This window comes from Elgaria multicarinata, chromosome 4 (assembly GCF_023053635.1).
Source record: "Elgaria multicarinata webbii isolate HBS135686 ecotype San Diego chromosome 4, rElgMul1.1.pri, whole genome shotgun sequence".
Classification (NCBI taxonomy): Eukaryota; Metazoa; Chordata; class Lepidosauria; order Squamata; family Anguidae; genus Elgaria; species Elgaria multicarinata.
In genome coordinates, this window is record NC_086174.1 from 49,377,708 (window position 1) to 49,654,101 (window position 276,394).

General features: G+C 43.4%; 11 protein-coding genes across 19 annotated transcripts in view; 7 read left to right on the forward strand and 4 right to left on the reverse strand.

The window, feature by feature from the left end:
* The window catches only part of LOC134397518 (epoxide hydrolase 1-like), a 16,606-nt gene extending 570 nt beyond the window's left edge, over positions 1 to 16,036 (forward strand). Inside the window, exons 2-10 of one of the 2 annotated variants that reach the window (XM_063124251.1) lie at positions 4,140 to 4,350; positions 5,018 to 5,198; positions 5,333 to 5,563; positions 5,666 to 5,795; positions 6,675 to 6,901; positions 10,132 to 10,240; positions 13,014 to 13,139; positions 15,187 to 15,389; positions 15,643 to 16,036. In XM_063124251.1, the coding sequence (XP_062980321.1) occupies positions 4,140 to 4,350; positions 5,018 to 5,198; positions 5,333 to 5,563; positions 5,666 to 5,795; positions 6,675 to 6,901; positions 10,132 to 10,240; positions 13,014 to 13,139; positions 15,187 to 15,388 (1,417 nt within the window). In that variant the 3' untranslated portion in view covers position 15,389; positions 15,643 to 16,036. Of the gene's footprint in view, positions 1 to 4,139; positions 4,351 to 5,017; positions 5,199 to 5,332; positions 5,564 to 5,665; positions 5,796 to 6,674; positions 6,902 to 10,131; positions 10,241 to 13,013; positions 13,140 to 15,186; positions 15,610 to 15,642 lie in introns of those variants that run through there. The other variant, XM_063124250.1, reaches the window with a different exon arrangement.
* Positions 16,037 to 29,964: 13,928 nt separating this feature from the next.
* LOC134397519 (epoxide hydrolase 1-like) lies at positions 29,965 to 42,161 on the forward strand. The gene is made up of 9 exons (XM_063124252.1): positions 29,965 to 30,105; positions 31,269 to 31,479; positions 32,582 to 32,762; positions 32,897 to 33,127; positions 34,720 to 34,849; positions 35,733 to 35,947; positions 37,345 to 37,453; positions 38,027 to 38,152; positions 40,423 to 42,161. The coding sequence occupies exons 1-9, from the start codon at positions 30,077 to 30,079 to the stop codon at positions 40,622 to 40,624; spliced, it is 1,434 nt and encodes a 477-aa protein (XP_062980322.1). The 5' UTR covers positions 29,965 to 30,076; the 3' UTR covers positions 40,625 to 42,161.
* Positions 42,162 to 42,237: 76 nt separating this feature from the next.
* On the reverse strand, positions 42,238 to 48,201 carry MAD2L1BP (MAD2L1 binding protein). The gene is made up of 2 exons (XM_063125619.1): positions 47,834 to 48,201; positions 42,238 to 44,815 (listed from the first exon to the last, which is right to left on the reverse strand). The coding sequence occupies exons 1-2, from the start codon at positions 48,185 to 48,187 to the stop codon at positions 44,273 to 44,275; spliced, it is 897 nt and encodes a 298-aa protein (XP_062981689.1). The 5' UTR covers positions 48,188 to 48,201; the 3' UTR covers positions 42,238 to 44,272.
* A 134-nt stretch (positions 48,202 to 48,335) lies between these two features.
* Positions 48,336 to 63,544, forward strand: GTPBP2 (GTP binding protein 2). 2 transcript variants are annotated; one of them, XM_063124249.1, is made up of 12 exons: positions 48,336 to 48,380; positions 54,973 to 54,999; positions 55,511 to 55,695; positions 57,073 to 57,181; positions 57,615 to 57,812; positions 57,935 to 58,109; positions 58,284 to 58,503; positions 59,270 to 59,405; positions 59,811 to 59,869; positions 60,256 to 60,427; positions 60,949 to 61,113; positions 61,398 to 63,544. In XM_063124249.1, the coding sequence occupies exons 1-12, from the start codon at positions 48,366 to 48,368 to the stop codon at positions 61,593 to 61,595; spliced, it is 1,659 nt and encodes a 552-aa protein (XP_062980319.1). In that variant the 5' UTR covers positions 48,336 to 48,365; the 3' UTR covers positions 61,596 to 63,544. The 2 variants fall into 2 exon arrangements, with proteins under 2 accessions (XP_062980319.1, XP_062980318.1); XM_063124248.1 differs by lacking the exon at positions 48,336 to 48,380 and adding an exon at positions 50,812 to 51,011.
* A 4,179-nt stretch (positions 63,545 to 67,723) lies between these two features.
* POLH (DNA polymerase eta) lies at positions 67,724 to 80,846 on the reverse strand. 2 transcript variants are annotated; one of them, XM_063124226.1, is made up of 10 exons: positions 80,567 to 80,846; positions 78,626 to 78,760; positions 77,860 to 78,092; positions 76,904 to 77,073; positions 76,375 to 76,478; positions 75,624 to 75,743; positions 74,314 to 74,437; positions 73,483 to 73,548; positions 71,785 to 71,954; positions 67,724 to 68,663 (listed from the first exon to the last, which is right to left on the reverse strand). In XM_063124226.1, exons 1-10 carry the CDS (start codon positions 80,701 to 80,703, stop codon positions 67,820 to 67,822), a joined length of 2,103 nt encoding a protein of 700 aa, XP_062980296.1. In that variant the 5' UTR covers positions 80,704 to 80,846; the 3' UTR covers positions 67,724 to 67,819. The 2 variants fall into 2 exon arrangements, with proteins under 2 accessions (XP_062980296.1, XP_062980297.1); XM_063124227.1 differs by having other exon boundaries at positions 80,644 to 80,702.
* Positions 80,847 to 82,540: 1,694 nt separating this feature from the next.
* On the forward strand, positions 82,541 to 125,889 carry XPO5 (exportin 5). Its single transcript, XM_063124242.1, has 32 exons — positions 82,541 to 82,803; positions 85,107 to 85,228; positions 86,340 to 86,412; positions 87,014 to 87,151; positions 87,347 to 87,529; positions 88,504 to 88,530; positions 90,513 to 90,698; positions 91,190 to 91,266; positions 93,034 to 93,133; positions 94,451 to 94,534; positions 95,895 to 96,020; positions 96,796 to 96,886; positions 97,800 to 97,928; positions 99,712 to 99,827; positions 101,665 to 101,820; positions 102,436 to 102,477; positions 102,717 to 102,806; positions 103,667 to 103,866; positions 104,941 to 105,040; positions 106,657 to 106,838; positions 112,768 to 112,868; positions 113,378 to 113,474; positions 114,661 to 114,797; positions 115,635 to 115,732; positions 119,246 to 119,292; positions 120,195 to 120,289; positions 121,134 to 121,196; positions 121,737 to 121,819; positions 122,862 to 122,969; positions 123,142 to 123,282; positions 123,472 to 123,636; positions 124,347 to 125,889. Exons 1-32 carry the CDS (start codon positions 82,699 to 82,701, stop codon positions 124,485 to 124,487), a joined length of 3,603 nt encoding a protein of 1,200 aa, XP_062980312.1. The 5' UTR covers positions 82,541 to 82,698; the 3' UTR covers positions 124,488 to 125,889.
* A 2,076-nt stretch (positions 125,890 to 127,965) lies between these two features.
* POLR1C (RNA polymerase I and III subunit C) lies at positions 127,966 to 137,662 on the reverse strand. Its single transcript, XM_063124228.1, has 9 exons — positions 137,552 to 137,662; positions 134,247 to 134,318; positions 133,719 to 133,826; positions 131,908 to 132,040; positions 131,666 to 131,782; positions 131,240 to 131,389; positions 129,823 to 129,972; positions 129,122 to 129,238; positions 127,966 to 128,397 (listed from the first exon to the last, which is right to left on the reverse strand). Exons 1-9 carry the CDS (start codon positions 137,618 to 137,620, stop codon positions 128,282 to 128,284), a joined length of 1,032 nt encoding a protein of 343 aa, XP_062980298.1. The 5' UTR covers positions 137,621 to 137,662; the 3' UTR covers positions 127,966 to 128,281.
* A 353-nt stretch (positions 137,663 to 138,015) lies between these two features.
* Positions 138,016 to 150,445, forward strand: YIPF3 (Yip1 domain family member 3). The gene is made up of 9 exons (XM_063124229.1): positions 138,016 to 138,262; positions 142,577 to 142,774; positions 143,520 to 143,626; positions 144,722 to 144,767; positions 145,599 to 145,691; positions 146,407 to 146,538; positions 147,061 to 147,174; positions 148,036 to 148,159; positions 149,119 to 150,445. Exons 1-9 carry the CDS (start codon positions 138,167 to 138,169, stop codon positions 149,241 to 149,243), a joined length of 1,035 nt encoding a protein of 344 aa, XP_062980299.1. The 5' UTR covers positions 138,016 to 138,166; the 3' UTR covers positions 149,244 to 150,445.
* Positions 150,446 to 158,462: 8,017 nt separating this feature from the next.
* LRRC73 (leucine rich repeat containing 73) lies at positions 158,463 to 173,840 on the forward strand. The gene is made up of 6 exons (XM_063125621.1): positions 158,463 to 159,467; positions 161,221 to 161,381; positions 163,465 to 163,587; positions 164,877 to 164,977; positions 167,403 to 167,586; positions 173,323 to 173,840. The coding sequence occupies exons 1-6, from the start codon at positions 159,196 to 159,198 to the stop codon at positions 173,391 to 173,393; spliced, it is 912 nt and encodes a 303-aa protein (XP_062981691.1). The 5' UTR covers positions 158,463 to 159,195; the 3' UTR covers positions 173,394 to 173,840.
* Positions 173,841 to 175,870: 2,030 nt separating this feature from the next.
* Positions 175,871 to 230,330, reverse strand: TJAP1 (tight junction associated protein 1). Of its 4 annotated transcripts, none has more exons than XM_063124245.1 (10): positions 230,098 to 230,330; positions 205,540 to 205,641; positions 200,046 to 200,097; positions 196,495 to 196,653; positions 193,042 to 193,070; positions 190,597 to 190,758; positions 189,096 to 189,162; positions 185,590 to 185,697; positions 183,964 to 184,047; positions 175,871 to 180,336 (listed from the first exon to the last, which is right to left on the reverse strand). In XM_063124245.1, exons 4-10 carry the CDS (start codon positions 196,618 to 196,620, stop codon positions 179,017 to 179,019), a joined length of 1,896 nt encoding a protein of 631 aa, XP_062980315.1. In that variant the 5' UTR covers positions 196,621 to 196,653; positions 200,046 to 200,097; positions 205,540 to 205,641; positions 230,098 to 230,330; the 3' UTR covers positions 175,871 to 179,016. The 4 variants fall into 4 exon arrangements, with proteins under 4 accessions (XP_062980315.1, XP_062980316.1, XP_062980317.1 ...); XM_063124246.1 differs by lacking the exon at positions 230,098 to 230,330 and adding an exon at positions 211,609 to 211,619; XM_063124247.1 differs by lacking the exon at positions 230,098 to 230,330 and having other exon boundaries at positions 205,544 to 205,788.
* An 18,028-nt stretch (positions 230,331 to 248,358) lies between these two features.
* DLK2 (delta like non-canonical Notch ligand 2) lies at positions 248,359 to 268,164 on the forward strand. 3 transcript variants are annotated; one of them, XM_063125624.1, is made up of 6 exons: positions 248,359 to 248,373; positions 253,749 to 253,850; positions 260,590 to 260,653; positions 263,168 to 263,298; positions 265,970 to 266,114; positions 266,788 to 268,164. In XM_063125624.1, the coding sequence occupies exons 2-6, from the start codon at positions 253,778 to 253,780 to the stop codon at positions 267,551 to 267,553; spliced, it is 1,179 nt and encodes a 392-aa protein (XP_062981694.1). In that variant the 5' UTR covers positions 248,359 to 248,373; positions 253,749 to 253,777; the 3' UTR covers positions 267,554 to 268,164. The 3 variants fall into 3 exon arrangements, with proteins under 3 accessions (XP_062981694.1, XP_062981692.1, XP_062981693.1); XM_063125622.1 differs by lacking the exon at positions 248,359 to 248,373 and adding an exon at positions 248,464 to 248,852; XM_063125623.1 differs by lacking the exon at positions 248,359 to 248,373 and adding an exon at positions 248,464 to 248,724.
* The last annotated feature ends 8,230 nt before the right edge of the window (positions 268,165 to 276,394 follow it).

A 276,394-nucleotide genomic window follows, 5' to 3' on the forward strand; every position in this document is an offset into this window, starting at 1 on the left:
TCCTGAGATGTGGAAAAGTTAAAGCAATTGAAGTCTGATCCTGCTTGAGGCAGATTAGCATTGCTAAAGCTGCTTGGTGCTGAATCAAGGCCATATTTTACCAAGAGCTCCATCACACCTACTTTTTTTAACCAATTTTCATCTGTGGTTTCCTCCTCCATTTCCTTAGCAAGTGGAGGGCTGGGCACTTCCACATCTGTGCGTTGTTGGGCTCTTTCAGCTCATGTATCTTTTCACCTGGAGCGCTACTATGCTGGTGAAATCTCCCGCCCTGCCCTTTGGGAAAGGTTTACAGGGGAGGAGCAGCAAAGGTTTGTTTTTCTAGTTTCAAAGGGTGGGCAGATGAACAATAATTTTAACTGATTTTTTTGTAAAAGTGGTCAGGTCCTCTCCTTTGCTCCAAGATAACCAAAATGCAATGCATAAGTTTTAAAGATAATGAGATCCAACTTGGCATGGTGATAGCTCTTAAGGAGGCTTTAGCCTCCCCAAATTTGAATTAGATTGGTTTATCCCTTGATTTTTTAGGGTGTTTTTTTTTTTTAAAAAAAATCCCCCTTAAACCTTTTTCCTGAAAGTCCACCAGTGTGAAGGATCGATTTTCCTTTCCCTTGATCATGCGAAGCTGTGCATCTCCAAGTTTATAAAATAGAGATCTGCTAGTTCCCTTACTCAAGAGTAAATCCCATTGATTTCAACTGCATTTACATCCAAGTCATACTAAAATCCCATGAATGCTTACCTTTGAGTAAACCTCATTTTAGTAAGTCTCTCTCTCTGTTCAATGGTGCTTACTCAAAGGTAAGCATCCATCTGAGTTTAGTTTAGTACAAATGCTTAATGTCACTATTACTTCTTCACCATGCTTGCATAGGGAATTGAGATTATTTCTGCGTAGATAGTTCTCCTTTTGTTACTGTCATCCCTTCATCCCTAGGGCAAAGAGCAGCCCTTTAGCTAACTATTTGCAAAATCCAAATCACATGCCACGCCAATACCTACAAAACAGAATGAGGGCAAAGATTAAAAAATAAGATTGTACATTCCTTCTTTGGTTGTCCGAGACCAGCCCAAACATGCAGTTATGCTCTTTTCAGAGTAACTTTTTTTCCTTAATAAACACAGAATTGTTACTCATTGTAAAGAACTTTTCAATAAAGAACCTTTTTGTTCCCAGGATTTTACAATTTTTCCAAAACTACAATCTTTTGTCACTAAAAACTAATGCAGTTCTTCTCCAATCTAGTGCTCTCATCTTTTGCAATTTGAAGTTGTATGCATATGTTGGTGCCAACATTATCTTTCAGGCGCCAGGTCAAGACTTTTTTCTTCTCCCAGGCATTTAACAGCATTGAACATCACTAAGTTTGTTTCTTAATGGACCCCAGAACTGTTGTTTTAAATGGATGCTGCTGTTTTTATACAGTTGTTTTTATGACTCTGATGGTTTTTACATTTTGTATACTTCTAACGTTTACTGTTTTTAGCTTTTGTGAACCACCCAGAGAGCTTCGGCTGTGGGGCGGTATATAAATGTAATAAATAAATAAATATGGACACCTATTGATTAGGAGCCATCACTTCACAAATGACAAACAGCACACCCTCCAATATCTGAAGAATAACAGCAAAATGCTCTCAGTTCCTGTAGCAGGGCTCACTATGGACTTTGGGAGAAAACGAGGCCATCTTCTCCAGCTTTCTAAGAGCACATCTTCCCCAATCTATTCTGTATTTTCAGCTAGTGATTTGACATGCATAAACTCATGATTAAAAACAGGCCCAGGTTGATATTTAGGCTAAGTAAGTACTGAATGCAGCCCCAACATACTGGGTCCTTTGCTTTGGGATAATAAAAATAATAAAAATGCATTTTTGTCCCAGACTTCAACTGAAGAAGTCTCCCAGAGCAGCTTGCAAAGATTACTAATAAAATGGACCCTGCCCTGAGACTTACAGTGTAAAAGACACGGCACAAGAGGGGGGGGAAACAATGTGGAGAAGGAGGAAAGCACACAAACCATGGCGTTAGTTCTTAGTTACAAAGTGTTTATAGCTGTTCTTTCTGGCAGGGAGGAAGTCCCTACAGCTGCTTCCCCTCTGGCCTGTGTATGAAGCCAGGTTGGTCTCTTCCTTTCCCATGATCTTCTTCCTAGAAAGTGTGGGGCGCAGCCTTGCCGTTCCCCTTGGTTCTCTGGTCCAGATGTTACTAATGCATCTGCACCTATCCTGACCCTCTTGCTGGTCTTTCAAATTATCCACAGTTTATTTATTTATTTATTTATTTATTACATTTTTATACCGCCCAATAGCCGAAGCTCTCTGGGCGGTTCACAAAAATTAAAATCATCATAAAACAACCAACAAGTTCTGAACAGAATGGCCGTTGGCATGACACAAGATAGCGGCAGTGAGAATTGTGCAAGTGCCTGGAAATCCTGAGGGTAGGCAAGTGAAGAAAGATTGTATATTATTATTATTATTATTATTTATTTATATAGCACCATCAATGTACATGGTGCTGTACAGATTACACAGTAAATAGCAAGACCCTGCCGCATAGGCTTACAATCTAATAAAGTTGTAGTAAACAATAAGGAGGGAAAGAGAATGCAAACAGGCACAGGGAAGTGTAAACAGGCACCGAGTAGGGTGAGGCTAACAGTATAGAGTCAGAACAAACTCAACATTTAAAAGCTATAGGGAAAAGAAAAGTTTTTAGCTGAGTTTTAAAAGCTGTGAGTTTGTAGTTCTCAAGTGTTCTGGAAGAGCATTCCAGGCGTAAGGGGCAGCAGAAGAAAAAGGACGAAGCCGAGTAAGGGAAGTGGAGGTCCTTGGGCAGGCGAGAAGCATGGCATCAGAGGAGCGGAGAGCACGAGCGGGGCAATAGTGTGAGATGAGAGAGGAGAGATAGACAGGAGCTAGACCGTGAAAAGCTTTGAAGGTCAGCAGGAGAAGTTTATATTGGATTCTGGAGTGAATTGGAAGCCAATGAAGAGATTTCAGAAGTGGAGTGACATGGTCAGAGCGGCGGGCCAAGAAGATGATCTTAGCGGCAGAGTGGTGGACAGAGACCAGCGGACTGATGTGAGACGAGGGAAGGCCAGAAGACGAGGGAAGGCCAGAAGACGAGGGAAGGCCAGAGAAGAACTCCTATCCTTTGGCAATATAACCACAATCACAGGTGGTCCTGGAGAAGGGGAGGCAAGCGCGCTGCCCTAGACAAGTAGATCACCCTCCCATCTGCCCCCCTACTCCAAATTGCTGGGGCTTTGGGATTATTTAAAGTAAAGGTACATTTCCTAAACATACTATAATTGAATTAAATTAAAAATTAAAATAAGGCTGCGGAATTACTTCAGAGAAACTGTGTTTAGGATGAGAACATTAGTTGTGAAAAATACAATTCTTTCTCTTTAAGGAATCTGACATGGGCTCTGAGTGCCCCTGCAAAATTAGGGTAGGCATGTAACCACCACTAGAGCACAGGTGGGCAACTTGAGGCCCTGCAGGTGTTTTGTCCTACAATTTCCATCAGCTCTGGCCAGCATGGCTAATGGTGGGGGATGATGGGAGTTGTAGGCCAAAACATCTGAAGGGTCACAAACTGCCCACTCCTGCACTAGGGAGAGGGACATTTCAACAGGTGGCACCCAAGAGGTGTTTGCCTGTCACCATCATTATTGACTTTTCAGTGCCAAGCAAAGACCTTTTTATTCAACCTGTGTCTTATACTCTGAGCCTCTCAATTTCAAATTGATGTTTTGTGTTTCTTATTCCTAACAGTACCTCAGTCATGTCTCAATTGAGTCATGAGCTATTTTCCCTTCCTTCCCAGCCTTTACCCTTGGTCTGACAGCAGCTGTTATGTGACTGGCCACATCCTCCATAGGAGCCATTTTGTGTTGGTGCCCTCAGCAGTTTCTCAAATTCCCAAATGTGCACGTGAGTCCAAAAAGGCACCTTGGAGTACCTGTTTTGGGTTCTATTAATTTATATTGTTCTTGTTTTAAATCCTGAGGGTTGTTTTCAGAGAAAGCCCATAATTTATTCCTGAGGCGACTGCAAATGCTCACAGTTTTTCTGTACATACATTTCCTTGCACTCTCTGCCTCACAATATCTTGGATGCTTTTCTAGGTCTTATGACTCTCCCCAGAGAAATGTGATTGCAGCTTCTTGTGCTCTAGGAGGTGGAGTCCTCCTGGTTTACTGGCTTCTGTCCAGGCGCAGGATGAAGACTCTAGAATTGGGAGATGGATGGTGGGGCTCAGGTGAAAGATCACCAAGAGACAAAGAAGATGAAGGAATTAGATCCTTCCAAGTGAAAACATCAGAGAATGAAATCCAGGTACCAGTGGGGAATTGAGCAAGAGGAATATAACAGAGACACATGAACAGAATTATTAGTACTGCTGTTTATCATTTACCTCACATTTTTTTATTTATATTTGTCGTGTTTAAGCTGGTATGTCACTAATACAAGTTGGTGTTGGAAAACAAAGGCTGAGAAAATAGTGATGAAGGGCACACAGCAAGGCTATAGCAGAGGGTCAAACCTCCCAGACTTGTCCAACTCCACTGCACAACTTACAGTTTATTAAGGAGATGTGAAGCAAATCTCCTCAGGTCAACAGACAACCAAAGATAGGAAATTGAAAAGGAAGTACCTCAACGAAGACCTTCCCTAGCACTCAGGTTTCGTGCTACAGTATCTAACCCAGTGCTGACCTGCTGGCCCACTTGGCGAAGCAACGATCTATTTAGGGAACAGCACAGTTTGTATATTTCTTGTATTTGTTAGAATAAACTATTCAGTGTGCCTGAGCATGGTAGCTCAAATGTTAATCTCCTGAGGGGGAGGTAAATTAAAGCCACCCTCAACAATCTCCTCCAAGTTTGTTTTTTCCCCACTGCTGGGAAACGTGGGTGGGCTCTGGCAGGCCGCAGAGGGGGCTGGATGTGGCCCATGTTACGGTATTGCCCATGATGGGGATATTTCCTCTTCCTCTTTTTAGGATTTGTACCAGCGCCTCGATCAGACCCGCTACACCCCACCGCTGGAAGGGGCGGCCTTCAACTATGGCTTCAACTCCAACTATCTGCAGAGAGTGGTGTCTTATTGGAGGAACCAGTTTGATTGGCAGAAGCAAGTTAAAATCCTCAACCAGTACCCTCATTATAAAACTACAATTGAAGGTGAATTCTTGCCCCTCGAACCTCATGTTAGTCTCTCCTGGACCAGGGTGAATCCTTCGGTCAACCTTCCTCCCATTTTCCACGCTGAGCTTTCTCCTTGACAACCCCCACTTTGTCTGTTGGGTTTCTTACAGGGATTGAAATTCACTTTATCCATGTGAAACCATCTCACATCCCAAAAGAGGAGGCTGCCAGGCCTTTGCTCATGGTACACGGCTGGCCCGGCTCCTTCTATGAATTCTATAAGATCATCCCACTGTTGACTGATCCTGCGGGTCATGGATTGAGTGGTGAAGACGTGGTGTTTGAGATCATCTGCCCATCCATCCCCGGCTATGGCTTCTCTGAGGCTCCACACAAGCAAGGTAAGTGGCAAACGAGCCCACGAGAGGTTTTTCTAGACAGACATTTTTAATTAAATGTTGTGATAGATGTAGCCTTAATTACACTCTTCTCCCCACTGACAGGCTTCAACTCACTGGCTGCTGCTCGAATCTTCCACAAGCTGATGCAGAGATTGGGCTTCCAGGAATATTATCTACAGGGTGGAGACTGGGGCTCCCTGATCACCACAAACATGGCCCAGATGTTGCCAAAGTGAGTGGCAGAAGTCAGTCATCTCTCTCTCTCTGAGTAGCATCCAATGGTGTCCATCCACTAGTGATAATGATGTTGCGCTAGTGGAAAAAACAAACACTGGCACAACCATAACTAGTGCTTGCTAGTGCAACAGGAGATCTGGTGTGCTAGCAAGAACTAGTTACAGTTATGCAAGCGTTGGTTTCCGCTAGTGCATCGTCATTAACGTGTTGGATACTATCCTTTGTGTCTCTGACATTTTTATATGTTCCCTATTATTCAACAGGGACCAGTGCCCTGCATATTCATATTATTTAGATGAGATAATCTACATGCTGCAATCTTCCTTCATACAATTTAGTTGGACTATTGAATTGTGGGTTGTAATTTGTAAGCAAGCCTCTGCTATGCAAAGTTAGGGCGGCAGACATCTTCAAAAGATTGATCTAGTTTGGCTACTCAGATTGAGTTTTCTCCTGCCCTACCCCAAAGCTTATAATGAGCACTTACTGTTTAAAAAATGGATTCATAATTGCAAACAGAAATGTGGGCTGTGGATTCTATTCCTGTGAATCAAATTTTCCCTGAAGAAAATCCAGAATTAGCTCCTATTTCAGTGTAAGGGAAGGAACTAAGAACTGTCAGCTAGCAGAAGAATTACTATTACAGCGAGTATTAAACAGCAGCAATTTATCCTGGTCTTATTTATCTCACAGTGATTATGTATCGTCCCTAGATGTCAAATCTCTTCTCATTGTTCTTCCATATTTGATGTTTCTGACACCAAGGCTACCATCATGAGTATACTTACTAGTAAGTCTCACTGAATGCAGTGGGATTACTTCTGAGTAAATATGCTTTGGATGACTTTGCATGCCTTCTTTTCCTTGGTTTCAGATCTGTAAAAGGACTTCACCTGAACATGGTCTTCCAAACCAATACTGGTTTGAGTGGCTTGGTGGGCCTCACCCGAGATTTACTACTGGGAGGTTACGTACCGTGGCTGGTGGGCCTCACCAGGGAAGACTCACGCCGTTTATTCCCGTACTTCAAGAAGCACATGTATTCGCACTTGCGCGAAAGTGGTTACTTGCACATCCAGGCCACCAAACCAGACACAGCAGGTTTGTGAAATTAATCCCCACAGAATTGAGGAAGCGGGTGAATGATGAATTGAATGCATGAAACATTTTGCAGGTAGGCACATAGCTTTGAATCAAGTGAAACATTGGTTTCAGTGGGTTTTATGAATCAATTTTGTTTCAGAGTCAAGTTGCTCTACCTAGAAGTCATGCCAAAATTCATAGAATCATAGAATAGTAGAGTTGGAAGGGGCCTATAAGGCCATTGAGCCCAGCCCCCAGCTCAATGCAGGAATCTACCTTAAAGCATACTTGAACGATGGCTGTCCAGCTGCCTCTTGAATGCCTCTAGTGTGAGAGCCCACAACATCCCTAGGTAATTGATTCCATTTTCATACTGCTCTAACAGTCAGGAAGTTTTTCCTGATGTCCAGTTGGAATCTGGCTTCCTGTAACTTAAGCCCATTATTCCATGTCCTGCACTCTGCGATGATCGTGAAGAGATCCTGGCCCTCCTCTGTGTGACAGCCCAAAACAGCATTTACTTTTTTGCAGCCGCATCACACTGTTGGCTCATATTCACCTTGTGAACTACAACAATTCCAAGATCCTTCTCCCTTGTAGTGTTGCTGAGCCAAGTATTCCTCCATCTTGTAACTGCATTTGGTTTCTTTTTCCTAGGTGCAGAACTTGGCATTTATCTCTATTAAATTTCATTCTGTTGTTTTCAGACCAGCACTCCAGCCTATCAAGATCACTTTGAAGTTTGTTTCTGTCTTCCAGGGTATTAGCTATCCCACCCAATTTTGTGTCATCTGCAAATTTGATTAGCATTCCCTGCACCTCCTCTTCCAAATTATTAATAAAAATGTTGAAGAGCACTGGGCCCAGGACTGGGCCCTGTGGTACCCCGCTCATTATCTTCCCCCAGTTTGAGACGGTATCATTGATAAACACTCTTTGAGTCCGATTCTGTAGCCAACTGTGGATCCATCTAATAGCTGTTCCATCTAGCCCACTTTTAGCTAGTTTGCTGATCAGAATGTCATGGGGTACGTTGTCAAAATCTTTGTCGAGGTCAAGATATATTACGTCTGCAGCATTCCCACAGTCCACAAGGGAGGTTACCTAATCAAAAAATGAGTTCAAATTAGTCTGGCATGATTTGTTGTTGACAAATCCATGCTGGCTTCTAATAATCACTGCATTGTTTTCAAGGTGCTTACAGATTGACTGCTTTATAAACTGCTCCAAAATTTTCCCCATGATTGAATATCAAACTTACTGGTCTGTAGTTCCCAGGTTCCTCCCTTTTGCCTCTTTTTAAGATAGGGACAACATTAGTTCTCTTCCAGTCATCCAGAACTTCACCCGTCTTCCATTATTTCACAAAATAATGGTTCTGGGAGTTCTTCTGCTAGCTCCTTTATTACTCTAGGATGCAGTTCATCAGGCCCTGGAGATTTAAACTCATTCAAAGAAATCAGGCATTTCTTGACCATTTGTTTATCAATATCAAGCTTCAATCCTACTCCTTCAGCTTGTACTTCATTTTTGCTAGGGGGGTCATAGACCTGATCTTGGGGAAAGACTGAGCCAAAGCATAAATTGATCACTTCAGCCTTTTCTTTGTCATCTGTTATTAATTTGCCATTCTTATTGAGTAGTTGAACCACCATTCCTTTACTCTGTCTTTTACTATGCACGTACCTAACGAAAACTTTTTTGTTGTTGCTTTTAGCATTACTCGCTAGTCTCAGCTCATTCTCAGTTTTAGCCTTCCTAATGTCGTTCCTTGTCTGTACTTGTCTGTACTCTTCTTTTGTAGCCTGGCCTTCCTTCCACTTCCTATATGTGTCCTTTTTTGTTTTCAGGTCATCTTGAACTTTTTGTCAAGCCACCTTGGGTTCTTCTGTTGTCTTCTATCTTTGTAATTGTGTCTTTAAAATTTCCTTTTTTAAAACTCCCACCCACCTTAGACATTTTTCATTAGGGTCACTTGCCATGGGACCTTACTTATCATAATTCTGAGTTTATTAAAATCGGCTTTCCTAAAATCCAGAGTACACGTATGGCTACATTCAACTTTTGCTTCCTTTAAAATCAAGAATTCAAGTATGATGTGGTCACTTTCCCACAGAGTTCCCTAACTGCCACTTTATCCACTAAGTCATCCTATTGGTCAGAATCAAGTCAAGGATAGACGATCCTCTAGTTCCTTCCTCCACTTTCTGTAGCAGAAAGTTATCAGCCATATATGTCAGGAATTTCTTGGAGGGGCCACTTTTGGCAGAATTTGTCTCCCAAGACGTATTGGGGTAATTGAAGTCCCCCATTACTACTATATCACACTTTTTTGAAATACTGGCAATTCGCTTATCCAAAGTTTCATCCTCATTTTCTCCTTGATTGGGTGGTCGGTAGTAGATTCCAACTATCACGTTCCTCTTATTACTTGCTCCATTTATTTTAATCTAGATGCTCTCAATGGGGCTACTAGGCTCATCCTCCTGTATTTCTGTGCAAGGATAAGTATTTTTAACACATAGTGCAACTCCACCTCCCTTTCTATTTCTTCTGTTCTTTTTGAACAAGTTATACCCTTCAAAATGCCAACAACTCAAAATGTATGCATCATACTAGCGATTTCAAATTTGAAGAGCTGTAACCTTTGATTGATCTAATCTATTTTTATCCAGCAGGGCTCCTGTGGGTTTTTTTGCTTCACAACTATTGGTTTTACTCACATGCAAATTTAATCAATTAAATCTCATGTGATTAAACCAACTAAGATTTCTTTAATCAGTGAAATCCATACAAATCTGAAATGTTACCATTTCAACTCTAATTAATGTGTTATTATATTATATTATAACTCTCAAGATGTGTGTATACAAACTCATATACATGGAACAAGGGTGAATATTAGAGAACTCTCATCTGAGCTCACATGGACAAATTCAAATAACGAATTTTGGGTGAATTCACTCACTTCTAGCATGAACTGTCAGGCAACGTAGATAAGTCAGTAACAATTCTTGTCCCTACAATGGCAATTTTTCTAGACAAATATTTGAGTCAAATTAATTAGGTGCTTGCAAGAGGAAGAATCGGGCCCCTGTAGTTGAGACATGCAAGTTATTATAAATTTGATTGAAAATCAGAGCCGTAACTCTCTTTAATCCCCAAACATGTGTTCTCCAGGGTCATTTCTAGCCCAAAGTAGTGTAAGCGACCGATATGAAAGCTAATGCACTCTTTTCCTGACCTAGGATGTGGATTGAATAACTCCCCCGTGGGGCTTGCAGCATATATTCTAGAAAAATTCTCCACCTGGACAGATAAAGCATTCCTGAACATGGACAATGGAGGCCTGGAAAGGTAGGAATTCCTACAGGTGTGAGGGGATACAATGTAATAATTGGAGGGGGGGGGAGAATAAAAAAAAGAGGGGACCGCTCCAGTAAGATCTCACTTTAAATGACAAGGGAAGTTGGTGTGAAATTTAGTATTTTAATTTCAGTATTTCATAATGGTTTTATCAGAAATGTGACAAAGGACAAATAACCTGCCCACCTGCTGGTAAGAAAATATGTGAATAAAAAACTAAGTGAGATGGTTAGGGGACATTGGCAGGGGCCAAGAAAGGTGTCCAAGGGCACATTGGTGCCCCCAACTGCCACTTTGCGTAATCCTATCACCTCCCAAGGGGTAAGCTGATCATTTACGCATTCTCCATTCTGTATGAGTGGGCCAAATTATGGCCAATTACCAAAGCTCTCATAGTAATAGGGTGACCATAGGACCGGATTTGCCTGGACTTGTCTGGGTTTTGGGTGACAAATCCGGGAGGGGGAGGGGAAATCCGGATTTTTCCAATCTTCCCTAGCCAAAGAGCAGCTCTAATGGGAATTAACAAAAATGCTTATAACTCTGTCATTTTTAAAGATAAAGACATGAAACTTGGTACTATGGTAGCTCTTAGGTAGGACTTTAGCCATACCAAATTTGAAACATCTGTTTATCCATTGATTTTTTTAGGAAATTTTAAATATTTGAGGTGTTAAAATTATTATTTTTAAAACCGTCATTTATAAAGATAAAGAGCTGGAAGTTGGCACCATGATAGCTCTTAAGGAGAGATTTAGCCATGCCAAGTTTGAATGAGATGTGTTCATCCATTGTTTTTTTAGGATTTTTTTAAAAGTTCAAAGTTTTAAAATTATTGTTTTTTAAAACTGCTGGAGCCATATCCTTCAAACTCAGGTTGTCAAACCTCCTCTTTGGGGTGTTGCACACTGAGCAGTTTCAGCCCTTGGCATTAAGGGGATCTCCAGTCTTTAGGGAAGAAGTCCTGAGCAAGCAGGGCACCTTTCATGTTGCAGATTTGCTGTGCAGTTGGGTACCTGCTTAGCAGAGGCAAGGCATCCACAAATCAAAATGTGGGAAAGGAGAGGTCAGTCAAAGCCGCCCACAGGGCAAAACAGAATGGGCTAGAGGCCTTTTTCTCAAATTTCCGCATCATGGGCGATAAAGGGTCATCTTTAGAGAAAAACTCTCACGACGAACAGTAAGGTGTCAGTCGAGAGAGAAGCTCTCTTCTTTGCAGATGCCCTGTTGCAGCAAATGTTGGAACCTGGTATGTCATTGCTTTGCTTCGCTACCACTTCCCTTCCACTTCACTTTGTACACTTGTGAGCTAGGCTCTGACTGCACTGCTGGGATGCAATGCAGAACATTTGAAGTACATACCAGAGAAAAATAGATAGATTTGTGGCTTTGGCTGGCTGGCATATCTCTTAGAGACAGAGTTAGACTGAAGACACAACTCAGAGATGGCTGTAGATGAGCCCTGAGAGGCTGCTATACCACACAGAGCCTTTTTAAGAGTGTCTCAGAGTCCAGTTTTGGTGCAGGCAGAGGAGGCTAGTTTTTTTAAAAAAACAAGAGTCACCGGATGCAACCAAGCTATAAGCTGTTGCCCTACCCCCAGCCACAGGGTACAAGTGCACAGCCTGGCTGGACTGTTGGGAGACTTTGGCAGAGAGAGAGGGGGTTGGGGGATTATTTGAGGCTGGAAATGTTGGCAGGCTGGCATAAGGCAGAGAGAGGCTGAAGGCAACCCAGATGCACCTGTAGCTTGGCCCTGAGGCTGGCTTGCCACGCAGAGTGTTTTAAGAGTGCAGGAGGAGAGGAGGTGGAGGCGGCTGGTGGCAGAGGTTTTTAAAGTATTGGGCAAAAGGCGGATGATGATGATGATGATGTAAGAGTCACCAGACATGACCAAGCAATAACCTGCAATAAGCAATATCCCAAGCCACAAGTGTGCAGCCTAGCTGGACCATTGGGAGACTTTGGGGGAGAGAGAGAGAGAGAGAGAGATTGTTTGAGGCTGGAGGCTTTGGTTTGTCTGCAATGAGTGAGAGACAACAGAGGCTGCACAAACAACCCAGAGACATCTATTGTAACTTAGCCCCATGGTGCTGGCATGAAACGCAGGGCATTAGGTAGAGGGTCTCAGAGTCACATGTTTGTGCAGGAAGTAGACAGGAGTTCAAAGTCTGGATGTGCGTAGTGGTGCCAACACACAAGCCTTGAGAAGCTAACGTATATAAGTGAGAAATGTGAATGGGCAAAGTAGTGTTCACTGCCACAACACCCACCCTAATGGTAGAGTAGAGAAACTTGTGACAATTATACACAAGCTTTTTTAAAAAATTGAAATTAAAAAAAGCCAGCCATTTGGCCGCCAGTAGCAAACCCTGTTAACAACAGCAGCAGCTTGCAATGAGTGAAGATACAGTCAGAAAAGATATTTGAGGGAAGGGGAGAATGTAACACACAGAGTATAGCAAAAGCTTCAAAGTACAGTAAAACCTACAAAAGTAGGAGTGAGTGAAGTTAATCTCAGATACATTGAATGTCTCACTTGTTCTTTATTTCAGTGATTTTAACATTAAGATGTTATGTAGAACAGATTTGTCTTAAATGTGTGCTGTAAAATCAGACATGTGACCATGGCTATGTTTGGGTGGGCACGCCCCCTTGGTGCTGGACACGCCCCCTTGGGAGGCGACCACGTTGTCCTCCTTTTTGGTTTCCAAAATATGGTCACCCTACATAGTAATGCTTCTCTTATAATTCCCCTTCTCAGAAAATACTTTCTAGATGAACTTTTGACCAATGTCATGATTTATTGGGTGACTTCCTCCATTGTGTCATCAATGCGCTTTTACAAGGAGAATTTTTCCCGGAATCTAAACACTGCTCCTGATGCCAGGTAAGGAAGAGGTACCAGAAACTGTGCTAAGACAAATAATGATGTCAGTCAGAAAACTTTCTGTTCTGAAAGTTCATTAGCAACAACGAATGGATGGCAAGTCCAAATACTAGGCAAACTTGGAAATTTCAATGTTGTGATTAATGTTTCTCAGGTAATATGTATATGAGCATATGTCTATATGTATTATTGAAATACATCAACATCTCAGTGTGGAGTGAAACTAATAAGCAGTGACAGTAAAACTGAAGGTGCCCCGATCACCTCAGTGGAAGTGGGTGGAATTCTGTTGAAATAGATGAGTATCCTGCAAAGTTCTTTAGCTTGCTAAAATTAATTAATGCAGCCTACCCCAACCTGATGCCCTCCAGATGTATTGGACCAGAACTCCCAACATCCCCAGCCAGACATGCTGACTGTAGGATGCTGGGAATTGTAGTCCAACGTATCTGGAGGCCACTAAATTGGGGAAGGCTGAATTAGTGTGTCAACAGTGTTCAATACCTGTGCTTCTTTCTTAAATTTAAACAATGTAAGGGAAGTATGAGCTATTGTCTTTAATTTTTTATAGGGATTCCAATAAAAAAATGTCTACATAATATAACATTTAAGTCACGTTAAGTATGCTTTAATTTCTCCCCAAAAATATTTCAGGTCAAATACATCTGTTGTTCATTGTACTTTATTTAGTGAACAAGCTAAATTAGATCACTAGTGATTTTCTGATACAAACTGGAGATTTTCTGATGCAAATGACCCTTTGCCAATTAATCTAATTTGCTTAGGATATTTTTCCAATTGGAAATTTTCCAGAAACCACATTACTGAAGATAAATCATCCCACTGTGAAGGTATCCTATTTGCTACCTTAGGACATTTTTACAACTATTTGTAGCAAGCCCCTGGTGTATCTGACTTGGTTCTACTATTTGTACAATTGCCAGAATGCAAGCACAATCTATTTAGTCCCTACCTCAACAGAAAGTCTTTTGCTCTCTGAACCTTTTGGAATACTTTTCATCTCATAGCTAAAACAAAAAGAAGTTGGTTTCTGCAACCAAGTTAGATCTAAAGTTTTGAAATCTAACATTTAGATCCCAAGATCAATAATCAAAATCTCACTGGGTATCTGGAATGTTTTGTGTAGGCTTAAAAGGAGCTCACTGAAAGCTCCATCCAACGAGCATTTTACGGCATGCTTGTTACTGGGCACCAACGGATTGCTCACATGATGTCTTCCACCTCTCAGGTGTCTTCCGCCCCTTCTGGCCTTAGTTACGCTGCTAATAAACCCCAGAAAATGTCTGGTTGCTGCTCTCTCCTACCGGACTGAATGGGTCTATTACTTCCTGTTTTCACGGAGCAACATCAGAAAAGCAACAGGAGCCCCGCTTTTCAACCTAGATGTGATGGGGATGCATGTGCTGCAGAGGGATATCACCCCCTTTTCAGAGATGATATCCCTCCGCAGTACCCGCACCCCATTTGTTTCGAGGCTGAGGGTGTGTGGAGAACTGACGCACACAGCTCCTTCAGCCTTGAAACAAATGGGGCAGGACACCAGGTGGAGGGATACCATCCCTGGTCCAGGGAAGATATCCCTCTGCGTGGCATCCTGTCCCATTTGTCATGATGCTGAGGCCAGGGAGGGCTGACAGCTCTCTCTGGCCTCAGTGTCAAAACAAATGGGCAAGGAGCCGGCAACGGTAACTTCCCCTCCCAAAAAGAGTCTATCGCTGTTATACAGGGGTGAAGGCACTCAACTCTTATGACAGGAGGAACAATATTTATCCCTCATGGTTGCCAATATAACTTGAGCACGATACAGATTTCTGAGCCCTTTTACTGCTAAACAAGTTGGCCAGACTGATTTTTAAGTTTTTGAAGAAACAGAAAAACAAGAAGTCTTATTAATGGGGCTAGACTGTGGAACAACATCCTGAATCTACTTGCAACTGACTGAATTGTGGCCTACTAAGAAAAAGCATAGGCCAGTTTCTGTATTGCCTGCTAAGCTCTTGATTAGGTGTGGTATCTTCCATTACAGGCTTGGAGTTTATGTTCCCACTGGTGTTGCTGCCTTCCCTAACGAAATTACTCATGTTCCACGTTCCTGGGCAAAGAAGAAGTTTAAGAATATTGTCACCTACTCCTACATGCCACGGGGTGGGCACTTTGCTGCCTTTGAGGAACCAGCACTCTTGGCTCAAGACATCAGGCAGTTTGTGAGGAAGGTGGAACATCTGTGAGGTAATAGCAATGCACAACCATCGCAGAGAGCACTATAAACCAAGCCCAGGAAGCTTTTGAATAACTTGCAGTACTCAAAGCAAAAATATTATTATTGTGTTATTGCTTGAGCTTTGGGCAGTCAAGCATTTCTTCTAAGAGAGGCTGGCCCTTGCAGCCATACAACCATTTTATTTTCATTTTGAAAAAAAGATACTAACCACATTAAAACATCTTTTTTAGCAAGGTAGTTCTGATTTACTTCATTTTGCAGATTTCTTACAGGGCAGATTCCTTTAACATTTCAATGAAACAGCACATCACAAAAAAACCTGCAAGAAGCCAACAACAAAAAAGCACTTTTCAGCAAAAAGGATAGGCCCCTGAGCTCATGGAGGAAGCGCCCAGGCTGGTGGGAGCGTGGTGCCTCTGTTTACAGAGCGGATGTAGGAAGGCTGTGTAAGCAGCTGTAGTGACAATAGCAAGCTGATGAGTGGATGAATTACCAGCTGACTGCTCCATTGCCACACACAGCAAATGGCGGCAAGTGCTTCAGTATCCAGAACAAGCAGTGTCGGTACCTCTTCTACCCAAGGCCCATCGCTCCAGTAATTCAATGAGGTAAAGCAGATACACTGCTGTATGTACACTGATGGTGCTATATAAATAAATAAATAAATAAATAATAATAATAATAATAATAATAATAAATGGAAGAGATGCATCTGCGGTTGCCCTATCTCCTCCTTGTGTGCCCAGTTCTTTCTCTACCAAAGCAATGCACAGGAAAAGTAGAAATCTGGTTAAAAGTATCCTTGAAAAAGGTCTGTAGATTCAAAATGCATTGGGGGGGGGAATGTGTTGGGGGAATGCAGGAAATTAATTAAAGATATGAATTCGTCTACTTTCCCTCCCCCATCACACACATAGAGCCTTTCTACACAATGCTTTATTGCTCACTGGTGATATTTGCGGGTGCTTTACACAATGACATCATCCTCCAGGGCCTCTCCTGTACTTTGCAACCATGACTGTGGTTTTTTGCCTAATGAGGAAAGTCTGGTATTCTTTAGAAATGGCAGAATGAGAGTCACCTGTAATTGCACAATTCTGCTATACTACAGCACCATCTAGTGGTTGTATAATGAAACATCTAAAAAGGCAGAGAAAGAAAACCCTCGGAGAAAAGCACATATAACGGAGCCAAGCTTAATCCCGCAAAGAATTTGGAAGCTGAAGCCTTGGTAAAGGTGCAGGATAAAAGCTTCATATAGAAATATCCATACACAGAAGCAATATTGTTGCTCTTTATTGTCTCGACCCCATTTTTTGCACTAAAGAGATCACAATCACCAATAGGGACAGTTCTGAAATACCGTATTTCTTCAATTCTAAGACACACTTTTTTCCCCATATAAACATCTCTAAAAACGGCGTGCGTCTTAGAATCGCGGGTGTGTCTTAGGGTTTTTTTTTCTGTTGGTAGTACTGAAATTAGTGTGCGTCTTACAATCGAAGAAATACATTAAGTCAACAACGTAGAAATCTCTTCCTAGGTTCTCTGTGTGCTCATTTGAATGTACATAATGGAGATGATACATTTCTCACTTTGGGACAATATCAGTTTAGCTTGCTTGCATACAGACACACTGTTCTGTATGCAAAGTGACACACATGTTCACTTTGCACAAATTATCCTGAATACACATAGGACGCAGGGGTGGGGCCAGGGTGTGTAATCCTGTTCCTTCTCTGTGCCCGTTCAGCCTAATTTGTGAAGAATCCAAGAGACAGCGAAGGGTGATGGTGGGACAGAGAGCCTTATGCTATTACAGACCTCAAGGAAGGGGCTGGAAGCACCATTGTCCACTAGTCAACATTTTGCAGGCCCAATCAGAACTTTGACCTTTTGACTGATTGCCATAATTAAAAGATACAAAGTCAGCAACAATTCCAGCTGAACTGATGGTGCTATATAAATAAAAATAATAATAATAATAATAATAATAATAATAATAATAACTGTGTTTGCTCTTAGGGTACTTCCAGATGAGATTTTTTAATGTTCCTTGCCCTGGTTTTTACATAGAATTTTAAGGGGGCTCCTGTAATCCTGTGTCCCCCACTTTCTCCTGTCTTTTCTCGGGGGGGGGGGGAATCTGTTAATTATTTGAGCAAACATCCATGGGGTAGATATATGTTAGTGCTACTTTGAGTGATTTGCTGGGTTTGTCTTAGGACATGTCCTCTTGTGGTTGCAGGCAATGTATTCCACTTGCTCCACTCTGTGCCATTCAGTTGCGGGGTGTACTTCGGATGATGCATGAGCTGTCATAGTGCATGCATCGGTATAGTTGGGCATCGTTGGCTTTCCAGCCTATTTTCCAGTGGCTGAATGCATGTCAGTAGCAGAAAGTGCAGTGGCAAATCGTTGGTGGAAAGTGGGCAGCGTAAGGGAGATGATTGTGTAACTTACTGTGAACATTTCCTTCCCCTTGTCTTTGTATGTATGCATGGATTTAATCCGACTACTATTGAGAGAGAGAAATGACACAGGATCCGTGAAAGTAGCACAGAATAAAAGAGCACCGCTCTTCACTGTTGTTTATTGTTTTTTTCATGGTTTATTCCCCACTCCCTACCAGAATACACACATATCATATTTCAAGTGTAATTCTAGTAACTCTATAGCTCTCAAGGTACATCTTAGAAAAATAAACAGTTTGCTGAGCTGAGCACTCTTCTCCAAAAACAACACCCCGGGGAATTATCAGCCTAGCCCAAGGTCATGCTAATTGGATGTTGATTTGTTTCAGCTGTGGGGAAAATGGCCTGGTGCGAAGGGCCCCTGTCCGAAAGGGAGGGGGAGTCGAAGGCCCCAGGGGGCTTGGGATTGGCTGGGACAGGTCATGGTACCGACAGGTTCGAAAAGGAATAAAGGAGTGGGCAACCAGGGGCCAGCCATCTTCCCTGGAACTACACACATGTGGAGCGGGAGATCCCCAACGAGCTGGGTCACTGCTCGATTTTAGAAAGGTTTTTTGTGTTTTAGTGCCTGGGATGACCAGTCACCTTTGAGGTGTGATTTATGGTGGGCTAATATTTTAGTTGCTGCTAAAATTACCTCAAACCGCTTTCCTTAACACCCCCCCCTTTCTGTGCACTCCCTTGTCTGCATGCTAAGTGTGATTGATTGGAGCCTTACGTGTTAGGGTTAGTGTCTTGTAATAAAACTGCTTCAATCCCTAGCTTGTTGTGTGTGGTTATTCTCTGAGAGCCTGGCTAATACCATCTTGGTGCAGGGTTAGGGAGGTGGGAGCTTGAGTAATCAGACGATTGGTCCAGATCCTACCTTGCAGGGAGATTGGGTGGACCCCAACTTTCCTTCACCCATGCTTTCCTTCAGAAAAAGGTCTTGCTTTCCCAGGCATGTAAACAGGACAACAGGGTCCTACAACTCCCACCATGCATGCATTGCCCTCCCCTTCTTCAGAATTCCATAACATGATTTGGACCACTGATTTTTCTGGTGTTCCTGACTGGGTGGAGAGCCTCCAAGGATACAGGAGGCACTCCTCTACAGAACACTGCACCTTTTAGGCATGTTCATGAGTGGTGGTTGGTGTTTCACTCATTAATACTGTGCTAGAAATGGGGATGCGAGAAAAAGGTGGTACAGGAGAACAAAAGGATGTCTCTTGACCATCTGCATGGTCTTTGCATGCAGAAAACCCCAGTTTCAATATCTGGCATTTAGGGCTGGGGAAAACTCCTGTCTGTGGAGAGCTATTGCCAGTCGGTATTGACATATGAACATAAGACACCCCACGCTGGATCAGACCAAAAGCCTAGCTCAGCCTTCCCCAACCTGCCACCCTCCAGAAGTCATCTGCTGCTAGCTGGGGGGTTGTCGCAAGTTTTAGTCCAAAACCTCTGGAAGACATCAGATTGAGGGAGGCTGGACTAGTTAGTTCAGCATTATGTTCCCGTCCTGGAGAATCAGATGCCTCTGGGAAGGCCAGAAGCGGGACGTGAGTGCAATAGCTCCACCAGCCCACTTATGTTCCCAGCAACTGGTTTTCAGAAGCAAACTGTCTGATAATAGAGGTAATATATAGTCTTCACGACCAGTAGGTATTGTTGGCCAATACTAGCAAGGTGATGGTTTTGACTTATGAAGCCTGGCGTGCCTCTCCTGGCATGAACCTTACCCAGAGAGCTTCAGCTATTAGGCGGTATAAAAACACAATAAATATATAAATGATAAATGATGATATTTATAGTCTGGTCTCCTCCTCCTCCTCCTCATGGTTGGTGGTGATGGAAGTTGTATTCCAAGACATCTGGAAGGTACCACATTGGTGAAGGCTGGTGGGAATCTACACTGGTGTTATTATAACGTTTTGAATGGGTTACTGTGACACATAGCGTCACGTGACCCGGGTCTCCAACGTTGTAAATGAGTCGTACTTACAGGTTGTTTCTTAGTTCCAGCGTGGCTGCAGATTCATGTGCCTCCTTATACGGGTAATTGGGACGGTGTAAAAGCCGGAACGGAACGGAACAGGCCGGAACAGCCCCATGATATTAAAAAATCATACCAAAAACAGTGGCATGTGTTAGCAACACTTGAGAACAATATTTTAGGACTAAAACCATACCAATATTATATCACTATTAACCCCAAAACTCCCAAAACGACGTCCGGAACAGAATGGGATGGCCGGAACGGCCACTAGGGAACGAGCGATATCAACCAAACTCACCAGTCATGCATAACTAAATGGCAGGGATGCAATAAGCCCCAAAAGTTGCCCCGAAACCACGTTCAGATACCCGTTACGGGCAAAAACGCGTATTGCGCAAAATGGGCCGTAACAGCAGCTTCCCAATGAGGAAAGTAAACCAAACTCACCAGATGCACATAACTAGGTGGGACAAATATAGAAAGCTCCAAACGTTGCCCCGAAACCACGTTCAGATACCCATTCCGGGCAAAAACGTGTACTGCGCAAAACCGGCCGTAACGGCAGCTTCCCAATGATATAAGTCAACCAAACTCACCAGAGGCACTTGACAAGGTGGGACAAATATAGAACGCTCCAAAAGTTGCCCCGAAACCACGTTCAGATACCCGTTCCGGGCAAAAACGCGTATTGCGCAAAAACGGCCGTAACGGCAGCTTCCCAATGAGGTAAGTCAACCAAACTCACCAGATGCACTTGACAAGGTGGGGCAAATATAGAAAGCTCCAAAAGTTGCCCCAAAACCACGTTCAGATACCCGTTCCAGGCAAAAACGCGTATTGCGCAAAACGGCCGTAACGGCAGCTTCCCAATGAGATAAGTCAACCAAACTCACCAGATGCACTTGACTAGGTGGGGCAAATATAGAAAGCTCCAAAAGTTGCCCCAAAACCACGTTCAGATACCCGTTCCGGGCAAAAACGCGTATTGCGCAAAAACAGCCGTAACGGCAGCTTCCCAATGAGGTAAGTCAACCAAACTCACCAGAGGCACATGACAAGGTGGGACAAATATAGAACGCTCCAAAAGTTGCCCCGAAACCACGTTCAGATACCCGTTCCGGGCAAAAACGCGTATTGCGCAAAAACGGCCGTAACGGCAGCTTCCCAATGAGGTAAGTCAACCAAACTCACCAGATGCACATGACAAGGTGGGGCAAATATAGAAAGCTCCAAAAGTTGCCCCAAAACCACGTTCAGATACCCGTTCCGGGCAAAAACGCGTATTGCACAAAAACGGCCGTAACGGCAGCTTCCCAATGAGATAAGTCAACCAAACTCACCAGATGCACTTGACTAGGTGGGGCAAATATAGAAAGCTCCAAAAGGTGCCCCAAAACCACGTTCAGATACCCGTTCCGGGCAAAAACGCGTATTGCGCAAAACGGCCGTAACGGCAGCTTCCCAATGAGATAAGTCAACCAAACTCACCAGATGCACTTGACTAGGTGGGGCAAATATAGAAAGCTCCAAAAGGTGCCCCAAAACCACGTTCAGATACCCGTTCCGGGCAAAAACGCGTATTGCGCAAAACGGCCGTAACGGCAGCTTCCCAATGAGGTAAGTCAACCAAACTCACCAGATGCACTTGACAAGGTGGGGCAAATATAGAAAGCTCCAAAAGTTGCCCCAAAACTACGTTCAGATACCCGTTCCAGGCAAAAACGCGTATTGCGCAAAACGGCCGTAACGGCAGCTTCCCAATGAGATAAGTCAACCAAACTCACCAGATGCACTTGACTAGGTGGGGCAAATATAGAAAGCTCCAAAAGTTGCCCCAAAACCACGTTCAGATACCCGTTCCGGGCAAAAACGCGTATTGCGCAAAAACGGCCGTAACGGCAGCTTCCCAATGAGGTAAGTCAACCAAACTCACCAGATGCACATGACAAGGTGGGACAAATATAGAAAGCTCCAATAGTTGCCCCCAAACCACGTTCAGATACCCGTTCCGGGCAAAAACGCGTATTGCGCAAAATGGGCCGTAACGGCAGCTTCCCAATGAAGTAAGTGAACCAAACTCACCAGATTCACATAACTAGGTGGGGCAAATATAGAAAGCTCCAAAAGTTGCCCCCAAACCACGTTCAGATACCCGTTCCAGGCAAAAACCCATATTGCTCAAAACGGGCCGTAACGGCGGCTTTCCAATGAGGTAAGTCAACCAAACTCACCAGATGCGCATTACTAGGTGGGACAGATATAATAACCTCTGAAATTTCCATGAAAGTCAGGTTCTGTTACCCATTCCGGGCCATAGTTCATATTCCCAAAATTAGCTGGAAAAGAAAATTATGGGTGAGGAAAATGAGGCACTATCTATTGTCGGGAAATTGCCTCGAAAGGCAACTTCTATGTGTGTGAATGCAATCAAATAAACTACTTTCATTGTACTAACTGGAACATTTGATAAACTTTCTCAGAATCCGGAGTGAAGTTCTGCAAAGATGGTTTCCTACAGAAGCCCATAGTTGTCATGTGGTTTGATAGTGTGCTTAAAATATCAGTCTATGATGGCATTGTTGGAGTTGGCCTGTCTCATTCCATCATGAAGCTTACAATGACCTGTGGCTATTCACATCTTTCAACCTAACTTATCCCACAGGGTTATTACAAAATTGGGAAAGGCCATTGTAGTTCACCATGCGTTTCTGGGTGGCGGGTGGGATATAAATGTTCTGTCAAAAAAGCCCAGGTCTTTTGAGGATTGCCATGGGAGTACTGGAGGCTGCATTCCAGGAAGTCCAAAAACGTGGCCCCCAACCCCTTCCAGGGCTGATGGAGGCCTTCCCCCTCAGCCCTTTCCCCCAGGAAATTGGGTGCCAGTCCCGGTTGCCCTGGAGATCTCCATTTTTCCAGAGGTCCCCCGGGTTTTCCGAGTCATCTGGTCACCCTTATCACACCAGGAGACAAAGCGTTAATGCCCACATTCCACAATCTTGACAGGTACCCCTCCCCTCCCCAAACATGGAATTTATTTTTAAAAGCCAATCACACAATTTTTAATTGTATGTTAGGTGTTTTGAATAGGTTAGCCCCATGTGAATAAGAGGGAGCTAGGTTGACCATTTGTTTGATTCAGTATAACCCATTGTCATTGGCTGTGATGTTCTGAAGCTTTATTAACATATACGCTTCTTTAGTCATATTCTTTATGACAACATGAATACAAGAAAAATAACCACAAACAGTAAGAACAAAAACAATGTACATAATATCTATCTATATATACTCTTTCTCTCTCTCTCTCTCTCTCTCTCTGTTTGTGTGTGTGTGTATGTGTGTGTAAATGTAAATGCTAACATATAGCACCTGTTAACATAAATTTTTGCCTACAGTGTAGATTATTCATTTCTCACAACACTTTGGACATTTGAATATACCACGAGAAGCTTGATTTATCTCAAGGCAAGAGAGATGGTACCAGTCCTGACATGCTCCCTCGCACAGAACCATGGTGTCCCTCTTGGGTTTCTTGCACTGATCACCCATTAAGCACAAAGACCAAGATGAAGTGTAATACTGTTGTATTGCTGAAGACAAGAACTGGATTGTAGAGAATGCTCCTTTCGGTGATTTTCTAGAAACAGGACTATTGAATTGCTGTCCACCTATTAATGTGCGTATGGTGAGTTTGGTTGACTTACCTCATTGGGAATCTGCCGTTACGGCCGTTTTTGCGCAATACGCGTTTTTGCCCGGAACGGGTATCTGAACGTGGTTTTGAGGCAACTTTTGGAGCTTTCTATATTTGTCCCACCTTGTCATGTGCATCTGGTGAGTTTGGTTGACTTTCCTCATTGGGAAGCTGCCGTTACGGCCGTTTTTGCGCAATACGCGTTTTTGCCCGGAACGGGTATCTGAATGTGGTTTCGGGGCAACTTTTGGAGCTTTCTATATTTGTCCCACCTTGTCATGTGCATCTGGTGAGTTTGGTTGACTTTCCTCATTGGGAAGCTGCTGTTAGGGCCCATTTTGCGCAATACGCGTTTTTGCCCGGAACGGGTATCTGAACGTGGTTTTGGGGCACCTTTTGGAGCTTTCTATATTTGTCTCACCTTGTCATGTGCATCTGGTGAGTTTGGTTCACTTACCTCATTGGGAAGCTCTCGTTACGGCCCGTTTTGCGCAATACGCGTTTTTGCCCGGAACGGGTATCTGAACGTGGTTTCGGGGCAACTTTTGGAGCGTTCTATATTTGCCCCACCTAGTTATGTGAATCTGGTGAGTTTGGTTCACTTACTTCAGTGGGAAGCTGCCGTTACGGCCCATTTTGCGCAATACGCGTTTTTGCCCGGAACGGGTATCTGAACGTGGTTTCGGGGCAACTTTTGGAGCTTTCTATATTTGCCCCACCTTGTCAAGTGCGTCTGGTGAGTTTGGTTCACTTACCTCATTGGGAAGCTGCCGTTACGGCCGTTTTTGTGCAATACGCGTTTTTGCCCGGAACGGGTATCTGAAAGTGGTTTTGAGGCAACTTTTGGAGTTTTCTTTATTTGTCCCACCTTGTCATGTGCATCTGGTGAGTTTGGCTCACTTATCTCATTGGGAAGCTGCCGTTACGGCCGTTTTTGCGCAATACGCGTTTTTGCCCGGAACGGGTATCTGAACGTGGTTTTGAGGCAACTTTTGGAGCTTTCTATATTTGTCCCACCTTGTCATGTGCATCTGGTGAGTTTGGTTGACTTACCTCATTGGGAATCTGCCGTTACGGCCGTTTTTGCGCAATACGCGTTTTTGCCCGGAACGGGTATCTGAACGTGGTTTTGAGGCAACTTTTGGAGCTTTCTATATTTGTCCCACCTTGTCATGTGCATCTGGTAAGTTTGGTTGACTTACCTCATTGGGAAGCTGCCGTTACGGCCGTTTTTGCGCAATACGCGTTTTTGCCCGGAACGGGTATCTGAATGTGGTTTCGGGGCAACTTTTGGAGCTTTCTATATTTGTCCCACCTTGTCATGTGCATCTGGTGAGTTTGGTTGACTTTCCTCATTGGGAAGCTGCCGTTACGGCCCATTTTGCGCAATACGCGTTTTTGCCCGGAACGGGTATCTGAACGTGGTTTTGGGGCACCTTTTGGAGCTTTCTATATTTGTCTCACCTTGTCATGTGCATCTGGTGAGTTTGGTTCACTTACCTCATTGGGAAGCTGCCGTTACGGCCGTTTTTGCGCAATACGCGTTTTTGCCCGGAACGGGTATCTGAACGTGGTTTCGGGGCAACTTTTGTGGCCTATTGCATCCCTGCCATTTAGTTATGCATGTCTGGTGAGTTTGGTTGATATCGCTCGTTCCCTAGTGGCCGTTCCGGCCATCCCATTCTGTTCCGGACGTCGTTTTGGGAGTTCTGGGGTTAATAGTGATATAATATTGGTATGGTTTTAGTCTTAAAATATTGTTCCCAAGTGTTGCTAACACATGCCACTGTTTTTGGTATGGTTTTTTAATATAATGGGGCTGTTCCGGCCTGTTCCGTTCCGTTCCGGCTTTTACACCGTCCCCGGGTAATTCTCCTGTCCCTTTCTCAGAGCTGCTGGGTTTGCTCCGCCCACTTCCTGTTCTCCTTCCTTGCCCTATTTGCTATCTTATCTGCTACAGCAGATAAATCACACCAGCCTTATACTGTGCAATCAACTGACAATTGTATGCAAAGGACTCAGAAGTTTTCCACCTTAGAATCTGCTTTTATTGTGAAGTACTCCCATGCATCCTCCCTTAAAATTTGAATCAAATTGGGTCATCGGTTGATTTTTTATGATTTTTTAAAAAACATTTCCCCCCTCTTTGAAAAAGAGCTGTAGCTTCCTGCAGGAAAATTAACAAGGGTGCAAAGTCCAAAACTCATGACCAGCGGGGCTTAAATGGGCTGCTGCTAAAACTTTTCAATTTGGTCTCCCATCCAAACCCTGAACAGACCTGACCCTGCTTAGCAGCAATAAAGTGGCTGGCTCCTGTGAGTTCAGGCAGTTCCCTGGGCCTTATGTTAAAATGTTTTGGGAGTGAATGAGTTTGTGTGTGCTTATGACTATTGCTCTGCATCTTATCTGCTACAGCAGATAAATCACACCAGTCTTATACTGTGCAATCACTGACAATTGTATGCAAAGGACTCAGAAGTTTTCCACCTTAGAATCTGCTTTTATTGTGAAGTACTCCCATGCATCCTGCCTTAAAATTTGAATCAAATTGGGTCATCGGTTGATTTTTTATGATTTTTTAAAAAACATTTTCCCCTCTTTGCAAAGGAGCTGTAGCTCCCTGCAGGAAAATTAACAAGGGTCCAAAGTCCAAAACTCATGACCAGCCTGCTGCTAAAACTTTTCAATTTGGTCTCCCATCCAAATCATGACCAGACCCATGCCTGGCTCCTGTGCGTTCAGGCAATTCCCTGGGCCTTGGGTTAAGATGTTTTGGGAGGGAGGCAGTTTGTGTGTGCTTATGACTTGCCCTTCTCTGCTGGCTAGGAATGAGGCAGGCAGTGGGCGGAGCAAACCCAGCAAAGAAAGGATTGAACCATGTGCCCTGCAGTAACGTTACAGCTACAGAGAACCGATACAGAGAACCACGTTAGAAAGGGACACTAGCAACATTATAAGACTAGTGTAGAACCGGCCCTGATGTAGAATGTCTTCTCCCTAGTCCTTGTGTTAGTACTGCTGGTCCAATGGGTGCTCTTTTGCTGCGTGCAATTCTGGTGTTTCCCACCCAAATGGCGTGAAATTCGCAGCCCTTCTGTTTTCCACCAATGGTATCAGATCTGACAAATTTCAGACAGATTGGGCAAAGGACTCCCATTTTAGCAACAATTAAAGAGGCAGATACTATAGTCATGAGTTGGCCTCTGGGAAAATATACAGAACGTGGAGATATATATGATGGGTTTAATTGACAGGAATGTACTGAAAGCGCTAGGGTGGAAGGAGTGACGGATGCTACCTTTGTCCCCCTGTCCTCCAATCTTTGGTGGGCTTTTCAGCCCATTTAGCAAGGGGAGGGATGGACGCTGGGGGAGGCTCAGCATAAATTGCATCCTGACTTCTGTGGTTTCCTTCCCTCCCAGCCCACTGGAACACCCCCTCCCCCCCTTCTGAGATCAACTTCTCAAAGAGGCAAAAAGGGGGTAGATTTACCAGCCTGTATGGTGACTAAAGGCAAGTCACTCAATGGTTCCATTTGGATCTGCAGTCCATTTCCTATCTACGATTATTTTTTATTAATTATTATTATTTTTACTACTATCTTTATTTGTATCCTGCAAAACCCTTCAGTGCACTGGCTTCCTGTCTGTGGAACTCCCTGCCTGTGGATGTCATTTTGTTTTCAGCACCTGCTGAAGACATTTTTATTTAAGCAAGCCTTTCCTGACTGACCAACCCGTTTTATTAGCATAATTTGATTTTTACGTATTTTAATCCTGTATTTTGATTCTTCTTTCTTTTTTATTGTTCATTAAGAATCTAATTAGATATAGAGCAGTATATAAATTCTGTAAATAAATGAATACAATTTGTGTGTGTGTGTGTGTCTTTGCTTAGACTGCTGAGTCACCTCAGCTAGGCTGACCATATGAAAAGGAGGACAGGGCTCCTGTATCTTTAATGTAATGTAGAAAAGGGAATTGCAGCAGGTGTCAATTGAAGTGGGTGAAATGCCCTCTTCATCACAACAGTTAAAGCTACACTAGCTATAGTAGAGTGGCCAGATACGAAAGAGGGCAGGCCTTCTGCAGCTTTAACTGTGTTGATGAAGAGAGAATTTCACCCACTTCAATTGACACCTGCTGAAATTCCCTTTTCTACATTACAGTTAAAGATACAGGAGCCCTGTCCTTTGCATATGGTCACCCTACAGCTTGCGATAGTGGTTGGGGTTGTTGTTTTCATGCTGCTGCTGGTTTTGAACTTGGGGATGGAGCTTCGGCTACTGAGTCACTTGATTCCACCTGCTGTTACACAAGCTTGTGGGTGGAGCCACACTCCCCAGGTGGAGATAATCTGAGCAAGGTGACCTCAGTGACTGTAGCCAACTTCTCCATTTTGTGGAAGTGAGCAAACAGTGTGAGAAAACAAGGGGCCTTTTGCAAGAGACTGCTCTGAGAGCAAAGAGGGGGTAGGTTTGTGGGACTTGAGGCAAATGTGTTGCTTGCTTGAAGTCTCTCTCTCTCTCTCTCTCTCTCTCTCTCTCTCTCTCTCTCTCTCTCTCTCTCTCTGGCTTTTGGTCTCCCTCTATGCCTTGGGCTGCTGAGTCTCCACACTCAGCCTGCCATTATGGTGGAGATTGTTGTTTTCAAACTGCTTTTAAAAATGTAGGTGGAAGGTTGCTTCTGAGCCATTGCATTTAGCCCACAACCCTAAAAATGCCATGGGTGGAGCCACTGTTCACAGAGAGAAAAACAGGAGAAACTCTCTGTAGCAAAGTTCTCTGTTTCCTGGGGGGTGAGCGAACAGGGGAGTTTTATATGGAAGTTGGAGAAGTCTGGGGAAATGACAGTGACATCTGCAAAGCCGTGGACAGCATGGGACCTGTGGGATGTGTGCCATGCTTTTCCTCTTGCCTAGGGATTGCAAGTGGAGTGTCACAGGGCTCTAGCCATGGTTGTATGCTGTTCAACTTTTTTTAAAATAAATGACCTGTAAAAAGGATGGCTTACAAAATTTGCAAAGCTAGGTGGGATAGTCAACCACAGAGAAGACAGAATCAGGATTCAGAAAGACCTTAACAGGTTGGAATCATGCGCTGAAACTAACAAGCTGAAATTCAACAGCGATAAATATACAGTCTTGCATTTAAGTACAAATGAAAATATACAGTCTTGCATTTAAGTACAAATGAAAGCAAAAGCACAGGTGTAGAATAGGAGCGACCTGATTTGGCAGCAGTATGTGCGAAAAGGATCTAGGTGTTTTCCAATCACAAGCCAGCAGTGTGATGCGGCTGCTAAAAAAGCTAATACAATCTTGGGCTACGTTAACAGTAACATAGAGTCCAGGTCATGAGAAAGAATGGTTCCACTCTATTCTGTATTACTTATGCTGCTTTTGGTGTATATTTTCAATTATGGGCACCATATGTTAAGAAGGACTGGACAAATTGGAGAAGAGCAACTGGGATACCGAGGGAAACCATGTCATAGGAGGAACAGTTAATAAAGCTGGGTATATGAAGCCTTGGGAACAGAAGATTGAGAGGAGACATGACAGCGCTGTTCAAATATCTGAAACATGAAGCATCAGAAAATGGAGTAGAGTTGTTCTCTGTGGCTCCAGAGGACAGGACTAGAACCAATGGTTGGGAGTTGCAAGGAAGTGGATTTTGGCTAAATATTGGGAGAAACTTCCTAACAGTGAGGGGGTTCAGGCATGGAACAGATGGCCTTGAGAGGTGGGAGGTTCTCCTTCACTGGAAGTATTTCAGCAGAGGCTGGTCGCTATCTGTTAGGGATGCTGTGGTTGCAACCTGCATGGCAGAGCTTGCGTTGAACAGGGGATTAGAATAGATGATGTCTAAAGTCCCTTTCCGCTCTGATTCTAAGGTCCTTCCAAGCCCTGATGTATGTGTGTGTGTGTGTGTGTGTGTGTGTGTGTGTGTGTGTGTTAGTGTTAGTTCTTATACCAGGTAAACTGTCATGAAGTTGAGCATTTTAGGCCGATGTGGGTGTTTAGAATTCCTCTCTTACAGATCCTGAGCACCCCTTGAAGAACCACAGTTCCTATTGTTCCCTGGGGAGTCTAATTTCACTATTAAAACCAACTGAAATCTGTAGCATGGATCCATCTTGAGAAGCCACTGCAATACAGGTCTTGGAATGAAAAACTTCGGGCTATGAAGACCAACCTCTGTAATGTGGCAGGAATGTTTGGTTACTTTTGGAAAGGATCATGCTATAGCTCCATGTACAAAGAGCACTGATTGTGCAAGGTGGTGCTTCACCCCACCCCAATATTACACCACCACCCCTGTTCTTTGAGAAACAGATAATTGCAAGGTGTTATAGTCATAAAAATGAGCAAAATAAGCCTTTAGGCACTAGGGGGCACTAGGAAACTGTGTTCTGTATATTCTCTCTCCACAGCACCGGGTGGGGGGGGAGCAGCGGAAGTCAGAAAGAAGCAGCTGGAAGTGTTTTCACCCAGCATTAGTACTGTGCCAAGCAGAATTGCTATTCACAGGCCTCCTTTGCAGACATGTGGCAGGAGATCCTACAGAATGTCCGGTGAGTGTCAAGAGCTTGCAGGCACTGATGGGGTGGGATGGATTATAGTTGATATATGTTTATATACTCACTTCCTATGTAAAAGTGCATAGAAAAGAGGTAGGGAAACATTTCATTTTGTTCTTTTCAACGGTCCTTGATAAAGTCACCAAGCAGGTTTTTAAGTGTTGAGAGAAAGGATGGGAGGTTTTTTAGATTACACATGGGAGGACTGACTAGAATAATCTTAGTACTCTGTTTCCTGAGGAGGTGAGGGAAGGATAAAGCAATTGGAGTCTGATCCTGTTTGAGGCAGATTAGCATTGCTAAAGCTGCTTGGTGCTGAATCAAGGCCATATTTTACAAAGGTAAAGGCCTCTAAGGAGCTAAATCCTTTGGGGATTAAAATCCACTGCCCAGGGATTTTGTTACCTGTTGTATAAACCACTCAACCTCTCCAGAGAGCTGGGAAACTGGAGGTAGGTAGGTAGGTAGATCAGTAGGGTTAGGTTCCTGGTCCTCAAAAATCCCAGTGTGCCTTGGTAGACTGCAGGCATAGCTTGCAAGACCTGCTCCCTAAATCAAATATTCCCAAATCTGGGATTTCATGAAAAGCTACTTTCCTCTGCCATAAACTCCTTAAATGGTTTAGGTAAATCACAGTCTTTCTGTGGCAGCCCCCATTTGAAATTTGGGGATAATAAAACTGGCCTGCCTTACAGGATTATTGTAATGCTTAGAAGATAATTTATGCAATGCATTTTGAACCCTTCAAAAGCGCAGTACAAATGCTTAATGGCACTATTACTTCTCTACCATGCCTGCATAGGAATTGAGATTATTTCTCCTTTCATTACTGCCATTCCTGGAGCAAAGGGCAGCCCTTTAGTTAACTATTTGCAAAATCCAAATCAAATGCCAGGTCAATACCCACAAAACAGAATAGGGGCAAAGATTAAAGAAGATTGTACATTCCTTCTTTGGCTGTCTGAGACCAACCCAAGCACGCAGTTATCATCTTTTCAGAGTAACTTCTTTTTTTTTTTTGCTTAACAAACACAGAATTGTTACTCATTGTAAAGAACCTTTCAATAACACAGTGCTTTTGTTCCCAGGATGTTGCAATTTTTCTGTACATACATTTCCTTGCACTCTTCTTCACAATATCTTGGATGCTTTTCTAGGTCTTATGACTCTCCCCAGAGAAATGTGATTGCAGCTTCTTGTGCTCTAGGAGGTGGAGTCCTCCTGGTTTACTGGCTTCTGTCCAGGCGCAGGATGAAGACTCTAGAAATGGGAGATGGATGGTGGGGCTCAGGTGAAAGATCACCAAGAGACAAAGAAGATGAAGGAATTAGATCCTTCCAAGTGAAAACATCAGAGAATGAAATCCAGGTACCAGTGGGGAATTGAGCAAGAGGAATATAGCCGAGACACATGAACAGAATTATTAGTACTGCTGTTTATCATTTACCTCACATTTTTTTATTTACACTTGTCGTGTTTAAGCTTGTATATCACTCATACAAGTTGGTTGTTGGAGAACAAAGGCTGAGATAGTAGTGATGAAGGGCACACAGCAAGGCTATAGGAGAGGGCGAAACCTCTCAGACTCATCTAACTCCACTGGACAACTTACAATTTATTAAGGAGTGGTGCAGCAAATCTCAGGTCAACAAACAACCAAAGATAGGAAACTGAACAGGAAGTACCTCAGCAAAGACCTTCCCTAGCACTCAGGTTTGGCGCTACAGTGTCTAACCCAGTGCTGACCTGCTAGCCCACTTGGCCAAGTAATGATCTATTTAGGGAACATCACAGTCTGTATATTTCTTGTATTTATTAGAATAAATGATTTGGTGTGCCTGAGCATGGTAGCTCAAAGTTTAATCTCCTAAGGTGCGGCAGGCCATTGCAGCTGGAGTCATTTATCAATAAAAAGTACAAGACTATACTTGGTTTGTGTTCTGCATTTTCCTTGGCAGCTAGGCCCTGTGTACAATATTTGGCAACAAAGGTAAGAGACAGTGTCAGTTCCAGGTTTTTCAGGGCCCTTAGGCAAGACACCCTCAGTGGGCCTTCCTCAATCAGTGAGTCTAGCTTTTCACTATCATTGTCACCAGATGTTATTGCTACTTGTGTTCTTTCTCATCATTGCTAGCATTTAGTTTCTTGATAGGCAGAGAGCCTGTGAGCAAGTAGGCCATGGCATCTCCTCCTCCTCCATTTCACCATCATCCTTGTCTAGACCAGAGCAACAGGCAGGTGAACAAGCAGGTTGTGGTGAAGAGATGGGCTCTTGGCAGTGGGCCCTGGCCATGCCAACCTTTGATGTAAAAGTGCCACTTCTGACATCACAGCTCCACAAGGCCAGTGTCCCCTGTAGAGAGTTGAGCTGGGAAACATGGGTGGGCTCTGGCAGGCCGCAGAGGGGGCTGGATGTGGCCCATGTTACGGTATTGCCCATGATGGGGATATTTCCTCTTCCTCTTTTTAGGATTTGTACCAGCGCCTCGATCAGACCCGCTACACCCCACCGCTGGAAGGGGCGGCCTTCAACTATGGCTTCAACTCCAACTATCTGCAGAGAGTGGTGTCTTATTGGAGGAACCAGTTTGATTGGCAGAAACAAGTTAAAATCCTCAACCAGTATCCGCATTATAAAACTACAATTGAAGGTGAATTCTTGCCCCTCAAACCTCACGTTAGTCTCTCCTGGACCAGGGTGAATCCTTCGGTCAACCTTCCTCCCATTTTCCACACTGAGCTTTCTCCTTGACAACCCCCACTTTGTCTGTTGGGTTTCTTACAGGGATTGAAATTCACTTTATCCATGTGAAACCGTCTCACATCCCAAAAGGGGAGGCTGCCAGGCCTTTGCTCATGGTACACGGCTGGCCCGGCTCCTTCTATGAATTCTATAAGATCATCCCACTGTTGACTGATCCTGCGGGTCACGGATTGAGTGGTGAAGACGTGGTATTTGAGATCATCTGCCCATCCATCCCCGGCTATGGCTTCTCTGAGGCTCCACACAAGCAAGGTAAGTGGCAAACGAGCCCACGAGAGGTTTTTCTAGACAGCCATTTTTAATTAAATGATGTGATAGATGCAGGGCTGGTGCCAGACTATTTTGCGCCCTAGGCAAGGTAAGCTACTTCAAACACCCCCCCCCAATTTATTTATTTTTCCAACTTTGATTTTTAAGAACATCCCTGTTGGTTTGTGCAATGCGAGGCGATGGGCGGGTCCTGGGCAGCAGCCCAGCTGTTCAGCGTGGCGGCAGCAGCAGTGCTGCTGCTCTTCGCCTGTCAGGTTCGCCAGCTGCTCTTTAGTTAGCCTTTGAAGATTTACACTCCAACTAGGAAGTGTAGTACTGCCGCGAGGAGAGGCGGAGGGGGAGGTAGCTGTTGCAGCAGCAGCATTCCCTGGGCGACAGGAGCGTCGTCGCTCCCCACTGGCCCCTGAGCCGCTGGACGGCTCATCCAGTGGCCGGCGGCAAAGGATCAGCCCGCCGTGAGCCACCCCGCCTCTGCCCAGCCCTGCTTAGGCGTATCCACACATGCCTAAGGACTGCTTGGGCCTCCCTGTAGGAACCACCTCCAAAAATTTGCTCGGCCCTTGTTCACGCCAGCCCGTGACCAAATATTGGGTGCTTGACTTTTCTATGCCATCTAAACGTGAGCAGAAACGAACCCTAAAATATCAATGGAGAGAGAGAGAGGGGAAATGGATTTCTGGGCTCTGCGGGTAAAATCCAACCTAAGGCTTACCCAAAGTAGGCCCATTGAAATGAACGGGACTTAAGGGAGGGATGACTAATTTCTCACATGCAATCCAAGGGGTCTACTCTAAGTATGGCTTACATGGGATTTTCACACTGTTCCTGTTTTCTGTCTCTCTCCAGCTCCTGACCTTCCGCTCTCACTCTGCTCCCCCCTCCCGCCCCGCTCCAACTCTGAAAACTTTATCGGGTCTGTTTTGCTCCGCTAAAAGGAGGTGTCCGGAGGAGATCCGTCTCCAGCACCTCTTCTCCTCGCACTCTCAGTGTGGAGGCAGAAGTGGGAGGGGGGAGGAGGTGAGGCGGGCACCTCCTGCCTTCTTTTTGGCTCCCGCTGCCGCATTTTTGAGAAAGGAGCAAGAACAACAAAGAAGCAGCCCAGAGCCAAGCGAGCAGGAGGATGAAGGCGCTTCGTGGGGCGGCGGATGGCGAGATAGGGCGGGTGGGCGAGATCGGGGCGCTGGCTGTCCGGCCCTCTTGGACAAAACCAGACCCATTTTGGGGGGGGAGGAGGAGCAGCGTTGGGGCGGGGAGAGAAGAGGCCATGCATGCTTGCAGCTTCCAGGCGCATTTGGGAAGTCCGAACGTGGAGCCGCCCCCCACCCCACTGTCCCTGGCTTTACTTTGGCTGTGCCGGGCGTGCGCGGGGCGTGCACCATCTCGCCCACCCAGGCTCGGCCAGCTGAATCCTCGGCTTACAGCCAACGCGTGCATGAGTGCTGCGCGTGTTGCACCTGCCGGCCGGCCAGCACAACTCTTAGCTTGGCGCTCTAGGTGGCCGCCTGAGTCGCCGCTATGGTCGCACCGGCCCTGGATAGATGTAAACTTAATTACACCCTTCTCCCCACTGACAGGCTTCAACTCACTGGCTGCTGCTCGAATCTTCCACAAGCTGATGCAGAGATTGGGCTTCCAGGAATATTATCTACAGGGTGGAGACTGGGGCTCCCTGATCACCACAAACATGGCCCAGATGTTGCCAAAGTGAGTGGCAGAAGTCAGTCATCTCTCTCTCTCTCTGAGTAGCATCCAATGGTGTCCATCCACTAGTGATAATGACTTTGCACTAGGGGGGGAAACAAACACTGGCACAACCATAACTAGTGCTTGCTAGTGCAACAGGAGATCTGGTGTGCTAGCAAAACCTAGTTACAGTTATGCAAGCGTTGGTTTCCACTAGTGCATCGTCATTAACGTGTTGGATACTACCCTTTGTGTCTCTGACATTTTTATATGTTCCCTATTATTCAACAGGGACCAGTGCCCTGCATGTTCATATTATTTAGATGAGATAATCTACATGCTGCAACCTTTCTTCATACAATTTAGTTGGACTATTGAATTGTGGGTTGTAATTTGTAAGCAGGCCTCTGCTATGCAAAGTTAGGGTGGCAGCCATCTTCAAAAGATTGATCTAGTTTGGCTACTCAGGTTGAGTTTTCTCCTGCCCTACCCCAAAGCTTATAATGAGCACTTACTGTTTAAAAAATGGATTCATAATTGCAAACAGAAATGTGGGCTGTGGATTCTATTCCTGTGAATCAAATGTTCTCCCTGAAGAAAATCCAGAATTAGCTCCTATTTCAGTGTAAGGGAAGGAACTAAGAACTGTCAGCTAGCAGAAGAATTACTATTACAGCTAGTATTAAACAGCAGCAATTTATCCTGGTCTTATTTATCTCACAGTGATTATGTATCGTTCCTGGATGTCAAATCTCTTCTCATTGTTCTTCCATATTTGATGTTTTTGACACCAAGACTACCATCATGAGTATACTTACTAGTAAGTCTCACTGAATGCAGTGGGATTACTTCCGAGTAAATATGATTTGGGTGACTTTGTATGCCTTCTTTTCCTTGGTTTCAGATCTGTAAAAGGACTTCACCTGAACATGGTCTTCCAAACCAATTTTGGTTTGAGTGTATTGGTGGATTTACTACTGGGGGCTTATGTACCATGGCTGGTGGGCTTCACCAGGGAAGACTCACGCCGTTTATTCCCGTACTTCAAGAAGAATGTGTATGATCTCTTGCGCGAAAGTGGCTACTTGCACATCCAGGGCACCAAACCAGACACGGCAGGTTTGTGAACTTAATCCTCATGGCTCACTTTGTTCCTGATTTTGGAACTCAGGAATATTAATGATATTAATGCTGAAATAAAGACACCAACAACATCCCCACAGATTGGGGGAGTGGGTGAATGATGAATTGAACGCATGAAACATTTTGCAGGTAGGCACGTAACTTAGAATCAACTGAAACATTGGTTTCAGTGGGTTTAATGAATCAATTTAAAATTTCAGAGTCAAGTTACTCTACCCAGAAGTCATGCCAAAATTGAGCATTCAAAATGCTGAAAACACAAAATGCATGCATCATATTATTGATTTCAAATTTGAAGAGCTGCAACCTCTGATTGTTCTAGTCTATTATTTTATTTTGCCAAAGTGAATAAAGGACATGTTAATATATTTATTTTTTACTCCCACTTTTTTACTCCCACTTATAGAGTCATTGAGATTAAAATAGTTTTTTTACTCCCACTTATAGAGTCATTGAGGTTAAAAACCAACTTCAGTTGGACCAGGTTTATAAAATATGGTCCCCGGATTATGGGCTTACATGGATAAGAGAGAATGAGTGTGCTCGAACATCCACATGTACGTGCATGAACTAGTGATGCCACCGAATTTTGTAATTAGTCAGGTCATTGGTCAAACCTCCTCCATTTGAAAAGTTCTTTGTAGTGAGCCTGGATCGATGTATTATAAATTCTCTAATAAGTTCCAAATTGATTGTGAGCTTCAGAAGATGCACAATAAAGAAGTACACAGACTTCCCCCTCCCTCTTAGACCTCCGAAAACTTACCTGAAGTAGTCTTCTTAGCTGCTTCTCTAGTTGCCCCTGGTTCTGCAAGGAGGAGGACTCTGCAAGTCCATCTTCTTAGCAGTGACAGCAAGTAAACATCGCAAGACATCATCACGTAAGCAGCCCACGTGAAAACAAACGATCAGAAAGGGGGCATACCTTGTTGACACATGAAAGACGTGCCACACTACGTGATTCCAAACTATAACTCCCAAGATGCGGGCATAAAAACTCATATACACGGAACAAGGGTGAATATTAGAGAACTCTCATCTGAGCTCACATGGACAAATTCAAATAATGAATTTGGGGTGAATTCACTTACCTCTAGCATGAACTGTCAGGCAATGTAGATAAGTCAGTAACAATTCTTGTCCCTACAATGGCAATTTTTCTAGACAAATATTTGAGTCAAATTAATTAGGTGCTTGCAAGAGGAAGAATCGGGCCCCTGTAGTTGAGACATGCAAGTTATTATAAATTTGATTGAAAATCAGAGCCGTAACTCTCTCTTTAATCCCCAAACATGTGTTCTCCAGGGTCATTTCTAGCCCAAAGTAGTGTAAGCGACCGATATGAAAGCTAATGCACTCTTTTCCTGACCTAGGATGTGGATTGAACAACTCCCCCGTGGGGCTTGCAGCATATATTCTCGAAAAATTCTCCACCTGGACAGATAAAGCATTCCTGAACAAGGACAATGGAGGTCTGGAAAGGTAGGCATTGAGAGGGGATACACGGTAATAATTGGGAGTCTGGGGGGAGAATAAAAAAAGAGAAGACCACTCCAGTAAGATCTTACTTTAAATGACAAGGGAAGTTGGTGTGAAATTTAGTATTTTAATTTCAGTATTCTCTAGCACAGGGCTAGGCAACCTTTTGGGGGAATGGGCACCAGCCCAAAATGGCTATATGGGAAATGTGGCAAAGGACAAATAACCTGCCCAAAATACTGAGTAAAAGGCAGAAGTGGAGTCTGAGCCCCATCCCACTGAACACTTTGGACCCACAGTTTTAAGCAGCAACAGAACATTTCACAGCAATCCCAACTGCTGGTAAGAAAATATGTGAATAAAAAACGAAGTGAGACGGTTAGGGGACATTGGCAGGGGCCAAGAAAGGTGTCCAGCGGCACATTGGTGTTCCCAACTGCTACATTGTGTAATTCTATCACCTCCCAATGGGTAAGCTGATCATTTACGCACTCTCCGTTCTGTGTGAGTGGGCCAAATTATGGCCAAGTACCAAAGCTCTCATAGTAATGCTTCTGTTATAATTCCCCTTCTCAGGAAATACTCTCTAGATGATCTTTTGACCAATATCATGATTTACTGGGTGACTTCTTCCATCGTGTCATCAATGCGCTTTTACAAGGAGAATTTTTCCCAGAATCCATTCTCTGCTCCTCATGCCAGGTAAGGGAGAGGTACCAGAAACTGTTCTAAGACAATGATGTCAGTTGGAAAACTTTCCGTTCTGAAAGTTCATTAGTCAAAACAAATGGATGGCAATTCCAAATACCAGGCAAACTTGGAAATTTCAATGTTGTGATTAATGTTCATCAGGTAACATGTATGTGAACGTATGCCTTTATATATCATTGAAATACATCAGTATCTCAGTGTGGAATGAAACTAATAAGCAGTGACAGTGAACTGAAGGTGGAACTCAGTGGAAGTGAGTGGAACTCTGTTGAAATAGATGAGTATCCTACAAAGTTCTTTAGCTTGCTAAAATTAATTAGTGCAGCCTACCCCAACCTGATGCCCTCCAGATGTATTGGACCAGAACTCCCAACATCCCAGTCAGCCATACTGACTGTAGGATGCTGGGAAATGTAGTCCAACATATCTGGAGGCCAGTAACTGGGGAAGGCTGAATTAGTGTGTCAACAGAGTTCAATACCTGTGCTTCTTTCTTACATTTAAACAATGTAAGGGAAATATGTGCTATTGTCTTTGTTTATTTTACGGTATTTAGAGATAGTATGCTAAATTAGATCACTAGTGATTTTCTGATGCAAACTTGAGATTTTCTGATGCAAATGACCCTTTGCAAACTAATCTAATTTGCATAGAAGATTTTTCCAAATGGAAATTTTCCAGAAACCACATTACTGAAGATAAACCATCCCACTGCGAAGGTATCCTATTTGCTACCATAAGACATTTTTACATTTATGTGTAGATTTTATTTTGCCAAAGTGAATAAAGAAGGACACGTTAATAGATACAGAGTTCTTTCTCTCCCATTTATACATTCATTGAGATTAAAAACCAACTTCAGTTGGACCAAGTTTACACAATATGTCCCCTGGTTATGGGCTTTCATGGAGAAGAGACAATGAGTGTGTGCACACATCCACTTGTATGTGCATGAACTAGTGATGCCAACAAATTTTGTAATTAGTCAGGTCATTGGTCAAACCTCCTCCATTTATAATGTTCTTTGTAGTGAGCCTGGATCGATGTATTATAAATTCGCTATTAAGTTCCAAATTGATTGTGAGATACCTGGTGTATCTGACCTGGTTCTATTATTTTACTATTGCCAGAATGCAAGCACAATCTATTTAGTCCCTACCTCAACAGAAAGTCTTTTGCTCTCTGAACTTTTTGGAATACTTTACATCTCATAGCTGAAACAAAAAGAAGTTGGTATCTGAAAGAAAGTTAGATCTAAGGTTTTGAAATCTAACGCTTAGATCCTAAGGTCAATAATCAAAATCTCACTGGGTATATGAAATGTTTTGTGTAGGCCTAAAAGGAGCTCACTGAAAGCTCCATCCAATGAGCGTTTTACGGCATGCTCATTAGTGGGCACCAACGGATTGCTCACATGACGTCGTCTGCCTCTCAGGCGTCTTCCATCCCTTCTGGCCTTCGTTGTGCCGCTAAAACTCCCCAGAAAATGTCCGGATGCTGCTCTCTCCTACTGGACTGAATGGGCCTATTACTTCCTGTTTTCAGGAAGCAACATCGGAGTGACGGGAGCCGCTCATTTCGACCTAGATGTGATGGGGACCTTAATCATGAGAATGCATGCCCTGTGGAGGGATATCGCCCCCATTTAAGAGATGATATCCCTCTGCAGCACCTGCATCCCATTTGTTTCGAGGCTGAGGGTGTGTGGAGAACTGACGCACACAGCTCCTTCAGCCTTGAAACAAATGGGGCAGGACACCAGGTGGAGGGATACCATCCCTGGTCCAGGGACGATATCCCTCTGCGTGGCATCCTGTCCCATTTGTTGTGATGCTGAGGCCAGGGAGGGCTGACAGCTCTCTCCGGCCTGTGTCAAAACAAATGGGCAAGGAGCCGGCAACGGTAACTTCCCCCAAAAAAGTCTATTGCTGTTTTACAAGGGTGAAGGCTTCACACGCAACTCTTGTGACACATCTGCATGTTTTAAAGGAACAAAAATTTATCCCTCATGGTTGCCAATATAACTTGAACATGATACAGATTTCTGAGCCCTTTTACTGCTAAACAAGTTGGCCAGACTGATTTTTAAGTTTTTGAAGAAACAGAAAAAGAAGTCTTATATATTAATGGGGCTAGACTGTGGAACAAAATCCAGAAATCTACTTGCAACTGACAGAATTGTAGCCTACTAAGAAAAAGCATAGGCCAGTTTCTGTATTGCCTGCTAAGCTCTTGATTAGGTGTGGTATCTTCCATTACAGGCTTGGAGTTTATGTTCCCACTGGTGTTGCTGCCTTACCTAACGAAATTACTCATGTTCCACGTTCCTGGGCAAAGAAGAAGTTTAAGAATATTGTCACCTACTCCTACATGCCACGGGGTGGGCACTTTGCTGCCTTTGAGGAACCAGCACTCTTGGCTCAAGACATCAGGAAGTTTGTGAGGAAGGTGGAACATCTGTGAGGTAATAGCATGGCACAACCATCGCAGAGAGCACTATAAACCAAGCTCAGGAAGCTTCTGAACAACCTGCAGTATTTAAAGCAAAAAATATTTTTGTTTTGTTTTTTTAAATTTCTTTTTTATTGTGAATATCAACAAAATAGCTTTGGGCAGTCAAGCATTTCTTCTGCAACGGGGGCAGGGGGTTGCCATGGTCTATAGAAATATGATCTCTCTCCCTAGGCTTCCTGTTCATTCACGTGCTGGTCTTGAGTGTTTCTACTTTGTGTTGGGAACTCGAGACAGATTAGGGATTCTGCTGGTGTACCACCCACCCTGCTGCCCAACAGTTTCCCTGCTTAAGCTGATGGAGGTTGTCTCGGATCTGGTGTTGAGGACCCCCACAATGATGGTTTTGGGGGACCTCAACTTCCATTCTGAGGCTCCTACATCCAAGTCGGCTCAGGACTTCAAGGACACCCTGACGACCATTGGGCTGTCTCATCCTTTTCATCAAACCCAGGTGAGGCAGTGGCTGTTCTGAATCAGTGCCTGAGCATGCTAATAGACTGAAAGGGGGCCAACAAACTGAGACTCAATCCAGACAAGACAGAGGTACTGTTAGCGGGTGTTTCACCTGTCTGGCTAGGTGATTTTCACCCTGTTCTGGAGGGTGTTACATTCCCCCTGAAGGATCAGGTTCGTAGTTTGGGGGTGCTCTTGGATCCAGAACTGTGACTTGAGGTGCAGGTGTACTCAGTGGCACACAGCCCCTTTTATCAGCTTAGACTGATATACCAACTGCGCCCTTATTTGGAGAGACACAGCCTAGCTACAGTTATCCATACTCTGATAACCTCTTGTCTGGATTACTGCAATGCATTATACGTGGGGCTGCCCTTGAAAATGGTCCGGAAACTTCACCTGGTACAAAACAGGGCAGCACGTTTACTAACAGGGACTGGCCAACAAGACCACATCACGCCAGTCCTTTTCCATCTTCACTGGGTGCCAGTCCAAGTCCAGTCTCGATTCAAAGTGCTAGTATTAACATTCAAAGCCCTAAACAGCTTGGGGCCAGGCTCTCTGAAGGAACACCTTCTCCCATATGTACCTGCCCAGACCCTAAGGTCATCCTCAGGGAGTCCTTCTCCATGAGCCCCTGCCAAAGGAAATGAGGCAGGTGGCTACCAGGAGGAGGGCCTTCTCTGCTGTGGCACCCCAGCTGTGGAACGAGCTCCCTAGAGTGGTTCGCCTGGCACCTACACTATTTTAGATGCCAGGTGAAGACCTTATTTTCTCACCATTTTAACAGTTAAGCAATTTAATGTTAACTTTGTTTTAAATTTAAATTTATATTTTAAATCTGTATTAATTTCTGCATTGCTGCTTGATTTTATCCTGGTTGTGTCATTATATTGTATTTTTATTATGCTTTGATACTGTTTGTTTTGTATTTCAAACGGTTTTTATGGTTTTAATTTTTGTAAACTGCCCAGAAGGCTATCAGGCGGTATAAAAATGCAATAAAAAAAAAAATAAGAGGCTTGTTCTTGAAGCCACATAACCATTTTTTTCATTTAAAAAAGATACTAACCACACAAAAGCAACTTTTTTTTAGCAAGATGGTTCTGATTTACTTCATTTTGCAGATTTCTTACAAGGCAGATTCCTTTCATTGAAACGGCACATCACAAAAACACATGTTAAATAGCAATGTTTTACATAATACTCTTGATTGTAAAACGATAGTGAGAAATAGTTTTGTACACAGGAAGTTTAAGTTACCTGAAATGGGAGCATTGTCAAGGGTTGGAGGCACTCTTCTATAAATTATCAGCTTTCTCCATAGCCAAGTTTGTATATGAGCTATTTGAATACATTGATACCTTTAGTCTATAAACTGTGTTCAAGTAACTGATGCAGTATCTTCAGAGCTTTCATTAGCTTTGAACAGGCATGTTTGCTAGCCTCTCACAGCTACAAGAACCAGAAAATCCTTAATGCTGTACAATATTAGAGACTCTCTCCAAGGGAATGCTTGTTCTGTGATAAAACTGCAAATCGAACTGCGAACAGTAGTGGTTCAAGACTTGGATCCAATGTTGTGCAAGCAGCAGTTCACTCATGCAATGAGTTCCCCATCCTCTCCTCCCCACTGCAGCCCCTACTGCACCCTTCAAATCTGCTCCGGGGGGGGGGGGGGGGGCTCCCAACTGTCTGGAGTAGAGGTTTGGTGTACGGGAGGATGCAGGGGAAGGGGAAATCCATTCCACTGGTGGAACAGCATCAGTGGATCCAAGCTGAAGTACTAAAATGCTATATGCCCATTAAGTTATTGTTAACCATTATATAGTAGATATTACTAAATCTCCCATAGGTCTCTCCTAAAGCCTAAAAATTCCCAAGTCTGACTCCAAATCTTGCCTTAGGGAACGGCGAATCACTTACCATATCCAACTAACTTTATATCTAGTTTCCTTTATATCTATTCTATTCTCCCCCTACTTTAAAACAAGTCCTGATGAGGAAATACTCTGGCTATCTTCAGGAAAGCCTCATCTCCCACAACTCACTGACTTTCTTCACTGAACTGTAATGCCATATAGGTCCTTAATAGTATATTGGTTAAAATCTAGATGCTACAGTTTATCTTCACAAATTGGGAGTAAGTGCATCAGTGCCACTATGTCCCATAGCCAATAGGTTCTTTTCGGATCTGCCTATGCTATGGTCTGTTACCTATAGCTTACCTTTGGTCATAGCAATGGAAGATGAGGTAAACAACTTCTACAATTTTACAATCTTAAGTGGAAATTATAGCAAGGACTATGCACAAGATCTAGTTCCACAAGGAGCACCTCTAGAACATTAACATCTGGTTTTTTCTATTAGAAGCTAACAGGTAAGAAGGAGGGTTGGTCAGAACAGTCAAGGAGGTCCATTATTAGAAAAACAAATTGAGTATTTCAATAATTTCACACATAGTTGTCTATAAATTGCCGACCTAATTAATGGAAAGCAAAGTCTGATTTCTAAGTTACAATACTACTCAGAGGAATCATTGTCTACAGGTAGCATCTAGAAACCACTACTGTAGTAGCTGTGCTGTGGTGGATATGAACTTTAAATACAATTATCCCACCAGAGTTGAGGTAAATTGTGCACATCTGAATTATGGCCACATCCTTTACAAGTTATAAATCGCTATTCAGAAAACTCATCAAGTTATACATGGCTTTCACCATACTCTTGAACAATTACTGAACCCCAATTCTTCAACATTGCAGTTATCTTCCAGTGAAAATAGCCCACTGGATATGTAATATTACATACAAAACTCCTACACTGGCATAGCTATTTCAAGTATCATTTGATAGCAAAGTCTGCAGCAGAGAAGATAGGAATACTAACCTAAGGCGCTTCCCCCCCCCACTTTTTTAAAAACTTTGAATCAGTTCTGCAAAGGCACTTGCTATCATAGGAGGATCTGCTTCTGAGCTCTATCATTTGAAGGGAGTAACTCTAGAGAATACGGCAGAGCTCAACTCAGCTTTTAAGTGGCTCTGAAGAGATTCAGAAGAGGGGAACTTTTGGCTGTAGCGAATCAAAGATATGATGACAAAACAATATCAACATAGGAATCTAATAACCCCCTTCAAAACTTTGTCAAGAGAAGTAATGGAAACCCTTGACCGTCAGTGGAGCTTGAAACCATATATAATCATCCCAGGCTGAGTTCATCTCCTGGTAGGTGGAAAGGGTTGCATTATTGTCACGACCGCATGATAAGTTGACAGTCAGCTTCCTCCCTCGAGTTGGCACTTTATAGTTAAGTTTGGGTCGGAACCAGTCAATACCACAGTTGCGGTGCCCCTGAACCATAACAATAGCACCCATGCTGGGAACAGCTTGAAGCTCGCTGAACACATCTGCAAGGAAGAGCGAATGGAAAAGCTTGCGAACACAGGCTGCTGTCTGCAGGCTCTCCTTAGCACCACTGAGAGATACACCTTGCAGGTTGATCTCATAGAATTCTTTGGGGCTGACAGCAGTACCCCCAAGCAGAATAAGGACTCGTGGGACCAATGTCAAACTAAACATGATTTCTAAGTGCTGGAACACTCCCTCAAGATCATTTAGTACTTGTTGGCATTTCTTGTTGTTGCTGACTTGATCTTTTGGATATACTTTTCTGACCACATCTTCACTCTGTGAAGTTAAGGGAATTAAAAAGATGTGCTTAGTTTAGAATTTGCCTGGAAATTCTCATTCTCTCACACACACACACATACTGTATGAAGATTTTGCATTTCTATTTCACCCAAAGTTGCTCGAGGCAATATGAAATAAAAACAAATTGGGATACTATTAAGTAGTTAGTCTATAGGCATGACTCACATTTACATAATTAAGACTATGCACACTTACCTGTAAGTACGTCCAATTGAACTCAATGGGACTTAGTTGCAAGTAAACATGCAGAGGATTGCACTGTGAGTGGTTCAAATGTTGGGTTTTGGAAATACTTACCTAGCTGTTAAGTCCAGTGGCCTTACACAAGTCACTTATATCATCCCTATCTTATCCCAAGCTCTCTCACAACAACCCTGTGAGGACTCTGAGTAACTTGAGGGAAGAAGTGTAGCATCATTTCAACCAGCAGGCTCTGTATGTAGCTGAGAACTGGGTGACTTTTAGTGAAATCACAAATTTGTTTACCAGCTGATATAGTTTCTATTTTGAATGTCACAATGCAAAGTTCTTCCTTCTAGAAAGCAACAACAATTTTTAGAAATAAACTGAAGCTTAGCACCAGGGGTGGGGAGGAGGTTTCCCCAACAACTACTGCAACATCTATGAAAAAAATCCAAGAAATTACCTTCCTAATGCTTCCCCAAAGCCTCTTGAATGAACCCAAATATGTGATTAACACTACCACATTTAAACTTCTAGTTGTGTGCCTACTGTAAGAATGGCTTAGAACAAAATTTAGATCATTTGTTGTGGAGACCAGAAAAAGAATCTTTTTAGCAGGGTAGATAATTGATTATTTTGCTTTAAATCGGACTTTTTAAAAAATTAAATCATTTAAAACACACACACAAACAAATTACTAACTTTTCTCTTACTTAAATAACAAAATTAGAATTAAATCTCAAACATGCTAAATTTACATTTACAGTCTCATAAAAATGAAGTTACCTACTAATCAAACATGGGCATAAATTTTAGTTTTTCATCTCATGAAAATTGCTCTGTCCAGCCTAACAGCTCATGCTTCTTGAAAATTATGGGCTTTCAGTTTCTTTGACTTAAGCCACATGCTATCAATGGCTACTAGCCCTGATGGTTGTGTGCTATGTGCACCAGTTGCTGGGGAACATGGGTGGGAGGGTGCTGTTGCACCATGTCCTGCTTGTTCGTCCCGGGCCGATGGCTGGTTGGCCGCTGAGTGAACAGAGTGCTGGACTAGATAGACCCTTGGTCTGATCCAGCAGGGCACTTATGTTCTGTTCTTATGTGGTGGTGGACTTGGGCCAAGCAAGGCAGAGAAGTCAATTAAGAAAGAAAGACAATATAGCAGGGTGGATAAAAACCAATGCTTTTTTTAAAAAAAAATCCACAAAAACTGGCTTAGAGTGTGATCCACTGCCCTCCAGACAGTGTCTGGGGTAAGCATAGGATAGTGTGGTTTCCTGGCTCTAACCAGGAAACTGTGCTCCCTGTCCCTTCATAGCCAGCATGAACAGAACCGCAGTATACTCTTCATCTTCGAAAAACAGCAGAGACAGGGATGTTCCATGGGGGCGGGGAGGAGACTACGGTAGCTGCCATATGATATGGCTATCCCAAACTCTTTTCCTCCTGTCCTTAGATGAAATCGCCCTTCTAGCAAAAAAGCTGTGTGGCTACAGCGCAGAGACAAAGATCTCTGCTGTCCTCTTGCCCTGCACTGGATACTTGGAAGCCTCTGGGTTCAGAGGCTGCCAGCAATAAGATTGTGCCACATAGGACTGCATTTAAATTGGACTTCTTTCAGGCTAGTAACTATCAAACTTTGCTTTGACCTATCAGTCATGGCTATTTTGTATTTGCTACTTCGTTTTTGTTTTTTGTGAGAGCAAGGCTGGTTCAAGACAGAGCGAAACAAAAAGGAGCAACACAAGAAAGAGAAGTGAGCATTGTCAACTGTGCATGTTCCTCTATACTCCTTCCACTATACTCCTACTAAGACCACAATCCTACACCCACTTACCTAGGAGTAAATCTCACTGAACTCTATGGAATTTATTTCTAAGGAGACTTGTACGTCATTGTGCTGTTAACCTCAAACTGTCATGGGTGCTGGTCAAAGTTTACATTATAAAGCAGTATCAGTAACTATTTTCTAGCACACATGTTACAGGTATGCATGCCAGGGAGCTATGATTATTTGTGGATCATTGTATATGTGTGTGATGGTCCACATGCTTGCCCCTGCATAGCATATAAAGTAGCCCATACTCTCTATAATTCACAGAATTCTTTCTCATGAATTATTAGCAATTAAAGCTTCAAAATCAAATTAAGGATCTAGCCACACATAACCAGATCTCACTCATATAATCTGTGAAGTGGGCAACAATTTTTACTCCATAGTATGTCAGTAAGGATTCAAAGGTAGTGTCATTTAATGAATCCTAGTTACCCCTAATCACCATTAATCACCCTGTTTGACTGATGGTCAGAAGTTTTAGATTCCCCCCACTTTTTAATGCATAGTTAGGACTGATTCACACATTGCAATGTCCATGAAGAGGCTGCTTGAAAAATATGCCACAGCGATGGTAAGAATCACCAAGGGCAAGCCACAGCACTTTTTGTAAAGTCTGAACTACCCTAAAACTAAAGACAAAGTGAAGATCCCAACCTGCGTTTGTGGTTGAAAGCGCAAAGAGAAGAAAGGGTGTTTGCAGCCATCAAGCTTGAATAGTCTGCCAGCTAGCTTGTCTTTCGCTCTTATGCTGACCACTGCTTGTTTTCCGTGCGGGAAAATAAGTGCAGGATAGGCCTCTGTGATACAAACGTCGGTTTGACGTTCTCATGTCAGAGGCGACTGAAGCAAAAGCCGCGAGAACGAACGCGAGAGAACCAGTAAGCGTTTCCATACGTACAATGGAGGAGGCGAGGGTGTGATCCCGTGTACGTGGGACCAGCCCCATCGCCAGAGATCCAGCCTTATCTCACCTGGCCTGGAGGTCTCGGGAGCTGCTTCCGGTAGAAGCAGGCGAGCTGCTCGTAAGGCAAGGGCAGCTGCTGTCTCTGGTACAGGACGTGCTTCAGGAGCTCGCAGGTAAAACGCAAACAGCCCTCGCGGGTCACCGAGCCGGGGAAAACCACAGACACCGAAAAGGCGCCTCCGGGAGCGGGAGCCACGGCCGGGGGCGCCAAAGTCACGGCAACGGCGGCCGCCTCACGCAGTTCTAGGCCGGATTCCGGGGCGGACTCGGCCGCACCAGGCGGGTCGGCTGCAAGAGAAAGGGAGGAAGAAGGCCGAGCGGCTGCTTCGCCGGCTGAACACGGACCCGGCGGCGATGCCATAAGACCCTAGGAAGGGCTCAAGACCCAGAAGGAATGGGAGAAAACACCGCCGAGGGACCGACGCCCGCACCGAGCTCAAGGAGGACACCGAGCCTCACTTCGCTGCGTTCCTCTCAACGCGGCCATTTTCTGCTCTTCAAGCTTGCTCCAGTTTGAATGGCCGCCCTCCCAGAGCATCATGGGAACGTTACAAGTACGTCACTGGCGAAAAACGTGATTCTCGCGGCGCCATCTTGGTTTAGGGCAAGAGAAGCCACTCCGCACCCCCCAGGAGCAAGATTCGTTCTACCAGCAAGCAGAGATAGACCACCGCAGGTGGTAAATTATTGGGGTGGAAGGTGTAGCATTAAACTGGGAATTATTTACTTTTTTGCTATATAGATTTACTAACACGGGGACACAATGTGCATTTTCTCCTTCAAAATGTCTTTGGGGATGAGACGGCCTGGGGTCTCTGCAATATACTTCCCCTTCCCCACGCCCAGTCATCATAATGGTCATTTTGGACGTATGGAAATAACGCGACTTCATTGGATGAATGAAATAAATGTTGTAAAGCACTTTGCATTTTTACAGTGCTATATAAATCAGTATGTTTGCCAGTAACAATCCTAGTGACAGCTTGACCAGAATTGCCATTCTTGCTTTGATGGCGGAATCCTATGCATGTTTAGACAGGGAAAAAATGTCTTACAACTCCTAGCATGGGAATTGCTGGGGGTTGTAGGGCGTTTTTTCTGTCGAAACATGCATAGGATTGCGCCCTTAGTTCATGCTGGCTGCAGAATGCTGGGAATTGTAGAACTTCCTTCTGCCTAAGCAAGTATAGGATTGAGTCCTTATTTTATATGAGATTTATTTTAAGGCAGCAACGGTACTTCCAGTGACTCTTTGATGGGGGCGTTCTCATAATAAACAGCCCAGCCGTCAGAAGACGATTTGTACTCGGTTAACGGAAGCTGATGCAATGAATTTACTAAACAAAGCAATCCCTTGCAACTGATGCAATGAATTTACTAAACAAAGCAATCCCTTGCAACTGATGCAATGCGTTGCCATCGACTGTCGCCTCGTACTGAGGAAGTTCCTGAAGGAAATATGTGGCTGTGTTTGAAAACAAAGCTGCCCACTGTGGGGAGGGAGGAGCTCAAAGCATCTATTCTGATTGCATGATGGGATTTGTAGTTCAGCTGTTGTAACTACCAGATCGCTCATAGGCTGCACTCTTATATTGAGTATAGTATAATCATTTAATTCCCCCTTAACCCGATAGTTTACTTTTAGATATTAATCTAATATAAAATAATATAGGATTCCGCTGTTAACTTTCCATCATTTCCCATTTATATGGTGTGGGGGCATATACAAACATATCCCTCATTTGAAAGTATGATTCTGAGATGGCTGGCATTATACCAAAATGCGAAAAAGAAAATCTGACTATGATAATCTAGACGATTTTAAAATGATATCCAGGTGAAATCTGTTTTGTAAAAGCCATTTTTTCACTTTGAATGTGAGATTTCATGAGGGTTAAAGCTCAACATTTCTGTTATAAATATATCTGCTCTTATTTTGAGGGTGCCTAAGAGAAATATTAATACTTGAATATTAAATATCCAAGGTAGATAAATAGTCAGATATCAAAGACAGATAAAACAGCTATTTTAAAACCTCAGTTATTTGGAGTGAATTTTATAATTGCAATTCTTGCAGAACAATCTTATGCATATGTACTCAGAAGTAAGTTCCACTGTTCAATGGGAATATGTATAAGATTGCATCTTAAAACTTGTTTTATTTCGGATTCTCCGATTTTATTTTATTTTTGCTTTTGTTTAAGAAAATTAATCAATTGGCTTCTGAAAGACGAAATTAAAAAAGTATAGAATCGGAAGACAATTTAAAAATGCAGATCTGACACATGGGGGCTTATGTGTCCCTAATATCTCTTTTTGTATTTTTGTGACACAATTTAATTGAATTATTTTTATCTTAATTTTATTGTTGTAAGCTTAGGAGCCGAAAAACTGATCATAAATCAGTGGAAGCTGGTTCTGAATGGTTCTGACTAAAATCCAGAATGGATTCACAACTCCACCAAAATCGGATCCCCCTGATTCCCCAGTACAAATATAATCGAATTTCAGCCTCCCTAAGCCTCTAAATAAAAGATGCTAACCCAAATCGACTCCTGGAAATGGCCATCCTGCCTAAGTGAACCATAGAACCGAGATAGGCATAATGTGTTCTTCCTTATGTTACTTCTGTTAGATGGGCGTCACTTGCGGCTCTAGTAAAGGCCCTCAGTTCCGTTAGTCGCCCCAGAAATGGCTGGATATTGTAGTTCGGTACTCCGTCCCGAGATCCGTTGCTTGAAACGCTGCCCGCCGTAATTGGAGAGGACTGTGGCGTGTGCCATATTCGGGATTCTCTCTCTCTGAAATTGATATGTTTGGCAAAGGGGACGCTGGGAGTTGTAGTCCAATGATGTGGCTGCCCAGGCCCGGTTTCCCGTGGTGCCCTGCGGTTCTTTTCTGACGCCAGGAAGGGTAGCCGTCAGAAGCCAAGTCCGGTGCTGGGAGGCGGCGGCGGCGGCGGCCGGGGGAGGGCTGGAGAGGGTCCGGTGGCAGTCGGGTCCAGGATGGACTCGCGGGTGTCGGAATTGTTTGGGGGCTGCTGCCGGCCTGTGGGAGGCGGGAACGGCGGGGCTTTGCGAGGCCGCCCTGCCAGCGGTTCCGCCGGTGGCGCTTCCAAGGGGAGGAAAAAGAACGGGCGACACCGGGGGGGCAAGGCCAACAACCCGCCCTACTTGCCGCCGGAGGTGAGCGGGGCAGTGCACTGACGGTGGGGTCTGGCTAGGCGACAGTTAGAGAGAAGGGCGTCGTGTGGAGATGTTTTCCCCGACCCTTATTGGGGAATGTTTTTATGCTGGCAGGTTAAAGGAGGTCTCTCTCTCTCTCTCTGGATCCGTGTCTGTTGTTTCTGGAAAGTATCTGTGAGGGCAGCACTCTTGCTCCATCTCCGCGCGGTCCAGCGCTTTTGGGGGAGATGTTTACCCAGTGATTACATGGTTACAAATATGATATGGGTTGGTGGGTGTCACTGGAGGCTTATAGCTCCGATTTCAGTAGGGATAAGAGTCTACTCTTCATTTCAGTCAGAACCAGCCAGAATGCCAAATGAACTATCCAAGGTGCTGAACCTATTTTGATGGAACAGGGTTCAGTACCTTGGATAGCTCCTTTTGAGCTCTGGCTAGTTCTGACTGAAGCCCAGAATGAATTCACAGCCCCACCGAAATCAGAGCCACCAGCCTCCATTGGTGTGGGTGGGTGGGTTTGTGTTAGGGCTCTTTCTAGAAAGAAATGGGGCTAAGATGTGTTTAGAGGAAAAGACAGAAAAATCTATCAAGGCTGTGAGTCCTACCTAATGGAGCAATTTGAGTTTGGAGTTAATTGTCTCTGCCACCGCCTTGAAATGTGCAGCCCTGGTGCATTTTGTTTCCCTGTTGTCTCGCCTAAGCAGTTCTAGCATCTCTGATCTGAAATAGGTGATTTGGTAGTAGAACCATTCTCTCTCAATCTCTTTGCTAATCCCAACCTCTCACATTAATCTCTGTCACTTTGAAGCTTTCCTTGGCTTGGCTTTAGCCATTAATAACTTAATTAGATCTGAGGCTGTAGGTTTGTCGAGTGGTAAGAATGAAACTGATTCCTTTTTTGTTTACTTCTGACAGCATTTTTCCCTTCTGTGTTGTGGTTGTGAGTCACTGAAGTTGCACTTAAATTGGTTCATGCAGCTGAGCTGTTACTTGAAATGTAGTCCAATCAGATTTGGAAAGACCAGGAAACGTTTAAACTGAAGCTTTTGCTCTGTAGTAGTTCCAGGTGAGGTTAGTGGAAAATGTGTTTAGTATATCTTGGTTTCTAGATGTCTAGCTCAATTCTGGGTAGTTCCTTTGGAAAGTAAGGCCTTGTTCTTAATCCTGATTCTCCAGTTAAAAGAGTCAGTTACCAGGTAATGAGATATGTCTGAAGCCTGGAGACCTACTGCCAGACAGATGATATTGGGTTGAGTTCGATGGAGCAATGGTCTGATTCAGTATAATGAAACTTCATATGTTCTACAGTAAAAAGACAATTAATCTGCATCTATTTCAAACTGCATTTAGGGCCCTAATGATTTTCATGCTTCTCTATTTAAATTATTAATAATAACAGCCTGAACATAGACAACCAGATGTCAGAAGAAAAGTTCCTTCTCCCTGATAACTATTTTTCTGTGTGCAGGTTTTTGGGGGTTGGGAGAGGAGCCCATTATTATTATTATTATTATTATTATTATTATTATTACTATTTATATAGCACCAACAATGTACTTGGTGCTGTACAAAATATACATCTGCTATCTGAAATTGTACAGCCTAGACACAGGTTTACTACCACAGTGAGTACTAGGTCGTAGTGCAAGATAAGCTTGAACTGAGCCTTGATGATGAGAAAACAGACTCAAAGGTTAATAAAGCTGCATAGGCCCCCTTCAGACAACACGCTAAACCATGCTGCTTAACCACAAAATGGTTAACGGAATGTATTGACCTTAATGCATTCCTTTATTTATTTATTTATTTATTACATTTTTATACCGCCCAATAGCCGAAGCTCTCTGGGCGGTTCACAAAAATTAAAACCACAGTAAAACACCCAACAGTTTAAAACACAATTACGAAATACAGTATAAAAAGTGCAACCAGGATAAAACCACACAGCAAAGTTGATATAAGATTAAAATACAGAGTTAAAACAGTAAAATTTAAATTTAAGTTAAAATTAAGTGTTAAAATACTGAGTGAATAAAAAGGTCTTCAGCTGGCAACGAAATCAGTACAGTGTAGGCGCCAGGCGGACCTCTCTGCGGAGCTCGTTCCACAACCGGGGTGCCACAGCGGAGAAAGCCCTCCTCCTAGTAGCCACCTGCCTCACTTCCTTTGGCAGGGGCTCACGGAGAAGGGCCCCTGTAGATGATCTTAAGGTCCGGGTAGGTACATATGGGAGTACATATTAACATATTACATATTAACCATTTTGTGGTAAAGCAGCATGGTTTAGCGTGTTGTCTGAACAGGGCCATAGAGTCCCAAACTCATCCTGCCTCCCCTGGTTCATTCTCATCTATTTTAATGCTTGTGTGTACAAATACAGTTTGAGTTCTTTTTTAGTACTGGGGTTTGATCCTACTGTTCTGCTTCTGTGTCTCATAAAGAGTTGCTAGCAATCACAACCAAACTGTTACAAACTGTGTGAAGTGACTATTGTTATTCTGCACTTGGCCTTTTGTTTTAGGGTAGTGAGCCATCCCCAAGGTAGCAGCATTGTTCTTTGTGCTGATCTCTGAGATCTCAGTGTTACTAGTTTTTTCTCTTCCGTTAACTTTGTGGGCATGCCTGGGCTTGTCACTTTTTCTGCATCGCTTCCACAGCAGTCTCTATGGTTAACAACCACAAATGGTTGCTCCTTAGAAGGCATAGTTATGGAGGCTGACTTTATATTATAGGCAATGATTTCTTAACACACTCTGAACTTAAGCTGGTGAGGTAGAGATGATGCTTTATAAATAAAGTATGTGCTATATAAATAAAATAAAAAAGTAGACGATTGCATGGGGGGGGGGTGGATAAGGAGAAACCATTATCATTGTATCCTCTGCAAGATGCAAATGGTTCATTCCAGGATATTGTTTGCAAAGTATTTTCCGAGTCATGAACACTTTTGTGCCATAGTCCTCATTTGAGCTAGAAAACACACAGGATGTATGGAAATAACTTTGAATATGGCCATAACAAGGAAACTATGCTACGAAAGAGAGTGATGTTTAGTACGAGAGGAACAAGATTATTTCTGAAAGAAATTAAACTTGAGTAAATCGGTTTTCCTGCTGCTGCCACTCTGGTTTATTACACATTCCCTTTGAACTCTTGGCTCGTAACAGCATTCAGTCTGTTTCAAGGCCAAGTTCTAGACCAAGATTACCAGAGCGTAATTGAATGTTGACACATATTTGGTTTTTTTAGAGATTGTTTCATTTCTCCAACAATGAATTTTATTAGTAGTCTTCAATAGTTAACACTTAGCTAAGTAGGGGGATCTTTTGGAGAAATATTATCTGAGTACCTCAGAATATTATCTGAGAAATGCTGTTCTCTCTTAGGACCTGCCATGACATTGGGTAGCTTGTTATACCACAAGCTGAGTACTAGTTCCTTCTCCTTTTGCTGCCAATCACATTTGTCTTCTTAGGCCACATAGGCTTGTGGGAGGAGAGACCAGTATGAGACACGTTTGCTAGAGAACTTTGCTGTTTGCCGGAGTAGTTTGAAATTATGTAGTAGAACTTCTCTCTTCATGGGAGCATGATTTTTGAAGTATTTCCCTTGATTTGGAACTATATTTCTAAATATATTACTAAAAGAGCCATTCATCCCTTGCAGTGTTCAGAATAGTCTACTTGTTTTATTTGCAGAACAAACCATGGGGACCCAAGCAGGCCTAGTTCTAGAACTGTGCTAGGGGAGCCATATATCATATATGTTAATTTCATTGCAAGTTTGACCTTTTTATAAGGATGGAATCCAGAACTATAGTGTTCAGTGACTCCTGATATGACTGGTTCTATCCAAACCAGTAATTGCTACGTACTGCATTTATTGGGATGTCAAGAAGTGTATGTGAAATGCTGTGCACTGTATAGATCACTTACTTGTCATATTTTTTTCTTTTACTTAGGCAGAAGATGGGAACATAGAATACAAGGTGAGTCTCTTAGGGGAGAGGCTCACAAGGCTAGGTTCTAAAGTCTAAGAGCTGTAAACTAAATTATGCTATGAGTCACATTGGTAACTGCCAATTAAAGTACGTTGTTGCAAACAAATAAAAAAATAATCAGAGGGAAACAAAATAGATTCTTGCCAAAGTTTTGTTTGCAGTGGCGTCAACTTTCTTGTACTTAATTTGCATATTAATTAGCCAACAACAAGGAACCTCCTTGTAGGTTCTCTTTTTAAAATTTATCAGATGTGTTGCTGAGTGAAGTCCTTTATTTAGCTGCTTGGAGTGTAGCTGCTGCATCTGAACTCAGTAGAATCATTCAGAACAAATGATTTTAACATTACGAAAGCTAGAACCCCTTTGGACCAAGCTATCCCATCTGTAAAAATGGATACCCTCTAGTTAAAGAATATCCCTCAACCTCCAAAATAGAATCACATTGCTTTTCCTCAGATCTCCTTACCTGCTGACTGTAATCACTCTTTTCCTTGGGCAGCTGAAGCTAGTTAATCCTTCTCAGTACCGCTTTGAACACCTAGTAACGCAAATGAAGTGGCGACTACAAGAAGGCCGTGGTGAGGCGGTCTACCAGATTGGTGTAGAGGACAACGGGCTGCTGGTAGGACTGTCGGAAGAGGAGATGCGTGCCTCTCTCAAAACACTGCGACGAATGGCTGAGAAGTATGTGCATCTGTCTTCCTTCTGGGCCACAGCAATCTCAACTGTTGTTTCCATACATTAATTTATATTACATTTCTATAACTCCTAATAGCCAAAGCTCTCTAGGCTATTAAATTAAAACCCTAAAATAAAACACAATAAAACATAATATAAAAACTTTAAAAGTTTAAAACAGAATAAAACCAAAGTTAAAAAAAAACAGCAGCAGGAAGGTATCTAAAAACACAACACACCTTTAAAAACAAAACTGAAGAACTCAAAATGAAAAAGCCTGGGTAAATAAAAAGGTCTTCACCTGTTATATTTTAGATTACTATAATGTACTTCATGTGGGGTTACTTTCATGATTGGTCCAGAAGCTGCATTTGGTGCAGAATGCAGCAGCCAGGATGCTAAGTGGAGCATCTGGCCATGCACATTTTACACTGGCGTAGAAGCAATTACACTGGCTGCCTGTTAGCTACTGAGCCAAATACAAGGTCTTGCTGTTGGCATATAAAGTCCTGAACAGCTTGGGACCCAGTTACCTCACTGATCGCCTTTTCTAATATAGAGCTGTGCAATCATTAAGGCCATCGAAGGAGTCCATATTTTCTCATATTACCATATAATCCTTTATGTGCACCTATTGGTATATCACAGTTGGAACAGCAGAGTGTTTATTTTTAGTGTAATATTTCTGTATTTCTTCAATTCTAAGACACACTTTTTCCCCATATAAACATCTCTAAAAATGGGGTGCGTCTTAGAATCGCGGGTGTGTCTTAGGTTTTTTTTTTCTGTTGGTGGTACTGAAATTAGTGTGTGTCTTACAATCAATGGCGTCTTACAATCGAAGAAATATGGTACTTCTTTGCACAGCTGGTGCTTGCTTGTGTTGGAAGGCATACCAAATCTGGCTGGTTTCTGGTGAATCAGTGCTAACAATCAGTATTCATCTTAATTAGATTTACTAAATGAGAACTGCAGAAGCCACACCTTGTTTTAACCAACTTCAGTCTCATATGATAAAGCTTTATCTGTTTCTATTGCCACGTGCAATGACTTCACATGAGCAGAAAAACCTTTCCAGTTGTGCAATGTACATGTGGAGAGCTATATGATACCAAAACCCTCATAAATTTTACTATAAGAAAACTGGTCTTGATTTGAATGGAGTCCCAGAAAATTGAAAAGCAAGGTAATTCTGAATGATCACAGATACAATTTAAACTGGTCAAGTAGAAAACCAGGAAGATTTCCCCCTGTATTTGTAGGTTGCATCCACAAGAAATCTTTCTGAAAGGCACTGCAGGACAGTCCTGTTCCTTAGCCTGTTGGGAATCCTTTGCAGATGATGCACTAACACCTGACTGATTTCTGTTTTGCTCTTTGCAGAGTTGGAGCTGACATCACCGTATTACGAGAACGAGAAGTGGATTATGACAGTGATATTCCCAGGAAAATAACAGAGGTTCTTGTCCGAAAGGTCCCAGATAATCAGCAGGTAAAAGCCGACTTCTGTTTGAATGCCCCTGGCATAGTTTGAGTAGCTTTCTGTTTAGGTTGCATTTGGAAATGAGATGGAAGCTAGTCCCGTGAAAGTATTTTATTATAGGATATGATTTGTGCTTTAGAGAGCTGCCCCAGAGAATTAATGATAGCTAGGACAGAGAACGTCTTTAAAAGTTTTTCAGTTTGTGAGTGCCGGTTTCTAACCCAGCTCAGTTTTTGCAGAGTAAGATAGTTGATGTCAAATGCCTGGGAATGTTGCCTTTTTTATGGTATTATGGAAATTCATAGCATTTTTTGGATACCTTGGTATATTAATCTGCAAGGCACTCAAAGCCTGAATGATAACTTCCACTTCAAAAACTCTTATTCTTATCAGTTATCCTGTTTAGAAACAAATTTCTATAGTTCTCCTTTTTTCCCTTAAGTTTTTAGATCTGCGGGTGGCTGTGCTCGGGAATGTGGATTCAGGCAAGTCAACCCTATTAGGTGTCTTGACGCAAGGAGAGCTGGATAATGGCCGAGGTAGAGCTCGTCTCAACCTCTTCCGACATCTTCATGAGATCCAGTCTGGGAGGACATCCAGCATCAGCTTTGAAATCCTTGGCTTCAACAGCAAGGGAGAGGTACGAGTCTTGAGGGATGGGTTGCACTGTTGGCTTACCATTTTACTCCACTGAACATAAAGGATGCCTTCTTCCCTAGTTTTTTTTTAAAGTGCTCAGTAGTTGTATCTTCTGCTTTCTAGGTGGTGAACTACAGTGATTCACGGACAGCTGAAGAGATCTGTGAGAGCTCCTCCAAGATGATCACATTCATTGACTTAGCTGGACATCACAAGTATCTGAAAACCACCATCTTTGGGCTCACAAGCTACTGCCCAGACTTTGCAATGCTGGTGGTGAGCGCCAATACTGGAATTGGTAAGTACATGAAGTTTAAAGATGGGCAGTCAGTAAAAGCGACTGATTAACATCTCGCCTTTTGTAGCACAAATACCGTTGCCCATTTCCAGCATTTTGCAGAACAATTCTAGAACTATACAATGGCTTCCCTACCTTCTCAACTTGGTTCTCCCCACTTCCTCTCAACTCCAGCAGGTACAACGCGAGAGCATCTAGGCTTGGCGATGGCCCTCAAGGTCCCTTTCTTCATTGTTATTAGCAAAGTGGACTTGTGCTCAAAAGCCACTGTGGAGCGGACAGTGAAACAGCTGGAGCGGATCCTGAAGCAGCCCGGCTGCAACAAGCTCCCCCTGTTGGTAACATCAGATGATGATGCTGTCACGGCAGCACAGCAGTTTGCACAGTCGCCCAAGTAAGACTCCCTTGCCCTTCTTGGAATGGGAGAGAAGGTCACTGGGTGACATGGGTGCAATTGCAGTTCATTCACTAGAAGCATGGATTTAGGGAGAACGGTGAGAGTGAAAATCTTAGGCCTGTGGAACGTGCAATGTAACTGAGGTGAACACACTGATATTCTACTTTCTAAATCCCACGTTGATGAACTCCTTCACTTTTACTTTAACTAGTTGGTATTTGCTAGGCTTAGTGGTTCTAGTGCTGAATTATGGGACTGGAGAGCAGCAGAGAATGCAACTCCCTGTTCTAGGGGACATGCATGAATCTCTGATATGATTGCACCATTACCAGGCTGTAGTACCCTTAAGGTCCCATGGGAAGGAGGAATAAGCAGGGTGCTCCCCATTTTAAATTGACCTAGCTATCATTTTATTTCTTCACTTTTTGTTTTTAAAAGCCTGTTTTGTTTTGATTATATTTGTTTGTATTAAGTTGTAAGCCACTCAGATAACTTTTGTTATAGGGCAGCATATAAACGATGTGAGTAAATAAAATAGAAAGAGTGAATAAACTATGCAGTACAGAGCTAGGATCAGGTCCAGTGTTGGCGTAGCACAGGTTTCTGCCCTATAATAGTTTGGGAGGAGACATCTAAGAACCAGATGCAGATAGGGACTTGTTCCCCATGCACATATACTTGGAAGTAAGTCCAGTCCCACCATTTTCAATGGTAATTGTGCAAAGAACTGCAGATCACCCGTTTATTTCATGTCTTTTGGCAGCATCACTCCTATCTTCACCTTGTCCAGTGTTTCTGGAGAAAACCTGGATCTCCTGAAAGTTTTTCTCAACATCCTCCCACCTCTGACAAACAGCAAAGAACAGGAGGAGCTGATGCAACAGCTCACTGAGTTCCAGGTACAGAAGGGTCTCTTGTCCTTTATTGGGGGGTCTCAAAGAGTAGTACCTCCATAATGTGTGAGGGCAAAGGCCTCTTGGATTCTTTGCATTTAGAGGCGGAAGGCTGATGATCCACAGAGGTCATAGTTGACTTTTATACAGGGGAAAAGATTAATGTCCCTGCTATTATTTGGTCTATCCCCAAGTTATTTCAGTTGTAGATACACATAGGAAATGCCCGCAGTAAGGTAACTATTCACTGAGGTCTGGTAGACTGAGTTGAGGGATGGGCTTTGAGTTTCTGTAGAAGGACCTGTACTGGAAGTCTTGAGAAGAAGAGACCCAAGTATTTCCTCTCACTCTGAAGTGCTGTAGACCTAGCCTGATAGCAGGTCTAACGCTCCTGTTCTTGTCCTGCTGCAGGTGGATGAAATCTACACTGTACCGGAGGTGGGCACTGTTGTTGGCGGAACTCTGTCAAGGTACGTGTTGCTCCGTGCATGATGCCAGTATAGGGAGAGAGGGGATGCAAGAAGCTTCTAGCATCCAGAGAAGATGTGGCATTATAGTTTAACATTCCCTTCCTCATGTACAGTGCATGTGGAAGGGTAGGACTGAATTGCTTGCCCAGTGAGTCAAGGAGATCAAATTACACTTCCACAGAAGTAACTAAAATAGAAGTAACAATATCCCCGAAAGGACTCCTGTGTTCTTCACTAGGCAGAGAGCACCGATATTTTCCCCAAGACTTTTTCACATTTCAAATGTGAAGGAGCTGCTTCAGGATTATCTCTCTTAAGTAGGCACAGAAGAAAGGCTTTTGTTGCCTCCTGAGAAATACAGTCTCCTGATTTTGTGCCCCTACCAGTGGAATATGTAAAGAGGGAGAGAATCTGGTGGTTGGTCCAACTGATGATGGCAAGTTCCTCCAGCTGAAAGTGTGCAGTATCCAGCGAAATCGTTCAGCATGCCGTGTACTTCGGGCCGGGCAGGCGGCCACACTGGCTCTTGGACACTTTGACCGCTCACTGCTGCGTAAAGTGAGTCCAACCTCCTACATTTGGAGCGGTGGTTTTAAAAACCTTTTTCCCCTCACTGTTTTGGGAGCAATGACATGAGGGGTTGCAGGCTGCGGTTCCTGGGGAACTCCTGCTTGAGAAGGCCTCCAAACTGCTGTAGGTAATAAACCCCTCACATCTTACTCATAGGCATTTTGCTTCAGGTTCAGAGAATGTGAATGATGGAACTCATGGCTTTGGGGTTGTCCTGAGCTTCAGAAAACACTGAATAGTGAAAGACATGGGCTAAAAGCCACAGAGCAGAAGTGAGCAATTAGATCTTTCCTTCACATCCCTACATTCTGCTAATTTGTTTTTGCCATACATACATACATACTTTCTTATCCACACCTCCATTCTTTGACTTTCTGAGGAGAAATCAGCTTTGTGTAAGTGGAGCCTTTAGACATTTCTGGAAGGAAATCCCAGCTATTGTGCATGTGTTGGGGAGAGAGGAGTGCTGTTGACAGGAGAACTTGTCCAACAGTCTTGTTGTCATTTAGGGAATGGTGATGGTAAGCCCAGAGATGAACCCCACCATTTGCTCTGTGTTTGAAGCCGAAATTGTTCTGCTCTTCCACGCTACAACTTTCCGGAAGGGATTCCAAGTAACAGTGCACGTTGGCAATGTGCGGCAAACGGCAATTGTGGAGAAGATCCATGGGAAGGTAGGTCTCTGGCTGGCAAGAGAGGGTGTTGACAAGAGCAGTGTTTTCTTGTCTACTCAAGGAGTTGCTCGAGTGCCTTCTCACCTTCATCCTCCATCATTTATCACAGATGTGTTTGGCCTCTCAGCTGAGATGCTTTCACTGTTTCAGAAGGGATTGTGCATAATTAAGCCCAGTGACTTTCAGAGCATATTGGAACTGAGAGTTTGTCTTCTCAGTTTTCTAGAATCCCTAAGCTGAGTAGCTACTGATCTTGTAACCATGCCATCTCCTCTCTTGTTCAGGACAAGCTGCGGACAGGAGAAAAGGCTGTGGTTTGTTTCAGATTCATTAAACATCCTGAATATTTGAAGATTGGAGCCAAACTGTTGTTCCGTGAAGGCGTTACCAAAGGTATTGGACATGTCACTTACATCCAAGCTATTACCACTGGAGAGAATGGCCTGGAACAGAGCCTGGATTCTGAGCTAGTCAGTTTCTGACTTTCACCAAATCTGCAGGATTTCCTGAAATTAGCAATAGGGGAAGGATCTCTCCCCACTGTGCAGAACTGCTGCTGGCCAGTCAATTACACAGGCATATAATCTGTTCTGCACTGCAGAAGCCAGAATTGCCGCTTGGATTGAGTGCCCTTCCTGAAGCAAGTTAAGCATGTTGTTTGTACATCACCTGCTGCTTCCATGTCCCTGCCCTTCCTGGAATAGACAAGAAAACGGCTGCATCTTTGCCTGGGCTGGCAACTCCTGGTTTTGTTGACTTTGTTGAGAAGTTATTTCCAGGTAGAGAGCAATGCCTTTGGTGTATTGGACTGTAGTTTGGGGAATTTGCCACCTGTGAGGCATCAGTAGTGGACCCATATCTGCCTACAGGGCTCAGTTCCTTGGTTGTCCTGTTGCCTGGTTTTGCAGGCTGCCTGTGACATGAAGAGCCATGACTAGGCGCTACAGATGAAAGTTTTGCATTACCCACAGTACAGCTCAGGATGGTTTTTAATCACTTTAAATTATTGTTGGTTTCATTTTAATCTAATGACTCCTCTAGTCTCTCCCAGCACCTTTTTTTGTCCTGACTTTTATCAGCTATTGCCAGTCTCATTTTTGTAAAAGGGGGGGATGTAAGAGAAAGGGACATCTCCCTGAAATAACCCTTATCTGAGGCAAGTACAGGCCCCATCTCATGCTATCAGGCCCTAACAGGCATCTGTGACAACCATTTTTTCCTCCGCAGAGTTGACCAGGTGCTCTTTATATGAACTGGCATCTTAGAGCAAAGCTGGCCCAAAATAGGCCACAAACACTTCAGTATGTTTGCTGTTGCTTCTTGAGCGAAGTTGCTGCTAATGGCAATTTTGACTGAGATGTCATCCAGTTTGACTTCCCTGATGAGTGCACTGGTATCCCAGTTCAACCTGTCCCTTGGGAAAACATGCCTTAAATTCCCATAGTAAAACCAGTATGGGCTGTTTTGTCATCACAAGATTTGAAATGTTACTGCAATTATGGTTCCTGTTCAGCTTTGCCAACTGTGGTAATTTGTCTATATTACTGCAATTCTACAGAAAACAATTTATATGTAAGCCTGAAACTATGTCTGTTTGAAAGTGTAGTTGTGTTTCCCAAGTTGGCAATGGGTTAGGACAGTCTCAGGCACTAAGGGATATCTTTTTAATTTTTTTGTAGGAAATTCAATTATAAAAATTGGCAACACTATTTTTACTTAAGTATTCCTATATATCTCAGCCACTGGTGCATCAAGGGTCCAAATATCTGATCCAATATGGTTAGTTAAACGGCTGTCTCATTTCATCACTCTAAAACACTCCCTGTTCTGTTTCATCTGCTTTACAGGTGTTAGATTCAAAGCAACTGCTCTTGAGATTTAACATGGTACTGTTAAAGCTGTGTAGCTATACAGAAAGACTGGAACTTTATGGTGCTTTTTAAGCAGAACCCATGACATTCTTGGTATTAATCCTTTTACTAGTACAGTGGACAGTTGCTATAAAGCAGTAGAAAGCTTGGTCTAATTATCAGATGAAATGGTTTATTTCCCAACTTCCACTTAATAATTTGGATTAGTTCTACATGAGGGATTTTGGGATCACCTTTGCTAAAGAAAATACATTCTGAGAGGGTTTGTTTTAGCCAGTCGCTACTATATATTTGTCCTATAGGAGGAATAAATGCTTTCTCTGCAATTTACAGTGATGGTAAAGTTCACTCCATTGCAAACACAAACATTCAAGGTGCTCTTTCCTCCCTTATATCCTTTATTGGTTGTCTCCTTCCCTTGCCTTTTGTTGTGTGAGTGTTCTCAGTGCCATGCTTTTCATATTCACTGTTGGTGGATTCTTTAAAGCAGAGGGGTGTTTTCATCTCTCTCTCTATATATATATAATGTACAAATAAAGATGTTTTATTGAAAGACTAAAGGTGTGTTTTGCTTTAAGTTGAATAATGTAAATTGCCTAGGCCTCAAAGTTCAGCAAACCCCCACATGCTGTCCTCACCACTATAAATTATCCATTACACGATGAGGCAGGAATGCATGTACACTAGTGTTTACAAGCTGGTAGTGCATGTTTATCTGACATTATTACACAGTATGTGCTGAGAACCCTATCAGCCTGACTGCAGCAGTTTTGCATAAAGCTAGTGTACCACAGTTAATATTGTGGTATTGAAGTTAACTCTTCAAAAAGCCATGGAGAAAAGTAAAATGCTTTGGGTAATAACTTAAGACCTAGTAGAAAATGCTGACTATCAGTTGTTTGCTAAGTATATGTCCCTTGTTTCCTTATTCTACCAATTAGTGGGATGAAACTTCTGCTTAACCTGACTATTGTGAACAATGATTGCTGAGTAATACCAGTTAAATCAGTTCCTACTATTATTATTACAATAGATTTGAAAAAGTCTGCAATTTCTATTCAGAGGCTTCAAACCTACCAAGATTTTCTACATTTACATCTAATAAGGGACTTTCTTAGTTTGCTTTGCCACACAATCAAGAACAGTATTATAAAGAACATTATTTTCCAGCAATTTCCCTCAAAAGTGAAAAACGTAGATCAACGTTTTCAAAGGAAGTGAAAATCATCTGAATACACTGTGTTGCTGTTACCCATATTTAACAATACCTGGGGCTATTCTTGCTGTATAACACACAACCATAAAAACCAAGATCTGATAAAGCAGCCTGTAACTCACAGGCCAATGAAATCAATCAAGGTAGCTTTGCATTACCAGTATCTCTAGAGTTTCAATGCTGTGCCCATGGACATTTCTCTTGGCACCATCCAGGCTCCCTGACTCTTAATTTTTATTTTATTTTTAAATATTTTCAGCTGTGAGGCTGGCTTGCTGCAAAGCAAAGTGCCAGCCTCCACACCTCCAACCACCATTAAGAGTGGTTTTGTGTTTTGGAGCTCAGACATCATCTCTGGTACACAGGTTTTTGGGAAAGTTACGTTTCTTTTAGGGCTGATTCACACGACATGGCCGGTTCATCGTGGGGTTATTTAATCCACAATAAGCCCCAGATGACCACCCCCCCCCCCATTTTGACTACACAACCCGATTGGGGCAATAGATTACACTGTGAGCCATCATGGCTAATTTAAGAGTTAAACATTCCTTACATAACCCACAATTAGTAGTAGGGTTATGTGATGGTTGTTTAACCCATGATGACCAGGTTTGCACAATGCCCAATTTGGCGTTGCATATTGAAAATGGCACACACTCCCTAATATAAAGTGGTATTACATTGCAAATCAATTAAAATATGTGATAGAGGGGATGATAGGAAATAAAGATTTGGAATGGTTAGAATGGGAGACGCAAGAGAAGAAGTATAGGTTGGAGAACATTTTTTTTTTATAATTAAAAAAAAAAAAGAAATGGGGGGGAATAAAGAACCCCCTGATGAAAAATATAATAGAGATTTGGGCCAAATATAAAGAAAAATTAATGCCAAAGATATCACCCTTAACGCCAGTGGTGATGATGGGGAATTTCCCCGAGAATTTGAAGAAAGAATTGGAGAAAGATTTAAGGGAAAAGGGAATAAATAAATTAAAAGATTGGATGAAGGAAATGGATAAAGACAAAATAAAAGAGTAAGAGAGAGGCGAAATGCTTGGATGGAGGCACCACAACTAGAACAATGGACAAAAAAGTGGAAAGAGGAAAATATAGAGTGTGGAGAACGTACAGAAATGGAAAGGTTGATTTTACAAAGAGAAAATAAAAATGGAAAGTTAGTTGGTAGGGGTATAATGAGTGTGGTGTGTAAGATACTAATGAGCATGGAAAAACAACAAGAACATATTAAAATGATATGGGACCAAGATATGGTAGGACAGTTAAGTGGTCAAGAGTGGGGGAAGATATGGAGTCAACATATATTAAAGAGTATGTTGACAAGAATAAAAGAAAACTACTACAAATTAGTATGGAGGTGGTATTTAACACCAGTAAGATTACACCAGATAGATAAGAAATATTCAGTAAATTGTTGGAGAGGGTGTCAGGGAATAGGTACGTATTTTCATATGTGGTGGGATTGTAAAAATATTCAGAAGTTTTGGCAAATGGTATTTAAAGAAATAAATGAAATAATGGGATGGAAGGTAGAAATAGGCCCCCAAAATAGCATTATTATCAATATATGAAGGGGTCCAATGTATGCAAAATAGTAAAGAATTAATCACTAATTTACTAACAGCAGCTAGACTGATAATTGCTAGGAATTGGAAAGAACAAAGAGAATATAAAATAGAAGAATGGTATAAAGAAGTCTGGGATATTGCTATTAATGATAGGCTAACAGGGTGAATGAAAGTTAAGGAATATTAAAGCGGAATGATTTTGAGGAGATTTGGAAACCATTTGTTAAATTTGTAATAGGAAAAGGGAAAAGGTGTAAACCGTCACAAGATGTGTTACAATTTTGGAGTGGAGAATAATGGTCCCAGGGGGTGGGTTGCACTTTTTATTATTATCATTTTTATTATGGTTATTATTATTGTTATTATTAGATTATTGTATTAAGTAGGGTTTTTTTCTTTGTTTATCGTTATTATTGTAGGGTAATGAGTTGTTAAATAAAAATTTAAATAAAAGATTTTTTTAAAAAAATGGCACACACCACAGCTCATTGTGGTTTAAATAGCCTACAGCGACTTGGACATGGTGTGCAAAACCAGGTCTAAGTCCTACCCTTTTGCATTCTGGTAAATGAGTGTTTTGTGACTGGCTATGCTCACCAAGGAAGCCATTTTATGAATGGGCACCCCCCTCCCTCAACCAACAGCACTCAAAATTCCAAATGTGGCCACCAACCCCCAAAAGGTTGGGGACTCTGGCAGTATCCCCATCTCCATGGTATTAGTTGAAGGTCACATTACACATTACTTGTCTGAGAAATACTTCACTGTTAAAGAACTAACTTTTTGAGCGAACAAGCAATTATATATATGAAAATCAAATTTTTGCAGAGATTTTGCAGATTTGCCTAAACTCTTTTCCCATAGATATAGTCCATATAACCTTGCTTCTGTACTTCAGGAAATGCACAATGCCTGTTGTAGGGTGCATTTAACTTTAATTACAACCTCTTCCATAATACCTATGAGGGCAAGCCTGATCACAGCAGAAGCAGGTAGCCAAACTGCCCAGAGAGCTTCAGCTATTGGGCAGTATAGAAATGAAATAAATAAAAAACCTACTACTCATATCAGAGAAGCTCAATCAAATGTGTTCCATTCTTAGCATGCAGAAGGGCTCAAGTTCAATCCTTGATCTCTTCAGTTACACAGGGCAGGATTAGTAAAGTCTTGCCAGCAGTTCACTATAAGCTTAGGCAATCACAGTACTGGGCTAGATACACTAAGGCCATGGCTAGATGAGGGGGTTTGAGAGCAACCATCTTGCAATTTTATGATTGTGAGATTGTCGCCCTCATCTACACGCAGCACGCAACATCCCAGGAGGAAGAGGACGTCGCGACCGCCATTTTTTTTTTGTTTTCAATCAGAGAAGAGCGCACGAGCACTTGTGCGCAAAAGGTTATTTTTTAAAATTAAAGAATTCCCCGCTCCTGAGGAGCTCTATGCCCCGGCTCCTTGCGAGGAGCCGGGACATCCCGCGAGGCCCGGCCACACGTGCCGTGATCTCCGCGGAAAAATCAGGAAAAAAGGGTAGGGTGATATCCCAGGCCAAGGGGAGGGATCATCCCTCACTGCTTCTGGGATGCCCTGTGCGTCATGTGGACGCACAGGGATGATCCCGGGGTGATCGCTGGGATATCACCTGGTCTAGCCATGATCTAAAACTGACTCCAGGTAAGGCAGCTTAAAATAATCTAGTACACTTCTTGGTACTACAGGGCTGAAGATGGCACCTCTGTACATACCTACTCTCAAACCCAATTGGCTAACATGGATAGAAGCACACAAAAACAAAAGGCCATATTCTATTTTTACCAAGTCAGGTAGAAAGGCAGTAGGCACTAATGGCAATGTTGAGGATATTTGCTTTATAAACCAATTTACTAGCTGAGTGGCATCTTCACAGAAATTGCTTTCCCCCCACAACAACCCCATTGGTTCCTGTTGGGAATAATTTATTGGGAATAATTTATTTTTAAAGTTGGTTTTTCTCTCTTAAGATAAAAGTCTCCAGCTGCTCAGGTGAGCCGCAATCTAAGGAGGCAGTCTCTTGAAAAAGGAATCCAAAGTCCTGTTTGTGTCTTGCCTTGGTCGTTTGGCACTGGGTTTGCTTTTGCCCTTACTTGGAGGGCTGCCAACTGGACTGAAGGAGCTGGGTCCTGAGAAAGAGTTCTGCAGCTCCACTGCAAAGTGGTAGTCTAAGTGTTCTGTGAACTCCCACACCAACACCTGTTGGTTACATTTCTCACACAACATCCAGTCATCTGTATCGGAGGGAGGAGCCCAACTATCAGCTCTGCACTGTGAAAGTCCAGGAGCAGATTGCACTCTTTCTTCTTTCAACACATCAGGTTGCCCTGAAGAGACTTCAGATGTTTCCATTTCTAAAGGTGCCGTGTAACCCCTACTAGTCAATGGGGTCTCTAGCATCCCTGTTTCAGAGCTGGATAGAGATTGTTCTATGGAGAGCTGCTTCTGCACAGAGTTGAGGTTGCAGTTATTGATACTTTGTTCCGCAGGGCCCTTTGACATCTGGCCACTGGTATGGATGAGTGCTTTATCATGACAAATGGGTGCTACAGTTGATGGCACTGTCATTTCATTGGCAATCCCAGGAAGAGAGGACCTAGCTGTACCTTGGGCCTGTTTCTTTTCCACTGACCTCTGAAATAGCTTCTGAATAGTGTTCACTGTCTTCTTGCTGGTCTCCTTTTTTGGACTTCCAAGGGAACTGACATTTGGGCTGGCTGCACAGGTGCTAGTGGCCTGGGTACACTGGCTATCACTAGTCAAAAAGGCAGCAATGCCCACAGAGGACACTGTGGGGGCCTCTAAAAACTTGCTTGCAGAGAGCTGGAGAACAGTGATGGGAGGAGACCTGTAAACAGAGTTAGATTAGCAAACAGTTCAAGAGGAAAAAGACTTTCAAAGAAAGGACGAATAAAGGTTTTTTAACAATTCACTAGATATGGAAGAAGCTGCCCTATGAGTTAGGCTGTCATTTGCTTCTTCCCCCAGGAGTTTCCTTTAAAAACTAGAGTGATGTTCCTTTGTTAATCATTAGTTCAAATTTAACTAGATACTATGAGGCAAGAGAATAGTGTTCAGATTGGTTCCTATTTGTTGGCTAGACCCCCATGGCTTTTACTCTTTCCCATCATTTAGTACAAGGTTTCTTTTCACACTATACTACCAGTTACTCCACAGGCATTCAGAACAGCCCCTGCCAAAGGAAGTAAGACAGGTGGCTACTAGTAGGAGGGCCTTCTCTGCTGTGGCACCCCGGCTGTGGAATGAGCTCCTAAGGAGGTTCGCCTGGCACCTACACTATATTCTTTTAGATGCCAGGTGAAGACCTTTTTATTCTCTCAGCATTTTAACAGTCTATAAACTTAATTTTAAATATGCTGTTTTATATTTGTATTTTAAATTTGTATTTCTGTACTGCTGATTTTATCCTGGTTGTGCTTTTATATTGTATTTTATATCATGCTTTTATATTGTTTGTCTTACACTTCGAATGGTTTTAATTTTTGTGAAACGCCCAGACAGCTTCGGCTATTGGGCGGCAGAAAAATGAAATAAATAAAATACCCTATGTGTTTTTGTTGGGGACCCAATAACGCTTATTTTAGTTCTAATAGCATTTTTTTTTAATCGTCAGAACTATTTTTACCTTCAGCCATCCACCTCTCCAAAACTTTATTTTCTGCTCCTATTGTATTTAGAACAGTAGTGTGTAGACTAGTGATGGAAAAATACTGGGTGAGTTCACACAACACAACATGACAACCCACCCTGGCAAACAATCCATGCAGTGTGGGTTGTTCATGAATCAACCTACAGTGAACCCGACAGACAATTGGTTTACCATGGGTTGTTCTCTTCCTCCTTCCCTCTCAGTCCTTCAGCGGACTCCAGTATGTATCCCAAGGGACTTTGTGGTAGAACTCTAGTCTGCCCTTCCCCTTCCAATTATGACCCTGTTTTCATTCCCTGGTTCTTTTTTTAATATAAAAAAATTAGGACCCAACATCTGTGCAAGTGGGGCTGGAATCTCCAGGAATTTAAACAAATGTCTTTGTAATTGTATTTATCTGTTATCTTGGCTTTTCACAGTTGTGCAAGTGCACACCTGCAGCTGTCAAATATATATATAGCCTTGCCTTATCTATTGCCTTGTATGTTTCAGCTGTCAAAGGGAATGAACTGCAATATGAAACATACAAGCGAATTGACAAGACAGAACTGCATATAGACAACTTTGACAGATACTGACAGTTGATAGGTGGGGAAAAGGGGTCAAAATTGCCCCCTTAGCAAGGCGTTTCTCAGGGTTTCAAGTGCTGGGCTAACACTTGGGGGGTGCCCTGCTTCCATTCCACATTTGCCCAAGTCTCCAGCAAGTCCTTTTAAGAGAGATCTAGGGTCCATCAGTTTTCACAGTTCTCATTCAGAACAGTTACTGGTGTGGTAACTGTTGAAACATTGCATTGAACATACAAGGCAATAGACAAGGCAAAGCTATATAAATTTTGGGCAGCTGCAAGTGTGGAGTTGCGCAACTATGAAAAGTTGAGAAAAAATAATAAAAACAAATCAGAAAGGCATTCTCACAAATTCCTGGGGCCGAAAAAATTAAAAACAACATATATTCCAGTCCCATTTGCACAAATGTCAGGACATAGAAAAAATAATAATAAGGGGTTGGTGAACAAGAGACAGTGGAGGATCAGTGGGCAACACTGGAGGAGTGATGCCATTCAGGCATCAGTGGAGGAGCTGTCATTGCAGCATGGTCAAGATCACCATGCCAGTGTTTTTTTCCCCACTCTTGCTGAGCATCTCACTGCCCAATCACCGCAACTTACGATGGGTTGGCTCTGCCAGGCTCGGACGACACACCAATCCATTGTGAGTTAAACAACCCCAAGAATAAGCCATGGGTTGTCAGGATGGCTTGTTGGTGAAAGAAAAGGCTAACCTCTAGGTAGCGGCCTGGGTTTGATGACATGACAATCCACCATGGCTTGTATTAAGTGACAACCCACAAAGGGTTGTTGTGTCATGCAAATAATAATAATAATAATAATAATAATAATAATAATAATAATAATAATAATAATAATAATTTGTATCCCGCCTTTTGCCCAATACTGGGCCTCAAGGCGGCATTACAAAATTTAAAACATACATTTTAAAACCTATGAATATATATATACAAAAGTTAAAAAATATATTACAATATTAAAACATTAAACATTTATACATGACAATTTTAAAAGTCCTTAGAAGAGACAGAGGCCCAGATTATTCGCCAAAGGCCTGCTGGAACAAAAATGTTTTTGCCTGCTTCCAAAAGCACATCAAGGAGGGAGCCAGTCTAGCTTCCCTGGGAAGTGAGTTCCAGAGCACTGGAGCAGCCACCAAGAAGGCCCTCTCCCATGTTCCCACCAGGAGTGCCTGTGATTATGGTGGGATTTAAAGAAGGGCTTCCCCAGAAGATCTCAAAGCACGGGCAGGCTCATAAGGGAGAATACGGTCTTTCAGGTAACCTGGACCCGAGCCATATAGGGTTTTATAGGTCATAACCAGCACTTTGAATTGTACCCAGAAACAGACTAGAAGCCAGTGGAGCTGTTTTAACAGGGGAGTTGTATGCTCCCTGTAACCAGCCCCGGTCAACAATCTGGCTGCAGCTCTTTGAATGAGCTGAAGTTTCCAAATACTCTTTAAAGACAGCCCCACGTAGAGCGCATTACAGTAATCCAATCGGGATGTAACTAGGGCATGTGTCACCATGGCCAGGTCCGACATCTCCAGGAACGGGCGCAGCTAGGCTTTATTTATTTGCATTTCTGGTGCTCTCTGGGCGGTTTAACTGTGCAAATACACTCCTGGCCACTGCCAAAACCTGGGCAACCAGGCTCAGGGCTGAATCCAGAAGTACACCCAAGCTGCAGTAACACATGCAAGCATTCAGGAAGAAACATTCTCACCATGCAGCCAGCTGGCCTCCTGTATTGCAGTTCTGGATTAGCGCAAAGGCATCTCTGCTGATTTTATGGGCATCGTAGTGGGATAAGGCACAGCAGCGAGACAGGCCACCAACATGTTTACTACCTTGCATACGGATCCCAATACTCAACTGTTTAGCTACCCGGTTGTTCTGTTGAAAGAATATATATATATATATAATTAGGATCCTGACAAGCTATACCTGAGACATCAAGAATTTAGATTGTATAGGTCAGCAGATACCAGGCTGGATTACTTCAGTATGTTACAATACAGACTGCAATCCAATAGTTCATCCCCATCACTTAAGCTTATAGAAAAAAATGTAGTTTTTAAGGAACTCTCTCAGACCTCAACAAAAGCCAGGTGCTTAAGCTGTTCACTACCACAACAGCTTTCACTAAAGAGGGTCCTGCCTGTGTTCTGAACTAGTTTCTTGTCACATGGCATGTTCTAATGCAGGTATGAGGAATGTGGTGCCCCCAACTGTTGGACTCCAGCTCCCATCAGCCCCAGCTAGCACATCCAATAGTCATAGATGGGAATTGGGGTCCCAACAGCTGAAGAGCTACAAGTTCCCCATTCCTGGTCAAAAGGCACACAAAACAGCAACTTTGCTAAATTAAGCAGATCTGGGTTGGGTCAGTGCCTGGAACAGGAGACAGCTTAGGAACGCCTATGTACACCACCTTAGATTCCATGGAAAAATATTGAGCCCTTCCTTCAAAAAATGCAGATGCATATGTGAGATCATCCCACTGTAGTGCGACTTTTGAGATACACTGTAAATAGTATTTTTATTCAGGCAACCCTGTGAGAGATATGGCTGATAGATCTTTACTTGCCTAGGGCCAAGCTGAAAGCTTTATGATTGAAAGGATACTTGATTTGCTTTACTACACCCAAACCCCAACTTTCTACCAATTGCATCACATTTATTTTACTTGTTAACAAGCTCAAGACAACTAAAAAAGTAAGTTAAAGTAACTTAACTTTTAAAATAATTTACTAAAACATACTAAAGCAGCCATAAAACACTAAAAACAAAGGAAAAATAAAAATAATTTAACTAAATGCTCCAAATAATTAAAATACTTTAATAATGGAGCAGCCATTTGTGGTTCAAAATCCTTCCTAAAAAGGAAAGGTTGTCACCAAAACTCTGAATTGGTTTTAGAAACAGATGCAGTTCTTTCAATATGTTGCATCTATTGCAGTAGTCCTGACATGGTTTTGTATGCTACGTCTGGGGCATAATATCCACATCAATACACCTGAGCTACCTTGAGATGAGGGTTGCTGTATGCAAAACTAATTTGAATTGATGAAGGCAGTTACAAGGACCACAAACTGCTCTAGAACATCTGGGTCATTTGGGAAAGTAATCCATAAGAGCTCCCCATGGAAGACTCATCCAAAGCCAAGCATAAATAGTATGAACAGCTTCGGTACCTATTCCTTTCTTAAGTAAGCCACTTAGTCCCGCTTCCTCCCAATCTCTGAATTTGCTGGAGATACTTAACTACTGCAGACCTTTAGCAAGTGACACAAATAAAAGACCAGCAGTGTGAGAGCAAAAACTGTACCAGAGGAATCTCTCTACACTCTGTTTCCAATTCACACACATCTCCTTCAGCCAGTGAGTACTCAAGGAAAAAGGAAGGCCTCTCCCTACTTACTTGGTCTCTGTCCTTGTTCAGTCTCTCCTCCAGCTCCAAAGCAAGCTGCAGAAGCCAATGCTGCACCTACAAACATTATTAGTGCAGAATGTATTATTGTCTTAGGAAATTGCTTAATATGCTGTTAATATAAACCAAAACATGCAAGAAAAATTTATAGGCCATTTTGATCAGATGGAGGCCAACACTAAGCAAAAAAAAACTTTTAAAAATATATACTAATCAGGTAATGTAGGAGATGAGCAGTTATTCCTTGAACTGTGGGCTGTGTGGTGTTAGTAAATGAGATCCTTGTTATCTTTTTATTTATTTATTACATTTTTATACCGCCCAATAGCTGAAGCTCTCTGGCATCTAACAGAATGTTCTGCCCTCTAGGGATTCTGTTACCATAACTTGTTGCCCCTAAAATTTAATTGTTCCATAGCAACATTTCAGATGATTTAGGGATATCTTTATGCTTGTATATTCCTGCGCTTTTGTTGTTTTGTGTTGTATTTTACTATTTTAACTGTTTATATTAGTATTATTCTTTTAACTGTAAACTGCTGAGAAAAAAAACATTTGTCATTGGGCAGGATAGATAGATAGCACAAGCAAAAGCAAACTGTGAGCATTAAATTGCTCCCTGTCCATTGTTAGTACTCTCCAAGGCAGTTATCCAAGAATCTTTTTACTGAGCATTTCAGAGCATAGTGACATTATAAGACAAAGACCTTAGTGGGTTAGAGTGAGAGAAAGGAAGCAGCAATATCCACAGCATTCTCCAACCTTATCTATTACTCCTGTCCCCAGGACATAATCAGTTCTATTCTCTGTGCAATTTCTTACCTGCTTCTGAGTAATCAAAGCCGCCTTTCCATGGAAGTTCTTACTGCAGCCAATGGACTTTGGCAATTGCCTAGGTTTCACAGGCTCATGCTCAATCCCTCTGCACAAGTCATACAGCCATGAGCTGCAATCACATATGGAAACCCAAGTTGAATAAATAATATTTTTAATATTGGAACATCTGATTTATTAAAGAGAAATCCAAAATATTTTGACAGCTGCATGTGAATCAATTTAGAACAGGGATAAGTCAAAGAGCTAGATGTAAAATTGCATGCATGCAGGGTAAAAATTAGAGCTCCCTGTCAAACTATTATGCCATTTACAGATTCCTGTTAACACCACACTTGAATGGGCACTGGTGTACAAACCCCGCTGAGTAGCTACTAGCTGCAGTCGACAAAACATGAAGACCCTATATAGTCTAGGAAGATTAAAGCAACGAACTCTCTTACTGGGTGGCCATTCTCAGACTGCATAGCCAAAGATGCTCTTTATTCCGTCTTGGGATAAAAAATCCTCACATTATTTATTTGCTGCAGCAGCTGAAAAAATTAAAAGCAAACCTATTAAATTAATTGCCATTTCCTGCCACGGGGAGAGCATCTGATAGAATAGAAAACCATCTGCCAAGTAAAAGTGTTACTCAAGTAAAATCTTGTGGCATTTAAAGACTGTCAGATTTATTATGGCATACGTTTTCATGGATTAGAGTTCACTTAATCAGATGCATATTTTTTCAGATGTAAGATCCACTCCGCTTAGAGTGGAAGCACACATAGGATTGCAGCCTAGAAAGTAAATACCTTAGTTTTATATAAGCAAAACTGTAAATATACCCAATATTAGAGAGAGAGAGAGAGAGAGAGAGAGAGAGAGAGAGAGAGAGAGAGAGAGATGTTGCACCCTATCCTACACAGGCACATGTATCTTAGTTTTTGCCATCTTGGAAATAAGAAAAAATAAATGTTGAAAATACAAACTACTCATTTTGTAGTACACAAATAAAGTGTATTATTTAACCTGAAACAGTCTCACACACTCACAATAACTAACAGCATATTTGAATAGCAAATTAAACTTTATAACAACATTGAAAACCTTCAACAGTGTTATCATTTCACCCCCTGGGCTTCACATCTCTATGGCAGAGATATGTCTCTTAATGTCTGTCTGATGTTCTCCTCAGTAGAAATGGGACTTTAAGAGGTTAAGTTAGATTGTGTCCCAAGCTGAATCCTCAGCAGTATGAGCAAAATACACAAGGAATCTAACTCTATAGAGAGACAATACTCAAATAGGTCACCTACCCAGTCTTATCTCCAAAGTGTGACTGAAGCTGTGATTCACTGTACTGGATCAGCTGTCCCACATATTCCACTCCAAGAAGTTTAGTGATAGATGCACCTAGCTTCCCTCCAAGGTTACGGCTATGGGAGAAAAGAGTAACAATCATCCAGAGAAAGGAAAAAAGTGTTCATTGACTTAAGTCCTGTTTACCAGCCAGCAAGAAGTATACAGACAAACATGCAAAGAACAAAGAGAAGGGATGTAAAATTTGGCTTCATGAAACAAGCAGTTAAAGACCACTGAAAGAGCAAGCAACTAATAAGTAGTATCTTCCCTGCCTACACTAGTGTGTGCAACAAAAGAACCCAACTGGAAAGATATAGATCAAAGAAGGTATCAGTATCGCAAATTCCTTACAACTCATTTGTGTTTGCAACCAGGCCTGAAACTGCAGCCCAATACCTAAATATCTGAAGCTAGAACTACAAAAATATAGCAATTTCTGCACAAGGTAAGAAGAACTAAAACATATTTTGGTTCCACAAACTCTGTTACAGGCACCTAGGAATTTTCCTAGTCCTATTCCCAACTCTCATACATTTTTCCTGAGACACTTATAACCTCCGGCATTTGTTGGTCTTATGCTTCCACAGAATACGTGCACAAAATACATCCAGAATACACCAGTAAGATGCGAAAAAAGAATGTAGCTCTGAAATTCATGCATGTAATTTCAGATAGGGTTCACAGAAGCAGTTCTGTTTTACGTACATGTTACTGATTGGCATCTTGCTAAAGAGTTGTGCGACAGAACCCTGTGACACTAGAGTCTGTCGATTAGGCTTGTTGAGGCCACAGGCCAGTTTGGCTAATACCTAGAATGAAGAAAGTAACCAGTTTAGGAAACTTGCCTTTCCAAGTTTTATGAGTTTCTCAACACATATCTGGCTTATCAGAGTTCACCATCTGATAATCAGAATACAGGACACATAGGAATATAGTGAGAATCGGAAATAAGAGCTTGGGATCAGCTATCTTCTCCCCTTACTCGACCTCACCCCATATCTTCTAAAGGGTCTTACATTCTGAAAAAGGAAACCAGTTGTTCATAAAGAGTTTTCTATCAATAATAATAACTCGCATTACAGTTGTTAAACCTCACCATATCCTCATTCTTCCTTTTTGTTTCCTATGGCACGTCACAGAAATAATCCATTTGGCTCATGATTCCATCAATTATAGACCAAGAGTTTAGTAATGCTGAGCTCAAAACAAAAAAACAAGCTGATCTTATACATACCTTGTTGTGAGAAATGCCAACAGAACACCTAAAGCCAGTGACAGATTCCACAGCTGCTCTCATTTCTTCCATAATGACTGCTCCCACTGTCAGCTGCAGCTCTGGACTGCTGGGATCTCCAGAAGGCAATAATTCCAGCCACTGATGCAAACCACACTGCCGCAGCTCTTCTAAAAACACACACACAACAACAACTCAAAGTAGGCATCTCCAAACATCTCTCTTTAATGTAACAACTGTCATGACAAAGGACAGGAGAGCTACAAAACACATGTCATGCTGTACATCATCTGCAAACAAAGAGAGCAGGAAGAAGCCAGAAAGCATCCTTTAAGTGCATGCATTGAGCAGGGGGTTGGACTCGATGGCCTTGTAGGCCCCTTCCAACTCTGCTATTCTAAGTGCATCCTTGATCAAATAAACCCATGTCCGTTTCTGAATCTCGAATGCAGTATCTCAACATGTAGACAAGTGATTTCAAAGAACCTGCACAGCAAAGCAATGAAACTGCTGAGGGCAGGGAAGGGGAAATGGTTTAGTAGTTCCTAATGTAAATGTTTGCAGCCAATGAAGTGCTATCCTTTAACCAAGGCTCAAAGACTAGATCAGTCAAGGTGAAAGCTTAACACATATAGCCTAGTATACAGTTTACGCAACAGGGAAGTCCAACACCGTTCATCTTTGAAAGGCTAGCTGAAGGTGCGCAATTAAGTCTTTCATACAGTATTCACCTCCATATATATTCTACATTAAAAACCTATTCAAGTTTGTACAATAAGCTCTCTCAAAACACCCCAATCTTTACTATTTCTACTGTGATTATTCTATTTATCTATTCCCCATACCCCTCCAATTTAGTACTGGCCTTTCGGTAGCAGGCTAATCACTTTCCTTTGTTGCTGTTTTATTACCAACAAAGGAGACACTGAAGGAGCACCTTGGAAGTTATGCAGTACCTTTGTTGTCTGTGTTCTCTTCTGCTGTATTCTCTTCTGCTGCAAGGCTATCTGGCAATCCTTGGATGTAGGTAGTTGCCAACTGCTCTGCTACAACAGGCTGCCCCTTCATCTTCTGAAGCCTTTCCTGCACAGCGCCAGTTAAATCCATGTAGGCCTCATCAATGCTGGCACGCTCAATCACAGCAAAGCGTGACATCACTTCCATCACCTCCACGCTTGCTTCTCGGTACCTACGTAAGAAGGACACAAACACACAAATTGGTTTAATATTCCCCATACATCTTCTCTTCCAATGGAAGTGATTAATTATCAGCCAGCCACCAAAAGTGGTATAGTTTTTGAGCCCATGCTGTTAGCAGGATTGTCTTACCCATTACAGATATATTGAGAGACTGAATAAGAATCAAGCAGGGGGGTGGACTCGATGGCCTATAGGCCCCTTCCAACTCTACTATTCTATGATTTTAATTGAACTAGACTCCATCCGATATTCTCTGAAGAAAAAGTGCACAGAACTGTACATTTTAATCCTAGACAGACTTCTGCCTAAAGAACCAGACTCAGCATACTATGTCCAGATTGCGAAAGACAGCAAAAAAGCTGCCTCCTAACATTTTCCAGAAAGCAAACCTAAAAGTAGCACTGATTGGTAACCACCCTGAATTCTATTTTGTTCCAGAGAACTTCACAATCACCGAAGACGAGATACAATTACTACTACTACACAAGAGAAGCTGCAAGTGACTATCAATCGCAGGCTTACTTGGTGAGGTCTGCTTTGCCATGAGCCTCTGGCACACGAGCTAACAGGAGATCCGGGCACAGCTTCTTGGCATCAGCAGCCCACATGTTCCTGGTAACTCCAAAAGCACGAGCTTCATAGCTCACAGCAATTATCCTGAGGGTGAAGGGAAAATATTAGCCACAATGACTCGGTTTGCACATAACTGGCAAATTGCGTGTTACCTACAATTAGTAGTTAGGTTAACTTTGAGTCATTTAACCCACAATTAACTAATAGTATTTGGGTTTGGATGTTAAGTAGCATCCCCAATCAGCCTAGTCAGAGGTTGAATATTTAAAAAGACTGGTGAGTATGCAAATTGTGGATCAATTAATTCATGATTTGCCATCCTTACAAGCGAACACACCCACATGAAGAGTGAAGACACACACCAATCCAGACAAGTCCCCCCTCAATTTAGTATTATTATTATTATTATTAATAATAATAATAATATATTTATTTCTTACCCGCCTCTACCTTTGGATCAAGAGATTAATCTAATTATCCGGTTTTTGCAAATATTGTAGGTTAAAACAAATAACACAGATTAATATAATATGATGACAGTTTTCTTCTCACACTATGATAATCATTTAGCCACCTTAAGGAAAGACTTGTTCCAAAAGGTTTTGAGAGGTTATTGAGAGGCACAGGGAAGGCCATGATTCACTGGTGTTTGGGGAATAGTTATGGAACACAAGTATCAAATTGGGGTGGGGGTATTGGCAGCCACTCAAACACTTGGCAATAGTGAGTTTCCTAGAGAAGCTCGCCTATGTTGTGCTCTTTCCGGTGCCAGGTGAAGACCTTTTTATTTTCTCAGGCATTTTAGTCTTTTAACTCTGCTGTTTTAAAACTGCAATATTTCAAATCTCTGCACTGCTGCTAGGTTTTATTCTTGTTGTACTTTTAGACTGTAGTTTTAAGCGTTTATATTTTATATTGTATTTTATGCCATATTTTGTGGTTTTAATTTTTGTGAACTGCCCAGAGAGCTTCGGCTATTGGGCTGTACAGATATACAATAAATAAGTGATTAAGCAGGGAGGGGCTGTAGCTCAGTGGGACAGCAAATGCTTTACTTGTAGAAAGTTCAGCCATATGGCTGGAAAAATTGTAGCTGAAATCCTGGAGCCAGTGCCAGTCAGTGTCAATATTGGGCTAGATGGATCAATAGCTGATTCAGTGTAAGGCAGCTTCCTATTCTATCCCATTAGGTGAGTTTTCCTGCCCTAAGGTCAGAAATACATTTTAGACTGGGGATGAGCAGGAAATGCATCTTATCATTCAGGGCTGGAGCAGGGGGGAAAGGAAAGCTTCAACTACCACATGAAGGATAGATAAGTCACTGATACAAAAAAACAAAGCAAAACCCAGGATGGCTGAGCACGGAGCAGGCCTGGTTAGAGCATTTACTCTTTGAAATAAGGAAACCGCTGGTGCATCAGGTGAACAATTACACACAATTTTGAGTGTAGGGCTTAGCAGCAGAATGAGGTGCAAGAACGGACTGTTATATTTCAGACAAAAGTCAAGGGGATATCGCTTTTCAATAAATATGAAACCTCCCTGAAAATAGAAAACTAGCATAACAAGGGGTGGGATAGGCTAACATTTCTCCCTAGTTTGTTGTTGATTACTTGTAGGGAAGTTGTGTGTATTGTTTTTAATTGTGTGGGCAGAGGCAAACACTTAGAAACAGCATTCCTCAGTTGCACTCTGAAGTAGAATAGCCCACTCCACCGCCTCAAGGTTCTACCACCGCTTCCCCCAACCTGGCTGCAACCCCTACAGCTGGCTGGGGATTATGGGGGGTAGCAGTGCAACACATCTGGAGGGCACCAGGTTAGGGCAGACGGTTCTACCCCCTCGTTCTGCTACTTGCTCAGGCCAGGCCTTGGAGATCAGGCTTCATACCCGCCGCCTCTCCACGTCTTGTACTGCACCACGGCGCACGGCTTGCCACGCAGACGGGGCTCCAGGCGCTGCTCCACCTGTATGTAGAAACAGTCCATGTCCGCCAACGCCACCACTCGCTCCCGCCCGCGAGACATGGCGGGCTCCGAAGGGCCACTGACCGACAAGAACAAAGGGAGGATTACGCGGGAGAACGAAAACGGAGCGAGTCTTATCTTAAAGCCAGAGACGGGGGTTAGGGGATAAACTGACACCCAGCCGGCTCCCTCTGCCGCTAAAATTCCCGCCTTCGCTCCAAGTGTGTGTGTGTGCGCGCGCGCCCGTGAGGGAGAAGTCACAATTCCCAGCATGCGCCGTAACTTCCTCTTCTCCTCACACTCAGTGGGGGAGGTCATACTTCGCAGCAATGCGTCTTGGGAAATGTAGTCTTTTCTTTTTAAAAGGAAGCCTGCCCGCGCAATCGGCTGAGAACGATTTCCTCACCCCGCAGTCGAGGAATTAGGATTACGTCATTCTTCTTTCAGGGACTCCATGAAGCAAATCTCCTTCCCCAAACTAGCGGGATCGTAGACATAGGAAATTGTAGACAAGTCAATTCCTTGGTCTTCACATCGAGCTTCTGAGTTGTTTGTGTTGAGATCGCTTCTCTCCATATAGCAAAGACAGACAATCACACTCTTTCAAGCTTAAGTATGTTGTGTGTGTATGCCTTTTTAAAAAAATAGTTCTGCAAATATAAGTATTGTTCATAGTGATTATCCTCATATTGTAGATTGAGGACTGAAGCACAGAAAAAATGGCTTACAACAACCCAATAATATATCCCAATGGTATTATCTATATATTGCAGGCGGGATTATTACAATCATGTCATCATTATAATATCTCCATATCCCAGTTGGGTAGAGGCGGATAGTGATTTACAACAATTTTGTAATATAGTTACTAATATTCCCATATTGTAGATTGAGAACATCTCTACATTGCAGATGTGCGTGTGTGAGTGGTGATAGTCGCTTACAACTCTTATAACGTTTTAAGAAATGTAACATACATAGTATACACATATCAAGATGCAAACATTAGAACAATTACATATTTGGATATACAGATATTGCTAACCATGTTTATTTCTCTAAATCAACTGAAGTCATCATGTGTTTTTATGTAGAAAACAGGTAGCAAAGCCAAAAGTAAAGAAAAAACTCATATAAAAATATACCCCAGATTGCAACAAAGATGAATCTAGGTAACTTGCTACCTCCATCAAATAACTACTTCCTCAAAAGCTCCCCCAAAGCTCTTCCTGAATAGAGTCCAGCCCTCTTTTGTATCTGGTCGCTCTAATATAACTCCTGCAGCTTTAACTGTTGTAATGAAGAGGGAATTTCACCAGGTGCTGCATGCATACAAATCCCTTTTCTATACAATTGTCAAAGATACAGGAGTCCGTCCTCCTTTCATATGGTCACCCTAGCGTTAGAAAATATATATATTTCAGACCAATAGCACTGCCATGGTGACTTGCGCAGCTCCACAGAATGCTAGCATCCTCATGACCGTCTTTCTCAGCTCCTTAGAACAGGGCTTTCTCAGCCTTTTCTCTAGCTGAGGTTAATGGATGGCATGACGGACAGAAGGCGCCGAGAAAGTCCCACCGGGACCTCAATAATATTTAATTATTTTTCCCCACCACCAACTTACATAAGTTGAAATTGTTTGCTAAGGGCAACTCCGCCCTGGAAGAAAGTGTGGAAGTGGGGTGGGAGAGAGTCTGAAAGTACCCGAAAGTTCCGCTGGCAATAGAGCGAGTTGTTCTACACATTTTAACTCTATGTCTCGATCATAGAGCTACGCACACTTTTGAATGTGTGGGGGGGCCCCGGGAGGGGGGAGTCTATGGCATCTACTGCCGGCGTCCCGAAAACCCTGAGCACGAAAGGTCACCCGGCCGCCAGCGCCTGCGCACTGCATCCTTTCGGTCGTCGGACCCGGCGCGGCATTGCTACCCTCTTCTCCCCGTGCCTGGTTACCCTAGGCAACGGCACCTTTCCTCTTCCTTCCTCCTCCTCCTCCTCCTCTTCCTCTGCCCCCACCCTCCGGCTTAGCTCCTGTACCCCATCACTATCAACATGTCCTGGGACCCGGTGAGCACCCTGTGCGAGCAGCTGGTGAAGGCGGTCACGGTGATGATGGACCCGGCCTCCACTCAGCGATACCGTCTGGAGGCCCTCAAGGTACCGGGGAGGGGGGGAGCGGTGCTCGCGCCTTTTCTGCACGCGCCGGCCCAAGCCGAACTCTCGCGTCGGGCAAACTTTGGGACGCGGGCGGGGGGGGGTGGAGGGATGGAAGGGAGCCGCCTGCTGCCGCGGCCGGGGACCCGTTCGGGGCGGGTGAGCTGGGCCAACACATGGCCAGCCGCCGTGGGCGTGGAACGCGGTCACCCCCAGCTGCGGCGGCTCCGGCTCGCCCTGCTCGTCCAGACGCCTCTTCCTGAAGCCCGTGCTCTGTGCCGAACGCTCAAACTCCCGGGGCTCGCAGCCTTTGAAAGAATCGGCCCATTGGACCCCCCGACCCCTCTTGGGGCACCCTCGGCCCCCACGTGGCTGGTTGTCTCCATTGCAGGTGGTGGAGCCGTCCGCATGGCCGCCTTCCCATAGTGGGGAAGCGTCCCGGGGCAAAGCCGCTTGCTTTCGCTGCGCCATTCTCGGGCTCTAGGTTGAGTGTTCCGCGCTGGCCTGGGAGTTGTGGGAAGGTGCCCCCTTCAAACGTGAGGGGAAAGAGGGCTTCTTGAGAGAGGAGCAGCAGCGGTGGATTAGGGTTGCTACTCTGCACGCATGCTTGCTCGGGCCAGCTCCACTGGCCAAAAAAATCAATCCAGCAACAGATGGAAAGCGTTCAGTGATAGGCAAAGTTGCGCCAGTTGAATTTCTACCTGTATAACTGCTTGTGCACAGAGGAGCCCTGCCAGAATAGAAGGAGGCAAGGCATCCCATGATAATGATGGGGGTGTTCACTGTATTTCCGTTATCAGTTGAAGTGATGCTGTAATAGTCCCAGAAAGGCATTGCTGAATCAGGGGATCCGAGGAGAATGTTCCGCCAGGAGAGGAAAGATGTCGGTACTAGCATGAAATGAGGAGCTGAGACAGGAGTGGGAAAAGTGAACAAAGTGACCCACTAACGCACAAGTTTAAACAGAAAGGAGAGAGCAGTGAGGGAAACTGCCACCTGTGGGGATTAGACATTTATGTGGGAGATAGAGGAGAGCCTTTGGTGTAAGTTCTAGGAACTTGACGTTGATGCAGAAAGCAACAATGAGACTATTCGGTAATGGTGATGTGATTTAGGGTTCAATCCTATGCATGTTTTGCATGGCTGGCTAGGGTTTTTTTTTCTATATCTAAACAAACATATGGTTGCGCCCTTCGAAATTTAAGAACCACTTCAGTTATAAACGTTGTGAATTGACAGAAGAGGAATACAATGTCACTGAGAAAGTCAGTAATGAGAAGGTTGCCTGGAATTAATGTAATTGATGAGTCCATAGTGTCTTATGTAGGGGCAGGTTGAAGGTAGATCAGGATCTGGTAGATCTCTGGGTGATTTGTAATAGACTGTAAGGGTTCCTGACTCCTAATTATATAACAATAGCAACAAATGAAATAGGCTCCTCCACCCTAGGGGTATGTTTGGCCCCTAAGCTACTATTTTTCATTTGGGTCATAGAATAGTAGAGTTGGGGGGGGGGGCTATAAGGTCATCGACTCCAGCCCCCAGTTCAGTGCAGGAATCCACCTTAAAGCATACCTGCCTCTTGAATGCCTCTAGTGTGGGAGAGCCTCTACCTCCCTAGGTAATTGGTTCCACTATCGTACTGCTCTAACAGTCAGGAAGTTTTTCCTGATGTCCAGCCACAATCTGGCTTCCTGTAACTTGAACCCATTATTCCGTGTCCTGGAACCTGGGATGATCGAGAAGAGATCCTGGCCCTCCTCTGTGTGACAGTGTTCCAAGTATTTGAAGAGCGCTATCATGTCTCTCCTCAGCCTTCTCTTCTCCAGGCTAAACATGCCCAGTTCTTTCTGTCTCTCCTTATAGGGCTTTGTTTCCAGACCCCTGGTCCAGTTGGAACTTGGAGTTCTATATGAGTAGATCCTATAAGCCTGAAGTCTTCCCCGACCTGGTGTAAAGCTCATCTGTGAAATATTTAGCCCCACAAATATTGGGAGGTGTTTGTGTGTTGGGATTGTGTTTGTTTTTTCACATATTAAAGTGGAGGATAAGTAAAAGTAATAAGTACAGCATAGTCTTCTTGGTTATTGATCCTAAAGGCTGTGTTCCGAACCATGATATATATCAGGATTTTTATTAAGTTGGCATGCAAGACAGTAGCACATGCTGTGTTGCATATTCTTAGAGTTTTGAATAACATTTTCTCTCAGAACCTAGCACTGGCTTTCTCGTGTGTTTACCTTTACATCATTGCATTAACTTGATGGAGGATTTTTTTTAAAACTGACTATTTTATTCCTTTTCAGTTCTGTGAAGAATTTAAAGAAAAGAGCCCAGTATGTGTTCCCTGTGGACTGAAGCTGGCAGAGAAAACCCAGACTGCTATTGTCAGGCATTTTGGTCTTCAGATCCTGGAGCATGTGGTGAAGTAAGAAAGTTCAGTTGAACCCAATAATGTTGACATTTCAACTTTCAAAGTTTTCTAGCAGAAAATCAGGCCTGCTGCATTCATAATCTTTGTCTCTGATCATTTATACGTTTATAGTAGAGGAGACCCAGTGACAACTTGCAGAAGTATTAATGGAGTGTTCTCCTTGCTTGAACTATCTAGCATTCCCTTTTCCTCTCTGCGATCAATTAATCCAGCACCTCTTTTATTTTTCTGTGTGTATAGTATTAGCTCCTGCCTGCTTTTGTAGCTGTGCTACTAATATGCTAGTTTACTGGTTCACTCTTAAATGATATTTCTAAAACTGTTTCTGAAGAGACTAGATACTAGCAGAAAATGTAAGAACTTTGCTGGATCACACCAAAGGTCCATCAGACAAAAGGTCTATCATCCTTTTCCCCACATGTCCAGCCATATGTTTGTTGGGAGTTCATAGACATATAGCTCTTTCCTGCTGTTGCCACCAAGCAGCTGGTTTTCTGTGGCAGCTTTGGAAACAAGAGTTTCTGTTTAGCTTCACAGCTAGTAGCCATTGATAGACCAGTCCTCCATGAATTGATCTAATTCACTTTTAAAGCTATCTAAGTCAATGGGCAACACCACATTTTGTAGCAATGAATTCCATAAGTTCATTATGTGTGAAGTACTTTTTTTGCTTTTGCCTGTTTTGGATCTAATGCCAATTATTTTCACTGCATGATCAGTGAAATTTTATTCTAATCTTAACGGAGAGAGAGAAAATGTTTTCTCTATCCGCTTTTGTCTACACCATGGATAACTTTTATCATGTTCCTCCTAATGCTGCCATCTGATATCCATTTACCTGGGAGTAAGTCTCATTGAACTCAGTAGGACTTACTTTTAAGTAGGTATGTATAAGATTGCACAGTCATCTTTTTTCTAATCTAAAAAAACCCAAACACTAGGTTTCTGCATTCTGTCTTAGTGTTTTCAATAGCTTTTATGGGGAAGATTCCAGTGAGCAACTTGAGAACTGAACTTCTGTCTTGTCCTACCTATTTTAGCAAAAATCACCATGCTATATTTATCAATGTAGTGTAGAGTTTGATGCCTTTATTTTATTGGACAGGTTCCGATGGAACACTATGGGTCGGCTTGAAAAAGTCTATTTGAAGAACAACGTCATGGGACTCATATCCAGTGTGAGTCTGGCTATTAACAAAGTTAAATTGCTAAGTTATTTTTAAGTGGTAGAAAGTTTTCCAGGGAAGTAAGGCTGTCACTGCCATAAGATAGCCTTCAGTTCCATTGTGGAGTCTGCAGTTAGTCTGCTTTATAATTGAAAGAAAATCTTTTATTGATTAGTGATTTCTTACCTGCGACAAAAAAAGAAACTGTACTTATCAACTATGGAAGGAACAGAAACTGCTTGTGTTTGTAAAACCCACAAGCAAGGGACACAGCTTGTGGCTTACATCTGGAACATGGTTCAGTTCAGAAGTACAGCGATCACTTCTGTAGAAAAGGTTATTTGACATTATAGAGGAAAATTAGTATTTGAATTCAAACTATTAGGCTTACTAATCTGTCTGGATGTAAATTATCTTAAAATTCCCTTTTAAGATCTGTTCTTGTTAAAGTAATAGTTGTCTTAGTTCACAGAGTGTTTAGGAAGGTGTATTTACATGACTTTATATGAAGTTGTTTTGTCTTGGAATACGTCTGTACAGCCAGCTGTGTAAATACTGGAAGATCTAGAATTATTGTCTTCCATTTTGTAACTCTTCTTTTTTTTATTCACAGGGTACCCAGAATATTTTAGAGGAAGAAAGTCACATAAAGGATGTTCTTTCTCGCATTGTAGTGGAGATGATCAAACGTGAATGGCCCCAGCATTGGCCTGACATGTTAAAGGAGCTGGACACACTCTCCAAACAAGGGGTATGACATGCATTTGACGGACAAATTGCTGCATCTTTTCTGAACTTGTTTCTGTAGGAGATAATTGGATTAAAGTACAATACATATGCTCCTTGTGCATAACCACAGATGTTCTCCAACAATTTCAAGGTTACTCCCCTAATCATGAGGGTTGTTTGTGATTCTTGTTTTTTTATCTGTTTGTTTGGATTCCAGGAAACCCAAACAGAGTTGGTGATGTTTATACTTCTGCGTTTGGCAGAAGATGTGGTGACTTTCCAGACACTGCCAGCCCAACGACGACGGGATATCCAGCAAACACTCACCCAGAACATGGAGAAGATTTTTAGCTTTCTGCTCAACACCCTGCAGCAGAACGTTAATAAATACAGACGCATGGTAAGAGTCTCTTTTCTTTTGGCTCAGTTAGGACTGGATATCCTCAGGGTTCAGGAGTGATATGGGTGTGACAGCACTATTGCTACACTTGAGGATTTTGCTGTGAGTAACAAACTGTATTGAAGTTTGGACCAAAGGCTCTTAGGTTGCAGTAATTGGCATTGGCATCACTAAACTTGAGTTGCTGGCAAGTTATTTGGCTACACAAGAAACATACTCTTGGTTTGCTGATGTCTGTACATTAGCTTCTGTGGTGGATCAAGGCCTCTTTTAAGCCCCTTTTGTCTAGAAAATAGAGGTGAGGCTACCTTTCCTGAGGCAAGTTGTTTCAAGGTGCTCAAAATGCCAACTTACTTGAGGCCATTGCTTCCAGGTATAGCATGGATTTGTAAAGGCTCAAGGATGCTGTGATAACAAACCTCTGTCTACATGCATACAATTTTCCCCCTTTTATAATCTGTTTGGATACAATTTGGAGCAAGTCAATCCAGATGAATTTTAAACCTAAGAATTTTAAGATGTTCTGATTGTTATTTTAATAATATATTGGTTTTATTTGCTCTTTTAATTAACTTTATGTATTTGGTTTATATTGTATTGTTGTACTAATGTTGTTTCCTGCCTCAACCCAAAGGGAGAGGCGAGTAAGAAATTATTATTATTATTATTATTATTATTATTATTATTATTATTATTATTATGAACCCCTGAATTTGGCAGATGTTCTTGACTCTCTTTCAATACACTTGTACCTGTGACCCACCCCTTACGGTGGAAACAAATGAAGGTGACATGAGATTGCAGTTATTATGTCTTAATAGCTGATTTGGTCCTGTTCAGCTTGTTCCACCGAAGAGGAAATTATTGAAACATCCCTGTGGCTATGTCCTCTACAATAAGAAGGGGAGTTGGAAGTAGTAGTGAGAAGCCAAGTTCATTTCCGTAGCTCATTCATTCTTTCTTCTCTTTTGCAGAAAATGGATGCATCTCAAGAAACAAAAGTAAGTGGAGCCAGAGTGAGAAGCACAAACATTCCACTTTTCCTAGAGCTTTGGAGCTAATAGTCAATTTGTCCCTAAACCCTTACCACATATATTCATTCATTCATTCTGCCATACAGATTGTTCTCCGGGAGATTTACATAAATACTGATAAAACATAAATTAAAATCCATATAAGTAAAATAAACATTAAAAGCAGCTCTAAATTTAGATTGCTGGTGAAGTCGAGATTGTTCCACCAAGCTTTTGTTAGTGGTAGTTAACACCTCTCTCTCTTTTTATTATTAACACCTGGTTTTAAAATATGTTGTAGGTTTTGAATTTTTATGTATTTTTTGTATATTGTACATTGCCTCAAGTACTGATTGACTAGGTTTGGACAACATGATAACCAATGGTGAGTTAAATAGTCAACGGTGGGTTAAATACTGTGCTGGGAATTTTTCACACCATGGTTGGTAATTCGGCCAAAATAATCAATGCAAACCGTTGTTTATCGAGTCGTGTGTTAGGCACTGTTGACTATTTCGTCGCACACAGTTTGTTATTTTGGCGACTACTGAATCTCCTGGCAAGAGCGACCAAAGTGGAAGCTGCCGCTCTAATTTTTAAAGACCAGCCTTGAGCCGAAGCGTTATCTTTAAGTGTTTTATTATGCTGTCCAATTATCCGGCCATAAATCTCTGGCCGAGAATGCAAGCTTCAGTCTTTGAGTTGTTAAGCCAAACAGAGTGCCGATCACATAAAGTCCAGAGCCAAGCCGAGGTCCAAAATCCAGTCCTTTCCAAAAGCCAAGTCCGAGGTCCAGAATGCCAGGGTCACACATACAAGCAAAGTCAGTCAGCCGGTTTGGGTCGAGAGTCCAGGGTCAGAAGCAGGGAACAGAACAAGGAATGCACTGGCTATCAGACAATCAAAAGGTGATTGCCAGAGTGAGGCAGTGTCCCGGTTCCTTCTTTTCAAGCCCTGCCAGTATGGCCCCACCCTGAGTCCAGCTGTGCCTCATCACTCCATCCTCTGACCCAGCCTCCTATTTAAGCTTGGTGTCTTTTTCCAACCGGTTTTGCATGCGTAAACTCCTTCTTACTGCCTGCGTCTGCTCTGCCCTTTTCCTACGCCTACGCTCCCGAGGGCTGGGTGGCCTCCCAATCTCTGCCTCTGATTCCATCTACTGGGCGTCAGGCAGGGCAAAGGGCTGGCTAGCCCCTGGTTCTTCCGAGGGACCTGTGTCCCCCTCTGCTGCTCGGCTTTCTTCTCCCTGCGTGTCTGTCTCTGGCCTGGCTGTGGGGGAGGAAACACCCTCTTCATCAGGTAAGTTTTCCTCCTCTTCATCCGAGGAGGCTTCCTCAGGTGCAACCCTAACACTAATCCAGCCAGCAGAACTCACAATGGTTGATGGGATACCAGTGGGATGACTGAGTGAGGGAGAGAGGGTGGGGGATGTGTCAATCAAACACACAGTTGACTAATAGTCAACTTGACACTGGCCTTAATCCACACCACAGTTGATTATAATCATGTCGTGTGGGGAGTACCGAACGCAGCCATTGAGTGGAGGAGCAATTCAGAAGTATTCTAAATAAATAGTAAATTAGCATTTAGCTGTAATGGGCTAACTAAAGAACATGAGGACGCTGATCTTTTTATTTGGAGAGAGAGTAATGGTAGGGTAGAAAGGGAAATAAATGCATCCTAAAATTCTTTTTCCAAACCATATTTTATAAGTATTTAGATACTTTCAGAAAGCTGCTGTAACTAACTCTGTTTTAGTTCTTCTATATCTGTAGGGGAAATTATATTTTCAGGGTACTGAGTGGGTTGTACCAGAGCTAAAATCTAGCAAATCTTTACATTAGGGCAATTTATGTTAGCCTTTCAATATAATATGCCAATGGTGCCAAAGTATTATTGGTCCTTTGGGACTGTAAAATAGATGACAGAGTCAACTGTTGTCTGATCTCTCCATCGCTGTCTCTCCACAGGCACAAGCAAATTGTCGAGTAGGGATAGCAGCGCTCAATACTCTGGCCGGCTATATTGACTGGGTGGCTATGAGTCACATCATAGCAGATAACTGCAAGCTCCTAGAGATGCTCTGCCTTCTCTTGAACGAGCCGGAACTGCAAGTGGGAGCGGCCGAGTGCCTCTTGATTGTGGTCAGCAGGAAAGTGAGTCTGTCTTCTCTGCCTCCATGTGGTTCTGTGCATGAACTGTGTCCATAGATATAAAACAGGACTAAGCAGCGAAAGGCTATGAAGATATATCTTAGCTTCTAAGGATTTTCTCCTGGTTTGCACTGCTTTGGGATTTCCCTATTTGGCAGCTTATACAGGGGCTGGAGTTCTCCAGAGAGAGAGAGAGAGAGAGCGCCATGGTGTGCTGTTTCTTGCCCTTTAAGTGCTGGATGAGTCCTGTTTTTGTAGCTCAGTTTCCTATCCTCATTGACCTGTGGCAGTATTGAGGATGGAGAAAAATGTAGAATTAACTGAAATGTAGAATTAACTGCTGCCATGTTTTACATCTTTGTCTTTTGCATTGCTCACATGGGCAAGGGATGTTTCCATGTATTAGTGATAGATAATGAACTTCCAGCTCCTGGTTGCTGTTGAAGAGCACATTTTGCATGTTGTGACATTGATTTCCTTTCCTCTCTATGTAGGGGAAACTGGAGGATCGCAAGCCGTTGATGGTTTTGTTTGGGGATGTTGCTATGCACTACATTCTCTCTGCTGCTCAGTGAGTAGTACTGTCTGTTTCTGTGAACCCACGATAACTTCCTAAAGAGTTCCTGCTCTAACTTTTGTCACAAAACAGCTTATTGATCTCCTATACTCCAGCCATTAAGTGAACACCATTGTATATTCTTGGCTCAAGGATGGTCCATGCTGCCAAATCTACACGATTGGATGCTTCATTTCAAGCTCAAGGATGGTCCATGCTGCCAAATCTACACGATTGGATGCTTCATTTCAAGCTGTTTATTTTATGTATTCATACATTGCTGTTCCAGGCAGAAAGACCCCTCAAGCCAGTTCACAAAATTAAAAACAAGCAATTACAAAGGCAAAACTCCAGTAATTTTTTTAAAATGCCCTAATAAAATATCTGAATCCATTAAAATTCTTCAACTACAGACAGGCATCAGCTAGTTAATTAAAAGTAGTTCATTTAAATGCAGATTCAAACAACCAGATCTAAAACTATGTTTAAAAGAAGTCATTGCAGGAAACAAATGCACTTCCAGAAGGAAAAGCTCCACAAAGATAGGGCCACCACTGATAAATGCCCTGTTTCTTCTGCTTGCTAGCCTGATGGATCTTACTGGCAGGCACATGACCAGGGCCTATGTTGCCAATTGAAAGGCCTGGCCAGGTTCATAAAGGTGCATGTGGTCCTTCAGATAACCTGATTCCAAGTAGTTTGGAGCCTTAAAGGTAGCAATGAGCACTTTGAATTGAGTCCAGAAACTCACTAGCAACCAGTGTAGCCAGTACTGAATTGGTGTTATATGTTCCAACTATCTGCCTCCCAGAAAGAACTCAGCAGCTACATTCTGCATGAGTAGAAGCTTCCAAACTCTCTTTGAAGGCAGCCTCCCAAACCAGGCAAGAAACCATCATGCAAGTCCAGAGTGATAGCAGTTGTGTAGATCTCATTTAATGTAGCATTGTGTCAGAAAGCAGGGATGTGGCATTCTGGTGTGATCATCATGAGCCTTTAGGTCTCAGAGGAGGCAAGATTTGTCGAATAAGAACTTCTAAAGTTTCATGCGGTCGCAGTTGCATAGGACAATGCTCTGCTTTATAAAACATCTCTAGAATTTCCTTTCTTGGTTTCTCTTGCTAAAGAGGAAGAGATCCAGTCTGACCTAGTTTGTGCTTAAGCCAGATTCAGAACATTCACCATTAAAAAGAAAGAAACAGGAAAAGTGTAATACAAGGCTTTTGTAATGTTTTGATTTCTGCAGGAGGGAGTCAGGCATTCTTTGTGGTTTTAGGCTCCTTTCAACTGGATTTGAAGGGTTCCAAGGTAATTTCTACATGAGAACGTTGAGACCTGATTCTCTTGTTCTTTTGATCTCCAGATTATTTTTCCAAGAATCTGTTAATTGAATGTTGTGAGCTGGCATTTACCACACAGGTCTGTGCCATTGGATACTAGGTTTTTCCTTCACTGAGCCAGAGTGCTTAGAACTGACGCGATTATCTTGCGATGCCTTCCACATGCCACTTTTTGGTGTAGTGACTGGGTCATTGCGTCAGAAGGCAAGTGTGCTATAAAACTGCTCAACCAAAACAAGCCTTGCTTTTGGTGCCCTTCTTTCTGACTTTCCCTGCAGAAAACATAATGATAGTTCAGAGTTATGACCAGTGAAACTTGATCCAGTAAAGTTTGATACTACTTTAGTTACAAGCAGATTTGACTCATTCTTCCCAAGCTGTACACTATAATAAGCATATTTTTTGCTTTTTTATTTTATTTTATTTTGCTTCTACTTTTCAGGACTGCAGATGGTGAAGGCCTAGTAGAGAAGCACTATGTTTTCTTGAAGAGACTTTGCCAAGTCTTGTGTTCTTTGGGCAGCCAGCTGTGTGCATTGGTGGTGAGTTTTCCGTTAGAAGACATTCTTGCAAAACTGTTTTTCAGAGCCTATTACATAATCCTTATGGCCAGGTTGAACTGCTGTATATAAGTCCTATCTCTTTCCAGTAAACATGAAGAAGTTGGTAAGGATATTGCCAGCAATAACTGTTAGAAAAATTATCTCCATGCTTATATGATGGAAATGAAAGTTGCTCACTCATCTGAGTAATGTTATAACCCAATATTTAAATATGTGCTTTGGTCTGGAGAGTCCCTAAGCTACTTACCCCTGCACTGTTATAGTGCCTAACCGTGTACAGTCACATTGCAGTCATTGCCTTAGCTTTTGTAAAGCAGATTTGTCCATGCAGCCCTCTGACACCAGTGTGGTACATAAGCACTTGGCACGCAAAATAGTTTGGACCCACCAGTGCCACATCCAAAGGAAAGAAGGGAGCACTGGCTGAGTGGCTTATGCCTTTGGAAGCTGTGTTTAAAGAGTCGGGCAGAGATCATACTGGGACATGTTGTTAATGCTAGCTTGGTCCTGGAGTATAGAAAATAGTAATTCAGTGCTTCTGAGGATATGCATTACTTATAGCCACCCTTTGCACTTCTAGGATTAGGGATCAGTGCTTCCAGATTAGAGGAAGAGGGTTCTAGAGTCATTTGAGTCCTGACAGCTGTCATTTTAGGAATAAAACCAGTGGTTGAGTAAGCTTTTAGGAACATAACTGCCATCTCTTATATTTGCAGTACTTATTTCTTTACTGCAATAAGGTATTTATTGCGCTAACCATTATATTCATTTACAACATCTTGATTGTGTATATGACTCTTCTGCAATGATGTTCGCCCCCTGCCCCAACCTTGGGGATTTCCATAGCAACACTTCCACCTTATGAAGAAACAATCTAGAAATGCAATTGATTATGAGCTGCCATACTGCTATTCTTCCTACTTCTCTGTCTGATTTCCAAATGGTAATGCTTATTTTCTCCCATTCTGGGAGTGAGTGCAATTGACTAGCAACCACCCAATAATTGCCAAAAACATAACCCAGAGCCTGCAGCTTACAAGGTGGTGGTCATGGCCTGGAGTCTTCCATGATAATGAAGGGTTGCTATATCATCTGCATCTACTTTGAAATTCAAGGAGGTGAGTTGGGCGATGGTGGTAATTCTGCTCCTAATTGTATAATTAAAGACTGCAGATGCAAACCCAGTTACAGGGTTCAATGCAGTAAGTAAGCTCTTCTGCAACTATCATGTGGCTGCTTGCCAATTGAATCATGTTAGGTTCTAAGTTGCCTTCGTCTCCCTTCTCCTCCAAACAGGGCTCTGATTCAGAAGTGGAAACACCTGTCAACTTGGGGAAATACCTTGAGTCATTTCTAGCTTTCACAACCCATCCCAGTCAGGTAGGTAGGTAGATGGCAAAGTTCTCCAGTACCATAAGTATAAAAATCAGCTATGTGAATTGTGTGTCTGTAATGAACTTAAGTGCTCCTAATTTTTAAAGAATGTTTTGTGTGTCTTCCTTAGTTGAGAAAGACTTAGTTGGTGGCAGCATGACAATCTAAGCCCTCCATACTGAGACTTTGTGCTGGTTTGGTTTATTTATGCAATTCTTGGAAATGACTGTTGGAACATTTGAGTCTCTGTCCTTTCCTTCTTTGAAGCAAAAAAGATATTGTAGAGTTGGAGAAAGTGTGGAAAAGGGCAACTAAAAGGATCAAGGGACTGGAGCAACTCCCCTATGAGGAAAGGTTACAATAGCTGTGATTGTTTAGCTTAGAAAAAAGGCGAGTAAGGGGAGACATGGTTATGCATGGTGTGGAGAAAGTGGATAGGGAGACATTTCTCTCTCTCTTATAATACAAGAATCCAATGGGGTCATCCCATTAGTCTGATTGGTGGGAGATTCAGGACAGTTAAAAGGAAGGACTTCTTCACACAGCATATAGTTAAACTCACTATAAGGAACTCACTACCACAAGATGTAGTGATGGCCACCAATCTGGATGGCTTTAAAAGGGTTGGATAAATTCCTGGAGGCAAAGGCTATCAATGGCTACTAGCCCTGATGGTTGTGTGCCATCTCCAGTATTCGAGGCAATAAGCCTGTGTGCACCAGTTGCTGGGGAACATGGGCGGGAGGGTGCTGTTGCACCATGTCCTGCTTGTTCATCCCTGTCCGATGGCTGGTTGGCCACTGTGCAAACAGAGTGCCTACATGGACCCTTGGTCTGATCCAGCATGGGACTTCTTATGGAATTCACCCATGGAATTAACTTCCACAAGATGTAGTGATGGCCACCAACTTAGTGGCTTTAAAAGGGGATTGGACAAATTCATGGAGCATAAGGCTATTGATGGCTACTAGTCTTGATGGCTATATGCTACTTCAGCTATCAGAGACAGTATGCCTATGTATACCAATAGCTGGGGAAGATGGGTGGGAGGGTGCTGTTATGTCCTGCTCGTAGGTTTCCCATAGGCAGCTGGTTGGCTACTGTGTGAACAAAATGCTGGACTACATGGACCCTTGTTCTGATCCAGCATGGCTCTTTTTATGTTCTTAACTTGCAATAGCAAATGGTGGTGTATATGTATGCATAGATGTTTCTGCATCTGTTGAGTTGACATGCATGTTGGAAGTAATACTCTTTGGTTTCTGTTGAGCTTGCAGTATTCACCAGTGCGGGTTGGGTGATCACTGTGGATTGGCATTTGAGTATTAGAGATTTCTACCCTAATAATTTCCTTCCTTTCTCCTAGTTTTTGCGGTCATCCACCCAGATCACATGGGGAGCTCTTTTTCGACATGAAGTTTTGTCACGTGATCCTCTGTTGTTGGCTATTATCCCAAATTATCTGAGGGCATCTATGACTAATCTAGTGAAGGTATAATGTTATGAGAGTTTTTCACTCTGCAATGGCATAATAATGTGTCAATATGAGTGTTCAAAAGTGTTGTAGGTTATTTACTGTTATTTATATTACTTATCTAGAAGATTGATGAGACACCTTTTAGAACTCCCCAAAGGCAGCTTACAAAATTTGAAATTCAAAAATACAAAAAAAAGCAATGATAAAAAAAAATAGGTTTCAAAGTATGAGGAAGGAATCCCCGAAAATATTTTTTTGTGAACCACCCAGAGAGCTTCGGCTATGGGGCGGTATATAAATGTAATAAATAAATAAAATATGTGGGAGGCCGTTGAGGAGAAAGGGCAGGGGACAAATAACTTCCTGACCACTTCTCTTCAGTAGGCGATAAGATTCAGCTAGAAGGCAGAAGACCAATAATTTCTGCTCTTCCAAGTCAATGCAGTACATGAGATTGTGCTAGGGTCCAAAGGAAGAACCTTCTGTGTTCTTTTCACCCTTTTCCTTCTATAAAATGTGGTGGCTGGACTCTGAAAGCCTTGCTTCTATAACATTCCCAGATTAAACCTAGAAAAAAGGTGCCATGAGGCCTTTTTGCTCTCGTGACACTTTGGGAGGCTCAAACAGGTGCTTCCTTGACAGCATCTTGCTGTGACGCCATGAGAACTCTGCTAGGGAGAGAGCTATGCAGAATTGCGATTTTTATGCTCATTATTTAGAGTCTAAATTCCATTGGAGTTGGAAGTATATATTGCAGGGTGTTTTTCACCTTTCACCCTTCTTTTTACAGGTGGGCTTCCCTTCCAAGACAGACAGTCCCAGTTGTGAATATTCTCGCTTTGATTTTGACAGTGACGAGGACTTTAATTGCTTCTTCAACTGTAAGTTACTTTTGTTCCAGTAAAACCCACCACTTTTGAAGGAAGCTTGAAGTGTTCTCCATACATTTGGTTTGAATGGCATTAACAGAAGCTCAGTATGGGACATTTCAGAGGAGTGAGAGGTACTGCCTCCCACCAAGAATAGGTCTATCAACCGCTATCAGCCTTGGTGGCAACTTCTGGGTTAAGAGACAGTATGTCACTGGATATCAGTTGCTGGAGAGGCAACAGTACATGAAGACGTTGGCTTTCATGCCCTGCTGGTATCCTTCCTTCAAGCATGTCTGGCCTCTTTGACTAAATAGGAAGCTAAATTAGGTGGACCTTTGGTCTGATCCAACAGGGCTACTCTTATATTCTTTTAAGCACATTAAACAATGATTTTGAAGGGGGAATGGATGTTCATCCAGTGTGCATCCAGTCCCAGAAGTACCCACTTTTTTGCAAATTCATCATTAATTGTGGGACCAGCAAGGAGCTGACCATAAAGTCACACAAAAAAGATCTGGTTTGACAGGCTGTACACTTTGTTACATTTCTGATTTAGTGTCCAAATGCTGAACTGAGAGCAACAAGCAGCATCTCTTTTGGGCAGCTGTTGCTCCTTTCTATTTTATTACATTTATATACCGCCCCATAGCTGAAGCTCTCTGGGCGGTTTACAGAAATTAAAAACAGTGAACATTAAAAACAGGTATACAAAATTTTAAACTATCAAGAACATAAAAACAACAATACCTTTTTTAAAATAACTATTCTGGGGTCAAGTAAGGGCAAACAAACTCAGCATATATGGTTGGGCTGCTTGAACTACAGTAATAGGTGCTTCCGGTTTTGGAAGAGGATAGCATTCCTAAGGAAGAATCGTCTGTTGCTTCCAAACCACGCCTTTTGTGTTCCATTTCTCCGGCAGCTTTCCGTGCACAACAGGGAGAGGTGATAAGGATGGCATGTCGGTTGGACCCTCGGACTGGCTTCCAAATGGCTGGGGAGTGGCTGAAATACCAGCTGACCATTCCTGTCGACATTGGAACCATGAACTGTAAGTTCCCTTAACTAAAGGGAAAGGGACTCTTGTCTTTGTCAGTGGCACACGGCTTGATTTTCTTGGTTCAAGAAGTTTCCCTTAATTTTACCTGAGCTAGAACTTCTAGACAGGGGCCCCTTTAAAACTGAACGATCAGAGATCTTGGTTGAAATCTAAACCCTTCTCTAACCTGTAAATCTACTTTTTAGTTTATGTTTATTTTATGTTATATATATATTATAATTTTTGTGAACCGCCCAGAGAGCTTCGGCTATTGGGCGGTATAAAAATGTAATAAATAAATAAATAAAATAAATATATATTATATATTATGTTTTATTTATTTATTATACACAAAGTTAAAGGAGGCGGTAGTTGATAAGATAATAGCAACCAATGAGTGCCGAGGGCACACAACTACAATGATGTACAATATATTAAACAATAATAACAATGGGGGGGGTGATAGAAATCTCAATAATGTTTTTTTGTTTTTTAATTTGCCATAAAATTCTTTCCACAGAATAACAAAATGTCACAATGCGTTTTGAACTAACATAAATTTCTTTCGGTAGGCTTTTCGAACATAAATGTTCTTTCAGTAGGCTTTTTGAACATAAATTTCTTTCAATAGACTTTTTTAAAAACAACAACAACAACACCATGGATTTCTTTCAATAAGCTTTTAGGCTTTTTTTTACCATAATTTTCTTTCAACAGACTAACATACATTTCTTTCAATAGGCTAATTCAATAGGCTTCTTTTACATAAATTTCTTTCAATAGTTTTTTTTAACAGATTTCTTTCAATAGGCTTTACAACTTTTTTAAAACATAAATTTCTTTCAATAGGCATAGGCGTTTTCTTTCAATAGGCTAACATAAATTTCTTTCAGTAGGCATAGGCATAGACTAACATAAATTTCTTCAATAGGCATAGGCATTTTCTTTCAGTAGGCTAACATAAATTTCTTTCAATAGGCATAGGCAAACAGGTTACCGGTGTAAATCAATCCTGCGAAAACGCCTATGCCTATTGAAAGAAATTTATGTTAACCTATTGAAAGAAAATTATGTTATAAAAAAAGTTTTTAAAAAGCCTAAAAACCTATTGAAAGAAATCTATGTTAAAAAAGCTTATTGAAAGAAATTTATGTTAAAGAAGCCTATTGAAAGAAATTTAGCCTATTGAAAGAAATGTATGTTAGTCTATTGAAAGAAAATTATGGTAAAAAAAGCCTTAAAGCTTATTGAAAGAAATCTATGTTATTTTTTTAAAAAAATAGCCTATTGAAAGAAAATTATGGTAAAAAAGCCTATTGAAAGAACATTTATGCTCAAAAAGGCTATTGAAAGAACATTTATGTTAGTTCAAAAAACATTGTGACATTTTGTTATTTTGTGGAAAGAATTTTACAGCAAATTAAAAAACAAAAAAACATTATTGAGATTTCTGTCACACCCGTTGTTAATATTGTTTAATATATTGTACATCATTGTAGTTGTGTGCCCTCGGCACTCATTGGTTGCTATTATTTTATTTATTTATTACATTTCTATACTGGCCAATAGCCTAAGCTTTCTTATTAATACTAAAGAAAATGAAAACTCAACCAGATTTTTCTGTAAAATCAAATTAGTTATTTTATAAATACATTTATTTCCAGCAAAAATTATATATAGCTGAGGGCATTTTTCACTGGGTTTTGGTGTGGGAAAGTAAATCCTTATCCAAGGGGGAAGCTTACATTATACTATTCCTAAAATGTTTTAATTTTCTCCCTTTTTCTTCTCATAGCAAAAACTAACGAAAGTCACTGCTCCATCTTCTCTCCGGCCTTTGTTCAGTGGGATGCAATGACCTTCTTCTTGGAGAGTATCATTAGCCCAATGTTCCGGACCCTGGATAAGGAAGTATGTAGTCCAAATCATCTGTCTTCTTTCAGCCTTGGTTGGCTTACTGTGCCAACATTGTCACATGAAGAGCATACAATGGGAATAGTACTAACGAATTCTAGGGTCTAGATCAGTGGTTCCCAAACTTTTTCAGGTAACCACCCCCTTGGTTCTACAAACTCATGCCCAGTGCCCCCTGCGCGCGGCCCCTTTAAATGGGAAGCACCCGCCGCAGGCTTGCCGAGGGAAGGAGCGAAAAGAGAGCAAACGCCTCTGTTTTGCAGCTGGCGTGGCGGGGCACACCAAGCAGGGTATGTCTCTTCATTAGCGATTTGGTTTTTTTGAAACATTTCAATTCACTGTTAAAAAGACTCTTCTTAAACGCTATTAATACATGTGTGGATTCTTCCCCTATATGGCTTGGGGCCAAACTACTTCTCCCATAAAAATGTCCCTGGGTTTTAAGACCTTCTGGAGAGGCGCTTCTCGGAAAAGACCATCTCGAGTGCCCCCCTGCCGCCCCTTTGCCTCTTAGCACCCCCCTGCTGCCCCCCTATGCAATCCCACCCACCCCAAGGGGGCAGTACTGCCCACTTTGGGAACCACTGGTCTAGATTATATTTATAATACCTTTTTTCGCTTGGGAAATCCTTTTTTAAAGAAGTGTTTCAAGTCTTGCCATTTTAATGAAGATTGAAAGATGGGGAGGGGGGAATTGGCCGCATGGTTTTATTGTTCCAGTGGAAAACCTCAAATATGGCAGCTAACAAAGATGCAATTCATATGATGTTTTTGTTGCATGGTGCCACTATGAAGCTGCTCTCCCATGCCTGTGGTTAGCTATTATGCCCCCAATAATAAATAGATGTTCTTTGCGAACACCCCCATCTGCTCAATATGTTGACATCGGAAGTGCCTGTATTGTAGATCATTCATGTACTACCAATGTAGTTTGGGGACTTAACTTGGAGATGGGCAGTTTTGGAGCAGCAACTATGCAACATATTAATTGGGCTTTATTTTCATCCAGTTCAGGTCTTCTGCCCAGCACCTATTTGTCCTGACCAGAATGTCCAGTTAATGTGTTGCAAGGATTAAGTTCAGCACTTATTAGTCTGGGGAGAAAAATCAGCTAGAAAAAAATGTGACAACAGTTCAGACAACATGCTAAACCATGCTGCTTAACCACAAAATGGTTAATGGAATACATTAAGGTCAATACATTCCGTTAACCATTTTGTGGTTAAGCAGCATGGTTTAGCGTGTTGTCTGAACGGGGCCAATGTTGCTGTTCTGTGATTCTTTTCTGTCTCTCTGGACAAAGTAATTTTTCTCAAAATGTGTTTCCGCCCTTATTTCTGGTCAGTGCTCAGATATCACAGGGGTAGACATTGTACTAGAACATGCTCAAAATCAATTCTAAGATCAGAAATGGTAAATCCAGTGGGGCTCAATATTGCAATGGTAAAAGCTGAACAACAGATTAAATGGTACAGTAAGTGCCAGTAGCTGTGATGATACTGTTAAATGCCTTCCAGAAAAAGAAATGACAAATTCATTGTTATAATGAGCCTAAATATCCAGTTATTCAAAAATTTCCTGTCACATTGCTTGACAGTCATTTTTAACTCACCTATGTTTTGAAGTACCTTGTCTGTTATGTTTTCTGCCAGATAAAATTTTCACGTAAGCTTGTTAATAGGCTAAAGTGATATTTCTGCAAGTGTTGGCATTGCCAGATTCCAGCCAAGGGTTCAGTCACTCAGCCTTTTGGATTTGCCTGAGGAAGAAGCATTGACATTCTACAAAGCAGAAGTGCATTGAACCTTGTTCGCTTCTCCTTCTCTTCTTCCAGGAGGTCCCAGTGTCTGATGGCATAGAACTGCTGCAGCTTGTCCTCAGCTTTGAGACAAAGGATCCCCTCATCCTGTCCTGTGTCCTTTCTAATGTCTCCGCACTCTTTCCATTTGTCACATACAGGCCAGAATATCTGCCAGAAGTTCTTTCTAAGGTAAGCACTGCCATGCCCTCCCCTTGATGGATTAGACTTTGAGGAGTCATGGCATGTAGATCCCTACCTGTGAATTTTCCCATACAGTAGCTCTAGGGAGGCCAGAAATGTTACTATGATTATGTGGCAGAAGCCAGATGCTCTGAGAGGGGCAATTTCACCTGTGGCCATTGGAACAGGTTCGCAGTCTGGGGGGTGTTTCTGAATCCAGCACTATACCTGGAAGTACAAGTACTTAGAAGTTCAAGTGGATGTGGATGGGGTTTGGGTAATTATCAGGGTGAGGTATGGTACTTGATTCTGTGTTTGCTGCTAGTCCATCTCCATGATCAGAAGTGGCCCCTTCTAAAAGTGGAGAAAATTGAAATGCGCTGGCAAATGTACTCAGAGAGTCAGTGTATGTTCTGAGCACTTGGTCTTGTTGGTGTTGGTCTTGTCACTGTTGAGGGACACCTGATAAAATCCTTGAATTTTGCTGAAATAGAAACAGGAACAACTTGCCTGATAAAGAAACATTTGTGGACTTAGTGCAGCTATTCTTAGATTGGTGACTAGTATAGAGCACATGTAAAAGAATGATCCTCAGATAACTGACTTTTGCTCTTGTTCCCTTAGCTCTTTGCCTCTGTTACCTTTGAAGTTGTAGAGGAAAGTAAGGTAAGATCATTTCAGCCATGGTATGCAAAGATGTATGGATGAAACTTTCTAATGTAACTACATAGCAAAATAGTATCTAATCTGATTAGATTATAGCAGACTGCCAGGGTCCTAAAAGGGAGGCGAGGGATCTCTGCAGTCAGGCCTGCTTATGCTACTGTACCTAGTGGGGTTGAGGGCATCTTGAATATTAGTTCTGGTGCTTAGTCCTCTGAAGTTTTCCTGATTTTCTTTCCCAGGCTCCAAGAACTCGTGCGGTGAAGAATGTGAGAAGACATGCCTGCTCCTCCATCATCAAGATGTGTCGCGATTACCCTCAGCTTGTCTTGGTAATTACTTTAATGCATACTGTGGAGTCATTGCACTGACTTGAGCTACGTTTATGGGGGCAGGTCCCATTCATTATACTTGTGTGATCAATGTGCTTCTTTTATGGCTAGTCAATAGGAAATCAAGTTTAAATAATGGTTCTGTGTTTGTTTGAATGTTGTGGGTGGAAGAAGTACTGATCACGGTCATCCATGTTTCACTGATACCAGAGCTCTTGTGGAAGAGGTAGGGAAATTTAGGGGTAGAGTAGACATAAGATTCGTTTTATGAATACAAGAGCTTAGGACTTAGAGTAGGGATTTGAGGACAGTTCCCCATATTATGATAATTGTGAGGAACACTGGTGTTAACAGTGGTGGTTACCATAGCAAACAAGTAATGTGCATACATACATTTGGACACCAGTGCATATGCATCTGGAAAACTAAATTGGGTGGCATGGCATGTCCACGTGAGAAATGTTTACTGCAGGAAATGCTGGTATTTCCTTCAGTAATCATAGACCTGGTTTGCACAGCATAAGGGTAGTCAATAAGCCACGGTGGCAAATCACCCAGAACCCATGGTTTGTTGTGAGATGGTTGGGTAGTTTGTTAACCACCCCAGCCGCCCACCCTCACTGGGTTTGAACATCATGACTGGCAAGGGTACTTAGGGAAATCAGCCAGCACGCTACCAGTATGCGCATGAGATGGTTAACAAACCACCGTGGCTTGTTAGCCACCCTTGTGACATGTGAACTGGCTTATAGTCTGTGGAGTCGCCCTGAATGAGAACAGTCTCTTACCTGCAAGTATTCTATGTAGAAATGCAGTGTGTTTTCAGTTCAGTGACGCTTGCTTGAATCGGTTCCTTTTAGCCAAACTTTGATATGCTGTATAACCATGTGAAGCAGCTGTTATCCAATGAGCTGCTCCTGACCCAGATGGAGAAGTGTGCTCTCATGGAAGCCCTGGTCCTTATTAGCAACCAGTTCAAGGATTACCAGCGTCAGAAGGTGTTCTTGGAAGAGCTGATGTCTCCTGTTGCTACCCTGTGGCTGTCTGAAGAGATGAAGAGGTACAAGAACTTTGACCATTCTTCCCCTAATATAGGGCAGTGAAAAAAGTGACAGGGCTACATTGGAGTATTTATTTATTTAACTTCTATTTATTTATTTAAAACATTTGTATCCCACCCTATATCACTAGGATCTCAGGATGATGTACAGATAAAATCATGCAATATAAAACAATAAATATACACAGCTAAAAGCAAATTAAACCATTAATCAAGTTAAAACCAGTATATAATTTAAAAGCAATAAAAACAGTTAAAACAATGTGCAAGCTTGGTGAATTTAACCATTAATGGCTTTGTTAAAAAGCCATGTTTTTACTTGGTGCTGGAATAAAATCAGCATCGGCACCAGTCGGGCCTCCAAGGGGAGGGTGCCACAACAGAGAAAGCAGCCCTCTCCCATGTCCCACCATAGTGTATGTGTTGCACTGGTGGGATGCAGAGAAGGGCTCCTCAAACAGATCTCATGTCTCAGGCAGGCATATATAAGGAGGGACGATCCCTCAAGTATCGAGGTCCCAAGCCGTTTAGGGCTTTATACGTCATTAGCAACATCTTGAATTCCGACCGGAAGTTATAGGCAGCCAGTGCAATTCCTTTAAGAATGTGGTCTCTGTAAGATGTGCCTGCCAGCAGTCTAGCTGCTGCATTTTGCACTTGCATTTTCCCACCCAAAAATGGTACTCAAGGCAGATAACAATAAAATATGGAGTAGAAGAAGCTCATAACTAGTTACATTATTGTGATTATCTCTAGAGAAACACTTCATTGGCAGAAACTTTGTTAAGGCACATCATGTTCTGGCATAGTTGGTATCTTTATTTGAGTTCACAGGTGTGTAGTAAAATGGTACAAGGACCAACCCTGGCACCTGCATTTAACAAAAGTCCTCCCCTTAAAAAAGAAATCATTTCCCAGTCCAAATACTGAAGCTGTACAGAAAATGGAATCCATGATTTATCGCTGCTGCTTTATATAATAATAATTCAACTCAAATTGATTACTCAGAGCAAAAAAGATTAGTACTTACACATAGGCACCACCGTGACTGATTTCTTCCTCTCACTCTGACAGAGTCCTGATGAATCCTGAAGATTTTATCCGCTATGTTGGTGCAAATAACAGAATTGCAGATCCGGTCATGGAAGATTCCTGTGGCCTGAACCGTTCTAGAGTAAGTAGCAATTATCTAAGAGAATGTGGACCTTGGAAAGGGATGGGTGGAACTTGATCACATTGTAGAATATTTCTCTTTTTCCCGAAGGTGGGAATAGTCTTTGCATATGGATTGTTCCACATTTCTCACAAAATATATTATAGAGAGCACTCTCAGCACATGCTATCTTCTCAGAACTTAGAAAAGCTACGATATCTGTGGTCTAGACATCCTATTGGGCAAGGAGAGCTCATGTGAGGCCTTTGACTGCCTCTTTGACTGCATTGTTTTGACTAGACTTAACAGCAAAGGATCTCATAAATATTCCGGCTTAGCCAGGTGTTGTAACCTTTCAGGCTACAGAGTAACAGCTGGTGTCTGTCAAAGATGGGCCCACCTGGAGATGTCAATTCAGTAATATGAAATCTAGCTTCCCCCTTCTCCCATTTTTTTTCTTATTTGGCAGACAATAATCCTGAATAGCATAGATCTGCTAGGTGTGCATTTTGCTTTGTTCTGTTTTGTCATACTTTGCTTTTGCAGGGGATGGGTACCTTTTTCCCCTTAAGTGTAATTCCCACATTTTGCGATAAACTAAATACAGCCACTTCTTATGCGTCTGATATATTTTGTGAACCGCCCAGAGAGCTTCGGCTATTGGGCGGTATAAAAATGTAATAAATAAATAAATAAATAAATAATATTTTGTGGTGGCAAGGGTTCTATACTGTGAAATTTTTGAAAAGAGCAGGAAACCGTAGAAAATACTGTAGTAATATATGGGATCTTTGAGCTGTGCAGTACTTGAAGAAAGCTTGAGAATAAGACAAGGGAAAGGCTATCTTATGGATGCTTCATGCATGACGGTTCCCTTATATGGATATCAGTACCAGGTAGGAAAAAGCGTATACGTTTTCACGTGTGACGAAGACACATGCAACCTCCTATTTATATATGTGTTACAGTATACATATGCAAGGCGCACGTGCGACCTTTGGTGTCTTGTTAAACCCATGTTTTTTTTTTTCAAATCAGTAGTGATCAGTATAAAGCAGTGGGGTGGAGGGAATCCTTTTCAGCCCAAGGGCTAAATTAGCTCCAGACAAGTCTGCTAGGCTCCAAGCAACTGTGCTGGCCAGCAATAGGTGGAGCCACATTCCACGGTGGGCAGGGCCACCCCACTGCTAGCATGAGCCCCCCAACATTATTGCCCAGATCCCCCCCTCTCTCATTCACACTGACAGAATACACACGACCTGCACTGCTGACTCTCCAAAATGTCACGTGCGTGGCAATTTGACTTTTAAAAAGCACCTTTGGCACCAATGGAGACTTTTTCAAAGCCTGATTATAGTGCGGGAGGGGATTTTTTGAGGTAGGGTTGTAATGCTCCGGAAGGGAAGACCTAGCCCTCCCCTCCCCAGCAGTGGCTCCCCCTCCAAAAATGACAACCTGCATGGCAATTAGGCTTTTAACAGCCTAAATTCAGTGCAGGTTGGTATTGGGGTGGGGTGGGTGGGAATTGAGGATAAAAGATTTCCCTGCTCAGGAAAGAGGCAGGAAAAAGCTGGTAGGCTGGACAGAGAACCTCTCCGTGGCCCGTATTCCCACTGTGTCTGTTTGTTTCCCTACAGATAAGCTTTTGTGTGTACACCATTCTGGGAGTGGTAAAGCGAGCTCGTTGGCCCGCTTCCTTGGAAGAGGCAAAGGCTGGAGGTTTTGTGGTTGGGTACTTGTCTAATGGCAACCCAATCTACCGTAACCCCTGCTCTGTGCAGGTCCTGAAACTTTTCGACAACTTGCTTGCTCTCATAAGGTGGGTCAACTTTGCATGATACTAGTCCCATAGTGAAAAAGCTGTGTGCAGTGATACTCTGAGCAGCCTGTTTTCCCATTAAAGCTAGTGACAGTACAAGCTGAAGCCCTTGCACTTTGCAGCATTGTAAGGAAGTAGCTAAGGAGAAAGGAACTCTAAGCTTTCCCTGCCCTTTTGGGTTGGGAGATCAGACAGGGTTTCCCCCCAATTTCCCTAAATCCAAAATTAAACCCAGCCTTTCCTAGTATTCCTTAACCCTGTCAAGCTGCCCCTGCCCTTTGCTTCTGTGTATTATCGCTTTGCTTTTCATGTATCATGTGGGAGTTGAAACTTCTTCTCAGGTGCTGAGCTTGTAAAATCTGTCCCCTGGGAAACGGTTTGACAGTGACACTGGTGGTAGACTTTCTGGGGCTCTTTCTGTTCCAAGCAGTCTCTCCCTCTCATGCAAGCTACACCTGCTGACTCTTGCAAACTACAATTAAAGGTGCAGGAGCCCTCTCCTCATTTGCATCCGGCTACCCCAGTGCTCTGACAGTAGGTCTCATGAAACTGTGCTAAGGACCAACACTGACAGCCATGGCATGTGTGGGTCACCAACATTACTGGCAAAGCTTCGCTAAATGATTGCAGTGAGAAGGAGTAATATTCTTTATATAAGTAGTTTAACAAATTTACAGAGAACAGACATCTCCCCAAAATGGGGAGATGTGTGCATCCCAGTTCTCAGACTAGTTCTCATTTCTATTATTGCCAAAAGATGAGAGGTCTGTGAAAAGGGCATGAATTGCCTGGTTTCTTGCATACTTGCTATTCCTGTGAATCAGAGGAATTTCCAACAGGGAAACTACATCAGATTAACCTTTGAGCTGAGCTATACATGGCAAAACATGAAGTCTTTGGACTAAAAGTAGAAGTGGGGTACAAGGGTTTTCACATGGGTGCAGGAGGCCCAGAAGTAACCAGTTATGCTCAGCAAATTAGCTTGCTGGGAGATTCTGTTTGGCTCCTGGTGTCAGCCACAAGATGTGAAAGATCAGTGTTCAACGAGGGATGCATACAAACAAAACAAAACCATTGAAATTTACTAACTTGTGGCTTTTAAGTGAATGGCAAAAAAATTGTTTTATCTTGATGCTGCAATGCTAAACACACTTACCTAAGAGCAAGTCTCTTTGAATGCAACAGGACTTACTTCCAAATATTATTTATTTATTACATTTCAGTAGCTGAGACAGTTTACAAAGATTAAAAACATAAACATTCGATTACAATAATAAACATTAAAATACAGTGTAAACCATTAAAAGCCGTTTACATAAAATGCATTATTTTATTTATTTATTTATTACATTTCTATACCGCCCAATCGCCGAAGCTCTCTGGGCGGTTCACAAAAATTTAAAACCATTAATGAACAGTAAACCCAAGGGCAACATATATCTAAAAATAACATTGAGTAATCAATCTTAAAAGACAAACTCAGGACTGATTAAGAACTCGTCATGTGCTGCCAAACGCCTGAGAAAAGAGAGACGTCTTAACTTGGCAGCGAAAAAATAACCCTCTCTCTTGTTGCTTATGAGCCTCCCTTGGAGGAGGAACGCAGAGGAGGATCTTGGATGCTGAGAGTAGGCAGGTTCATTTCGTGAGAGGCACTCCGTCAAGTATTGCAGTCCTGAGTCGTGTATGGCTTATAGATTAAAACGAGCACTTTGTGTCAAGCTTGGAAGTCTATAGGCTGCCCGGATAGACATATTCGGTTAATATGTGTTAATCTCTTTCTGCTGTTTGAATGTTTTAATGGTAATGTGTTTAATTTTCTTTGTTTCTTTGTTTTTTATTGTTCACCCAATGTTTGCATTTTTTAGTAATGTAAGCTAGCCTTCCCCATTCTGGTGCTCGCCAGATGTTTTGGACTACAATTCCTATTCTCCCCAAGCACTAGTCATGTTGTCTGGGGTCGATGAGAATTGTAGTCCAAAACATCTGGAGGGCAGCAGGGTTGGGGAAGGGTGATGTAAGCTGCTCTGAAACCCTTTTTGTTGACTGGATGGGTGGTTTTAGTGGGTCACAGATTATGAGACTGCTCCCCTGATATTACTTAGGCTGAGCTGTCCAGAGAAGTGGTATGGGTAGATTGGAGGTCAAGCAGTTGATGACTGGTAACAGAGCAACTAAATGCTTTTCTCAGGTAATTACACCATGATCAACACTGCTCTGGTCAAAGGGTGGAGTCCTTCTATTGTACTCCATTAATATTTCTTGTTTTGTGTGTGTGCATTGAATAGAAGCATAATTGAAACTCGCCTAGCAGGGAAAAGTGACAAGCCCAAAGGGCAGATTGAGGAGAGAGAGTCCAGAGATGGTAGAATGGGCTGTACCACTTCAGGCTGCAGGTCATAGATCACATGTTTCTGAATGCTCCTATAAGACACTCCCTGCAACTACGAAACTAGCACAGCAGGGAATGGGTTGGACTGGAACCTTCCTGCTCTTACATGCAGCTTATTTTTTTAAAATGTGGGAAAACATTCAGAAATGGTTTACCCACCCCAGTGCAGTTTGAGTGGTACGTCCCTACTCCACCAACTCATTTGTGTGCATGTAAAGACCAGGTCTGAGTGTGCACCTTGTAATGAAGCTACTATGTGCTACTCACCTGAGTCATGTATCCTCTTTAAATGTACAATACCAGTCAATTATAGCTCCAAAGAATTTGGATTGTGACAGCCTGTCCCCGGGAGGATGTGAATAGGTAGTGTTTGGCCACAAATGTATTGCTACCATAAATCATCATAGCTTCAAGGATGCTGAGAATGTTAAGTAAATGGCTGCACTTGCTCTTCTTTGGGTTTCTTGCATGATACCTTGTGCTGTATATGACAAACGAAGCTGTGGATACTTCCAAGAGTCTGCACACAGCTAAGTTATGAGTGTAAAGCTTTCTTTGCTGTGCACTCTGGAAGATGCCCGTTGATTGTATATAGTCATTATGTAACTAGTTCAAACCTATGGAAGCTTTTTCCACGTAGAAAATCCAATGCTGTATAGTAAACGTTGCTCTTGGTCTAACTATCCACTTGGCTGCTTATCTGCACCTCGGTGGAGGTATCTTGGTTTGTTCTCTTGCCTGCTGTATGCAGGGCCCTTGCCCTTACCCTTTAGTACTTCAGTTTCTCTAACTGCTTCTCAGCTTTTCTTGTTTTGCTACAGCTTTTACTTCCTTAGAAGATTCTAAACCAGAATTCCTTCTGTCCTTTGGTACAGAACTCATGAGAGCCTCGGTGCTTACACACTCTCTTCTCCTGGGCCTGTGGGATCTTTACATGCTACAGTAGAACGAATGACCCTGCGTGGTGCAGATACAGGCTGTTTCGTACTTGCCACGCAAGTTTACTAAGCAGCCTGCAGAGGCCATCTGCTTCCCCCCCCCCCCAATCTACCATCCTGGTATTACGATTGTGCAGAAACAGAATGGGAAAGAGCAGCCTGAGAGAAAATGGGCGCGGGATAGGGGAGAGCATTTTGAAGGACATTGTAAATAGGCAGCAGTTTGGGGGAATTGCTGAAGACAACTGGGACACATTGTTGCAGAAGGGATAAATTCATGACTTCGAAGTGGTCGTTTTTCCATTTGTGTTTGTGAAATCATTTCCCACCCATTATGTTTAAAAATCGTGTTCTACATGTGGCCTTAGTAAACATTCTTGCATCTAGATAATAATTACTGCCATCTTAGATCATTCTGGGGACATTAAAACACATCAGTTACATTATACTTTAATGACTGCCACACATTAAACAGCCTTGTTATTGGGTGTTCCCATGAGTAGCAGCAAGAAAAATGTCCGTGAACCACGGATAGGATGATAAGATGCTGCTGGGAGGGAGTGGTAATGGCCCTACTTTATGAGATGCAGAGAAATAAACTACTGCAGCTCTACTAGTGAAAAAAAATCATGCTGTTCTCTAGTAGTCAATAAATCTCTGCTGCTTGAATACTGTCTACGATCAAGGGAAATCTACAGGGCACTAAAGTGCACTCACTATGCTTGAAGCTTTTGTGCCTAATGTAGTGACTTGCAAATATATTTTTTCTATCACTACACTACTGTGCATGTTCTCAAATTACATTTGGCATTAAATTTTTGACAGCAGGGCTAAAGGAGTTAGGTCTTGACATTTGCAGTAACCTCCTCGTGGATGGTAAATAAGCTTGTGGTCTCCTAGTGCAATTTTGATGCCAGGATATGTTTCAAAAGACTGACCTGAGTGAGTTGTGATCAGTTATATTATGAGAGTATTGAAGCCATAGAGTGTTAAGCTCCAGAGACTTCCAAACACTTCAGTAGGCACATCCCAGAGATGCAACGAACCACTACTTCCCTTAGTTGCACTTGGCTTACTCAGCTAGGATCTTTTTGATTCCCCTGTCTTCTTACTGACAGTCTCATCTTTACAACTTTGAGCAAGCCAGGAGGTACTGTACAATGGTCAGGCTGTGGTGTTCACGCTGATTTCATGCTCACTCTGCATACAACCGTGTATGCATCCCATGGTGCCCATTTGAATGTTGGTCAAGTTATTCAAGTTTGGGGAACCTTGTCCTACCTTAAACTACCTGATCCAAAGGCCATCTTAGCTACAACAATAAAGTTCCAAAGCAGAAATAACACAGGTTAGAAAATTGCAAGGAGAAGCCGTTACCAAACTAGAAACTACATCTTGGCAAACGTGATTTGGCATGGTGAAAAGGGTTCTGGTTGGCATATTGGGATGTACAAGACGCCTAGAGCAGCATTTTCTATGCTCTTCAGAGTGCGAATCCTCTTCAGGGTAACGTGAATGATTAACCCATAAAGCCCCTAATGTGGTGCTTAAAGACTTAGCCAAAGCAAGTAGTTCGCTGTCTTCATAATATGATGCTTCTCCTTTCTTGCAGCCTCTGTTAGCACCCTTTGAAATGAATGGGCAGTTCACACCTCAGAACTATTGTTCCAGGCTCTCTGCAAAGCTCAGGCAGACATCGCTGCATTGGTTGCCCTTGGGTCACGTTCTCGAAGGTTTTCTTCACAAGTATAGAGACTTCTTTTAGAGACTTCTTAAAATGAAAGCTGAGACTCTGGAGAGCAATTGAGAGGCCTGCCCCTGCCACCCAGCGTCCTAGTCCTTGGTACCCCTGCACCCCCATACTCTGGGGAAATGCTGCTTTAGGGGGAGATACTGAGTTGCCCTTGATCACCTCTAGCAGCAGGTACAGTGGCAGTTTTGGCGGAGGCTGTTGGGCCGTCTGGCTGCAGAATTTGTGCTGTGTGCTGTTGCCGAAGCCCTGAGTGGAGGTCTGAGGTCTCAAAGGAGAGAGGTAGGTGAGACAGAGACCCTTCCCCCCACTCAGATGATACGTCTAGCTGGTGAGGGACCCTGTTTAGCCTGGATGGCAAGAGAGAAGTCACCCTTGGCTGAATGGACGTCCCTCCCTGGCAGCATGGTGTGGTTGATGCAGAACAGTCCTCCCTTCCGGGGGGGGCACCTCTCCGCCACACAGCTGCTTATAGCATGTGAGCATATGAATAAGCTGCTGCGTTCATCCAGTGCCACCTGCCATTCTAGGGACCTGTGACCCATCCTTAGGCGGGCAGTGTGTGCCTTGAGCCATTGCAGTCAGCATTTCAGAGGGCTAAGAGGAGGTGAACTGAGGGTAACTGTTGTGTAGAGCAGCTGGTACCCTCTCCACAAAGGGGAGACTTCTCCATATCCCCAAGAGAGGAGTGTTTTTCATGGGAAGGAAGGGGGATCCCATGCACAAGTGCTTGGTCTCGCCTTCCTCATCGCCAGACACAGGAGCTGTTCACAAGCTGAAGGTGGTTTCCCACTTCCAGGTGGCAATTGGGTACAACTTGTGACTGTAAAACGCCGTGCTCTTTTCTAGGACCCACAACAACCTGTATATGCCAGAGATGGTGGCTAAACTGGGAGAAACCTTTGCAAAGGCCTTAGATATGCTGGAAGTGGAGAAGAATGCCATCCTAGGTAAGTTGCGTTTTCTGTTCATAGTGAAGCGGCTGCTTTTCAGAATGCGGAAACTGTTTTTTAACTGCAATTAGAGGCTCTGCTTAAAACAATCCAATGCATTTTTCTAGATTGGTGATAATCTGAGATAAGCCTCCCTAAGTAGGTGCTAGTAGTTACCAGGGATTTGTGCTCCCTCCTCAAGTTTGTGTTGGGACTGTAGCAAGGTTTATTGCAATTTGTTGCTCTCCTGTAGCTTCTTTCCGTGAGGATGTTGGCAGCCTGATGCCCTCCAGATGTTTTTTGCCTTCAGCTCACATAATTCCTGACCATTGGCCATGCTGCCTGAGGCTGATGGGAGTTGTAGCCCAAAACTATCTGGAAGGCACCAGACTACCTATCCCCTGATTTAGGTTGACTCCCCCAACGGTCTGATGATGAGATTACCACTAATGAAAGCTTCTTCCGTTAGCAGGTTGCTTTTTCTCTGGAGATGAATCTCTTCACTGATGCTATTTCCCTCTTGCTAGGCCTCCCTCAGCCTCTGCTGGAACTTTATGATTCTCCTGTTTATAAAACGGTGTTGGAAAGGATGCAGGGCTTTTTCTGTACCCTGTATGACAACTGGTAAGAGCTTCAGTGATTTCTCATCTTACTGTGTTGCTCTATGGCTACCCTAACAGCTTAGAGACAACTTTAAAAAAAACTTTTTTTAAAAAAAAAAAACCAGAGGCAGAGAGAAATGCATGCCGTGAGTCTTCACTGCAGCTTTCTCCTCCATGGGATTTATTGTCTCATGAAATGCTGCTTCACCAGGATGAACTGCTGCCTGCCTTTCCCTGGCCTAGCCTTCTAATACTGTTCACATTCTAATCAAGTTGCTGCTGTCAGTGTTTATTTCTATAATGAATTTGTATCTAGAATTGTGCAATGATCCTTCTGAACTGCAAGATTGCAGAAATCCCTGTTGAGAATTCAAAGTGGAAAACATATAGGATAAAACCCAACATAAGCCTTCCATAAAGTAGATCCATTGAAATGAATGGAATTTAAGTTAGTCACGACTAACTGAAGTCCCATTCATTTCAGTGGGCCTCCTCTACGTAAGACTTATGTTGGATTTTACCCATAATTTTCTGGGAGATTTAGAACAGGCAAAAAGGAGCATTTCTTCACCTTACTTTCACACTGATGGCCACCAACCTGGATGGCTTTAAAAGGGGAGGAAGAACTACCAGTATCAGACACAGTGTGCTTCTAAAACTAGTTCCTGGAGAACAACAGCGGGAGCAGCTATTGCCCTGTTTCAGTGTGGACTTCCCAGAAGCACCTGGTTGGCCACTGTAGGAAACAGGATGCTAGACTAGATAGGCCTTTGGTTTGAACCATCAGGCCCCTCTGATGATCTTACAACTTACTTGCAGAATAGATTATTGCAAGTTATAGTCATGGCCAGTAGCCTTAGTGGCTCTATAAAGGATTCAACAGAGTACTGAATAATGATTAGTTGTGAGAATAAATGGCATATCCAAGTACAGAGGCAGTATACAACTGGTTCCCAGGTGCTGGAAGAGAAAGAGGGGATGGCAGCCAGCTTCATGTGCTGATTGTAAACTTTCCAGGGACTTCTGGTTGGCCATTGCTGGAAACAGAATGCTGGCCTTGGGTCTGACTCAATTTAGCAGTTCTGCTTGTACAAATGGGGGGAAAAGTAAACACAAGTTTCCCTTCAGAGCAGAGTGTCTTCCTGTCTTCCTGTGTTCACGTTCATTGTCTAACTTGGTCAGCCTGAGCCATGCTTTTTGAATTGCAGTTTCCATGTTCTGGGGAGTGCTGGCTTATCAATGCAGCAAGATTTCTACACTGTTGATGGTCTAGCAACTGAGCTGCTCAACTCTGCTTTTATCAATCTTGACAATATTCCTGACTACAGACTCCGCCCTATGCTTCGTATCCTTTGTCCGTTGTTTATGGGTGGGCTCTTCTTCCAGAACCGCATGGGCTTCCTTGCCATGCCCGTGACATGGGAAGCCTTGTTTTGAAATAGCAGCGATGAGGGATTCAGACGATCTGTATCCTGCTGAACATAGTTCCTATTGGCCTTCATTCTGCAACTGGTCCTGTAGACGGTGCACTCCTTGGAAAAAGAACTGGGAAAGAGCATCTTCAGAGTAATGGGAAAGGAGTACAGAAGGACAGGACACATCTGCCAGGGTTGCAAAACAAATTTGGGCAGGAATGGCTCAGAATGCAGGAATCTGTCTGACACCTCTGTAACTAAAGTTGGAAATTTCCAGTGGGGTTCCCAAGAGATGGTCTTGGGAGTCTGTTGTTCCTCTTCACTTCCATCTGAAAGGCTGCATATTTTTATTCTACTCAGGTCAGGGCTGCAGAACTTGTGACGCACCCTGCCAATACTGCCCACCAGCCATGTAATGTGACCTCGCTTGTGTTCAATAGCTTCCTTGCTTTTGCAGACAATAAAAGAGGCTTATCAAGCCCCCACCCCCATCCCCGGTCCCTGCCGGCCCACCGTATATGAATGGTGTTCTGAATTAAGATTAGTGGCCCACCACTAACATTTAGAGCTGACTGAGAAAGCCGAAAAGGTTCTTTATGTTGCTTTCTGTACAGATCCTGTCTGAGATTTCTAGTGGTGGAGTGACTCTGGTCTGTTTTATCAGTAAAGGAGAGTGCCTGTGCCACATTCTGGCCAGTGTGCTCCAGTCATAGAAAAACGCTGAGGGTTATGTGTGCTGCTTAACTTCTTTAACTAGCTCTGTACAGGTGTGTTCGTGAAACCCTTGGTCCTCTCCTGCCCACCTGAACACTATGAACCTCTTCTCTGTCCTATACTTGGGCCACTCTTCACCTACTTACGTATGGTAAAAACAACAATTGTATTATGTGCCTGTGACTTGTACCTTTACCAGGCTAGGTAGCACATTGGCTGGGTAACAGAGCAGTTAAGCCGTTTGTTTGTTTGTTTGTTAGTTTGTTTGTTTGTTTAACCAAATTGTGCACTTTGGGTTAAAAGTATCAAACTTTTGTGGACATGCAGTGATAATGCCTAAGCATTTCCTGATAAGGATCTGCCCCTCACATCTACTCCTGTGTTAAATAAATTATTTTTAATTTGTATCCATTGCTTATAAACAAATATTTTCTACGTCGAAGGAGCCCAGTGATGATTGTAAGATCCCAGTAGAACTAGATGTCAAATTTTGATTGACTGTACATAGAGAAAAATCAAAAACAAGGAGTGTGCATGTTCACAATGTAATATGCAATCCTGTAACATTTATTTAAATATAGATCAAATGGTTCACTAGAAAGTGTTGTCAAATAATGCAAAATACTAAGTCTGGGAAATCGTTTTAAATTCATCATTGACCTAATATTAACATCTAATGTTGATAACCCCAAACTGAAATTGCAAATGTTTTGCTTATTTGTGCAAATTGATACTTTATGGGACATACATTGATTTATGATTTTATGGGACATAAATATGCTCATGGTCATGTATGTATTTTATGGATAATCTTTGATGGAAACCTATATATTTGTTCTATTTATAGTATAAGTTCATTTATTTAATTATTTATTTTTTTATTACATTTTTATACCGCCCAATAGCCGAAGCTCTTTGGTCAGTTCACAAAAAAGTTCACTCTGCAAAGTATATGGTTTACTATTGTTATTCCAGTTAAATTATTCCTGAAAACAATTTCCTTCACAGTAACAAAGGGCAGCGCATTTAAGGGTGTACTGTACTTCCTGTGTAGGTCTCTGCATGCTTTCTTACTACAGTGTACCAGTTCCTAGTACTTTCCAAAGTGCTTGGCCAAGAGTTGTCTTCTTTGGTTGTCATTGAGATCCACCCTTTCTCTCTCAACGCTAGTTTGCAGGACTTGGTATCTCTGGATCTTTGAAATACCTTTTCCTCCTAAATGTCCTCCCTGATAAGAGTGTACACATTGCGTATTATTTGTGTGCCATCTCTGTTGATGGAATATTCTCCAGGAATGGTGACCTTCAAAACCCAGTGGTTCTACCATACAGAAGTAATAGAAAGCTTTCAAGTGGTACCATTGTATTGTCAGGGATTTGTGTTGGGGCTTCTGCCAGTATCAGGAATATAGCTGTGATTTCTGGAAATATGTTCCATGTATCCCAAGCTAACATTTTGCCTTTCCCAGCAAAAGGATGAGGTCATATCACACCAAGAGGGCATGGGCCCAGGCCACATGCTCAACAGTGTCCTGTGCTCAAGTGAAGAGTTGGACCAGATGCGATGGTATGCCATTCATAGAAGACATTGTCATGGAGGTTTGGGTGTATGGTTTGAGGTGGCCCAAAGCTTATTGTGAGGTGCACACCTCCACTTTCATATACATTTTTGTACACAGTGGTTATTATTAGCATGGGGGTGCCATGCTTGAAAGAGTTTTGAACCCCAACAGAGCATTGGGCCAGATGCAATGCTGTAGCTTCTCTGCGTCTCTTAGACACCACTCTTCTGGAGTTTGAATATATGATTTGGGGTGCCCCAAAGCTTTGTTTGGGTACACACCCCAGTTCCTTATGCATTTATATGTATTTTGGATATTATCGGCATGTGTCTTGCTCCCAATAAAACATTGTGACAAGTACAATGTTATACCAACTTGTAGAGGCTATTCCACTGAAGGTTTGTATGTATGATTTGGGCTGTCTGAAACTTTGTTGTGGGGTGCATACCTACAGTTCCATATTAATTTCTACATACGTTCTGCATTATTGGCATCAGAGGTGCTGTGTTTGACAGTGCCTTGCACTCAAAGTGCTGGACACAGTGGTATGCCAGCTTCTAGAGGATTCACCCATGGAGGTTGGAGTGGGGTGGCCAAAAGGTTAATGTGGAATTCTTAATTAGTTTTTTTGAATACTTTGGTATTATTGATATAAAGGTGCCAAGCTTGACAGTGTCATTACCAATGAAGGACTGGGCCAGAAGCAATGCCGTGGTGATGTCATAGGGGCTACTCTCCCTGAGATTTGAGTATATTATTTGGGTTGGCCCAAAGCTTAGTTTGGAGTGTACACACCTCAATTCCTTATCCGTTTTTAGTACACCGGGCATTATTTGCATGAGATCACCATGCTTGAAAGTGTCCTGCATTCAAATGAAGAATTGAGCTGGATGCTTTGGTGTCTTGCAAAGGCCACTCCTCTGGAGGTTTGGGTGTATCCTCAGTGCATTGGACCAGAAGTGCAGCTGTGGCATCTCACAGAGACCACTCTATTTAAGGTTTGGGTTTTTGATTTGGGGTGAGTCGAGGCTTAGATTGGGGTGTACACCCTCAGTTCCTAATTCATGTATACATATTTTGACTACTGTTGACATAGTGGCAGTTGACTTGAGAGTGTCCCAACACCCAAACCAAGGGTTGGGCTGGAAGCCGTGGCAACCCAGAGAGGCCACTGTACTGGATATCTGAGTGCCCATACAAAGCACTCTGGGTCTTCTGCAGATTTGCTGCATGACATGGCCAGCCCTGAGTAAGATTTGTACAAATTTTGATTACACACAAACCATCTAATTGTTGTAGCTGTACTACCTATTTTCCATCTCTTCGGGTACTAAAAAAAAATGAGATCCTTTGCTAAAAACACATTCAGCATTATTCCTCAGACATGGTGAGAATTTTTGTCCTGGAGTGTAGACTGAAAGACAGCATAACACATTTGTTTGTCTCTGCCCCCTGCCTTACTGGGCTCTATATCCCAAAAAAAGTTTAATATGAGTCAATGTATATGTATGCTAACTTCTATACTTCTAATACAAAGTGCACAGTTTTAGGCTTACCCGCTCTACTAAGGGCTTTTACACTTTATTGTTGTTAGGGGTGGAAGTGTATTTGTTACTTTTATATCCTACTCCTTCAAGGATCTCAGAATTGTATTTTTGCATCAAAACAACCTAGATTATTAAGTAGGTTAAACTGAGAGATAGCAGTTGACGAATCTACATAGTGAGCTACATAGCTAGGGTCAGATTTTATCCAGGTTTCCAACATCCAAGATGTCCCTCTGTCCAATACTGCATATTGGCCACAGCTTAGATTTTAGCCCAAATTCAAAGATTAGGAGGCTCCAGATTGTACAGACAGTGCCTGGTGAAACCTCAGAAGGTGGAGAGGGATGAGACGTGCAGGTGAGCAGAATGTTTTATAGGTTTCGGTCCCCTGCAGAGGTCTCTGCTCATCTTCAGGAAGAGCAGAAGCAGAATGGATTGTGCAAATTTGGTAATTTAGAATTCAGCTTTTATTGACACATAATTTGGGTTGCAGAATATGCAGAGCCTCATTGATTTCCTTAAAGTCATGCTACTGCTGCTGTTTTCTTTCTGTCAGAGGCTGTCCCAGAAATGGCAGGTTATCAACCAGCGGAGTTTGCTTTGGTAAGTGTGAAGCTTAAAGAATATAGAGGCAACTGCTGCTTGAACCTTTATTTCGCTGTTCACCTTTGCACCTCTTGCCTGAAGTAGCCTCTCCTAAAGGGAGCAACCACAGCAGCACAAGAAAAACACAGTGAGAATAAATGATTTGGGCAAATGGAAGAAGGGTTTTCATCTGGCACCAAAAAGTCGAAGGGTTTGGTGCTAGGGGAGCTTCCTTGGGGAAAGCATTCCAAAAACAAGCTGCCAGAACAAGAAGTCCCTTTGCCCAGTCATGTCCTGCTTAAACTTTGACGGTGGTGGGTAACCTTGAGAAGGGCCTCGTTAGAACATCTCAACTGTCTTGCAGGTTCATTTGGGAGCAAGTAGTCCTTTAGATACCTAGGTCCCATGCTATTTAGGGCTTTAAAGGTTATGTTCAGCACTTCAAATTATCCTCGAAAATAGACTAGAAGCATGTTGAGTTCTTTCAAACTAGATTGATTTGTCCCATCGGGCCTATCCCAAATTAGCAGGTGTGTGTTTTGAACCAATTTAAGTTTCTGAGCAATCTTCAAAGGTAGCCACACATATAACTCATTGAAATAATCTAACCTGGATGCTATGAGAGTTTGAATAACAGTGATCAGACTCTTTCTGTTCAGGAGGGATTGCAGTTGGTGAAAATACTTTCTGCCCCAGATGCCATGTGGGCATCTAAAATAAGGGCTGAACCTAAAAATGCTCCCAAGCTGCACACCTGCTCCTTTAGGAGAATGCATCCCCATAGCAGATAGGCTGAGCATCACTAGCAAATCAGATGAACTGCTACCAACAATCTTGGTGATGTGATTGTGCTCAGCCTCAGTTGTGCTTCTCAGATCTATGTTGCTCTCCTAAAATCAATCATGTTACCCATTCAACAGTGACGAGGACACAGCAGATGACAACCCAGAATCCCAAGAGATGTTGGAGGAGCAGCTGGTTAGGCTGCTCACCCGAGAAGTCATGGATCTAATTGGTGAGTGAAACTAATTGGTTACCTGAAAACGCTGGTATGTTTATACTGGGATTTATGAGGATGTGACCACACTGGTACTCTTAATCTTGTTTTTCATGTTCCAAAAACGCTCCCATTCTTCTTGCCATGGCTTTCCCTTAACAGTGGCCAAGTTGTTAGGACAACATTAGGCCTAAATGGGAGCGAAGTTAATTGTTTTTAACGTGTAGTCCTTGGAAGCTTATGCTTTCCTAAATGAGAAGATGGCAGAGAAGCTGTCCAAAATGCATAGCAATAGAAGACCGTTGGGCATATTTGATGGCCCCCACACTTTCAGTTCCTTCGGAGCAACAACAAGGCTAAACTGTCCTACCAACACCCTTTGTGGTCTGAGACCATGTCCTAGAATGCAGCCCTGTATCCTTTGCACTACATAGAGGTTCTGGAGCAGATGCACGGGGCTTCCTCAGATGTGGAAAGGGTTCCCTGAAACTTCAGTAAGAACCTTTTGAAACCACAGCCCTAAGTAACTGCCAGATTTGTCACTTGATTGTTGTGTTCAGGTCACATATGCAAGCCTCGCTCTACAGTACTTTAAATGTAGGTTTCTGACTATGTGAAGCTCCCCGTCTTGACAGTTCTAAAGTAGTCTTGGAGGAAATCATGTTCTACCTTAAACGTATGTTTTTGCTCAAAGGTGGGCCTCAATCCTTTTCAAATGGGTTTAGATTGTGCACTACATAAAACACACTTCAAGCACTGCCAAGAAGGAATTAAGTAGCATAGCCCTGAGAGAAATGTGTGATGCCTCATAAAGTTCTCTCTTCTAATGTCTCGCATCTTCCCTCCTCTGATGTATTTACAGCTGTTTGCTGCGTCTCAAAGAAAGGTGCTGAACAGAATAATGCTGTTGCAGCAGATGGAGATGGTGGGTAACTATGGATTCTTCTTTCTATTCTATGTTTGAAGCCCTCGGAAGGAATTAATTATTCCTACGCATGTAAATAGATCTTGGATATCCTTAGACTTAGCATCTGGGTCTCCTGTTGCAGCGATTTAGAAGATCCTAAGCAAAAAATGCCTAGGAGTCAGCGGTAAAACATTTCAGTCCACACTATGATGCAGGAATCCAAACCAACTTCTGTGGCTCCAGGAGGGGGGTTTCTTTACTGCTTCTTATTATTTCTTCATCTCAGATTTATCTTCCCAGAACGCACATAATTTGTTTGTTGTTCTTCTGAAAATCTGTTGGCTCCAATTAACACCTCCCTGCAGTTTGGCTTCAGAATAAATGGGAACTCATTTCACAGAGATGTAGTGTGAGGAAGTATGAGCCAGTGCTTTGTTCTTAGAATAATATGTATTCTAGCTGGGATGTTGGCTCTCTGGTCAAATTCTAGTGGTCAACTTGATCGACTAGCCATTTTTGCCATGAAGAATGTTTTCACATTGCCATTTTACTTGGCAGATGAGGAAATGATGTCCACAGAGGTGACTCCACCATCCAGCTCTGAGCTCACCGAATTGGGCAAGTGCTTGATGAAACAAGAGGTAAGGAAACTCACCCCCAAAGAACCAGAATTGGAATACTGTGTATACATTCTTAAAAGGATGCAGCTCCAGTTCTAGGTATAACTTCTCCCTCGTGGCACCCTCCCTCGGAGGAAAGTCTCAACAGACTTAACTGTAATATAAAGCACTCATTGCCCCACGCCAGCACTTCACTCGCTCTCCTCACCTCTGCCCCCTCATAGAAGGCAGAAATATAGGAAGTTGACAAACGGCTCAGGGGTTACATGCCGCTCTTAACACATCTACTTCATAAATAAATAAATAAGATGTTAAAAGGCCACAAGCACCTAGTTAGCTCTTCATGAAAAGCATAGTCTTGCAACCTGCATTGTTTTGTAAAGAATATTTGCATAGTAGTAGTAAAGCTTTATTGTTTCAACCAATGGTTAAAACAAACATAATAAAAACAATGTTAAAACAAATCATACATGCAAGGTCAAACGCGTCTAGTTAGCGCTTCATGAAAAGCATAGCTTTGCAACCTGCATAGTTTTGCAAAGAATATTTGCCTAGAAATTTTTAAATAAATTAAAAAATAAATAAACCTCTTTGTTGGCTACTTTTTGAGCATAGGGAACGATTGTGCTTCGATGCCACTTCCTGGACAAAGCAAGAAGGCCATCTTTTCTTTTTTGTTTATGTGAGCATAGCAGTCATATCTGTCCCCAGGGTCAAGGGAAGTGTAGGGTTTCCTCCTCATCCCTCCGTCTTTATTGTTAGCTCCAAATTATCAGTTGGCACCGTTCAGGTGGGGTTTTTTTTAGCGATCCCTACAGTAATATCATTTTCAGCACCCAGTGGGGAATGTTCCAAATCCCTGTAAGATCCTTCTCGTAACAAGCCTTGTCTAAAGCAGACCTCTGAACTTTTTATTGGATAAACAGTTAAGGCGGGGGAGGTTGGGTTGGGGACATTTTGGGGCCTCCACATTCATACAAATATTTGTGCTTATGAACACCCCTTTCTTTCAAAAACAAATCTTGTAGGGAATCTGCAACAAACCTTCCCTTTATTTCTCCAGAATGTCTGCACTGCTCTGCTGATTACAGCATTCACATCCCTTTCCTGGAAGGATACCCTGTCTTGCCAAAGAACTACCTCACATCTCTGCTGGCCGCTCCTCAAACAGGTACTTCTGCTACAGGGACCAGCAGGGCAGATTGTGGTGAAGGTGAATACGGCTGAAGAGTTAGCAGAGTCCCTTTGGGAACTTCTAGTGTAATATGAGTGAATGCTAGAGGTCACCTTTTCTGGGATGAGAGGCAGAAATGTCTTGCTTAACGTTAATCTCTCTGCCCTAGGTGCTCACAAGGAACTTGATGATCCCCGCAGCAGTGACCTGGTTTTTCACAAGTGTACTGAAAGGGTTACAGGTGCATGGGCAACATGATGGTTGTATGGCAGCTCTTGTTCACTTGGCTTTCCAGATCTATGAAGCTTTGGTAAGGAGGTGCAGGGGAAGAAGGCTCTTTCATAAGTCTGCTGCCATCTTTGAGGATGAGTGGCAACCCAAGCCCACTGAGCTAACTCCTGTGCTTTTTGAGGGGGTGGGGTCTTAATTGCCCTTTGGGAGGTAGCAATTTCTGTTCTGGCAAAGATCCCCACTTGACCATCTTCTTTGCTATTTGAAGCGTCCACGCTATGCTGAGCTGAAGGCAGTGATGGAGCAGGTTCCAGAAATTCAGAAAGAGTCCCTGGAACAGTTTGATTCCAAGCTACTCAATCTAACGTTGCAAAAAGTGGCCGACAAGCGCCGGAAGGACCATTTTAAACGCCTAATCGCAGGCTGTATAGCGGTAGGTCAAGGTATCAAGTCGCAGATAGACCGCTTGTCTCCTGGAAAGATTGGGCAATCTTTTCCTCTGTTCTATGTCTACCCTAGGCTGCAGCAGGACCACTGTCACAGCTGTTAGTCCTGACTGTAGGTCACACCAGCCGTTAGCTAGTCACAATGGTGGTGACACTGAAATACCTTAAGAGAGTTTGCTGTTTAAGATCCATGGCTCTCTAACAAACATATAGGCTGCAGAGACAGGCATCAAGTTTCCACGTGATAGTATCAGAGTTTGTAAATTCAATGCCTAGTATACTGATCTTTAGATCAAAGCTCAAAAATGTGTATCTCTGATAGCAAATGACAAGTCCAAATGGGCTACGTGGGCCAGGCCATCAGTTAGTAGTGTCTTTGTTCTGTGCTGAGTTGTTGGAGAAGGCTGCATTCTGAACTTGTTTCAGCACAATTGGGGGAAGAAAGATGGCCACATTTAAATTGCCTAAACAGTCACCTGAAGTGGCTTTGCCCTATTGTGGCTAAGTCACCTATATTAGCTTTTGAACATCCTGAACAACCTAGAGCACAGCAAAGAGGTGTTCTCCAACAATTGCAGGTTTGTGGCAGAATGATAGTGGGTTTTACCAACATTCTACAATTCGATCAGAGACTATTATGTTGGAGTATTTGTGCTTTGTATTACCTAATTCAAATGTCTTGTTTTGTTCCTTACAGAAGCCCCTAGGAGAGCAATTCAGGAAGGAAGTTCATATCAGAAACCTCCCGTCTCTTTTCAAGAAGGTGAAAGATTCCCTAGAAGCAGACACATTGGATAACAATGAAGATGGAACCCTCGTCCCACTCTTTGAGCCATAAGCGCAAGACACTTCCACTACCCTATTCTCCCTTTGTATTCTGTGTTCTTTCACAGTAGCCATTTGTTTACTTTGTCTCCTCTTTCCTGAGCCTGGATACAGCTCTCAATGGCCTCATTCTCTTTCTGCTTGGGAGACGGGATGTGAACTAAAAACTCAGGCCAGTATACAAAACGTAACCAGACTGATTTTTCCAGCTCCCCTTGCAGCTTTATTGCAGAGTTGGTTTTTCTTGGGAAATTGCCTAGCCATTCAGCCCCAACTATCAGTGGGCAAGTTCTTTAGGAGTTCACCTTCACACACACACACAGAGCGCTTTCCCAGTGACGAGAACATGCTACCAGATTTCCATTGTTTGTCATTCTTCAATCAGGATACCTGCACTGTGGGCTGCCTCACTATGACACTAATAGGACTCCTTCTGCTTCCCTTTTGGAAAGGCCCAGGTTTCCTGAGGTAACACAGTCTGCACACTGAGTGTTGCTGCACCCTAGTCTCCACTGATATTGAGAAAAATCGTTTCTCTTGAGAAGTAGCACTTGGCCATATATCCCACCAAACCAAGGAGCATTCAGGAACTGGTTAAAAACACACACCTCCTTTTGTTATCAGCTTGGCTCAACCATGCCTCAGGAAGCCTAAAGCAAAATAACGTCTCCTCCTTTGCCCTAGAAATATTATCGAAACAGGTATTGTAGCTCCAAATCTGGCATCAGTGGGCAGAAGCCTGAATATTTGAGATAATGGTCCAAGGCTACTTTCTGCTGGTCTGAAATACTTAACTAGGCTGAAGTGCTGCACTTCAGAGGACAGCAGCAGAGTTCTAATCATTCTCTGCAGTACCTGGTGGTGATACAAAATGCCTCCAAAGCAGTAGTTTAGGGTTGACGTGCATAGCATAGGATTCTTGGCTTAAAATGGCCCAGAACTTAAAAGTTTGAATCTGAAGAAATCAGTCTTTCTGTGCTGACTAGAAGGAGGTTGCTTAACTGCTGTAGTAGTTTGACCGGAGATGCTAATGTTTAACTAAAGAGAGGTATGTTTTATGTGGCTTTGCAGTGCACAGATCTAGTGACATGGAGGAAAGCAGGCCTTAACATGGCGTTCAGATCTTCACTAATAGCCTGACTCCACTCTGACTTCTATACTGTTTCCCCTCAAATCTTTATCTCCATGTAACTTCTATTAAAACAAAAGTCCCCTGATAAATAGCTTTGGAGTCTAGCCTAACTGTATTTATTGTGTCTTGATTATATTTTTAACTTTCTGTGACCATGATAGAAGCATTTTAAATAATTTTGAGGGGTTTTTTGTTCATTTGTTTTTTTGGTAGGGATGTTGTACCTGAAGAAGTCTTCAAATCAATTGTGATACACCTCTGAATGTCAGTAAAGGTCTTTCAGTTTTATACATATGTTCTTGTTGCTGACTTTTATTCTGACTTGCTGTCAAATCTCACTGAGTCACAGCTGTTACCATGCTTGAATTCAATGGTTAGTACTGCTCTGAAAAAAAGTCTACATCAAAAATTTGTAAAATTAATTTGGAAAGCTCAAAAAAACCTATTCAGTCTAATCTTCAAAGTTAATGTTCTTTGCTAAATATAATCTGAGTTAATCATCTGAATTTCAGGTGAAGAGCAATAGCTTAAACTAATTACAGTGTCAAAGCTATTCAAGCATTGGCTATTATATCATTAACCAACCCAACTGCAATCATTTGCATTTTAAAACAGTATTATGAAATTATGTGCATTCTGCTTTCCATAGTCATTCAAGGCCTCAAAAATATTTGCAACCGTTTTGTAAAGATAATCTGCATAAACAAGTTAGAGGGCATACTGATTTTTCTTACACAGAACCCAGTTCTTCTCACTTGTTTAAACAATTTTGTTTGGTTACTGGCTAGCACTTCTGTGAATAAACAAAGGATTAAACATTAAAAATGAGTAGCTTTGCCACAGTCAGCTGAAATTACTTTGATGTAGAAAGCCTGGTAGAGGGGAATGGTTTGAGGGAGTAGGATAGGAAGGAGAAGAAAAGTCTGTGCAACTTTCCTTTTCAGATGCTTGCCTAACACGCTAGCTGCATTTGGACAACACAACAGTCAGTGGTGGGGTAATTATCAACTCAATAGTTGTCACCACACAACATGATAATGAACTGTGGTATGGATTAGGATCAGCGTTGAGTTGACTCACTCATTCCCCCCCCCCCATCCTCCCACTAGTATCCCATCAGCCATTGCTGCCAAAAAACTATTCTACTTGATGGATTAGAGCAGCAGCCGCTACTTTGACCACTCTGGTCTTGGAACTCAGTAGCTGACAAAATAACCAATGATGCCCCCAACACAACATGATAACCAGCATTGGTTCTTTCATCCAAATGACCAATCATTGGTTAAAAAAATCCCTCCACACAATAACCTACAGTGTGTCCCTTTTGATGTTGGGGTGAGGCTAAAGGTAATGAGTGAAAGGCTTGAACGCAACACGCACTAGAACGTAAGGCAACCACAAACATACAACCTTTGAAGCCATGAAAGGTATTCTCATAAGACTTCCAATTACTAAGGTCAGTTGAGCCTGACCCACAAAGGAGGCATGTACAGAATTTCTCTAACCCTCATTTCAAATTCCCTTAACAGAAGAGCCTGGCTTCAAAGCACTTAAAAGCAACCTTTTAAAAATGAGCATTTAAGACCATTATCAATGAGCATACTACTTCTAAGTCTAGAAGAAATTATATACCAAAGTGGCCAAACTTGAACTGTTACACTGTTTTTAGAATTCACTTCCTGCCAGAATGCATTTAAGCTGAAAATAAGGGGTGGAGGAAGAAAGAGAATGACGAAAAGTATGGCAGACTTTTGTCTTAACTCAACATGTCCTATTAGTGTGCACATTAGTAATCTTGCCAGAAAAAAATACTGAACAGAAAGAACTAAAAAACTAGGAATTATTGTCTGTGTGAAATCAGAAAACTAACTGGTGCCGATGTGCAAACTATCATGAAGCAAGAATTCTGTAAGCTTCCATAATGAGGAAACACATTTAAAATACTAAAATAATTTTACACAGTTTAGGCAGAGAATACAAAAGAGGACATTAGGAAGCAGAGATGAGATAATTCACTATTTCATATGTCCCTGCCCTCCCTTGAAGAAAAAAGGCTATATCCGTTACAGGATAGGAAGCTACTTCACGTTCCTTAATAAGTAGGAGCAGAGAAGCAAACCCCTGTCAGAGTGCTTGCTAGAAGGATCATGGGCATTAGCATTAGACTTTTATTGTATAGCACCTTGAGATTACCTAGTTCAGTACACATTGTCAAAAGACTAATGTTAAGGTGCTGTGCGCCTGGTGATTCACTGCTAAGAGGTGGGTCTGTATCAGCTCTCTGATACAGGCCTCAAGTCAAGCTGCGGATGACAACATGGAAAGTCTTGCAGTTCATTATTAATATCCTACACATTCGTGTGTTTACACAATACTTTAATCCTTTTATGAGATATTTGTCAAAGGCTAAAGCTTTTTTCACCCCCATCAGTACATTTTGGGCTTTGAAAAAGATGCACGGTGGCACTTTATTACACCTCTGCCATTCAGCCATATCTTACATCAGTGCCAAAAAGGTAGGAACGTAACAGCAACCAGTTTCAGTCTTGCATCCTTTGTAGAGGTAGTTCTCTCCTTCCCAGCTGACAAACTTGCTTGGAGCCTTTCTTCTCAAAACACAGCTGCAGAGTTCTCAATCAAGTAGACCCTTTTGCTGAAACTTTGTATTCCTTCATTTACTTCTGGATGGATTTCAGCTCTTCTAAGAAATGCTGACATTTCCCCATTAATACCTTGATAGCCTCACTCACCAACACATCTGGAGGCAGGATACCTGTTGACTCCACAGAAACTGGAGAAACAAACTAGTATCAGATTCCACATAGCTCAGTTATCACTAAGCAAAAGTTAAAAACAAAAACAACCTCCACCCAAACATCTTACTGCCAAGACATCTGTTTATTAGCAAGCTATTTCCTCCTTGGTGCCAACAAAGCAATGTGTGCGGTCTCATAGCCTTGTTAATATCCCTAATCATTCAGAATATTATAACTTCCAATCTGAGGTCGAGAAAAAATTCTGCTCTTTTTGTAAGCCTTTAAGAGCAGGCTTCCAAATTTGGTGCTGTCCAGATGTGTTGGACTACAACTCCCATCAATCTCAGCCAGTATGGCTAACGGCAGTTATAGTCTGTAATATGTGGAGGGCACCAGGTTGAGGAATTCTGCTTTATGTTTTGGGAAGTGTACCAGGTCCCCAAAACACGCATCCTCATCCCACTTATGCTATGGCTTGTGGATTTCTAAGCATGACTGAGAGATTGTTTTAAAGATTCGACTTTGGGATGAGATCAATTAAAATGATTGCCAAAGATCATTTAGTTTCATAATAAAAGTTATACAAATTTAGAGTCAAACAGCTTTTATACAGAACTATAGTGTAGAGGCATGGAAAACAAAATGAGGGCCCTTTGATTCATGGCATTTCCAATACTACACAAGAATCTACTTGGTGACTGTATTTTAAGAGGGCACAGAGAGGGGGCCAGAAATTGAAGCATTTGAAAGGCTACTCACAGATGTAGTGATCTCGCACTCGAGCCAGGCGCACAAGGTTTTTCAAGTCATCATGACGAAAGATTTCTCTACTAAATGTGTCCAATCGAGCGTTCGCTACTCTTGCCACTTTTTTCCCTAGTGAAAGAGACCAACATTTAAAAACTTATCCCAACCTGCTTCTGAATTAGGATCCTGTTCCAATCAGTGCTGCGCCCCAAATACAAAACATTTCTCCACATGAGAAACAGATCCAGAGAATTCTCTGAATGCTCATCTCGTAGTACCTAAGTAGCATTTGCTCATTTACCAGCTAGCTCATGAAAACCTTGCCCATCTCACCAAAGGCTAATTGCAGTATGCTTGCTTAATTTGCATCATCTTAGTATTTTAAGGACCAGCTAGTCCCTCAGATGTTTTTCACAAGCTAAGATCAAGTATTCTCATGACTTTTTAATAGCCAAATAGAGAAAGCACCTTAAATTATTTTGCAAGCAGAATGAGCAGGGGAATTATAAAGCCAACGTTTTCTATTTCTAACAGCTACACTCCAAACAGAGTGATGGGGTGGAGGTGGGGAGAGGCTATAGGTTAGAAATGAGACCACAGAAGGATGACACTTCTATAGATTTGTCAGTATCGAGACAACATTGGTCGTAATGGTTGTGTGTCTAAATAAATAGCGTCTTTTTATAGTCGGAAGGGAAGGAAGTACAAAATACCTTCAATTTCCTGGACCTCAATAACTCCAGAGGAAAAGCACTTCTTTAGCCTCACGGCTGCTTCCCCTTCAATAGGCTGCAATAGAGTGATTTCTGGCAATAGCCGGTAGCTGGCTGTCGCAACCGGAGAAAACTTTGCATGATCTTTACCTAAAGAAAGAGTGCTTTTTAAGAAACGAATCAATGAATGAAAACAAAACAAAAAATGGGGGTGGTGACAGGAGAGGCAGTGAGAGGAACCTGGAAGTAGGCAGGGATTTGGGGTACACTCAGCTGGTTCCTAGTTTATAATTAAAATAAGTTGGACGTCCTCAAATGGGCCTATAAAACACAGTAGTAATTTGTCAGTAGTGTATGATACAGTAGAATGAGGCAGAAGCACAGCGTTTAAATCCATAGGCACATTAATGCAGCTAATGAAGGGTTTGTTAGGAGACTGAGTCACTTAGAATGATGCAATTTCCTCCTGGCCCTTCTACCTGGCAATAAGGCTGATTAGCATTTCAGTCACTTCCAGGGCAGGAAAACCACTGACCATTTCCCTTCAAAGTATTTTAAGGTCGAATGGGAAACAGGTGAGGGTGGGGAAAGAGATATGCTCTTATCACGGGGAAGAAACCTACTACACCCTCAGGGTGTTTTTTTTTCTCGGCTGCCAAAAGGGATTTTATCCTTTAAAAATAATTTCTAGACAGTAGCCATATTTACTCTATTGCAGCAAAAACAACAAAGTGTCTTTGGCCCCTTTAAAGATTAATACATTTATTTTGGCATAACCTTTCATGACCTATTGCCCACTTCATTAGATGTATCGAGCGTTATAGTTAGTTTCAGGTTTACATTCATTACAGGGCAAGACAAAGAACTAAACAGTGATGTCAGAAGGAAATTAAATCAAGAATGTACTGACAGTGGGCCTGTTCAGATGACATGCTAACCCATGGTTAGGCCACCAACCCTTTTGCAGCAAATGGGTAGTGAGCGTGTTTAAACCATGATTACGTAGCCACTATAGTTAGGAATGTTTCACACAACATGCTAAGCCATAATGTTTAGCTCAAAATGCTTAACCACCATGGCTTAACGTGTTATCTGAACAGGACCAGTGACAATCCCATTCTTAATAGCGGTCATTCACAGTACAGTTCCTGCTGATAACACAAACATTTTGGCACCAGGCAAGCCACACGTGTAGTGTGATTAAAAAAACCCAACTTTATCCCGATCCAAACCTCCAACAGTAGAACACAACCTGTTGATGAAGTCTAACAATAGCAAATACCCACTCAATCAAACCAGAGGCATGCTATCCTCTGGTTAAAAGGATACTAGTAAAACTGTCCTTTAGTGTTCCCATGCCCTTCATTTCTAAAAAGTTAGGCGTGCCAATTCCATCTCAGCCCACCAACAGACTCACCGACGCCCTTTACACAGTGCATAAGGACATCGATCTCTTGGCCAGGACGCAGCTGAGCAATGAGGATGTCGTCGTGCACAGGACGGAAGTCTGCATTCATGTTGTCGGCCTGCGACCCCAGTGGCACCCATTCCATGTGCTTGCTGTAAACTGTGCAAAGAGAAGGCCATAGAAAAAGTTGAGCCTGTAACTAGGCAGGCATTTGAATCAACTCTCACCAACCAACCAAGGAAAAATAGCAAAGGTATTATGGGAGGGAAGGCACGAGCAATTCACACTGTGAAGTAGGGCTAAGGAGTCTTCGTGCCAGGGCTGCAGGAGCGGAAGACTGAGATTTAGGGAAGGTGAGTGTCTGTCACAATAACCAGAAGTGAGGTTGGACACACCGAAGAATAGGGCCTATTTACTCCTAAGCAGTCATGTTACCTTTATGGTTGATGTAGAGCTCATTTGGGTCAGATGACTCCCTAGCTGCCTGAGGGTTCCTGCTACACTTTATTTTCAATTGGAATTGCAGGGTGTTGATTTCATCACATTCATCTTCTGCAAAAGAAAGAAAGAACAGACTGAAGCCTCCCCAAGTGACCTCTATTTTAGTTGGATACATGTATTCTTTTAGTGTCTACTCTGGCCTAGGCAGCCTCGCTCCCCACAAATGCCTTTCTCACCTTCGCTCTTGTATTCAAAGAGACGAGGATCTGCACGGATAGGGATCAGACCCAAGCGATGAGCCAGGATTTCATCTTGCACGATGGAGGTGTTATTGTACACAAAAACCTTCTCTACTGCCATGGTGGGTACCTTGGCAAGAGAAAAAAAGAACTGTCATTACAAAGAGATCTTCAGCTCACATAGTCTTTCAAGGGATGTGTCCTCAATAAGCTACATCTATTATTTCAGTCCTATTGTTGGATTCTGAAGGTCTAGTGCTATTCATTCATACCATACCTTAAAGGGATCTAAACCAAAAATCCACTATATCAGCCCCAGTAGTGTCTTGATTCAACTATCAACTCAAGACTTGTTTCAAGCCCCAATAATGCTGAACAGGCAAACTAGATCATGTATCTGCCATACATATCCTAGAGCAGCTTTACCCAATCTGGTGTCGTCCCAATGCTTCAACTCCTACAGCTCCAGCCAGCTTGAAATCCAAAACATCTGGAGGGCACCAGGTTGTGCATGGGTGTTGCACAGATTTGATAGCCAAGGTGAAAAGTCCAACTTAGTATAATCTCATGATTTTAAAAGATTTTACTTAAATTTTACAAAAACAGTGTGCAGGTAACTCAACGTAAAGAATTAAAACAGTTCTCTCAGAGATCTCCTGCTTTTAAGGTTATATGTTGACAGCCAGTCTAGAAGGACAGACTAGCTTATCCACAATACTTCACACTTGCAGATGAGATATTCATCTGCAGAACTACCAAAGGGCTGGATCCAGACTGAGTCCTATTTAGAACAGACCAACTGAAATCATGACAAAGGTTACAATCACTAATTTAAGCCCCATTGAGTTCAATGGGTCTTCTCTAAGTCTGGATCCAATCCAGTATTCCATGGGAATATTTCTGGTGCATTTCAAAGACACCTTTCCTATCTACCACCCATGATGCAGCCAGACCCCATGAAGGAGTAAGTGGGAGAGCTAGTTCAGTGCATAGATGACTATGCTGGAACAGAGGCTTGCATGCACTTCCATTACCAGAAAATTACTTAGGCTTAGCATCTCAAGTTTACCCTTGCTGGATCCAGCATAGGGCCCATCTAGTCCAGTAGTCCATTCTTAACTGTGACTAGCCAGTTCTTATGAAAAGCACACAAGCAGGGCACAGATGAAACCACTCTTCCTCCATTGTTAGCAGCAGCTGCTGGGGCAAAGCTTTACACAGCTTATCAATATACTGTAGAGGTTTCGTTCACCTATTGTGGCCAATCATCATCCACTAGGACTGGGCTGAATTTTTTTAAAAGCCACTTCTGTTAATGGCTATCACCACTACTTCTGATAAAACGCAATAAAAAAATCTGACCTATGTACATTATCACTCAAGTACAGACCTTATAGTATAGCACCAAGCCTGCTATTTTAGGCAACACCTTTTTTTTTCCTAAATCCCAATAGCATCTTAAATTTATGAGCAAGTGTTCTCTTCCCCTAAAAAAGATGTATTTTTAAAATTTGTAATGTTTACTGCATAACACAAACTCCTCTAAATCTTTTTTTATAAAACCTTCAAATAATGGTTCTCAAGGCCTTCTATTTCAATTTCTCCTCCATATTAGAGCTTTTGATTAGCATCTCAAAATATTTTGTGTATACTTTTGAAGGAAATTTAAATTTAAAAAAAATCCTGGTCTATATAGGCCTTCTTGTACCTTTAGAAAGTAATAGTATCCAAACCCGGACAATAAAGTCACAATCCATAGAAATATCTAGGAAGTGTCTTATTACTCACTGAGATAGACAAAATGATACCTCGGCAAGCAAGATGCGTCGGAAAGCATTAGCAATGGCCGCATCAATCCCCACCATGTCGAATTCTAAAGTGCTTTCATCCATGTGGATCACATCTACTCTGAAATTCTGTGGGGAAGAGGAAAAGACAGCGATAATAACAGACGTTGTGTGTAGGCATGATTCCTTAATCGCCATAAAATGCCTTAAGTGGCAAAGTACAAGATGTGACAAATAATCCTTAGAATCAAGAGTCTGTTTGATCAGTTCTATCACGGAGAAAAAGGTTGATGTTCAGGCTAATATGTGCACTTTATGCAGGGAGCAGGAGGTTCAGCCCATTGTACCTACAGCATTTCTAAGTCTACAGGTGTCTGAAAAGCCTTACTCCCTAAACAAAGCCACACATAAGACAGCAACACCAAGGGAGACAGGTCATTCTATAACCCTGCTGGTTGCTGCCAAGGACAAAAGCAAGCACAAAAGCCCAAGGGAAGTAAACCAGCCTTTGGCCTCCAACCCATTTCCCTAAGCACCAAAACCTCTCACCTTTTCAAACTTCTTCTTATCCCAGGCATCATCATATCCAGAGTAATTCCCAGGAAAGTCTGTTGTGTGGACCTGGAAAAGGCAGCAGGAGAGGTTGCAGCTCAGTAATAGAGCACATGCTTTGTATGCAGAAGACGCCAGGTTCAATCCCCAGGGAGGGATGGGAAATACCCCTGCCTGACATCCCAAAAAACCACTGTCCCTCCATGTAGAGCAGGGGTGCACAACCTGCCCCCGCCTAAGGCCTTTACTGAGGCCCCAATGCCCTGAACCCCACCGATTTTCCCGCCACTATACTCTTTACTCGCTCTCACAGAGTTCCTCATACAGATAGCTCTTTTCTGGCCACTACTGGCAAGGAAAGTTTGATCTGTACCAGGATCATTAGGAGAGAATGTGTGCGCACATTTATTTATTTATTTATTACATTTTTATACCGCCCAATAGCCGAAGCTCTCTGGGCGGTTCACAAAAATTAAAACCACAGTAAAACACCCAACAGGTTAAAACACAATTACGAAATACAGTATAAAAAGCGCAACCAGGATAAAACCACACAGCAAAGTTGATATAAGATTAAAATACAGAGTTAAAACAGTAAAATTTACATTTAAGTTAAAATTAAGCGTTAAAATACTGAGTGAATAAAAAGGTCTTCAGCTGGCGACGAAAGCAGTACAGTGTAGGCGCCAGGTGGACCTCTCTGGGGACCTCGTTCCACAACCGGGGTGCCACAGCGGAGAAAGCCCTCCTTCTAGTAGCCACCTGCCTCACTTCCTTTGGCAGGGGCTCACGGAGAAGGGCCCCTGTAGATGACCTTAGGGTCCGGGCAGGTACATATGGGAGGAGGCGTTCCTTCAGATAACCTGGCCCCAAACCGTTTAGGGCTTTAAATGTCAATACCAGCACTTTGAATTGAGCCCGGACCTGGACTGGCAGCCAATGAAGCTGGAAAAGGACTGGCGTAATGTGATCTCGCCAGCCAGTCCCTGTTAGTAAACGGGCTGCCCTATTTTGTACCAGCTGAAGCTTCCGGACCGTTTTCAAAGGCAGCCCCACGTATAACACATTGCAGTAATCCAAGCGAGAGGTTATCAGAGCATGGATAACTGTAGCTAGGCTATCTCTGTCCAGATAAGGGCGTAGTTGGTATATCAACCTAAGCTGATAAAAGGTGCTCTTTGCCACTGAGTTCACCTGTGCCTCAAGTGACAGTTCTGGATCCAAGAGCACCCCCAAACTACGGACCCGATCCTTTAGGGAGAGTGCAACCCCGTCCAGGACAGGGCAAACATCACCTCGCCGGACAGATGAACCACCCGCTAACAGTACCTCCGTCTTGTCTGGATTGAGTCTCAGTTTGTTAGCCCTCATCCAGTCCATTACCGTGCCGAGGCACTGGTTCAGAACAGTCACTGCCTCACCTGGGTTTGATGAAAAGGAAAGGTAGAGCTGGGTATCATCCGCATATTGATGACACCTCAGTCCACATCTCCGGCTAACCTCCCCCAGCGGCTTCATGTATATGTTAAACAGCATAGGGGATAAGATAGAGCCCTGCGGAACCCCATGGCTTAGGAGCCACGGCACAGAGCAATAATCCCCCAGCACCACCTTCTGGAATCGGCCATCCAAGTAGGAGCGGAACCACTGCAACGCAGTACCTCCAACTCCCAGCTCAGACAACCTATCCAGAAGGATACCATGGTCGATGGTATCGAAGGCCGCTGAGAGGTCCAGGAGAACCAACAGGGTCGCACTCCCCCTGTCTCTCTCCCGACAGAGGTCATCCCACAGGGCGACCAAGGCAGTTTCCGTTCCAAAACCAGGCCTGAAACCCGATTTGAATGAATGCATGTGGCCCCTGCCTCCTGAGCGAACATCACATGCAGCCCTCAGAGTTCAAAATGTTGTGCATCCCTGATGTAGGACATATAGAGTTAGATAGATCAATGGTCTGACACTGTATAACCCAGCTTTCTCTGTTCAGAAGCAATAAAGGTCGATAAGTACCAATGTTCAAATGTAAGTTACTTGAACAACACAGACAGAGGGGTTCATACATACATATTAGGGTTGGGGCATGTTGGGAGTTGTAGGACTTTTTTCTGTCCAAACATGCATAGGATTATTTATTTATTATTTATTTACAATGTTTATATACCACTCCCCATTCAAAATTTTGGAGCAGAATACAAGATAAAATAAAAACAGAATAAAACACTTTAAAATAGATTTTAAAAGAAGCAAAATGTACAGTGAACTGTGGCTGGTCATTAGGGATAGGCTTCCTGGAATAATGATGTCTTCAGGAGGTGCCGAAAGGAATACAAAGTTGGCGCCTGCCTGACCTCCAGAGGCAGGGAATTCCATAGGAGGGGGGCTACCTCTTCTCCTGGTGGATTCCAGTCTGAGGATGGGTCTATGTGGAGCCACTGGGAGCATACCCTCAGATGCCCTCAGTGACCAGGCAGGTTGGTAAGGGAGAAGGCACTCTCAGGTATCCTGGTCCCAAGTTGTTTAGGGCTTTGTACACAAGTACAAGAACCTTAAACCTGGCCTGGCAGCGAATAGGCAGCCAGTGCAGTTCCCTCAGCAGAGGAGTAGCTCCAAGATTGCACCTTTAATTATATTCAAGCAACCAGTACAATAGGAAGGGTTGACTTGCATGCAGGAAACAGCCATAACAGACCAAACATCTCAGACAAGAACTTTCATATCAGTGTGTCTCTAACACAATACTTCTTAAAATACAGCTGCTTCGCGTATTCAGCTCAAAAGACGCTGACTGGTACTTTTCTATATTAGTATGGCAGGTTACTCCGATTTTTGCACCGGATTTAAAGTTCTCATATAATCCGCCTTGGACCCCAGCTGGATGGAAAAGCAGAATATACTATCTCCATTATCAAAGACCTATGTACACCAGTTGCTGGGGAACGTGGGTGGGAGGGTGTTGCTGCACTCATGTCGTGCTTGTGGGTTTCCCACAGGGAGCTGATTAACCATTTGTGTGAGCAGAATGCTGGCCTAGACGGCCCCTTGGTCGGATCCTGCAGGGCTCTTCTGACGTTCTTAAAAGAACGGCTGGCTGGGGAATGCTACAACGTGTAGGTCTTTTCCCCCTGTCTAAACAGGTAAGTACACAGGCACGCGTGAATCGCAATAAGGGTCGGCTTCACTGACACTCACTCAAAAGACGTGAGACTCTCACCTGTGGTCTCACTCCGAGGAGCCTCAGGCTCAAACTGTTTGCAAGACCCACTTCGTGACCAGACCTTGCTCTCCCACCCGTTCTCACTTACGTTGCGGACCCCAAACTCGCCCAGCACTACCCGACTCCGCATCTCTTCCACGCTACCGGGCGCCGCCATCTTTCAGCCAACGTGCTACGAAGAAGCAATCTGCAGCCACAGCGCAAGCGCAGTAGGATTTTGTTTTGGGTTTTCTTTAGGAGCGTGAGGGGGAAAGCTCCGTCTATCACGTGATATACGGCTTCCTATGGCGCAAGTACCTTTATAGGCGGAAGAAAGGAGGTTGGTCAGTGTGGGCTGCCATATTGTGCGTGGCGCTCCGACTGAGCTACTATCCGCGTCTTGGGCCGTCCGTGTCCTTCCTTTCCCTGTTTGTCTTTCGCGGTCTGCTGTTTCACGTATCCCTTGCTTAGACTTTGTGGTCCGGAGCAACCAAGATGGCGCTGTGGACAGGCCGAATGTCACGAAACGTCGCGAGAACTCTCGCGTCTCCACGTCCTCAGTTCTGCTGGGGAGCCCCATACCTACTGAGTAGGTCGGGTCAGCTCGGTTACATCCGGGTCCTTCTCTCTCCATCTACTGTCGGGCCCTGATTTCCTGTATCCTCCGCTAGTGGAGGAGAGGAGAAGGGGGGGCGCTTGCTCCTCCGCAACTGGTGGTGGGAAAATGTCCAGCCCTGGGTTAACCGCAGCCGCCGGCGCCGGAGCAGCGAGGGGTGGAACTGCGACGGCGGAGTGGGGGGCCTTCGAGGACAATATGCAGGTATGGGGGCGGGGAGACCCAGGCCTTCAACGGCCAGGTGTATGCTCCGAATTACAATGCCCTCTTCCGGAGTAATTAACTCGGAGTAACTGCCACCTTCGGTGCCGTCCTTGACATCACTGGTTTGGGTTAAGGGATGGGGAACATGTGGTCCTCCAGATGTTGTTAACTGCGCCTCCCATCGTCTCTCACCACTGGCTGTGCTGGTTAGGGCTGATGGGAATTGCAGTCCGCCAGCATCTGGGGGCCACACGTTCCCCACCCCCTGGGTTAAGGCATCAGCGACACAGCAACCTGCTTTTTAAAAATCTGGCAAGAAATTTAATAAGAATATAAGACGTTTTTGTGAACCACCCAAAGAGCTTCGGCTATTGGGTAGTATAGAAATGCAATAAATAATTGCCCTGTTGGATCAGACCATGGGCCCATCTAGTTCTGCACTCTGTTCACACAGTAGCCAGCCAACCAGCCATTGGCCAAGGATGAACAAGCAGGACATCGTGCAACAGCACCCTCCCACCCATGTTCCCCAGCAACTGGTGCACACAGGCTTACTGGCTCAAATACTGGAGATAGCTGTTTTCTCCTGGGAATCGTGGAAAGCGTTGAAACTATAATGATACGCAGATTTAGTTGGGAGTCAGCCCCTTTGAACTCGGTGGGACGAATTTCAGTTCCTGCTTCCAGACATGGATATCAGGTTTATCTATTTATTATGGGTTTTTGTGTCAGAATAACCAGCAGGACCTTGCATAATCAGTAATTTTGTTAACAGTTGCCTCTAGATGGTGTTAGTATTTAGCTTGAATTATGAAAACTTCATAAGGCTGTGGGTTTGATAATTAACTTAGCTATCCCAGGAATGTTTATACTTGTAACACCCTTTAAAACACCAGTAAAAATAAAATAAATCTTGGTACAGTGTTTTGTTAAAATGCATAGTTATAGAGTTCTTCTCTGCAATGGCTGCTCTTTCCATGGCATCCGGCGAACTAGTTTTAAGTGATAATTGTGGTTTTAAGAGATAAGTTGTTTTTTAAAAGTTAATTATGTACTGAGGACACAGGAACCTTTTGTAAAGAAGGGAGATGCCCCCTTGGCCTTCTCCTAGGAACCTTTTTGCACAAATGCTGCTGCCAGTATGGAAAACTGGATGTGGGAACGCCTGGTAGGCTCAGACCCATATAGGCAGTACCTTTTATTGAGGATTTCAGGGTTTTTTATGCCATTAAAAAAGACTGCCTCTATATCTGGTCTATTTAGCAGTTGTGTGTATTATTCACCAATTTTAAAATAAAATTGGACAGCAACATTGATGAATTTATTCCAAAAATGATATAGAATTTGTTAACCTGTAATTGGATTAACTCTTGGTGGCCTAATAAAATATATCATGAGGTATTTCTACCCAAGCCCCCAATTTACCTTTTTGTTGTTCTTTTTTTTTTCTTTGCCAAACTTCCTGCAATTTTAACTTAAGCCATCAGAAGAAACAGCCCCACTCACCAGCTCCTTGTAGTGCTTTCTGCCTATCCAAAGAGGCCTTATACATATCTCTTACATTCTGTTTCTGTTGACTTTCCATTGCATACACTTTCAGCAGACAAACATGACTTTACAAGAGAGACAAGCTACCAATTGCATAACTTACTTTCATCTAATTGCCTCCTGTCTCTATATAGGGAGTCAGGCATCCTGCTGTAGAAAAGTCTTTTCTATCCAATAGAATATCTATCACTCTATTAATCACAGTTGCAGACCTTGTAGAGATATTGGCCCTGTTCAGAAGACACCATAAACCACAGCTTTAACTACAGTGCTTAAGGCTTTTTGACTTAAGCACTGTGGTTAAAGCTGTGGTTTAAGGTGTCTTCTGAACAGGGCTATAGGCTTCCTGTAAGCATTTGGTTTTGCTGTTTTGACAGCAATTCCTACATGTTTTACAAAGGAGACCTACTATAGATGTTTACTGTGAGGTCCATGCTCTACCCATCACCTTATTATTATTATTATTATTTATTTATATAGCACCATCAATGTACATGGTGCTGTACAGAGTAAAACAGTAAATAGCAAGACTCTGCCGCATAGGCTTACAATCTAATAAAATCATAGTAAAACAATAAGGAGGGGAAGAGAATGCAAACAGGCACAGGGTAGGGTAAGCAGGCACACAAGTTGATGATCCAACACACCTATGGGCTATCTTTTTCCAAGCATCTACTGTTGTGAAGAAGCTGTGGTAGCAATCATATTTGGAACGTAGTGTAGGCATGATGAGCGAGGCAGGCAGGAAAAGCAATATCTAATATAAGAATACGGTAGTGTACGACTTATTACTATTTATTTATTTATTTATTACATTTACAGTATATACTGCCCCATAGCTGAAGCTCTCTGGGCTGTTTACAAGAGAGCTACCCAACCAATTTTGCTCTTTTAAATTTTAAGCAGAAGTTTGACCAGTGCAGACATGCATAAAATGTTGAAACTTCAAAAAGGTTATGCTAGTTATGGGTGAAGAGGTCCAGTTTTCCAGTTTTTCTAGTTTTAGGGTTAATGCCTAAAGGCCTCTGCACCTCATATGGTCTCTTGTGCTGCCTTTTGTTATTTACTTTGATGCATTTATGCCCTGCACCTCAGGAAATAATATTTACAGGGTGGTTTATATTAATAAAACAAAACAAAAACACAGCTCATTTAAAATGGCAAAAGACTCCACAGGGCAAAACCCAGGGTTAAAACATTTTCAGCAGCATGATTAGCAAGCAGCATCTTGTGATCAGGGTTCTTGAGGTCAAAGGCTGGTGGCTTCTTTTGGGCTTTTGTGGTGGCTGCTGTCCTTGGCACCAGCTACCTCACCTCCAACTTTAAGGGCACCTGAGGAGGGTTTCCATAGGTCAGGGGTGTGTAGAAAGTAGATCTGTGGGTGTTTTGGACTTCATCTCCCAGCATTCCTGACCATTATCGATGCTGGCAGGGGCTTCTAGGAGTTGAAGGCCCACACACTGGAAGACCTACTTCCTGCCCATAGCGTACGGACAGGTTGATAGAAGGTTCCTTCATGTGCCCAGGTTTCAAGCCACAAAAGGGCTTTAAAAGTGACCATCAGCAGTTTGAACTTGACTCAGGAGTTCAAACCAAGAGTCAGCAGGGCTCATATACCACTGGCTAGAAATGTTCCCAATGCCCCATCCCTATTAGTAACCTCACAGCTGTGGTCCATACCAATTTCAGTTTCCAGGCCATCATCAAAGGCAGACCCATTTACGATACATTGCACTCATCTAGTCTGGAGGTTTTCAGAGCATGGATAACCAAAGTAAGGCTGTAAATAGCTGGCTTCAGTCTTCTCTCTAGTCTGTTGCAATGAGCTCTACTAGTTTGGGTGGACTGTGTGCGCTGGATTTGTTTTGTACCTAAATTATTGCCAGTGCATTTTGTCTGAGCTGTTTGGAGATCCTGACAGGAGAGCTCCAATTCTTTTTATTCGTACACGAGTCTTGCATTTATAAATAAGTAAGTAAGTAAGTAAGTAACTTCTTCATAAAGTTCAGTGGGAGCTTTTGCTAGTTATTGTTGGACATTAAGATCACTCAGTGAGATTGGAAGAATGTACCAAATAGAAAGGGTAGGTTTCCTCTTACTCTTGGAGTCCGCAGCGTGATGCCTGCCAAACTCCCTGCCCATCATGTTTTGTTTTTTGACTATTTTTTTTAACTGGGAGGCAGGGATGCTGTAAAGCACCATCTTTATTTTCAAACATACCTCTAAGACCTACATGGGCCCCAGATGCATTCTTACAAAATAAAAATGGTGAGTGGCTGAAATCCAGGGCTTTATTTTGAAGTGTTGCCAGCCACCCAGGGAAAAAAAAGAGTAGCAATGGTTGCGAGCATTTGGGGAGGCAGGGGTTAGACAGATTGGTGGGGGAAAGGGGAGGTGTTCTGCCTGTCCATTGTGTGTGCATCATTTTTGGGGTGTGTGTGTGTGTGTGTGTGTGTGTGTGTGTTTGCTTCTTTTGGCATTTTGTTTGTGTGTGGGTTTTCTTGGGCTTGGTGTGTGTGCATCTGTGTGTATAAGTGCGCTTTGCCTGGATTGTACATGTGTGTTTTGGGGGGTCTCTTTCCTGGGCTGTTTGAGGTCACACCATGCATGGCCTTGTTCTTAAGTGATTCATGTGTGCATATGCAGCTCATGTGCACCCCTGTAATAAGAGGAATTTATTTCAGCCCTCTTTCTGTTGGTTGGGCTGCACCTCTGGGTAATGTTTGATGCCCAATCTTCAACTGTGCATATTTTCACATTGTGCAGGGTGGGGGTTCTGCAGTAATTGACATGGAAAACATGGATGACACATCTGGCTCCAGCTTTGAAGACATGGGTGAGATGCACCAGCGCATGAAAGAAGAAGAAGTGGATGCAGAAGCAGCTGCTGCAGATGAAGAAGATGGAGAGTTCTTGGGGATGAAGGGTTTTAAAGGGCAGCTGGGGCGCCAAGTAGCTGATCAGGTAAACAAAGATTTTACCTGCTTCTCTGTTGTTGCCGCTTCTCTGATTTGACTGAGTTCTGGGGCCAGGAACCTGCTGGTTCCTGCATGCTTCTGATTGTAATCTTCTGGGGACAGGGGTTTGATGCTTCCTCCATAGTGCATTCCCAGCTTCTGTGTTCATGCCTGTCTTTTTTAGATGGATAACTTATGGTCTCGAGAACCTATGTGAGTCATGGGCCTTGCCAGGCACAGAGTCAGTGCAAACAGTATAGGGTTTACAAAAACCAATTTCCCAGAATTAGATTTAGTTCCTTTTGGTCTTCAGAAGTAAGGTTAACTCACACCTAGAAAAAATGGCCTCTGTGTTCCTATTTTAGATCGGAGAAAGTAAAGCTAGAGAAGTAGCATCTTCTTCTACATGCATGATCTTGCAATAGGCTCCTTAAGTATTTCTGTTTTGGGATGCTGAGCAAGAACTTATCAGTGAGTCTGAGCCCTCTACACTGACAAGAAGTATTTACCTGCAGAGATAGTGGTCTGCTGCCACCAGTTCCAAGCTATTGTCCAGGCTTTTTAATAGGAGCATAACCTTCTAGTGGCCAACTACAAAGATCACCGACGTAGTCCACTCTAACCTAAAAGGTGGGATGAATGCTAATGCTTGTGCAGAAGCCCTAGTTGCACTATAATAAACCAGTCTTTCTGCTGCAGTGAGAAAAGTGCGCTTGATTTGATTAATCTCTCCCTGCCTCTCCCTTTTTTAGATGTGGCAGGCAGGAAAACGACAAGCCTCAAAGGCCTTCAATCTTTATGCCAATATTGATATCCTCAGGCCCTACTTTGATGTGGAGCCAAACCAAGTTCGGAACAGGTAAGCGGACTTGGCAGGTTTTCCCTCCCACTTCTCTGGCTATCCCTTGTCTATGAAGTAGCTTATATACGGCTACCCTTTGCAAATGAAGCTATGTTCATAGCAGAAGTGCAATCCATTTTAGAAACCGATTTTTGCCACCCAATATCTTCCAATTTTTAATAAAGAAAAAATAAGCTGATAATTCCCATAAACAGTGCTTAGGTTACAGGAACAAGAACCACACTGCTCTTCTGTTTGCTTGCAGGGAACTGTGAGGAGGTGATGAAGGATTTTCCTAGCCGTAGTGTCGTTCCTCGCACAGATCATGCCAAGCTGTTTCATTATCAAACTTTTGATTCTATTGCATGAGCAAAACAGGGCTATGGATTGTCAGTTCAGCAGATTCCTTAGCCTTATGTGCCCTGTCCAGTGAGCATAAATCAGAATTCCATTAATCTGTTCTCACAGTACTGATGATCGAGAGGCACAAACTGCTGCTAAGCCCCTTTTCTGGCGGATGTAACCTCCATGACTATTGTGCTGACTGCAGAACAGTAAGAAATTCTGCTGTGGACAATATGCCAGTATAGAGCAGACAAGATTAGGACTGATGCCCTTCTTCTCTCTCCTCCTGCCCCAATTCACCATCCCAAAGTTGTATGTCTAATTTAACAGGGCTGTGTATGGGTTATGTAATGAGAAGTGTAGCCTTCCTCCATCAAAGTTCTGATTCTATAGCATAAGATCTTGCATAATTGTATTGATTTTGTATCCTATTTTTCAATCTGAACAGAGCCAGTGTGGTGTAGTGGCTAAGGTGTTGGACTGGGAGTCAGGAGATCCGGGTTCTAGTCCCCACTTGGCCATGGAAACCCACTGGGTGACTTTGGCCAATCACATACTCTCAGCCCAACCTACCTCACAGGGTTGTTGTTGTGAGGATAACATGGAGAGGAAGATGATTATGTACACCGCCTTGGGTTCCTTGGAGGAAAAAAGGCGGGATATAAATGTAATAAATAAATAAATAATTTAAATGGGATGGTAATCTAAGATTTCTGATTCCATGTTCATAGCTATTAACACTCCCCTGAACATTTTGTTCTCATTCAGGTTGCTGGAATCCATGATACCTGTGAAGATGATTAATTTTCCCCAGGTGAGCTCATGTACTACACAGTACGTTGAAATTTTGGTTTAATATTTCGAATGTACTTGTGTGGTTATGTTCTGCCCCATTTCCTCTACCTATAAAGGTGGTGTGGTACTGTGTTTTATCATGGATGCACAATAGTATTTTCCTGGTAGTGAATCAGTTTGGTAAAGAATGATTGTTTCTCCAAGTAGAGTTCCTTTGCCTCACTAACATACAGTTTCACTCTCCTTCATTGGTTCATAGTTTATATTATTTAGCAAACAGCCCATCCATACCAGTACGGTGGCAGTACTATTCAAACTTCTGAGCAGTCCTGTACTCCCTTCTCACTTTTTTCTTTCGCCACTGTCTTCTGTGTTTTGCTGTGCTTCTCTGGATGCCGTTGGCTGAACTGTTCTGATATCACAATGGGCTTGGGCTGGCTGAAAAGTCAAGGCCACTATCGACTGCCTTTGGCTCAGATGCTTTGATGTCAAAGAGTAGCTGTCCTGCCTTTAATCTGACAGCTGGGTGCTTAGGGCATCACTGGAGATCTTAGAACCTGAATTTCAAGCTACATGAACATAATATGTGAAATTAAACTGTTTCATTTATGTCTGCACACCATGGGTTTTCGTATTACACTTCACATCAGCCTAGCAGGCCCAAAGCCATTTACTAGAAAGGGATCACTAATACTTGCTACTTATAAAATAGCATAATTGTTTTCTCTTGCTGGTTCTTTTACTCCTGCAAATGCTCCAGAACATTTTCTGGGCACATTTTCTAATTGATTGATACAGTTGGCTTCCCAGAACACTGATCAAGGACTACTATACCTTTTTTCTTTTATAGAAGATAGCTGGTGAGCTTTATGGTCCCCTCATGCTGGTCTTCACACTAGTGGCCATCTTGCTGCATGGAATGAAGACATCAGATACCATCATTGTAAGCAGAACTTCCTTTCCTGGCAAGTTACTAGCCAGAGTTGTTTTAAGCGTTCTATTCAGGGGTGTTGAAGTATCATGGACATTCCCTTGTGAGGGAGAGCTGTTTTGAGGTGCAGGTAATGCCTACTGCAGATTTGACTACAATGGAATATCTGTAGCAGATACTGCTTGATAGCCCCATTTTCGGTTTGCACAGTGTGTCCCTCTAGTGCAGGGAAGGGCAATCGCCAGCCCATGGAGCCTGCTCATCCAGACTGTAGAGGTTTGGGTTCCTCCGTGGGCCTCTCCCCCTGGCCTGGAAGCTACTGTAGGCTAGGAAAGGAGGCGGGGGAGAGGAATTCCCTTCTTATCTCTGATCTGTGGAGATAACAAGATTTCCCTGTATGCCATACAACCTCCTAATGGAGAACAAGTCATTTGCAGGGGAATCCCCTTGTTAACTCTGATCACAGATCACAAGGGCATTGGGGGAGTGGTGGTTTCACCTGCCCTGTGTCCTTGTATAGACACAGGGCAGGCGAAGCTGGTTCCCAACAGCTGTATGAGCAGGATGATCTTCCTGATGCAGCCGTTGAGAACCATGGCCCTGCCCCTTTTGATATCCCCTGATATCATGTGGCCTGTGGAGGGCTAAGTGGGGTGCTGGTGGTTCATCCTGCTCCCCTCCCCCCAGATCATGGTTGCCCACCTGCTGTTCTTGTTCTTTTCTGCAGAGAGAAGGCACACTGATGGGTACAGCGATTGGCACCTGCTTTGGTTACTGGATAGGTGTCTCTTCTTTCATCTATTTCCTCGCATACTTGTGCAATGCTCAAATCACCATGGTCCAAATGTTGTCACTACTGGTAAGTAAGAATAAGCTCTCCAGCCAGCTACTTGTCTCTGGCAGAATCTAAAGCCATACTGGCTGGGGACGATGGAAGTTGGTGTGCAACACATCTGGAAGACACAGGTTGGGGAAAGCTAATCTAAAGGATTGGACTTTTGAGTGTGTGTGTGTGTGTGTTTTATGAATAACTGGTTCATATCTGCACCGTGTAGCTGAGCAACTTTTTCTTTAATCGGTCATGTCAGACGGGGAAGATGGCAGCGAAATTAGGCCATTCTTGTTAGCTTCCAACAGAAATTAATTCACCTCCGCAAATCTGGGAGGTGATTAAACCATAATTTTGCTAGACATGCCTGGAGCATAACCTGACATTCTTCTGGCTGGAATAGTCAGGCATAATGTTGACATTCAGCTGCAGCTCATTGATCTTCAGCTACTGGAGTGGTAGGCTGTGGCAGGTTGAATGAGCAATAAGAACATATTACTGTCTGGAATTTTTCACATGCCTTCATGCCGGTCTCTGGTGTGTTTCTTTCAGGGTTACGGACTTTTTGGGCATTGCATCACTCTCTTTGTCACCTACAATATCCACTTTCACTCCCTCTTTTACATCTTCTGGCTGGGGATTGGTGGCCTCTCCACATTACGAATGGTAAGTAACAGCAATCGGACAGAGGCTCTGGGCAGATCAGGTTTGGGGAATGGTTCAAAAAGTAGATGTAAGAATTTGTATCTGAATTTGCTTATTTTCTTCTTCCTTCCCAGTTTCTATTAGTGTGTACTAGATTATATATGTCCATTCCAGGTAAACAGTTTTACTTTAACTCTAGCCAATGGTATAATGCATTTGCCTCTTCAGACTTGAACACATCATCTGTCATGCCAAGTATGGTGGAGTTGATAAACAGCATTCAACTATATTATCTGGTTGTTATTTTAATTGTCAGTCAAAATACATATCCCTGAATCCCTCTACAGTACAGTACATCGATTGTAGGAATGACCGTTCTGGCGTATGGTGGAAGAATTGAAATCTGAAATCTGGATTTGCTTAGGCTGTTGTTTCAGGGCATCAGAAAGACGTTCTGTTTTGAAACTGTGGTTCTGTCATTTTCACCACAGCTGACTTGAAACACCCTAACTCTTGTTTGGTGACAAGTGTGGATTCCCAAAAGGCTCTGCTAATTTCATGCAGCATTTCCTCTGCTGCCTCTAGCGGGCAATAACAGTTTCCTCAGTTTGGCATGTTATTCATGAAATCTAATGTAAATACCCAAACTCTGATGGCCCCTGGAGGCATGGCTATTGCCTCTTTCACAGCTGAAAAACTCACATTTAAAAGAAGGGCGTGAAAGGCTGAAAAGGCTCAACATGTGTTCATCCGGTACTTTTTAAGCCTGTGGATTCTGTACCAAAGGTCATCGTAGAAATTGTTCTGTTGTCCTCATGCAGTTGTGCTTTAGGTCTCCTACCAGTCTATAAACCTTCGGATCTGAGCTCTTGTCTTTCCTAGGTTGCTGTGTTGGTGTCACGCACAGTGGGACATACCCAGCGCCTCATTTTGTGTGGCACGCTCATTGCCCTGCACATGCTGTTCCTCCTTTATCTGCACTTCGCTTATCACAAGGTTGTAGAAGGTAAGAGAAGGAATGGAGAGCAGTAAGGGACATACTTTGCAGTTGTTCTGCTTTTCACCTTGTTGGAACAAAGGCTGCAAAGCCAGCCAGGCCTGACCTTTGAGAACATCCTCTAGCCTTTTTAAGCCACCATTTCTGTTTCCTGTGAGATGTCAGAATGCCGCATTCTTAACCCTGTGTTCCCTCTTTGGGCCAGTTCACACACACTAGTTTTCCAACACTGCTGTAAAGTTCTGTACAGGGAAAACATCAAGAGTGGTGAATGCACAAATGTATAATGCCAGTTCTAATTATTCTAATAGGAAACTCATTTTCTCACTCACTTGCACACACACACACAATAATACAAGCCAGCCTTCAGTCCCTGAGATGTCCGAGAGAGAGCAGCAGTTGGTTGTGGTACTTAACGCTGACATTACTTGGGCAGAAGACTGCTTTGCTTTGAGAGTGCCCCTGCGCTAGCAACTTTTACCCATCTGTCACAATTTGCACTCTTTTCTCACACCCAATCCTGCACCCCATTAAGGAGGTACAGATTTTTGTACCCTTTGTCTGAACCAGTTGAAATCTCGCGCAGTCCAGCCTTTCGGCCTCCTTCATGATCACAGCCTTTGCCGGGCAGGGTGAACTTGCATCCATTGTGCCTACGTATCTAAATACTTTTCTAATTTTGTCTGCAGTCAAAAGTGAAATGCTCAGCTCTTTCTTGACGCCAGAACCTGGCTGCTTCCCAGTTGCATCTCAAGCCCCCACCCCTCCACTGGCACGCTGCGCTAATTATGCATTTTTGGCGTTTACTGAGAAAAATTACACCCAGGGGAAGAAGTGCACGTGTATGCAAAGATTAGTGCTGAGACAGCAAGAGACCAAAATAATATGAAACGAACCTGTGACAAATCCTGATACAGATACACCGGAGGCTTAATATTGACTGGGCTTGTTACTTTTTTCACTTGCAGGCATCCTGGACACATTGGAAAGACCCAACATCCCTCCCTTTCAGAGAGTTGCCAGAGACATTCCAGTTGTTTCCTCTGCTGTACTGAACGTCACAACCAAAGCGGCTGCTGCGCTGCCCTTGTAGCCTTACAGACTCTGGCATGTTCTCCCTGCCTCTACATAGGTCATCTACTCTGCTGCTGTTACCTAGGGAAAGGGACAAAGTAACAGGAGCAGGACTTTGTTTTATCTGCAGATCTCTTCTTGGAAGTGAAGGCAGCCGGTTCCCAGCATGTTTCAGAGGAAATGTATTTCCCAGCCAAACTGTGCTGGCAGTGCTTTTCTCCTGGCGCTGCGCGCACATTTAGTGGGGATTGCGTAGCTCAGAGTCTCCCTCTGTACACCCTTTGTGCTTGCTCGTGTCTTCTTAGCCTACGTGCTTGTAATCCTCTCCTTTGCTGAGGGAAGAATTAAATTAAATGGATGTTTGTTCTGAGCAATTGCTTCCATTGGACCCTCGTCGTAAATGCTGAAGAGCAGGCGGTTCCAGGCTGTTCTCCTTCCGTTCTAAAACTCCAACCAAAACTGTGGTCATAAATTCCTTTACCCAAGGTACTTCCTTTCACATAAGCAACATTTGGCTTTGATTGATGCAAAGAGTGGCAGACGGCCACCTTCCTTCTTTACCGCTTCATGAGAGTGTTTCCATATTCTGCAGAGTGCAAGTTCAAGTGTCCATAATACCTATTTTCAATCAGTCTCTGAATTGTATATATTACATACAATGTCTTATATGTTGAGACTGATATTTTTGGTTAGTTTGGTTCTTTTTGTTGTGTGACATTCTAGGATTCAAGGAGGGACTTATTTTGCCTTTCTGGGCTTAAACTGCAAGTCATGTATCCAGAGGAGGGAGTCATTCTTACTCAAGTAGTAGCGCTAAGCTTACTAAGTCATGCATTTATGTTGGTAGCACGTTTAACTCACCACATTGAAATCCCCGTCATAATGTCTTTACAAAGCACATTTACACTGTAACTGGGACGACTGCTGACAGTTCACAGAAATTCATTCTTCCTATAGCCATTAAGTCACTCCTTTTTATGTACCATATACCCACCATCTTGTTGGCTGGACTCTTCCAATGTACACAGTATGACTTCCTCTGGAACTCAAAGCACTTCATTTTAATTTTCTACCTTGCTCTAGTTCTTTCTTTTTTAACGTAAGTCCAGTACTTTACTAAAAAGAGAGAGACAGAGAGAGAGACTGAGATTTATTTAACAAGAGCAAGAACAGTTTTCTGATTTTAAAAATAGTATAAATAAAATGCAACTCTTATCACCAGTCTGTGTATCATGAATATCAATCCTTGCAAAGTTATTTTACTCAGATTTTCATGTCTGTAGTGTCCTTTCAGAAGAACTACTGAGTTTCAACGTGATATGGCTATTATATCCTACAAAATACCTTGGCTAGTAAGAGAATAACACTGGTTGAAACTTTTAAAAGTATTTATGTATTTGATTTATATCTTGCCTTTCCACCAAAATGATAGTACTCAAGGCGGCTTATGTAGGTAACAGTAATTGTCACCTGTGGAAACTAAAGATAACAACACATGTGATATAAGAGTTGGTACTGCAGGTACAATGACACATCACAGTCTCATCATGTTTATCATCCTCTCAAATACTGGCATACATGAAGCTACATCTGCACAGGAGGCAGAAGTGTGGGAAACAATACTGGGGCCAAAAAAGTACAATAGGGTGGTCCTAAGCATCAATAGAACCTCATCCCTCATGTGGCCTATGTTACCCACTGATTGCCCAGGAGTCTACACATCTACTATGTCAAAAGGTAGGACTCCATATAAGTTTTGCTAAAGTACCACAAAATGTGCAGGACAGGGTGTGCTAAATTAATGTATGTACCCAAAACCTGTTGTTTTTTTAAAAACCCTAGCTAGTTTGGTCATGAAGAAGGTTCTCAGTTATCATATTTCCCACCCACTTATTAACTTCTTGTCCCAGTCCATCCTGGGGATTCAGAGTAGGTTACAGTACAAGTGAATTGACAATTTGTATTATTTTAATACATTTGAAGTAAATCCTATTGTAGGCTTTTTAAACTCTAACTACTGCTTCTATCCTTTGTCTCTTACAAAAGGTTCCCTAATTTAGTTATTTATTTATTTGCATTTATACCCCACCTTTTTCCCTCCAAGGAACCCAAGGCGGCGTACATAATCCTCCCCATGTTATCCTCACAACAACAACCCTGTGAGGTAGGTTGGGCTGAGAGTATGTGACTGGCCCAAAGTCACCCAGTGGGTTTCCATGGCCGAGTGGGGACTAGAACCCGGATCTCCCGACTCCCAGTCCAACACCTTAGCCACTACACCACACTGGTTATCACATGCACACCCCTTACTGTTCCTTATCCTTCTGAATCTTGTTGCCTACTCAGCCCCATGTACACAGGGGCTTATACCCAAAGAGTTCTGTTCATACAAGGGGGCTCTCTTGTCCTCCTGCCCCACTGTTGCTCATTCTCCCTAAGGGTTTGGGGACCCTCCCACCACCATGGATAGAACAAGAGCTCCCCGATAACCTGTTAAGAGGTTCCCACAGATTTAAGGCCCAGAGCTAAATAAAGAAGTTTGGCAGTTGATGATATTGCAGGCTGCAGCTTTCCAGCAGGAGTGCCAAGCAATAACGAAGAACACTTAATGGAAGTTGGATACATCCCTAGAGTCCCCTTCCCAGCACTATTCTAACAATAGTCTTCCTAATGGAACAGAATTTAATTGAAAACTGCAGCTAATTTTGCTGCAGCATTGCAACATCTGTGTCTCAAATAATGTGTGTTGGCCCAAAGAGCTGACAAGATGTTTCTTCTTCTCTTTTGACACCCTACCGTCCTTGTTTTCAACTCCCAACCCCCACCTGTTATGGGGCTTTAGGGTGTAATCCTACACCCACTTAACTGAGAGTACAACCCACTGAATTCAGTGGGGCTTACTTCTGTATAGGATTGCTTAGGGTTCTTCAGGGTCTTTTTAATTTAATAATTTTATTTTACATTTTTTAAGTTTACTTTTGTTTACTTCTAATAGGCTGTAGGCTACTCTGAGCCTTTGAGATAAGTGGGGCTATGAATATATACACTCTTCTTTGTGGTCTGTGCGCATCACAAATATAGGCTCTGCAGTGGGATAGGTGGGGCTGTACATGTTTATAAATTACCTCAGTGTGGAAACAGGTGCCTAAGCATTTTAGTGACTTGAAGATCCAGGGTAATTAAAGAGCTACACAAAGGATGAAAGGGTTGCAAGTGACAATGCCTGCACCAAAAAGCTGAAAGAACAGGTATGTTTAACCTACCAGAAATATGAGCAATTAAACTTCTGAAGCTGCTTTATACCAAAGCAGACCAAAAGTCTATCTAATCAAGGGGCTGTACAACTTGTACGCCAAAAGCATCTGGAGGGACACAACTCCCATCATCCCTAGCCAGCAGAGCCCATGGTGAGCAATGATGGCAGTTGTAGGGGAAAACATCTGCAGGGACACAAGTTGCCCCCTGCTCTTATCTACTGTCCTGTATCCTAACAGTGGCTCTCCAAGGCCTCAGGCCTCTAGTCTTTGCTAGTATTGAATGTGGGGCCTTCAACATGTTCTACTGCTGATATATCCAGGAGGCAAGTTGCTGACCAAAACAGATGTTCAGGCTTGGGGTGCAAGGGATTTGTATGTGTGGGACCAACATGGACACCAGTGGTGTAGTGGAGCCAGAGTTTGCAAAGTTGAAGAGGTGGGAGTTTTTTTATTGGTTTGGATGATTATGAAATCTGCCACCCCACCTGTTAGCCTCTTCTGTTCCTTCTGAGCATAGCTGCAACCCTCACAGTAGCTGTTGGGGCTGTGGAGAGGAATTTCCCAGCAACAATTTATTGTTGTGACCTATCCATATAGAAACGCAAAGTTCTGGGGAGTGGACTGGTTTTTAATTGCTTATTAAAACCCATTTGGTTTACAGAAGACCTACAAATGACATACATAAAACAGATGGATCAACCCAGCCGCCTTAATTTTTGTGACTCCTCTTGGGACTGTGGCTTTGGGGACTGTCATGATGATTGCCTGCACTTCCAAATTTACCTCTGTGGACACCCGCCATTAGGTTAATGGTGCAACACAGTCAACAGAGCTGAAATACCCGTCAAAATTACCCATTCTTCCTTTTTAAATGGGTAAATGTTGCTGTAGGGACCTGCTCAGCTATTTTCATGTTCCTACTGCCTAGATAGCACTCTCAACCTCCTTTGGGCAAAATCTGGAATTAGCAGCAGTGCTCCCTGCAAGTTTCACATTTATGGATCGCTCCAATAATCAAGCTGACAGCTGTTTGGATTCTATAGGTGCTACAAGTAACATATTGCCCAGGGCTGCCCTGCCTGCCCCTGGGATGTAGGCCTTCACAGAGTCCCCTGGAGGGAATACAGGTGTGGAAGGAAAGGGCAGTGGCGCAATGTACTAGGGATAGGTGAAATCTATGTGAAAAGAGAATGAGCTGCGAGTTGAAATGCGCCTGCTGACTTCTTTGCCTTTAAGCAGGCATTAGACCCTATTATTCCTGCAGGCCCTTCCCTTTTTAGCATCTTATTGTTTTATATTTATGCTGCAGGGTTTATTGATTGTTTTATCTTTTTAAATTGTTTTAACTTTGTATGCCACCTAGGGTATACTGTATATAGGTGGGATATAAATTGAATTAATAATAATAATAATAATAATAATAACAATAATAATAATAATAATAACCAATTTACGTGGGGCTTGCTTGAGTGAAACTCCTGTATATGCTCTCTTAAAATGGAGATGACTTTGCAGCAATGCTTAGCTGATTGCTCATAATTATTTTTGCACACACACCCCTATACCTTGGCCACTCAAAGCAAACAAATTCATGTAACTCCCACATACTTCCCTAGATTAAAAGCTGCAAACAGCAACAGAAATGGATACAAACTAAAAGAACCAAAGCCAGTCTTCATGTCATCCTGTGAGTCTATCAGAAAAATACAGAGGAGAAAATAAATGGTGACTGAACAGTAAAGAAGCACAACCTTCAGTGCCCCTCATGTATTTTCTTGAAGTTCCTAAGGCTATAGTTATGTTATCTAACTGCATCTCCCGAAACTCAAAGAACCCAAAGCAGGTAATGGAAAAGCAGCAAAATCACTGCTTAGAGGACATGTTAAGGATCCCTTCTTGATCCTCCCAGAGTGCAGGACACGGAATAATGGGCTCAAGTTACAGGAAGCCAGATTCCAGCTGGACATCAGGAAAAACTTCCTAACTGTTAGAGCTGTACAACAATGGAACCAGTTACCTAGGGAGGTCATGGGCTCTCCCACACTAGAGGCATTCAAGAGGCAGCTGGACAACAATCTGTCAGGTATGCTTTAAGGTGTATTCCTGCAATGAGCAGGGGGTTGGACTCGATGGCCTTATAGGCCCCTTCCAACTCTACTATTCTATGATTCTATGATATCAGTGTATATGTCTTCTTGTGTCTGCTTCTTTTCTGAATGAGATGTGAATCTTCCTTAGGCTACGGTTTAATTAGATACACTCTGCCTTAGGTATTCTTAAAGGTCACAGAAACCTCTTACATTGGCCATCCCCTTACTAAATGTCAAGCAAATCTGCTCCACTTTTGTACTGTTAGACTGCATTTGCTCCCTGACACAAGCAAAGAAGTTTCTAGACTGGCCTTAAGCAGCTGCTCCACATCTGCCAGGAGTTAGTCAGTAGGGTTGCAGAGTATCCCATGTTGACAAAGAAGTATTTAGACACTGCAAAACCAATCCAGAGTAACTGGGCTGCTTCACATGCTGCATTTATAGCTACTTCCAAGTATATGTATTTTAAAGGACACCCTCCAAATTGTCCATGCATGCAACCTTTGCACATGGCCAAACCATTCAGTTGACCCACTTCAGTCTTTTCCTGATGAAAGTGTTCTATGTGACCTGGAAGCATGCACAATGTCACCAGTTAAAGAGCTGTCAACTGATATTGTTTACATTTCTTGCCATGAAATGTTATATCAATGATGCAGATCATATTGTCGAAGCCTCTGCGTTTGTGATCTGAGTCTGGATTCTTATCTGGCTTGCCCTGCTGCTCCTTTTGGTCACAGTGTGCTGCCTTCAGGAATCAAATGAAATGCTACTCCTGCCTCAGATCACCTTGAAGAGGGGATAGCTATTACTTCCCCCAATATTGCGTTTCTTATTTCTCCATCTCCTCTTATTGATCCAGCAACGAATGCTCAATGACTCGTTTTATTCTTCCTCTTAATTACATGATAAAATGGGTTTAGCTTGGAGCTAGGACCCTTTGCCTTGGCAGATAAGTTATTATGATATATTTATTTCATGTCATTTCTATACCTCTCAATAGCTGAAGCTCTCGGGGTGATTTACAATGTGGAAGATGCCTCCTTACATGGCATCTTATTTTCCCAACACAATTCATCCGCACTGGCATTTATTCATCATTTATTGAGAGCTGAGGTCTAGCCATGATTTCTGGTCTTCCATTTTCCCCCTTGGTACAAAACTACCAAGGGCCCTTGATGCTTCTCTACCATCCATTGCCCAAGAAGAACTAAAGGGAACAGCAGGAGTGATCTCACGTTCCTTTCTCCTGCAGTCCTTGCATTTAATTAATCACCTAGAGCTATAGCCAAGAAAGCCCTACACAGTAGGGTTTGCTGAAGTAAGCAAAGCTCCTTTGTAAAAGTTGTGTGACTGCCAGGCTGTCCCGTAATACCAGCTGCTGCCCTCCAGCTGAGGAAAAGCAAAACCACGGCGCAATTTAGTTTAGACCACAAACTCTTCAGGGCGAGGGTTGCATCACTGAGAATGCAGCACATGGATGTCCCTTCCTAGTCTATGCAGTCCCTTTGAGCTTTCTGCCAGAGGAGAGGCTGTTTAATTTCCTAGCACTTTTCCCACTCTTTCATTTAAATCGGTTGTTACTATACAAAATAAAAACTAATAATAAGCGAGCCAATTGCACCTGCTGATGTTGTGAGCCGGGATTGCTGCCACCTTTTCTGTACATGCACACTTGTTGCTGCTGATGGCCCACCTCTAGTCACCATGTCTTCATACGGTGCTATGAATGCACATGACATATTGGAACACAGGAGTAGCAACACAGCAGCAACCCCTGGGAGAAGAAATAGCAAAGAAAGGTAATACCAATGGGAGAAGCAGCAACTCACTGGACCATGGGGAGGACTGTAACCACATGCAGCCGAAAGTAGTAGTTCTTAGACCTTCTCTGTCCACATCGAGAGGCTGGAGATGGAGGTGGTGCATGCCTCCCTACCTGCCCTCCACGCTTATAGTTTTTGAACACCTGCAGAGGGCATCAGTCTATGTGTACATGTAAACAACCTCTGCCCCATTTGCACATATGGGAGCATATCCACATTCCCATAAAAAACTACCACTGTTCACTTTCCTTCTGCCCACATGATCAGTGGTGTTAAAGTGCAGTCTATATTGTTATCTATTTATTTAGGGTGCAATCCGAAAGCTGGCCAAAAGAGAGCTAAGAGGCTGTTGGATGAGGAATAAACACTGCTCCACCAGGGGCAAGGCCTGCTGGTGGGATATCACACTGTGGGAGTCCCCCTGCCCCAGTATACCCACAGAAAGCTCAGTAGGTGTAGATGTCCTGCCAGAGGGTGGGGGAGGATGGGGCATTTTAAAATTGTGTTGGGTGTGGCCCAAGAATCACAGTAGCTGAAGCCAAACATCCCCTGGCACGCAAAAGCCCCCATCTCTGCCAGCCCTGTAGCTGGAGCATAGGAGCGCGGCACATTTCATTAGGATTTGCACCAGGAGATTGTTTTAAAAAGCGAACATTTACTGAATACTCAATCATAAAGGACATTATTTTTATTCATTTATTTATTAAACACTGTAGACACCGATGCCCTACTCCACATTCAGCTTGCCTGGCCACAGGAGGGCCGTTGCAGTGTTACAACAAGGCCATGCTACAAGATCGTTAGCAGTCCATGGACAGCAGGTTGGCGGGGGAGAATGAGGAGACGCTTCTCAAGCACCAGTATTGGTGGAGCTTTGTGGTGACACTTGCCAGAGGACAGGTTTACAAGGTGGTGTTAGACTTTGGTGGCCCTCCTCCTGGTCTCTTCGAAGCAAGACTCCCAGCAGAGTGATTCCTTTTTGCTCCTCCTGCCAGAAGCAGCAAGCTGCTGTCGGGGGTTAGGGGCAGCTGGAGGGCAGCTGCAGGACTGCTCCCGCTGTGTCTGCACCCCCCCTCTGGATCCCTACTCAATGCCCCCCTCAATTTGGTGCTTATTGCGTGAGTCATTAGGGTGAGCCTGGGCACACCAAGCATACCGCTTGTGTACACCTATGAGCTGGATTTTATTCCCTTCCATTGCCTGAAATATGGAAGCGGGGTGGGGTGGGGTGGGGTGGGGAGACACGGGCAAAGCAAAACGGTAATTTAAGACAGCCCCCTTCCCCCGGCCACCCCTCCTACTCTGGCCTCCTTTTCATATGGTCAACCTACCTAACAGTAAAGGAGTGCCTCTGAGCATCCACAGAGTTCTTTTCCTCAGTATACCCGAGGAAGCCCCGTTGAGTCCCATCCTGTCCACTCCACTCCTAGGTCCTCTTGTTGCTCAGGGCTTTCGGGTCAGAAGGCTCCGCTCCAAAAAGAGACGGAGCGAGTCAGCTGATCAAGAGCCAAGACAGACAACCCTCAGCAGGAGTGCTGAGTCCAGGCCCGGCTTTTTCAGGCAACCGGCGCCTGATAATCCCGCCGTTCAGCGCAGCCCGCCCGCGAGGAACGGGAGGTGGCGCTCGCCCGGCGGCTCCTGCAAGGGGGCAGGGCTGCAGCGCACCCTGGGGGCGGGGGAGGACGGTGGCCGCCGCCTCGTGGCCCGACTTAGCAGGTGGCGGAGGCTGCAGCAGTGCCTGACTGTGGCCATAGGAACCGGCGCAGCGCCAAACAAAGCTAGATCCTTGCCCCTGGGGTCTAAGGAGGGAGGAGACAGCTCAGCAGACCGCATCTCCCCCCCGCCCCCGGCGACGCTGGCGACTCTGTCCCGCCGGCAATGTGCACTGGGCGCTGCCGAGGGAGCCGCCGGTGCGGTAAGAGGAGGAGACGCGGCGGCGGCGGCAGCAGCAGCAGCAGCCGGGGGAGGGATTAACAACCTTGAGTCGTCGGATCTGGCCGAGCAGGTCCTTCCGCTAGAGAAGCGGAGAAAGCGGGCAGAGCAGGTGCGGTGGCGGCAGCGGCAGGACCGACCGCAGCGATCTCGGTTCAAGCGCTGTGCCTGGGAAGGAGGACGCCGGGGAAGGGGGAAATGAGATCTCGGATCGAGGACTAAAGCCGAAGGGCACAGCAGCCCCGTCCCCCCTTCCCCGGCGGACCCACCGACATCCTCCCTGGATTGCGCAGAAAATAGATTCGCTCGGTTTTCTACTCGTCTCACATCCCTGATAAAGAAGTCGACTCCGATTTGGATTTACATTTCTTGTCCCTGGTATTTCGGCTTGCTTGCCTCTATCGTTCGGCTCACCTTTCCCTGTCGTTATCCTGGTCTGAATTGGGTAGCGCTCTTCTTTTAAGCAACCTGACATAGGACGCGTTATTGTTTTCTGCCTGCATTCTTTTAATGTGGTTTTACACGGAATTTAGCTTTACGCATCCAGATTGCATAGAAGTTTCTGCGCAAAGCTTCAAGGAGCAGCTCTCTGAATTGCACACAAATTCCTGGCCTGATCCGATTAGCACATTACACTCTGGTATTTAACATTGCACCGTGGCCTCCAGCTTTGTTTGCACACTGGATTGCACAACCGTTGGTTCACTAATTTCCATAACACACTGCTTACCTCTTTTTGATTGGCTTTGTAAAGCAGCACCTGCACTGGTCTGGATTGCATATTGTTTGACTGCACAAATCCGGATTAGCACAGCAGCTCTTGCAGCTAGCTGCTGAGAGTGTTTGAGCACTACAGAGCTATAAAGATGTTGCCAGGATCTATCCAGATCTCTGGGGAGACCTTATCAAGTGCCGAGATTCGGGATATCTGTGAGAGCCTGCGGGAGAACTCCATCAAACTGCTTTCACTCCGGGGCTGTCACCTTTCCGACCGAGATTTCGGTCGTATCTGCAGGGGCGTAGCAGAGTCTCACTCCTTGGCTCAACTTAATCTTAACTTGGGGATTGTCGCCAATATCAATCGGGTCAAGCAATTGGCTGAAGCCCTGAAGACCAACCGCTCTGTCCAGTCTTTGTTGTGAGTACCCACTACACTTAGTAGGTGACCTCAGTAGATCTCTGAGAGAGGGTGCTCTGCTCTGGTGGTGTAAGTCCTGCAGTGCATATCCTATTCTTTTTTATATGTATGTAAGAATTAAGATCCACTATGTTAAATCGAGCTTACTACTGGGTAAATGTGCACTGGTGGATTGCAACTTTAGTGATGGGTTCTGAAAATCTTTTAGTTGGAGTTTGACATCTGGATGGCCACAGGTTCCCATACTTTATGGCAAGGGCTGAGGAATGTTTCCATAAATCGCCGTTAATGGACAAGAAAGCAGAACTCTGTGTTGGGGGATTGAATTAAAATTATGTGCCCTGAGCAGTGAAGTGGTGATTCTAAACGCTGTGTTTTGTTGCAAATTCTAAGATGGACCAGGGCAGACCTCTTAAACCTGGGACTTTGGGCTTTCAGTGGCCAAGGATAGGGCAGTCTAGTCATTGTAATTGGAGTTTTTACTATTTTAATCTGCCTTAAACGCTTGGGATGGGGTGTGCTTTATTTCAAATAATCTGTATGGTATATACAAGTTAGGAATCTAAATAAAGAGTGTTACAGTATCTTCCCTGCTCCCTAGTCCCTGTCCCACTTCTTGTTCGCTGTTTCTCAGGCACTAATGCCTCATATATCTTGTTATCATGGTTGCTTGTCATTCCTTTAATGTAGGCCTTATCAAAGAAAAATAAGTACATAACTGTCCAATATTTGCAGTTATTTGTTACATTTATATCCCACCTTTTCTCCAAGGAGCCCAAGGTGGTATACATGATCCTCCTCTTCATTTTATCCTCACAAGAATCCTGTGTGGTAGGTTTTTCAACACCAAGTAGGGTCTAGAACCCAAGTCTTCCCAGTCCTAGTCAACACTCTTACCCCTACACCACATTGTCATTACCACACTACCTCTCACACTCATACCTCTCCCGGAGAGGTGACCATGTTAGTTTGATTTACCAGGGTAACGAGAGACTCAGACAAAACAGAATCAATACGAAGTAGAAGCATTGGTGGGCCAGAGCCTTCCTGTCTATCTAGATTGCCCCCTAGGGTATTTTGTATATAGGCGGGATATAAATTGAATAAATAAATAATAAAATAATTTCAAACAAATGGTGAAATGAGCTCCATCTCACAAAAGTTTATTATGCAATTGCCTGACTTCATTTATGAAATTTTAGTGAGGGGGTCCAGGTGATGCCTTCCATTCTAATCCTCCTATGTTTTCTCACTGCTACTTCTATTTTATTCCACACAAAAATCAGTTAAGGAGGAAAAAACACATTGGTAGCACTAGGAAGCACCTGTCTGGAAGCGGCACCATTAGTCTGTTATGTTCCACAGGACTTTTTTAACTTCTATATGCAGAAAAGGAAGGCTGCATCTGTCTCTTATTCTGTCTCTGTACTCCCACACACCCAGCTCTGTCACAGTGACAAATTCCTATTTCTTTGCAGTTTTCTCTTCCACTTTAAGGACTTCCTCTACAATAGCTAACTTTTGTTGTTTTGCTCCACTGGGCGTTGTGTTAATCATTCTCCTTACTTACTTTTTTACTGCATTTCTTGGTCGTGGCTTGAACTGGATTAAGGCTACAATACTGTGCACATTAAAGTAAATCCCGTTGGAATCAGTGGGGCTTCTGAGTAGATACAGATAGGATTGCATTGCGAGTCAGCTGCAATTGAAAGGAAGGACAATTTGTAATTCCTAACCTTTTTTATTCACACAGCCTCCATGGAAGTCCCCTGGCAGATGCTGGCCTGGCTCTTCTCAACCCAGCACTCTCCATCCATCCATCCCTAGTGGCCTTGGATTTAGGGGATTGTATGCTGGGTGATGAAGGAATCAACTTGATCTGTGGGCTTCTCCCTCCTGATGGGGCCAAGTCAGGTAAGGAAGAGTAGATGTGTGGGCTCTTCCAGATGTTTCTGGAGCGCCAATGCACTTCAGTCCTGTTCTCTTTTTTAATTATTTTAGCAGACTGGGAGAATAAAATATGTATCTCCTTACCTACCATCCACCCCCTCCAAGAAATGGTGACACTGTGTTTTCAGCAAACTACAACTCTAGTGAAGTTACTCTCTCAGCTGAGGAATCTTCAGAAAATTAGGAATATGTGGACTTCCACACTAGGGGAGAAAGTATTTAGAATCGGAGTAATTATACTTTATATTGTAGGAATCTTCAGAAAATTAGGAATAACTGGACTTCCATATTAGGGGAGAAGGTATTTAGGATAGGAGCAATTTTACAATGCCTTTTCCCACAGAGTCAGTGTGGGGATCTGTAAACTTTGGATTCATAAGGTTTTATATATATTTTTGCAATCTAAACTTGATGCTTTAACATAAAAAGGTAGATGTATGAAACAGATTCTTCTGTATCTGAATTACCCTTTGCTGTAAATGTTATCCATTGGTGCTTCTCAGAAATATCACTGAGTGTTTTTCGTCATTGTTGAAGGAACAATCTTGTGTTAAGTTTCAAGCAGATTTCTTTTGAGGAAATAGTACCAGTGACTGGTAGGCTAAATCATGTACACTCTGGCTCTGACTAAATTTACAGTTACCCTTTTCCATTCTCTATTTTGGTGTCAGCCCACATCCCACTTGGATTGCAAGAACAAAGTCTGAAAAATAAGGGCACTGCAGAACTGTTTTATTGCCAATTCTGAAAAGGAAGAAGATCAGATACCCAAATTCAGTGTAGGCAGATGGGGTCTAGCTCAGACATTATCCCATCAGATAATTCTATAACCACAACTCAAGCTATTCTACATTTAGCCTATGAAGGGTGTGAAATTCAGTATGCCATGCTTTTGATGCTTTCTGGTTACCTTAAGGCCAATTTACACAATCTTTCTACATAATCAGGCATTGGCCCCAACTGACTGGAAGTGTTTGTTCATATGGGCAAACATAATATAAGAATCAAGAGGTTAGCAACGGAGTCAACTGCAGTCCCTGTGCCTATAAGGAGCTGGAGAAAGTGACCCCTGCCCTCCCTGTCACAGGGCAATGGCTAACAAGTCCAATTCTAAGCAAGTGTTCACAAGACTACCTCCTACAGATTAGTTTTCTGTTTTGCTGTCGTATCCATCCTTGTAGTTCACAGAGTGTGGTGCCTAAAGACTGGTAATAGGCTCAGCTTCTTTGTTTCTTCTAAGCAAGCCAGTTACTGCTGTTTTTTAGGCAGGATGAGGCAGAAACCTCAGGTGGCAGACTTGAGTAGCATTAAACAGGGGTTCAGAAACTCTAATTCCATTTCAGAGATGCTCTCGTAGGCCACCTTCCAGTGGTGGGTAGGGTCAAAGGCAAAAAAGGGCAGGGTCCAAATACCAAAAATACCAGTATATTTTAGTATAAAACTCTTTCTCCCAGTAACCAACCCTTAGGAGATAGCACCTTTGCTTTTTCTGAAATGGGGGGAAAACTACACAAAAGCCAGAAAACTACTAAATGATAGGTGTTGGGGAAAGGGGATGGAACCAAAGGGTGAGATTCTCCAGAGAATTCTAGAAGGACAGATTGAGGCCCCAGAGGGCAGGTTTTGGCTCCCAAACAGGTAGTTCTGAACCCCTTCATTAAAGAATGATAAATAATACATTATTTAGTTTATTGTTTGTACCACTTTTGCTCCTGAAAGCCTTTAAAGGGATGGGTGATCATCTGATAAAACAGATTAAGATATTATTGTAATGCTATTTTCTTTTCTTTTTTTAAATCCATCTTTTTAACCGCGCCTGTGGTTTCAACTACAGAGTGATTAATATGCATAAAGGGGTTTATTAATCAAGAGTCAGGTGATTTTGAGAACAAGCCTAAAAGGCAAAATGGAGATTTTAATCTGCAACCATGAATTGTGCAGCAGAACAAAAGGGCAGTGTATTGTACTGATTGTTTTTTTTTAATTCTGAAAGGAGAGATCTTGTGAATGCTGCCTTAGGCTCACTGGGCTTCTCCCTTGTACCTAGGTTTGAAGGAGCTGACTCTCAGCGCTAACCCTGGCATCACAGCCAAAGGATGGGGACGCTTGGCTATTGCGGTGGCTCACAGTTCCCAGGTGCGAGTGTTGAACTTGGACTACAACCCTCTGGGTGAGAGGAGCACAGACACATGTCGGGTGGGGGGCGGAATCTCCTTTGTACTAATAAGGGTATTTGGTTGGCTTAGTAACAATTACAGGGCCTGAAACTTGAACAAGCCAAAGTGGTATCTAGCTCAGCCTGCTACTGGAGCTCTCCTTTCTGCTTAACAAGCAGAGGATCTTCAAGCTTTTAGTCAGGGATCTTTCCCAACTGAGCTATGGCCCATGCCTTTCTTCCTAGGGTTGGTGTAAGCATGTATGTGTGAGAGAGAAAGAGACAGATTGTCTGGAATAAGGTTTCCACCTTTGCGCTTAAACCCCCCACCCCACCCCAAAGACCTGGAATTTGGCCTGATCATTTAAAATACAAAAGAAAAGTGACCATTGCCAGCCCTGGTCTGGGAGAATAAGATGGCAGCCTATCGAGTTCTCCAAGGAATGGGACTTGCTCTGAACCCACCATTCAACCCTAGGATGCGGAGTTCCTCCTCCAGTTTACAATATTTTGTTGTTCTCAAGATTATCTTTCCAGTCCTATACACCATCCTGGTTTTGGGCTTGGTAGTCATAACATGTCCCTTCCCCCAGCTGCTTCTGCTTCAAAATTTAGCAAGGAGAAGAGGAGCCTCAGCACTGGTTGCCATGGAAACCCATTCTCTCTACAGCTGCGCTGCCTGAACAAAATTGGCAGCTGGTGAGATGGAGACTAGACCAGGCAGCTCTCCTCTTCCCTGTCCTGCCTCAGGGAAATGAATGGGAGCAGCTCCTCAGCACACCCCATTGGATCCTGCCCTTTCAGACAGGGAGAGGCATTTCGTCTTTCTGCCTCTCCTCTCTCAAGGCTTGCCTTATGAAAGGAGGGGTGCCGGCACTTCAGCTCAGAGGGAGCCATGTCCTCAAGCTGAGAAGCAATGCCTTATAAGAAATAAAGAAAGCTGCCTGTGGATTACCCAGCACTGAGGGAACAGCAGCAGCAGAACCATTTTTCCTCCACTAACTTGCCAGGGAAAGAAACCAGCAGCAAACTACCCCCACCCCCATTATCTCTCATGCTCTCGCTCTCTCCTCAACTCCAGCATCTCCGGAAATTCAGCAGGTGCAGCATCTTAACATGTACAGTTTTGCCCACCTATGGAGAAGATGCTGCACGTGTTGAAGTTGTGCCGGGCGTTCCAGCTATTAAACAGACATGTAGAGCTTGGGATGCTGTACCGCCCTGCAAATTCTCCCACTGTGAAAGCATGTGTAACATGGCTTACATGAGGTCTACTGACATCTCCTGGCTTTCTGCTCTCCTAGGTGACCAGATAGCAGGAATGCTGGCAGTTTCTGTGGCATCCAGCCGCACCTTAGAAGTTTTGGACTTGGAAGGAACAGGACTTACCAACCAGTCAGCCTTGGTAAGGCAAATACGGCCCTTTCTTGCCTTCATTCCCTTTTCCAGGTCTGTGTTGTATAGCCTGCACATTATTTACCTCCAAATGCACTCTTTTCCCTTTCTCAAGGGACCTGAGCATCCATCAGCTACTTATCGAATATCTGTTTGTTGGGATCAGGACTCCCCTTCAGATGTTGGTTTGGGAGTTCCTTTCCTCTGAAGCAACAGAGGTGGACAGAACCACCGATAAGACAGTAGTGTGAACTGGTGATCAACAACGTTTAGAATGCAGATCTTACTTTATCGCTCAGGATCCAATTCTCATTACATTTAGAATTGAGGGGGAGATCCCATATCCAGGTTCAATTCTCTGTTGATTAAAGGTTCTTTTAATCCCCACCCCTCCCCAAATATGTGTCGCAACTATTTGAAGCCTTTTCGGATTTTTAAAAGATAAATTTTTATTGGCACTACAAGCATCTCTGGCATGGTGCACTGAAGACACCTACTGATGTGCATAACTAGTTTGGAGACGAAAACTACTGAGTGTTCAGAAACTGTACATCCTGATTTTGGTCAATGTTATGATGGACTTTCACAGACTTCTTAATTTTACTAGTGCAAATCCTGTGTTGCCACAGAGGCTAGTAGTCTGAGAATGATTGAATAAATATGTGCGACCATTTTCCTTGAGACTGGAACAACTTTATTTATTTATTTATTTATTACATTTCTTTACCGCCCAATAGCCGGAGCTCTCTGGGCGGTTCACAGTTTTACAGTTTTAAAATAAATGTACTACAAACCAGCAAAAGTGAAAACAATTTTTTTTTAAAAAAAAAATAAGATTGTGTACCATTTCTTGAAGTTTGAGGTTGAAAACATGTAAGATTTTTTCTCTCTTCCTCTGGTGTCCTCTTAGTTCTTTCTCCTCAGCTTATGTTCCTCCTCTAACTATCACCAACTGAGTTTTCCAACATTCTGTGCCTGGCCCAGCACACTTAAGAGCTCAAAGAAATAAGCATTATTACACATGCATACACACACTGTGTCACATGTTACATTACATGCACAGTCCTTTGCTCCATCCCTCTCCCTTCCCAAGCTGCCCAAAGCTTGAGCTTTGAACATTTTTGAAGTTTCAAAATTGTCTGCACATCAACTCTGCTCAAGCTTTAGTTTAAGAAATTCAGCAAAATTGGTCTGGTAGATCTCTAGTAATAAGTCTTACACTACCTTATTAGTATATAAGGTAGGTGCAGATTTCCTGTGCATGGCACAGTCGCTACAGAGCCGTTGTCTAAGGATGGATGGATGGACGAATACATCTCCGTCCACCCCGTTCACTATGCAAGACACTGAACAACCCAGCGAGTGCCAGGAGGCCACCCATCCCCTTAGTGAGCCACCATTTTGCGGAACAACAGTGGCTCATGTCTATCTCTGCCATCGCTTGTAGTTCTTGGTTACCCATAAATGTCTTGTTCCAGCTTCCAAGCAAACCTTGAATACTATCAGGTTTGCTTCCATTCCAGAAATTTAATTCTGGTTTAGTTCTGATACAAACTTTGGATTCATGGGATTACTTTTTGAAGTAGAAAATGGATGTTTGTTTTAGTTTCCCACATACAATTCCAGGGACCATGTCATATTAGGACGTGGCAACAGAAGCAGCAGTTGACACCATGGTAGTTAGTGGACAGGAATGGGGACCTCTTTGATATAGCCACACAGGCCTGTTTAGAAGCTTGCCCATGTAGAAATAAGGAAACTTTCCTATCACTAAAGGAACTTTCATTGCTGTATTTTTAACACTACTATCAATTTGTTTTTATTTTTGTATATTTTTATTTATATTCATAGAATCATAGATTTGAAAGGAACCTTGGAGATCATCTAGTCCAGTGGTTCTCAACCTGGGGCGCTCCAGATGTGTTGGACTGCATCTCCCAGAATGCCCCAGCCAGCAGAGCTGGCTGGGGCATTCTGGGAGTTGTAGTCCAACACATCTGGAGCGCCCCAGGTTGAGAAAGGCTGATTCTAGTCCAACAGTGCAGGATGCAGCTATAGCATCCCTAATAGGGGGACATCCAGCCTCTGCTTAAATACCTCTAGCAAAGGAAAACCTCCCGATGTAGTCTGTTGCCCACTGCTAAACACCCCTCACTGTTAGGAATTTTCTCCTAATGGTTAGCTGAAATCTGCTTCCTGCAACTTCCAACCATTGATTCTAGTCCTGCCCTCTGGACACTTAAAATATTTAATGTTTTATATGACAATAAAACATATTCATCACTTTATCTATATAATTGCAAAGTCAAATAATATATTTTATAAATGCAATAAATAAGAGCTTAGAAAGAAGTGAACTCCAAGGCAGAGTGCACAAAACGGATCTGAGCCCTTCTGCATTCTCTTTCCCTTCCTCTGGCTCTCATTCTATTCAGATCCTGCTGGACATGGTGGAAAACTACCCAACAGCTTTACGGACACTGATTCTGGCAGAGAACAACATCAGCCCTGAACTCCAGCAGCAGATCTCTGACCTTCTTTCTGAGGGTGAGGAAGAAGAGGAGATTGAGACTCGTGGAGTTATGGCCAGAGAGAAGAACTCCTGGATCTGCCAGAGCAGTAAGTCTACTGGGCCTCCATTGAGAGGTGGTGGTGAAATTGGACAGGGGAAGTTGGCAAATAGGGAAACCCGATTAAGTTTTCAGACCACTAAAAAAAAAAGGCCACAAAATCACAGAACACCAGTATTTGATATTTTTACCTCATAAAAGTGTCTTTTTCATTCCAGTATTCATTTATTCATATCAGTATTGTACTTAATTAGAAGTAAAAACATTCCTTCTGCACAATGAAGTTCGGTCCTCAGCGTAAGCTCACTAACAATGCTGAACTTGAATGCAAGCCAGCAGCTAATGACCTGCTAATCCCCACAAATTGGTATACTTAAAATAAGGAACAGTGGAGCTGCTATAGCCTACCTGAAACAAAAACAAGGCCTTGTCCTCACTTCTTTTTTTAATGCAATAATCAGGCAAAGCCTTACCTAGAAACCTAAATGTATCTGGGCTTGAGGCTTCAACATATATCTAATACGCTTTGAATGTAGTATGTCCTATTTAGGAGAGTATGTCTCATGTGCCTATGACACAGAGAAGCACTGTTGTCTCTATACCACAGGGGTAAGAAGAAACTACTGGAATAAATTAACACTGGAAGTCCATACACAGAACTGAATCCAAATTTGCATTTTAAATTGGAGAAGGAAAAACTGATTTGTAAAAATTTGAGATCAAGAGGCAGCACCTCTGTATGGGCATTCAGATGCTGTGTTTGGAATAATAGTTTCCTTGGTTATAATAAATATAAGGTACGTCTTTGTCTAGGCACACATCAGTAGCCCAAAAGTCTATGGAAGCAGCACATCTCACCCAGGAAGTAAAAGCGTGGCCATCAAGGTTAAGAGCACCAGTTTTGCACACTGCAAGTCAACTATTCATCTAATCACTAGGGATGTGCTCCGCTCCGATTAGGAGCGTAGAAGCAGTAGCGGATTGGCCTGCTCCGCCTTACCCAGAGGCGGAGTAGGAGCGGACCGCGGACCCCCTAGAAGCAAGGCGAAGAGAAGCGACCATTTTTCGGAGCTCCGAGTTCAGTCGGAGCGCTCCGGTCGCCATCTTGAAAACATTTCGCCATAGGATTGCATTGCGGCAAATAATCGCGCATAACTACGTTGTTTTTGAAGCTATCGTTCTGGAAATTCTTGTGCACAGAGAGTCGTGGATGGGGGTCATTTTGAGACCACTCTCACCTCTCTGCGTGCTGTGGTTCACGTGCAATATTTTTTTAAAAATCGGGTCAACCGCGGGGCTCAAACTGCGTTTCGGCTTTTCGCCCATAGGATTGCATTGAGGGAAAGAATCGGGGATAACTGGGGGGGGGGTTTAAGCTATCGTTCTGAAAATTCTTGTGCACAGAGAGTCGTGGATGGGGGTCATTTTGAGACCACTCTCAACTTTCTGCGTGCTGTGGTTCACGTGCAATATTTTTTTAAAAATCGGGTCAACCGCAGGGCTCAAACGGCGTTTCGGCTTTTCGCCCATAGGATTGCATTGAGGGAAAGAATCGGGGATAACTGGGGGGGGGTTTAAGCTATCGTTCTGAAAATTCTTGTGCACAGAGAGTCGTGGATGGGGGTCATTTTGAGACCACTCTCAACTTTCTGCGTGCTGTGGTTCACGTGCAATATTTTTTTAAAAATCGGGGTTTGGGTTTTTTTTTTTTATTATTATTATTATTTTGGAAGCGATGACAGGCACATTCAACTCCCAATCCTGATGAGAATTCATCTCCTCAGAAAGCATCCTCCTCCAATCCCAGCGTTGGAGGGGGGACTAAGGCAGACCCACCCTGAGAACTTTCTGTTTTGTGTCTCTTTGTGGGTTGGCGTTCGTGGAGGGAACACTTACTTAGCTAGTGCTCCTGCTTTGGAGATAGATTAATTTAATATAGGTTTAGTTTGGCGCGTGTGTGTGTTTGTTTGCTTCTTTCTGACTTGTAGCTTAGTTTGCCCTGTGTTTTCCCCTTACTTTGATTTAATATAAACTTTATTTTTGAATTTTGGAGTGTGTGGTTGGGTTGGTTGCCCCCCCCTTCCCTGTATTAAAGCCTGACTGTTCTGCTTTTGTGAAAGCTTTCTTTTGAAAGCATACACACACTTTTTGTCCCATTTCCCTACATTTATATTCTTAAACATATTTTATTATATTCTTTCACATAGTCCATTAGTATATATTCTCATACATATTATATTAGTATTCATATTTTGTTCTTCTTATAGTAGTGGTTGGTTCTTTTTCCCCCTCCCCTCTCTTAAATCCTGATTGTGTTTCCTTCTATCTTCTATATACCAAATATACCAAAAAAATTGGATTCTCTTTTTCTTCTCTGTGTAACTTCGACAGAGTGGGCTGCTTTTGTCAAGTTCAACAGGCAGCCACAGATTGAGCATTTTGGGGAAAGCATACGCACACCATTTCCCTATTCTTAAACATATTATTATTATATTCTTTGACATAGTCTTAGTAGTCTATTAGTATACATTCTCATACATATTAGTAGTAGTATTCATATTTTGTTCTTCTTATAGTAGTGGTTGTCCCATTTCTTGTCCCATTTCCCTACATTTATTAGTAATATTCTAAAACATATTATTATATTCTTGTAGATATTCTTAGTAGTATATTCTCATACATATTAGTAGTAGTATATTTTATTGTTCTTGTCCCATTTCCCTACATTTAAACATATTATATTCTTCTTATACATATTCTTAGTAGTACCTTATACATAGTATTAGTAGTATTAATATTTTGTTAGTCATCATGAAAAGAGAAAGCAGGCGTGCTGAAAGCAGCAAGGCTCAGTCTGCCAGCAGGGCTTCCTCTCCTCCTGTGAAACTCAAACGGGCAACTCCTTGGCTGACTGCTCCAAAACAGAAGCAGGACAAGCAGCAGGCAGAGCCACTCTCTTCTGCAACTTGTGCCCGGCGTTCTCTTTTTGAGGGTGGGAATGGGAAAAGTGCCCGTTTGCAAGAGGCACGTGGCAGCAGTGCCATTAGAGGAGGAGGAGTATCCCCAACTCCTTCATTCTCCTTTCAGCCCACGAGCCCGCTGATGGACCTAGACGAGGTCCTCAGCACAGTGGAGGGGGGGGAGGAGGAGGAGGCGGTGGGCCTCCAGGATGTGGGGGCTGAGGAGGAGCAGCAGCAGGCCGAGGCTCTCTCCCCAGTCTCATCCCACACCCCTGTTTCTGTGGCAACACCAGAGAGCTCAGGCGGGCAATTGGTGGTGTCACCACAGAAACGAAAGACAAGCATCGTGTGGGACCACTTTGAGTTGGGAGCGGATCCCCGCTTTGCTGTCTGTCGCCACTGCAAACTCAGCCTAAGCAGGGGTTCATCGACAGGGCATTATGGAACCAGCAGCATGAAGATGCATCTTCATAGGCAGCACCAGGCGATCTTGCTGGGGAAAGAGGCGGGCAAGGCGACTGGTTCCAGGGGAAAGCCGAAGGCTGCTGCTGGCACTGCCACTCTAAGCTCTCCATCTCCCATCCCCACAAGGGTTAGGCAGGCAACCCTGCAGGACATGGGGTGGGGGAAGTATTGACCCACAAGATGGCGTTTTCCAATGCCCACCCAGGGTGCTACTGTGTTGGGGCATCTGCCGGGACTGACTCCTCCCCAATACTAGATCTATGACATGTCACTCTGCCTGCCCCTCTGCTAGCCTGTCCTCCTCGGTGACCGACTCGCTGGGATGGTTTGCGTTTGCAATGCGTGACTAACTGCAATGCTGGCTTAGAAACCAGCCATCACTTCCTTGTGCCCCCAGAAATGCCCGCAGCCTGCCTGCCTGCCTGCCCGCCTCCCCCGGGGTGCTGCTGTGGTGGGGCATCTGCCAGGACTGACTCCTCGCCTACTCTGCCTGCCTCTCTGCCCGCCTGGTGCCTGGTTTGCTCCCAATCGTCCTCCTCTGTGCCCCTCAAGGCGTAACTGCTGGCTTAGAAAGAAACAACCAGCCATCTTTGCCTCACTTTGCGCCCACTTATGGGTTGGTTTGCTATGCGTTAGTGCTCAAGCCATCCTTGCGGCACTACAATGCATGCTGCCTGCCTGCTTTCCATTGATGGTGCTATATAAATAAATAATAATAATAATAATAATTCTCCCCTTCCCGCCTTGCAGCGATGGTGTATGTGTCTTGCTTTGACTCAGGGGAGAAGTCCTTCCTGCGCTCACTTAGACTTTATCAAATTCAATAATCCCTTTTTCAAATGTGCCAGAAGATTTAGGGTTATCTCGTGGCATGTTGGGATTGCCTTGGAACTGGCCCCATTGAGCTGTCTGCAATTGCAACTTTAAATCCCTGACATACTGGAGTGTTCAAATTTCAAAAGTTCCCCTAACATCAGGGGATGATGGGATTGCCTTGAAACTTGGTGTCCATGGGGACACATGGGTAAGCTGTCATGGGACCAAAGGATAGGTTTCTAACGTGCAAATTGACGTAGTTGTAGAATGGGACTTGATTTGGGGTGAGTTAAAAAGTTTAAGCCGCGCCAAAAATCAGGGGATGATGGGATTTGCTTGCAACTTGGCGTGCATGTGGACACATGGATAAGCTCTCCTGGTGCCGAGTTTGAGGTTTCTAACATGCAAATTGACGGAGCTATCCCAAGGGGTGTGAATGGGGTGCCCGATTTTCATAAATTCCCCAAAAATCAGGGGATGATGGGATTGCCTTGAAACTTGGCGTGCATGTGGACACGTGGATAAGCTATCATGGTGCTGAGTTTGAGGTTTCTAACGTGCAAATTGACGTAGTTGTAGAATGGGACAATTTGGGGTGAGTTAAGCCATGCCAAAAATCAGGGGATGATGGGATTTGCTTGCAACTTGGCGTGCATGTGGACACATGGATAAGCTCTCCTGGTGCCGAGTTTGAGGTTTCTAACATGCAAATTGACGGAGCTATCCCAAGGGGTGTGAATGGGGTGCCCGATTTTCATAAATTCCCCAAAAATCAGGGGATGATGGGATTGCCTTGAAACTTGGCGTGCATGTGGACACGTGGATAAGCTATCATGGTGCTGAGTTTGAGGTTTCTAACGTGCAAATTGACGGAGCTATCTAAAGGGGTGTGAATTAGGGTTATGGGAGGTGCGTTAGAGGGTAGAGCCGCGCCAAAAATCAGGGGATGATGGGATTTGCTTGCAACTTGGCGTGCATGTGGACACATGGATAAGCTGCCCTGGTGCCGAGTTTGAGGTTTGTAACATGCAAATTGACGGAGCTATCCCAAGGGGTGTGAATGGGGTGCCCGATTTTCAAAAATTCGCCAAAAATCAGGGGATGATGGGATTGCCTTGAAACTTGGCGTGTGTGTGTATACGCCCATGAGGTGTCATGGTGCCAAACGTGAGGTTTCTAACTTCAACGGAAAAAAAGTTGTTTACTTTTTTAGCTTTCAATGCAAGCCTATGGGGGGGCAAAAACGGAGCTCCGGATCCGATCCGGAGCTCCGAGCGGAGCGGAGCGGAAGTGGGCGGAGCGGGGGCGGGGCGGAGCGACCCGCTCCGAAAAATGGCGGATCTGCAAGTGAAGCGGAGCGGGGGGTCCGTGCACACCCCTACTAATCACCACTTAGTTTACTTCTGGTTTATGGTTACTTAGAATTCTTCCTTAACTCCTGTTTTGTTTCTTCTAACAATTTTAGCCGTCCTGGACTTATGCTTATGTTCCATTTCTTACACCCACCCCAGTTCATCTGCTAAAATGCTTTTTCCCCCTTTCAGATTCTAGTTCCCAGATGGTCTTGGTAACATCAGGCCTTGGAGAAAGTCTATTAGCAGAAACAGAGATGTAAACACGAAACTCCAGTTGTCCTTGATGAGAAAAACGTTTCTATGTATTTGGGAAGAGTGTGTGTTTATAGAAATGCACATTCACACACTTCATGTGTGAATGTGTATTGTGCTTGTGTGTTTGCAAGTGAGTGTATGCACTAGGCAAACAAAGATATGGAAACTCATATGCCCATGTGCAGTTGCCTGCCCTGCCCTGACAGCAGGTCCACACACTGTGTCTTACTGAAGTCACCTTTTAGCTCCACATTGAGACTTGGCCCAAATTAATCTGTCTATGTCACACGACCTGTCAGTTGCTTGTGATTGTCCAGTTGCTGTATTTTTAGGTATCACTACCCATTCTCAACTGATCTTTGGGGGAGGCTGTATTTATTCAGATGTGTATATTTATGTATAACAGATTCTTTTTATTGCTTGTATCTATGTCTTGAGTAGGATTTTATAAAATTCACAAGAATTACACAACTGTGGTTACAAGAAGCCCTTTTATTTCTGACAGTGCAAGGGCAGGCAAACTTAGAAGGGATGAGATTTACTCAGGGAAAGACCAGTTCACCTAAGTATAGCATTGTATCTAAGTTATAGAAATGCATTTCTGTTGTCTCCAGAGCCTGGGAATATAGCTCAGCACATGATCATTGAAAAAAAACACCTAGAACCGTATCATAATTGTCATGTGAAATGAACCATTTTTAGAGTACGCTGTGTAGGCCCCACCCCCATAGGATATGGTCCTTAAATTCACAAAGATAGCAATAGGACACTAGAAGTAAAAGCTGCATCAGTCAGCTACAGGTGGTCCCAGAAATACACAAGAGAAAAACAGAAATCCTATAGGGATAAAGTGCACACTGTTGATGGTCATTTGTAGAAGCACAGCTGCTAACAGTTGCAGAGGTAAACTGCTGCCTTACAGAGGCTGTTCCACAAATTAAACTACTTAAGGATCAGGTGCTGTTGGGAAACCTTTGTGACACTGTGCAAACAAGAGCTAATGAGTGCTGTAAGTCATTGCACACAAATAGCTAATTATACAGAACATCCTCCATGCCAACGCAATTTCAAGCAACCTCTACGGGACAGCTGTTTTATATTAAGCAGCACCAGGTTTGAAAAGAAGCTGGCATTTTAACCCATCTAATAATGAACAGGAACTTGTACCAGTAGATTGGAGATCATTGGTTGCTACAGAAACAGGACTACTTTAAACCCTCCAGGTTATTGATGCATCTCAAGAGATGTTAAAAGCAGAATGTGGAAATGTGTCTGGTACAGAAGTACTCCACTCTTCGTCCAAGGAGCTCATAGCAACTACACATAATTTCCAAACAGGAGTCACGGGCCACACAGCACTTCTTGCAGTACAAGGCAAAGAGCTTCCATGGCTATAAAACCTATTTCCACATGCAATGGGAACTACATATTCATAGACTAGAACATTCACCATTGAGTAGTTTTTCTTTTTTAAGCCAAAAGCCTTCTGTTGGTAACAAAGCTTTGTATCAAAAAAGTAAAACCAGATTAAAAAGGACAAAAGAACTAGAAGTACCTCCTCCCACCCCAGCAACTCAGATGAAAAAAGAGATGACACCACCATGGATCCTCATAATTGTTTTAGTATGGTTGCAAATTCTGCAAGTACTCTGACAGATCACAGGTAAGCAGTGAGGCCACAGTTCACCTATTCCAGGAATTCTTGTATGTGGCATGATTCAGGCAATATAGCAATGTTACTTCGTGGCAGCTTCAACACTTTGTGGCAGTCCAACCAATGGATACTTTCATAAAGCATAAAGCTACCAGAACCACTAGGAGGCAGCAGTGTCTTGCAGTTTAATTGGGATTTCCTAGCAAATACTTGCCCACGATTTACAGCAGCCTTTCCCAATCTGGGTTCTCCAGATGTTTTGGATAAGAACTCCCAGCATCCCTCACCATTGGCCATGCTGAATGACGCTGATGGGTTCCTTCCCTATCAGCCTTTCCCAGCCTGGAGGGAACCAGGTTGAGAAAGACTGTTATATAGCTACCCAAACAACAGTGGAGGGGTAAAGCCTTGACACTGTGAAGTGGAAGTGTGCAATCTTCTCTTATTTGGCACAGACAAGTGCCTCACCCTATTGCAAGTACTTACTTTCTACCCCAATTCCCCATAAAGAGGGCCAAATGCAACCATACATTAGCAGGAGTGCAGCTGGTAACAGTTGCCAAAGCAAACACCATCACAGTGGAAATGAGAAGTTAAGCCCAGCTGTACCTCTATGCGGGAGGGGCTGGGGTTCCGTGGTAAAACACATGTTTTGCGTGCAGAAGTCCCAGCTTCAATCTCTAGCATTCCTGTGCAAGACTGTCAGGTAGCAGAGAATGGTAAAGATCTCCGCTTGAGGTACTGCTGAAAGCCCTGAACATGTTTCTGCTTCTTTGGCTTCCAATGGTCAGATTTTGACTCCCAGCAGCAACACAGACTACAGAGACGTACTTTTAAAATAGTTTATTTCTGGCTTTAAAATATACATCATCAGTTTGAAAATCTCAGAAAAACACATTAGTCGCAGATTAACAGTCTTGAGTTGGGACACTGTAAAATGTGGGTCAGCGAAAGAAGGCAACTCAAGCTCCCCAATAGAATTAATACTGCCAGAGATGAGCAAGATACAAAGGGCTTAAGGTGCAGGACCGCACAAGAGGAAGTCCGGGAGGAAGGCTGCTCCTGAGCTAACACCACCACCCCTCCTCCGCAATTCTCTTGCAGGATTCGCTGCGAGCTACTCCCATGGGAAATAAGTGGCACTGCTCAATTGCATTCAAGAATGGTCCCCTTCCTTCCCTCCCCACCTTTAGCCCAACGAGATTAAAGGCAGACGGGAGATTAGTGTCAATCAACACTGTAGTACCTGGTTCTCATTGTCAGCCTGGTGGCTACAACTGTGTCAGTTTCAGATTGGCTGAAGTGCCGTTGTGCAGTCAGCCACAGAAAGGAGAACTGGGCTCTGATCGGAGTTCTCGCCTTGGTAAGATGTGCTAAAATCAGTTCCATTTAAGCCCCCCCCCCCAAATGGTCATGAGAAGGGCCCAGATTCTACAGGACAGGTTTTATTTCAATCAGCACCGTTTCTGTCCAATACTGACAACATTCAAGGGGCAGCCGGACAACTATCTGTCAGGTGTGCTTTAGGGTGGATTCCTGCATTGAGCAGGGGGTGGGACTCGATGGCCTTATAGGTCCCTTCGAACTCTACTATTCTATGATTCTGCCAAGCAGCCCTATAGCCTTCCTATATCCAGCACCCTTTATCAAGGAAGAGAGAACACTGCACAGCTGGAACAGAAAAACATATTCCGCCCTCTGTAGAGCAGAGGACGTTCCAAGAAATCAACGGCTGCAGCAAGAGAGTGGGTGAGCAGAGCAAGCAATTGCCAGCTGTAGAAGCTGGACCATTAAGGGGTAAGTGTCATGTAGGCTAAAAGAAAGGTGTCCATCTTTAGCACCATTTTATTAGCATAGCTAAACTAAAAATGCTGAGCCCCACTCCAACGCTCGGATGCAGTAGTTAGCAGCTTAATAAAAGGACTGGCCAATAAACAAGAATTTAAACAAGAGCACATCCAGAGTCAGCTATGGCAGGACTGGCCAAGCCTAACACACAGCAGATCCTGGCTAGATCTGGAGAGAGAGAGAGAGAGCAGAGGCCAGCACAAACCCTGTAGCCTACAAGCAGGCAGGCCAATACAATGCAGGCAGCTATGGCAGCCATCCAATGGATACTGAAAAGTTTAGGAAAAGTTGTTGGTCCTGTAGGGTTATGACTGGGGTTTTCTTGGCAGCTTTTGGCTGCTTTGCTGGTGTTTATAAGGGAGAGGTCTCCCAGTGCAGAGGAGGAAGGCTTTAGGTTATTCTGTAGTGGAAGATCATACAGATCTCACTCAAACAAAAGGTGCCGGACAAGGCAATTCTGCCCAGCAGCCTAGTCACTGCCTTGGTTGCACCCACAGACTAGGGCAGGCTATGAAATTAAAATGTGGGAGCTCAAACTTTCAGTGAAAAATTCCTAACACTGTGAACCTTCCCCCCCCCTCCCCAGTTGCGTGTACATGCACACAAAACACAGAAACATACTGCAAAGGAAAAACAAAACAACACTGAACACGCAAAAGACAAACCGAGAAGGGTAGGGGGAATCTCAGACCTCGGATAATCAGACCTTGGAAAGGCACTAGTGTCAATTTGGACCCCAACCCACGTGGGGAATGCCCATCATCAGCCATCTCCAAGGGGGCAAACAAGAACATGCGCCTTCCTTTGCGCCAAGGACAGCCATCAGAGGCAAGCTGGCGCCACTGCTGCGACTTTACCAATAAGAACCTCTTCCTCAGTTTGTGAAGAAACTCTACGGACGGGACACGGACCGTGCTTCTAGATGAGGCATTTATCCAGCCATCGCCCAGCCATATTCATGGACTTTTATGGGGGTCCAGACGACGTCTTCCACGCATAACCCTCCCGTGTTTTCCCACCACTTCTTCTTTTTTCTTACTGCAGAAAATCCGTAAAGGGGGGAAAAGACGGAATAGCTGCACAATGCCTTCCGACTGGTAGCACCAGGAGCCCTCTGCCTGGAAGCACCCTTGGTAACACCAAAGATGAGGAATGAGATGAGTCACTAATTTCAGAGCAGGTTCTCTCTCACCCCACTGCAGATTCTTTGCTCAATTACAAAAGGGGAAACTACCACATCTTAAAAGCCAAAACCTATAAAGTAGAAACGCATACATAGTCTAACATCACCCAAACGTGACACAGACTATCCAGGTGGGAGCTGACATGACAGTTGCAGAGACAGGCGCACACACAACCCAGCCCACTGTGGAAAATAGTCCAGCTCAATTTTGCTGGGTGACTGCAACAGGGAAGCTCTCAGGCCCAGTCTGGCAGAAGGAACACTAGGGTCTCCGCGTCTTGGAGCAACCAGACACCCTTTCGCCAACAAGTACTATCCTTGGCTCATGACTCAGGAGACGAGAAAACTGTAGAGGTGACCTCAGAGCATCGTCCACCCTGTTCACAGCTATACATATCCAAAGTAACTGGGAGAAACAAAAAGAAATCCAGCAAAATAAACGCAACAGAGCTCACACAGCTGGGGATGCCCACCCACGGAAGCTTTCACACCTTCACAGCCTTCACATGGTGGGTTCATGGAAGATGGGGTGGGGGGGGAGGAATAGGGACAGGGTATTCCTATTTTTTGGCACAAGCTGAAAAGGTAGGAATACAGACTTGAGGTGTTCCAGGGGTAACGATGGTATTAGCAGGAATAGGAGGATGAAGGCAGAACTGAGCTTTGAAAGAATGGGAATGAGTGCGAACTGAGATGTGCACCCTAGCACAGAAGTGGCATGCCGGTGTATACCCAAGTGTTTTGTTCTGGTGCTGCAGAAGAGCTGTCTCCTCTCTCTTTACTTGTATTAAAAATGCAATAAATATATAAAAATGGCCTGGAATTCCTGGCAAGGAGTGCCACAATGGCCATCCTTTGAACCTCAGGACTAGAGGTGCAGCCCTTGGAAAGTGGTCGCCTCACTGCACCCGGGCAGCCCAGGCCTACATCTTCCTCCCTACCCTCAATTGAGCAAATTGCCTTGCTCCTGGGCCTGCGTCAGGCTGTCTTTCCGATGGAGATGGTGAACCCCCATTCTCTTGGGGCTGCGATGTGGGCGGCCCGAAGGAGGCTTGCTCTTGCACTCCCTGCTCGGCTCCGAAACGCCCTCTTGGCTGTTCTCCTTATTTCCCTGTAATAGCATTTCCTGCTCCTCAGCTGGGCTCCCAGGCGAGTCTAGGTCCACGTAGTCTTTGTGCTTCTCTGGTGAAGAAGTGGCAGGTTCTGCCGTGCCCTCACTGCCACCCCCTTGCAGCAATTTGCGGGCTTCATCCTGGGAGAAGTCCATCCCGTAGTCGGGGGAGAAGTGGCTCCGGCGGGCCCGGGATTCTGTGCTGTCCGTGTCCACGCTGGAGTCTCGACTCACGGTCCAGCTGCAGCTCTGCACTGACTCCTCGCCATCTGAGTAGGCAGAGGCTGCCCGGCCCAGTTCCTGCATGGAGCGGCTGAAACGTTTCTGGAGCTCCTGGGCCGAGTCACGGCTAAACGACGTACGGTTCACCAGCACTCGCTCTGTGGTGGGGGGAGCCTTTTCCACAAACATCCGCTGCCAGTTAGCCAACAAATCCTCCTCCGAGCTGGCTGAACTCGCAAAAGTGCTGGGAACCTGGGGTGGGCTGCTGAAGGGGCTGCTCTGTGAGGAGCCGTGAGCTCGACTCACCTTGGGCGATGGCTGATAAGAGCAGCTGGAGGCAGAGCGTTGGCTTTCCGAGGCAGGGCTGCTGGGGAGGGTGCGCTGACGGTCACCGCTTTCATCCTCCCCCTGAACCAGACTCAAGGAGATCGCCTGGCGGGTGGCGTAAGTACAATTTGGCAGGGGGCTGTTCTTTGGGATCCTCACCTTGTCCTCAGAGAACTCAATCACCTTGCGCCCCGGGTACATGGGGTGGGGAGGGGGTGGGGTGGGATATGGATTCAGTTTCTCAAAAGCGGGCACCTCGCCAGGTAGGCTCTCCAAGCAGCTCTGTGGCTTGCAGCTCCCATTTTGCTGTCTCGCTCCCTCCGTTACCTCATTTCCAGGCTGTCCTGGGCTTGGACAAGCATCGGGCAACGTTCCACTCATGTCTACATGCACAAAGACATCCTCGGCCATGGAGCAGCTGCCACTGCTGGACTTGGCCGAGTTCAGCACCAGCGACTCTGGCTTCTCCAAGACTCTAGCAATGACTGAGGTGGGCACAACATCAGATGGGGCTAAGGTGTGAGGGGCCTCCTGCCCAGGGCCTGAGGACTCCTGAGTGCTATGCAAGTGCTTGTTGACCATGTCTTGTAGTTCATAGGGAAGCTAAGGAGAAAGGAGAAAGGAAGTTACACTGGAATCAAGATGGCATGTGGAAAACAGCAGAGCTAACAGGGTGAGACTGATGCACAAAGCAGTGGGCTGTATCTAACGGTCGTTCCACAAACTCCAGCAGTGCTAGTGGACTTCCGCCAAATCTTTCAGTTGTGCAAGTGCTTCCACATTACGCTTGTTGTGCAAGGAGTTGCACCGCGTTGTGCAAATGTTTGTTGGATTCTCCTCTTGCGCACAATTTGGAACCTAATTTCCGCTAGTGCAAAGTCATTTATGTTAATGGAATGACACAGTTGGATACTGCCCAAAATGTAGAAGACACTGCTAGCCCACTCCAATCTGCCGGTTCTAACACAGCATGCAAACCATCAACCAGCTGGACATTTAGAAGGTTTCCATTCCTGTCCCAATAACAGAGAAAAACATAGGTTTTCCCTTAGCTTCAGGTCTGACAAACAAGACATGGTTAGAAGAGATGGAGAGAAGCATACACACCAACTTGAGTGCCTTGCTGGTGCATGTTAGGCCAACACTGTGCTATTGATTAGTGGAAAAAATTAGCTGGTGGTTGCATTGAATTGAGTGACCGGCCCCCACTACTAGAATCTGCAGCTCCCAGAAGCATGTAGTAATTATAGGCAACTGCCTTGGCAGCCTGCCCTGGAATAAGAATCAATTGCTGAACTGGTATTTGCTAACTGCAGTGACAGAAGCAGCCTGACACTACCTCCCTAAGACCACCTTAAGTACTTGCATCCAGGGACGATAAAAAGCTGGAGGTGGCACAACTGTGACTGCATCAGAACAGTGAAGACTAGGAGAAGCCACGTTCCCCTTAGAGGAGCAGCTGCAGGATTCTGGTCTGGATGGGGGTAAGTTTCGCAAGATCTTAAACAACATCTCTTCCCCACTGCTTGACATTCTAAAGTGAACAATGAACTTGGAAGAGGAGCAGCCTAGGTACCTGGGTGCCTACTTTACATGTTAAGCTTAAGCAAAGAGCTCAGCCTTGTTTCATGAACACATAGATTGTAGCTCTCAGGCAAAAAGGCTCACAAAACACTCATATCTCTGGTAGAGTATGTGTAGAACATTCATTAGGAAGTTTTACCCTAAAGCCTAACAGAGTTTGAGTATTGCCAATTCCTAAAAGGCTTGAGCCTCTCAAACCTTAGAGATCACCACCTTTTCTGTGTCCCATCACAACCACTAATACGTACCAAGCATGTGCCCCTTAATATCACCATCTATATATTATGTTTGAATGGCAAAAACTTCTCTCTCTCTCTCTCTTTTTTGCTGAAGTCCAAGCTTCAATATTTTCCATGGTCAGTACAAGGGCTAAGTGAGCATGGAAATATTATTTATCAACAATATTCACTTTCTTGTTTTAAAGTTTCTCTCTGGCGTTGAACAGGTTATCCACCTTAAGACTGTGAAATTGGGAGAAATGCAGCTTAAGATAGACATAAATAATCCATTTAAGCTAGAACATTTCAGGGTCTTATAACACAATCGACTAGGTTCAAGTGCAACAGTGAGTCAGAGATCTGGAGAATCCTGACATCGTTTGTGAACGGCATGCTTGTACAAGCTACCTGATAGTTTAGCAACCAGAAGTAGCTAAACAAACCGCAGACACTACGTTTATGGATTGCTTATTGTGACATCTGAACGGGAAACTCTGGCTTATCTTTCCCAAACAAGCCAGAATTATAAGCCAACAACAAATCATGACTTATGACACTGGCTTGTTTGAGGAGAAACAAGTTAAGAGTTCCCGGTTCAGACAGCATGATAAAACCAAGCTGTGGATGGTGAATCCATGATTTGCTTAGTCATTCCCACTTGCAAGAGGAGCCAAATGGAAGTGACTAGCTAATGTGCACCAGTATGCTGCTCAATCCAAATCGGGCCTTAGTCACAGACTAAAGGAGGAATATACTAACATTGCCTAAAGCCTTGCTATCCTATGTATAAAAAGAATAGCTTTCTGAGATGCTCATATGGATAAGAAAAGGGAGAAATAACATTACTTTCACATTCTGTGAACATGATTTTTTTTCAATCTGGCATAAAGGTTATATTAGGCCTTGGCACACAGAGATATTGCCCAAAGTGACCGAAAGAGCAATCTTATGCATGTGTACTCAGAAGCAAATCACACTGAGCTCCATGGAGCTTACTCCTAGGTTGGTGTGCTGCATTCCTAAGCCCCAAAGTTGGCTGACATGCAGTTATAGGGATTAAAACCTAAGAACATCAGCAGAGCCTTGCTGGATCAAGCCAAAGGCCCATCCAGTCCAGCATTCTTGCCCACCTCTCCATTTTGATCGAGGCGGAAAACAACAATAAACAATAAAATACAGCACATAATACTCAATTAAAATGTAATATACATTGTTAAAAACATCCTAAAAAACATTTTTAAAACATCTTAAAATTCTACTGGATAGGCCTGTGACTAATAGCCACAGTGAGGGGCGATGAAAAATTTTCCATTTCTCATAATGGTCTTACGAAAATTCTATGATGAATGGATGCCAACTGCAAATACAATATTAGGCAAGCCTGGCCGTTTCAAAGGTGTAGATAAGTGGTTGTCAGAATATCACACACAGTTGTTTGGGTAGTTAAAATGTATTAGTGTGTCAAGAGTTCTCAGTACATTTGTTTTTTCTTCTTCTTAAATTTAAACAATGTGAGGAAAGTACATACTATTGTCTTTAAAATGTTAAAGTATTCCAGTAAAAATGTTAAAAACAATTATTAAAATTACTTTTTAAAATTATTACTACTAATAATAATGGTGCTATACTTTTGAAATGTTGAGAGGGGGGAAATAACATGCGATGGCCCTAAGATGGGACTACCTACTGCACCACAGAGTGTTGAGAGACCACGTGTCCTTATATATTTGTATATTAATGAACCCTGGAACCCAAGTGCTGCAAATCCTCTGATCTAGCCCAGCTCTTATCATCATCATCATTATTTGCATTTTTATACCGCCCAACAGCCGAAGCTCCCTGGGCGGTTCACAAAAACTAAAACCATTCAAAGTATAAAACAAACAGTATAAAAAGATGATATAAAATACACATTAAAATTGATTAAAAACATACCATACGTGATTAAAACATCTTTAAAACATTTTCTCTCCTCCTGCTTAGAGAAAACGCCCTCAACCTTTGTGAATTAAAAGCGCCTAAAGTAAACAAACTCCTCCATGAAGTTACTAATTCCCCTGTCATATCTCAGTAGCACACCGAAGAGTCATATAGAACTGGTTAGCTGGAACAAAGGGAGGAAAGAGAGAATGCAGCAGGAGGCCTGCAGTTTTCTAAGGTCCTTTCAGGGACCTATCAAACCATCAAGTCTAGTCTGGCAATGACAACCATTCCCCTCCTTCCCACCTGCAGAAATGCAGCTGAGGAGCAATATGAACTAGTCAAGACAACAAGGCATTCCTTGCCTTTTATTGTCCCTATCAGGGCCCTTGCAGAATGAAGGCGAGCAGCTGCTTCTACCTTTTCCATGTGTAGAATGGAAAAGATCCCCAAGACAAGGCCTCTAAAGAATTTAACCAACCCCAACTCCCTTGAGGTTTCTACTCACATCAGCAAACTTGTGGTTCCGAAAGTGAGATTTGTTGCACTTTAGGAGCTGCACTGCCAGGTTACAGTCCTGCCGATACCGTTCCTGCCAAGAGAACACACAGTGATTGGGGGAGTCGCACGCAGAGATGGGGCTCAGGACCTTTTGGTGCTTGAGCCAGAAAATAAAGAAGGCACTCTGGCGATAGAACAAGACATGTGAGATCTTATTGCCCCTTTTATGGTACTGCAGAATCTGCCGCTTGAGACAAGCCCACCCTTCCTAAGCGAGAGGTAGGATCAGTCCTGTTCACATCATCTTCTCTCTTCAATCTTCTCTGCCAGCCCTGTAAAATGAGCTCATTCCCAATGGAAATCCAATCACGTGCTGCCATTGTCACTGCTTCCAGTTCTTTCCTAAAAAGGACCATCAGCAGCCTAAAAGCCAAGGTTTTCTTAAAACACCTTCTCAAATATTTCTTTGTTCTCTTCATCAAGTTAAAGCTTTAGATAACCAACTAAAATCAGCTGGCTGCTGTCCAACTTTGGCAAGTTAGTCCTGATGAAGTTCAATAAAATGGGATGGATATTTCCTGATGCCTGTAGCCTTGCTTACTTTGTCAATGGCCTGGTTCAGACAACACACTAAACCACGCTGCTTAACCACAAAATGGTTAATGGAATGCATACATTCCGTTAACCATTTTGTGTTTAAGCAGCGTGGTTTAGCGTGTTGTCTGAATGGGGCCAATGAGTTATTTTTATATATATATATATATATATATATATATATATATATATATACCTATTTGGGAACTTAGTGCCTTTTAGCCCAAAATATCAAAAGTGTACCTCTTAGTAGTTGGATTTTTAATGGGAGTTATTGTTCGTTAGACTTTAGGCATTGTATATCTGGATTTTATTCATGTACAATTCATATGTATATACTTTGTAACAAAATGTATATAGAACTTTTGTATGCATTTTAGTATGTGGTGTTTTAATTATAGTCATCGCGTGCTCTTTACCATTTTTTGGTTGTTTGTATTTGCAACTCTTGTCCCCATTTTGTTTTGCTTCAAATATTGTGCTTCATAGCATTTTCACTACTCAAATCTCCATAATTAAGTAGAGTAATTATACCCAATCAGCGGATAAGGACCTGTCAGGAGGCAGGGCCTGGTGAATTGTTTGGTAGATCAATAGGGAAAAAATAACTTTGTCTTCCCTCTCTCTCTCTCTCCAGCAAAATATATTCTATTTAATCAACAAAATAACCAATATCAAACAGAAAAAGTACCAAAAGCACAAGTAAAATACCTGACAGGTGGCAACGCTAAAAGACATTTACTCTAGTGGCATGTTGATTAGGCAACCAAATCATTTTCAAATGTCAACTTTCCTTGCAAACCTTCAGCTCTATTACACTGTCCAATTAAGACTTAGGATCAATTATATGCCGCAAGTCTTATCTGGAGACTTCTATTTCCTTGATCCTCAGTGAAGTCGACAAATCCAGTTCTTCACATAGTTTCAACGCCAACTGCCAACATTCATCTCCATTGTTTACGAAGAATGAAAAGCATTCACTCTTTCTCCTACTTTTTCTAGTTGCACTGGATACATGATCCAAAAAAGGATTACTCACATTAAGCTCTTCCAGTTTATTGATGGTTGTTTTGGCATCAAGAAGCTTATTAGTGAGCTCCACAATCTCCCAATCAAGGGTTTTCCGATCCATCTCAGCCTTTTTAATCTGTAGTACAAGAATATCGAGGTGATGAGTCTCACTAGATGACAGCAGACTGACTTTGCTCCTGCCCTATATTCTTCCAAACAAAACCCACACTCCACCCCACCCAACTCCAGAAAATTAACAGCTCCTTCTCCCCCCCCCCCAAAAAAAAAATAAGCAGGGAAGGGAGACGAGGCTCAAACAGCACATGGAGTCAATCACTCTGCATCCATTTGCTTGGAAGACTTACAACACACATTTACTAGTTATGAAAGCAACCTGCACTTTAGGCTTCCCTGGTGCAGCTGCTCTTCATATCTATCTGGCAAAGCAGGCAGTGAACATTGTCCCTTAAGTAGTCAAAGTTTGGACAGCAGGGAAAGTTGTAGCAGAAAGATTGAGAGATGCTCCCCAGTTCTGTTAAGATCTCCTTAGCATATCTCTAACACATCTTTCACATGAGCGTCCTGTAAAAAACGGGTGCTAGCTATAGGATCTATTCACGGAAGGGATGGCAGCAGTAACAACAGAAGTCGTATTCAGCCCTGCTCCCATTTAGTAATATCCTCTTCTGTCCAAACCTTTGCCTATTCAATATGGCAACTGCTAACAACATATATTGCAGTGGTGATGGCAATATATAATCACTTCTCTAATATTTTAGGGGGGGTGTCTAGCAACCTACATGACTCTGCTTGCACCTCACAAGTTGTAAAGTATGCCTTTAAATTTAGCAAATCCCCCCCCCCCATCAGTATTCATTTAGTGAAAGACCAAGTTTCTAGTCCACACAGTTAAAGATTGTAGAGGAGGGCTGAATCTTGGAAATCTGCAGCCACAGTTTCTATCCCATACATTTAAAACAAAGAAAGAATCAAGGTAGATTTCCAATATGTTAGGGTGCCCTCTCACACAGCTTTAGTCTCTTGTACCATGCACCTTAGTTCCCATTCTCCTACCCAACAGGTGGAGAACCTTTTTCGGCTCTAGGGCCAAACTGGCACCCGGCAACCAAGTCAGGAGCCACATGCTGGCAGGGCTTTTGTGCTGCATGGTAGGAATGGGGCTCCCCTCCTGACCAGGCAGCACAGAAGGCAAGCTATCCGGACATGGAGAAAGGGAGCAATCTCTTCCTTCATGTCCAGACTATAATGTTTCTGTGCCCTGAGGAAGGGAGACACACACACACCCTCACCATGTGATCCTTTTTCCCTGCTGCTCTTGCCCTTCCCAAGGGGCGGGGTTTCAGGAAGTGGGGGGGGGAGCTTTGCAGAACTTGGTGGGCCATGGGGGAGGGCCTGGCAGGGCACATATAGCCCAGGAACCCGGAGGTTCCCCACCCTTACCAATCCTTTCTTCCCCCTCCCTGCAGCTATCCCTTGCTCCATAACTTTAAAAATGGGGATGGGAAAGAGTGAGACGTGTTCTGCAGAAGTGTCACATTTGGAAAGCTGAACAGGGTGTGAGCATTTGAAACATATATACAGAACTCTCCTTTAAAAGACTGAATGGCATTTCTGAATTCTGCAAACTGTGTATGTCATCCAAACAAAGCAAAGGTGTTCTTGTTCTGCATAGTTTATTCTACTTCTTCCAGACACAGGGAGGGGAAGAGAGGTCTGTCTATTGGATGTTCTGCCCTGGAACTTCACTAGGCATCTCCCACTTGCTTTCAGACCAGACATGCAGCCCAATCAGAAATTAGTACCCTTGTGTCCAATGGAGCTTTCGCCTAAGTAAGTGCGCATAGGGTTGCAGCCTTTTTAGTATTAAATGTCGGCTCTTTACATGAGATTCTCAGGGTGCTGATTTTGTATTCAATGTGAATTTCTATTCTTGTGAGGAGCAATCAGAGCAGTATAATTCACATAGCCCTGGAAAAGGCACTCATGTCTACTTTTTTTTAATCCCAGTTGCAGAATTTGGGATCTAAGATGAATAGAATCGGAGAATCCTTGCTCCACCGCTTCTCCCGTATCTGTCCTGCATAGGATGGCTCAAGTTTTGATATAAAGACCATCGGTCCAACACTTGCCTCAGTAGCAAATTTCACTAGACTTGCAACAACCGAACCTGTCCTACTTACTAATCCCCACCCCACTGCCATTGCCTTACTATGGGAAGAATGGAAGGCCATGTCCAATGGAGCATGAATGGGCTCAGTGGGTGCAGATACTCTGCAAAAATGATCAGGAATGGAGTGATCAGGAATGAAAGGCCTTGAGTGTGCACATCTCTCCGGAGCTTGTTAATTTGGTCCTTAAGGCTCCTCCTATGAGCTCCAATTAAGGAGACATAATCCAAGATACTAGAGTTAATTTTGTTCTCTAAAAAATACTAGAGCTCTTCTGTTTCTCTGAAACTCAAGAAGGGAATTCAGGGGAGTCCCACAGGGTATGCTCTAACGTTGTGACAAGCCACAATGGTTTGTGAAAGAGTAAAGGCCAGAGTAGCAGAGACCAACATAGCAGCTCAAATACAAATAGGTCATTTGCCTTTAGGCGTCTGTACAGTGTTTGATAACCCACAGAGAGCCCAAGTGATGAGAGGTGGCAAACATGCAAGTGGCAACATGCGAATTATTGGAGCTGCATCCATCTGTCTTCAGAGACAGGAGCGCAGGGATAAAAAGAGAGTCCCGTGTAGCCCTTCACCCCGTGAGTTCTCGTTTACTCCATTCAAAGTGCACTTATTTCTTGGTCTAGACTACGCTACCAGATGGAGCAATGCACACGAGGAACTGTGGACCAGAACAGGTCAACTCCCCCACCCCCACAAGGTTAGCCATTATATTCAAACCCAAGTTGCTGGCTGATTCAGCTTCTGGGACCTCATCAAGGGCAGTGCAAGTGGGGCTGAGTAATGCATGACCAACACTGAAACTGGACAGGCTGAGACATGTGAAGAGAAGAAAGAAAAAACACACAAACGAAAAGACGCAACTGCAAAAATCCAGCTTTGACTGAGAGAGGCCTGAGAGGTGAGCGCACCCAGCGTGGGCCAGCGGCAGCATAGGAAGGAAAAAGAAAGAGAGAGACAGAAAAGAGAGAAAAGAAACAGCCATGAGTGTTATGAATGCACACAATACACAAATGTTGGCTCCGCTCTGATAGCCCACAACCCATAACCAACCTCCCCACTCAGGTCCTGCAAGAAGCAGCATAGGACACCTCCAGCACTCTTCTAAAAAGCTGATGCAAGACAAAGCTACATGTAGCTGCACTGCAGAAGGACCCAGGCTCTGTTGCAGACAACACAGAAGATCCAGAAGGCAAGCCCCACTGTTGCCAACTCTATGCTGCGGTTCTATCCCAAATCCTGGCTCACTAAGTTCTGGTGTTACTACACAGCAATGAGTCCGCCTATTAGAGAGTTTGGCCCCCTTGCTCTTCCCATTATAAACTCAGCAGGTCAGTTACCAAGGCGTGCAGCTTCTCCTCCAAATCCTGATTGGTCCTCTGTGAAGCTGTGTAACTGTTCTGCAACCTAGAGACAGACACAAGAGCAACCAGTTTATTGATGAGCCACAAAAGTCTCTGCAGTATGGAAGTTAGGTGTGAAATACAGACTGAGACGGTGTGAGTGGACAAGCCCAACAGGCCGAAGGTGATAGAAAGTGATCCCAGCCAAAGCCTAGTAGGAGCAGAAGGGCTGAAGGAATCAGAGAGGTTTCAAAGAAGGGTCCCAAACCTATATCCAGGGGAAGAGAAAGGTTTGCCAGCTAGAGTCAAATCCCCGCATCCCCTTTTTCATCTCTTTCACCCCTCCCCACTTGTGAAGTGCTTTATAATAATGATTGCATTAATTTTCACAAAGATGTTATCACCAATAATCACTTAATCAATTTTCACAACAAACTTGTCACCATTATGCTGGTTTCTATACTGAGGATCTATGACTTGCTTATGCCTACTCAGAAATGAGAAGCTGAGCTCAGTTTGAACCCAGGTCCAATTCTAGCTAGTGGACCATAAGGGCTACCTGGGATGAGGAGAAACGAATCCCCTGAATTTCCACCATGAGGCCACCATGTCAACACCTTGCTCGATACTATCAACTGCAATTAATTAGAATAAAACTTGATGAGCCTAGTAAGCCTCAGGGATGAAACTAACTTCTTGGCTAATTTTAGGCTCAGGAACAAAACAGACATAACAAGTCGGTTTTCAGATTGTGGCATGCAGCGGTGATAAAAGGTTAATACATCAGTCCTGGGTAATATTAAACCAGCCAGTCACAGCATGAAAAATGTGTAAGAAAACATTCTGGCTCTGTAGGTGTTCTGTTTTCTGTTTTGCTCCCGGTCCCACCCACCACCACCACTTAAGACCCATTCATACAACATAATTTCCTAAGCTTTGTATGACTGGTGAAGAGGTGCTTTGGACGATCACAAGAGCAAAGGAAGCCATCATGGCTACTCCCCACCCCCACCCCGCCCGTGTGCCTGCCCCGCGTGCTCTCGTTGTTTGCATAATTACCCGTGCTCCAGCACAAGTTGGCATCTCATCCGAATCTGGCACACAGCATGGCGAGGAGGCTTTGGACCCACCATAGAACCCACGACTTGCAGTCGGGGTCGTGGGGTGGATACGAAGCCACCTCCCATGCCACGGGTGTGGCTGGAGCGCAGGTAATTATGCAAATGATAGGGTTGGGAGGAGTGCACTCAGCACGTACACGGGCGCGGGGAGAAGCTACGACGGCTTCTTTTACCCTCATGGTTGTTCAAAAAACACACACACCCCATTGTATAAAGGGCTCAATACACATTTAATGCTTCCCCCAACAACCCTTGAAATGGCAATCCCAGGTACATCTGAGATAGTTAGGAGAAAATGTGTACCTCTGCCCAACTGGCTTGCTTTCCTCCTCCCCAATCCTCCAAACCATGCCTTAAAGTTCTTAAAGTTGACATACCTACGGAATTTGTCCTTAAATTTTTCTAGTTCTTCACGATTCTGGCCCAACTCCATCTCCAGATAGTCTTGACCAGACTCCAACTCCCTCTCCATTGCCTCCATTTTGTTGGTGACATAGGCCAGGCGCCGGCGCAGCTCCTCATTCTCATGCTGCAACAATCTAAGGCAAGCACAGCAGCAACAACATCAACAATATGTGCACACAGGTCTGTGCCTCACTTTTGTACCATAAGAGATGACCTTCATTACCTTCACAGTTCAGCATCAAAGTGGCAAAAGTAGTGAAGATATATTCCATGTGAGATGAAAAGACTTCTGTAGAATGTGACTAGTTATGCATAAACCTCAGGATGAGTTTACTCATCCTTCCCGCCACCCCAGGCAGAATGCAACAGAAGATATGAAGTAACTGTAATCCGTCCATAATTTATATTTTTATAAATGCATAGATGAACTACGAATGCAGTTTCATTTTTATGCAAGTTCAGGTTTCCAACAGAACAAATGTCTTGTTTGCAACCTCCATTTCACAAAACAGGAGCACCTTTATAAAGTGGAAAACCCAAAGCAATTTCAAACCAACTGTTGAGTATAAATACCCTACGTCCCCTAAATGCTCTAAAGGTCTTCGTGTCAGATAAGGAAGTACTATACATTTCACAACAGGAAGCATCTCTGGTATCATGCAGCCTGAGGTCAGCAGTGCAGCACCCATGGGCGCCAGTACACCTGTGCACATCTCCCTTGACTCCCATTCCAGGTACTCAACCTTTCCATTTTGCAGGGGAGGGAGATTTTCTGATTGGCTGGAAGTACTTCAAAGTGACGCTCTGGGCTCCAGCTGCTGCTATTTTCATTTTCCCACAATGTTGCTGGGCCCCTTGTGGGACCAGAGGCATTCTTAGGAAATTAAGATGGTAATTTGGCTGCAGCTAAGGCTCTGATCTGTAGAACATCCATCCCCACCCGCCATAGCAGCCATTTTTTGAATGGGCAAACCCCATAGCAGCCGTTTGGTGACCATGCCCATTATACGCTCTCAAACTTCCAAACCCACCAGGCCAAAAATATTTGAGACCGCCGCTAGATTCTCCCAGTACATTCAAGCTCCAGGAGAAGAACCTTACAGAGAGTCCTGTACGCCTGGGGAAAAGGGAATTAGCAGAGCTCAGGGCTGACATGAAATAGGCAGAGTTCTGGAGGTCAAGAACAATATGCAGGAGCAGCCTGTTTGTGGAGAAGAGCCTTCTGAGTCTCATCCTGCTAGATTATGCTTATGAAAAGCAAGCCCTTTTGAGCACCGGCATGAACACACAAGAATATTTGCTTTGGAAAGGAAAAGAGTATTCCTCAACTGATCCTACTGCTATAAGAGCAGAGACAGAAAGCTTTATTCTCAGCAGCAGGCCACCCATCCATGCCAACAGCTCCTTCTCATTTTACACTCTCTGGATCAAATGCAGCAGCCCGATGGCATTATGCTGCTCAGATGTCTTCCACTGGTAGTTGAAACTCACTCAATAATGTATGTGCTGCCATGAAAATCAAGCAAGGCTCCATGGAGGAGAATTTGTCAGCATCAACCCATCTAAACAGCAGTATCTTCTGCAAATATTTGACCCATTGAACTTTCACAGATAGCATCATGTTTATCTGTGAACGCTGTATGGGTCAAATATTTGCAGACGATAGTGCTGTTTCGTTAACAAAGAACAAGCCAAATAGAATGGTTGAATATTTGGGAGCAAATGCATGGGTAGGGCAACATAGCCTTCCTCTGTCAGTGCTTCTGAAGCCATTATGTGAAGGTTGGTCACAACTTCCTGCATAGACTCACTGGCTTAGAAAATGGGTCAGTTCTCCTATATGAGTATTGAAGGCAGGGCGGAGGTGAGTTGATGCTGACAAATTCTCCTCTATGCAGCCTTGCTTGATTTTCATGGCAGCACATACATTATTGAGTGAGTTTCAACTACCAGTGGAAGACATCTGAGCTGCATAACCCCATCTGGCTGCTGCATTAAGAAAAAAGTAAGATTAAACACTACAACTTGGTCTCTGCCTAACTGTCAGTGCCCAAGGCAGCTATAACAGTTCTGTGACTGTCACTTCAGCCAACGCGTCATCTGGTGCGCAAGAGCAAACTCGGGTAAAGTTATCCATTAGATCTGGTGTAGGCAACTTGCGGCCTTTCAGATGGTTTGGCTTACAATTACCATCATCCCTCACCATTAGTTATGCTGGCTAGGACTGATGGGAATTGTAGGCCAAAACATCCGGAGGGCCACAAGCTCCCCAGCCCTACATTAGATCCTTTTTGATAGGTGTTAGAGTGGAAGGGAAAGCCACCATGCCACATCAGAGAATGAGCACAAATGCAATCACCTGGAAAACAGAAGATGTGCAAAACAAAAGGAGAACAAGAAAGAACCAGGATACTTACTTCATCCTTTCTGCATCGGTCAAGGGCTCCTGCAAAAGAAGGAAAACAGAAGTAGAAATCTCATTAAAATATTGTCATCTTTTCGGCACCAGGTTAAGACTCTCCTCTACTCCCAGGCATTTGACAGCATACAATGAAGCATTTGAGTTTGTTTGTTTGTTTTTATCAGGTCCTGGTAGTTTTATTGTTGTTTTGAAACTGTTTTGAATTTGTTAATGTTAAAGGTTTTATATTATGCTTTTTCATGCCATGAACTGCCCAGAGAGCTTTGGCTTTGGGGCAGTATAGAATAGGAATCAATTAATGAAATATGGACAAGTTTCTGGAGTACCAAATTGAAATATTCTAGTACCAGAGGGAAATCACCACAACGGCCCTTCATTCTCACACAAAGAGCTCTGGTCAAACCACATCCCACAATTCTCAGGGACTGTCTCCATTAGGGAAAAAAGGGTTTGCTTGGAACCTACAGTCATAGGAAGGGTGGCTGGGATTAAGATTAAATTCTGCATTAAACCAGCCTAAACTCCATCGATCACAAAACAGATTTAGTACAGCTCAGTACAGTGATTATTTTGCAAGCAGATCCCAAGACTTGCTTTATCTTTCATTACAGAACAAGCTGACACAGACCAACCCTACCATTTATTTCGCTCCTTTCTGCTGACCGTGAGCATCTGCTTCACCATCGACATATCACTATGATGTTTAAAAAGGTCAGAAAATCCTGTATTGTGCTATAACCTACTCTACATTGCTCTGGAAGCTGTATCGGTGAAGCACTAAATGTGTGAGACCATCACCAACAATTTAGAACATTCCTTACCAATTCCCTCTGCACAGGTAGTCGCTTCAAGTTAAGTATTTTTATTTATTTATTACATTTTTATTCTGCCATTCATCGAAGGAGCTCAGAGAAGCACACTTGTTCTCCACCACCTGATTTTATCCTCAAAACAATCCTTTGAAGTAGGTTAGACTAAGAGAGAGAGAATTAGTGGCCCAAGATCATCCTGTAAGCTTCATGACTTTAATGGGAATTTGAACCCCAGTTTTCTCAGTCCAAGTTGAACACATCATATTGGCTTAAGATCCCTATACAAGGCTGCCTCAGAATGCTGCCTTCAGGTTTTGGGGCACCCTTGAGCAAAAAAACACAGCCTTCACAATGGACCCACCTCCTCGCCATCATGGTCACCAATTATCGCTGCTGCTCCTTTTCCTTGTTGCCGCTATTAGCTTATTTGCCAGGAGCTAGCAGGTCTCATTTCCACCACTGTTTGCTTACTCACCTCTCTAGGCCAGAGAGAAGGCATGTGAGCAAGCAATATGGAGGATGAGGAGAAAGAGGAAGTGGTGGTGTTCCAGGGGGCTCCTGACAGTGGGCCTGTCCAAGCAGCAAGGCCTGATTGTGGCCTTGCTGCATAAGCTAGCATTGAATACGAGGAGTCCAAAGAATCCCTGTCAGATGTCACTGTATTTTATTTATTTATTTATTACATTTTTATACCGCCCAATAGCCGAAGCTCTCTGGGTGGTTCACAAAAATGTATGGAGCAACCTGCAACCTCCCAGCACCTTCTAATGTCTGATATTAGAAACACAAGTTCTGGACAAAGAAAAGTCACCATTTTGTTACAGTGCACTTGACTTACAAAGCCCTTTCCCCTGATGGGTGGAAGGTAAGTGGCTGGCAGCTTTGCTCAAGAACCGCAGCTCAGGAGAGGGTAAGCTGTACCAGATATGTAAGCTTCCCTGTTTGGTTCAGCACGCTGGCACTCCACAGTCTTGTAGGCAGCTAACAAGCAACAAAGGCAGGAGGTCTCAAAGGCTGTCACCATAAAGGCTAATGTAACAGAGGAGAGCACTGTTCTGTTGCCCCTCTGAATGGAGGTGTCCCAGCTGAGCCAGAGTTGTAAAGGCATGAAGAAAATGTCTTGAAAGAAGCAAACCCAGGGCAACTGGGTGTGAAAAGGAAGGTAAACACAGGGAGGTAAAATCCCTTTAGTAGAACCCCACTCAGAGACCTGGGAGATTTCCCATTCCAGGGCTCCACGTTACAATAGATAAGAGTTCAAATACAAACATCTGTTCCTCACTCCCTCTTCACTAAGCACCTACCTTGTTTAGTGCTAAGCTGAAAGAAGGGGAGGTTCTAGGTGAGGCACTGACCTCCTCCTGGTTCCAACGTGAGAGAGGGGAGAAGGACCCTTTCTCCAAATACTTGGACTCCAAGACTGGCTTCTGGCCAGGTTTGCAACCCAGGGGCTGTAGCCACACATACTGTGATGGGCGTTCACTCTGGCCTCGCCCTTTGTCCCTCCCTCCCTCCTGACCAGGCGTCTTCCATGAAGGCAGATGCTGCTGCTCAGAAGTCACCCTTGCCAAACCCAGCTCTGCTAGGTGCTGCAGCTGATACTGACACAAATCCACCACCCGCTTCTCCATGGAGAGGAACTTCTCCTTGCTGTCCTTCCTCACCAGGACAGGCTTCCTCCTTAGTCTTGCAGCCCTCTCCAACTCCTCTGGTGGCTTCCTACGGCAGGATAACATTTCAAGACCCTCATGCCGCCGCTCTGCTTTTCTCCTAGTTAGGCGAGGGCTTTTCTCGGCTGTCCGCTTTGTGCCTTCCAGATGGATTTCCTTCAGCCCTTCTGGTGTGGAACATCTGGGAGAAGTAGGGGAGTCTTGGCTTCCTTCTCCTGCTCTACCCTCACCCAAGGAATGCAAGTGGACAGGGCTCAGCACCCTGTGGGTGATCTCATCCAGGAACTTGGAAAACTGGAGCTTCTCCTCTGTGATCTTCTCTTTTCGTCTGAGGGATTCTGAAGAGCTAATGCTGTTGTGCTCTGATGCATGTTTGTCCCGCCTGCTGAGGCACAGCTGAGGGTCACTATACTTGCGTGAGCGGCGGCCACGGGTCAGAGTCTCCACTGAGCGAGACTTGCGCAGGATTTCAGGCTGCACTTCCAACATCTCTGTCTGTTTCAGGATGCCTTTGAGAGGCAGGTGGGTGGATGGGACACGGAACTTTCTAGGTGCTAAGACTTCAGCGGGTTCTTTGAACATAAGGGAGCGCTCCAAGCTTCTACTTTTGAAGGAGCAGGTTGGTCTCCGGACCTCATCTCCGGAAACTACGACTGTCTCTACGCTCCGGCTCATGAACTTACTGAGTCGCCCACGGCTAGGGTGCCGACAGTGCTTCACACTCCTCCTCCCCATTTTCCCACTGTGAAGCAGTACAGGTGATAGAGTCCGGCTCTTCAGATTGAGTTCTGCTCGGCACCCTGCTATCTCTTTGTCACTGCTTGATTCCAGAGACCAGGAAGAAAAATTAACGTTGCAAACCTCATACCCGTCCACCTGCGGTTTGAGCTGGCCTGCCTTGGTGTAACTAAACCCCTTCTGCTGACGCAGTGGGAGCAGGCCCTTAGCTTCCCTGGTTTCAGTTACCTGACTCTGCTCCGCCAAAATCACACCATCTTGGTCATCGCGCAGGGTGGGCAGCTCATGGTGAATCTCGCGGTGCTGTGGAGGAGCCTTGCGGTAAGGCTTCTTGGAAGGTACTGTGCTCGTCATCGTCCCTCTCGCTTGACTTTCACAACAGGTCACCTGCCAACAGCAGAAATGGCAGAGAAGAGAGAGTCACAGATGCCCCATCCAGCCCAGAGATGTTCCCACAAGGCAATCAGATCTCTCGTGTCCCACAGCAACCCTACATCCAGAGAGCAGAGGAAAGAAGCAGGCCAAGGCCTTGGAATAGCAGCTGCAGCAAAAAAAGTGGGAGCAGAAGAAAAAGCACAGCTGTGTCATTCCAGCCAGCTAGAGCAGGAGACTAGCTCATCCTCTGTTGTGCGCGCACCCACACACACACACACACACACTAACATACAGTGTGTGTCCAGATTATATATAGCAAATGAGAACAGGCCTCAGAGCAGCGTATTGATTGGGCTCTTTAGGAAAGGCCATTTCCAGTATGGAAACTGAAAACCTTACAGGCAGTAGTGACAGGCCAGGCAGGAGCTATTGATCATGTGCCGTCACTGCCAAGAGGGGCTACATGGGAGGGAGCTGCAGTCATTAAGCATATAGACAGGTTGGAGGAGTTGTGCGCTTGTACTTGTTGAAGCCACATTACTCCCAAGTGTGACAGGGACAAAAAAAGCAGCAGCAGCAGCAGCAGCAGCACCCCGCCCCTCTTTCTCTCTCTCAGAAGATCAAGGGCAAAGCTGGAGGTGCTTCCAGAACAGGAGGAGGAGAAACTGCTAAAAGCTGGTGAGGTATATTGCTACATCAACTTTATTGTTTATATCAAGACTGTGAACAACAAGTATAACCAAAATTGCCATACACTAACAATATACAATAAAGAAACAGTAAAATGCAATCATAAAAACATATTTTTAAAAGTTGGAAAAATACAAGAGCACAGGCCTCACCAAGACAGATCTACATTCTGTAAAACAAAACAAAAAAACGCAAGAGCAATAACACCATCTAACGGCACCTGGTTCCAGGACTGCATCTGCTAGAGGCAGCGTGTAGCTTATACTAGGAACAGGGAGCTAGTCAGGATTGATGTGATGTATCTGAAGGCACAAACAGGCATCCACTGATTGCTATGTATATAGGTAAGATAGCAGCCAACGGCACTGCTCAAGCTGCTACCAGCCAAGACTACAAATTTGTCAGCAAATACAAGACAAGGAGTGTCCAAACCCCTCCAGAAATCAGACAGGCAAGCTTCATGCAAGCTTGGCCATGACAGACACTCTATGGTGTACAAGGGGGCAAAAATCAAGCTGCCCGTTGAGCCTTTTAAGTCCTCATAACCCCTGAAAAGTTCACAAGCTATGTCACCTACAAAAAGCTTTTCCTACTGTAGCCAATAGAAAAGAAGGAATGCTGTTCTGTGCACTCTGATCAACTAGACAGCACCCAAGAGCGAGGACTATAAGTGGAACTTGCTTGTGGTAGACTTTGTACAATTCTTGCCTTTGGTTCCTAAGCACTATGGTGGAATTAATGATGATCACATGTAACAGCACCAAGTACTAGTACTACTGGAACATATACCTAGTGAAAACAGCATGCTAGGCGCTGCAGAAAAGGGACCAAGGATGTCCACACCAAAATTCAGCCAGGACAGAAGGGGACAACAACAACAACAATAACTTCTTACTCGCCTCTCCATTTTGATCGAGGCGAGGCGGGTAAGAAATTATTATCATCATCATCATCATCATCATCATCATCATCATCCTTGGTCCCTTTTCTGCAGCGCCTAGCATGCTGTTTTCACTAGGTATGTGTACCAGTAGTAGTAGCACTTGGTGATGTTAGATGTGATCATCATTAATTCCACCAAAAGGAAAGGCTAAGTTAAAGGAGCAGTATGAAATAGCAGAAGGCTCAGACAGAGCCATAATATGGTAATTCAGGAAACACTTTGCTGAAGGGAGCTGAACCTTCATTTCAAGCAAGCAGTTTCTTGTCTATTTCCTCCTGTACAAGGAATGCACTTCCTTGAGCCAACATGCAATAAAAAACACTACTCATGATGAGCTTTGCAGCCGTCAAGATCCAGCCTGATGTAAATGTTGATAACAGCAGGCCAAAAGGTAAGTCAGAAAAAAAGAAAGAAGTCCAAGTTCTTTAAGAAATTTCACTATGTGAAGCACACGGGCTCTCACAAAATAAATAGCAATTTGGGTGAAGAAGCCACAGTGCTTGAACTGCCTAGAATCGTCCGTTGCTACCACTGTTCTCTACAGCACCACACTGCACAAACCAAGACATATCTGTGGGATTGGAGCGCAAAATTAGGAACCTACAGTATCAAAAATGACATCTGCTGCTACCGTGTTATCAAGGGAATAGCAATCAAATGGAGCTTACCAACAGCTTCTGCAAGGCAACTAGTAACTAGCCTGATGACTCATAAGAGTCCTAGAAGAATGTATGTGCCATTTGCTACCTCCTCCCCAGCATCAAATGCATTAAAAGATTTCACCCTTCTTTATTCAAGAAAGGTTAGGAAAAAATCAATAAATTAAATCATAAAAAACACATCAAGCAAGCACTAAAATAAGCATTAAAATGGCTACTAATTTAACATTTCATAGTATATCCTTGAAAACCTATGTAAACAGAAATTACTTGTAATTTTTCTCAAGGTCATTAAGAGACCTGTAATCTGGAAACCGCCTTGAGAAGGCCTTGCTCTGCATCTGTTGCTCTTACTGTGGGAAAATCTACAGCTCAGTGGAACGGCGCATGCTTTTCATGCAGAAGGTCCCAAGTTCAATCTCCAATTAAAAGGATCAGATAACAGGTGAGGTGAACGCCCTATTCTGGAGACCCTAGAGAACCTCTGTCAGCTTGAGTATGTGATACTGAGCAAGACAATTAAACAGTCTGCCCTGATGTAACGGAGTTTCCTAGATTCAGATCCCTCATGTAGGGGACTGGGTCAAACTTCCTTGGCTAATCTTATTGAAGGAAGGTCATATGTGTAGAGGTCCAATGCAGAGGCTGCAAGGAACTTGTAGGAATTATTCATATCTATGTCTATAATAGATGCACTGAATAACTTCATAGAATCATAGAATAGCAGAGTTGGAAGGGGCCTACAAGGCCATCGAGTCCAACCCCCTGCTCAATGCAGGAATCCACCCTAAAGCATCCCTGACAGATGGTTGTCCAGCTGCCTCTTGAAGGCCTCTAGTGTGGGAGAGCCCACAACCTCACCAGGCAACTGATTCCATTGTCATACTGCTCTAACAGTCAGGAAGTTTTTCCTGATGTCCAGCCGGAATCTGGCTTCCTTTAACTTGAGCCCGTTATTCCGTGTCCTGCACTCTGGGAGGATCGAGAAGAGATCCTGGCCCTCCTCTGTGTGACAACCTTTTAAGTATTTGAAGAGTGCTATCATGTCTCCCCTCAATCTTCTCTTCTCCAGGCTAAACATGCCCAGTTCTTTCAGTCTCTCTTCAACTTACCAGCCTGGGTTCTGATTTGAAGCCTCACGGAGAAGGCACCCAGTCCAACGACCTAAAAAGTGAGCAAAACAAAGACAGCTTACAATGGAGACCAACTTCATCCCTTCTCTTCCAGCTGGAGGAATGTGCATCATTTCCAAGCACTCATGCCAGTACAGGTTCTGGAGCATGGTTGGTCTACAGCATTTGATCCATGACTAGAAATATTCCATACATCAGACAGGGCTCTGTCTAAGGCACTCTTTCAGTACCATAGAAAGCTTTTGTTAGAACCTAGAAGGTTACGGTTAGGTAAATATGGGAGATAGCCTGGCCCCATGCCATTTAGGGCTTTAAAGATGAAAAACAGCATTTTGAATTAGGCCCAGAAACAGACAAACAGCAAAGACGGAAAAGAGCTGGCATAGTATGATCATATTGACCAGTCCCTATTAATTATCTAGCTAACAAGCTAGTCACCATTATCAATCTAGACGCAATGTTTTGTACTAGCTGAAGTTTATTGACTATTTTCAAAGGCAACCCCACATATAACACATAGCAGTAATCCAATTAGGCAGTTACCAGAGTATGAATAACTGACACAAGGCTTTCTCTGTCCAGATAGGTAGGGCTGCAACTGGTTTCTCAGACAAGCTGATAAAATATGCTTTGAGTCACCTCTAGTAACAATGGTGAATCCACAAACATCCCCCAAACTATGTGCCTGATCCTTTATTTATTTATTTATTACATTTATATACCGCCCCACAGCCGAAGCTCTCTGGGCGGTTTACAACAGTTAAAGATAGTAAAAAAAAAAAAAGTAAACAAGATTTTAAAAACCTTCAGAAACAGACAACCCTCTCCAGAACAGGGTAAATACCACTCAACCGGACCACCCACCACCAGTATCTCTGCCTTGTCTGGATTGATTCTCCATTGGCCCTTATCCAGTCCATTGCTCTATCCAGTCACTGGTTCATATCAACTGCCTCATTTTGATTAGATGAAAGAGGAAAGGTAGACTGGGTGTCATCTGCATATTGATGACACCTCAGCCCACATCCCTGGACAGTAATTGTTGAAAAGAACGTAGATGTTGAAAAGAATGAGGAATAAAATAGAGCTCTGCAGAACGCTGCAGCAAAACTTCCACGGAATACAGCAATAGTACCCCATCACCACCTTCTGGAACCAATCATCCAAGTAGGAACAGAACCACTGCATTACAGTGCCCCCAAATCCCAAAGCATATCCAGAAGGCTCTATGCCAATCAGAAAATACATTTCAAATACTAATCTATAAAGGCTCAGCAAAAAATAAAATAAAAATTGAGGCAGCAGCAAATTCTCATGAAATACAACATGTAGCCCACTATTTAGTACTTTTATACTAAAGGGAATAATCCCTTCTCTTTTTTTACCACCACAGTGATGGACCTTCATATTCTTAAGCAAAAGCCCACACAGCTTCATCATCATGGATCTTCTGTCCCATGTACAGCTCTCACCGTAAATAACCCTGAGCTGTACAGGCATGGGACAAATGCAATCCACACAAAGTCAGAGAACAAAGTCAGAGGGCCTTCTCTGCTGTGGCACCCCAGCTGTGGAATGAGCTCCCTAAGGAGGTTCGCTTGGCACCTACATTATATGCTTTTCGACGCCAGGTGAAGACCTTTTTATTCTCCTAGCATTTTAACAGTCTATAAATAAATTTTAACTTGGGTGTTTTAAATTTGTAATTTTGCATTGCTGCTGTTTTTATCTGGTTGAGCTTTTATATTGTATTTTATATTATGGTTTTATACTGTTGTTTTATACTTTGAATGGTTTTAACTTTTGTGAACCGCCCAGAGAGCTCCGGCTATTGGGCGGTATAGAAATGTAATAAATAAATAAAATAAAAACTATAAACAGAAAGGCATAGCAATGGGTCACAGAAAGTACACCATTTCTACTCAAAGGCCCAGTTCATATGTCACAATGGTTTTTTAAGGATGTGTAAGTGTATTGGTGCTCATTGCCCAATCACTCCCGCTATGAGCGTGATTTGATGCTAAACAATCCAGGTTATTTAGCATTCCATCCAAACATGGAGTTCTGGCTTTGTCATGGAAGAGATAAAACAGAGAAACAATCCTGTAACAAACTATGGGTTATTTATAAGTTTAATAAATAAATAATAAATAATTCTCTGGTTTGTCTCTCCCCCAACAATCCAGAGGTCCAGGTTCAGAAAGGAGAATCCCTGGGTAGTTTTATAGCTCCCGCTCACAGCAGGAATGATCAGAAATGAGCACCAGCACACCGCCATGTTCGTGACAAGCCAGGCTTTAAACAAACCTTGGGTTGCCACTGCATGCAAACCAGACCAAACACTCAAGCAATCTGAGACGCTTTGCTAATTCTTCCCTTGCCCTCCAGCCACTTTCTCCTATCAATGACATCCACTTTTGGAGATGAGATTGGTACTTTGTGCTTACAAAAGCTCCACACCCTAAGTAAGAGCCATAAACAAAGTTAATGGAACAGGAAGTCAGCAGGGCTTGTGCTAGGCTAGAGAGCTGCTGAAACAAGTCTTTGAGATGCTGTGGTACTGGGCCCTGCCCCAACAAGCTTGTTGGCCCCTTTCCTTACTACAGTGTTTTCTTCGGGCCTCAACTAGTACAGAATAAACAACCTCACAACAGCACAGCTAGTCTGCTCCCAGCTGCAAAGCAATAACTAAATCTACGCTTCTCCAACAGAGGGGGGCAGCCCCCAAAATACAGGCTGACTCTCAGCATAGTAGCAACTAACAACACTAGAAGAAACAGGCTCACAAGCAGGGCTCAGCATATTCTGCAATTGCACGCAAGCACAGAGGAATTGTGAAATAGCTGTCATTGGTTGCAGAATTCAGCATCCCACAAATCTTAAAAAGAAGTAAGTCCCTAGTTCTCATATCTGAGAAGATATGAGAACTAGGAATTGTCATGGTCAAATCACTTCCTGGTTAGGTTTAGGTTCCACATGAATAATGAGTCTATTAGGACGGTTAGCCCCTGGATCCTAATGGAATCCTCTCGGTATGGCTGGGGGCCCCTATTAAAACCCTGGTCACTTTGTGGAATGCAGAGATGACTCAGATGGCTGACGAAACTGCTCCTAAGTACCCTCATTCACTAAAGCCTGTTCAGCTCTTTGATTTATTAGGGAGTTGGGGTGATGAAGTGGCTGGGGGAGAAGGCTTGAACACAGGTGGAGGAAAGATTACAGTAACAGTGAAACACTAATAGCTCACAATTAAGTCTGCTCTATGGAGGCAAAGGCAGCAAAAAAAACCAACACCTTTGCACCTGCACAGTGCTGTCCAGTGGAGCTTCCCCATATGGTCCATGGACTTCTCCATCTTAACCAGAAGGATTTGTTAGGGCTCACTGTGACTTGCCTGCTATGTACTTTGACAATACACTCAATCATATCTGTTCCAACATAAGACTCCAACAGTTTTGTAGTTCAATCAGTTAATATGTCCAGTGAACTGTCTGTCCATTTTTGTCAGTTTATCAGTACTCACAACTTAAGGCTGTAGACAAGGTGCTTGCTTGCATGCTGTCCATCACCCGTATACTCAATCCCTGCCCCTTCTGGTTTATAATGCTGGCAGGGAGTAGCTGATCTACCAAATCCATGTTATCCATGCCTCTTTACAAAGGAGAGCGGTCCCAGTCACTTCGAAGCAGGTGGTTGTGAGTCTATGCCTAAAGGAGCCTTCCCTAAAGCTCAAGGATTGGAACAATGATCAAGTAGTTACAAATGCCCTCTTCCTAGCCAAGGTGTTCAAGCAGGTTGTTGTTGTTGCAACTCTAGGCACTCTTAGATGAGTTTATCTAGAGCCATATCAGTCTGCTTTCATGCCTAGTTTCAGCATAGAAACTGCCTTGATTGCCCTAATGGGTGACAAATGCCAGGAGAAAGGTAAGGAAGAAAAACAATGCTAGTTCTCCTGGACCTCTCAGCAGATTCCAATACCCATCTGGACAGTTTGGTCATGCTCCTATTGGGAGGGCTGATTCTAGAAAGTGGTCCTGGGTAACTACTACTTAACTTAGCCCCATAGTTGCCCAGATATGAGGTTCTGCAGGATGCCATCTTGTCCACCATGCTCTTCAATATCTAGATAAATAGATATTGGACTGCAAGTCGGGAGATCCGGGTTCTAGTCCCCAATCAGCCATGGAAACCCACTGGGTGACTTTGGGCCAGTCACCTCACAGGGTTGTTGTTGTGAGGATAAAATGTAGAGGAGGAGGAGGATTATGTACACTGCCTTGGGTTCCTTGAAGGAAAAAAGGCAGGATATAAATGCAATAATAAATAATAAATAAATAAAAATAAAACACTGAGTGAAGTCATGTGGAGACTTAGAGTCATGGTCCATCAGTATGCTGATCACACACAGCTCAATACCTTCTTTTCATCTGGCTTAGATAAGGCAGTGTAAGGTTTGAATCAGTATCTGGGATAAGTGATGGGTTAGATAAGGGCCAATGAACTGAAGTTCAATCCTAACGAGACAGATGTGTTGCTGGTAGGCAGTTTGCCTGACTGTAGAGGTGGTGTTCAACCTGTTCTAGACAGGGTTACACTCCCCCTAAAAGATTGGGTTTGTAACTCAGGAGTGTTGATGTGTCTAGGGGCAGACAACACTTCCCTCCAGATGTGGCTAGCACATCAACTGTGGCACCACCTGGACAGACATAGTCTGCCCCAAATCACCCAAACCCTGGTAATTTTCTACTGTTAGTTTTTCCCTACCCTGTGCCTGCTTACCCTACCCTGTACCTGTTTGCATTCTCTTCCCCTCCTTATTGTTTTACTATGATTTTATTAGATTGTAAGCCTATGCGGCAGGGCCTTGCTATTTACTGTTTTACTCTGTACAGCACCATGTACATTGATGGTGCTATATAAATAAATAAATAAATAAATAATAATAATAATAATAATAATAATAATAATAATAATAATAATTTCCAGATCTAACTAATGCAATGTATTATGTGGGGTACCTTTCAAGAAATATCAGTTTGTTCAGACTACAACTGATGGGTTTTTTTTAAAGCACAACATCCACTAGATCCTGTTCACTAGCAACCTCCAATGTACAACTAGCTCAAAATGATTTCCACATACTGGATTAGAAGAGATTCCATTTGAATGTCTAAACAACAAGGGCCTGGACTATGTTTAGTGTGCCAACTGCAGAAGTACACATCTCCCTCTAAGCAAACAAATACTCAACTTCCTCCTATAGTTCCCTATTCCTAGCGTTTTGTTGTCCTTGCCTTAATTGCCTCATCTACTAGAGACATTCTCCTCTACAGACCACATATTGTTCCCATTAGATACAATTCCCATGCTCTTCCCCCACTCCCAGAATAAAATCTTCATGCCTCCATTGTAACATCCTTGCAAATATTCATAACATCCCCAAGTAGGCCCTCTCATAAAATAAGGGACTTACAGACCCAAAGTGATGTCCTGTCCAAACATGTTTGTCCTCCTGACTCTGAGTCTGCGGTTTCCTGACCGCATCCAACAGCATCTGGCCAACGACACCTGAAACCTGAGAAAGGAAGCTTTGTGAGAGTTCTTAATCAGCTTGACATACAAGGAACACAGAAATAAAACCATAGTTGCATGCAAGGACACAGTCAGCAGTAAACACGGACTATTCTTATCAGGTTTTCTATAGTGAAATAAACTTGAGCATTAAGTCATAATTCCACAGCATGCTGGAAAGTTCATTGAAACTATCCCCCTAAAGATCAGGGAATTCAAGACAAGCCAACTTTTGGTGCTCAAACCAGGGGCAGCAATATTAAACTGCCTGATGTATTTCTTGAATAACCATTTGCTTTAGAGCAGAAGACTTACATAAATTATGCAGATATGTTCATTACGCTACTACGTCTGTCAGTTTTGGCAAAAGTCACAATAGCCTAACTTAATTTATAATGAATCAGTGCAGAGATTTTCAGAGTCAAGTGTCTCTTACTTTGCCACAGAGAAGGCAGCATGCCCTTAAAAGTGAACAGCAAGTAGCAAACAAATAAAATCTGAGATTTTGTTCGGTTTTAAAAAGTAATCTTTCCTAAGGGCAACTAGAGAAAACTTGAGAATAACAGTTCTATTGAGAAGTAGGTTTTTAAAGTTTAAAGCTGCTGTTGTGGCAACTCTGAGCCAGACCCTTTGGTCACTTTAACTTTAAAACACAGTTTTTAAGATTTTGTCTGTTGCTCATAAGCATGGTATGTCCATGTGAATTTAAGGCATCACTCCACCCTTAGGTTATTCTCTGGATAGGTCCCATCACAAAATGACTCTAAATCAGGTGTCCCCAACTTATTTGGGTCAGTAGGCACTCTCACAACATGGCTGTCATGAGGGGATTGTCCATTCACAAAATGGTACAGATAGGATCTGAGCTTCAAAACACAAAACCACTCTTTTGAACCAACATTTTTTCTGTTCCAACATTCATTTCACAGAAGGCAAACAGTTGAAGCTGAGAGACATGGGACTTGGAGGCATTCTTTGAAACAGAGATGGTGTTGAAGGCTGACAATTTGCTTTGTAATATGATGTTCTGGTTCATTAGCTGCTAGTGCACAAACATTGGGCCTGTTCAGACGACACTTCAGGCTTTGTGGTTAGCGAAACTGTGGTTCTTTGGGGTTAGCACTAGCCACAAGTCATGCTATCTCACACAACACCTGAAGCCATGGTTAGAGCTGCTAACCCTGCTGCAGTGAGTGAACAGGGTTTAGCAAAATGCATCACACAAGATCCCTTAAACCCTGCTGCTTAACCAAAAGCCTTAACCAGTAGGGTCTAAGGCAGTGGTTCTTACCCTTTTTGGTGTCACACCTCCCTTGTGAAAAATCTTATGACCCACACCTCCCATGTGTTAACGGCCCAAAATTTAGGCTTAGGCAGGATGAGTCTGCATTTTTTAGTTCTGTCTCTGGACTAAAAAAATGCATATTCAATGAAAAGAACACAAACACAAGCAATGAACAGTTTTGTGGAAATAAAACCTGTATTTAAAGAAAGTATTTCTAATAACTACACACATAAAAGGATAATTTCAAAATAACTTCAATGTGATCGCTGTCGCCGTTTGTGCTCAGCAAGAGTAGTTATTCGAGGGACAATGTTAGACAATGCTAGGCGCATATCATCTCTGGCATCGCACCGATTTCTAGCTTTGGTTTTTTATGCTGACAAGAGTTGAAAACCCAGATTCACACAGATAGGTGGTTGGAAATGGAATTAATGATGAAATAGCTTTCTTTGCCAGAACAGGATATGCAGCCATTTGAGAGCACCAAAATTCATCAAAATTTTGATTGAAGAAATTTTGCTTGAGGAAGGCTTTGCTCTGCAACTCAATAAGGTCATCTTTTTGCATATCAGCATCATCCATAGAGTCCAAATTAAATGTGATTTCAAACCCACAATAGCTTCGGCTATTGGGCGGTATAGAAATGCAAAAAAAAAAAAAAAACTTTTTGCAATAAACCGGGAAAAAGTGACTTAGAACAAAGCAGTCACGATAACTACTATAACGCACGTGGTGTACAAATGAGCTACGTCATAGCTCCCAAGATTAGTAGAAAGAAATAAGGTTGGGCCAAGCTGCGCTGCTATGTACTTGTAAAATAAACAATTTATAGTTGAGAGGCTACTCAGACCTCCCTTGGAGTCAGTCCAGACCTCCCCTGGGGAGGCGTACCCCACTAGTTAAGAACCCCTGGTCTAAGGTGTCTTCTGAACAGGCCCTATCACAGTTTACCCATAGTTTTTCATAAATTTCATTCTCTCAAGATTTAGGCCCAAACACAAATAGAATTTAATGACATATTGCAATTAGCTTAAGCTCACTCACAGTGATGATTACAGGAGGAATATTTAACTAATTTAAAGAGAACTGCCCCACCAGTACTGGAGTATTAAATCTTCTTATGCAGATTCAGAGAGAAGGGTTAAGATTTGTTCTGCTTTGAAATAAATTGTGGATTTCTTTCATATTAACAAGCTAAATGCTGCAGAGAGAGGAATTCATAGCTCAGTTGTGCCAGCTTCCACATATTACTCTCTTCAGTAAGTTTAAGCAGTATTAGGCTGACTCCGTGCAGTGAAGAGAGGATTTCAGGGTATTCACTAATCACTACACAGAAATCATGTTCCATGCAAATGACTAGCCACATGGGAGATCCCAGCTCAAGGGATCAGACTGGCCATTAAGAACTGAGCCCAACGAGAAACTCTCTTAATCTCATTCACTTTAGAAAAATTAGTAGAGCTCTTGAACGATTTGGCTACTAAGCTTTACTTTTAGAAGCATGGGGGAAGAAACCATAACAAACAGTTCATAAACATTTTCAGAAGTGCCCACATTTCTGTTATGCTCAGAACAGCTCTCAACTTACATGTGTTTTCCATTCCCAACAAACTCGTGCATTATTTCCCTGCACTGACAATTATTGTCTTACATTTGTTCAGTACCTTCCACCCTAAAGCCTTCTGCGAACGTTATCAATACATACACCCTATCACTGTTCCCAACACCACTCAGTTTGCCTCTAGAATACAAGCAGATTCATCATATTGTTGTATATCTGTGGATGAAAAACAGGTTACAGCAGGAAGTAAAAACATTGGGGTAATCAGGATTTTGAGAAACAAGGGGAATCATCAGGCAATAGTTTTTGTTGTTTTCCAAAGAGCTTAGCCAATTTAATTATGAGCAGTTTGAAGAGCAAAAGCTTGCTTTCCTCATATTTACAGTACTTATTTCAGAACATGAGAGCATGCTGACCAAAACAGCAGGTTGCTGGCTGCAGGTTCACAAACTGCTATGTTTTAGGTTGCTAAAGCTGGGATATAAACTGAATGAAGATTAGCAAACTTTGTAGGATTTGGATTGCAATTCCTGGTCCTTCGTGTCATTTCAATACAATGCAGTATTAAATAGGACTCCGCATAATTTTATAATTCCTGCCTTAATCACTCAGTATCCTGGTACTGTAGCAAAATTATTCCTACAAAGACACATCAGAGAAAGAAATCCTGCCCCAGTCAATGCTGCAGCAGCATTCAGAAGAATCTGGTTACTGTCATTTCTACTGAACTAAGCATGCTGTAGTGAAAGAGAACAAAGATGTTCATCATTTTATTTTGCTCTGGGAAGTTTCCTTCTACTAACCAACGAGGAGGGCAATTGTCAAGCTTTGATCAGACAGTTCAAGATTGTATGTTTGAACAGAGGAAGCATGTGTTTACTTGAGAAGGTCATCTAGATTTAATCTAAGTTGTCAACCATAATATCAGAGTGTATTTACTTTCTGAAAATTTGCCATCTCAAAATATTTTCATATTTCACCGCAGGCAAGGCATGTGAATATCTAATAGCCAGTTTCCAATATTTATACTCTTTAGCTCAATCTACATATTCAGCTGAATGACATGGAAATAAGGTGGAAGAATACTAAAGCGGTAGAGTAGGTTTTATGTCTCTTCAACCTACATGTAAACCGCCCCAAGACCTTTGGCTATGGGTCGGTATGGAAATGTAATAAATAAACAAATAAAATGTGGATAGCTCCCTGAAACCATGCAGACAGCCACCACTGAAAGAAGCCCAGAGTAAGAACAATGCCCCTAACCTTTGCCTGATCTTGAACATGAGGTCATGTTCACTTAAGGTTAAGGGGTAGGTAGAATAGGCAGGGTCAGGTTTGGAAGGCAGGTCTAGCCTCACCCTTAACTTTGTTGGCGACAACAGTCTCAGCCATGGAAAGTAGGAGTGCTAAATGCATGTGGGACTGGTGAGAGAACTCTTGCCTGTTCATCAGCCGTCCCATGCCTACCCACCTCATAATGATCTCTGTGTCATGATCCGAGCATATCAAAAAACTGGGAACTGGTTCAAGCAAGGGGCACCCAGCTTTTCAGTGGAGAGAGGGATGACAGGGCCAGGTGTGTTTCCCAAACTAGATGGGTTCAGGATGGACGTTTTCAAGACTGCCAGTGAGGAAGAGTGTCAGATCCCACAATCTAAGCACCTATACCACTTTCCAGGGAAAGATTCCAAGAAGAATCTGTGAGAGAAAAGACAATCAAAATATTTTGAGGGGGCAGTTGGATTTGTCCTAGGATTCTTTTTGAACAGGAAATAAACACTGTCCTTATTCCCAGCTTGAGGCTTGCCTGTTTTCTCAGCACCTTTAACTCTCAAATACCTTAAAGAAACAGTTTCCTGAGGTATAGGATACATTATAGCTTTCCACTGCTGAAATATTTTCCTCAAACATTTGGTCTCAGCAATAATATCGCGTAATATACAGAGACCCCATCCAGCTACAAGTTAGGTCTGCTTAGACTCCACTGATTTCAATGGGTCTGAAGTATGTGTAAATGGGTACTGGATTTTGATCAGAACTCACTGAGCTTAACAGCAGATAATTTACAGCCAAGGAGAAAAGGAGAGGGTTGGGTAACCTATGCAAGTTGGCACATAACAGAGCAGCAATTCAGAAAGTCTCAGGAATTCTAAGCATGCTTTCGTGATGCCCTGATACAAGAAGGACATTTACTATGCTCAAATTTATTTATTTAATAATAGGTCTGGTGTTTCCCATTGTAGAACTTTATTATCAAAACTAGAAAGTTATACCACAACTATACAACTTGTCTTGGGGAAAGTGAAGAGGGGCTCAATCAAAAGTGTCTTTCCCTTGACTTTTTTTTAAAGTGAAAAGTAGTCTTTGGAAGTGGAAGATGGGCAGGGGCTCTTAATTCTTTGCTAGAACAGGCAAATGGCAGAAAAGGCGACTGCTGCGAGAAATGTGAGTGTAGTGTAGTTACATGGTCCTGATGGCAGCTTCCATGGCTGCTTTTTATAGTTAAAAGTCAGGGGAAAGAAATACACAACTGTATGCAACATGTAGTTTGGCCCTATGTCAACATATTGCAACCTGCCTGAAGTTTGCAGTGAAGCAAATCTGTCATACTAAATTCCCCCAGGAGAGGGAGCTTTAGCTCTAGCCAGAGAACAGTACTGTTGTTACAGGGATTCTGACAAATATATGTATTTTAATAGATCAAGCCCCTATTCCTCCATTATGATTAAGTTTGCTTAAAATCAGGTGCTATCCCACAGGCTCTCCAAATAGCCAATCACCACAAGCAAGTAGGAGTAGGGAAGATCATAGAGAAAACACAGGTATCAAATTCTATTTATTGCCTGGACAGGTCAGAACGAGTTGGAGGATGCATTACAATAGGCAAGCCTGGCTATTCAGCCTACAAGTATTGTCCAGAATCCTTACAACTCCAGATATGATCCCAGGACAACCAGGCCATTCCTTCAGACATTTACCCAAAGGACATCCCACACACTTCTCTGCACAAAGTACGTGACACACCTTCAAAAACACATACAAGTGCTCTCACACACAACTCTAGCAACTAACCAGTCAGGAGGCACCCAGCCAACAGCATGCAGAGTGCACAGGAGTGAACCCACCTCAATCAACCTTTCTGGAGAAAAAATAAACACAAAAGCTAGTCCATTTGAAGGAAATAAGTCAACAGTTATTGTGTTGTAGGTATTTAGATGGTGTTCCCGATAGGATATGCCCCTAGAGCGAATGTCTCCCCCTGCGGAGTTCCTCAGTTACCATGGATTTGACTCCTTTGGTTGTTTAACATGAGCTCCTCTGCTTTCACAAGTAAGTAGAAATCAACTGTAAACGTCTGCAAACACAGCCCAGGCCCCGCCTACTTGCGTGCCTGCAGGCTACCAGGTGTGGCCAGGAATGGCACAAGCTACTCACTAAAACACACCTTTGATGTGGAGCTGAAAGCACGTAGCCGCAGGGCATGAACAGCACGCCGCCTGCCGCCACGCTGACTCTATACACAGGAATGCAGGCTGAAACCACAGGCCAAGAAAGGCAAACACACTGCATTCCACGCAAGGCAGAGAACAAAAACAAGCAGCCAAGCCCACGTGTCCTCTGCATTGCCTTCAAACATGCCAGCTACAGACCTCCACCACTGCCTCAGCTGTGAACCCAGACAGGGGAGCACTGGAGCTACCAACATGTTCACTGAAGCAAAAGAAACAGGGTGAGGAGGGGAATTAAGAGGAGATAATGCAATCTTCGGAAACACACATTTTAACTAGGGAGCAAGCAAGTGAACACTTGAAGCCAGGAACAGTTTTAATATGGAAAAAGCTCCCCTCCACCCCGTGTTTTTGCTCAAAATGACCAGTTTGCAAACTTGTGAAAATCTCAGTTTAACAAAGGTAAGCTAAAAGGGTCTGCTATACTTAGAAGCATGAATAAGTACAAAGCCAGGGAGCTTTCCCTTTAACCTTTGGTAAACTGTAATGTTGCTCTCTTCTTCCACCTTGGTTGCCATCGCCTTGCATGGACACACATGCCTCTTTCTCTACTTCCACCCCAATACCCTCTCACGCAGATACATTCGCCAAAGTCAGCAGAGGCAGATCCGATTTCTGCTGCACTGAGCTCTTCCTCACAGCCACCTGCAACAACATCAGGAAGCCTCAGATATGAAGGCAAAGGTCTTAGATGCCCAACAAGTTTCATTTAAGGGACCTTTTTTCAAAGCCAGCCCACATGGGGTGGAGTTACACATACCATGCACATGGGGTGGAGTTACACACACACACACACACACACACACCACTCCAGATAAGTGTTCTTTAATTCTGCTTCTCTTTAGCAAAAGTAATCATACATTCTGGAACTCTTGAGGCCACTGTTGTAACCCAAATTGAGCTGTTCAAATGGTAGCTCAGCTATAGGGCCTCCTTGACTATGTTAAGGCTTAGTTTTAATTGCCCAGTTGTTAAACATATCGTACTACTGCCTCTCATTACAGAGATGTTGTGAAGACAAGTAATATGATTGCAGAGCCAATTGCACTACACTTATGTACTGGTATGAATGATCTCATACAGTAGTAATAGTGAACAATATGAATAAGTAACCTTATGGCTCCATCAAAAGCAAATGGTTACCAGTTTTTGTCAAGTACAAACAGCTGTCCATTGCACACAGGGCTAACATGAATGGAGTGCACTAATAATATACAATTAAAGGACATTACTGAAATAGGAGAACCTTTACTTCAAAAAGAGCTGCTGCCAACCTCCCTGACAAGCCCAGATCAAGCTGCAGAGAATATGCCTTCCCTCTTAATTGTCCTATACATGTTCTGCTTTTAGGCTTGCTGCTTTGAAATTAAAAATAGGAACCCCATTCTTCCCATCCCACACCCCCAAAGCACTTAACTTAAATCCAGGTCTGCCTTGCAATGGTCCAACCTAGAGAATTCATGCCCCATCCCCTTTACAGGCAGCAGGCTTAAATTAGAATGTCATACCTGAGAGTAGGAGCAGGTTGGGACAGACTGGACCTTGTGTAATTGCAAGGCACCTCACACCTTGTTTATTCCATTTTACAGTGCAACTGTTTAACATTCTTCAACAAACCCATGCTCTTTGGCTCCCCAAGAAAGATCCAGGGGCAGAGAGCTCCTGTAAAGTTGCAGAACCTTTTCTACCATGTTTTTAATTAACAGTGAAGGAAAAACAATTGCCTGCAGATTGAAAATGGGCAGGAAAATGACACCATCCTAATCTGTACCAAGACAAACAATACAAGGGTAAGAGAGACTACAAGGTGGTCAAGACTCACACCCCAAAAGGTAAGAGAGATGCAATATAAATCCCATTCTTCTGCATTACATTGAAATGTTTTTCCACATCTCCAAAGACATGCCCATGAAGAAAAGCCCTCTTTGGGTCTGCAGAACAGGAGGAAGCCCTTCTACCAGCAACCCATCCCCTCTCCAGCTGCTCCCAGATTCCACGAGTCTCAGCAGCACTGCTTGTGAAGGCTGCAATTCTCCCTGCATTCAGATAATCAGGAAAGCAGCAGGCAGGCAAAGGAGGTGTCTTTGCAGCTTACCCGCTCCCGCCCACGTTTATTCTTTGTATGTTCTACAGCATCTCACGGCATAGCCCTCATCCTGCCACTGGTGGGCGGGCAGAGCGGGGGAAAGGGGCCCTTTATAATTGTAGTGTTGCAATCTGCCAGCCTGGCCAGGCAGCCTGTTCCTGCCTGTATGTATTAAATACCTTATAACTGATTACACCCCCATGGGGCATGATTAGCAGTCTCCAGAGAACAAAGTCTACTTTCATGAGAATAAGAAGAGACACGTACTGCTAACTTACTATATACAGCTGGGCAAAGAGTAAGACAAGGAGAACTAAGCTCTACTTTATATACCTATCATCACTCTCCAGTCTTTCCCTCCTTCCCTCCAAAAATTTCTCCCAATACTTCCGAAATGTTGCCATATAAGAACTAGCCAACAACAAACTGAGAATTATCATTGGCAACAATGAACTATCTTCCATAACAAAGGGCTTAATGGTGATTGCACACACACAGGTGCTGCAGGACAAAATACTATTCCTTGAAACAGACAGATTCCAGTTCTTCAACCAACACAAGGTTACTGCCTTTCATCCAGAAAACTAGATTTTTCTGATGGGGAGGGGCATCACTTCCAACAGCAGCAGCAAACACCCAGCAGGAGGAGAGAGAGAGTTATAAATCACACTCACAAGCCATGCTTATATGCCAGAGAACTCTAAACAAATAGAGTAAGAAACTTGATTGCCTCATTGGGTTAACCTAGGAGCAGGCAGCCTGTAGTGTCTTGTTATACTCCATGGCATACAGCTTTGCTTTCTTCTTAAAGTTACTGGTCCTTATGGTTGTTTGGGAACACTAAAGGGGGGAAATAATTCTGAATGTATGTCTCAAAAACATTTCAGTATATTTGGAGCCCACCCTTAATTGTTTCTTGAAAGCAAAATGTGGCAGATAAGCAACGATGCTGCCACCATAAGAAGCCATAGGTCAAGTCTGAACAAAAGTTCTCCGCGTTCAATGGGCCTGAAGTGGTTCTTTGACAGAGGGGTATTTTCTGGCTGTGCCATCTAGGATGCTGAACTTATATTACAGGGTTTTATACCAGAAACTGAAGAAACCTCTGAAATCAAAGAACCAAAAGACCATTTAGTCTAAGATTTCTATTGAAAGGCAGAACCGGCTCCCCACAGATCAGTCTCTATAATTCTTATTCAAGTGTGCCAAAGAGGAGGCATGCCACAGAAAGGTTACCTGAGATTACATAAGAGATGAATTAAGCTCAGCCACATACCAAAAAGGTTAAAAGCACACACACACACATTTCATAAACTGTGTGAGCTGTTTAACAGGGCCATCACTGCCCACAGTTCACTCATACATTATTTACTGTCCTTCAGGCTCTGTTCACACAATTTATCCAGGTTTTCAGCACAGTTTAGCCAAAAACCTCAACCCTTTCAGAACAGAGCAAAATGCTAATTCAACAATTCTGCCACCAATAGGTGTTGAAGGCACTCATTGGCTAGAGGCAGTGCAGCCACTTCTGCCTTCTCTGGATCAGTCTTGAAACTGTTTTAAACTTGTTTTTAAGATGAAAATGAGGACACACACACAAACCTACAATTTGTTTTACAGTTAACTCTGGATTGTGTAACTCATAAACCACCCAGAGGCACTGGGTTCACAGGTCATGCTGCAACCTACAAACTGGGAGTTCATAGATTTTTTCAAACTAGAAATAGCTTGCACCTCAGTACATGCCCCAACAAATTGTGGATTAATTAAGCCACGATTTGCTGCCCTGACTTGCTAACCAGGTCAATATTGGCACACCATTTAAGAGCTTTTAAATTGTTTTTGAAAGTTGAAAAAGGGTTTGAAAACTGTATTTGACCGGTCAGAGTATAAGTCTCTTCCCCAGCACTAATGCGAACACTACAAAGTATTTAAGGCTCTTTTATTAGAATGAAACAAGCCTTTTAACTGCAGGAAGATTATGCTCCCCCTGCCCCCACCTGCATTTCTTCCAACCAGCTTCATCTCCATTGTGTCTGCCTGACTATCCAGCTTTGAGACTGGAACGGAGCTAAAGAAACCACAATATGGAAGAAACCATGCAGATTTCAATGCCAAAATTTATTGGCAAATCTGACTTTAGATGCTATTCCTTCAGCATGAGTAACATAGCTTCCATCAACCAGCCATAACCTGGCTTGTCATTCACTGTACTCATACAGGTTTATGGAAATTTCATCAAGGTGTGTAGCAAAAAGAGCATTGGATTGGGCAGATATGGATTTCAAATCTCTGCTCAGCTACAAGTCTCTCTAGGTAGTCTTGAGTACATTACTCTCTCTGCTTAGGGTACTTTGCAGGGTCGCTGTAAAGTTACCCTACTCCATGTATGCAGCCCTCAGCGCCTTTTTACATATTTGCAAAGGACACGTGTTTTTAGTGAGCACAACCAAGCCATCTTCACCCCATAAACATAGGGATATAGTATTCAGCCTTTTATGACCATTTGTTCATATCATCTTGGATCACTATATGGAAGACATTCCTATGCCTACAAACATCGTCTCTGAACAGGGCCAAAAGAAAGTATGCCGCAATACAAATGAGCTAACGGAGGACACATGACAACAGGATTTCAATATGGTAGATGCAAGTAGAAGTAGCCACACAGAACAGCTTAAAAAAACCAATTTAATGGGCAGCAAGGAAAGTGCATCTCTGAGGGGCTGAATATATCCTAAAGTTAATTATTGGGCTCAAGTGGCAGAACTGTGAACAAGAATTCTGAGAGTCAAGGAACAGGACATTATAAACAAGTCTGGGGCTCATATCCAGACAACCCTGCCAAACGGTTAGTGCTTGCTGCTTTCTCTCCTCCCCTCCCTGCCTGTTTAGCATTAACCAGTGTGTTGTGAAGTCAAAACTGGCAATCTATGGTTAGCCTTCCAAACGAGAAGCTGAAATCATAGTTTGAAGTGGTTTTCTAATTTTGATTTGGAGGAACAGCATTAAGCACTTTGCTGATTGACAGCACAGCAAACCATGGTCCATGCTAAACAGGAAATGGTGAGGAAAGCCGCAAGTCCGCAACTCATTTCTGATTCCCCAAATGATCAGGTAGTGAGCCTCTGGATACACAGCTCAAAAATTGCAAATTCTGCAAATTAGCCTCAATACTGTGGCAGTTGTGCAAAATTAGCCAAATCTGCATATATTCGTTTATTAAGCATTATTTTGAAAAATCATAAGGGGGGACATAAAGCTATGGGGTAGTACTCAATGGGGTCCTGTGCACACCCGCCAAACCCTGCTGGCCCTGGTGTGTGTGTGGTCACAACATGGCGCTTCTGTGGGCAAGCCCCAATGCAAATGAAAAGAGTTTCTGGAAGGGGCAGATCGTGTCCTTCCCAGTAACAAACATTTCTATTCATGACAGCGCTTGCCCCCGGAAGCCCTATACTGGCACGGCTGGCCATACAAGCATGGCCCCTATTAGATACTACCCATTGAGAGGAACAAGTCTACAAGAGCTATCATTTCATAAGAGTCTACACTAGCTCAACTGCATACATGTAGTTCTGTGGTTAGTTTGTGGCAAACTGACACCTAGGAGGACCAAGCTTCCCTGTTTGGGGAAATGTAACAGAAAAAATAAAAGAAATCAGATCCAACGGACAGATTTTTATTCCTACACCTAATGGGCAAAGTTCTATCAGTGCAATGCAGTTTGAACAGATTTGTACTTGGTTGATTAAAACACAGCAAGAGAAAGATGTGCTTTGAGAGACATCTAGCCAAAAGGGGCTACTTACAGCAGCACTAATCTTTTGAACACTACACCAAATTATGAATATAAACAAGATAAATTCAGCTACGGTTTCTGTGAAAGATATGAATAGCTCTTATTTGGTTTTAGCAGGACAAAAACAGTATCCAAAGAACAAATGTCTGCAGAGCTGAGTGCTGTACAAGTTAAATGCTTTGGAGGATAATGAAAACAATACATATTTATCTGGAATAGCTTCCTTTGTGAATCTGTCAGTTTCTTTAACAAATGTATTTTACCAAGTAGTTTCAAAGTGGTTTACAATAAAACAATTAAAGCAGTAAAAAACAAAATACAAATAAAACAATTTTAAAAAGAAAACAGCAGCAGCAATCCAAAAACTTAAGTAGCAATCAAAAGCACTTTTAAATTGCTTGCAGAATGGCGGATGGAATGGAACGAAATGTACAGCCTTAAAGGATGTTCCACAGTTCCAGAGCAACAATCAAGGAAGGCTGTGCTTCTTGTCGAGACTAATATAATCTCTACCTTTAATGGAACTCATAGCAGGACCTCCTCAGCTACACGTAAAATCTCAGGGAAGCATTCCCTGAGATAACTCAGAGGTGATGTGAGAAAAGAGTAACTGGGCAGCAGAGATCTAATAAGCACAAAATAGTGTGTTTAATACTTGTGATGAAGTCTCTTTCCCAATATCTGGAAATAGTGTCAAGCCATTTGTTCTGTATGAGCATGAAGCAAACCCAAAGAAACTTCCTTGCTGCCTACCTATCCTATTCCTTATTTACCTGCACCTTGGCTATGCTTCGGGAACAGCTTGATGACATATTGGTTACATTTAGTGGCTAATCTCCTGACAACGCAGGGCAGCCATCGATCAGGCATTCCAGCTCAGTTCATGAGCAAGAAGCATGTCAGCACATAGCTACTTTAACAGAGTAGAACACCATTACTCACTGCCCTACACTACGCAAATCCCCACCCTCATTCCCTGAACTAATAGCCTTTTGGTGCAGAGAAACACTTCTGCTATTTCACCCTCTCTATTACCAGCATTCACAACCAGGGCAGTAGGCCCTAATTTAGCTCAGCAGAGGCCCTCTACAAACTGCTAATCCCAGTGTGCAGCTGTTTCCTCAAATGCACTGGCACGAGCAAACCGTAAACGATTTATGGCGCGTGGCAGGAAGACTGCTGGCTCCTTGCATGGGCGGAGTTTTGGTATAAGATCGTGTTTGAACTAATATTTATACTGCGGGCTGTCAATCTAGTAGTAAACACTGCACTGCAATATGCTCTCCACACCCAGCTGTGGCCCTAACTGCACTAAATCCTATTAGGACTATTTCAGAAATAACTAAAAGATGGGGGGAAAGATTATACCATTGCAAATTAACTCTGCAAAAGTTTTTAAATCTTACCAGAGACTCATCTTATTTTCAGCATCAATGTTGCAGCTTCAGGTATGCCTACCTGAGATGAGACCTTGCTTATGCGTTATGATGCACAAGACTAAACACCTATCCCAAATGTAACAGTAGATGATTCTGTAAAAAGCAATGCCACTATCAGATGATCTAGAAGGAATGCAAAAGCAAACATTCTCATAATACCTCCCTACAAACATGTGCAGAAGTAAAAAATGGTAACGTACAGAAAAGAATGGGAGAATATTTTAGTCTCCCAAGATACTCTGCTGCTCGCCTATAGTTACCATGCTTTAGTAAAAGAAAAGGAAACTCCAGCATACAGTCCCTGAACTAGAATTCATCAATAAGGTTGGTACTATTTATTTATTTATCATATGTATACCCCGCTCCTCAGCCAAAAAAGGCTCTTGGAGTGGCTTACAATTAGTTAGCAAAACAGACAGTCCCTGCCCCCAGGTTTACAGTCTAATAAAGTCATGACACACAAGGAAAAGGAGTCCAGGAGGGGAGAGAGAGAGAGAGAGAAATTAAGCATATTTGTTTATGCTTCCATGGAGACAATGGTTTCTTCACCACTACAGGTATTAAGTCAACATAGCAAAGTTAGAAACATTCTGTTATCACCTATTTCTGCCATTGTGAATGTTATAATCTTGTCTACATTTAAGCTTTACATATAATTCTTTCACATGCAGACACATGCCTGTACGTTTCTAAGCCCGATTTAAGATGCTGGTTTTAACCTATAAAGTCCTACACAGCTTGGGACCACAATACCTGACGGAACGCCTCTCCTGACATGAACTTACTCATACACTATGCTCAACATCTAAGGTTGTCCTCCAGGTGCCTACTCCGAGGGAAGCTCGGAGGATGGCAACAAGAGAGGGGGCCTTTTCAGTGGTGGCCCCCCAATTCTGGATCGATCTCCCTGACGAGGCTTGCCTGGCACCAACATTGTTATCTTTTTGGCACCAGGTCAAGACTTTTCTCTTCTCCCAGGCATTTAACAACATATGCTGATTTTTTTTCTTAACTGACCCCAGAATAGTTATTTTTAAATGAATATTGTCTATTTTTATGCTTTTTATGGTTTTAAATTTTGTATATTTGTTTTTAATGTTCACTGTTTCTAATCTTTGTAAACCACCCAGAGAGCTTCGGCTATGGGGCAGTATATAAATGTAATTAATAATAATAATAATGTGTGGGTATCGCTTCTATGCATCTGAAGTGGGCTCTAATCAAGGTGTAGTAACCTTTTTTAGGCCATGGGCACATTTGACAAATTGAGAAACAGTCCTAGAAACCACCACCACAAAATGGCTATCACAGGAAGTGTGGCAAAGGACAGGTAATCTGCCAAAAAGACTGCGTACAAGGCAGAGGTGGAATCTGAGCCCCAACACTCTAAACAATTCCTTTGAATCCAGTTTTCAACACCAACACTGATCCCAGCTGCTAGTTAGAAAATGTGTTAATTGGGAAAAGGAAATGGGAGGGGACAGGCGTTCGGGGATGCATTAGTGTCCCCTCCCATTTCCTTTTTCCAATTAACAGTCCACAAAGTTCTTTGCTGTTTTTACAAAGGACACAAATTTTGCAGAGCAAAATTCCTTATGGAAATACGGCACTTTGACATCACAATAGCCCATAATGGATTAATAAGCTACTCACAGTAGCTCATTTTTAAATAGCCCACAATCCCCCACCACATGAGCAGGCTAATAATCTACTGTGAAAAGCTTATTAAGCTACTGTGTGTAATTTGACTCACATCCCCTGCCTCATATCCCCTGTCCTGCTGCAGTCCTCCCACCCAAGCAGTGGCACTGTTTCACCTCTGAAGCACTGGATATTTACAGGATTGGGATAACACTTTATACACAGCATCCCCCAGTCAGGAGACACCCAATCCACCATAAAATCCCTGCACAATAACTCACCAAGGAGGGAAAATCCTGAGTGCCCCCAAAAGGGGAGAGTAGCTAGAAAACCTTGGGGGTTTGCAGAATAGGGACCAAACTCCAGGCACAGCCTCTACTAGTCAGGAGGCATCCAATCCACCATCGAATCCCTGCACATTTACTCCAGAGGAGCAGAAATCCCAAGAGCACCAAAAGAGGGGAGATGCTTAAAAAACCTTGTATTTTGCAGGATTGGGACAAAACCTCATGGCCAGTCTGCTCTACTAAGGAGGCACACAATTCACTATGAAAATCCAGTGCCATAATTCTGAAAGCAGTAAAAATCCCAGATGCACAAAAAGGAGATGCCTATCACAACTTGGGGGTTTGCAGGATCTGGACCAAACCTCATAGCCTGCCTATTCTGCACTGCTGGCTTGGTCACTTTAACATATTTCTAATTAGTAAGCCAGCAGAGCAGCATCTGTTTTGACTGCTCTTGCCAGGCAGCTCTGTAGCCAGACAAAATAACCCACAGTGACTGCTGCACAACATGATAACCCACAATGTATTAAATAATCCATTCTGCAGACCATGGGTTATCAGAGTCGGTGATTTTAACCAAACACATTGTGGATTAAAAAAAAAGCCACCAGATGACATGATAACCTATGATGGGTTAACTAAGCCATTGTGGCTTAATTAACCCATCATGAATTATCGTGACATCCAAACCCAGTCAGACAGACAGTCTCAACAGCAGAGACTATGCATAGCAAACTACATTGGATTTTAGGCTTTGAAGTATTTGAATATATATACAAATACTTTGAATATATACACAACACTATCCACAATGTATTAATAGTGCTTATGGTAGTTATTCTCAGTACTCCATGCAAGAATTGAGAGTAGTGGAATTCTGCCTAAACTTGTGTTGGGGAATAATCTGTCAAGTCAGAGAGAGAAAAGGGAGCTTCCTTGCAGCTTCCCACAAGATGGCAGAAAGAGTAAGGAAAGGAATTTACTACCCTCTCATTTCATACATTTGGACAACCTATGGAGAACTATGAAATGGCTCCCAATCACCATCAAGAGTATATTATGTACCTCAACTAGAAAGAGGGAGACAGGTGACTGGGACATTTTGCTGCTCTGGGTCTCATATCTTTTTAAGTGCCCAATGAGACCAGGTGGGCCTAAGTGTTCCTTTTTCATTTGCTGGTTTCTGGCCCATGCATACGTGAAAAAAATTGTTTTTAGAGAGAAACTCACAGCTTTTTAGCTGACAAACCATATCCAGATGTTGTTTTCCTCTTATGATTTTAACCAGGATGAAACTTTAAGCTTGCATACTCCCTCCTCTGCCTCCCCTTGCCATGGACAGAAATGAAAGATGAGTGAACTTGTGTGAGTGATCCCATACTTGTTTGTATGCATAATCTTCCTTAACACTGCAAGATTGTCTCAATCACTTCTCTCCAGTGAGCACAGGGAAGGAGGAAGCACGCAAGTTCAAGGCCTCTCCAATCTTTTTCTGAGTAAAATCCCTGGAGGAAAACCATCTGAACTGCACCTACATCCCACTAAAAAGGATGTAGATACCTCAGGATTGGAATTAACACTCACACAAATGAAAACATTCATCATCAATACAAACAAAGTATAGACCCTATACATTTGGCATTATGCACTAACAAAATTAATGTATATGTGTGTGCATATATTGAAAATGTGTAACAGTATAAATTGTGTTCACTTTTGATAGTTGATGCAAATAAGAGACTGTGCTTTTGAATCAAGGATGAGTATTTGGGTTTTCAAAATAGGTTATTTTCTTTTAAACTTTCCACCATAACTATATACCCACACGTCTTTTGATTTTTTTATTTAAAGAAAGGTTAATTTTAATAATCATGAATTGACTGGTAACATGCTTAGCATAATGAGTTCTGTAGTTGCAAAAAAACTCAGGGATTTTGTGGCTTTAAAGGATGTTCTTTCCCTTCACTGACACAAGGAAGCAACTTAAATATATTGTCTTTACATTTACCTATATATGTGTTTATATGTATTTCTAATTCATAGCATAGAGCCTCGTGTGGCGCAGAGCAGTAAAGCAGCAGTTTCTGCAGCTGAAACTCTCCCCCCGGCCTGAGTTCGATCCCAGCAGAAGCTGGTTTCAGGCAGCCGGCTCGGGTCGACTCAGCCTTCCATCCTCCTGAGGTCGGTAAAATGAGTACCCAGTTAGCTGGGGGAAAGGTAATAACGGCCGGGGAAGGCAACGGCAAACCACCCCACTATAAGACCTGCCAAGAAAACGTCAGCGAAAGCTGGCGTCCCTCCAAGAGTCAGTAATGACTCAGTGCTTGCACGACAGGTTCCTTTCCTCCAATTCATAGCATACAAAATTATCTTTTGAAAAATACATTTCATAGGATCAAGCAAGATTCCACTTTCAAATAAATGCACAATCTAAGTTTTTTTTTTATGAAGGAGGAATTGCAATAAAATTTGGCCATAGAAAATGTTATTGAAAAAGTACTAATAACACATAATACCCATGAAATCTTATTGCATATTCATTTACATATTAATGTTATATTTGAGAGAATTCTAATGTGTGTGTTTTTCTTTTATCAACCAAAAGGTTGCTCAGCTGTTATGTTGAGGGGGACATTTGATAATGTCCACTTCCTTTTTTGTTTGTATGCACTTATTTGTTAAATAAAATAAATAAATGCATTCAATCAATTCTCCTTGCAATGGGGGGAGGGGTGTATTAACAACTGAAACTTACCATTTTAAACACAAAGGCTTATATGAAGTATTAAAATTAATCAACCTTAATCCAATTGAAAATTGAGGACTTGCAAAGTAAGACAGAATTGAGTAACTTTAAAGTTCAACTAAGCTAAATAAAGGGAATTTATGAATCTATGTAATGGTGTTTCAAACAAATGAAGACACTCACAAAACTCCAGTTGTGAATTCTATTTTAAATTGCTGCATTACTCCACGAAAAGAAAACTTTTAAGATTGTTACCTCCAGCCACTAAGCTTACAAGCAAATGCATAATGTTTCATAGAATTTTGCATACAATTGCTTTTCTTTGACTGTTTTCAAAGAAACAGTCAAAACGTGAAAAAGAAAAGAAACAAGAGACAGGAAAAAAAACAGAGTGACATGCTTATGATTTCACTAAAGCTCAAAAGAAGCACTCTCTCAAATTACCAAGTCCTGCAGAGTACTTCAAAAAGATTTGATTTCAAGTTGATATTAGGATCAGGGAAACTGACTGGTAAATAATACAAATAGAATTTATACCTCTACTGAACAAGGGAAAGGATTTCTAAGGTTTATTCTGCTACAGGGCAGCGCTCACTTGGAACATTAAAACAAACACAGTTAAAACATCAGTTTGATAACAGGCAATAATCCAATCTTTTTGACTAATAAAACTACATTAAAATATTATAACTAGAACTTTAAAGCATGCAAGTCATATCTGTCAGTTGCAATTACTGTAGCAGGTGTCAGTGAATCCTACTTTATAGCTAGGATATGATAAAACAGCCTCAGGCATCAGAAGTTGTCCTTGCTAGAGGGACAACTTTGGCTCTGTTGATCCTAGGGTGTTTCAACTATCATTAACACTGCATTAAGCTACCATCCTAGTTAGTCAAATCAAAGCTCCAACCTGGTGCTGAAGTGAGCAGTCACAGGTCATACCTCAAGGCAATGACTGCTTCTTTCCTCACCCTCTTCCTTTGATAACACATAGTTAAGCAATTTAAAACTATTTAAACTGAGCTGTGAACACCATCTTGGGATAGATTTACATACTATAGACACCTATTCTTGTTGCCAAATCCCTCCCCTCTCTCAAGCTCTCTTATAGTTCTAATGCCATCATGGGCTTTAAGCATCTTGAGCTTAGTAAATGAATCTTATCTTGAAATGTAACCTGAGCAGAAGACAAGACAACCTCTGCAATTATTGGAGGGCCAAATGATAAGAATACACACACTTCAACTCCCAAAACTACTGTAGAGGCAGGACAGCTGGTGCAGGAGCCTCTCTGTTCAAACTGGGAAGTTCTTGACATGAACTGAGGAGCAGCTGAGGCTGTGAATTTCTCTAAGCCTCTTCCCTAGAGTGAGGGAAGCGTGAGGAGGCTGGAGAGGAAAGATTTAAAAATTCTCCACTTTGCTCTGCCCTCAATGCAACATTTTTGTCATTGGACCCACTTGTCCCCCATAACACTTAATCTGTTATTGCTGCCACAACTTACCGGAGCCCCTTATTAGTGCCTTTTGCCCAAATCACTCAGTAAATATTCTCAACAGTGCAAGCACAATAGCAGATACGGCCGAATAATTAGCAGGTCTTCATTACGTAATAAAGCAAAATATTTCAGCATAATAGAAGATGGCATGAGATCAAGCTAGAACATTCTCAATCTTTTCCCCACAAGACAGCATAGTTTCCAAGATCATAGCGTCTAAAGTTCACTGCAAGCCTGCAACGTGGAGTGACCAAATTCCACATGCTTCTCTTCTCCGCACAGAAAGTGTAATAGTGTGTGTCATGCCCTGAAGAGCAAAGAAATAGCTAAGACAGGAAATATCAGTGGACTGCCAAAGCACCATTAAGAGCTGGGCTAAAGGTATACATTTAGGAAACATATAATGAGACTGCAGAATATCTAGATCTGTAATACATTAATTGCCATTGTGCTTACATGAAGTTATCTCACATGAAGATATTAGAACAAACAGGCGATTAAACAAAAGTCCAATAAAATGGACATGGTATACAAAAATTCTAGGCATAGGGTTAAGATACCTCCCCAAATCATGTTCTGTAGCTGCAAGTTTCAAAAAGAGAGATCTGGGGACATCTATAGCCCTCATCAAGGCCGACTTCCATATTCAAATGATTGGTGGTTGGGGGAAAGAGGTGGGTCCATCTGGAGAACCCTGGAGGGCCAGATTTGGCCCCTGGGCCTGAGGTTCCTCACCCCTGTAATAGAGGAATGTACCAATTACTTTGATTCTACAGCAAGGCAGCCTCAGAACTTGACAACCACCAGCATGCAACATTTCATCTCAAACTGAGAGAACAAGGCAGTATTAAAGATGACAGTAACTGTGGGCCATACTGTAGAACTCAAACATTCCAGCAAATGTACACATCTCTAGTTAAAAAGAAAGAGGTGGTTCTTGAAGCGAAGGACTTCATGTGAGGAATTATATTGATCAGCATTTGTTAAGCAACAGCACTAGATATTAAAATCACAACCACAAACACCAGCATTAATAAATGGCTGTAAGTGTTTCTGCACTGACAAACAGCAGTGCATTGCCAATGAGCTCCCATAAAAAGCAGGTGAAAATAATGATTTACTTTGAAGAATTAGGCTGCTTTTGTTCTCCCCAAAAATCTTATTACCTTTTGACTTTTTCACTCTTCTCAACCTCGCCTCCTTCTTTGCCAGACTTGCCTCTTTTTATGCCACTGATTTGGTTCACACGATCACTGCAGCCCATCATGTCTCATTAGCCACGGTGGTCTGCGACACATGTGGGCCAATTCAATGCCACAAAAACCCGCAAGGCTACAAGTTCAGGGTAGTTCCATATCCATGTTATTAGAATGTAGTATAATATCAACCACAGATATATACTGAAGGTATAGCAGAATCAGATTTTACAATACTCTTTAACCACCCTTATTCTCATAGTTTGCTTAATGGGTTTTAAGATTACTTAATTCACACAGTAATTTTCACTCTCACCTGTTTTAAGCTCCAGTGGTCCTTTTAGTACTATGCACTCATCTTCACCATTTCCATCCTTTGTCCTTCAGGTTTAAACCACTTTTCAGCAATATCTGATCATTTTATAATCACACCCCTTCCTTCTCTGGTTCATCCCTATTAAAACTAAAATTCTTTTCCAACATGACTTATTCGCCACACAAACACACATACATTCCTTTCTCCCCATCAAAACTGGATCTTCCTTCTGATGCAGGCTCCTATCTTGATATGCATGTCTTTTACTTAAAGGAAGTATTTTTACAGGGGGAGCATAAAATATGTCACCCCAGTTGCAGTCTGAAGTGATAAAAGTTCTTTCTCCCGCTCCATTCTGCTGCATGGGTAGACCAGGCCTGAGTTCACATAGGGTTGTGCTGAGATGCATCAGGACTGGTTCATGCCCCCATGTGAACTTTGTGTCCTAGAACACTTCCCAGAATCAACTGCAAGAAGAGTTCCTCAGCAGATGTGTAGAGAATTCTGTGAAGATAGGAAATTTGAAAACCACTGAGCTGGTGCAACAGTGTGGTCATTTAGGACTAATCAGCAAAAGCTGCTGATCTATCATGATTTTAGAAGTGGTACTAACTTCTAGAAGTTTGGTTCAGCCCCTCATATTATCTATTCTGCTGAGACAATTTGGGCCCTTAATGAAATGCATGCATAGAAAGACAGAACTACTGAACACACAGGACCGCTATCCTGTACAAAATTTATAACTTTTCGTACAGATGACCCAACCAAGTCCTTAGCCTACAGTGGTTTCTTTATAGGCAGCCACTGGTGTGCAAGGCACACCCCAAGATCTAGGAGTCACTAATACTAAGGAAACCATATGGGCAGTATACCTCATTTTCCCTGCCCACTAGGAGAGAAATTAGAGGGGTTTCAAGTGCTCCTTATAGCAAAGTAACATATACAAGGAACTCCCTCTCTGAACATTTACATGGCACACCCTCTCTTCCTTCAAATCCCACCTCACACCCACCCTTTTCATCTTCTCTGGCTTATCTTCCTAATCCTTGTTCCCAAACAACCTTTACATACATCCCTCTCTATCTTTGTCTCTTCCTCTACTTATTTCCCCATTGTCTAATTGAGACTGGGCAGGGGCCTGACTATTTTTAATTTTTTTTGCCTATGTAATTCTGTAAGGCACCATATGCAGAATATTCTGCATATTTTCTTTAAAAAATTTTTTAAAAAAAACCAGCTCCACAAAACCTATTTTAGTTATTACAGAGGTAAAACATCTCTGTAACTTTGCCAGTTTCCATAATAAACTAAAAAATACATTAAAAAAGGACATCCATAAGAAACATGGGACTAATGTCCAGAATGGACTTTCAGCAGAAACCTTTCACAGCCATTAAGTCACCTCAGGGAACAGAAACTAGCACACCGCAGATGGCAAATTCATGTATAATATTAGTAAGAATATTTAGACATTACACCTACAAACTATAAACTAGGGAGTGCATTCTTAGCAATGGGTTATTGCAAAAATAGAGGCTGGTGTACTTTTGATTATTGTCCATTGTAAAATGGCTGGGCCCTTTCAGTTCATTCACATACAAGTTCCCTTAGCTAATGCTCCACAATCTTACTTCACATATAGTCTACCTTCAACATTTCAACATCTTTACTTCTGATTCCTCCTGTAGACAAATAGGCAACATTCCCCACCCCTACCTGGCAAGGACACAAGATGTGTTGTGGGTTAGGCAAAGGAGATCTGCAGCAGAAAATTGGAACTGAGGACCAGACAAGATGACTGGATGCTGCTGGGCTCAGAAAGTTCAGGATTTGGCCAATATATCTATATGTAGCCCGTCCATGATAGAGCCAGTGTGGTGTAGCATGACTTGGGAGACCCAAGCTCAACTCATCTCAGACGTGAAGCTCACTGGTTGATGTCGGGCCAATCATTATAGAATCATAGAATAGTAGAGTTGGAAGGGGGTCTATCAGGCCATTGAGTCCAACCCTGTGCTCAATGCAAGAATCCACCTTAAAGCATACCTGAGAGATGGTTGTCCAGCTGCCTCTTGAATGCCTCTAGTGTGGGAGAGACCACAACCTCCCTACATAATTGGTTTCATTCTTGTACTGCTCTAACAGTCAGGAAGTTTTTCCTGATGTCCAGACAGAATCTGGCTTCCTATAACTTGAGCCCCTTAATCCGTGTCCTGCGCTATGGGATGATGTAGAAGAGATCCTGGGCCTTCCTGTATGAGACAACCTTTCAAATATTTGAAGAGTGCTATCATGTCTCCCCTCAGTCTTCTCTTCTCAAGGCTAAACATGCCTGGTTCTTTCAGTCTCAGTCCAATCTATCTCTCAGGGTTGTTGTGAGAATAGAATTGGGGGGGGGGGCTTGTAGGCTGAGGGAGGATATAAAAACATTTTTTTAAAAAAAAATTGTAATCCACACAAGTCTTCAGTGTTGAGGTATCTAAGAGATGCTTTCTTGCCTTAACAGAATCAGGCGGTTCTGGGACCTTTCCCCTTCCTTAACCATTTGACCACTTCCCAAACCTACTCATATCAACCTCCATATTAGTTACCAACCTTCCTCGTGGGGTGTGCGTGTAAGTAATCCATTGCCCTCACTGTTGGGCATCTACTTCCCCACAATAATCAATACTATCCCCAGTGCCAAGTAACTCCCACAGACACCTCCGTTCCCTCAGAAGAAGGGCGAGGAAGACGGAAAGGCACGGCGAGAGGAGGAACCCGGGCGGGGGGAGACGCCGGCGCCAAACGCTGTACGAGATTGTATCACTGCGTCGCCTAACCACCACGACGGCGACCACCCACCCACTTCACCCGCCCCAGCCCCACTTCACCTCTTATTGGACTGCATTGGCGCACAGGGTTTGCTGGGGATTGCGCTGCCTATACTGTACCTTTCTTCTTGTGGGGAGGAAGTTCAGGTGCTCCAGCCGCAGCAGCGAAGCTAGAGCCTGGAGGCGAGGCAGGGCTAGCTCCCGCCCATTTCCCCTCCCACCCGGACGGCTCAGGAGCTGCGGGAGAAGGGAGCTTCCCGGGGTTTAGAGTTGAGGATTACCTCCACAGGATTGGGCTCTGAAGCGAAGGATCGCCGCCGGGAGGAAGCTGCAGTTTGCTCGGAGGAGCGACGCGGAAGAAGCCCCCGCAGTCCTTCAAACTGTGGAGCGTTTATTATTGTTGTTATGCATGGGGTGGGAGGCGGGGGAGGCCTTCTGCTCACTCGGCTGAGCCGGACGGGCGGGCGGACTTCCACCCCACCGCCCGGCCCTGACGGCGCCACTTGGAAAGCGTCCCTCGCCCGCCGCAAACTTTACCTCCCCCCACCCGCCCCTCTCGGCCGGGACCCGCGAGCTGGGCTCAGGCCGCCATTTTGCCGCGGGGCATGCCGGGTAATCCGGTGGAATCCCCACGTACCGGCGTGGTTGCATCATCACCCAAAAAGGAGGGGGAGGCCACTCTCGGAGTTAGGAGGCTTAGCATGGTAGCGGGGGCTTGGGGAAGGGGAGGTGAACATCGGAAGACTCGGAGGGGGAAACCAACTTTGCTATGGGGGGATCACGTGGGGCGGATCTGAAGTCAAACAAGGCTTTTCAACACAAAAAAGCCGAAATGATAACATAAGGTTGAATCTAGTGTAGTTCTACTTAGAGTAGTCCCACTGGAATGATTGGGGCTTGTTAGGTTAACCTTAGATACAACCTACTGTCAACGTGAACCTACAGCTTTATTACTGATCCCGGCTCTATATCGTTTCTGTAACGTTTCTGCAGCGCAATATTTATTCAGAAGTCCAAGGAGTTACTCTATACTGAGTGTGCTGAAGGCGACAGTCTCAGACTGTTCTCCTCTGCTCACCTGCTTGAGAATGACACCAAAAAGGACAATTAGGGCGCAATCCTATGCATGTTTTGACAGAAAACATGAAAATGCTGGCTGGGAGTTGTAGGACTTTTTTTCTGTCTAAACATGTATAGGATTGCATCCTTAACCTGCTTTTTGTAATATCTTGCCTGATGAAGAACTCTGGCAATCTCAAAAGCTTCCCCATAATTTATGCATATTGGGTTGGTCACAATAAAAGTATTGCCTGACAGTGGATTTTGACATTTCTGATGGACAAGCACAGTTTCCTTTATTTTATTTGTTCTATCACTTTCTCTTCTGCAGTAGGCAATTCATTTGGTATTAGTCTCATGTTATTGATCTGTTTCCTCACTTTCTTCTGTGGGCATTGCGTTTTTAAACATGCCTGATGTAAATCCTTCAGGTGTGCATTTTTGCCTCAGGAACTGGATCAAATGCAGTTGCATCATACAACACAGCTATGGACAATGGACAGGTTCATGGGAAGGAGAATTTTTAAAGAAATTGCAGTAGTCATGCTGGCTGTGGATGATGGGAGTTGGAGTCCAACACATCTGGAGAACATTAGGTTGGGGAAGGATGATGTGCATCCACATTGTTGGCTGCTAGAAACCCCAGGCCTCTTTCCCAGAGTTGGGAGAAAAGGTGGAGGAAAGCTAAGCACTTTTGTCCTTCAAGTGTCCCAGCAGCAGCTCTTTTGAATCTCCATAATATTTTGGTGGTACGCTAAGCTCAGTGCTCAACATGTTAAAGGCTTTTCTGAAACATCATATTTTTGGCTGATGCCCTTGCCTGTCCATTTCTCCCACTCAACAGATCAAGCAAATGTTTAGCAGTACTACGCATGTACTGAGTTTTGAGACACATGCAGAAGTGTATCTGAACAGGCAGGAGAAAACAATATGGTTATCGTACGAATGGAACTGGACCTCTTCCAGAGTCTTCTGACTCCATACCAGCCCAGCCCTATGCAGAGTTAGGCATGTCCAAGCAAAATAATTTCAAAGATCTAGAGGCATGTCTATCTCTGCATAGGATCGGGCTTTACATATTGTGGGGAGTTACTATAGTAGCAGGTATAATCTACAAACAAAAGATTCTTCTAAACTGACCGTGGGGCTGAACACTAAGGGCAAAAGTAAGGGTGGGACATGGAAGAAAACACAAGTGGGTTTTCTGTTTCTGAAATGAGAGATAAGATGATGGCCAGCAGACTGGTGGCATCAAGGTCTGTTTTTATCTATTTATTTAAAACATTTCTGGGACGCCTTTCAGAGTAGAGGCCCTCACAAGGAGGCTTACAACAATAAAATATTAAAAGCAATAAAAACATCCACAATAAAATAGTAATTAAAACAATAATACCAGCAGGAACAACAATATCAGCAGGCAACATCATGGGAAGACCATGGTAAAATAAAATGTTTTTAAGGCCTTGAAAGCCTGCAAGTATGGTGCACGTCAGACCTCTGATGGAAGTTTGTTCCAGAGGTTTGGGGCCACCACAGAGAAGGACCTCTCCCATGTGGATACCCACCTAATTGCTCTCACAGGTGGGCAAATTAAAAAGTCGCTTTATTTATTACATTTTTATACTGCCCAATAGCCAAAGCTCTCTGGGCGGTTCACAAAAATTAAAAACCATGAGGAGCATAAAAACAACCAACAAATTTAAAACACACATACAAAATACAATATAAAAAGTACAACCAGAATAAAACCACACAGCAAAAATTAATATAGGTTAAAATATGAGATTAAAACAGCAAAGTTTAAATTTAAGTTAAATTAGGTGTTAAAATACTGAGAAAATAAAAAAGGACGGAAAGAAAACAATGTAGGTGCCAAGTGAACCTCTCTGGGGAGCTCATTCCACAGCCGGAGTGCCACAGCAGAGAAAGCCCTCCTCCTAGTAGTCACCTGCCTCACTTCCTTTGGCAGGGGCTCACGGAGAAGGACCCCTGTGGATGATCTTAAGGTCCGGGCAGGCACATATGGGAGGAGGCTCTATGGGCTCTTGTCAATGCAGTCATCATGGCTATTTGAATCCTAGACCAGACTACAGACTGTTATTTATTACGATTAATTACATTTGTGTTTCACTTGTCCTCCTCTGGGAAGCGTTCAAAGGGTTATACCATTCCCTCTTTACCACCCTGTGTGAGGCAGATAAGCCTGAGATATACGGTAACTGGCTTCAAGTCAACCAGTGAGTTTCAGGGTCAAGCCAGATCTGAACCCCACTCTCTTCGGTCCAAGTCCAGTATCAGCCACTATAGCATACTGTCACTCTGTGGACCACCAAAGTAGACATTTCTCTAATAGATTAGGGCTGCAGTCCTGGGACTAAGCTCTCATGAAAACAATAAAACTTACTTTTGAGTAGACATGTAGAGGATTGCCTTGCTATAGTATAGAATGGAGATAAGATCTTTTATATGTAAATGTAGTTCAGTGTGGCTTTTTTTTAAACTAACTTTCTTTGTAGAACTGAAAGAAGCATGCAAGCTGTTTTGACAGTATCTAAGCTTCATTTTCCTTGAGCTCCTCAAGATCCACAGCCCAATAGCAAGCACTGATGCAGTTAAACCTATATAGAATGTATGTTCAGTGGAAAGAAGCGGCACTCAGCAGGGTCCCACTTGGATGACCTTGGGAATAGACTGTGCAACGGAAGTGATACTAGTACATCTATACCACTGCTGGGGAGTCAGTGCCGCATCGGGTCATACATCAGACAGGGATATTTCAAGAAAGGCCCTCAATACTTGGCCCTCCATAAATTCTCCAAATCCTCTCTCGGCACTGGAGTCAAATAACAGGCAGAAAGACAATGGCTCCAAGAATCCAGGCTGCCCATCTGCTCTGCACTTCCAGATTCTTGCCTCCCTAGCGCCAGCTGATGAAATTTTCATAGCCGCAATGAGGTTTCCCGTTTCCGATAGGCCTTGCTGCCTTCACAGTTGTGCCCTGTTCAGGTTTCTGTGGGTGTCTGTTGTAGGTGACAATGATAAGAGCCATTTGCTCTCTTACAGTCTTCTTAAAGCCCAGGATTTCAAAACAAATAACAAATTAATCTAAAAAAATTGTAAGAGGAGAAGGGCCTGTTTTACAGACTTTGCAAGTTCTGCTCCAGCTAGGTATAGTTTATACCTCTTTAAACTCCATTCTGATGAAAATTATCAAGGTCAAACAAAATCGTATTCCACTGAAATCTTTGGAGTTGCACATCATGGGCCTCTGTTGGTGATACACTGCAGTGTGGTTAGTTATCATAAATCACCCTTTCCCAGCCTGGTGCCCTCCAGATGTGTTGGACTACAAGCCCCATCATTCCCAGCCACTGGCCATTCTGGCTGGGGATGATGGGAGTTGCAGTATGACACATCTGGAGGGCAGCAGGTTGGTAAAAGTTGCCATAAGCTGTATAAACATAGAATTGTATCCAGTGTTATTCCTACTTCACATTTACTCCTTGAAATTAGTAGGTATTAAGTTAGACTAATACTGGATATAACCCATAAGCTGCTTTTAGAATGGAGTGGACCAATACCCTAAGGATTGTAGCAATGACAACAGAATTATGGAATTCCAGTTCTCAACCTCTCACGCTAATCACTAGAAAACTTTCCTCCAGACTGAAATGCCAAACCCAAAACTCAGTATTGAGTGTCCATCATCTGCCCTGTCCTTGAGTTTCTTTAAATGGTCCAGAAGCCTCTCTGCACAATGAAAAATGAGGTATTGGATACTATGAGGGGAACTTCACTATGCAATATTATATTTACTAATATAAACGCCATTAATACCACAGTGCTGCTCCCTGCTGGAACCAGTTGCTCACTAAATCCTCTGAAGTTCAATTAACAAGCATCGGGTAATTTAACACTTGGCTCCTAATAATCCCTTTATTTTAAGGGGTCTCTGGCTGATGTTGAAGTCCTTGCCAAAGAGTCCTGGAAGCACACTTTAGATTCTATTAAATACCAGCTCAATTTATGGCCCTCAGTGAGAACTGAAAAGTAATCTCGTCTAAATACTTTCCAAGAGGCAACACTTTATATAGAGCAGGGTAATTGTATGGTAGAGACCATTGGAGGGTCAGGTGTCACTCTGCAGAAAGATGAATCCCTCTGCTTAGTCAAACACAACCTTGATTACTGATGGAGTGGGTGCCAGGAATTTGGAGGATATTGCCTCCTTATCAGAGAATCATGACAAAGAACCCCGGTCTTCTTACTTCACAGTTATTCCATGTCACCATGAGAAATAAACTGGGCTGGCCATACTATTCAGTCGAGTGAGGCAACCTGTCCAAAAAATGGCAAATTTGGGGTATTATTAAATGGCAGCCAATTGTTAATTATATACCATGGAGTGGAGCACCATTTGGATTTAATGACTTAGGCATCAAAATGACTTGGTCTTTCTCTGAGAACGAACAGTGGGTGTTGATTCAAATATGTAAGTTTAAGAAGGTTCAGTCCTCACATGAATTTTGGACCATGCTTTGATTTTCATAGGGAGATAGGGTGCTTATAAGTACCTCTTGTGAAAATTAATCTATCATATAGAATGCTTCCAGCCTAGTCTCCTATACTAAGATCCTAAAATAGCTCTGTGGGGATTCAGGAAGTGCTAGATCCTCATGCTTCACTTGATGGCCTGACATAAACATCCAAGTAGCATTACCAGAAATGGGTGGGATATGTGACAGGTGAATGATCGCGAATGATAGTAAAACCATGAAAACTCAATCAGGAATCTTGGATTAAAGAATGTGAAGCCCTGTGCTGAAGAACAATTTTTGATCCACCATCTTCCTGCACTCACACAGATAACATTATATAAGCATACACAGAGGCAAGTTCTTTTTCCTGTCCTGCTCATTTAACCCTTGATTTCAAACCTCCCGTAATCTAAACCATTCTGCTGTGCCAACTACCAATTTCTTAAATCTCCTCATCTCCTGGAACACGATCTCTCTGTTCTCCCTTTATGTCATAAAGGGGCTTTCTGAGGCAATGGGGCTCCTTTTTCAAAGCCCAGTATAAGATAGAGTCATTCACAGATTATTAGGGCAAGAACTGGGTGGTCATACTCTATGTTCCTGATTTGGCAGTGGTATGGAAAACAGAACAAAGGTGCATTCCTTGGGGTGGGGGGTGCACAGAGATCTTTTCAAAAGGCTAAAAGTGTGACTCCTGTCATGCACCCAGTTCATAATGTGCAGATCCCGTAATGTCTATGACCAGCAGTATGAGAACTGGAAACGACAGAAGAAAAATGTGAAATGGATTCTGGGGCATTTGTGCATTGTAAAGTCTTGCATTAATTTATTTTTAATAGTAATATACCACCTTAAGGGCTATACAGTCCTCTCAAGGTAGTTCATACAACATCATTATAATAAAAACAAATAAACATACTATAAAATACAAAATCAGTATAAAACCCACAAAAAGTATACGATCTAAAACAATCCATAAAATTAGCTGTGGCAAATTTAAAAGTATCGTTTGAAAAACCTGAGCCACTTTCAAATGAAGTAGTAAAAATTAAGCATGCGGACCTTTAAAAGCTGTTTTAAAACACACTAGGAGAAACTGAGTGCATTTCCCATGGCATTCCCATTGAAAAGGCCCTGTCTCTGCCCCCACCCCCCTCACCCCAGTCTGATGGACCTCATCAATGGGCCAGAGAACAGAACCTCAGCCGCCAGTCGTAGTGGCCAGGCAGGCTGATATGGGCACAAGCATTCCTTCAAACAATTTGCTTACAAGGCATTGCTAGCTGGGGAATGCTGGGAGTTGTCTGTCTAAACATGCACAATATTGTACCCTTAGAGCTTTAAAGTTAATGATCAACACTTTGAATTTGGTCCAGGAGAGCACAGGCAACAAGGGCAGTCGGTACCAAACTGATGTTGTGTGCTCCAATTGTCTGGCCTCCTCAAGTAACTGGCTGTACCAGCTGAAGTTTCTGATTCCCTTCTGCAAAGTATTTAGTTCAAAAGAAAACTTAGGGTGCAATCCTATGCATTGTTAGACAGAAAAAAGTCCCGCCTAGCTGGGGAATGCAAGGAGTTCTGCCTAAACATGCACAGGATTGCACCCATAGTGGATAGGTGAATCAGACTTTGAGAGGGAAAGGATAAAGGTAGATAGGAGGCATGCCTACACCAGCCCTATATCCCGGGATCATCCCAGGATCATTCCTGTGCATCCAAATGCCACACAGGAGATCCCAGGAGCAGGCAGAGATGATCCCTCCATTTTCATGGGATAACCCTTAGGTGTAGAAAGGGCCGAGGAGTATAATATGAACAGGGAGTTGCATAGACTAATACCTATGGGCCTCTGAGTGAGCGCGAAGTGAATGTGTGTCTGCAGAGCTGTGCATCTGGGTACATCAGGAAAAATGCCTCATCTGTATGTGGCACAGAACATTATGCTCAAAATCATGCTTTGCAGTGCAGAAAAGGACAACTAAAATGGGGCTGGAGCATCTCCCTTATGAAGAAAGATTACATCTGGGATTGTTTAGCTTGGAAAAAAGGAGGGTAAGGGGAGACATGATAGAGGTGTACAAAATTATGCATGGTATAGAGAATGTAGATAGGGAGAGTTTTTTCTCCCTCTCTCAAAATACTAGAAGCCACTGGGGTCATCCCATGAAGCCGATTGGTGGGAGATTCAGGACAGATAAAAGGAAGGACCTTCACACGGCACATAGTCAAACTATGGAATTCACTGCCACAAGATGTAGTGATGGCCATCAATTTGGATGGCTTTAAAAGGGGGGTTAGATAAATTCCTGGAGGAGAAGGCTATCAATGACTACTGGTCCTGACAGCTATGTGCTATCTCCAGTAGCAGAGGCAGTAAGCCTATGTACACCAGTTCCTGAGGGATATGGATGGGAGGGTGCTGTTGCACCTGTGTCCTGCTTATGATTCCTTGTCGACAGCTAGTTGGCCATTGCATGTACAGAATGCTGGACTAGATGGAGCCTTGGTCTGATCCAGCAGGGCTCTTCTTACATTGTTATATTATTCTGCAGAAGAAGAGGGCAAGGGGATTCCCATTATGTGTGCCCACCTTCTTCAACTTCCAACAATCATATCCTTTTGGTAATCCATTGCAAGCTCTCTTGCTTGTGGCCCAACATTGCTCATCCCCCTACCGATCCTTTACACAGTGATGTTGCACAAATTCCAGTGGACTGACAGGGCCTTTTGCACATTGCTGTTTCTGCTGAACCTATTCCTACAGTATTAAGGAGGAAATCTTGTGAAACACTGCTTTCCTCATGGAGCCTTAGTTGTTTATAGGGACAAGCCCAGGCAGGTGGAGGTGGAATTACTTTACCTTAGGACATGGCTGGCGTTGAGCTGAGTTCATTGCTGCCTGCTCACAAGATCACTCCATGGCCAAGGAGCCATGCAGTCTGAAATCAGCTTTCTCCTGAACCAAGCAAGACGTAAACTGCTGTCTGGGAAGATACTACTCAGATATGACCATTCTGAGCTCTTTGGCTAATAGGAAGTTGCAGTCTGGGTCAAGAACCCTGACATTTTTAGTATAACCCATTATCAGGGGGAAATGTCTGGTCTTCTTCAGTCCTTTTAGTGCCCAACCTACTAGAAGTCTACAAATACAAACCAGTTACTGCTGGATGTATGTGTGTGTATAGTCAAAATATATGAAAGAAAGCCCCTAAATAGACTTAAATGAGTTATTCTCAAAATCAAAAACAGGGAAGACTGAATTAATTTAAGTTGCTGCTTCTTTACCGCGATTAAATACATAGGTGCATAATTTCACCCAATTTGCAAAATTTTGATTTTTCAGTGGAGTATCTTGATGTAACCAAGGGCGTTGCTAGACCTACCGGGTGTTCCGTCGTTGAGGAGCGGTGAAAGCGGCTTTTCCCGTTCAGCCGTGACGCCTCATGCTCCACACCTGCCTTCAATTTGTGGCGGAAGTTTGCGCCGGTTGTGCTGCTGCCGCCGCGAGAACGGTTGCGCAGCCACACCGGCCTGATTGCCGCGGCTTTTTTTTTCGCTCGCTGCACGGTTTGCGCACGTCCGAAAGACCGCAAACTTGCGCAGCCGTCAGCGATGCCGCCGCCGGCCCTGGCGGCGGCAGCGGCGGCAGTGCCAGTGCCAGCTGAAGTGCTGCTGGTGCTGTTGAGGGTCAACATTGATGCGCTCACTTCCTGATGGGGGTCGTGGCGGGTGTCATATGACCCGAGGTCAATCGTCTGCATGGCCACTCTGTGCCTACATCTCCCATCATGCCTCTGAGGTGTCGGCGGCGATGACCGCCTCTGTGCCCTGTGCCCCATCCCAAGGAGCCAACCCACATCTGGCCGTAGCCATGGCAGCAGCCCACAAACAGCTCTGCCCTCTGCCAGCCTGGTACCCACACTAACAGGCAGCGTACAGCACCGCCATTATGCGGCCACGGTAGCTGCCCACCGCAAGGAGTCACCAGCCACTTTTCCGGTCCTCCGGTCCTGCGCAAACTGTCACTGGGGAAATAAAAAAAAAAAGCCGCTCCGCCGCGCTGCCCCAGCTGGCGGACTGCGCGCAAATGGCGGAGGCGGCTTGACCGAAGCCGCTGACCACTCCCCCTTAGCACGCCTTTTCCTGACCAGTGCCGACCGCAGTGACCTCACATCCTCCCACACGTACTCCGAATTACCGCGGGACAGCAGGAAAAGGCGCCCTAAAACTCACTTTTTTAAAGTCGGGAGAAAGAGGCTTCACCGCGGGATAACGGCGGATCCTCGTGAACGTCATCTGGAAGCCTCGACGTGACTGCGGAAGGTAACGCGCGCTAGAGCCTCGTCTAGTAACGCCCCAAGTTTCTTGGGAAGTCAGAACTTGTGGCATGCTCGAATTGGAGGAAATTGATATTCTGATACATTTAATCCTGTCCTATTAACACAGTCTTAGCTTTCTATTCATTAAAGGAAGTTCTGATGGAAGGAAAGAGAAAGGTGAAGGAAAACAAATGTTTTTGATACACAGCAGGCTATCAAGCTAATTTCAAATCAAAGACTTCATTCTATTTTATTCTACTCCACTGGAGGGGCTGAAGATATGAATGAAAGGACAATACACGTTTCATAATGTGTTAGTAGAATGTATCCATTTTGGTCATTGTGTTAGATAATCTGGAGATTCAGACAGAAGTCACTACAGTGATCAGAGCTGATGGGGCAGGTTGGGGAAGGCTGATCCAAATATCTACACAAAGCTTAGATCTCGCTCAACTCTTCTGTGGTCCCAGAAGGGATAATGCCAATTCTGCAGTCTTGTTTCTAGAAGTGGAAGAAAGGCAAGGGTAGACATAAGTTGCAGTCAAGGTTCATTATCAATGGAGTCAATAATGAGTATCTAGAGAGGTCTGCATGGCGCCTACACTGTACTCCTTCTGTCACCAGCTGAAGACCTTTTTATTCTCTCAGTATTTGAACAACTAATTTTAACTTACACTTAAATTTTTACTGTTTTAATTCTGTATTTTAATCTTACATCAACTTCTGCTGCATGGTTTTATCCTGGTTGTGCTTTTTATACTGTATTTTGTATTTGTGTTTTTAGATTTTTGGTTGTTTTATTATGTTCTTCATGGTTTAAATTTTTGTGAACCGCCCAGAGAGCTTCGGCTATTGGGCAGTATAAAAATGTAATAAAAATAAATAAAATAAAATTAATAAATGTGCTGGTCATGTGGTGTATAATTTGACTTGATCTAGTTTGAGCCAACAAGCACCCCACATTTAGACTCATCCATAGATTGGCTTTTGACACATGGGGGAGAATCATCCAATCAACTTTCATGTTGATGTTAAGTCCAGAGTAGCAGCGACCAGCTTTACTACATATTTCTATCCAAGCTGGTAGACATGCCTGGTTAACACCAAAAGCAGAATAGACAAAGGTGATGCAAAATGTATGTACATCTTTCTTTCTTTTAATTGTAGCCAGGAGTCTTGGTTCATCACCATTTTTCTTAAGAATACTATATATATAAATGTGGAATCAAGTACTAGTGTGATTCATATAACTGCTGTATGACTCGCTGCCCTGTCAGAGCTTCAGAATAATTCAAAGCAAAAAGATAATCTTAAACAATAAGATTTATTTAGGGAGAACAGAACACTGAGAACTGGTATCACTCTTAGTTTAGTGGATAGTATCAGACTCTTCAGTGATCTTATTGCAAATCCATTTTCATCCACAAAGCCCCTTGAGTGACCTTTATTTTTTGTCAGCCTAGCCTACTTCACAGGGTTGTTCTGAGGATAAAGTGGGGAGGGGGAAGAGAATCATGTACACCATTCAGAAGTTCTCAGAATAAGAGCAGTATACAAAGGTGATGATTTTTAAAAATCAGCTGTATGTGAAAACAAAATCATAGCATGATAACTAAAATAGCTAGCTATTTAAAATGCTATTTCAGAGCAAAAAAAAATTGCAATAATTCTTAAGTAAGTTGCCACACTACTAGGAAGCACAATAAGGCTGTGTCTCACAAAATAAAACTAGCAATCTGGACTCCAGGAGCTATTATTCATATTGCTATCCAGCAGGGAAAAATGCCTTCTTTTATAGGTGACTAGTTTCTGGCATAGCTGGTGAATTCTTGAATCAGCCAGAGATGTTGACCCAACCAAAAACAGTGTACTTATATTTCAAATTGGACAAAGGCTTAGACACAAGTAAAGAGAAAAGCTTTGGTCTAATAGGTCTCAATTAACATCTTTAACAGGAAGAATTATGCATGGAAGAATTATCCCCCTTTCAGCATAATTAAATAGATGTTGACTCTATACAATGCACATGTGAAAAGGATTTTTAAAAAGTCGGATTGGCAAGCTGAAAGTGTAACTGTAATAGGCGTAACACTACCACCCAAAATTGGTTGCACTTTGGCAAGAAAAACAGCAACATTAATACACACAGGACAACACATGGCCTATCCCCGTTACATCTTGGTGTTAGCATTTCCTACAATTGGACTAAGTACTCAAGGTCAGTTCCAATATAAGACCTAGCATCCATGGCATGACAGAATGACTTCCTTGGGGGGCAGGGGGACGTGTGTGTTTGTGTGTGAGAGGGGGGGCATGCATACATTTTTGTCCAAATGTGTCAACTCCACAACCTGCTCATAAATGATACTCCTTATTTGATGTTTTACCATCCATCTCTTCCCCTTTTGTACACTGGGAATTGAGGGCCAATACATGACAAGGGGTTAAAGTTGGGATGGAGGTTTCTAGGCAAGTGCAGCCAAGTACAGGCTACATATACTATTTGATGGGTCCTGTCTGAATAGTTCTGTGAATCACCTCTGTGTCTCAGTTCTGGAAGGTAAAGTACCTTCTGTTTAAATATTATGCACTTCCAATTTCCAAGGAAGATAAGAGCTGATTCATACATTCCTGTCATAAGAACATTCCTGCAATTGACTGTTTTGCTTGGATACTTGTGCAAATGCATTATGTCAATGACCTGCGGAGCTATCAACTCATGCATTCTAATCTAGGCATGCGTACCCAGAAGTAAATGCCACTTAATTCAGTGGGACTTCTCCCTAGTAAGCATGCATAGAAATGCAGCACAAAGCACTGTGGCCTACGAGTTCATAGAGAAAAAAGCCATATATAGAATGCTTGCCTCTCTCTATAATATTATCTTTCCAAGGCTAACCAGGCATGGGGACCACTCAAAGAAGTGATTCAATGATGGCAATAACGTGACTTGACTCTCTATTCTGGCACTGAAAAGCTTCTCCACGATGAATGGGATGGGCCCAAATCTTTTCCTACCATTTCATCTGCAACTAAGGGTTGATGCTATTCAATCAGTATTGAGTCAGTACGCTCATTACAATATTTATCTTCATTTGTAATAAAAGCACTATGAAATCCAACCAGCACTAGCATCCAATTTAGTGTACCCTAAGGGCACAGTTCGTCAGCTAGGCTGGCGTAAAAAGTCTGCAGAGCATCAACACTCCCTTTTAGCTTCCGGGAAAGACTTTTAGAATTAGGAGTCCTAGAGCAAGCAAATGCTATTTATTTCTCTTATTTCATTCTCCTATTCTGTGGGTGGGCTCTTGTTTTTACCATGGTGACTAACAATAAACAGAACACTGATCTCTAGAGGCTTTCCACTGCATTGGATAGGATCTTTAGGGCCTTGGTCATGGATATAGGAAGCTTCAAGCTTGAGTGAATGATTCGGTATGAGCAACATCAGAAATCTCAAGGATATGTGAAAGACGAAGCTGGAATTGAAAGAGGAGTAACAGAGAACAAATTCCTGGGTTTGAAGGCAGAAGCCCATGCTGGTCACGGCACTCATGCTACAATCCCATGCAAATGTATTCAGATTTATATCCCACTGAACTCCAGAGTTCTTAGGTCCAGGGAAATATGCATGGCATTGAAATGCACACTTTGTTCACAGATGTTATGTCAGGGATGTAATGGCAGACCAGAAGTGGCACCATTCTGGTCTGGGTAATATGTGGCCCTCCTGATGTTGTTGGACTGCAGATCCCATCAGCTCTAGCCGGCACAGCCAATTACAAGAAATAACAACAATGGAATCAGTTACCTAGGGAGGTTGTGGGCTCTCCCACACTAGAGTCATTCAAGAGGCAGCTGGACAACCATCTGTCAGGGATGCTTTAGGGTGGATTCCTGCATTGAGCAGGGGGTTGGACTCGATGGCCTTGTAGGCCCCTTCCAACTCTGCTATTCTATGATTCTATGAGAGTTGCAGTCCAACAACAGTGCCACAGGTTCTCTGCCCCTATTCTTGGGGCAGGCTTGCTCTCTGCAAAGAAATAAGCTATCCACAAGCAGTTTGATGCTGGAGGACCATGGTGTCTGGAATTAAGGACTTTGTTCTGCAGGTATTTTTATGCAGTGCAGCTGCTGCCTATACTGCAGTCTAGATTCCACAAGTTCAAGGGATCTGGCGGTGGTGGGTAGTTTTGCCTTTAAGCAGGGCATTGGGCATACTTACCTTTGGACCCTTCCAACTTTATGAACCAAAGGATAAAACCATCCACCCTGATCCCATACAGGATCAGAATCCAAGAATCCCCACCCGAACCAAAGGAAAGATGATAAATTCCTCAATCCCTTTCCCTCCAGCCTGGATTAACCTACAAAATCCAGGCCACCATGTGCCACCAAAAGAGCGCAGAAGTGTCTTTGTGCTACAACGTAATTCCCCCCTCTCCTGCTGCTGTACTTCCTCCCAGTTTCAAAGAGGAAGGATTGTGACCAGGGGCAAGTGGTGACGGACAGCAATTTGAGAGAGCGGCTGCCTCTCTATACTGCAACATGTGAATAGCTGTATTTCAACAAAACCATCCTCTATGGGGCAAGCAGCCGGCAGATGGGTGAAATGGTGAACATTGCAAAGGGAAAAGCCACGAGCCTTTGCATCTTTGCCCATCCTTCCTCCCTCTCCTCTTCCTAATGCACACACCTTACTGCCCATGGAAGCTATTTGCAAGCAATCCCGGGCATCCTGGGAATGAAGTGCAGAATACCAAAGCGTACGCATGCACATGCATACACACACACATATATATAAACAGTGTGGCTGCAGAGTCAAATATAGATCTCAGGGGAAGGGGAAACAATGGTTTGGGCATTGGGTTACATTACTGCAGGGCCAGCAAGCTGCTCGTATTTGTTGTGGGCCTGGACAGAATGGGGAAAGCAAGAGGTGTGTGGGTGGGTGCAGAACGGGGGTGGCAGGGCGAAAGTCCAGCTTGGCATTGACTTTTGCACGTGTGTTTGCTTGAGACTGACCCAGAGTGAATTCCAATTTATGAGACACTAATTTGAGTTGGCAGCTCTGTGGGGTTTGTAGTCTCTCTCCAGCTGGTTTCCGCTGTCCTCGCCCGCCCGCCCCCAGTCCCCCACCTTCCTTTAGGGATTAGAATGGGGTAGGGAGTGTTTCACTGAGTTCCAGAGCAGAAAAGTAGTTCATTTTTCCCTCTTTGTATTGTGGAATGCCTCTCTGGGTGGGGTGTGTGTGTGTTTAGCTTAAGCTTGTTCCCTCCACTCTGCATCTGCGTTATGCCACTGATGTCCAGCTGTCTCCAAGGAGCAGGTTCCAGCCAGCCAAAGACAGGCGAGCGGCACCAGCTGATTTTAGCAGGTAATCCTCATGTCCGTGACTGTGGGGATGGCAATTTGAGAAGGGAGCTTGCCAAAGAAGCCTCAGGTGGAATGATGCAGAAACCCATCCCCTGCGTGGAAGTTCCTTCCTACGTCAGCTCCTCCGCAATTGGATTTTGTTCATCGATAAATGTATTTTTAAACATGTTCCTATGGCAAGGAGAGAGAGAAAAATCTTCCTGACTCTGATCCAGCAGCTGATTAATTCAAGGAGCCTCTGGGTATATGTGATGGGGTAGGCAAAGACAGATAAGAAATAACTGAGCATCTTGTGCAAGTTATTTTCTTTGGTTTGTTTTCCCCGAAGGAAAAAAAATCGACTTGGCCTAAAGTTTTCACAGAATACGGAGTGAGTTTAACACATCAAATCTACCTGGAGAATGTCTCCCTTAACCATTTTTGTTGGTTTCAGAGCTAAGCAATGAGGTACAAATATCTTTCTGTTTCTGTTCTTTTCCTGTTCTTGGAGCTTAATTTGAGCTGGGGATCTGTTCTCCAACAGCTGGAGCTTCAATAGCTGGGCTTAATTCAGTTAAAATTATCTAAATTCTCCTTTTTACGTTCCAAAGAATTGTGAATTTATAAGCCCAGATCAGCACATGGAAATAGGGGGTGGGGGAAAACACCTCACCTTATCATTCTTTACCAAGTCTGGAAAACGCAACTCAAAGCCTTTGCTACGGTGAAATGGTACATTGAAATCTGAATAGTTACCTCTGTAACTATAGAAAATTGCCATCGGAGCCAAGGTATTGTGTGAATGCTTTGTTCTGCACACCCTCTCTTCCCGTAGTTACAAAGGTTTTACCAATATGTTCTGCGATTGGTTCTCTAACCCCATTGTCCCATGCACAATGGCATCTCCATAGTAGTGCAGCTAGGTAATTTTAGATCCTGAACATAATGAACTTATGGAGCCCCCTTTAGATACCCATGTGCATTAGACAATTAGCATTTTTCTTCTCCCACCAACTGCCATTCCATGCTTTACAACAGCTTCTATATACCTGATATATTAGAACAACAGAACTGTCTATTAACCCAATTAAAAAGAATACTCTGAGATGGGCAATTTTGCATTTTGAACTTATTTCAAAGCACTGTCATGACTACAGCAATTGTCTTTTATAAGAATACGGTAGCGTAAGGCTTATTACTAGAGATCTACCTAACTGATTTTGCTCATTTTTGTTTTAAACTGAAGTGTGAGCTGTGTAGACATGCAGAAAATGTTGAAAGTTCAAAAAAGTTCAAAGCTCGAGCTTTAATGGCCAGGAGCCTGAGGTGGGCAGGGAACTATAGCTCCCACATAGCTCTGTGCTGCGCAGGGAAAATACAAAAAGATGGGGCCATGGACTTTGTGAGTTGACCCTGTTCTTGGAGCGGCCATGTTGGTGGCTGGAATCGTGGTGGAAGTGGAGGAGGAGGAAAAGAAGCAGTTATAAGAAAAGCTGGGTTTTAAAATCTGTATGCCGCTCTGAGGTCTTAATGATATAGGGCGGGACAGAAATGTTTAAAATAAATAATAAAATGGGGGGGGGGGGGGAGAGGGAAGGAGGTGGGCTTGAGGCCTGAGGGGAAGACGTGAATGTCATTCAATGGCAGTGAGTATGAGGAACCAAGGGCCAAAAGGCTTCAGTTGCGTTGAGGGAAAGCAACCTCCATACTGCTTCTGGAGGAATGACATGGCAGGAGTCAAGGAACAGTATTTTTTGCCTTCAGACTACTAGCGCCCATGGAGACTTGGGCTTTACAGTAGTAAAATGGAGTTTTCTTCTGCTTCCCTTTTCCTCTCAGGGTGGTATTGGGGGGTGGGAAATGGCTGCGGGGCCCTGGACGTTGGCTATACCACTGTCCTTAGGCAGAAAGACATAGGAGGCTTATTATAAACGAGGTAAGGGGAGAATCCCAGGGTCTTTTGTGGAGTAAAATGAAGCACTTCTGCCTTCTCCACCGTGCTTAGAACAACAGATTTATAAGATGTCAGACCAGTGGTTCAAATAGTTGGCCTTTCTTCCACTTAGAGTGGCTACCAGACAGATGCCTCAGTGAGGTTTACAAGTAGGGTATGATGGTAATATCTATCATCTACTGTTAATCCACAGCCTTCTCTGCTGTGGCACCCCGGCTGTGGAATGAGCTCCCTAAGGAGGTTTGCTTGGCACCCACATTATATGCCTTTAGACACCAGGTGAAGACCTTTTTATTCTCCCAGCATTTTAACAGTCTATAAATAAATTTTAATTTGGTGTTTTAAATTTGTAATTTTGCATTGCTGCGGTTTTTATCTGGTTGAGTTTTTATATTGTATTTTATATTATGGTTTTATACTGTTGTTTTATACTTTGAATGGTTTTAATTTTTGTGAACCGCCCAGAGCTCTGGTTATTGGGCGGTATAGAAATGCAATAAATAAATAAATAACTTTGGGCTTCCATAGCTGGTAGGGATCAACAGATCTAGGAACATAGGAAGCTGCCTTATACTGAGCCAGACCATCAGTCCATCTAGCCCAGTACTGTTCACATTGACTGGCTGGCAGCAGCTCTTCAGAGTTTCATGCAGGATTCTTTCCTTGCCCTACCCGGGATACCGGGTATTGAACCTGGGACCTTCTGCATGCAAAGTAGGTGCTCTACCAGTGAGCTACAGCCGCTCCCTTAGATCTGTTCTCATGTTTGTTTAACCTTTTCCTAAAAGCCATTTCTTTCTATTATGGCAGCCATCACAAATATCCAGTGGCAATGAGTTCTACAGGTCGATTGGCTTTCAATTCACATTCCCTTTTCTTTCTTCTTTTTTGCCAAAAAGGCGGGGGGTGGGCTATCCGAAGGGCTACAGAGAGGGAAGGGGCAGGGTGTGGAGAGAAAAACAGTTAGGCTCTGTGTATGCCACACATGGTTTTATAAACCTCGCTAAGCTTTTCTCCTAAGGCTCTTTAAAACAACAACAGAACCTATTGATAAAGCCCAAGTTGTGGGGTACCTCTCCTCAGGCCATGGGGGGTAGCAGTGTCTTGGGCTTTCTTCCAGGTCGAGAGAGCCCCGAATTCCAATCCCAAGAGGGTAGGCCCAAAACCTGGGGCCAGTTTTTCCAAAGGAGACGAGAAAGAGGGCGAGGAACTCCTGGCCTGACTGCGAGGGAGGGAGGCAGAGGAGGCGCCAATCCTGCTCCTGGTTCAGGGAAAGGCGTCTCTCCTCCTCTCCCCCCACGCCACCCCGAGTCGGGGCTAAATGAGTCGCAGGTAAGAGGTGAGCCGGGCTGGGCAGGGGGCGTGCGCGCACTCAGTGTGTGTGTGTGGGGGGGGGGGGTTCCGCCTGCGGTTTGGGGGCCTTGGCTTTCCTGGTTGGCTCCCTCCTCTCGCAGCAGTCGGGCTGCGGGAGGCGGAATGTCCCAGGGAGGGAGCAGGGATGTGTAGCCACACGCAGCCTCTGGCAGCCGGCCTGAGCGTGCACGGCGGCGGCGGCGGCGGCGGCGGCAGCAACAGCCACAGCGGCGGCTGCTGCAGCAGCAGGAGCAACCGGAGGAGCGGGGAGGCTGGCAGGCAGCTTCGCCGCGCCTCCCGAAGCCTCCCCTCCTCCCGTGCCCGGGCAGGGTAAGGCATGGCCCGGCAGCCCCTCTCCACCGATCCCCACCACGTTAGTCTCGGGGCAGGGAGGTAGGCAGGCAAGCAGGCACGCCCCCAGGGGAGAGAAAGGAGCCGCTGCCGCCGCGATCGCCGAGGTGAGGACGAGGGGAAGTCGAGGCGGGCGGCGGTGGTAGGAGAGCGCGGGGGGTCCGGGATGGGAGGGAGGCGTGCTGGGAAGGAGAGCACGGGGGTCGGGGAGGGACGCTGGGGGTCGGGTGCACTAAAAGGGGAGGGAAGCCGGATTGGATCCCAGAGCACGCGGAGGAGAGCCTGCTGCGGCGGCCTGGGGCGAGCACGGGCGGCAGATGGGCTGCCCTACAGCGATGCGCCACCAGAATCCGTTCTTCTTGGGCCCTTCGGGGCTGGGCTGGTGTTGAGGATTGGATGGGGGAATCCGGAGCATGTGCGCCGCTGAAGGGAGCGGGGAGGAAGCGGCCCCCCCGAAAGGGGCAGCGCTCCATGCGCCTTCGGGAAAGGGGCTGCTGCTGCTCCTGCCGCCCTACCTTGGGGTGGGGCTCTCTCCCGCGAAGAGGATGTCAGGGCGGGATGTCGGTCTATCTGGCGGCAGGAGCACGTGGGGCTGCGCGGAGCCGCGGGGAGGGGGTTCCTTCTCTCGCGGCCGTGGAGGCGACCTTTCTGAGCCAGGGAATCTATAGGGTGGCGACCGACGTCATCCACAAAACACAACACCCCCTCTCCCCAAGGTACTAAGTATCTGGGCCCACGAGTGGGGGCAAGAATGCATAACAGTCGGGAGATGTGGGAGGCACGTCGAGGGGGGCAGGAATGGCCTTTTTTGGCAAACCCCCTCCCCGTTTCTAAATAGAAGAGCTTGTTCGTACGACTCAACCCCGAGGGGCTGATGCAAAACAAGCCATATTTTACAGTCCAATTAACGCAGATTCGAGAAAGCAAGAACTTCTATACCATTCACCCTCTGATTCACTTAGGCCCCATTTCACACATCACCCAGAGGCAAGGCAAACCTTAGGTTTGTCATCCGATGTACAATCAACATGTTGATTCCCTGTATGATACAGGTGCTTGCCACATCCATAGTACCATTTTAAGTGCACCCTTAAAAGGTCTTAGGTGTCCACCTGGAAATACAGTGTGCAGAATGACCGTGCTGGTACTCAGCAAGACCAGCTTCTTAGAGTTTTGGTACTTGAACCAAGATTCGTTTCTACAATTGAGTTATCCATGTTTCCCTGGTTAAGGTAGAGACGGCCAGGATGAAATTAGGGATGCAGATTTGAAGATCATCAGAAGGGCTAACTGGAATGTTCTGGAGAAGGAGGGAGAATAGGATCCATATTTTGGGATGATAACCTACAGGTTCCCCTCATCTTGAATACATTGCCTCATCTGACTTAGCCGCTGTAGCTTGCCAACCTAATAACTTTTCAACATTATCAGATGAACCCCTAAACCAGGGAAGCCAATGTCCTATTTACAAACCTGTCTAATCCAATAAAATCCACAGATCCCAACCTGTTCCAGCACATCCTAAATCTATCTACCGATCCTCCAGTCAAACAATTCCATCTACAGATTCTTGATTCAGTAACTCTACTACTGAACCCATTGCCTGTCCAATAAACCTGTAGGCCCCATTCTATGACCCCAAATGCTATCACATGGCATAAAGCACTACCCTGATATGCCCCCCCCCCAACATGCAGTTCATTTATTACATGGCTACATCTGGTGGACTCCAAGTAAACCAAGGAAGCCATTCCGTTGCAAACATAAATGCAGTCATTCATAATCCCATTTGCTGTCTTTGGAACTAGTAAGTTCTTCACCCCTAACATGGTCAAGTTGCCCTCCACCAGTTAATAAGAGAGATTCAATTTGTGATGTTGAGAATCCTCAGCTGCGGCTTAAGTGACACCAATAATTGTGAAGGATTCTTCAGCATGCCTCAAGGTATTGAAATGGTCTCATATGCAATTATAGTGTGTAGAAACAATTAGAAAAAAATAGTAATTACTTTATGATGGCCCAGAACTCCAAGAGGTCATATCTCTGCTTTGGAGACTTTATTGGGAATGGAAGGGAGAAATGACCTTTCCAATGACATATGGTATTCAGCTAGGGTTGTAACAGCTCAGGAGGAATTGGCTGCCAACTGTTCATCCTTAATCCATAAATTATTTTATAAGATTCACAGGAATCACTTTGCCCTTCCCTGATATGTAGCAGCTGTTCAGCAGCACAAAGCACCACAATACAACTTTGGGGTAGGAAGTGAAAGAGAATCTTCTAACCAATTGTAACAACAATGGGACTTTACGGAAGTAGTAGGGTACAATTACCCACAGCAGAACGTGTCCAGAATTCTATATAGGCTAATAAAAATAACAGCCTTTAGTATTCAGACATGATTAGAATCTTTGTTTGAAAACTCACCCAAAATATCCTTTCAGTGGGAACACATTGTTTCACTGGAATCGGCATCTGACGCAGATGTCTTTCTTTTGTAGCTGAATTACCATCCTTTTACATTGGGTGTCACTTCGAGATATATCTACCCTACAAACATACATCAGTTTTATACCAGTTTAACATATCATGGCTTCTACTGAATCTATAGTTCAGTGTGGGTACTGATATTTTGGCAGGGGTGGGCAACTTCTGGCCCTCCAGATGTTTTGGCCTACAACTCCCATCAGCCTTCACCTGGCTAGGGATGATGAGAGTTGTAGGCTAAAACACTTTGAAAGCCACAAACTACCCACTTCTGGATCAGAGCAAATCTAAGACATTTTGCCTGAGATGAAGAACTAGATTTCACCTTCCCCTTTCTGTATACAAAAGCTGACCAGACTGGAAATTTGATTTTACTTCAACACTTGGTCCAGTACAGCATCCTCCATTGCATCTGACTGCAGGAAACACAGAGCAGGCTGCATGGCACAGACAGCTCTGCCACTCCTCGCCTCTCAGTATCTACTGCCAAAGAAGGCTATTGTACCCTGTCTAATGGTAGGGCCGGCCATGGAGGGAATAACTGTAAAACTAATGTCTGTAATATAGATAAATATATAGTGTAAGTGTGCCATTAGGTATGCCCTGGAATTTGAAGAAGAGTAAAAGTGTGATAGTTGTATATGTTTTGTCACCTGCCCCAAACCTTAGGAGAATTCTCATGTATGTCCTGTTGTGTTTCAACTGAAGGCTCTCCTTGAAGTAGGAAGGCTTTTCTCTCTGTGTCTTGTGCCTGGTTGCGAGATTTGTTAAATTTACATTCAAATTAACATTGATTAATTTACCAATAGTCTTCCGTGTTATTGAATTGCTTCTCCCGTAATGTTGGTTGCATTTATAACCTCATTATTTTCAGTGTTATTAGTCCCATGTAGCTGGACATTGTGAGGTAATTCTCAACTTGTAAATAGGTAGGCTTAAAATGAGATCTCTTAAGAATCTGGTTACCCTGGTCTGTTGCTTTCTAAGGGTCTTTTAGAATGATACTATTTCATTTTCTGAAGGTAGAGCTTAAAAACACACACACACCATAATTTTCATGATGCATGCATGTCTGCCAACTGTCTCAATATGTGCAGCATACCTCCAAGAGACATTCACTGGGTGGCATTGGCCAAGGAACTTTTCTCTTGACCTAGCCCACCTCCCCAGTATTACTGCGAGGATATGATAGAATCCATTGTTGCTGCATGGAGTTCTAGAACACATGTTTTCCATACAGAAAGGTCCCAGGTTCAGTTCCCATCATCTTGAGGTAGGGCTGAAAAAGGCAGGGCAATATACTGGGTTATATAGATCAATATTCTTACTCAATATAAAAGCAGCCTCAGATGTTCATAAGGGTAGGATACAAATATGTTACTGCAATGAATAATAATCATTTAAAGAAACCACAATACTGGTCCAAATGGATAGATGGTGGATGGAAATGCTCATCAGTTATTCTGGAGGGAGATACACAGCAATAGGATAGCTCAACATCAACATAGTTTTAAATGACCAATGACTGAGGTTCCAAAGCCCAGTTCTTGATTTCAACCCATGTTCACATGAAGCGCCCCTGAACAGAGAAGTAAATTACTTCTCTGCCAGAGACAGAGAAGTAATTTACCTGCTCTGCTTTCTCCTTTGATTCTGCCAGAGACAGAAGGAGAATGATTACTTAGGCTGCAGTTGTAGACTCTGACCTGGAAGTAAGCCCTACTGAACTTGGACTTAATTTCGGAATAGACATTTATTTATTTTTTAAAAACATTTATATCCCGCCCTATATCAATAAGATCTCAGGGCGGTGTATAGATAAAAGCATACAGTATAAAACAGTAAATATACACAGCTAAAAAATAAATAAATCATAAACCAAGTTAAAACAACATATAATATTAAAACAGTTAAAACAATGTGCCAACTTAGTGAATTCAACCATTTAAAGCTTTGTTAAAAAGCCATATTTTCACTTGGCGCCGGAATAAAATCAGCGTTGGCGCCAGTCGGGATTGTGCATAGGATTGAGACATTTGTCCAGCAACTTTAACATTTTGTCTTTACTTTTTATTTTACAACTTGCACTTGATTATCAAAAGCCATGTTTTCAGCTGTTTGGGTTCACTTTGGAGAAGGAATACAACAAAGTGACACCTTCAAAATTATGGTCGCATGATTGAGAAAGTCCTTGAGATGCTTTTAGAGGTGTGTGGGGTGGCGGCAATTTCTCTTTTTCTATGAAAGAAGTGATAGGGGTCTGAAGGCAAAGGAAGTATAGAAAGGGTCTAATGAGCAGTGATGTATTGCTTTTTATGGGCAGAAAGTTCCCTGTTCTAGCACATCTAACCCTCAGGTTGAGAAGAATAGGACCCCCACAAAGCATCTGAGGACAGTGTGGTAAATAAAGAATATCACTAACACATAATAATAGAGTTTGGAATTTGAAGTTCCATGATAGCACTGCAGAGGTGCCAAGAGTGTACTGGTCTGACTTTGCCTTCGTGTTCTTATAGGTGACTATCTCGGTAGGGCGAGACTGACCATGCTCAGGAGCTTCTGTCTTCAGCTCATGTCCTTGCTTTGGATCCTGGTGGCCCATCACCATTTTGCCCAAGGTGAGGATTCTTTAAATGTTCACTTGGGGGCATGAGATCTGCTACTGGAAAAAAAAAAGGAGAAGGGAAGGATGGACTCATTTTGCCATGTTGCAAAGAAGCCTTTATTTGACTCTCTGTGAGCGACTGGCCTTGTTTTGGAAGGGATCTCCGTTCTTCAGGTACCAAGTAAACACATCCGCCTAAGCAGGGTGTGGGTGGCTTGACTAGTTTGGCCCATGGGCTACAGAATAGGGAGCCAAATAGAGTGCGGGGTAGTTTATTTATTTATTACATTTATATACCGCCCCATAGCCAAAGCTCTCTGGGCGGTTTACAAAAGTTAAAAACAGTAAACATTAAAAAAGGATACAAAATTTAAAACCATCAAAAACAGAAAAACAACAGTATAAAAACAACAGTATCCATTTAAAAACAAAAGTTCTGGGGCGTTTTGCAGCTTAATCATCTCTTGCTCCCTGTGTTTCCCAAAAGACAAAAAATTAGAGGGCCACTTCCTTACTGCACGTCAGTGAAGGAAGGATCTATTATTTGTCTCCCCAGGTGTGAACAGATTAAAAATACCAGCATTTTTTTCACCTGCTTTGGGTAGCAGAATTCCTGCACTCCCTGTATATTGGTGCATGAGATTTGCAAGGCAAGAGAGCATTGCCTACCGCTGCGCACACGTATGCTTGTCTGAGTTCAGGCAGAAGAAAAGGTCTGTAGTTATGGGCTCTCACCACATAATCCATCATGAGAGCCCCTACAGGTTTTCATCGTAGTTGCGTGCGGGCTGCCAGCAGGAGGGTTCTTCTTTCATTATGCCCAGAGGAGATTATAGTAATACTAATAACAGGATTTCTATAAGACTTAAATGATGTCATTGAATGAGACTCTTCATCGGAGGAAGCTTCCAGAAGGCCATCTGACAGGAAAAGGCCATTCCTAGCCTCAAAAGTTTTGCCGGCTAGTGGCGCAGTTCTCTTTTGGATTCTCCTAAGCGCCAAAGTAAACCTGACAAGCCAGGTGTGTGTTTCTTTCCTTGTTGTTTCATTTAATGCAAAGCAGCCTTGGTAATCAGGAGACCTGAATGGAGGAATAGTTGTTGTTTTTTAGTGGGGAGGGGACCACGACAACTGCTTAACCCTTCCCTTCCCAGCTGTTTTTCTGCTCAACCCCCTCTTGGTTTTCCACCCACAGGGGAAAGCTACTTCCATCTTTTCTCATCCAGGTAAAAAAGCAGGGGGAGGGTGATTTTGAGTGAAGAAATAGTCAAGAGGTGGAAATCATTAAGTAGCCCTCCCACCATGAAGTCCTGCTCCGATTTGGGGCCTACTCAGACTGCTTTGGGTTTTTTAAAAAAAAAAACTCTACAAGGGACAGTAACACACAACTTACATGTAACATCTAATTGCCAACGTTTAATAAATGCTCCTTGGCATTTGGCCCTGATGTCCTATACCTGAGCTGTGCTTCCCTCCCAATCCTATGTTTTTAGGCTTGCAGTGACACCTGCTGGACACTCTGTGAAAGGCCTTAAAAATAATCCTGATACAAGCCATGCCTGAGGGTCAAACTATACGATATCTTGAATGTCTGATCACCTTTGTCTGGCTATCCGTAATAAAATAGCAGCCACAGAAATCCCAAATTTGGATTGTGATCCAAAAAAACCTTATCCCCCGCTTCAGACGCTGTCTACAGGCCATAGGATCACTCTCTAAAATGCCTCCCTCCTAGCTACTATTTGCCCTGGAGGACAGCTGCTATTTGTACCCATAGTAGCTTTCTTCCCAGGGCAAATACCAGCTTACGGAGGCAGTTTCTGTCATTAAATGGCATTTGGGGTGGCAGGGGACAAGCTCCTTCCCCATGCCACAGTCTGGATTGGATGCCCCTCTGGTTCCTATTTTTATTTATATATCTAAGATACATCATTTAAGATATTGTCTAGTTTAGCCTTGCAATTATGGATATATGTATACCACAAACCTGTACTGGGTTAACATTCGTCCTCACCTCAGGAAATGCTGGGAACTGTAGTTCTGTGAAAGGGTCCCAGGGATCTCTAATAGTAAGTGATCAGCCCCGTCACCAAACTGAACTTCCATGGATTCTTGAGGAAAGCTATGATGGATGAACAACTGTAAAAGTGGTGTACGTTTACATGGCCTACAACAGCCTTCTCCAACCTAGTGCCCTCCAGATCTATTGGACTGAAACTCCCATCATTTGGAGTTGGCCTTTGGCCTTTCCCAGCCTGGTGCCCTCCAGATATCTTGGATTGTTGCATCTGGAAGGCAGCAGGTTGGGGAAGGCTGTCCTATGAGGATGCAACCACAGTTGGGCCCTGGGTTGCCACACATTGCACAGTCCATGCTGAAGAAACAAACAGGAAGGAGATGGCTAGCCAACCAGGAGAAGCAGGAGAGCCTTCGGGTGTCCATGCAAAGGACAGATGGAGGGTAGAAGGGGGACATCAGGCTGGGGGGAAAAGATGACGATAAGCAAAACAGATTGAGCGGGCAGGCTCAGTTACATCCTTGGAGACATTTACATAATTAAAGAGACACTGATATCTTGGAACAGTTCTAATTCTCATCTCAGGTAGTGGGACTGAGGAGTGGAAATATCGGTGGCCCCCAAGTTGAAGGTGGAGGAGCCCACTCTAATGGCCCGACTGTTCCTCAGCTATAGTTCCTTACTCTGTGCATATGATTAGACTTCTGCAATGTGCTCCATCTGGGGCTGCCCTTGTACATGGTTCAGAAGCTGCAGCTAGTGCAGAATGCAGCTGCTAAGGCGCTCATTGTGACACCTAGCTATGCTCACACAACATCAGTGTTAAAAGGACTGCACTGGCTGCCTGTTAGCTACCAAGCCATGTACAAAGTTAGGTTAATGTTGTACAAAGCCCTAACTAGATAGGCTGATCCCAACTTGGGACCATGATCTCTAGCAGACCACCTTCCCTTATATATCAGTGGCAAAACCTACAGTGGTTCATGAGTTATGGTTGAAATGAACACACAGAAACTAGGAAATCATTTTTTCTGACCACAACACCATCCCCCTTTTGAGCTACAACACGCCTTGTGCATGTGTGGCAAGTGACGAAGGGCAGGAGCCCATTGGGATACACACATGACTGTTGAACCACAGGGCTCGGAGACCTCTCAGTCAACAGCCTGAATGCTTAGACCTGTGAGATATTGTGCATGCCAAGTCTGAGTTGCCCCCTCATGCCTGAGTGAAAACAGCTAAGGGAAAGCCAGAAGTACAGGGATTAACCCCATATCCCACTTCCCATTTGTTGCACACACACAGCACCACTGTCAGCTCATGCCAGGGGTGGATTTCAGGAGTGGGGGCTCATGCCAGGGTGGGGGCCTGGGGGGGAGCTTAGGGGCTTCAGACTGAGGGGGGGGGAGTGTACCTGGATGTCTAGATTGGAAGCTCATGCCTGGGTCTGCACAGTGGGGACTTGGGTAGGGGCGAGGCCTGGGTTGGGCCCTCAGAGGTGCTCCAGTATAGGGAGATCTTTCGTATCATCTACTACCTGACCCATTTAGCTTGAGCTGTTGGTGATGGAAGCGGAGGGCTTCTGGATATGAAGCATGTGCTCTACCATTGAACTTTAGCCCTCTATCCCACAGGGGCTATCTGGAAGCACTGTTGCCAGATCTTTGCACAATTGGTGCCATGGGACATAGCTAAGCATCATCCTTTGCATTTTTTTCTTCAGTTTGATATTTATTTGTCCATGTGAAGTTTTCATGCAGATGTCACAATACCAACTTGTTACGTGGCCTTTGAATGCTGCAAGGATGCCAGCTCCCATGATCCCCATGTTGACACATGTCATTCCAGTTGCTCTCCCCTCTGAACTCCAATTCTAGACACTCTCAAGGACTGGTTGCAAGATCAAAATAAGCCACCATGGCTTGTTGAGCCACAACAGTGTACCAGGTGCAATTTGCATAATCAGTACGCCGCTTGGCTGCAGCGTATTGTGTCATCCGAACCCAGGTGGTGTGGCTTGTTGGAGGGTTAAACAACCTTCAACAGCCCATGGGTTATTTGAGGGTTGTTTAACCCTCGAAGGAGCCAAGGTGATCAGACAACATGAAAAGCTGCAGCCAGGCAGTGATTATGCAGATTGAGCCTGGCACACATCAACATGTGCCATGGCTCACAACAAGCCACCATGGCTTGTTTAAGTCATGGTGGCTTGTTTTGATAGGGCGAACTGGGTCTTAGGGTTACATGAATAACATGGCTTGCGGCCATGTCAGGATTTTGTGGGTTTTTAAAAATTCATGCTAGGTGCTTTCCAGAATTTCCACCAGGGCCACAGTACAAAGGTAGGGCAGGCATAATGCCCCCACTCACTGAGCATGATCCCAAAGAAAAGCAAAACCTCAGTGGCACCAATGGGAGCTTCCGCCCCGCCCTCTAAATCTAACTGCAGCACAGGACAGGAAGGCAGTTTAGTTAAGACCACATCTGGGAAGGAAAGAGATATACCTCTCCTCCCAGCATGCTGCATTTTTTTAATTATTGCATTTATACCCCGCCTTTTTTCCTCCAAGGAACCCAAGCTGGCGTACATAATCCTCCTCTCCATTTTATCCTCACAACAACAACCCTGAGAGGTAGGTTGGGCTGAGAGTCTGTGACTGGCCCAAAGTCACCCAGTGGGTTTCTGTGGTTGAGTGGGGACTAGAACCCGGCTCTCCCCATTCCCAGTCCAACACTTAAGCCATTACACCACACTGGCTCCCAATTCCCAGTCCACATTTCCCCCAGTTGTGCCTCCTCCCCCAGATATCAAAGGCGTACCAAATGAGAAAAGGCTTGCTGTTCCCAGAGGTGAAGAAAATATCTCAATCTTAGGCCGTTTTTCTCAGTTCCTCACTCCTTAGCCATACAGTGCTTTGTATTCTGCACTAATAAATTGGAGTTCGTTAAGGATAAGGCAGGTGGTATAAGAGAACAGAGAAAAGTTGCTTATTAGAGCAAATCCAAATCCTAGGCCTCTGCTATTTCTTTGATATGTATCTATTAAACCAATTCTCCTTGTAGAATTAAATACACTAACCCATCAGGAAAACCATTGATTTATTGAGATTGGGAGGGGGAGTAGTATGTTGCTTATTATGAGTAATACTTGCTAATTTTTTGTTTTGTTTCATTAATGTTATTTGTATGCTTTTGTCTGAAGGTATGCTGACCTATCTGTGTTGTGATTCCTCCCCCCCACACACACACACAAAAAGACATAGTGATCCCGTATATTTGTACACTGAGATCTTAGGAACATAGGAAGCAGCCTTGTGCTGGGTCAGACCATGATCCACCTAGCCCAGTATTGTTGACACTGACTCGCAGCAGGTCTCCAGGGTTTGAGGCAGGATTCTTTCCTCGCTCTACCCAGAGATACCGAGAATTGAACCTGGGACCTTCTGCATGCAAAGTAGGTGCTCTCACACTGAGCCATAGCATCTCCCAATCTTTCTGTTTTGTTAATCTGTTTGTGACAAACAAGCAAATTGTAATAAAAGTTATATTTAAGGAGGTGAGGTTACAAAACAGAAAGCATCCCCAGCTACAAAATAAGAGTGCATCCACTCTCGGACAAATGCAGTTCTTCCATATCAGAACCTTAAGGGAATACATCTATATAACATGCAACAAATGGCCAGGAACTATGAATTTATTCATCCTGCTGAAAGGTCTTGTGATATATGAGAGATAATACACAATTGGGGAAAAGTATGTGCTTGAAAGAAAAGTGGGATTGTATGTCCTAACCCAGCAAATTGTGGGTGGTCACAGGGAGTTCTAATACACACACACACACACACACACACACTTGCAAGTGCTTTCTCATTCACTTAAGTGGAGAAGAGAACTCCATATATGCAAAGAAATACATTTATTTATTTATTTATTTATTTATTATAAAAATTATTTATTTAAAACATTCGTATCCCCTCTATATCATAAGATCTCAGAGTGGGGTACATGTGTGGAGCTGCTCCTTTTCAATGAAGTGAAGGGGAATCTTGTTTACACTGGAATTCCGTAGGGCCTTGGCATCCCAGTATGTTTTGTTTGGGCAACCCTGTCCAAATATGGAAGCTTACCATAAATTTAACTTATTTTATTTATTTTATTTATTTATTTATTGCATTTCTATACCGCCCAATAGCCGGAGCTCTCTGGGCGGTTTACAAAATTAAGCCAATTCAAAGTATAAAACAACAGTATAAAACCATAATATAAAATACAGTATAAAAGCACAACCAAGATAAAAACAGCAGCAATGTAAAAATACAAATTTAAAATACAAATTTAAAACAGCAAAGTTAAAATTAATTTATAGACTGTTAAAATACTGGGAGAATAAAAAGGTCTTCACCTGGCGTCTAAAAGAATATAATGTAGGTGCCAAGCGAACCTCCTTAGGGAGCTCATTCCACAGCCGGGGTGCCACAGCAGAGAAGGCCCTCCTCCTGGTAGCCACCTGCCTCACTTCTTTTGGCAGGGGCTCGCAGAGAAGAACCCCCTGAGGATGACCTTAGGGTCCGAGCAGGTACATATGGGAGGAGGCGTTCCTTCAGACAGCCTGGCCCCAAGCCGTTTAGGGCTTTAAATGTTAATATCAGCACTTTGAATCGGGCCGGACTTAGCAATATGGTTGCATTTCTGACTTCCTTGTGCATTAAGTCCTGCTCTTTGCTCCGTCTTGCAGGTGATGACTGCAATGACCGCTGTAACTTGGCTCATGGCAGCTGTGAAGAGGACGGCAAATGCAGGTAAAACGATATTTTGATGCTGTTGAATAAGAGGGCTATTCAAACACTGCACTGCTCCACCCTGTGCATTGTGTACCCCCAAAACCCAATTTCCAGTGCCCAGTAAGCTGCAATTCTAACTCCTGCAGGGAACAGGGAGCACGAATCCTCCATGGGCCAGATTTTAGGCCCACAGGCGGAAGGTTACCCTCCCCTGCTGAAGTATGTGCACCCTTGAACGTTGGGGGTATATCCTTGCACGGGGGTTCTGCAGTGTACATATGGGGATTTCTAAAAAAAAACAGTCCACACATAAAGAGCTCCATGAAGCCAATCATTTAGTACATTTATATCATGCCTTTCTTTTATCATGGAATTTATACATAGGGTTTCCAGGTGGCCTCTCATCCAAACACTGACCAGACTCCGACCTGCTTAGCTTCAGCAAGGTGCCTACGTTATGTACTGTCGTACCATGCCTGTCAAAATATGGTTTGAAAACCATGTCTTAACTAGAATATAATCCCCAGAGCATTGTTTATATAGACTTTATACTCTTTCCAGCTTACAGCTATGAGAAGCATTTCCGATCCACCTAAGAAGTAATTTCTTTCAAAAACTCTAGAGCCCTAGCCTGTCTGAAAGTCATACTTTCCAACTCCTATGCCTCTTGCCTTTCTAGTCATAGATTAGTTATGTCTTATTAGATTAGTTATGTCTTAAATGTTAAGAGATTCTGAGTGTGCACTATTGCTTGGTATATTTAACACACACTGGTTGACTAAGGAATATCAGTCAATCTATCGATCTATAATTTAAAGTAGACCACAAAAGTCTACTTTAGTAGACACAAGAGCCCATCCATACTTAGACATCAGAAATTCTGTACTGGTACAAACAAACTGTATTAGTGCAGTTCAAGATGTACAGCTGTGCAGAAGGGCACATTTATTCATCAAAACTGAGCATAAATACAAAAGAAGGATGGAGGTACGTTGATCCTCTCACTGGTCACCAGGGTGGTCTTCTATAGACCAAGATGATCTGTCATGGGGTTCTCATTTGAAGCTGTACAAACTGCAACTGCACTTCTTCAGGATGGCAGGAATGTGCAATTCTGCATTTCTCCTTGATGTTAAGGGAGTGGCAGATAAGCATGAATGGCGTGTATAGGAAGCCACACCCACAAAGCCTTGGGCAGGCTTTTTGGCATGGAATAGCTTATTGTTTGCATCCAATTTAGCATCACTTAAAGGAATAGACAGGAACAAATACGGTACAATTTCCATGAATCAATGCTGTGCTAGTTTTGCCTTTGGTAAACTGCACCAATGAGTGAAACTGATGAGGTAGAAGGCCCTAGTTAGAAGGTAATTACCTTTTGGCTAGGACCTTCTAGTCAGTTAAGGCTTGCAACAGTATTCCCTTGGTGCATACTCCCATTTTATTCACCCTCAGTATTCTCTCCATTTACATACACATATAGGAAAATTATTTTTAGATTTCCATATCTACTTAATTTCAAAAATGAAAGGTATATCATTGTTACAGCCCATCCTGAGTAAATATTTATAGGATTGCTACAGCTTCAAGATACAGTTTGGCACTACCACACATCTATTGCCCCTGAAAGCAATTTAGATACTACTGAGATGGGGGAGGGACAGACAGAAGCATATTTCACACTACGGATCTTGCACATCAAGGATAAAGCCCAGATTACCACTGACCTGTGGCAAACCTCTTAAGGTAGATCCAAGTATTGAGGAAGTCTCATTCTTCTGCTGTGTCTTTACCTGTCCCACATATCTGTTCAAACAGAGATAACTTTCTTACAAGCCCAAGCAATAATTAGAGAGGTAAGAACTGGTGGTTGGTTGATGGTCTTCAAAACTGGTGGGACTCAAAAACCTGCTTTGCACATAATGTTACATGCAAACCCTGCAGTATGGTTTAACCATAGGTTATTAACCATGAGCAACCCAGAGTTCACAACCCAACAGCAAACCATGGATTCTCTTCCTCGGTTGTTTGTGGTTAATAACCCAGAGTGAAACCATAGTTCAGGTTTTCATGTAACGGCAACCCACAATTCAACAGCATGTAACAATAAACCATGATTCAACAGTAACTATTCAACGACAACCCATACTCAACCCATGTTCAGGATTGTTCTTACATGTGAACCAGGCCAAAGTCTCTTGTCTAGTTCTGTCTTCTCCCCAAAGCTTGCCTCACCCTTGGTTCCATTCACTTATGTCCTTCTCACTTGCCTATCTATCTTCCATTGCTTTTTGTAATAATTCTCCTAGTATTCTTGTAAGGTGATGATCCACATTATGCAATGGAAACTGAAAAGGCTTGTGGACCTACCACCCCTCCACAACTTTCCCAGGGTTTGGAAACATAACTACTAAGTGCAAATTGAACGTCCTGTAAGACTACACAGTCCCCTTTTCCTTTCACTTGATTTTTGCTGCATCTGATGTAGGGATGTTTTCTCTGCTTACCTGACTGTCCTGTATGCTTTTGCAGGTGTGACCCAGGCTGGGAAGGGGAGTATTGCGAACAGTGTGTGAGGATGCCAGGCTGCCTCCATGGCGCATGCCACCAACCCTGGCAATGCATCTGTCAAAGTGGCTGGGCTGGCAAGGTCTGTGACAAAGGTAGGTCACTCCCAAGGTTGGGGAAATGTCTAGTCTGGACTGGGAAAGGAAGATACAGCATGAAAGGCTGCAGCTGTCCTACAAAGCTGCCTTATGTCATCAGACCAGTACTCCAAATAGCGCAATATAGGCTATGCCAAGAGGTGTTGAACCTCAGGCCCAGGGACCAAATCTGTTCCTCTGATGATTTCCAGGTGACCACACCCACTTCCCTGGCCCCACCACTTCCTCCCAGCTACTAGACACTCGGTCATTTCTTCTTGTTTTTTGTGTAGTCCCCATTCCACTTATTCTCAAGGCTGAAATGCCTCTCCTATGGCTTTCTTACTGGCAGTAAGAACTTTAAGCAAAAAAGTGTTGGCGTTCTTTGTATTCTTGGCCCTGCTCCTTTTTCCTTTGGGCACCTGCCCCCTTTGCCTTTAGCCCTACTCACCACTGGAATGCGGCCCCCAAAGAGCTTCTTCAGAAATGAATTCTGCCCTCCCAGTGAAAGGGGTTCCCACCCCTGTTCTATGCGTACTGTTAGTGGCTCTGCAAGGTTTCTGACAGGGTCTAACCCAGCCCTACCTGGAAATGCCAGGGTTCGAACTTCAGTCCTTTGCCCTCAAAACATGAGTGCTACCATGAGCTGTGGCCTTTTCAAACAACAGCAGTAGCCGCAATTCAGCCTAAACAGAAGAGATAGGTAGCTTTACTAGCATCAGCAATTTAAGTGACTTCCCATTTTCTGTTATCCTCTGGAGAAAACAACTGCCTGTGCTCTTGGCCCTTGCCTATTCTTGCTGATTAAAGCTGCCAGAACGGTTTTATCTATATGAGAATCCAGAGATGTGGAGGCAGTGAGGAGCTCCATTCTGAAGAAACCCACACTTGACCCTGGGAATTTAAGTATTTACAAGCAGGTCACAAAAACAAACAGACCCTTTCTTCTCCTCAGAGTTACAGCCACTCCTCTCATCTCCCCTCGCCCCCGTTTTCCTCCCCCAGCAACAACCAGTTAGTATCCTATGCCCACTGAGCATGCTCACTCCTCATTGACCTGTTTTGAGTTTTTCTGCACTCCATTTTGTGTCAACCCCCTCTCTGTTTTGACTGAATTTGGAGGTGTGTCCACATGTCTCCATTCCCAGCTACATTAAAATTTCTCCATTGATGTTTGTGGTTAGTTTGGCCTAGTTTTGAGTCTGAAACCACCTTGGTTTCTCTGATTGATGATCTATGTTGCCACGAGACTGTGGGTGGGGAAAGTGTGACCCTGCTGACTTTCAGGTCAATCCAGATGAGATGGATGTAGTGTGGAGAGGAGGTTCTGTTAATCTAGGTGGAGGTGTCCAACTTGTCCAGGATGGTATTGCACTCCCCCATGAAGATGGGTTTGCAGCTTGGGAGGCGTTCCTGGACTCAGTGTTGTCACTGGATGCCCAGTTCCTGTTGGTTGCAAGGTGTGCCTTTTCCCATATAAAGGGCAACCATTATACTTAAATAGTGTAACTCATATGTCTGAGGTAGTAAAGCCTGTTCACTGTAGAGACGTAATCTCTTAGCAGAAAACAGGTCTAATTAACCTCAGATACTTTATTTTCAAAACATTTCTCCTTCCCTGGGTGTGGGGGGGGTGCAGATTTAGCCAGCTCTGGCAGCTATTTCTAGGGCTAAAGCAAAAAGAGGAGGACTGACCAGCCACTGTTTGCTCCCTCTCTCTTCTGTATATAGTCCCTCCTTTTTTAAAATGGGGCAACAAGTTTGTTTATTTATTTAAAACATTTCTTAGTTGCCTTTCAGGGCAGAAGCCCTCTCAAGGCGGCTTACAACGATAAAATAAATAAAATATCGTTCCCCTATACTGGCACATTGGCTTAAATTATAACCTTACAGTCTTCACTCTGCTCATCTCCACTCATGCAAACTTCATTGCCAATGAAGAAAGATGCTACTTTACAGGATACAAATGCCAGCTTTCCTGAATTTCCCTTAACAAATCCTTTTTCAGTCATTTAAAAGAATCAGTGTAAAACAAACAAGCCTCAAGTGCAGTCAGTCCTATCTTCGCGCTGCAGGAGAGAACGGTGGAATTGAGCACTACTGATGTCATTTTTTAAAAATCAAAATCTTTAAACGGGTTTTTAGAACAAGATACTTCACCTAGGAACCGAAAAAATGGCAGCACTAACTAATAGCGACCTGCTCAACGGAGTTACACTACTGAAAGTGCAATGTGAGATTTAGGAGAAATTCGTACGTAAAATGTCCCCGCTGCCTGGAAAAGGCTAAGGACTCCTGGCTTACTTAATGTCAGGCAGCTTCCTTACAAGGGACTTACAAGGGACCCTGGTCCTTCCTTTTATCTGGCTGCCCTGTCCTGCTGTTTTTTAAGCACAACATCTAGCATCGCTGTAAATACAAATACTCAAATACTATAAAGCATGGGTGGGCAGAAGGTAAATATCCAGATGTTTTAGACTTTAACTCCCAGCATGGCCAATGGTCAGGAATGCTAGGAGCTGAACTCCCAAAACATCTGGAGATCTACTTTCTGCCCACCCTTGCCATAAAGAATGTTTTATTTGCCTTTTTTGCAGGGGTGGGGTTGAGTGTCTGGTGTGAGAAATTAGCCCTGAATATCTTCACTTCTGATCTGCGTTTTCTCTTTTAAAAAAACAACTTGTTTCAGACATCCACATCTGTGAACATCAGACTCCATGCCAGAATGGAGCCCAGTGTGTCTATGACCGTGACGGGGAGTATTCCTGCCTGTGCCTTGAAGGATTCCATGGAAAGGACTGCGAGCTGAAGACAGGGCCATGTGAGAAGGCAGGGTGAGAGATCCTAGCAGAAATAGATGGAGGCAGGCAGAAGGATCGCACAAGGGCAGAGCTGCTGCACCTTGGTCATAGTATATTCCACTCCTCGAACAACATTCTGCTTGAGCCATCCCAAATGTAACCAAGGGTGTGTCTATACTCTAGCTTCCTGACAAAAGGTTAACGACATTTTTGCTTTTAAAAGTGTGAACACATTGGGCCCGTTTGCACATAATGGTGGCAAATTGTGGGTTAATTAACCTCCAACTTGCCAGGTTGTGTGCCATGTGTGAGCCACTGGTACTTTGCATAGTCAGTCTCCAATCAGAGGTTGTTGCATGACATATGAACCTATACACTGGGGGTTATTCAGGGAATAAACAACCCAAAGTTAACCTCTAAGAACTAATCATAGGTTATCTTTGGGTTGTTTAAACGACAGATAACCCATAGTGTCTGGATTTGTACATCAAGCAACAACTTCTGATCATGTTGACCAGAGGTTGATTAAGCAAATCGGCAGTGGCCCATGCACAGCACACAACCCAGCAAATGGTAGATTACATTGGTTGTCATGTGCGAACTGGGCCATTAAATTTTACAACGGAACTTAGGGGGTTGAGTTTCTCCAACAGGCTAGAGCACAATCCTTAAGATATTGTAATCTGTCCCTGTTTTCGCCTTTCAGGTTTCCATGCAAGAATGGTGGACTATGCCAGGATAAGAATGGCTTTGCTAGCAACTATACTTGCAAGTGCTTGGCAGGATTCATTGGTGCACATTGTGAGGTTGACGTCGATGACTGCCTGATGCGTCCTTGTGCCAATGGTGCCACCTGTGTTGATGGCATGAATCGCTTCTCCTGCCAATGCCAGCCAGGCTTTGAAGGGCGTTTCTGCACCATCAATGTTGACGATTGTGCCAGCCAGCCATGCAGAAATGGGGCCAAGTGCTATGACCGCATCAGTGATTTTGATTGCTTGTGTCCTGAGGGCTTCACTGGCAAGACATGTGAGCTCCTTGCTCCCGAGCCAACGTGGGTCACCGCATTTCAACCTGATCACAAGGAGCACAACAGTGCTGTGAAAAGCACAACCAGCGGTGATCCTTGGACTACCCAGTCAGAGCCAATCAGAGTTGTGGTTACTGGCAAGCGAATCACTAACTACAGCGAGAAATCAAATGGGGGAGGGCTGTTAATCTCCGTGAAAGAAGTGGTGACTCAACAGGACTCGGGGCTGAGTCAGTCACAGCTGATTTTAGTCCTGGTCTTTGGGCTGTTCACTGCCCTGTTGGTCTTGGTAACTGTGTTGTTGCTACTGAAGAACTGGCAGAGGGGGCGTCGGAGGTGCCAAAGCCCCTCCCAGTCTGCAAGGAAACTTCAGGACCAAGAGTGTCAAGTGGGAATGTTAAGTACAGTCTTGATAGAACCCAGGAAAACGACAGAGCTGTAAGGACCCAGAGTCGGAGCCTGGCCGACCTATATACACCCACCAATGATTCAGTGAATCCTTCAAGTCGTGTCCTGGAGGCTGTTCTGGCTGCGCACCTCCAAAGCACCAAGGGCTTTGATAGAACTTAAGGATGTGAGCCAGCCAGAAGGAGGAATGTCCTTCATTGAAAGCAGAGCCCTTGATTGTGTGCAGCTTAGGCCGCTGGCATGGTGACATCAACTTCGCAAGGCAGCCAAGGAAGTACTGGGTTTGGAGGATAACCCGGGGTTGGAAACAGCAAGCAAAATGGAGGGATATCATCCTGCATGCACTGAATGGGAGTTGCTAGAATGAGGCCAAGTTTGCCAGAACAGGTTGTTGGAGCTGAAATTTGCTTAGGCCTTTAGGCATCCGGTAACTCTTGGTCAGAGTCATTGGAGGTATCATATGGCCCATTTACTCAAGGGGGGTTAGAAACTGCTCTGTGCATCCCCTGCCTCTATTGCTCTGGCATAGATAATATGGGATCCCCCATTCTGCCTAAAGGCCTTCTGTCTGTTTCAAACACCATAAGCTAACCTGAAGACCTTGTAGTGCTGTGAGCCAGTTTGCTAACTATATTGATTGTCCAGGATCATATCTTGTTCATTCTACCTGCCCCCCTTCCCTTTTTTTCATCTGGCTGCAACAAATTTCATGTCTTTCCTGCTTCTTATGCCAAACCATTTCAGGAGGTTTGTTGGTACCCTATTTTCACATCATGCTCCTTCACTAACCTAGTAGCACTTCATTTCCGCAGTTATGGTGTCAGGAAGGGGCAAAAGCAAACACAAACCAGAATCAGTTATCCATCTTTGATCATCAGTTTGAGCCTTTCCACTTGCCAGAATAGAAATGTGTATGTATGAAGCTGGAAATTGAGGTCTGGCTTACTCGGTGTAATCCCAGTTCCAAGGGTTAATTTTTCTGAGAGAACAAACTTGGGAGTAATGCAGAAACAAACATAGTAGCACTTTACAGTGTCACATTATGGGTTAGATGCCTCATACAGAAGTAGGGTGCAGGTTAGCTCCAAAAGCTGTGGTAGTTTTTGTGGAGTAGAAAAAAAGAGGAGCTTGCTGAAGTTGTGAGGCAAAAAATATGCTTTGGAGCATGCAGAGCCCATCCCCCAAACCCTACGTTTGTGCCGTTCGTTTGTAGCCATTGGCTATCCACATCTGCTGCTCCTTGTATAATGGAAAATTGGAAGCTGCCTTATATCGTGTCAGATCACTGGTCCATCTAGCCCAGTATCTGGGTTTTCAGAGAGAGGCCATAGCTAGACCTAAGGTTTATCCCTGGATCCCTGTCACCTGAACCAGGTGACACACAGGGGATCCAGTGCTCAGGCAGGGGCAAACCCTGGATGATCCCAGGATAAATCTTAGGTCTAGCTGTAGCCAGAGTTTCCTAGCCCTAACTGGAGATGCCAGGTATTGAACCGGGACTTTCAGCGTGCAAAGCATGTGGTCTACCACTGAGCTGCAGCCTTGCTCGTTCCCTAAATGGTAGTAAAGGTAAAGATGTAATTGAAACAGATTTGGCTATTCCCAGTCTTGACTGGCAAAGTACACCCCATACAGTAGAGAACTTAAAATGTTCTCACATTCTGTGCTGGAGGCAAATGTTGCCCTCTCTCTTGGTGATCCCTGAGGCTCTGGCTTAAGTGAAATATGCAGAATTTTCTTATTGACCCCAGCTGCTCTTTTTTCCTCATCCCATGTTAGGAATACATGAGCACCCCAGTTCCATGGCCAAGGAGCTACAGGTTGTGTGTCTGAAAGTACAGCTTGAGTTAAACAAAAAAAAAAAGTGGGAAGAAGGGGAGGGGGGAGGGGATTTCACCAGAAAGATTATTTTTGTAATACACAGTTGATGAATGGTGTAACTTTATAAAATAAATACAAGAACTAAAATACCCAAACCACTGCCTTCCTGCCATGTCCACAGACTTCAGGGCTGCTTCCAGCCAAGGATTTATTGTGGACTCACCATGGCTTGTACACTCAGATTTTACAGGGAGTCCACATGATCTTGTCATTCATTTGTAATCCCATGTTTTCCAAGTCTTTTTGTTGTTGTTGTTGTTGCTGGAGAAAGTCTGACTTTTGAGAAGAACCGAAGAGGAACTCACAATCTCCACAGGTGCAGACGCTCTTAGTGGTACCCCCCCCCCTTTTTAAGTGAAGTTTCACCATGTGCAAGTCACCTGCTGGGCAGGTGACCCTATTATTGCTCAGTACACATTCAGTATAATTTTTAAAATAGGCACTATTTTATCACTTTTAAGTAGCGCTAAACCATTTTTCCAGATATTTTTAATAATAGCAAAAGACCACTTAAGTGAAACCATGTGAGCACTATATCCCTATAATACTATAATGTATTATATACACATTTTTAATGATGAAAAATCCTCCATTTCCAGTCACCATTATAATGTTGATAAGCAAACGAACAAACGAAAACTTTCTCTATTAACCATCTTGCTTAAATAATAAAGGGTTAAAAATACACACACATATAGAATTAATCTCTCTTTCATTTAAGTGGCATTTTGCAATGTTGATATTTTTATATACCGTATTTCTTCGATTCTAAGACGCCATCGATTCTAAGGCGCACCCCATTTTTAGAGATGTTAATTTGGGGGGGGAAAGGGCATCTTAGAATCAAAGAAATACTTCCCTTACCGCCCAGCCAACCTCCTCCCTGCCTCCGCGCTTTCTTCTAATGGTTGTGTCTTTTTCTTTTTTCCTTCTGTGAGAGAAGAAACTGCCGTTTGCGCGGGAAGAAGGGGGGGTGTTGAAACAAAGAGTAAACTTAACTCTCCAGTCCCGCTCTTTACTTGTCTGTGCACCAGGGGACGACGACACACGAGTAAGTCCCATGGAAATCGATGGGACTTACGAATAAATTTGCCTAACAAAAAACCAGGCACTTACCCTCCCAGCTCCTCACTCGCATGGCTTGAGGCTGCTGCAGGAGCTTCCTCTTTTCCTCTTACCGTACTGCTTCGATTCTAAGACGCCATCGATTCTAAGACGCAGTCCATTTTTAGAGCTCTTTATTTAAGGTAAAAAGTGCGTCTTAGAATCAAAGAAATACGGTATAATGTATAACCAGGAAAGTGTTTTAGTGCTATGGGTGATAAAAATTACAGCCACCACAAAAGGAACAGCTAATGTGTCCTGAGCTGTGATATATTCAACTACCTGATGAGTCACTAAGCATGTCAAAACCAAACCCCTTTAAAAAAAAAAAAAGACAGAATAGTAGTGCTAAGGGCAGTGGTGTGGATGAAACATAGTGGATCATACCTACATAAAATGCACAATATCTCCAGATAGTGTGGAAAATCAGTTGCAATTCCATTTGTAGCTTACAGCAAGAGGGCAACAATTTATTAGTGCTAGGAGCTGTTCATCTCTCTTAGATGTCACTCCCCACCCTTGCACATCACACACCATTGGGCCCACCTCCAAACCACAAGGATTATCCTCTAATCTCACATCCTTCCTGATGCTAAACTGCCAGGATTGCTATATAGCCTTCAGCTCATTGTCAGCCCTGAGACAGAAAGGTAGCGTCTTTTTCCAAAGAAATACAGATGCCTAAAGAAAGATAAGGGGTGCCTGTAAATCTCAGTCCAGCTTTGGAGAGTGTGCTGCCATTCTGAGCTACTCTAGTTGTAGAATCACAGAATAGTAGAGTTGGAAGGGGCCTATAAGACCATCAAGTCCAACCCCCTGCTCAATGCAGGAATCCACCCTAAAGCATCCCTGACAGATGGTTGTCCAGATGCCTCTTGAATGCCCCTAGTGTGGGAGAGCCCACAACCTCCCTAGGTAACTGGTTCCATTGTTGTACTGCTCTAACAGTCAGGAAGTTTTTTCTGATGTCCAGCCAGAGAATTGACCCAAAGGTGTAGATAGAGAACCTTTGGAGAGTAGAGTCTAGGGGAAGATTTGTCTTTTTTTTTTTTTTTTTTTTTTTTGCATTTTTCCATGTACAGGCTGCGTTAGAATTTTAAAATCTTAATTCAAATGTATTCTCAACAAACCTGTGAGGTAGGTAAAGCTGGGGAAACGAGTGACTTGCCCAACCATTTTCAAACCATGTTTGAGTGCAGGACATGAAGTTGTTCCCCATCTTGGCCAAACCCACCACAGCTTTCACGGCTCAATGTGGGTGATCAGGGGGCAGTGAGGAAAGATCCCAGCCACAAATGATAGGACAAGAACAACTTCCTGGTGCTTGGGTGTCACCAGTTGAAAGCTCTGTAAAGAGGTGAAAGTGGATTTTCAGCTCCTGCAGACCAATCCTAGTACTTGAACATTATGGCAGATTGGGAGATGATGACGACATGAACCTGGGGTCAAGCACAAATGCTGTATATGTGGATCAGATATGCCATATGAAGGGCTCTAATGTTCTTCTGTCCCCCCAATCCTGAGCAGATGTGCATTTAAACAATTGTTTACATTTGGATGCCTTGCTATACTAAATAAATGAGAAAAAATAAAGAGTCTTGTAGCACTTTAAAGACTAACACATTTATTCTGGCATAAACGTTCGTAGACACTGTCCACTTCATCCACTGTCCAAGAAAACTTAATCCAAAATAAATTTGTTAGCCTTTAAAGTGCCACAAGACTCTTTGCTGTTTTTGCTGCAGCACACTAATTCACCCTCCCCTCTGTGAAAAAATGAGATAATCCTAAAAAGTCACAAATGAGTCTCAGTAGCAATGGAGTAAACTACATCTTCTGCTAGCTGTTGCTTAACTTCGGCCTCTTGCATTTCAATGTGATTAATCAATAACCATCCCAGACACTTTTAATGCAGGAATAAGTAATAGCTGAAGGGGCTGATGGAGTTGTGTTCCATATGGAGAGTATCCTCTGTATAGAGAACTTGTTCAGGGTTACGTAGCAGCAAAGAATGTCACCAGAGAAGTCCCTGATTTAAATTTCACCTCAGCCATGAATTCACTAAACCAGGGCCTAAGTCAAGCCACACCACTCTCAAGCCTTAGCCCGGGGTCATCCCTGTTCATGTAAATGACACGCAGGATATCCGGGGAGTAGGCAGGGACGACCCCAGGACGATCCTGGGATAAACCTTAGGTCTAGCTAAGGCCTCAGTGTCTCACCTCTCATCTGTAATCTTGGGAATAATAACAACCTACCTCACATATTTATTGTAAGGGTTACTGAGATAATATAAGTGAAGTACTTTGATCAATCAAATGTTTTAGCAGTCACACCATAAGAGGCACAGATGTGATACAGTCAATGAGCTGAGATCAGAGGGCCATATGGCAAGTACCACATGAAGTTTAGGAATTCCCTTCCCCGCCCCTAGTAGCCCAGTGTGTACAAGTTCCCCTTAAAATCTGAGTTTCCAAAGCAGTTTCCAAAATAGCAAAATAAGTTGAGAAGGCATGATGTGCACACCTAACGGAGTTGTCCTCATGTCTGGAGGATTTACAATCTTGGTTAGATTTTTTCTTTAAACAAAAACACAGGAAAGGAAGAAAAGATCTGGGAACAATATAGTGAAAACCATACAATAACCCATGGTAGCTAAAACTCTGCACTGGATTTTGTCAATTATCTACCCTGTGCCTGGATCAGCTTATTTTACATTATTCTGTTTCTGCTAGACATGGGAGAGACGAGCTCAGTGGGGCACAGTTATCCTTTTTAAAAATCCTTAGGATTTTTTGAGATTTCACTAACTTATTGCCTCCACACTTCCAAGTGCATCCTTGCTGGTTTGAGGGCTAACATTTTGCTTTCCAAAAAAATCCCCAGAGGTAAGATCCTCAGGAAGGATGCTGCAGTCTGTGCACAGTATCACTACCCCCTGCCACCGCCCTTTGCTCCACAAACACGAATGGAACAGCATCCTGCCTGTAAAGGCTGTAAAGGCTGAGGGCAAGCCTTGTGGAAGTAGATTTTGGAAAGAAGTTTACAAGAGGAGCAAAAAGTGGGAGAAGAAGAAGCTGATCCAGGCATAGGAAGCAGAAGAAAAGGCACAAAGGCAGGAAAGAGAAAGAGAAATTGGGGGATCCTGGGAATGGTGAGGAGTAGGGAGTGGTGACAACTCAGAAAAGGGGGGGGGCAGATATTATGTTTGTTTTTCATAAATCACGGGCCCTCTACAGGAAGATATTATTTGTTGTGAAATAGCCATCATTCTCCATCCACATCCACTTTTCAACCCCAAATGGGAATGCCCCTCTTCATAGATCCCATCTTCTTCAGCGTGGCACAAATCTCCTATCGCCTCCTTCTGCTGTCCAGGAGGTGCTGTAACAAGGGGAGGCCTGCTTCTTGCTGAGAATGGCAGGGGAATCAAACTCTGCCATCTTCCCAAAATGCATCACCAGCATTCAGTCTGAGTCCAGGGCTGAGTCTGGACGACACGCTAATCAATGGTTGTTTCCCATTCTGTTCCTATTACCACCACCCCCAGTTGATTATTGTGTCATACGAACTCAGCCCAGGTCAGTGTTCAACCTAGTAGCATGAGTAGTGTTAAGCTGTGCCTTCTGGAAAGAGCAGAAACCTCAAAAAGGTTGTCCTCACTTTTATTAGACTACCTTAAAGGAGGTGAAGGGAAAGTACTGGTACTCCCTATTAACTACTGCCACAATATCTCAGGTATAGGAATATAAGAAGAGACCTGCTGTATCAGACTAAACACCTCTCTAGTCCAGCATTTTGTTTCCACAGTGGCCAAGCAGATATCCCAATGGGAAGCTCACAAGCAAGATATGAAGGCAATAGCACCCTCTCACTCCTGTTCCCTAGAAATTGGAAGGTGCAGTGTCTTTGATACTGGTGATAATATATAGTCATAACAAGTACTTATTCTCTGTGTATAGGCATTTAACAATAGATATGCAACTGTCTCTGGTGCTTGCCTTGTTAGATGAGATGGTAAAGTGTTTTTTTATTATTATTTTATTTTGGTAACATCATATGAGCCTCCACCTACAATCTCAAATGATATATTCTAGAAACAGGTTTGCCAGTTCTTTTGCTGTTGTGAGAACTAAACCTAAGCCTCAACTTTCCTATATGTTCAACTGGGATTATATTAGTGAGAAAGCCTGCAAGATAAAGGCTGCACTCATTTGGAAGTAAATTCCATTGAACCTAGCATGAATTTAGCAGGAGCTACCTCAGAGTAAATGTCCATAGGATCAGGCTGAAAGCATACTAAGACATTCAGCCACCTTCAATGGCCACTGAGATTAAAAGGAAATTTTTTCCTAGTTATTCTACAACACCCTCTGCTGGACAAATCAGTTTATATTCACACAATCTCTACTTGCTCCTCCAAAAACATTGTAGACTTTCAAAGATTAATACACCCAATTGTTGAAAGGGCACATCCTGGTGAAGGTTTTGCAGGGGGAAGATCTAGCACAACTCCAAGGCCTTTTGCCTTATTCACTGTGGTTAAAGCCGTGGTTTAAGGTGTCTTCTGAACATGGCCTGTTGTATTTTTTACTCAACTCCATTCCCTGCTGATTTCTGCTTCTCTTTGACCACTCACTTCACAGGCTACAGTGAGAATAGAAGCCAGTGTGGGCTATGCAGCCAACATCACATTACAAATACAATATGGTACAATAAAATAAAAGGCAATGTAAAGTGTGAACTCTCCTACTATTTCCTATTTGTAAAATGAGGAAATAGTTTTCCAGAATGTATTTGTGCTGAATTCCTTAGTCTCTTTCAGCTTGTGATACCATTGTAGGCTAGATCTTGTAAGAATTATCTGTGTTGGCCCTAGTTAATGCCATGTATGGATGTACTGCTGGCAGACAGGGAACATTTAAGCATGTGGAAGAACAGTATGACATAGCTTTTTCTTAACTTTCCACTCTGACTCTGGGTGCATCAGTTCTGACTCTTACTCCTGTGGCTCCACCTTGGCTAGATGAGCAAAATTTTGTCTTCAAATTGAGGGAGGATGGTCTGCTGGACGATAAGGCTATTAATGGCTTTTAGTCCTGATGGCTCTGTGCTATTTCCAGTATCAGAAGCAGTAGTGCACCAGTTGCTGGGAACATGGGTGGGGGTGGGGAGTGCTGTTGCACTAATATCCTGCTTTTGGGTTTCCCAAGGGGAGCTGTTGGCACTGTGTAAACAGAATGCAGAATGAGATGGACCCTTTGTCTGATCCAGCGTGGCTCATATGTTCTTAGTAATCTATCTTTTGATCAACTTTTCTTTCTCTCCTCCCCTTTGTTCCCCAGAAGAAACCAACTTATTTTCCTGCCTAGCAGCCTCTTGAAAGGTGCTTTATAATAGTATGTGGGCAAGGAGTAGACAAAACTGTGAGAGGCCAGGGTAGGGGTCTTGTGGTCCTCTAGATGTCATTGAACTCCAACTCCCATCATAAGCCTGAGACAACATGGCCAATGTTTAGGGATGAAGGCCTACAGGTTTCCCACTCTTGACACACAGGGCTGGTTTCAACTCCTCCCCCCACACACTTCAAGGTTGGAAGTGAGAGCTGCTCATAGAAATCAAAGGAAAATCCCAAGATTTTAGCTCTTTCTGGGCAACAGCACATTCATCCCCCAAACATTATGTTGGAGGACATTCAAAGAGTTCTAGTTCTCACCTAGGCCATGAAGCTCACTGGGTGACTTTGGGCCAGAAACTGACTTTCAGTGTAACCTACTTTACAGGGTTGTTGTGAGAGTAAAATGGAGAGGAGGGGAATTATGTAACTGCCTTGGGTTCCTTGGAGGAAAAAAGACAGGATATAAAGAGCCTGAAGAATTCCAGCCCTGGA

What these genes read in the sequence shown, in the direction of transcription:
- LOC134397519 (XM_063124252.1), top strand. Translation starts at nt 30,077, where the DNA reads ATGTGGCAGGAGATCCTACAGAATGTCCG. An exon ending in GAGATCCTACAGAATGTCCG is followed by an intron (nt 30,106 to 31,268) that starts GTGAGTGTCAAG and finishes ATGCTTTTCTAG; the next exon opens with GTCTTATGACTCTCCCCAGA. An exon ending in CATCAGAGAATGAAATCCAG is followed by an intron (nt 31,480 to 32,581) that starts GTACCAGTGGGG and finishes TCCTCTTTTTAG; the next exon opens with GATTTGTACCAGCGCCTCGA.
- MAD2L1BP (XM_063125619.1), bottom strand. Translation starts at nt 48,187, where the DNA reads ATGGCATCGCCGCCGGGTCCGTGTTCAGCCGGCGAAGCAGCCGCTCGG. An exon ending in TCCCGAGACCTCCAGGCCAG is followed by an intron (nt 44,816 to 47,833) that starts GTGAGATAAGGC and finishes TTAACTTCACAG; the next exon opens with AGTGAAGATGTGGTCAGAAA.
- GTPBP2 (XM_063124248.1), top strand. Translation starts at nt 50,832, where the DNA reads ATGGACTCGCGGGTGTCGGAATTGTTTGGGGGCTGCTGCCGGCCTGTG. An exon ending in GAGCGCCAATACTGGAATTG is followed by an intron (nt 58,110 to 58,283) that starts GTAAGTACATGA and finishes TCTCAACTCCAG; the next exon opens with CAGGTACAACGCGAGAGCAT. An exon ending in ACCGCTCACTGCTGCGTAAA is followed by an intron (nt 60,428 to 60,948) that starts GTGAGTCCAACC and finishes GTTGTCATTTAG; the next exon opens with GGAATGGTGATGGTAAGCCC.
- POLH (XM_063124226.1), bottom strand. Translation starts at nt 80,703, where the DNA reads ATGTCTCGCGGGCGGGAGCGAGTGGTGGCGTTGGCGGACATGGACTGT. An exon ending in AAGACGTGGAGAGGCGGCGG is followed by an intron (nt 78,761 to 80,566) that starts GTATGAAGCCTG and finishes CTTCACCCTCAG; the next exon opens with GATAATTGCTGTGAGCTATG. An exon ending in TGAACAAGGACAGAGACCAA is followed by an intron (nt 71,955 to 73,482) that starts GTAAGTAGGGAG and finishes TTCTTTCAACAG; the next exon opens with AACAACCGGGTAGCTAAACA.
- XPO5 (XM_063124242.1), top strand. Translation starts at nt 82,699, where the DNA reads ATGTCCTGGGACCCGGTGAGCACCCTGTGCGAGCAGCTGGTGAAGGCG. An exon ending in TGCCAGAAGTTCTTTCTAAG is followed by an intron (nt 101,821 to 102,435) that starts GTAAGCACTGCC and finishes TTGTTCCCTTAG; the next exon opens with CTCTTTGCCTCTGTTACCTT. An exon ending in TGTTGCAGCAGATGGAGATG is followed by an intron (nt 121,197 to 121,736) that starts GTGGGTAACTAT and finishes TTTACTTGGCAG; the next exon opens with ATGAGGAAATGATGTCCACA.
- POLR1C (XM_063124228.1), bottom strand. Translation starts at nt 137,620, where the DNA reads ATGGCGGCGCCCGGTAGCGTGGAAGAGATGCGGAGTCGGGTAGTGCTG. An exon ending in GCTCTACATCAACCATAAAG is followed by an intron (nt 131,390 to 131,665) that starts GTAACATGACTG and finishes CTCTTTGCACAG; the next exon opens with TTTACAGCAAGCACATGGAA. An exon ending in GCACTGTGTAAAGGGCGTCG is followed by an intron (nt 129,973 to 131,239) that starts GTGAGTCTGTTG and finishes CTCTTTCTTTAG; the next exon opens with GTAAAGATCATGCAAAGTTT.
- YIPF3 (XM_063124229.1), top strand. Translation starts at nt 138,167, where the DNA reads ATGTCCAGCCCTGGGTTAACCGCAGCCGCCGGCGCCGGAGCAGCGAGG. An exon ending in GGCGCCAAGTAGCTGATCAG is followed by an intron (nt 142,775 to 143,519) that starts GTAAACAAAGAT and finishes TCCCTTTTTTAG; the next exon opens with ATGTGGCAGGCAGGAAAACG. An exon ending in AGATGATTAATTTTCCCCAG is followed by an intron (nt 144,768 to 145,598) that starts GTGAGCTCATGT and finishes TTTCTTTTATAG; the next exon opens with AAGATAGCTGGTGAGCTTTA.
- LRRC73 (XM_063125621.1), top strand. Translation starts at nt 159,196, where the DNA reads ATGTTGCCAGGATCTATCCAGATCTCTGGGGAGACCTTATCAAGTGCC. An exon ending in CGCTCTGTCCAGTCTTTGTT is followed by an intron (nt 159,468 to 161,220) that starts GTGAGTACCCAC and finishes TTATTCACACAG; the next exon opens with CCTCCATGGAAGTCCCCTGG. An exon ending in CTCCTGGATCTGCCAGAGCA is followed by an intron (nt 167,587 to 173,322) that starts GTAAGTCTACTG and finishes TCCCCCTTTCAG; the next exon opens with ATTCTAGTTCCCAGATGGTC.
- TJAP1 (XM_063124245.1), bottom strand. Translation starts at nt 196,620, where the DNA reads ATGACGAGCACAGTACCTTCCAAGAAGCCTTACCGCAAGGCTCCTCCA. An exon ending in ACCGATGCAGAAAGGATGAA is followed by an intron (nt 190,759 to 193,041) that starts GTAAGTATCCTG and finishes TGCTTGCCTTAG; the next exon opens with ATTGTTGCAGCATGAGAATG. An exon ending in AGGAGAAGCTGCACGCCTTG is followed by an intron (nt 185,698 to 189,095) that starts GTAACTGACCTG and finishes CTTGTACTACAG; the next exon opens with ATTAAAAAGGCTGAGATGGA.
- DLK2 (XM_063125624.1), top strand. Translation starts at nt 253,778, where the DNA reads ATGCTCAGGAGCTTCTGTCTTCAGCTCATGTCCTTGCTTTGGATCCTG. An exon ending in GAAGAGGACGGCAAATGCAG is followed by an intron (nt 260,654 to 263,167) that starts GTAAAACGATAT and finishes ATGCTTTTGCAG; the next exon opens with GTGTGACCCAGGCTGGGAAG. An exon ending in TGGCAAGGTCTGTGACAAAG is followed by an intron (nt 263,299 to 265,969) that starts GTAGGTCACTCC and finishes AACTTGTTTCAG; the next exon opens with ACATCCACATCTGTGAACAT.